At 40.7% G+C, this 252,530-nt stretch overlaps 1 protein-coding gene and 1 long non-coding RNA gene across 2 annotated transcripts; both read right to left on the bottom strand.

Annotated features, from left to right (window-relative positions):
- Positions 1-12,074: 12,074 nt before the first annotated feature.
- C5H14orf132 (chromosome 5 C14orf132 homolog) lies at positions 12,075-12,880 on the bottom strand. Its single transcript, XM_050974906.1, has one exon. The coding sequence runs from the start codon at positions 12,863-12,865 to the stop codon at positions 12,650-12,652; it is 216 nt and encodes a 71-aa protein (XP_050830863.1). The 5' UTR covers positions 12,866-12,880; the 3' UTR covers positions 12,075-12,649.
- A 79,271-nt stretch (positions 12,881-92,151) lies between these two features.
- On the bottom strand, positions 92,152-199,022 carry LOC103826444 (uncharacterized). The gene is made up of 3 exons (XR_007777656.1): positions 198,916-199,022; positions 152,165-152,283; positions 92,152-93,163 (listed from the first exon to the last, which is right to left on the bottom strand). It is a non-coding gene; the product is annotated as an uncharacterized LOC103826444 (long non-coding RNA).
- Positions 199,023-252,530: the final 53,508 nt, after the last annotated feature.

The following is a 252,530-nucleotide window of genomic DNA, read 5'->3' as shown; positions in this document are numbered from 1 at the left end:
GTAGAATACTGTTTGCCATACTCCTAAAGAGAGATTAATTGGACAAGAGAGCAAATCCAAGTGTTTTAGTGGTTAGGAAACTCAGCTGGGAGTAGACAAGTCTTAAACTATTTCTCCAATTGCATATTTTAGGAGGGGTAAGACAAAAAGCACCAATATGCAGTTTTGCAGACAGAGTTTATTAATGCAGCTACTTTGATAATTTCAAATTTCCTAGAAAATGCTGTGCAGATTTGCAGCTGATGAATAGACAACTGGAGTTATTTAAAGGTTTTCATGTCTTCTCCTAGCCAGTTTTTTTTCTATAGTGGTAAGTGGGATGGATGTGCTAACTCTTCAATACCTTCCCTGAGATGAAGTGAGGATCAAAATCAGAAGCAGGCAGAGAAGGTGAGACCTAATTTGCATGAAAAAACCTATTGCCTTCAAATATCCCCAGCCAAGTGATTACACTTTTCAGGATGGTCAGGAGAGGAGAAATCTCAAAATGACTGTGGTAACCAGTAAGAACAGCTAAGAACTTTTCAGCTGACTTGGTCTTAAGTTTCAAGAACTGCTTCAGAAATTATTACATTTTTCATTTAACCTGAGCCGTTAACCATATGGGTCCTCTCATTAGTTGAAACTATGCTACCAAAAATTTCAGCTGCAAAAACTTCAAGGTGAACAAGTAATAATCAGTCTTTAGGTTGCATCAGGTTTCACAGTGGAGACTTGAGGTATTAATTCTGGCAGTTTTTCAGTGAAATCTTAACCCTGATGTGAGGCAAACACACCAGGATAAACTAACATGGTTGTAGGTATGGTAAATAAAGTAGGGGAAATGTGCATTGACAGGATACTTAACTGGTTATGAAAATACAATCTTATTTTACAATCTTTGTTGTCATTAAAAACTTGCAACTTTAAGTGGGAGATGCATGAGGAATGGGAAGTGGAGTCCCTTGGAAGGTGAAGTCCATCAATGGTGTCCAGAGGGTAACTCAAAGTCTTGGCCAAGTCGCTCTTGCCATTGAAGTGTCAGTCACGGGATTGCTCCTGGACTTGTCAGAACTGCCTTTCCAGCAGGCTACAAAAAGTACAGTCTGTCCTTCAAGGAGACAGTCAGAATAAAGCCTCCAGGCAAAATTTGCCTTTCTGGGCTCAGAAACTGCCTAGGGTTTTTTAGTGGTTTTGTGTTTGTATTTCGTTTTCTTCGGTGTTTTGAGATGGCTTGCTTGTTTGTTTGTTTTTTCCTTATTAAATCTTGCTCTTGTGCTATTATTTTGTAACTGGGATGTGCATGGAATAGGCAATTGACAGCTGCAGTACAGGAAAAAAACTCTTGATATTTGGATTTTTAATTTCCAGTTGTGGAAGGGCCCTGCATTCTAGTTCTGATTATCTGATGTGATAGCATTTTCCGATAGCATTTTCCGTGACTTGGGTATTTCAGAGGAAATAGTCAAGTGGTTTCAGAGACGTTATGCTCATTTCTATGCCAAATTTGCTTTGTTGTTTTTGTTTTGATGGGGATTTTTGGTGCTGCTTTATTTTAATATACAACATTGTTTCACCACTTGATTTGACAGATACTCTTTTCCTGAGGTCCTTTCCTGTTACAATGGATGTGCTACAATGGAAGACTCATACCATGCAGGTTTGAAGGAGGCACTTCCCATTTCCCTGGAGTGAGTCATGGGGTTTATGTGCACAGGGAAGATGGGGTCACCTCCAACCAAGGTCTCAGGTCAGCTGTGTGAGGCTGCCCAGTGCCTGCCCTTGCACACCCCCAGACAGGAGCCAGCACAGAGCCCTCATTCCCAGCCCCAGGCTGCACACAAACCCACAGCAGCTCCTCATCAGAGCAGCCCTGCTGGGGTTTTGTGAGCACTTGTGACAATTTCCTGGGCTGATCAGATAATCAGTCTGAACAGAAGGAGAACTTTGTAGATCCCTAAGTAATTTGTTCATGGTGCATCAGGTTTCTGAGACAGCTCTTTTCCACTTAGCAAGAATTAAAGCAGAGGAAGTACAGCAGCACTGAGGGAAGCAGAAGACTGCTGTTGAGCTATAAAGTATGGATGGTTCTCATCTAACTTAAATCAGCCTCACTGCAGAAACATCCTTAACTGGGCACTTGAACACACATTAAAACACATCCCATGAGCTGTTTTTATCACAGAACAGATAATAGATTATTAAAAAAATACAGAATAATTTGACACAGTGTGCTGCTCACACACTGATATATTTAAAAATTGCTTCAGTGGCAAGATCATATTGAAAATTTTAGCATGTGAACATCTAAAGCTGTTTGCAGTTATGATGTCCCATTGTACTGCACTAAAAATGCTCTGATTCTTGTCATATCAGAGGCCTCAAAATCTTATAGATAAAATCAAAGCTGGACAAAACTATTCTGAAATAGGACTAAATGTTGTTAAGTTTTATGTTTGTTTATTTTTTTTTCCCACATTTAGAATGTATTTTTTCCCAAAATTGTCAGGAGAACAAGAAGAAATTCTAGATGGTAATTGGAAGATGGAAAAATTAAGGCTTCATCTAGAGTATCCTACAATCAGAAGCGAGGCAAGGGGGACAAAAACTTTAAAAATTGAGTTCTACATATCCTGGAACTATAAAAGAAATAGGAAGGTAAGGAAAATTCTTACAAGTCAAAGTTTGAGTTTGATTTTAGGAAAGTCCAGTCAAGATGTACTTCAAAAGATAGGACTTGCCTGAAACAAAATCAAGTAAATAGTAAGCAGAAATTATTAGGGACGGTTGCACAGAGGATAGAAATTATTTTGGCTAAGAGCAGCTGGTGGGGTCACAAAAATTATTCAAAAAAACTAGAGTCATGAGACTTTCAAAGGAAAGAATGGGTGCCTAGATTTACCAAAAGATGAAAGAAATAAGCACTTTGTTAGTATTTTGTTTCCATCAGCTGTTATTGCAGAGGACTTTGAGGTTTATTTTTCACTCAAAGTCTTTACAAGTAATAAATATTGATAAAGATCAAAAGAGTTTGAGTATTCACACAGGGTAAGAAATGAAAGAGTAGGGAGATTAAAAAAATAAATTAAAAGCACCAGCTGCTTGGAAGAAGAGCTGAGCTGCTAAGAAAATAGAATTCTGTTTAAAATTGTTTTAAACGGCACTGAAGGCCCTGGGAATCATAAATCACTTTACCTATCCTTTAAGGAGTCACTAGGGAAATTCAGAGACCTTTTTTTCTATACCCAACTAACAGCTGCAAGCATAAAATCTTTGTAATTCCAAACAGAAATCACAAAACGTCTTCATAAAAAGAGTGTCTTACTTGCCTCTAATAGGCAAGGATTGTCTGAATATGTAAGGGAAATACAGGATTTAGTTGATCTCATGGATTCAGAATCATAAGATCTGTCTTTACAAAATGTAATACAAATTTTGTGGGTGATGTGCTTAGCTCAGAATAATGCTTTTGCAAGCAATAGCAAAAGGCAAGCTCCTGTTTGAGTCCAATGTTTCTGTTAAGACAGGAGGCAGTGAAATAGCAGGTTGTTTATAGAAGAAGTTTACCTACACCCATGTAAGATATGTGCCTGCTGCAGTTAAAGCCATGAAGTCATTTGGTCAAATTTGAATTAGTTATTTGTATCCTAAAGAAAACTGTAATGTGGCATTAGACACAGCAAAATATGTCAGTTGAGATGCTGTAGTGGACAGGCTCTCTTGGGCTAAAAGAATGATGTTCTTTGATAGTCTCACTACAGAGCAATTTACATGAGCAGACACCTTGTTCATATTGATAATGCTGTGCAAAAACCAGGGCTGAAAATTTAAATTGGTTTTATCAGTCTGAACACACATAGCTGAATTTTTAAATGACTGTTGAACAGAACATTCTCTTCCATTTCTAGATTATACCAGCTTCTTAATATTGCGTAGAATTGAGAAATGAACAGAAATGTGATCTGCATGATTCCATAGTCACAATGGAAAAATGAATTAGAATTAGATAGTGCTGTAGTGTAGCAATTGCACTGCCTTACATTCTGATAGTTAAATTCTGGACTATGTAATTTTGCTAGACTGATAAATACTGGGACTAGATAAAATATGCATTTTATTTTTAAGTGAATTTTTGTCAGACTTGCTATCAGGATTGGGTCACGCATCTTCATGTTTGCTAAATTCAAAGGTAAATCAATTCTTTTATTTTAAATTGTGCTTAAGAGGTCCCTTAGCATGTCCTTTTGTCATTCTTTCAGCAGATCTAAACTCAACTTGCCTCACTGAATCCCTTTAGGAGAATCATAAGGAAAGGCCCACAATAATCTGTATGCTGAATTGCATTAGAAAGGCTAAATGTTTTCCTTTCTTCCTGTTGCCACTATCTGCCTTGGTGAGGCTTGCTGGACACCCTGCAGCAAGGTCTGATGCCCTATTTAATTCCCAGAAGCCTTTGGTCAGGATTTTGGGGCCACAGACACAAAGGCTCCTTCACAGCTCCGGGGGTCAGGATGGCAAGCTCAGCTGGAGAGAGAACTGGCAGAGAGCAGCTCGTGGTGTAAGGGCTTCTGAGCTAATGTTTGAAGAAAATAAGACTTTTTTGGGGCTCCCAGATGTGTTGAGGCAGTTCTTGGACTCTGAGAGCTGATAAATGCATTTCTGTAGAAACAGCCACAGTGCTATTCCATGCCATACATTCAATAGATTGTTTCCCAAGGCTACCAAATCATGGTAGCAGGTTTGTAAATTGCAAGAAATAAAGAGTATCACTGGAGGTAATAATTAAATAACTGCAATTCTAGACTTCTACCTACTCTCTAGTGAACTGAGAACAAAATGAAAAAGCACACACCATTGTCAATTTGAAGAACTTTATCCAAAACCACAATTTCCATTGGATATTAACAAAACTTGTCATTTTCACCATAGTAAAGGAATGAGCCAGTACTAAGTACACACAGAGTGAAAGCAGTCAATAACTGGAAAAGAACATAACAGGAGCTTAAAAGAATACATTTCTCTTAACTGAACTTACTAATTACAGTAAACTTGGAGAAAGCAGAGGGCATTTTTAAAGTTGTTTTTTTCTTTACAGATAGAGCTCCACAATCCAAGAACAATGATTGCAACAGTAAAGGTTTTTCTAGAAACCAACCCATGTATTACAAAAACAATACAGAGAATCCCTGCAAACTTGGTAGTGTACAAAACAGGGCAGCAGAAAGAAAGCACAAGAGAATTAAATTGTTCAGGGTTATTAAGAAAAAGTAACGGTGTATACTAAAGGGCTCCTGTAAAGCTGCTTTACATGAACTGAAGAATATACTTTCCATATGAGTGTGATCTGTGTGAAGCACAGGTGCTTTTAGCTTTTTTTGGGGAAAAAAAGCCCCAAATAATTAGGCAGTATTTGAGATAACTGTAAAACAAACATACTAGACTACCTCACAAAGTTAACTACCAGATTTATTTACATAAGCTTCACATTTCACTGAGATTTTGTACTCCACTCTTCTAAACTTCCAAACTTCAGAACTGGAAGAGGACTTAGTTAGAGAAAGAACAAATATTTCTCAGGTTGGGTACTCAGACTAGGAAAAAATAGTGCAACTGTTTGCTACATTATATACCCTTCCAGCATATCTATCAAAATACTCAGACTCGGTTTTGTTACCTTCTCATTTAAAAAAATACAGCAATCTGCTTTCTTTCTTGCTTTTGATTAGGAAATTACAGACATCTTTACATTTAAAATAAAACTGCAGCAACGCATGGCTAGTCCTGCAAACTGATCCAGTGAAGCAGATGTCAGAAGTACAGAAGAGGTGTTATTAATGCAGTTGACTCCAGGTGGAGGCAAAGGTCCCTCTGGATGGAGCAGTGTGCAGGCTCAGCAGCTTCAATCATCCTTATGAAGGCAACAGCTGAGATGGGTTTTAGGCCTAGACTTGGAACAGTTCAATTTCATTTGTTCATTGGTGGGAGTGAGCTCCTCAGGAAATGCGATATCACCGTAATGGCTGCAGCTCAGGAAGCTCCCAGAACACAAGGCTGCATAGCTCCCTCGGTTCTGGCAGAAGAACGTGCTTTCCTTTGGGTACAATGGGATTTCTAAATGTTCAATCTGGCTGTAGCAGCTTGGCTGTGTGTCTGAGAACTGCAGGTGTGATTAGATTTGAAATAGCTTAGCACATTGTGGCTGTTTTTCTTTACTGAATAGGCTGCTCTTTAATGGCCCTGACCCCACAGTAAATCACATGGAGCTTTTCTCTTCTCCTTAGGGCTCACTCCCACTGCCCTCACCTGACCCCAAGAGCATAACCACCTATTCTGATCTGCTAAAAAAACAAAGGACTTTGGGTTAGGAAAAGCTCAGCAAGTGCTGGCTGCAGAACAGTGCAGTGTATCCATACAGTCTGAATTTCTGAAAGGTAACTTTGCATGGTATGGATACTGACAACACAGTTACCAAGCTTCACAGCCACATCTTGCTCTTCTGCTTAGGGCAAACACTTTGTGGTGTGCTAAGGCAGATAATGATTAAGATTTTCTCCCAAGAAGAGGCCTTGTGTCACTGTTCTTTGCCCTCACTGTGGAATGTCCTTTCTGATCACTAACCTTACTCTCAGAGGTCAGCCAAGGAGCTGGCTAAAAAGGGCTGAAGAACACTGCTGGCTTCCAAATGCTCACATGCTCAGATACCAAGGAATGAAAAGAATACAGCAAAGATGAGGGGAGAAATAAAGTGAAGGCATAGAGACTATGTGATGGTGACAATGGGCTCAAAGAGATGGATGTGAGTTCAAGGGTAATAACTCTCCCCATGAGCCATATTCCTCATTCCTGAATGATGAATGATAGAGCCTAAAGGACTGGGCAGTGACTTTGGAGACATTCTGTGATTCTCTTGCTTGTTTCTTTTATCAGCATCTTTAAAGTCTGGAAAATGGTAAGATCTCTTTTGAGACCTGCTGGCAGAAAACTGAAGATTAAAATGAGACAGTGCTACTGAACAGATGATACTTGAGTCATTAATGTTCCATGCTTAAGAAAACAGGGTTGTTTTTGCTTTTGCAGGAAGACTAAGCAGAACTTTGGGAGGTAAATCCTATATGTATTCTACTAACACAGGAACATTTTAGAACATGAAAATAGTAAAACTGAAATATAGTAGCCTGGGAAAGGCAGAATGGGTGGCACAATGCTCCCAAGAATTCCAGAAGAGAGGGAGACTATTTGTGCTACACAAAAGGGCACTTGCCTTGCTACCAACAGCTCGAGTCTGCCTATGTCACTCAGGAAAAACTGCCTTAGAAACATGTCCTTGAGATGATTGTGACATATTTATCATATTTTCTTTTCCAGCTCATGGCTGTGTTGGTGTCATTTCCAAACCAGCAAAAGTAGCTCTGCCCATGTTGTTTCAGTGTAAATGCTCTGGGACAGGCCAGAATGAGATAAAATTGTCATGCATTTTGTTCTACAAAGGCAAATATTTCCCTGGAACTGCTTATGTAGGTAATTGGACATTTTCTTCTTTCTTTGTCCCTGAAGAACTACAAACTCAAATGGGACATGGCTGGTCCATAGCTGTCAGGAATTCCCTACATGTCCAGAGAAGAGCATAGTGGTGACTTAATTTTCCCCATTTTGCACTGAAAAGATGAGGCAAAAGGCAAAGATGGGTTGCATGGGGAAACACAAAAAGTGTCAGATTAAGGGCAGTAGAAGACTTTAAAGCTCAGGACACCTTAACTGCTGTAGGAGGTTCTCAGATAAGAGGTAAAGGGCTACATGCATGTTAAACCACCCCTCTTTTGAGCTTAGGGTGACTGAACAATGTACCAGGAACAATACAGCTAACAGAACATTGATCTCTGGCTCTTCTCACAAAGGTGCTTTATTCCCTGAGGATTAGCAGGCTGTGAGGGGAGGAGGGATGTGCTGTACCTGGTGGTTCAGCTCCCACTCAGCCCTGGCTGTGTGTCCAGGGAGCCAGCAGGGCTCAGAGGGACACAGCAGCAGTTAATGAACCACTCAGCCCAGCCTGTCAGAACCCTCGTGGCTGACATTATCACCAGGGACCTCACTGCCCTTTCCTTCCTGCACATTAATCACATGAAATCCAATTCTCCAGAGCTCTGAATGTTCCAAAGGCACAGATGCATTTTGATCTGGGATTCTGATCTTTAGTCCATTTACCTCAAATGAAGTCACACCTAAAAAGAGCAAATTTCCAGATTCTACTCTGTGATTAGCCACAGGAAACTCAGTTAAATTACCTTGGATAAATGGACAGTGCTACATGAAATTAATAACTCTCAGCAGCCTGCAGAGAAATGTGAAAAGGATATTACCAACTGGAATTGCTTGAATATAGCAAAATGAAAGCTTTTAATAATAGACAAAATACATAACAACCCAGAGACTAGGGGCTCCTGTTTTTATTTGGTCCCAGACACAAAGGTGTATTTTTTTTTATGTTCAAATGGGTGTACAGGGCAAGACAATAATGGCTGGATGCTTCTATTCACTCTTGATTTGGGGCTGATTATTAGTCTGCTTAGCAGCTGGGTGGGATACTGACTGCCCTCAAGTCGTATTGCAAGTGAGGATTTTGGAGCAGGGATCTCATTACTTCTGAGATATCTATGACCTCATCTGCCCAATGAAAAGGCTAAATGCCTTTTTTGTAGCAGATGAGTCTCCCTGCTACTATTGTTGCAATCATTTCAAAATCGGTTTTTCAGCTTTGCAAGTGTGTTGACACAGAAATACAGGTTGTTAATGCTGTGGGCAAACACAAACTCCTACTTGCAGATAAAAATACGACAGGAATAGCTCTAGTGGGTTTGCCCACTCAGTTCTCCTTTCTAATGTTCCATTGCACCCACCTGAATAACTGTTCAGCCTTTAGTCTCTTTACTGTGGTGGCTGCACAGCTGCTGTGTCAAGCAGGTGGCTGCTTTGAGAAAAAAAAATCCTTTAGAGGGAGCTGATTATTTGGTATGTTGCCATAGATCCCTAGAGGCCATGGCTAAAAAAGGGAATTATTAGGGCACCCCAGTTTGTCTTCCTTGGCTCATTGATAACTTTGCAGGGCAAAGTTACTTATTGTGTTTGTATGATGAGGTTGCACAACAGAGCTGGAGGTAAAACACCTCTAGAGCCAGAGCACATAGAAAGTGGTTTGCTTCATGTCCCACATAATGAACTGCAGTCAGGATTTTCTAACTGCTATCTGTGCTAGACATTTTGAACTGAGGCACTGATCAAGTGGAATCCTTTTCTCAGGCTCATACACAAAGTGCTCAGCAAAGCACAGAACCCTGTTCTTTTAAAGAAAGGCTTCAGAAAACAGCTCTGGGGAATGTGTCTGGACTTGGCTTCTTCCTCACTCCTCAGTGAGTGACATCAATTATCCAGCTGCCTGGCTCCAAGGAACAGAGGAACTACAGTGCTCCAAGTCAAGCTGTGTTGAGAATTCAAGAGGCAACATATTTTACAGGACCATACCTGTGAAACATCCCCCACTAAGCACTGCTCCTTTCCCCTCTGCAGCTTCTCTGAACTTAATGATGAATTAGTCCCCTTTTCAGTGGTTTAATTTAAACCTTCACTAACCTCCCAGAAGAGAGAAGTGGTTGTAGTGGATGAAGCCAGAACACAATATCCAGAAATGAAGTGTGCATATTGTCACTCTCAAAGTAGAACAGAGCTTGAAGCAGCTCTGCAATTTAGGGCTCTTCAATACACCTGACAGTATTCCACACAGACACTCACATGCAGTATCCTTGTACCTGCATCCTAGAAGTAACTTTTTCTCCCTACAAAGAAGCTATACAGTTACTGTGCAGTTTAACTATGAGGCAGGAAATGCCTGCACTTGCTGCTTGCACCCAGCTTGCCATGTCACCCTGTCAAGCCAATTACTTTAATTAAAGTTTTGTCTGGCCCTTCTTGACAACACAGCCTCTAACAATGAAAATATGTATGATGATGATCTGGATGCAGGAGGTGGAAATCATTGTTTTCCAAGACTCCTGCTATTACTATCAGTTTCACATGAAAGTAGGGCATTTTCTTTGGGAAAAGCAACACAAAAGTGTCACTTGGTTTCACTAGCAGAATAGTGGTTTTTTCTTGCTGTTCCCACTCTAATGCTTTTCTTCATGGTTGAAGAGTTTAGTCCAGTGCTCTGGGAGAGAGATGCAAACATTGCTAATTGCACTAAGAATAATATTCTAGGAAATTTAAACAAAGCACTCCACTGGCAAATTCATTAGGCAGCAGAATAATCCCACTGGGCAAGTACCCTCGTGTCAAACTGGTTTTAGTCATGGTGGAGATGTTTTGCGTTTTATGCCAAAATACTTGCAGGATCTGGCCTAACTAGGCAGCCTGCAGGAACAATGAAGACAAGTCCATGAGCAACTGATACAATTACAAAGGCAACAGAATATCAGAAAATGGTTGGGGACAGTACATTGCATTAAGCAACATTTTCATAGATCCTGCATGTTTACACACCAGACCTTGTCCTGCTCAATTCTTCATTGGAAACTTCTCTGCAGCTTCCCAACAGCTTCCTTTCTGCTCAGCAAGAATAAGGAGGGATGCAAAAACAAACAAGGTAGATAATTTATGCAGCTCCTCTGCTTTTTGTTGTCCTGGGGCTATGAAGGAATTAATGAAAATCATAATTTTTCTATCATCCTTAAGACTACAGTTATTTTATTGGACAGAATTTGCTTTCTTTCCCTCTGACCTTCCAGAACTGGACTTTTTCCCAGTATAGATCTTGTCTGTCCTCAACAATCTGCACAAAATCCTGCCTCCAAATAGGGAAATAACACACACAGAAGCTCATAATTGTTTTTCTTAGCCTCAAAATAACCTAATTTATTTTCTCCCCACTGCTAGCTCTGTTTGTATATTTCCTAGCTTTAAAGGACAGTTCATAGAGAGGGAAAAAATACACACAGTGACTGCTGAGTGGTTGTAAGTACTTATTTGGGGCATGCTGCTTTGATTCAAGTAACTGCCCACCAGCCCTGCAGGAAAATGGGTTAAAAGAGAAAAGTGGAAAATGCAAACCTCTCTATACATTCAGCAGCTCATAGCCCAGCCTCAAGCTCAGTAGCAGGCAAGTGTCAAAAACAGTCTCTGTTCCTGCAGAAAAGGCTTTCTGGAATTAGGGTATTAGCTACATGAGACAGAAAACCTAGACAGTACATGCAGACATAGAAGAAGAATTGTCTGCTGCTCTCAAAGTGCATACACTTTATGTATTGTTGCTTAATTTTTATGGGGGTGAAGGGAGACTTCCAACAGTGGTGATTTTTTTTTCTTCTCTCAAGATTTTACAATCTCTCAAGCAAGGAAAGCTACAGCTTGTCTTGAAAAGATACAGCTCTTGAAAATGAACTGCCTGTGGAAAAAATGCAGTAAAAATGCTGCCCCTCAGTGGAACAAATCCAAGGGACAATCAGAGTCATTACCTAAAGCCAGCTATAAAATAAATCTCTTCCAAGACCCTCACCAGTACCCAGAGATGTATTAATACTGAGATACAAGCACTTGCACATCTGACATTTATTACTTTTCTTGTGTTGTTTCTACCCCAGGACATACCTGACTCTTGAATTCACCTCTGCATAAGCACAGAAGTTACCAACCTTTCTTTCAATTTTATCTTTCTCAAAGATATATTCACTATTAATTAGGCTTTACAAATTTTCCATCATTCTTTCAGTACATTAATAACCTCACACAGCTGCTGTAAGAAATCTGGATTGCAGCCCAATGAGATGAGAAGTGTGGTATTAGGCATTTGTTTCCTGGAAGGAATGCATATACAAACCACTGCAATCCAGTACCTCTAGACAGAAATGGGAACTTGTGCTGCTACTCTGTTTATCATTTTCTCCTCTGAAATTCAGAGGGTCTGCAGAGCAGCAGTAGCTGTGCCTCCACCTGAACAGCAGGCAGGTTCAGCACAAATGTATTGATTACCAGCTCCAGTTACTGAAACTGGAAGGCAAGTAACAGACAGCCTGCATCTGCCTTCATGGCTGTGAGACTGATGATTTTGAATCCAGCCCAGGAGTCTACAGCCATGCTGAAGACCCACACACGATGAACTTGGACTTCATCAGAACCAAACCAATGCCAACCATTTGGTTCATCAAGGAAATTATGTCCAGAAAACACGACCTGGAACAATTCCATATAACGTTATACCACAGTAAAAAATGCACACACAAAAAAAAAAAAAAAGAAAGCTGACAAACTGCAGAAGAGCTACTAGAAAAATCTACAGTAAAAAATAAGCACTTTCTATATAAATATCTCTCTCTGTATTTACTATACCCAAGTTGATCTCTCTTTTATTACATTTCTATACAAAACTGGTATTGGCTCTGTTCTCAAATAAAGCTCTCACCTCCACATAATTTGCATCCAAACTTTCTGCCATCAAGACTTAATATGATTAACTTGCATTTCATTTCCATGACTGTGGCAGCACTTAATCAACAAAGTCTCTAGTTATATGTATTTATATAGATATACATGTATATATACACACATACATACATACATACATACATACACATGACAAATACTGTTGAAGATTTCCTTTCTTCCAGTGTTTGTAGTGACAGTCATCCTAGAAGGTGAAGGCATACACCACTCCCACAACCACAATATTTCCAATTGTTGCTATTATTGCAATCCATAACAATATGGCATCATTTGAAGAACGGGATGTCTCTTCTGGTGGATTCTGCATGGAAGAAGCTGCATGGACGTTGGCTGATGAGTTGAACAGGGAGTACTCTGTGCTAAAGTCCTCATTGGGTGAGTCCATAAAGGCTCCTCCCATAACAGGAAGCTGTGAAGAGAAACATGGCAGAATCAGACTGAAAGCTAGTATCTGCTTTTGCATTGTCTCAAAGTCATTATTAAAGAATAAACATTAGCTAACTTGCAAAATACTGAGATTTCATGTACATGGTGCTAACCTGTCAGGAATATCACAGACTATAATATTTCTCCCATTTCTGTTGGAATCAATATTATTGAAGAAAACCTGCATATAATGCATGCAATACACAGAAGAGCTAGCATGCAGGCTTTAAGTCAGCTGAGGTAATCATATATATTTAGAAAAGATACCCATATACACAAAGCACTCACAATCCAGAATTTGAGTTGATAGCAAGAGGACTGTTTTGTGACTACCAGCAAAGGTATCGTGTCACTGTAAGACATTGCACAAGCACAGAGAGGATCTGATGCAGAGAATGTGTTCTCCTCTTATGCATCACTCAGAAGCAAACTCTTGGCTTATGTAGAGATCATGTAAAAAGTTCTTACTGTAAAAGAGGTGGAGTGTACTCAGGGCACTAACTTCACTTGCAAAACACAGCACTGCAACTTTCCAGGATTTATAAATCAATACAACAGAAAACTTCAGACTGGATTTTGAAAGGCTCCATCACAATGCAGTAAATGGCAGATTTCTAAAAGTTTTCCAACACCAGACTTGTCCTACTGGGAAGGAGAAAGTTTCTTTAGTTCTCTTGATGGATTTCTCAGCAGTACCAGAAAATGTTCTGGGTAAGATAACAGTTACTTGATACATTATGCAAAAGATAAAGGAAGAAGAAACTGTTTAACCATGTCCTTTTACATGTTCCAATTGTCTTCCCTATTTAATCCTAGATCACAACACATATTCTTCAAAGTTCAAGACCTATTTTACCTCTACATAGTAGGATAAAATTATATCCTTCTGCAAATGAATGGATTCCTCATTCAGGCAAGAAAAGGATACCTACAGCAGTACAAAGAACATTTACAACTAAAAAAAGGTTCACACAAAAGCTTTTTGCTTCCATCCTTGTCCCTTGTATGTTTGAGAATGTGGAGCTGTAAGAATCTCCCCTGATTCACCAAGTCCAGGCTCCTAGTCTCATGTAAGTATAGGACTTTGTTTCAAAAAAAGCTGCAGAACATCTATTTCACATATCTATAAATGCTCAGGACACAGGTTTCTGAATATCGTGTAAAAAACCACGAGCAGTGGTAAGACCCAAGTCTCTGCAGTACTCTCTAACCAAACTCTGTCAGGACTGTAGCACATAGGTAGACCAAAATCATGTATTTATGGGATAAAAAACCCCAGAGTCATATGCCTAAATTTTTCTGCCAAAATTCCATCACAGCATAGATGACTGGTTTGATCTTGAGCAATGAGTAAAACCTAGACATCAGTGCATCCTACCTACATTCCCCTTTCAGATCTGGTAGGGGTCCAGGGCTTCAGGGAAAGCTGAAAAATCTGGGAATATTGTCCTTAGAAACACCCTCACTGCAACACCAGCCAACCTTTCCTCCCTCACAGTGGTTTCAATGCTGTTGCTGTCACCCTCCAACCTTTAGCTACAATCTCCTGTTTTACACCCTATTAATAAGTGCCTTTGGGGTTTTGGTATTATTTTTCACCTTTCCCAACAAGGCTCTCTTCTGCTCTAACTTCAGCACAACTGCTGAAGTCACCACAGCCTATGAATAACAGAGGAACAAGCCTTGCCTTCATTCAGCCATATCACAGAAGGCTGCTACACCTTCAGCCCTAAAATGCCCTGTCAAATACTCACTTGGCTGAAAAATCATCTCTTTTAGCACCCTGTCCTTCCTCTCCTGCGTCACATTTTGCTTCTCTCAGCAACCTCTCCCTTTGGAACCAAACCACACCCATTCTGGCTGTGTGCAGCTGTGCTATGGAGGCTGCTGAAATGGACATCTCTCCTCTCTACACTGGCTGTAATCTATAGACAACACCAAAGACTTTGATAGTCTGAGAATGAAGTAATTTTTTTTTGCTTGCCATGTGTAACATTTTAGAGAGACATAAAAGACAGGCTCTTTTCCAAAGCTGACTGCTGAACAAATTTCATCTGTACTAGAAAATACCATGTCACATTCAAAATTAAATAGAGAATGATGAAAGACCACAGTGGATATGTCATGCTACCTAATCCACATTAAATAAAATTATCTTTGATATCAGATATGGTTAGACAAAAGCAGTTTACAAGAAACCAAGCAGGAAATTGCAAAAGTAAAGTCTGATGCGTTCTCCCTGCATCAAAGATTTTTGCTGGCAATTTCAACAGTGTGGTTTTAAAAGAGAGCAAAAGCTTCCATTTCAAAAGCCCAGCTTGATCTTTTGCATCCAATTCCACCAGCCTTTTTTTATGTCTTGGGATTTGATAAGGAAAGCATTTCTCAGCTTTATCAAAATTTCTTTTTATGTAGAGATTGCCATAAAAGGCAGCTCTGACTTCCCACAGAGGTGTATTTATGCAGCAATGATGCCATGTAACAGCTACAGAGACTCTAATTAAAGATCTCTGCTCCAAATGACATTTACCATACTGGCAGAAAAATGCTCAACAAGAGGTGCTTGCCTCCTTAACAAATCATTTTAAGGCTATCAGCATTTGGGACAGTCAATTTTGCAAAATCTTTCAACTGAATCATCCCAAGTATAGAGGTACACACACATGAGCACGTGTCCAGTATGGTGGGAGGTCATAAACACAGTTCTGGTGACTGATACCTGGGTTTTGGGCCACACATTCTGTGCTCTCAAGGAGTTATTTGAAATGACAAGCTTCCACCCTGTTAGTTCCCCTGCTGCTGTCACAAAGGCAGGAGCATCAGTGTAGCAGCACAACTACACAGCACGCTGTAAATTATGTCAAATCTGAATCTCCTTGTACTGTCTAAGGCTCAAACAAGCTGTCTGCACCATCTGAGAGGAGCACATGGTGAAACAGCTCATCTGAATCTCTGAAAGGCTTGAGAGGACCTGGTGTAAAGGACTGACATTCAGCACCTGGCACAGGCTCTTTCTGTAAGACTGAATTCCAGTTGTTCTGTTTGTAGGTCAGTAGCACTTCACCACAGATCTGGAAATAAACCTTCCTGCCAATTTCCCATTTGCAAAAATCACCTCTTGCTAAATGAGCATTCCCCCCTTCTCACTGCTCCAGCAGCCTCACATAAGAGCACAAGGAATGGCCATATGGTGTCCGAGAGAAAGTCCATCTCCCTTGGGTGTTAGCTCCAACTGTGGCCATAAATAGATGCTTAGGAGAGTAACAGCACAACAGGAGAAACATGATACTACCCCTTAATAACTCACGGCCTCTGATTGTTTTCAGCTTAGGAAATTCATAAGCCAGACATTACTGCTATGGATTTAATAACTTGCAAAGAATTTTGCTACCATGAACTTGTCCGGACTCTATCTGATCTCATCTGAAGCTGAGCATCCTTCTCAATCTGGCCTCTTGGTGCCACTTAACAGTCAGGGTTGCTCAGTGATTAGAGTCATGTAAATCATCCTTGGGAGATATGCCATCTCTCCACAGGAGAGAGGGATGATTAGTATCAGTGGCAATCTATCTTTTTGGTAGATTCAATTCAGTGAAATGAATCTCATCCTCAGTCTTTGTGTCTTCATTCTCCCATAAGGTACAGTATCTTCCCTCTGCAGTCTTATTTGAGATTTTACTTATTTGAGACCTCCAGACCTGACACTAATGGGAGTTGTAAAGTGCTTGTGATTAACAGTAGGCTAAGGACAGAAACCTGCAATGCTGTCTGTGACTGCCCTATTTTTCTGCCTATGCCTCTGCAAAGCAAATATATGCCAATTTACATCATCCAAAACCTTCGCCCATGTCACAGCCATTACAGTGACCTGCAGTCTGTTTAGCCTCAGAGGGTATTTATAGTTCAGGCAAGGCTGCCACCCTCCCCAAGAGCACAGGATGAGGGGTAATGCTGTAGCACGCTGTTTGGAAATGAAACTCCTTTCCTAGAGACTGTGTTGACATTGTTAAGTAGCACTAATAGAGCATCGCTTGCTAAATGGCTTCTGGGACTGGCAAAGAAAGAATTGAAATCATTAAATAGCAACAGGCAGAAAACCAAACAGCAAAATGTCAAGTGGTAATGAGAACTCCCACTGCGCCGAATACCTCCCGCTGGCATGCTTTGGGGTCATGAGGAGAGCAGGCCCTTGAACAGTTCTGTGATGCATTTCTAGTTAGCAGAAAAATCCTATTTTATAACCAAAGTGATCCACAGGAATGAAAAACAGCATGTCAGGTTCCAGTCACTGATACTGCAAGTATGACAGAATTCTTAAGCACCATATAAAATCCATCCCTTAGCAATAACTTATTGTTCCATTTCTTTGAGAAGCAGGTGTCAGACATTTTTTCTCAGTCAGCTAGAGAATTTTGACACTTGGCTGCTGCCACCATGTTGGGAACCCAGGTTAGGCATAGATATTTAAAAGCACAGCTGAATCTTCTAGTGAGAAAGTAAGAAACCTCAGCAGCAGCTTTAACAGCTCTGCTGTATTTTTGCCCTGGTCTCCCCAAGCATCCCTCCAGGAATGGGATGGTAACAGGTGAAATATCACCACAGCTCAGGTGTTGTTTTGTAAAATCCATGTTGCTACTTCAGAATATCTAACTTTCCAGTGTTTTTTGTTAAATTTGAGATATCATCTTTTTACAAGATGGTATGATTTGAATACATGAAATGAAATCATTATTTCCTTCTGCCCTGGTAGCATGTGATCACTGCAGTGCATATTTGTGTCTGAAAACATTCCACCTGCAGTCATAAATTAATCTAACACAGTTGCAAAAGGCAGTAGCAATGTATAGGTTCACAAATTCACCATAATAACATCTTAATTCTTAAGCTCTTTTTAAATAAATGTTTTTTACTAAAGAGATACCCCACATGACCAGTATTCTGTCCACAGTAATTCTCTTGTGTCTCACAGAAAAATGCATAGATAGTCTCCTTATCTAAAGCACGCACTGTAAATGAAGATGTGCTATTGGCTATTATTGATTTACAAGTAATATCTGGAGAACCAAGTTCTTCTGTTCAGTGTGCCAGAATATCACCCTGCTGTTTAGAATTGAGTTTGGGTGCATAGTGACAATCAGGACTTGTTCAATGTTCACTGCAAGTGGATCCTTTTGAACACATTAAACCTACACACAAAATTAACCACTGCCTAAGGCAATCCTCTTTAATTTAATTAAATATGTCTAATTCTGAAGAGGAAGAAAATGTTTTATGCACTTAGCTTCAAATTCTCATTTTAATTGATTCAGATTCCTGCTTCACCCTGAAATCACAGTCTTAGGTTGACAAGCTTAGAAAAAACAACAGCTTATTTTCAAAGTATAGTTGTCAAAATGTTCACCCTACCAGTGGCAATGAAAAATTTTCACTCCAACATGGAGGCATCAGGATTTCACCTGTTATTGTAATCTTGTTAAAAACTTTCAATTTTATCAATCTCTGCTTTTCTTCCAATCCATTCTATTCCTAGGACCTGAGCATTACTTCCTCCACTGCTTTCAATCCATGCTAGGCTAGATACAATGTCTTTGTCCTTTTACATGATAGCACCGTTCAAAGCTGTTTCATCCAGCAGTATCTCAGATGCTAGAGGTTTGAGCCTTGCTGTTGCATCACACACTCTAAGGGCTGCCTTGATCAACAGATGTCTAGATGTTTAGGAAGGAAGAACCCAAGATGTTCCAAGATGCTGCAGCAGACACTTCAACTCTGAGTTTGCTTTTGGCTGTAGAAACTGGTTTCCCTTAACTGAGGTATTCCCACAAGGAACTGAGCTCAGCTAGATCAGCTGGCCTTAAGCCACTGCTTTTATGAGCACAGGTCCTGTGCAGGCTGCAGCACCTCTCTGTGGAAAGCTCCCCTGCTGAATCAGCTGCAAGACAGCTGTCAAGCAGTGCAGACAACTGGCATGAAGAGAAGTGAAATTTTCACTCTCATATTTCTGCATAGGTAGCATCCAAGATATCCTAATGATAAAGATTCTGTGATTCCACTCCTGCAATTTACATCTGCCTAGTGCCTTGTTGAAATAGCTATTTCTATTTCAAAGATCCCTGCTGCTTTTAAACTATTATTCTTGACCAACTGCTGCTGGATTTCATCTTCCAAGTGCATAAGACTGAGAACAAACAAAAACCTTTTTAATAAAGAAGCTGACAGTAGCTGGCAAATCTCAAAAGGATACAGAGAAGTTTCTCATACCACCCCTGGTCCCAAAAGTTCCTCCTCTCTTTCCAGCCAATGCCAGCAATGATGCATCAAGGAAAAGAGCAAGTTTTGTCAGCATTGAACAAAATTTCAAATTTCTGTGAAGAAGCCACAGCTCTAAGTCACACATAATTTATATTGTGAATCTGTATACCTTAAATTGGAGGCAATGGTGAATATAATGAAAGAGTGCAGGGCAGCCAAGCATATTGTGCTTTAAACTACCTGAATGTCTGTGGAACAACTGAAAAAAAAAGCAGCACTAGCTGACCTTCTATATCTAATCCAACTGATGTTAATGTCCTATTGTGGACACCACAGTGAGGGAGAAGATGTCTGGCCCCCATGTACAGTTACAACTTTCATGGTTCCAGGAGACCATGTACATAAAAGAAAATATATAAACAGAGGGACCCAGAAAGACAAACATTTATCAAAATGGAAAACATCAGTGGGAGGCTATAAAACTGACCATCAATATTATCATCAGTAGGAGCTATTAAAATCTGTTTACAATTTCCCAAAATGGAAAAGCAGAGTACACTTCACACCATGTGTACTCATACTGGGAAACTCAGGGAGAACAGGAATTCCTTTAGAGATAAGAGCAATTTGCAGAGCTGGAACAGTTTAACACAGAACATCATTTTGGAAGAGCTTCAAACAACAAGCCTCTGAGCCTAAACTCTAACACGTGAAAAAAAAGAGGTACTTACTATCTCACTGCTTCCAAAATTTTTGGCTTTGGTGACTTCAAAGCCAAACTACAGGATTTAAGTGGACTTAATTGTCTCCTGTTTTGATCCAGGCTGGTAATTTCTTTCTGGTATCAAGTTCCTCTATTACAAAAACCACCCTGAATTAAGTAAACAAGCCATTAATCAACCAACCAAAAAATAATCTTGGGAGGAGAAAAGGAACAGTACCTTTGCCTAATGTTTTGATGTCCCAAAGGACAGTTTTTCTCTAAGGACAGAAGGCTGTATCACTGACAGGAAGCAAGCACAAGGCTGCACAGTATCAGTGGCAGTTTCAGCTCTTACGCAGAGAGTAAGTGGCTTTCCGTGTGCCAGAGGGTAAAGAGGAAAATAAGAGTAACACAAGCTGATTGTAATGGCACTTCGTATCTGCTGAGAAAAAGGCATTGCCTTTTCAGAAAAGCCACATTATGGGGTGTAAGTGGAAAGCCAAAGAGCAGAACTTCAGAAGAAATGTATTGGAAAATAACTGAACAAATCCTAATCCCATTTCTCAAAGTGAAAAAGGGCTGCTTAGATCCTTCCTCCACCATAATCTTTGCAGCCCTGTTCAACTCTGAGAAAATGGTGATGCCTCATTATCAGTTTGGGGTAGCAAAGAGACTGACCTTCATATTATTTTGATTTTCCTTCTGCTCCCTCTCCCTTAGCCTAACAAGATGCTTAGGCTGTTCTCCAGGGAGGTGGGGGGATGTGTGGAGAGATGGGAATTGGAAGCCATTCCCAACAAGGGAAGCAATGACAATTTCAGAAGTAGAACTACTTTGAGATGAAAAATTATTTAAACCACTAGAATTCAGGCATGGGCAAAAGTAACAGTTTTGTAAATTGCTGCATCCTTCAGTATTTCCTAATCAGGATGCTTTTCATAAACACTAAAAATAATTTTAATGGGCAGGTGTTAGGAACTGGGAGGATGCAGCATTTTGGACATCATCTTATTCCTCTAGAGGAAAAAACTAACTGCACAGAAATTCCTCTATGTTGCATATGCTGACCACTGCTCAAACCAAAACCCAGGAGCAATAAAAAATCTTGCATGTTCCTCCAATCCCTGCTACACAGCCCATGAAAAATTAATTGGCTGAGATTTAACTAAGCCATACTAATAGGCTTAGCTCTATTTCATCAGAGAAATTACTTACTATTCCATGTAGACTCAAAAGCTTTCAAACCTTCCAACTATAAATCTCATGTATCTTATGTTACACAGCGATGGCTGTACTGCAAAGACAAGTTGGGATACATTTATCTATTGAGAGAAGGAATTACTACCACTGCAGCTCTTCTGTAACTAATGATGTGACATAAATGCCTCATTTTCAGCATCTTTGGGATAGCCACCTTGAACCTATCTTCAAATAAGAGTTAGGTCACTGTAATAATACAAACACACCGGGAAGAATATTATTCTATGATCACTTCCAGGGATTAATTCTCACATGGAAAATACTTGCAGGCATCCAATAAAAAGCCTCAGAATGGAAATTAAAACAATTTAAGAGATTCAATTTATTCCATAAAGATTTTTTTCCTTAAGCCTATTTATTCTATCAGAGTCTCTGAAAAAACAGCAGAGAGAGAAAACTGGTAATGAGGTGTGCAATATTATTTTGGCTATGCAGCATTTTTATCCAACATTTTTTCCTATTTTTTTTCCTTTCCTTTCATTTTCATATTGCATTACATCTTCACAAACAAAAGAGTGGGGAGGGCTGAGGTATGCTGAGAGAGTATTTGAGGTATCTCTCTTATGCCTTATGTAAGGCTATTTTTGTAAACATTTTTGCTTGCATACTTGGCACCTAGTTCAGAATACACAACAAGCCTGAGAGGCAACAAAAACAAGGTATTCCAGTTGAGATGGACAAAAAATGGAGAAAAATCTGACACAATGCTAGTTCTCTTCATGCCTGGAGATGCTAAGGGTAGCAGCCAGCATAAAGAACAAGCAAAATAGAGAGCTGCTTCCAGGAAGAAAGGAGGACTGCCAAATGCCCCTACTGCATACACTTCATTTGATGGAATACCAACGTGTCAAGCTGGCATCCCTCATGATCCCATCAGGCATATCAGCCTCAACATATGGCTTCAGCAACCTACAGACTACACATTCCTCTCAACTCATTCTGTAAGTAGCAGTTTATAACTAAAGAGGCACAATTTGCTTAAAAATGAATCCTATTCCCTTGCATTTTTTGTCTCCTGAGTGAATCACACATTACACAAGAGAATAAAATCTGGAAGTTGAAATAATATTGATGATTTCCTAATTTCTAGTATTTGAAGAGTAGTATTCACTGGGCTAAGAAAAGTTCCGTCCAACATTAACTATTTGTTGAATATCCTGAAGAAATAAAAGCTCAATCACATGTCAATCTTGAGTGCTTAATAACTTAGTGCCACCAACCAGGTATTTCAGTCATCTTCTAGGATTTACTGTTCCCACAGCAGAGCCCAAGGAAGAGAAGCAACATGTATTTCTCCCAGCATCAGAGCCAAATATTCCATATGTTCTCACAAACCCAGATACTCACAACCCAGGCTTTGCTTGTGTACTAGGACCATCAAGGGATGATTAAGTGTGGCTGAACTAGACAGCAGCTGATGACAGCTTTATCACGCCAAACAAACACAGAACAGCCAAGCCATCTGTGTTTGTGTGCTTATGTTTGAGATTGTTCAAACAGTTCAGAGCACATTACAGAAAAATATAATAAATTATGCATTGATTCTCTCTAGATAAGCCTGTCTATATATGTATAGGGAAAATAGCACTCCTTAGTGCCTGAGATACTTAGGATGGGTACAAAACAATGTTTAATTTATTATACAACTGTTTGTAATTCAATACTTGTGCTTTGAACTCTTGGGGCTGCTCAGGATAATTAAAGCCATAGATATGTAACAGTTTTCCTCAGGAAGTAATGTTCTCCTACCCAAAAGTGATTTCTGCAAAAGCTTGTTCAGTTTTTCTTGTGTTATGGAAGGCTGATCAGGGAACAAAGAAAATAAAGTCAAAATGTATTGTATTTGCATTTTCTTCTCATTTCACTCAGTGGAATGAGAAGAAAATGCAAATACAATACATTTTGACTTTATGGAATTATGGGATCACTGCTGGTCTGGAGAACTGGAATTATGGAATCACTGCTGGTCTGGAGAACTGGAATTATGGAATCACTGCTGGCCTGGAGAACTGAAACAGGTGAGAGAGAAGTGATTTGGTATTCTCCCATGCCTGATGGAAGATGAAAGTTCATACTCCCCTGGTGTCTTAGGAACTCAGGATGTTTGAAGAAATGCTTTGAAAGTACATAAACAGGAGAGAGATGTTATTGTCCCTGAACTTGACAGCTGTTCCTGAGTATGCTGCAATTTAGGTAGTGAAGAAATCCCCCCACCAGAAGAGTGGACCCATTGAAAATCTTTCAGGTAAAAGGTTTTGAAAAGTAATCAGGAAATGGGCTGGCTCCAAGGCCAGGCAGGTTTCCTCTGTAGCCTGAGAGCCAGGGTAAATGCACAGAGTCCTCTGCAAGCTGAAGGTCAGAGCCTTCTGAACCTCAGATTGGCAAAGGAGCAAAGCAGCAAAACAGCTGCAGGATACCCTGGTGCTTTAAGAGACACATACACACCCATGTAACTTTGGACATTTACACATGAAATTTTGTGATAGCATCTGGCACCTATAGATGCAATTTTAAAATAACCCATCTGGCCAAAAGCAGTCTAAGATTGAGAATAATTATTAGCTCTGGGAACACAAAAAGTAAGGTAAAGTAAAAAAAAGGGAGTGAGCTGTACCAAAATCCAAAACTCTTGCTTTTTTAAACCCTTAGTACAAGCCCTACAAAAACAGTTGGGACAAAAAAAAAAAAACCCAAAACCTAGCACGACACTCTCAGCCCCAGGAGATGTGCACATGCATGGCAGTGCAGTTCCCAGCCCTTGGCTGGGTTCTTCAGTCCAATCTTATATATTCAGTTAATGAACTCCCTGATCTAGATCCTAAATACTCTTACCCACACTGAAGTTTTATTTATGATCCCTCTGAACTCAACTTAATTAAAATATCACCATCTCATTTTATCAAGGCAGCAATGTACCATAAAAAGATTAAATGATAGAGGAGACAAAAACTGGAGCATCCACATAGATTTTCACCAAGGAGCTACTGGCTCTGAGGCAGGTGCAGCTCAGTTAACAACAGAGTTTGGTATCCCTGCATCATTCAGTGCAGCCTTAGAGCTTAATGCAGATCCTGATAAAGGAGACTTTTAAAAGAAAAGCAACAGACAAAGGAAATTTCATTGTACCTAGCCCTATAACACTCTGAGGGTTTCTGCATCCAGGGGAGAAAGAGGGCTCTCCTCACCCAGTGGCCTGACAGGTACCCATCTGCCATAGAGGGACCTTCCCCAGCCACAGGGAACCTGAACTGCAGCTCAAGCATTTTCAAGCTGAGCATCACTCATCAAAAATCCAGCACAGAAATATTAAAAAGCAGCGTGGGAGTCGTTCAGTAAAACAGTGCAAATATGTAGTACTTGCAAAAATGCAAGCATTCCTCTCATCTTTAATGATTTCTATTTTGAAATGCTGGATTGAAGATCTTAATTTCAAAAATATCTCCAAGAGACTTGTGCATCCCACAGCACCATTCTATGTCTTGCATGAATAAATCCAAAACACAATGAGGCACTGAGAGCTCAGGAAGAAAAATCACAAAGAAGAATTATTACAATGGATGCCACAAGAAACAAAGACATCTGCAAAAAAACCCACAAAGAGGGCTTAATTCCACCTGGTTTGCCCCCTCAGAGATGCCTCTTCAAAAATATTCTTAAAATCACCTTCCAGTCAAAAGAAGGAAAATTTAGGGATTTAAACTGGACATGAAGAGATCTCTTGAGAAGACAGCTATTGCTCTCCATTGTCAATATATGGGAAGGTAAGTACCTAACCCTAAGGCAGTGCACAGAGTACTTATTTGAAAATCTGTACAAAACCTCAAAAATGTATCTCATTAGGTGATGGAATAGGATCTTATTACTTACTTACTCCTATTTAAGGATATTTCCTTACTTATTTCCTACTCATTTAAAGTTTCAGAGTTGCAGTAAAATTTAAACATATATCTAAAATTAACTACACAGACCCATTTTAAATGTAACTAAATCAATAAACTAGTAGTAAAAGGAATAGCAGATAAAAATGAAAGGATTTTTCAAAAGTAATTACAATTTCTCCAAACCAGCTTTGCATTTTAGAAGTGCCCTGAAAGTCATGAGTGTAATATGAATGACTGTACTTGGAAAGCATAGTCAGAGGGATAAAGACACATTAGGTAACATGGACGTGACCATAATAAACAGATGACCACATTCATTCAAGATAAAATGAAATCAAGTTAGAAAGTTCAAAACATTTGAAAAAAAACAAAGTTTTCTATGTTTTTGTTGGTAGGGCTGAAGTCAAGACAAGCTTTTACATAGTTTTGCCAAGGCCTGAGTAAGATCTTTGCAACATGGATGCTGCTTTGAGTGTTTTCCTCCAAGCCCAATTCAGTACCTGATCAATTGTCCCTTGAAAATGAAGGGAAACCACACTGTGAGACATTTCCTGACTAGGAAGGCTACATCACTGATCCCTGCATTACATCCAACTAAGTACCACTTACCAAGTTAAGACATTACATATTTATTGTCAAGTGCATAGGATTAATTACAGAATAAAACCACATTTAATCCATCTCATTGCTCAAAGAGCATCATGGAAATATAACTGATAAAATGCAATAAATCAATGCAAGATGTCGAGATTCAGAACAACCTGAAACCAGAAAGTATTCTCCTTGAAAAGAACTTGTGTTTCATTATCCTGAAGGGAATCTCTGAACAAACTTGTTTGATCCAGCCTGTAATACAAAACACACTTATATGAAACACACATACACTGACAAAATGCAGCAAGTCAAAGCCCTCAGAAGGACCTCAAGAAATGTCCCTGTGATCCCTAAGAAGGACTGGGTCCCAGTAAATAGAAGAGCAAATGCAGCATGGTTAAACTTTAATTATATTTGGCTCCCTCAAAACAGATGCTCCCAGACAGATTTCTGTTTCACCCACTAATGACTGTCATACACAATCATGTCACTGATTTCAGAGGGCTGCAGGGTTTGCACGCTTGCAGGCAAAACCAACAAGACACAGCTAAAGAATATTCACAAAATCCAACACCCTGCTTCATCCAACAGGGATATTCAGCCACTGCAACAGAGGGAAGAGAACCAGACTGTGCCATGCTGTTTCAGGAAGGAGAACAATTGTCAGACTGCTGGTGTCTGTTACAACCTCTGCTGTAAGAGCAGTGGCCCTCCTGACTGTGCCTGGGAGGCAGCAGCGTGCTGCTCCTGCTGGCCCTCTGGTCTGGGCTCCTGCATCATCACACACTGCTGGAAGGATAACACAGAAGTGATGTGAAAAGACAAACACAGGTAGGCAGGGGGTCAGAAGGAAGACGTGCATCACTAATATGTGCAGGGGAAGGCAAGCTGTTGGGAAGTCATATATGCCTTGGGTATTTCCCATTGTCCCAGAGCAAACCCACTCCCAAGAAATATGTTTTTCCGATTACTTCAGATATGACCCCATTAAGATTTAGAGTGGGCCTTGGTCAACTTCAGCTTTCTGTTGCAAGATGTACAAAGAATGTGATGGGAAATGGAAGCACTCATTCCCAGTTTAAGGCGGAGTCTCTCAAGCTTGGGTCTTACCAGCTCAGATGAGAACCCATTACAGTGGAGTTCGAGTGTGGAGCTTGAGTCTGGTGCTATGCAGCACTGCTGTCATGAACCTCATTTCATTCATTTTTATTAAAATTAGCTTGTTTTTCTTGCAGCTTAAATAGAGAAGTAAGAGGAAACAGAAACAAACACTTCTGTCCCATTCCTTCAGTTCTGGGGGTGGACAGAGCGCTAGTGTGACTACACACCAATTCCTACACACACATTAGGGTCACCACTGAGTTTAAACACGTTCTTCAAATACCAGGTAGACATCAGATCCCAGCTGTGTATCCCAGCTCTGCCCACAACAGCACTTTTTCCCCCACAAGGCACTAAATTACTCCAGCACTAAGGTAACAAAACCAGTGCCACCATCTCCAAGGTGAAAGCAGGGCCTGGATTTTGCAGAAGAGTAAGCTTCCACCTCTCCCCTTCCATCATAACCCATTTCCTTCTGTAATCCTGTAGTGCAGGCACCATCTGTTTTCCCAAAGGGAAGGTGCTTGCTCTTTGAGGAATGTAGAAAAACTGAGCTTTTGAGAACACCACAAGTACCCCTTGTCCATATAGTTATACTCCCTGTAAACAATCTCACCAATACCCATCCTTTCTATTTCAAGTTTCTTACAGTTGTACCATATGATCTGATGGAGAAAAAGAAGAAATAAAATTTCTAGAAAGCATTCGAGTGCCCAACTCATTACTGAGGAAATATCACTGGGTCACTCTGGCCTTTAGAATAAACCACTACCTTTCAATGAAAAGTATAGTCCATATTGTGTTGAGAAAACCCTTATCCATTACTTGGAACCAAGCCCTGGCTGGCAATTGATTGTGGCCTATGAAGGCTCCAAACAAGATGGGCTCTGAGCCAGAATCTGTTCACATGCAGAGAAACATCAGCAAAAACAGACAGTCAGGATTTGTGTCACAACAAGATCTGTGCTACAAATCTGATTATTTGCACAATGAAGGAGGAAGAAAAAGGAAAAGTGGAACTAATTTTCTTTATGGATGTTAATCTTCCCCTTTTATTCATATTTAAAGTTCTTTCTTGCCTTATCTTGTCTGCTTTGATTGTAAGCCCTTCAGAGCTTTTTACACATTTTCAGGGTCCACCAGAAGATCAGCTAATGAGTCTTTAAAACATTACTAGGGTTCATCTCACTTCCAATTCCAAAACAGCCTCAATCCTTGTTGGACTAGTGATATTCTGATGTTAACTTTTAATCATTCTCATCTACAGCTTGTTTCACTAATCCTAATGAACCAATGGCTTCACAACACTGAACAAACTCAAAATACAGCAAGCTGTTCTCCTGCTGGAAGAATAAAAGTAAAGCCAAAGGCTGATTGTGAACACTTCTCACCAAGAGGCCAAAATACAGGGGCATGCTCATTCTTCTTTTCAGAAAACACAATGGCTTTGGTCAAAGGCTGCTTGGCATTCTGGGGCTGAAAAGTGCACAGCTGACCCCTGCTGATCTCTTCTTATGACAGCAGAAATGCAAAAGAATGCAGCATTGGCATCTGCCAACTGTCCTTGAGTATTCACAGACAGAACAAGATGAACAAATATGAACTGACAGCCTTAAAATATTTATCTGGTCCATATTATTTTCATCTTGGGCCTTCATTTAAACCTGAAATTTAGATGATGGCATGCTTCTTTCCTTTGCAGAAACACAGACATTTTGACATTAGCAAAGTGAATTATAGGGATACTGATGTACTCTGATTTCTCAAAAGGTTACTGTGATCTTTTGTTGATTAAGAGTCATGATGTTACCAAGATAAATGCTTCAGTTGCTATTAACAACATCTCCCAGTGACACATCAAACATTTTTACACAAAGTGCTGGATAACATAAGGAAAGATAACTTCTCAGGTCAAAGAACAAAGTCTGTGACCTTAATGATTTTGCTTTGCATTACAGTAAAAATGTAAATGCTTGATTTAAGCAATACTGATGCACTATTCTTCAGGGTTCAGAAATCAAGGATTAAAAGACACACATAAGAAAGCTTTTTCCAGGTGACAGCCTTTACATCTGCTGGCCATCTTTTTCTTTCAGGTGAAAAAGATATGAAGGAAAAGAAGCTACCAGGAAGACTAAATCTGTTTTTAATAAAAAATGAACTGCTATTTTATATCATGATTCCAGATAATTATATAATGGCACAAAATGATAAATGGTAGATTCATGATGAATCTGCCTCATTTTCCCATGAAGATACTGAAAGTGAAAATAAATTATTCTAAACCAGACAACTGCTAACTGGACCCAAACCACTCCAAGCCAATCTGACATACAATACAGAGGTGCTGATTTCAGTTCAAGGTGATAGCCCCCTCTTTCTAGACATCCTCATTCATACCTCACACACGAGCTTCTTTTACCCTCTCCAAAGACATGGAGTCAGCATAGAATGAAATTCTTCAGGACTCATGCATTTGTTGAAAAGATGACAACCTCATCTTTCACACAGCCAACTACAAACTCCTACTGGGTCACTTGAACTTGTTCCTCAAAGGACTTGGTTAAAAAGATGGAGTGAGGGGGTGCAGAAAAGCTACAACCAATTATCATTTGATCATGGAAGGCCTGAAAAGAGGAAAATACATTTTTAGTCCACCTTGAAATATGCTTATAAAGACATAATTTCAGTGACAGGGTGAAAAATCTAACCAGATTAACCTGAAATGGACTATGCAAATGGAGTCCTTGTCATGCAGTGATGCTGAAAACCGGATCTGAATGCGTGCTTTGGAAATCCAGATCTGAAAGCAGGTGCATGTGTGATGGCACAAGAATGTTTTTATCTCAATTACTAAAAATGCTGCACTGAGGGAAGAGGAGGGCATGCTGGCAGACAGCTGCAAACAGATGTGAACAAGCTGCTGTTCCCCACCCACAGGGTGCTCAGCAGGACTGCCCAACCAGCCAATGAAGAAGCAGGGGAACTCAGACTGCTTCAGTGAAAGGAAATTTGCACAAATAAGGATATCCACAAAGCAATGATTCCTTTCTGTCAGCTTTACTGCATTGCTGTTGAGGTGAGAGCATTAAAACTGAAGGGCTAGCAGGATTTACCACCACTGTAAGCAGCTATCGGAATTGTTCTTTAGTTATCTCTGTTACTTAAACTAATTAATTAATGACAATATTTTTATTGATTGTCATTTTAATTGATTGTTCTTTTATTTGTTTTGCTAAGCCCCTGATATGAAAGACATTGAAGAAGGCTGGCCAAAATGAGATATACACAGGCTGCTGTTAGGCTCCTCTGTAATCCAGTTTATTGCTTGGAAGAAAAGGGTACTGCTATCTGGAATACAGTAGCTGGATGATAAACTACCAGTGGGGAGGATCACTGTCAGACTGACAGCTTCAGACATATATGGTTTCATGTATGGGAATAAAATTATGCTTGTTTTCTCCACAGATGTGGAAAAAAAGACAAAAATCCTTCAAAATGGTGTTCACTGGGCTGAATATTCAAATACCTCTGATTTGAAATGTCTTAATTTTTTTACTCTATCTAGGTAGTAACGATTCTAGTTTAATATAAGAATCTCATAGGACCTGTGAAAATAAAGAAAAAGTCTTGATAAAACCCAAGAATACAGGAATGGAAACAGGGCAAAGATGGCAAGGAGACAGAAGTCCAACTGGAACTGTTGTGACTGTTACACACATCAGTGGTACTTTACCAACTTTAAAAAAGGACAGTTTTCAGCAGGTATTGTGGGAAAAAACCCATAAAGCAGCTTTGCTATTTGTGTGAAACTAAATACAAGGTTGAGGACATATATGTGTGAAGGCAGCCCTGAAATATAAAAAGTGATTAATGGATGAGATTATGGCAGCTGGAATTAGATGAGATTTTGAAGGGAAATACAGAAGAATGGATGAGATGGTTGATACAAGTGTTCATTTATTATATAAATGGTCTTCATTTGAGACAGATGAAGAAAATGCCAAACATGACCTACCAAAACAATTGCTTGCTTTTTGGTTAACGTTTTCAAGTTTCCAAATCTTCACAGCACTTCCAGTTTGCTCTGCATTCAGTGAAGTGCAGAGTGCACATCACTCGCTCGTTATTTCCTCAGCTTATATTTTTGTTTCCACAGGTCTGTGCAAAGCTGATTTGCCTTTTACTTACGGATTCTGAGCAGTTTGTGGGCACTGCACTCACGCTGCCTGCTCTGCTGCAGAAGCAGCTAGCACCAAAACACCCCTGACACTGCCTGCAAGACATATTAGCGAGCGGATTTACATCTGCTTGTGACTCCTGTGTGTTTTTTTCAGTTCTGCTGTACGTGCCCCACATGTGAGAGCTGTAACACAATGTTTTCAGCATTGTTTCCCCTGGATTATGTCTATATCATGCAGGCAAAGCCTGTGTTGATTCACGGCTGCTCTCAGCATCAAGCACTCAGTGCACAGAGTCACGGACCTGGCAGCAAATGTGTCACAAACACCCCTTCTCCTGGATTCCCCTTTTGCTCTTCAGTGAAAGGCACTTCTGCTCTGGCAGACAGGGACATTCATGCTGGTGGGCAGTGGCAGATGGGCAGGAGAAGAGCAGTGCCAGCCCCCCCAATGCTGCTTGCCCATGTGCCCCTCGGGACACAGGGACCACCGCTCTGCCCAAGGCTCACAAACAGGGGCCACCTGCTCCTGCATGCTGGCACCATGGCCAGGGCTCACCCTGTCCTTGTGTGGCAGCAGGGTCAGGTGGCATCCTGCTACTGTGGGGCTTTCCTGGGCAGCAAGGAAGGTGAGGGCTGGCTCCCTCCCTCCATCAGGTTTACATGATGTGAATGCACATATGCCCTCACTGCTGCTTTGCTTCCTGCTTTTTAACAGCAATTGTTCCCATCAACCTTTCTTCTTGAGAATGTATTAGATTTTTCAAAAAATACATGTGGATGCTATCTAGTGGCTTCTGTAAAATACATTAAAAATAAAAAAATCCAATTCTGGAGGATTCAGGTTTTTGCTGATAGTTCCCACAACATAAATCCAGTGCATGGTTTGGGCAGCACAAGCCACAGTTAAATTTGACCTACAAAAATAAATGTAGCCCAGACTGTATATGAAATAAACACTCCTATAGCAAAACCAGTTCACATCACATTTGAAAGTGACTCAGAATTGTGCTGCTTGAAGCACTGGTTCCAGTAATTCCAGGGATCACAAAAGAAAGTCTACTTTCTGATTAATTAGACAAAAATTAAGTGTGAGGGGAAAAAAAAGGCCAAATATGCTGATTGCTGACTGTTATGCTTTGGAAGCTACAATCAGGTGCCTCCAGGGAAAGGCAGAGCTCTCCTAATGATGAACCAGTGAGACCAACATCACCGACATACACATCCAGGTATGAGATCCTGCAGAGAATATAAGTTACTGAATGAATAAATAAATAGATCCTTAGTGGTTCTTAGAGATAAACACCCACATTATTTGATTCTAGGCAGAAAAGGAACAGTACCATGACACAGAACCATGGCAGAGGAGGGTCAGATGGCAGCAGAAATACTCAAACTCTGCTACGTGTTGCTGTGACTCAGGACTTGGGTGCAAGGCTGCAGTAGCCTGGTAAAGCAGGGTGGCAGCAAGAAATGAACAAAGAACAAAGAAGGGTAAAATGTTTTGTCACAGCTCTGAAGACAGGCCCCTGAAAGCACCATCCATGTTGAGCTTTTAAGCACACACAGCCACACTGTTTCCCACACACTTCAAAAAGAGAGGGAGAGGTCCCAGTTAGGAACACTGACAAGCCTGATTACAAAGGCCCTCTGTAGCTGCCACCGTGCTGGGGTGTCTCTCCAGAAGACAGCTGCTAAGGGGCAATTACCAGTGATCAGACCATGTAACCAATCTGGTGCATGGGATGATGGCTCTCAACTCCAAGCCAAACATACAGATCTCTCAAGGGATGATGGCTCTCAACTCCAAGCCAAACATACAGATCCTGCCATGAGATGCTTTTTCTGTGTGGTCCCTTCCACAGCTTTGAGGAGGAGGAAAGCAGAGACAAAGGGAAAACCAGAGCACAACATCTATGTCCCTAAATGCTGTGTCTTCATGGGATATTATGGACTCACCCTCCTTTTGTTTATCTGGGATTGCTCCACTTCAGCTCCCAAAAGAGATCACAGATTTTAATCCTATCAACTTTCTTGACTTACTGGGTTTTTTCTACATCTATTGTCAGCCATTGTTTGACTTCAATAAAGATTTACTGACTAAATACAACAAGTTTCATGCCCACATTTCTGGGGATGCAATGATAAAAAATATGAACTTCTGCATTTGTTTCTTGGATATACAAGAGAAAATGTTTATATTTTCAATTTCTTTCCCCCTCAACATTTTCAAACAAAATAGGAAAGCAATCTCTAATTGTTATTTCTTTAAATGTTTGCTCAACTATGAATTTACTTGCCCTTTCTTACAGTAAATACCACTTGCTTACATGTGAGAATTACTCATCACTGCTGAGCAGGTAATAAAATCAGGGAATACAACGGCAACAGCAGACAGGAATCGGCATGTTCCTGCATCTGATGAGCCACATCCCTTCCTGATACAACTTCACTCAGAAGAGAAATGTGTGCTTTCACCTGGTAAGTATGTGGCCTTGACCTTAGCTCTTCTAATAAGTTAACAGAAACAGAGTGGAATTCTCAGGTCAAGCAGTGCAAAGTGCCACACAGAAAGTGCTGACAGAGCTATTTTACCTGTGCCTCAATATTTTTCAAGTGACTGATTTTAAAAATAAATTGCTAACAATGCAGCTGCAGGAATATCATGTTTGTTTATTCTCACATCAGTGATTGAGAAACTGTAAACAGATGTGACAGCTGCTGCATCTCCTCTGTTGTCACCACTCTGCTGCTCCTGTGAGACAGGCAGTGAACAGGATGACTACAAGGACTGACAGGAGCATAGTATGATCCTGAGGCAAAGAGTTGTACATGAGCTCTATTACTCCTAAACTGATGTCAGGGTTTCTGTCAAAATCAGCACACAGAAAGATGCTGCTTATTTTTGGGGAAGAGCACACCCTGTTCTGCTTGTTGGCCAAGCTTTACTGCAATGGTCCAGAGCGTGAAAGTCCCAGTTTTCTAAACTTCTGTGAGATCACCTGCCAGATTCGTTTTGAAGGACACAACACCATAGTTTAAAAAAACCAAACAACAAAACAAAACAACATAAAAATCAGAGTTTGATAGTCATGAATCCAGTACCAAAAGACAAAGCTACAAGCTTCAAGTCATAACTTCATTAACATCTGGAAGAACTGGAGGGATGCTCTGAGCATTACCTGCTGGGCCACCTGACTGCACATGTGGAGTAAGAAGGATTTGCTGCTTTGCCTCTGCAACCAATGGCCAGTTTAAGCTTACACAGTAAAGAGCACCAAACTGGGAATAAGTGCTCACTGAGACCCTTATCTCCTCTGTGGCTTTGTGAGACAGTCCAGCCTTCCTCTCTATATCCTTCAATTTCAGGTGAAACTTTACACTCTTCATGAAAAGTTTTGATGTTTATGAGAATGAATATCACCTTAGAGGTGGAACTCTGTAAGTTGTAGGTCACTGCTGGATGCAGCAATTGGACAACCACCCTGAAATACAGTGAGCAACAGACTCAGCTGTATTGTCTGTCTCTGGCTGCCACCCTAGGTGTGCTTGCCCATGCTGGCCCAGCCTATGGTCCCTCAACTCCCTGGTCATGCCACATTCCTGTGGGACAGAGCAGAGGCACCACAGATCATCAGAGTGTTGGGGTGCAATGTCCCAGTCATGTCTCACACAAATTTACAGTATATGCCTAATGGCTGCTTATATTGTAGTGCTCCTGACACCTCCAGAGTAAGTATGGAGATGCACCCATGCCCTAAAGGTTACATATTTCTGTAAAAAAAGATATCATGGATGTGGTGGAGTCCAGCTGAATTACCATAATAATCTATGGGCAATACAAGGTATAAAATTTTTTAATAATTTAAAAATATAACACTAAGAAACTATTTAATCTGTTTGCATTAATGAACTTATATCCTTGATTAGGCAAGGCTAGAGTGTAAAACTATGTGATTAGTTTTCTAACAGCAAAGATTGAGTAGCAAAACAAGATCAACTGTCATTACAGAAGAGACTTTCCTATTTATTGTTTTCTAGAACTGAGTTTTAAGATTTTTAGTAACAGTTGACTTTGCCATTTCCAAAGCCGAAGTTACAAAAAAATAATGAGCTGGCTCCTGGGAGCTGCCCAGCATTCTTTACACCAGTTCAAATCAGACCATGTTGTGTCCTCAAGGAAGACAGCAGAGTTTGGCCAAACCTACCTTTGCTTCCTCCTCCCACTACCCTTCACTTGTCAGCATGACCCATGGCATATGCTGGCACCTGAAGGCTTCAAGGCACAGCAAGGGATCATTATCATGGCAGCCCAGACTGCAGCTTACATCAGCACATTGTCCTCTGCCTTCTCCATGCCCTCCCTTCTCCAGACATGCACTGCACAGAGCAGAGGTCAGGAGACAAATGTTTTAGAGGCAGCAAGGTTTATTTAGTCATCCAAATACCAATCTTTAAAGTGCTGTTAAGGGTATTATGTACACTAAAGTGATAAGCAAGATATGCACCATGAAAACCACCCATGCTGAAAACTACAGCTGGCTGGGTAAAGAAGGTTACCTGTGAAAGTATAAAGGACAGTTGTAAGAGAAGTCAGGAGGTGCATGTCTCTTCTCACACTTGATAAGATTACAGGAGAAATGTACAGCAAAACTACCTTGGAGAACAAGGGAGAGAGCAAGCACAGCAATTCAATTTCTTCTGCTTCTGTTTTATGTCCTTGAGAAATGCCAGAGAACACACCAGGAGAATAAAACATCTGCCACCCTGACAACAAATTTCACCGCCTTGCTCATCTGCACGGTTTCACTGCATGCTCAGTCAGACGGCTCAGAGACCATCACAGAATGAACCATTTCACAGCCTGGATCCTATCACAGAATAACCATTTGGCATGCTTTTATGTTAATAACCACATATTTAATGAAGGGGACCTTTAGGTCTGCGAGGGGAAAGGTATCATAGCACAAGCAAAGAGAAGAGTGTTTGTGAATGAATTTTCAGTATCTTTTGCACAAGTGACTGTGGGGCTCAGCATCTAGAGGAGAATTCAGAACTTTTCAGATTGAGATTGTAAACTACTCTCCTTTAGCTGAAGAGCAACCAAAATATAAAACAGAGCAAAGGAGGTGCCATTTCCATTCCTGATATTTAGATTCCATATCAAGTACCATCAATTTTTACTAACCTGCATCCCAGTAAAGACAAACTAAGAGGCTTCTGTCTTTAGTAAGCCAACTGGGAAAGTTTCTGCCCTGCTGCTTACAGTTTCAGTGATTGCAGCATTTTAATTGTTCCTCTGATGCATTTGGATCTCTTGTCCCTGACCGGGAAAATTGTTTACTCTTTCATACCCATCATCCAGAACTAAACTCAGATTTCTGTAGGACTTGGACTGGACCTGGTGCAACTATAGCATCTGAAATAATTTATAGATGGTAAAGATGGAGGATTTGGGAGATGAAGGAAGAAGGTACCCAAAGAGGAGAGCATACCTGAGTTGGAAGGAAAACATTCTACACAGGCAAACAAGAGAAAAGTTGTGAGGAAACCCCTGAGAAAGATCCATAAAAAGTTATGTGATGGATCAAGGAGAGTAAGGTAGAAAGACAAAAGGAGAAAGCAAACATATTTCAAGTGGCGCACACTTTTAAAGAAGATCTATTATAACACCTCAAAATGCTTTGGCACTTATTGCAGATTATCAAGACATTTAATTATATACTTCATTTAAGCAGAAGAGAAGTTCAGAGAATTACATACTTCAGGCCCACACTTAGTAAGGGTCTAGATATTTAAAGGAGGTCAGCTACTCCATGTCCTTGGTTCAGATGACATCTCAGAAATCCTTTAAAACTTTTAATATTTTTGTTTCTGCATCAGTCCTATTGTTACTTTTTCTCTCTGAACATACGCCTGAAAACCTCTACACATCAGTCAGAGGCAGGTGTCTTTTTCCCTTCCATGCAGCAACTCCGGTTTTGGTTTTTTTTATCAGTCACAGAACCCAGCACATCACCCCACTTTTTTCAAATGCTCTTCCTGCTGTTTTGGCAGGAAAAAAAAAACAACTACAGTGGAAGTTTGGTTTTGTTTTAGTTATGCAGGCTCATTCCTAGGGTGTTCTGCCTTTTGTAATATTTGAAAGGCTTACAAAACAAAACAACAAACAGAACCAGCTGAGGTTAACAGCTTTTATTATTATTTTTAAAACATTTCCACACTAGAGACAATCACTTTGTAAAACAGAAGGAAATGGCCCTGCATCCAGCAGCTTGCTTCATAGAGGTGCTGAGCTTTTCTGAAGTGACCATAACAATAATGATTTCTAGTTAGCTGCTGCTTGGTAGGTTTGGGCTCTGGCTGCTACCAGGAGTGTGGAATTCAGCTAAGACTAAAGATTCAGTGTCAGAGTAGGTGTCATTTCAAAAGGCTGGTGCTGTGAGACAGTCTGAGAGCACTGCGTGGGTGAGTGAGCCAGCGGGGAACGGGCGGGCAGCGAGCACCGCTCACAGCTCCAGTTCTGGCTGCCGTGCACTCATGGCTGTACTCACAGGGAGAGATTTCCATCCTGTACTGCCTCTGCTCCCTGCAATCCTGCCAGCACTGCAAAGAACACAGTCAGTAAGTGCTCAGCTCCTGGTCTTTGTGTCACATCCGGCCATGTCTTCTGCCCCTAATTCAGTGCCCAGTGTAAGGACAGGCCTTCCTTACTGCAGCACCAGAGCCAACAGGATGGCACATCCTGATGACAGAGCACCTTCAAAAAAGATGTCAAGGAGTTCACACACTTCATTCAGCCCCTTTTTTGTGCCAAAGTGCTCATAACTTGCATATGAAAAGATGTCAGGATCCTGTTTGCCAAAGGCTTCCATTCCATGGAAATGGAACAATCCTGACATGTTAACCAGCACAAGAAGTAGATCAAGCCACTGATCAAGCCACACAACTACCATCACTTTACAACCAATTTTCAAGGACCTTCCTTTCATACTTCAGCATGTATCTGCTGGAAAAAAAAATTGTTTGTAACAATCAAAGAGAGCCATCAGTTTTGCAAAAGATACCTTTAAAAATCATCATCCCTGTGACAAGAGGATGGGGTTAATAGTAATTCTGTATAGGATACTATACTCATCAAACCAAGATGTCTGCTGAAGCAACAGGCAAAGGACTACAACAGACCTCACTAGCTCAGGCAGAAAATGCCATTCATGACCAAAAACACTTCCAAAGAAACTAAAGTCCAGCAGAGAGACATAGCAAACTATAAGAGCTGGTCACTGTGGAATTTACTTGGGTTGCTGCTGTAATTTTCTGAGTTCCACATCACTGCACTCCATTTGAATGGTCTAATCTTTTATCAATGATTTAATTTGATGGTGTACGGTCACCAAAGGATCACACTGCTTTACTTATTCCTATATAACCGTTTGAAACATTTGGTGATTTTTGCTTTTGTCTGTTATGAGAATGAGGTTAGGAAGGAGGTGAAACTAGCTTCCTAGCGGCCAGCATCCATTCTATTTTCAACAAAATTTAAACCAGGATCTCCACCCTTGTGTTTGCAGCTCATCAATGAATTGAGAAATTAATCTGAAATTAGCCCAAACAAAGATACCACCACCACCTCCACCCCTATCTATAACCAGTTAAGATTTTCCAGCCTATGGATTCTGAGGACCCAACTGGACTATTCAGCTGCTACCAGAAACTCCATTCTCATCATGTCTCCCAAGAGAATCCTTGCTCATTGTAGGACAGGGTTGGGTTCTTACTGTTCAAGAAAAAACAGGCACCTCAACAAGCAATTGGCATGAATGTAGTGCTGCTTCAGTCTTCACTCCTCTTACCTCTAGCTATGCTCTGTGTACAACAGGACCCCAGCTACTGCTGCAATAAAGAGTTGTGAAATGCTTTATGTCTGTAAAACATGTGAATGTCTATTTGCTATTATATTACAACCCTCCTTTCCACACTCAACAAAGATGGAAATATGCAACATTTGCTCTGTTTGTGAAGTTTTTAGCATGTAACTGCTAAAAACCATGGAAGTTATTTCAAAAAATATTAAATGTGTCACAGAATTAGTCTCACAGTTAATGGGCACATGAAACACAAATAAATTATTTCCAGTTTCTTCTAACCCTTGTTGTGCAAACGTACACAAACATGTGTGCCACATGAGCCACATCCACTTCCCCTCCCCATCACTCACCTCCTACTACATCCTCCTCTTCCAACATGTAAGAGCTCCTATGAGAAATTAATCATGCTATTAATTGAAGAAAGCACAGTCACTCCCAAAACACTTAGTCTCAGGCTTCCCTGAATGAATAACATGACCAACAGCAGGTTTTCTCTTGCTCTCCTAGGGTATTTTTCTATGAATAGCAAAGCATTCTCTCTCCATTGGTGCCAGGCTTTAAGATACCTTATTTTTAAGCAAGTGGACAGTCCTGCTGATGTTACTGGAACAATATACACGTGTTCCAAGTGCAGAAAATGTTTAAGTGTTTTGCTGGATTGCAATCACTGCTTTTAACATCTTTTGACAGCAATTACAAGCACGATCTTGGAACAACAGCCTCCTCCAAACTGCAGTATCAACGCTTTATAAAAACAGTACTCCCAAATCTCCAATGAATTTTCAAAAGCTTTGCTGGAACAGAAGTTTCTACTATACAAGACTTGGAAATGTAGTCTGCAGTGTTACTGCAGTGATAAGAAAAGTGAAGGGATTCCTCTTGTTCCCCACACTAATAAAAATCTAATGCAATTGTGCCAAGCAGCCAGCAGAAAGAAAATGATTCTCACCTCAATTGTTGGCAACATCCTGGATGAAGGCACTGATTTCTGCACACAAATCAGGATTTCGGCAACATCTGGATTATACAGCTGGACCCTCTGGCTGTGCTATACCACAAGACATCAGGACTTAAGATTGAACCAAAGCATCTGGGAACTCCTTACTTAAACTCACACCTGCTGTTTTGATTCTATTTATTGTAAGTCAAGACATTCTGGAGGAATCAAAGAATGCCAGAGAAAATGACTTCAACCTTTGGAAGAAAGTGGAGCTGGTAGAGTAATGGTCAGTGCCCTATTATGCAGATAAGTGAGCACTGAACTGGTTATATAAAAGAATTACTACAATCTCCTAGCTAACATTATTAATGTTTAATGATATAAATCAAAGAGGTTTTATCTTAGGTCTTAGACTATAATCAAGGCAGCTTTTGACAAGGAGTTGTTCATGCATCTTTTAATCCTAACTCTCCATTGGTTTGGCAAAGAGCTTGCTTTTTGGTGATCCTACTTTTTACAGAAAAACTCAGTCCTAAGCAAATGTCCCAAACCAGTAATGTCAAAGCTTCCAAATGGCCACCATTTAGCACCGTCAAAGACAGACTCCCCAAGTGCAAGCATGGCTGAAAGGTCTGTCTGTCTTTCTCTGGAGCTTTCTTGGCAGCAGAGAATGGACACACAGACACATGCAGCTCACGTTGAGCAAGCAGCCTGGATTCTGTTTTGAGCTGGTGGGAAAAACCTACCCAAACCACAAATCTAAACTCTCTCTTTTTTAATACCTTCAGATTACCTTCCTGTAAGAAAGAACACACAGCTAATAAAGGCTTTGAATCCCTCTCCACCCCTGAGAGGGAGAATAGATAAAAGAAATAGTGGGAAAACAAATGCAGTTATTATCCTGCACTCTGGTTCCTATGTGCTGATACAGCAGAGTACAGCAGATCCTAATTGTGCATCCTCTAACATCCAGAAACCTCATTAGAAAGGAATTAAGGGATACTGGACCTGTGTCTGGGATTTCTGGAAATGCAGCAGCTCTGTTCAGGTGGCTGGGTGTCCGAGAATGCCAAGCACACCCTCTGTGCACACCAGCCTTGCAGCATGCACATGGGCCACCCATATCAGCTGAAAAATTTGAGTATAAAGCTGGTGAAGGGTCTGGAGCACAAGTCTAATAAAGAGTGGCTGAGGGAGCTGGGGATGTTGAGCTTGAAGAAAAAGGATGCTTGGGAAAACCTCACTGGTCATTACATCCACCTGGAAGAAGATTGTAGCCAGGCAGAGGTTGGCCTCTTCCTCCAAGCAACAAGTGACATGGCAAATTAAAAACAGCCTGAGGTTGGGCCAGGGGAGGTTTATATTGGATATTAGGAAACATTTCTTCATGCATAGTGTTGCTACGTGTTGGAACAGGCTACCCAGGGAAGTGGTTGAGTCACCACCCCTGGAGGTAGTCAATAAATGTGTAGATGTGGCAGTTAAGGACATGCTTTAGTGGTGGACTTGGCAGTGCTACATTAACAGCTGAAATAGATCTTAAAAGTGCTTTCCAATCTTTAAGTGACATAATGACAGTAATGTTATGATTCCATAAGTCAAAATGAAAGGACATTTAAAATCAAAGTTTGCAGAATCTGCTATTATAGTATTTTCTCACAGAAAACTTGCATGGTATTATTGACCCTACATGAACTCAGTTCATCTTGTGTATCCCAGGGCTTTTCAGAAGTTATATAGCTCTTAATAATGTATGTTTCTTGTGGAAGCAGAGATTGTTATTCTCCCAATAGGGAACTATATATGGTTTCCTTGAGACGCAACAATGACCACCTCCCTGTTGTGGGGAAGGTGACCTGGATAACTGCCAATGCAATGAAAGGCTTCAAGTGACTTGAATGATCACTGACCAGACCTGAAATCCTAGAAGAGTAATAGAGAGCACAAAAGCAATGAAATTATCTTTATTTTATAATGGTTTTGCTTTCTGCACCCAACTTGTTCATTTGTTTCTCTAGCTCCTGAAGCATGGTATCACTTTTCATGTTTAAAACAAACCCCTATTACTCCAACAGAAATGAAAGATTATAAAAATGCAACTTTTAATTATTAAACTATACACAAAGAATTCAACTTCTTATACTTCAAATCCTCAGAACCTGTTTACAAAGAGGTTTTGAACATGGAGAATCATCAACTATATATGACTTACTCAAAAAAAAATCCACAGAAATAGCCATATTCCCAAGGCTCTCACTACCTTTTCCCTGTTCTAAACATAAAAGAAGAAAAGACCATTTATCTGACAATTAAAATTTTATTTTTACTGTAGGGAGATATACCCGACCATAAAAACACTGCAAATTAAGGAAATCCAGTCTTAATTTTCAATATGAAATAGAAAATACAGGAAACACTTCAGGAAAATTAAATTGCAAACATAAATCTTGAAAAACGTATCAGTAACATTATGGCTGCAGGTCCTGCCCAGCTCATATCAATTTGGATCATACTGAAGACCATGACATCATTTTTTATTTCTCTGTCTTCCCATTTTTTCCCACTAAAAGCTTCTATTTTTTTTTTCAGGTTGAAGACATTTCAACCCTGCTCCCATTAACATTTTTCCTCAGCTGGCTGTTAAATCAATATTAATTTTAGTCTGTCAGAAGCAGGGAGGGGGGCAGCTCACCCCTGGGCATCTGGCAGCAGCCCCCTAACCCCCGATAAAAGCAGGGAGTGCTCTTAGCCTGGAAGCAGCACTCAGCATCTCCCAAAACCAGGCTTTTATGCTGCAAGCAAAAGTCTCTACCTATGAGAAGTGGCTATTTCTGAGGTTACCTAGACTACAAGAGAACTCTCAAATCACTGAACAACACACAGAAATGAGGCTGTCATACAGCTTAGCAGTGGCTGAACATCTCTGGCACAGCATCTTGAGATGTACAGCATTACTTTAACTAAAATATGGATTTAAAATGGAAACCCAGTGACCAGCTGCTAATAGGCTTTGACTAGGTGTGAGTCCTGCTCATTAGCACAAGGGACCTTAAACCAAAGCCAATTAGAGCACCAGCAGAACAGAGGACACCCAAGTCTGTTCAGTCAACTACTGATTGGAGATGAACACACTGATGCAAAAGGGCTCATTTTAACAACAGATTTAATAGTTACAGTCAAAAGCTGTTCTTCGTGGCACAGCTAATAAATACAAGACAGCTGAGATGCTCAGGTGGTTGCTCAAGCTGCACTCAGGAGGAGGTCAGATTTTAACTGTTCATAACACACTGTAGAATCACTGAGGCTGCAAAGTGGTGACCAAACTTTCACACACTCTGCTTCTGTGTTTACATCAGAGGGGCTCTAACACACAGGTCATTTAGGCTGTCTCACAAGACATCTAGCAAAGCCAACTTGGATCCACAATGAGCAGAGCTAAGGTGTGAAAACACACAAAAGCAATTTATAGAAACCTAAATAGTCTTCAGTATCCTGTAAAAATAAACTAACTTGAGAAGTAACCATTGCTTGTATGCCTGTAAGCACCTCAGTTAGCTATTACCTACTTTTCTACAAAATATTAATCTCTCTGATATTCATCAGGTAAAATGTAATACCTGCTGCAGGTGGATGATAATGAGAGTGATAACAGAGTATCTTTAAAAGTGATTATGAGCAGGAAGCATAAGCCAATAATTCTTTTGTGTTCTCACTCATTTGTTATTGAAGATATCTCACTGGACCACAACACCAGAGATGCTACAGAAATTATTCAAACAAAAAAACCCAAAAAGATATAGCAGTGAAAAGAAAGTTGAAGAAAAGCAATACCTAAATTAAGAGTGTCACACTGGGGCTTAAATGTCACTATGGTGACAGGAATGGAATGTGCTGACAGTTCAGAAAGGTACAAGACGCCTGTGACGGGGAGTAACAGGGGTAAGCGCAGCCTCCACTGTACACAGGGACCTAAGAACTGGATTAATTTTCTTCAGTAGAAAAGGAGCCCAGGAAATCGTCTCCTACAGCTCATCAAAGGTTAATTACACAAGTACCCCCTGGAGAAATCCCCCACATGCCCTGTGCTGTGCAGACCCAATGAGCCCTGTGCCCCTACTGGGAGATCTGACAGCCCTGACTGCTTCCCACCATCCTCACCATCCAAAGGGCTTTGAGGCACACAGCTCCAAGGTATTCCAGCCTTTCTTCCTGAGGTGTACTGCCTTGCCTTCACCTCACACTGAAACAAAAACTATCAATTCAAGATTCTTGTGACAAAGGAAAACAACAAATCAACCCCAAAGGATCAGGGAGAAAAGCACGTTTCACTCTTAACTGTTGCATTAATAACCTTAGTAAGTGTAAGACACATTTGCACTGGGAACTGTTGAGAGAAGCAAAGCAACAGTGCTTTGTGACTCTTCCAACACACAGAAGTAGCATTGGAGTTATGTAGAATATGGGACAACATGAATAAGGGAGAGTATTAAAAAGAGAATGGGCAGCACTAGTCCCAGCTTTGGCACACGCCACTCTAATTATGGGTAAAATTTGCTGCTGTGCTGCACCTCAGCTTCTGTGCTATGGGGGCACTTCCCTTCAGCTCAGTGCTAGGGAACAAAAGATGGACACAGGGAGCTCACTGATTGTGCTGAGAAGGACCATAAGAAAATGATCTGACACCTGCAAAATTTCTTTTGAATACTCCAGTTACCAGGAAGATCTCATATCAATAGAAATTATGCTTTCCTCCCCACTGTGGTTTTCCTTAAAAAAATTCTTGGAAATATATCCAAAGGGAAGAGATGCTTGGACAGCCAACTGCTACCTTCAGAAAGGCAGGGCCTGACACCCCCTCAGAACTGGACTTTAGGAAGAGAACAAGACAAAACAGCCATTGCATTAATGAAATAGAACAACAGGTCAGGGATTAGATTTGGCTTCCAACAAACACCTCCAGCTGAAGTCAGCACTCAGGCAGCAACAGTACAGAAAGGCTTTCCTGGCCCCTACTCCACCTCTAAATGGTGTGTGATGTTTTTTGGCAAAATCACAAACCTGGATCCAAATTATTCTTGAAAGAGGCCAATTACACTTAAGTACCCACATGAATAGAAGAATTATCCAGGAAAAGGTAATGGATGATCGGTGAGTGTGGCTTTTTCTCAAGCACAACACTTTCTGTCTGTTAAAAACCCAATTCACCTGAATTCACCGTGATGATTTTTGGCTTTAGGTGGCTTATAGGCAGTACATACTTCTCAGTATGTTAAGCATGAGTACGCTGAACACCAACACCACAATCATGCCTCGAGCTGGAATCAGATCTAAGCTGCAATTTAAAAAATTTGTTCATGCGAACAGAGGAGTATTTCTATAGCCGCCAAGCTGGATTCGGTATGCGTAGACAACAGCTTACAAAAACCCAAAACCACAGCTGCACATACAGTCGCAGTACGGAATGGGGAAAAAGAACCGAAAAATCGCATCTCCGATTTCCATTTACACACGGCCTCGGAGGATGGAGAGACGATAGCTCGCCTCGCCCAGCCCGCGGCCGCTGGCAGCGCCCCGGAGGCAGGCGGGGAGCGGCATGCGGCGCTGGGCCCGCCGCCGGGCGCTAACAGGTGCTGCGCCCCGAGCTGCGCCGCCAACTTCTCCTCAGCAGCGCTAAGCCGCCTCGGTTTTCCCTTTTTCCCCTCCTCCTCGCCCCTTCCCCAAGGCGCGGGGCCGCTCAGGTTTACACCCGCGCCGACGCAGGTGTGGAGTAGAGGACCGGAGCGGAAAGCAGAGGAGGGGATGCGCGCCCCGCCGCCCCCGCCCGGGCTCCCGTCCCGTCCCGTGCCACCGTCGCGCACCACCTGCGCGGCCATGAAGGAGAGGTCCATGGTGCTGCCGCTGGAGCTGCTGGCGGAGCTGGCGGAGGTGCTGAGGCTGCCGCTGCCGCTGCTGCTGCTGCCGGGGGCGGGCGGGGCGCGGGGGCGCGGCGCGGGCACCGCCTCCCCCAGCAGCGGCGGGCGCGGCCGCGGCAGCGGAGCCGACACCGGTACCAGTTCCAGCTCCGGCGGCTCCCGGGACGGCCCGGCCCGGCCCGGCCCGGCGCGGCTGGCGGGCAGCTCGGCAGGGGGCGGGGGCCGCGGCGACCCAGCCCCCGCGCTGGGCTGGGCTCGACCCGCCCCCGCGGCGGAGGGAGGCCGGGGCGGCTCCGCTCCGCCCGCCGGCGGCACCTGTGGGGCGGCCCCGCCCCGGCCCCACTCCCCCTCACGGCCGGTAGCACCCGCGGCAGCCCGGGAGCCCCGCGGCGGGGCCAGCCCGGGCCGGCAGGAGCCCCTGGGTCCCGGGGGCTGTTTGCCTAGGCGGAACGGCTCCGCAGCCCGAGACTGGGTGCCCGGGCACGGCCGGGGGGCCCCGGGCTGGGTCCCGCCGCTCGGAGCCGATGACGGGCGAGTGCTTGGGAGCGAAGCGGTGGGCGGTTAAAGCAGCGGCGGGCAGATGCGGCTCGGCTCGGCTCTCGCTGCGTGTGCAGCTCCTCTGCATCACACGCGCCTCTGGGGATGCGCACCTGGCGGCCACGCTGCTAAATCCATCCCGCTAACCCTGCCCGGTTTGCCGATCCATCAGCCTGATTTTAAAATACTCGGCTTCCTCTCTCACCACGGCTGAAAAGAGCTCCGCACGGCTCGGTCTTATTCCTTTCTTGGCTGAGCTGTTGGAACTTTATTTTCAGCTTCTCTCCTCCTTGTTCCCAGAACTTACTGTTCAACAAGACTCAATAAACACATTTTGTCCCTTTTCTTATGCTTTTCTCTGTTCCTCACAGACTCTGTCATCACTTTTAGCATGAAAAATTCAGTGTATTCCTTCACTGGTTGTTTCTGAAAAGCCTCTGACACCAACACAAAAAGTAGGATAATAAAAATGTGCATCCTAATGCATTAAAAGCTTTTGTGTGTGTGTGTGTGTGTGTGTGTTTTAACCTTTTGACATGTACATGTTAGTTTCATCTCCTAGGCTGAAATCTTTGACCGTGTTTTTACTACTTCAGCCTGTTGCCAGGGCCTGAACCAGGGCAGATGAGAATACAAGTGTATGCCACTATCAGAAGTGCATGGAAAATCAGCTTTGCTCTGGGATTTTAAAGTCTGGAGGAAAAAAATAGACTGTGCTTCACCAGTGTGCTGTGAGCTCTGCTCTGCCTACTGTTACACTGCTGCAGCAGGAGGTGATGGAAAGAAAATCAGCTGTTTTAAATCAGTCCTTTACTTCAGCGACTATTAATGTGTCTGCCAAAAATGCTTTTATGTCAAGAGGCCCATTAAGTAAACAACTAAAATCCCAAAGAGGCAATGTAATTTTAAGATTTTTTAATTCAGTTGTGTAAATAATGGAATTGTCTCTTTGTAGATTCTCTCCAAAGTTTTGAAAGGATATTGATGTGTGTGTCAGAAGCCATAAATTAACTTCAAAACAGTGTTAATCTTCCATCACCCAGACAAATTTTAAATGTGCTGGGTAAACATCTCCTCATAGCAAACGTGGCCCGGTCAGTCACAGCATCTGCAGCAACAGAGAATAATAAAATAGTTCATGAGAATAAAAACATAATTGAAGTTTCAAATTTAGTGATTTCTGCACTCAATTCTATAGAGGATGAGAATCGTTGAACAGAGCTGGAAAGAACCTCAGGAAATAATCTAGTCCATGCATCTGCTTAAAATGCAACAAGTGACCCTCCAAACAGGGTGTTTCTCTTTACCCAATCTCTTCTTTAAAGTGTCTAATGAGGAATGTTCTATTCCCTGCCAGGCAGTGCACAGATTTATTCCACTGACCATTCTCTAAGGTTGTGTCAAACAGGGACATGAAGAAGAAATTATTTTCTTTGGAACAACAACTTGCCATCTGAGAACAGCTCTCTGTCTTTTTATTTTACCAGTCTTATGGTATTTTGGCCTTTCCCTGAAAGTGCTCAAGGAGGATTTCTCATGGTACCAAGATTTGCTAGTCAGGTTTCCAAATGTTTTACTGTGATGTTCAACAAGTTTAAGAAATTAACCCTAATTCATATTTCTTAAGCCTGACAAAGGAAAAAAAATAAATCACTGTTCAGTTTTCACTTTTGATTTTCCTCTGGTTTACTGCCATGTTTGTGGAACAGCATGGTTTGTACTGTTTAAGATACAAATAATTTCTGAGGAACACCAAATTATTGGTGTTTGCAGAATCATAAACCATTAATGTTCAAAAGACCTCTAAGATCATCAAGTCCAATTGTTAACCTGACATTGCCCTGTTCACCACTAAATCATGTCCCCAGGTGCCACATCCAGATGCCCTTTGAACTATTCCAGGGATGGTAATTTCACCAATTCCCTGGGCAGACTGTTCTACTGCCTGACCACCCTTTCAGTGAAAAAAAGCTTCCTAATATGCAATCAAAACCTCCTGTATTGCAGCTTGCGGCTATTTCCTTTTTTACTTGTCACTTGGGAGAAGAGACTGACCCCCAGTCTATTAAAACCTCCTTTCAGACAGTGGAGTACAATGAGGTCCTCCCTGAGCCTCCTCTCCAGGACAAACAAGCCCAGCTCCTTCAGCTGCTCCTCATTAGGAGCTCCAGACTCTTCTCCAGCTCTCTTGCCCTTCTCCAGACTCACTCCACTGAACATAGGATTTGAGGTGTGGCCTCATCAGTGCTGAGTACAGGGGGACAATCCCTGCCCTGCTCCTGCTGGCCACACCATTGCTGACACAGGCCAGGATGCCACTGGCTTTCTTGGCCACCTGGATGCACACTGGCTCCTGTTGAGCTGCTGGTGATCAGCACCTTCAGGTCCTTTTCACTGTGCAGTTTCCCAGACATTGCCCCCCCAGCCTGCCCAGACCCATCTGAAGAATTTTCCCACTCTCCACTCTGGGTGGTAGATCCCACCCAGCTTGGTGTCATCTGCAAACTGCCTGAGGATGCCATCAACCCCCTCATCAGATCATTGATAAAGATTGTTAACAGGACTGGCCCCAGCACTGAACCCTAGGGAACATCACTGGTGACCAGCCACCAGCTGGATGTAACTCCATTTGCCACCACTCTTCAAGTTTTTAATTCTGATACTGCAAAATACAAAGCTTTGCTTCTTCATCTTCCCCCAAAATACATTTTTGGGGGATATAATTTTTTTAATATAAATTTTGGATATAAATTGCTTTATCATAGCTCTGTAAGTTCTTCTGTAAAGCAAATATTTTGGATGTGCTTCTGTCTTTCAGAAATGATAATGCAGAGCTTGAATGAGATCTGCCAGCTGTCCTGCCCACCTTATGTTCGGCTTTATCATCAAAACATCTAGACCACTTAAAAAGATTATGTCACAATTTGCTGTTTCTGTGGACAAACATTGTAGCACCCAGCTAAAAACGCAGACATGATTGTGTAACATTATTCTTAAAAACAAGCAAAGATGCTCTTTAATTAGCTTTAAAGCTGTTTGCTAAAAGGACCACATTTTTCAGTACAGTGGAACACAACTCAATTAGAGAATAGTTTGGTTTGACAGTTTTCCTGGGGCATAGTAGGAAATCCTTCCTTGCAATGCATGTGCACATAAGCTCTGCCTTTGCTTCACAAAACAGACCCAACAAAACATGACAATTGAGTCTTGCTGCCAAAAAGAATTTTAAATGGGTTTGTATCTGTACAGCCCCACTTACCATATGCTGTATTTAGATACCCTAGGCAATGCAGTACCAATTTTTAGCTTTGCATCCTGATATCACATTTAAATCTTTCATCTATGCAAAGGGAGACTAAGTTCCTACTTTAAGGAGAGAAGGTTTGTTTTCTTGCTGCATTTTGATAAATTTTTATGCTATTTTCACTGAGTCCCATTTTAAACCTACTGTTGCCTCATTGCAGCAGGTTGCAATCACACAAGGCAATTAATTCCCTTAATGGAGAATCAGCCACAGTGACACGTGGTATCCATTCTTAGGACAGAGTTCATTCTCTGTGAGGGACTCTTGCTGCTCAGCACATCACAAAGGAGGCAAAGGATGCTGAATTTTGCATATGAAATCTGACTAGACTGAATCACCAAAAGGGAATTCACGAATTCATTCAGCCTTCCTTCCTTCCTTCCTTCCTTCCTTCCTTCCTTCCTTCCTTCCTTCCTTCCTTCCTTCCTTCCTTCCTTCCTTCCTTCCTTCCTTCCTTCCTTCCTTCCTTCCTTCCTTCCTTCCTTCCTTCCTTCCTTCCTTCCTTCCTTCCTTCCTTCCCTCCCTTTTCATTCAGGAGCCGAACATTAATTTTGTTTACATTTGGTCTTTCAACAGAAAACGTTGACACCAGGAAATTAACAGAGTGCAGCCCTTAAATTTCAAGCAGCCAATTTCCCTTCATGGAATGCAAATGCCCCATCTTTCTTCCTGGGTTCCCTGGGCAGTACTGGGACAGTTACTCAGGGAGTCACTGTCAAACTGGGAATGGAGGAGGTTTGAACTGCTCATTAATAACAAGTAAAATCAGATGTGTGCTTAAATACTTTACAAAGCACAAGTGCTTGAGTCCATGTTGCAGACTGATGCCTCCTCCTGGGTCCAGCATCCCCTCCTGAGTGAGCATACCCACAGCTTTTCTTTCACAAAGGTGTGCAAGTACAATTCCTCTTTAGATATGGTTGCATACGTGGTGCATGTGAGCTCATACTCTCTCCTCCTTTGCAGTGGTAAATTAAATTACAATAACAAAGTTTCATTTTTTTACACTGTAATCTTTGTTAACGTCCATGTCAACATATTTAAGTTATCAAATGGTCAGGATGAGGCTGTCTTTTTTCCTTTTATTTTTCTTCCTCTATGGTTGGAAATGGGTCTGGCTGTTTCAGTACTGGAAGCCTGGAGATCAGATCTGTACCTACCAATTTCTATGGCTTGACAAAAAAAAATATCTTTGTAAGTCAAGGTTGCATTATCCCTGCTGACCTTCTGATATATCACAGTAATCACAAGAGGGAGCAACACTGCCTTAAAATTTGGTGTGGATTACATCCCTTTGGTTGCTATAAAATTCCACTATCAGCAGCTGTGACATACTGAAGGGCTCACTCACACATAACATAATAAAACTAGTTAGTGCCAAGTAACTCAGAGACAAATTAAATTTGTAACTTTCTATGTGACTCCTTAATCCCCACAGCTGCTCACACAAGAATAGAAATAGTCAGATATTACTCTCAAAAGACTTGTGGGCAAAATATTCCTCACAAAAGAGATTTAGACTTAAAGCTCTTCTAAAAGCAGTATCATTAGCACACTGAGAAGCCATTCTAGTGCTCAAATTCCTAAAAGCTCAAGTCATTAACTTCATGTAAGATTTAATTCTAAGAGGCAAGAAGGCTTCTCAAGTTCAAGGAGCTTCTCCTTGTACTGCTGGCACTGCAGCTTTAACAGCAGACAATCCAAATTCCTGTGATACAGGGGACAAACAGAGAAGTACTTGAGCACAGATACAGGGAACAGCGTTGCCTTCTACTTCACTCCCAGTCTCCACCAAGGGCAGGATGGGCACTCCTGCCTGTTAGGAGTCAGCACTGTCCAGAGAGCCCCAGACAGCTCCTTGGAGCCTTGCTCCAAGGAAAAAAATTGTCATTGCTTTTTCTCATTTATGAGAGCTGAAAATGCAACAGAAGGGGCAGCAAAAGCAAAATCTGGCTCTTCAAACTAGGTCAGCCTGCCTGGCCCAGCCCTGAGCCCACCCATAGGGTGGCTCTTCCCGTGGGGAGGCTGGGGCTGTGTCTGTGTTTGCAGCCTGGCCTGCACCAGCACTCCCAGCTAGAGAGAAGTTGGGAGAGAAAAGGTGCCAGAGAGGTGGGGAAGTAACCAGCAGGGAGTTACCTATCTCCCCTCAGTGGAGACACACATTTATTACAGACAGACAGATATCAAAGTATCTCTGGCAGCCCTGGGGCAGTGGTGGGTCGATAGGAGTAAGGGATGTATTATACAGCCTTCCTTCTCAATTACAGTCCTCTAGGTATTTTTGCTACAGAACCATTTGTCTTAGAGATTGCATGTTCAGGTAATGGCTTCAAATCAGTTTATTTCATGTTACATGACAGAAAGATTCATAATGGATCTGAAAATTGGCACTAATTTAAGAGGCACTATTTTGAGATGAAGGCAAAACAGGAAATGCTTCATACTTATACATTATTAAAAACTTGAGAAGTGTCTTGGCTTTTGAAAACATTCATTCCCAACCCAAATTTACATTAGCTGGTACAAAGGAATGAATAAAAGATTGCTGCCAGCAAGGCTAGAATTCCCAGTTCAGAGCAGATTTTGCTTGCAGTAGCCTCCTCTAACCTTGAAGGAAAATCTGTCTCTACCAGTTCCATTTGTCATTGAGTTAAATGTCTATAAAAAAGCTTTTAACAGTGTAAAAAATTCCTAGTGGAAATAAACACTACTTTTTTACTCCATTCAAACAGGCTTTTCACCTGTCCTTAGATCATCCAGTCTGTTCAAGGAGAGCAATGAGCTCTACAGTGTGTTTCCTGTCACAGCACATTTGATTTCTTGACACTGACACACTCTGGACTCATTGAAACAATATATTCATCAACCATAATGTGAATTCACTTCTCAGTAAGAAATGTCAACATACATTTAGAACCATATTCCATGACATAATTACCAAGATGCTAATGAAAAATATTAGAAAGAGGACATATTGCCTTTAGAAGGAAAATTTTATGGTCCCCATTGGAGTTCTCAAGAGAATTAGTTTGCAAAGGGATGCCCCTGCAAAACTGCAAACGTGTGTAGACTTTTTTAAGATAGTCAAATATCCAAGAGAAGGCAGCACTGCACAGAACTTTAGGAAATTATCTACATCAGTCCTCTGCCTTGGATGGGGATAAATTATTATTTATCAGCCCTGGCCAGTTCTTTCTCCTTGCTAAAGAGGCCTTCATCTTCAAGGATATCTCCTGGAAGAGCTGGGCTGCCATTCAAATCCCTGGTACCCCACCTCCCCTCCAAAATAAAAAACACAAACAGGCACTTTCAATCATAGGTGGTAGAAGGTAGAGTACAGAGTTGTAATTGCATCAGGAAGTGAAATTTTAAAAATAACCAGATTAGGTGTGATTGCCTTCTGACAGCTTGGTTGGGTTTTTTTAATAAGACTTGGGGTGAGAAGGACAGGGAAAGCTCTGTGTTCATTGCATAAAGATCTATATTTCCCCTTCTTTTACTGTGCTCATGAAACTCTCAAATTGAATTTCAATGTTTCTGTCACCTGGCAGTTTTCTGATATGGTGTGGGGTTTTTCCATGGTATTCAAACTGAGCTGAATTTGGGTCATGATCAGCCATTTAATTTTGCTTACCAGTGAGGCAAAGCTAATGAAGACATCTTTCAGAGCAATGTAATATGTGTTTAATGTGTCAGCACTTGTGAAATTGAGTTCACTTCTTTAAAAGATGCAAGGAGCTTTTAAATGCAAGGAGATAACATAATGAATGAAATGTGAACGTGGTGACATTGAACTTTGTTTGGAGCCACTGAAACATTTATATGACATTGCGAACATTCCAGCATGGTACCTTACAGTCATAGGGTATCACAAGAAGGTTCATCTTGCCTCTCATCTCTGTTTGAATATTGCTGAAGTGAAACTGATAAAGAAACTTCAAAAGGAGTGTAAATTATTTACAGGTTCTGGGACTTCCACATTAGAAAATACAATTGGGAAAAAATAATGAGATTTCAGTTCTCCAAACAGTCAGAGACAAAAATGCTGCATTAAAGATTCAGCTTCTTTTAGCTTTAGATGGCATAATACAAACAAGAATTAAAAATATGGTGAGAAGAAGACACCTAGAGAGCCAAATTAACTCCTGATGTCTTTCATGGAGTTTCTTAAAATAAATTTTCTTTTAACTATTGTGAAGCATTATTTTCAATTCTAGGGCATCTACATAGTTTTTTCTTCTACATGTCTTGAAATATTTCACAAAGACAGTGACACTGAAAGCTGGAAGACAGGATCATCTCACTAATCACTCTGTAGGAAAATGTCCAGCATCATATTATGTATATCACACTTCTTTGAGACAATATTCCATAAGCTAATAGTTTTCAAGAAGCCTGTGAAAATACATAAGAATGTTTTTTCCCTGCACATTATCTACCTTTTCCCCTCAATGTCAAAAAGTTTTCACCCTTCCAAAATGTAGGGCAGCCCCATATGCCCTTGCTAAAGCAGAAATCTTTAGAGCTTTATGAGACAAGTGCAGGGACCCCAGTCCAGTCCTCATCAGGGACATTCCCATGTCACAGAGAACATCAGTGCATCTGGTACTGAGTGGCAAATGGAGTAGAAAGATCCAGCTCTGATTAACATCTGCAGATAGAGACAGGTCAGTATGTTCCCATCTGAAGGCAAAATCTATCTGATTTAGGAGCAGTAATTGTTCTGGGTGGAGTGGCAGCTATTTTCAGATGCTGATCCTCTTCTGATTTGTCATGATGAAGGCATTGTTCAGCCTTCCTTCCTCAGACATTCCACACAAAGGAAAATAACAACCAGGCACCCCTGTGCAGAGGCTTCCACTGGCAGAGAGAAGGTGCTTGGCACAGTGAAAGGCAGGAAGAGAAATATTCTTTTTCACTGTTGGTGCTGCTCCTGTGTACAGGGTGTCATTGTCTGTGCGTTGTAATGATTTTAGAAACAACCAGAAACTTTTTCTTTCTTTGGTTAAAAATGAAATTACACAAACAGAAGAAGTGAGGCAATCTCATGTGCCAATATCTCTGTGACAAATGCCTCAGTTTATTGGAGAACCAATTGCTGTTCCTGACACATCAGTGCCTCCCACTGCATTTCACGAGTGAGACACTTCAGTGGTGTTGTATGTAAATAACACAGAATAACTTGCTTACAAGAGAAGACATCAGTTTTTTTCCTTCCTCCCACTTGCCTATGCTTGTCATGCCCAGCTTCATTCACTTTAATTAAAAGACCATGAAGTCATTAAAGGGAGATGATAGAGAAGGGCAGGATTCCATGATGGAATTCACAACGATGTAAGCAAAGCTAATTGTCTTTTCCTTGTTGAAAAAGAAAGCTACTAAGATGATCAGCAAGGATTACACTTTTTTTGCTGTCCCCAGTATTTTAGGTCACAAAGCATATTGCTCCCTGCATGCCAAAGCTGACCCTAGGGCTCAAATCAGTGGAAAATTAATGGAAGAAATTGGTTTGTTGTTTCCTCCCTTCTCTTGGAAGTAAAGTAATGAATGCTGAACAGACAGCAAAACAAATAATACTTTCCTGGAGTGGATTAACAAGAATCCTCCTTAAAATAGGACAGGGATGAATCTGGAAAAGCCAATTTTTTCTAAAGGCACTGACCAAAGAGAACTGACCAAGTTCACACTTTTCTGGCTGCTGCCAGCTGCAGAATTCATGTGAATGTCTCATGTCCCTTCTCTCTCCATCTGGTCAGTACAAAGAGACATTGCTGTTCATCCTCCCTGGTTTGCACCTTCTTCAGAAGCTGACATCTCAAGATTGGTAGAAAAGGGTCTGTCTTCTTTCAGATAGATTGTGAGATAATGTTCTTGTCTTCCCAAGAAGAATTCATTGTAACAGTGTTAATGCCAGATGAAGAAAGGGAAAAAAAAAGTCAGAGGAAGTATAGATACTGAGATTATATATTGATGTATCATTTTGGGAACATGAAAGAAAAGGTTCTGGAATACGAAGATTGTTCCCTTTTCCTTCTTCCACTTTCCTTCTTCCACCTATGCCACTCTTGCACCTTTGAAGTCCCTGTGAGCTACTGCATCAGGCATTATTAGATCTTGTGAGACAGAAATTCTTCACTGATAAGCTAGTGAGGCACTGGAACAAGTTCCCATAAAAGTTTAAGATGTCCCATCCCAGAAAATGTTCAAGGCCATGCTGGATGGGGCACTAAGCAACCTGGTCTAGTGGAAGGTGTCCCTGCTGGCAGGGGGATTGGAAGTAGAGGATCTTCAAGGTCATCTACTTCCAACCCAACCCAAACTGTTCTATGTTCCAATGGAGAGCAACATCTTCAAGAGATGCAAACTCCTTTTCTAGTGGCATATGTCAGAGCTTTCTGCTTTATAATAATATTAACTTATTTTATTATCTTTTTTTTGTTGTCATTGCATTTTACTTTAATAATATACCAAATTTGCCCTAAACAATTAGACTTGGACTGGTTTTGGCAGAAGTCCCAATTTACTCTTTGATTGGTTTTGGCAGAAGGATCCCAGAAAATTCATTACAAATGAATTTTTTGTTGAGGTGGTTAAGCCCCAGGCAGCTGTTCTCTCACTCCCCCAGCAGCAGGACCAGGAAGAGAATCAGAAGGGTAAAAGCTGGAAATCTTGTGGGCTGAGGTAAAGACAGTTTAATAGGGAAAGGAAAAGCCTCACCCACAAGAAAAAGCAAACCAGGTAATTATTTCCCTGCTTCCCACAGGCAGGCAGATGTTCAGCCATCTCCAGGAGAGCAGAGCCTCACCTCAGGTAATGGTTACTTGGGAAGATGAAATCCATCACCCTAAATGTCTTCCCCTTTCTCCTTCCTCCCTCCACTTCATATTCTGTGCAAGATGCCTTATGGTCTGGAGGATCCCTTTGGTCAGTTTGGGTCACTCAGCCCAGCTATGTCTCCTCCCAGCTTCGCCCCAGTTTCCTGGCCATTGTGGCAGTACAGAAAGCAGAAAAGGCTTTGGCTCTTCCTAGTTCACATGCTGCTGTCAAGAGTAAGCACCCACCAGTAGCTGAGAAGTCCAGTGATAAACCCAGTGTAGATAAATATCTACAAACAATGCTGTCTGCCTAGCTGCCACAGGAATAAGACAGAACTGCCACCAAGATTAATGTCAATCATTGCTACAGCAGGTAACATTTGAGGTATACAGAGAAAGTGAGTTTACTGAGCAAGGAGTCAGCTCCAGAGAATGTGATCCAATGTCATCTCACCTGCTCACATCTCAGAGCCTTTGTACTCAGAAGAGAGCTGCTCTTTGATGGTCCTAAGGTGTCCCAGGTTCTTCTGCTTTCTGGGAGAAGGAGAGGCTCTATCTTAGAATTACACAGCTTGGACCCAAACTGAAGCATATAATGAAGAAAAAACATAACACTACAGACCTAACAGATAGAGGGCTGGCCTGCAGGATGCAGTCCTCCCTCAGGCTTTTGTCTGATTTCCCATCCTATTTTTGACAATCTACATTCAGCTTTGTCTGTCTCTTGGTCTATTAATAGTTATACAATTTAAACAGACTACCCAAAAAACTGTCCTTAAAATCTGTCCTCTGAGATACAAAACATTCACAGGTATCACTAAATAGGTTTTACACTTCACAAGGAAAGCAGCTATAGCTGCAAGCATTTGAGCCTGCTCAATCTGTGGTGGCTGCAAAAACTGCAGCGCACAAATTGTCCCAGAAACAAATCTTGTGGGGAACAAAAGTTGTACCTGTAGCTGTACTGATGGAGCTGATGGAGCTATTAGAGACACAGAAGACTAAATAGGACCTGAAGAGACCATTCTGGTAATTTTTCCACACTGGCACAGAATTCAGTGGTCTCCTGAGATGGATTTTAAAAACATCCAGTGATGAAGACATGTGGCAGAGATCTGCAAACTCCCCAGGGGCATATTTCAGTGCTAACTACATTAATTGTTAGAAAGCCTTTCCTAATATCTAACTTTAAGTTTTTCCTCTTTAAAATGATTGCTTTGATCTCATCCTCAGTTGAAGTGAAGCATAAGTTGTTGCCTTCCTTTTCATACCAAATATTCAGAGATATAAAGACTGCTCTCATTTTTCCTTTATTTTTCCTCTTTCCTGTAGCTCAACAACAAATGTTTCAGCATCTCTGCTCAGTTTACACCCTCTAGACCTCACAGGCTTTTCTTGACCTTTTCATTTTCCTGCACTTTTGAAAACAAAGTCTAGAAGGGCATATTATGCATCAAGGATAAACTTACAAGTGACACCCTAAAACTTTTTTGGTTCAGCTTTGTAAATAATAAAAAAAAGTTTGTATTGGAAAAGAAAGCAGATTGTCTGAGCCTGTTCAGCATCAAGGCATCAAGAAAGTGAAAGCTTCTCCTAAAGAGCCCACAAACAAACATGGCACATGGTGAGAAACAGCACAAAAAAAAAAAAAACCCAAAAAGAGAAACACAGTACTGTAATTGATAATAGATGCTACATACTCTACTTATCAATAAACCTAAACCAAAGGAAGACACTTTGAGTCTTCACAGTTCAGAATTTGAGAAAAAGCATGTTTGGTTAGATACTGGCAATACATTCTGTATTTATTAATGCATGCAGCCCCTTGGTAAGGGGAATGGCCCATTCCTACTCCAAGTGAGCAGCTCACAGAAGTATCAATGGTTTTGGCTGAGCTCCAAGCCATGTCACCTGTCCAAACTGATCCATCTTTTGTAGACCCATACGTAATACCCATCAAGTCAAATAAACTGTGATCTAATCAAACCAGATACAATGACTATCCAATGAAAGAAATCACCTATGAAGGAAGTCAGAATCTGTATGAGCATAAAGATACCTTCAAGAGGGACAGAAATTATTTTGCTATGGCAAGTGCCCTACTCCTAGATTTAATATTTTGTTCTAATTTTAAGGAAAGCTTCCCTTGCTTTATTGAAAATTTAACAAAGTTAGGCTTAAGTTGATGAAAAAAAAATCCATTTTTTATCTCTTGTGCAATGAAAAATGCTTTTTGTTCCTTTTGAAAAAGTCTTCCACAAAGCAAGATGGTGTGGTTTCTAATAGAAAAACAATGTTTTTCCATGAGGATTTGTAGACAGCGGTAAGATCCCTTCATCTTCTCCAGGATGAGCAACTCCAGGCCTTGCAGTCTATTTTCATACATCTTTTGCTCCATTCCCACAATTATCCTACAAACCCTCTGCTGATCTTGCTCTGTTCACACCTGTCTTGCACTGGGGAGCCCCAGTCTGGGTGCAGTCCTCCACTACACTAAACCCTACATGTGTATATTTACAAACATGGTCCATTGAGTGTTATTTCACTCTAATCCACCCCATGGATCTACCAAGAACCTGAATTACCCTCTTCTAGGGTGGGTTGTAACTATGAGCCTGTCCTATTTTCACAAACCATATGAAGGCATGTTCATTTATATCCAAGGGTTGACACAGCCTGTTCATTCATAATACCCATGTAATTTGCTTTTAACACAAGAAACAGGTTTTTTTTTCAGCAGTCAGAGTGTGTTTGAAGATTATATCTGAAAAAGAAAAGATATAGATCATTTCTTCTACTTGCTGTAACTTTGGACACCTTTCCCAGAGTCTGGCAGGTATTTTTTGTGACGTTTTAGGAGCTGTGATGCTGAATAGTCAAGTACCTAAATTTAACAATTTACTGATGTAGAAACTCGGGAATATACTCTGCCCCTCTTAGTTGGTGCTGTAGCTACTAAATACTGAATGTACTCTTCATCACTTGTCATTGATGCATTTGTAGAAATTAAGCAGGGTTTTAAAGGTGTAAGCATTGGGCATAAGATAGAATCAGATAATTCTTTATCCAAGTCTATCCTGTCTTTTTAAAGTGTCTCCTAAATAGTAAACTAGATTATTTTGTATAGTTATTCTCTACTCTTTCTCTTGAACTTATATATGGAATAGGGTAGATCTAGGTTAGCTAATTCTTTACTGTGAGGGTGGTGAGGCACTGGAACAGGTTGCCCAGAGAAATTGTGGATGCCCCATCCCTGGGAGTGTTCAAGGCCAGGTTAGATGGGGCTTGGAACAATCTATTCTAGTGAAAGGTGTCCCTGCCCATGGAAAGGGGGTTGGAGATGGGTAAACTTTAAGATCCCTTCCAACCCAAACCATTCCATAATTCTGTGTAAAAAGAACTCAACACAGAGAGATGGAGAGCCCAACAGAGTGCTTTAACCATGTTCAGATGGCAGGGACACAGCCTTGCAGGCCATGATTTCTGTTGTCACACTAAGGAATGCAGCTACATTTTATGGGACAGCCCCTCAGAGCAAGACACCAGGGCCTCGGGGCAGTGGGTCTCAGGCATTCCTTAAATGGCTTGACCAAGTATTGCTGTAGATGAGCACACACACCTATTTCAGGCAGAAATTGGGTTATTATTGTTCTTAGAGTCTTTGAAGAACACATTATCACCAATACTTTTTTTTCAAAAAGTGACTGGGATGTTGGAATTTTGAAAGATAGGAGGGGCAGTCATTCATTCAATGGATATTATATGCACTTCTTATTCTCACACATGTAAAAATTACAGTTTTGAAATACAGACCCCCCCAAATCAGCTACAGAGATTAAATCCAGGGTTTTCAAAAAGTAATAACAAGAATATGTATGCATAGATAGTATTTTATATAAAATATAACATTACTATGATATGCTACACACATATATATTATATTTATTAGTTTATGTGCTTCTTGGGAAGGTGATAAATGATTTTTTGCATCCACCTTCAAAGAATTTAGGTCTGGTTTTGGGTGCCTCAGGCAGGTATCTTTACACCCTTGATTTCTTCTAGAAAATAGGGCATGATAAACAAGGGGACTTCAATGTGCCAGTGCAATTTTTAAAGTAGTCCTTTTCAAGAAGACCCAAAGCTGGGAGCCTTTTAACAAAAAGTGTCCTGGAGATACAGACTTGAGATACTGTCAGATTTAACAAACCAGCTTTTATCACTTGTCACAAACTGTTGTAGGGAAGCCCATTTAGAAGTGTCATGTGGCAGAGCAGCTGTGTAGGTGTGCACTGGATGTCAGAGCCTATTCCATTTGCTGTCTTTCCTCAACGTGCTCATTAAGGGACTACAGTCACATCTTCCAACGCTGCAATTCTGAGTATTAAAGGCATTTATTCATCCAAATAAAATATTTTAATGCTGTGTCAGATGACAATATACCCTGTGCTCCTTTCCCACAAGTATCCTAAAAGCTGCAATTTTAAATGGTGGTTACTGAAACTTCATTACTGAGTCCTAAGTGGAATCACTTCATCTAGAAAAAAAGCAGTGGACATAAGAAAACTGGCATGAGTGTATATTTTGGTCATATATAGCATGACTAAATATTCACCTTGTAGTCAGTATGGGATCAGATTAAATTTCTTATTTTTGCATGAGCCTTGCAGAGAAAGTGCTGTTTTCTGCACCATCAAAAGCTCAGTCTCACAACACCCTGCACCATTCCTGCCCTCACTGCTGGTGTTTGCTCTGGGTATTCCCAGGGAAGAAACAACAGCCCAGCAACACGTGAGCTCAGCTCTTCCCCTTCCTCCAGTGGTTTTAATCCAGCTGGGAAGGCTGCTCAGAATGCCCTAGCAGGTTATTAATGCAGGATTTAAATCACCTGTCTCTCAGATGGCTACAGATTCTCGTGTCTTAGCCTTTCAAAAGTCAGTGTTGGGTGCTGCCAATGTGCTAAAAATTTGTAATGCTGATTTTCTCATACTTCTGCACACACCAGTCTTAGCAACTGGGGCTGGGACTAGCAGGTGTGCCTAAAGACCAGGAATACCTCACCTTTCATAGTCCAAATTCTGTTACATTCTGCTTCCTCTAAAAGAACAAGCAAGTGGCAGATACCTTTAGATTTCAAACACCAAAAATCTGGTCATTATTAAAACTGAGACAGGAAAGATTTTCTCAATCTGCCAAAGCCAGAGAGCCAGGACAGTTTTTCCAGAACATCTTCCTCCCTCCCCTCCCAGTGATGTGGGTTCATTCCCTAATACTAACACAAATAGAAAGTGCACTACCTTCTCTTCATGGCTTGAGGGGGGGGTCATTAGTTTATTACAGATGTTCCAAATTAACCTTCTACCCCAATACAGCAGCTGTGGTTTTACCCTGTGCAACTTCAGCACGATAATATTTGCTTTCTAAAACCTAGAATGTTTTCCAAAGTAAATTATCATCTTGATTCCATCATCATGTATTGGGAAACCTTCTTGAGTGTTTATGAAAGGGGCAGGAAATGAGAGGTAAAATTGTCTGTGTTTCAGAAAAGTTTATAGTTCATCTAAATTTCCTGGCCTCGAGGAATTTAGTGACTCTAATTCAGCACTGCAGTAGAATTAATTGCCTTGGATACTCTCTTTAATGTGAATGTAAATATAACTATGGAGAAACCTTGTAATATTTGGTTCCCTTGTGTAACCAGAGTGCCTGGAGGTGCTAGGCATGGGCTGGGGCTCTGCTGCACCCACCAAGGCTCACACAGGCTGGGCATGGGCTGCCAGGCTGGCACTTCCACATCCCAGTCAGCACTCCTGGCTCTCTGCTGCAGCCTGGAAACCTCCCACTTTTTCCTGTGCACCCAGAGGTGCTAGGGTAAGGAAAGAGGAAGGGGCTAGTGGTATGGGGTGTGTGCTAGTGGTTTGGGGTGTGTGCCCTCTTGGAGGTTTGTGTGGGATCCCACAGAGGCACCCCAGGGCATGGGCAGCAGTAACGCTGCCCCGCTGGCACCCCAGCACTGCACAGAGAGCAAAAAGCCTTCCCTGCTTCACAAAGCTGACAGCCTGAGTCTCTTGGGAGCAGAGTTAAATATTTACTTGCTATTACACCATCCACAGATTACTCTTGTCTGGGGAGTTGTCATCAAGCCTTTAATGCAATATTCAAGCTCATTAACAGCCTGTGAAGACAGACTAAAAGAAAGAGGTCAGAACCCAATATTTGACTGTATGATGTCTGCACCTGAGGAAAAATGCAATAACCAGAAAATATCCACTCTCAGAAACAGCCTGCTTGTTAACAAGAGCCATGCTGATGGCACAAACTGAACATAAATGAATGTGTTCCACATTTTAAAGGGTAGACCCCTAAGCAGAATTTTTTAGCCAGAAAGCAAAAGAAAGCCAAACACTTTATGAAGTCTGATAGAAGCAGCTACTGCTATCAATTTTATGCAGTAAAAACTAAACTAGAATGGTAATAGACATGGACAGCTCCATGAAACTTCCAAACTTTCAGAGAGACAAATAGATAATAGCTTACAAGTAAAAGACTACACAAGGGCAAATGCCTAGCTTAAAGTAAGAAAAGGGGCAGGAAAAGAAATTAGAACAAAATACTAAATATGCAAATATCAGTCAACTAAACTCACAGATCATGGGTTTACCCCTAGAGCAAATTTACCTTATGTGGCATCAATTAACTAATTCTTTCAACCTGACAAGATCACAGAATTAGGAGGGATTTCAAAGGACTCTCTCTTCTACCCCTACCCTGCAATACAATCATTTTGATTGGAGGTTTTCCACTCTGTTTTAAACCTGTTCTGTCTAATTAAAATTCCATATCCTTCCCATGAAATCCTTCTGTATCAGTGGCCTCAGCACATGGATGGCTAATGCTTATCTTCCTTATGGCAATGAATCCCATGTTCCTCATGCTGTTCAGAGCCCACACTGGAGCAGGCTGCTCCTGAAGAACTGCAGCCCTGGGAGGGACCCAGCCAGGGCTGTACCTGTGGGAAGAACCCTGGAATGGAGCAGGAAAACAAAGTGAGAATCACAGGGCAGCTGAGATGAAAGGTTGCGAACTGACCACTTTCCCAATTCCCACCCCCTGTGCAGCTCAGGGCAGAGCCAGTCCTGAGGCTGAGCCTGGGAAGAACAAGTGGGAGGGGGCAGAGGAAGGGGACTTCAGTTTTGTCTTTTCTTCTCACTATCTTAATCTGTCTTTAATTGGCAGTAAATTGATATAAACCTCCTCTATCAAGACTCTTTTGCCCATGCCAGTAATTGCTAAGCAATCATCTTTATCTCAGCTCACATGCCCTTTCATCATAGCTTCTCCTCCATCCCACGGAGAGAGGCAGAGAGCTTGGTAGGCATCTGGCAGCCAGACAAGGTCAAACCACCCCAACTCCCACCGCAACTCTTCAGCATTTAGAGAACATTGTGATGTCATTTTATAGAGCACATGTACAGTACCTATCCTCTACAATCTTAAATGAAGTAAATTTTAACTAAAGGTAGCTTTAGGAATATAGAAAACAAAGAGCAACGAGAATTATAGATCACCTAAGCCTTTCCTTGGCTTTTTTAGCATAAGAAAAGCTTCTTGGAGAAGAGCAGGATAAAACTCTTCAGAAATAAGAGATGAGCTGGAATTTTCTAGAAGCCTAGTTCATAAAATGAGTTTAATTGCAAATAGCAATGTTATTAGACCCACTTATCATATATAAACTTGAACAGTTTTATGTGACTGGTGTGGTAAGCAGGAAGAGCTTCCCTCTGAAACAGCACTCCTTTGGGGCTGAGTTCATCATCAGATGGCTGGCCTCAGAAATTATTAGGTCTTCTCAGAAGCTTTAGTTTTTTGAGTATCAAGGAAGCCAGTGAAATTTTAATTTCCAAAGTATTAACCATCATTTAGTGATTTTTAAAATACAGATGCAACCCTTTCTTTTAATTACTTCCTATCACCTTAATGTGTACACATTTGTGTATTGATTTATTGTATCATACTGGCCTTCCCTTTTTTGTGTTGGAGTTTCTTATCAGAATCTTAAGATAAGGTTGCTGGGTTTTTTTGTATTTCACATTGATAAAAGCCCAGCTTTGAGGGTGGGTCTCCTTGAATTCTCCTGCATCTCACATCATAGCAAGGAGTCAATACTCTTTTTTATCTTCAGGTGTTTAAACTATTTATATAGTTTAAAGTTTGAATATTTTATATATTTAAATTTAAATTTAAATTTTATAAGTTTATATAAATATACATTGGTCTATTTCTTTCATGACCACTCTCAAAAGTGAATAATGTACCTGAGCTAAATCTTTACCAATGAGAAGTACACTGGAAGAAATTATTTCACATATTTTACAAGTTTTACCCTTGGCAATGCAACCTAGGATGACAGTTCCCATTTTTGTAATATGACATGGTTGACCAAAGTTCCTATTGTCCAGAGCTTTTTCTTCAAAACTGCAGAAGAAAGTTGCTCCCATCCTGTAACCAATAGGGATGATTCATCCCACTCATATAGCATGTCTGTGGATAATTTTAATTCTAGCTTCCTTTTAATTTATTCTTATTTTTAATTCCATTTTCAAATTTGCCAGGAACATTTTTGAACTCTATTTTTGTCATCAAAAGAATTTCTGGCTTTAGTGGCATTTGCAATTTTAATTTAAGAATTAATTACTAGAAACTAGAAACCATCATCATTAGTGCATTGCAAGATGAATCAAGATGAAATCCCTGAAAAGAATTAAGATTTCATGTCATGCCACCTCTAAATTGTAATAAAGGTCACACAGATGTGAACTCACAGTCACTTTAGACTGATGAAAGAGTAAGTTATTTACTTATCTCCAGATTTTCTGGTGTCTCAGGCTACCCAGGGGTCTGGCCTGTAAAAGGTCTATCCCTTAACACCAGGGGAACATGCAAATGACACCAAAACAGAAAGGTTTACTCCTGACTCTGTTCACCCTTCATGCTGCGGTCTATGGGTTTTAATTTTTACATTAATGTATTACTACATTACTAGTACTGCTATTATTCAATTCACCAATAAATTAATTTTTCTGTTAAAAGCAGGGTTTGATTCAGCAGGCATGCATTACATTAAAGAAGGAATTCAGCTCAGTTCTTCAGGGGCTCTGCCTGTCCTTTTCATTATGTGATAAACAGAATTGTTTCTAAAAATGGTCATTACAAGTTTTGCTTGTATTTTATATTTGGGCTTAGTTATTGAGCATTATGGAAAAAAACCAGTCATTGTTCAGAGCTCTAAAGGCAAGGCCTATTTTTTCCCTGAGGTGTTGTGGAACCTTTTGGAGTGGCTCAGATTCTGTGCCCAGTCCTGCAGGGTTTCTGCTCACCCCCATGGGCTCATCCTCGCTGCTGGAACCCATCTGCCAGCAGAGCAGGGCTCCTGAGAGCATCTCAGTGCACAGGGGGTTGTGCTGTGTGCCTGTCAGACCCAGAGCTCTTGGCAGGAAGGAGCAGACTCAGATTTGGATTTAAGCTTTAAAACCAGAGATTTATATAATTTGATGGAAAGAGAACAATTTTGTCATGCTTCTTTGAAGTAATTAGAAACAATTTTGGAGCTAATTTCTGTGCATAGATAGATTTGCAGGACTGAATTATTTGTGTGTTAAAAATATGATGCCATAGAGCCATAATGCCAAAAATTCTTGTATCTTTGCTTTACTATTCTGGCCTCAGTGGTGTTAACAAAGATACTTGCATAACTAAATTCAAATACATGAAAACAACCTCTTGGTATCAGAACCAAAAGATGAATAAAAAAAGAGTGGCAAGGGGAGATAATGTTTTAAAGACTGTTGTATCTGATGAAATTAGCATATTTTCTTGATTTTCTCTTTTCTCAAGTGACAGACCTTGACCTGTAACTGGATATTAAAAGAAATGTGAGAGAGGAAGCAAGGATGCTATTAAGACCCTGGTGTCCTGAAGCCCCTCATTCCCAAGAAAACTGATCTTTCTGATCTTTCCATCAGATCATTAAAAAAATAATAATCTCAGAGTTGTTGGTTTTTTGTTTTTGTTTTTTTTTGGGGGGGGGCTGAGCTAATAATAGAGCTGGTCATAATTGCATTAAGCCATGTGCTTACATTTTTGTTCAAAGAGGATTTTGTGAATTTGAATATAAAATAAGTCCAGGGAAGGGAAAGCTACCTAGGAGCTGCAGAGCTTATCTTGGGCTCCTTCTGCCCTCTTGTGACCGCTGTGAGATGCTCTCTGCAGCTCTGTGCTGTGTGGGTACATCGCATCTCTTCTCGTTCACACCCTGACCTTTCTGGAAGCCCTCTCTCACTGTGCCAGCAGGTGGCTGTGCCTGCACAAGCTGAGACCCCTCTCCGGGCCTGACCTCTCTGCCCAGAGGAAAGAGAAACTCTTTGGCCCTGTAATTTTACTTACAGAGGGAAGAGAGGGAACCAAACCAAAAAAAAAAAACCCAACTCACCACATAGAACAGGTTTCTGATACATTTGTTTTTCTCCAGCTGCAAAATGGAGATTTTGCATTATAATAACGAAGATAATTGTTAACTTAATGTAACCAGAAGTCTTGGAGAGAGGTCAAGTGGAAATTATTATGGGAAATTTTGGGATTTTTTGGGTGCATGCTTTATTTTAGGAGAACTGGCAGCTGAGTCCAATCCTTTTTATTATCATGGGGTGGTAGGTTTAGTGTTGGCATCTGTTGCTGGGTGTGGGTGGCTGATGAGTCCAGGTACCTCCTTGGTGCTGCTGGTGCTGGTTTTAGTGCACTTGGGCAGAGTTTTAGTGGGCTTTGTTCACTGTGTCTCTGGCAGTGGAGCCCTTCCCAGAAATGCAGGGGGATGGAAGAGTTGTTGGGTGTGGCATGTGGCTTTGGTTAGGATTGTGGGAGCAGCTCTGGGTGTGGGTTAGGTGCAGACACTGTTGGTAGTGGGGTGTCTCTGTGTGACTGGGTTTCATCAGGTAGCTGTGTTCTACCCATGGGCACCAGGGTGGCTTTTGGTTGCAGGCTTGGAGTTGTTGCTAACTTTTTTGTCATCTTAGAACTTTTATGGGGGCTATCTTGTGCAGTTTAGGGTAGAGAGGAGTCAAAAAGTAGTTTAATTTAAAATAGCAGCTTTGGGGGTTTTAGATAAAAGTTTTCTTTCTGAAAGGAAAGAACTCCAAGAAGAGGTATAATCTTCAATAGTTGGTTTACAAGAACAAAGTTTTTATGAACTATTAGAGTAGGTTTAGAGGTTAAGTAATTTGTTTTCTAAAGCTCCAACAGCAGGCATAGGATTAAGAGGATTATGAAGTGAGGGAGGCCAATTGATGATAATGAAGGAGTGAGTGTTCTACTGCTTGGCTGCCTGCTCATCTGAGAATGCAGAGATTGGCTGCTAGGCTTTAGGGAGGGGTTGTGATGGGCTTGAAAGGTTATTCTGCATGGTTTTGACTTCTGTTTAAGGGGGACAAGGAAAGACTCCTATGGAGGTGGAGAGAGATGTGTCCTGATGCACTGTAGGAGCTACACAGGCACCATGGGCTGGCTGAAAGCTACTGCCACTGCTCCCAGCACCATCTCAGGCCTGCAGAGACAGGTTCTGTGTTGGCATGGTACCCAAGAGAGAATCAATCCAGACAAGGGGGCTGATTTTAGAAATAGTCTTATAAGCTCTTGGGCAATGTGGTATTGAGTGCATACATTACATCCTTTATCACCCCCAACCCTCTGGAAAGAGGGAGATTTAAAGGACTGCTGAAGACTGTGTAAAGAGCATTAAGTAATGAGGATGGAAGCACTGGGATGCAAAGTCAGGGTTAAACATGTGGCCAACAAGCCATCCTTTTGAAACATCTGCAGGTACTTGAACAACCTTGTTCCATGTGTGAAATTATTACAACCAATATGAAGAACGTTGATTTGACATTGAAACACCAGCATTATTATCCTGGCTGGTCACAGAAGAATTGTGTACTAATTGTGTTTTTCATATAGCATCACTCACTGCAGCTGGGGAAGATTAAGGTCTGTATTTTGTCCATGCCTTAAGGAAGTACAGTTATCAAATTATAATGAGTTTTCTTACTGATTAAAAATTATAGCAATTAACATTTTAAATTAATTTCCATAACAAATTGTTATTGTGCCTCTTTGCAAACGGAGAGTAGCCGAGGAGCTGATGACTGCTTCTGCCCGTTCTGGTCCCTTCCCTCCTGCCCTGCATCTCGCCTGCCCTGCACTGCACCCAGAGGGCACCCTGCGATCAGCTGGATGCTCTGCAGGATTCCTTGAGCACCACCAGGTGTCCCTGCCATGTAAGAAATCACCATCCGAAGCCTAACTTAAAAGCCAAACCACTTTTTTTTACTTTTCTAGTGTTTCCAGAATGGGCAAAAATACGAGCAGCAACCATCCTCCCTCTCTCCCTCCATCCCCAAGCACAGAACCAAGATGATTTATGTCCATGATACACAAATATAATACAAAATAATCTTTACTCCTTCCTCACCTCCCAGACTCCAATTCTCAGACAAATCCTTCCCATGCCTTCAGAAGTGCCCTTTCTGTGCCACATGTTTTTATATTACAAACCAAATATTTGAAACTGCTGTCTTTGACTGACCTGTGCAGTGCCACACCCCAGGCACCAATGGATTTATTGAAATAACCTATATTCAGTACTGATTGGATCTATTAAGTTTCCTGTTCTCAGCTCTGCTCCTCTCTTCTCTTCCCTGTGGTTGGACAGAGGTATGCATACAGGTCATACAAAACCTCACATACAGTGATGAAAATAAAACATCAGAATCAGCCAAGGGTTTCCTCACCTGGGGCAGCTGCTGCAATGAGCAGCAGTTCTCTGGCTGAGGTGGATTTTTCCTCCCAGCCCAGACCCACCTGCTCACCTCCCTCTTCCTGCTGGAACTCTGGGGCCCACAATTAAAAACAGCCACAATCCTATTAATAGGGCACAAACACCAGCCTTTTCTATCCTGAAGAAAAGACTCCTGAATCACTAAGATGTCTCAGGTATGGAATATTGTGCCAGTTCTTTCAGCTGTTCACTTCTGTATTCCTGATTTCCATATTGATTTATTTATATATGCCCATCTCCAACTCTCTCTTTCATAAGCATTGATAAAACTAATTGCTAACACACATCCTACAAATCAACTGAGACCCATTTTAGAAATTAGAAATAATTTAGCACGTCATAAAAGATAAAAGATAAAAATATAAATATGGCAAATATAAATCTTACCACTATGAAATAATTATTTTATTATAGGAGCTTTCTGCAATGTATACACCAAAGTATTTACAGTTAAAAAACCCCTAGTCCAGAGTTGCTATTAATAGACCCTGATTCAGTGTATTTAGATGTGAAAGATGTATTACATCTCTAAATCTGGCAGTTAAAAAATAAATTTACTCATGTGAGGGCTTAAAAGGAAAGCAATTTTTAATTTAATACTACAGAAGTGAGGCAAAGACACTTAGAAACAAATCATTATAAAAAACTGTCTTCTCTGAAATGATCATTTGGATTTCTTTATCATTTTCTGCCTGAGAATTTCCTAGTAAGGGGTAGCTGTAGTTCTGTGGAGACTCTTGAGCAGTGCCAGCTGGAAGCATCACTTCGTGTTACTCAGTTTCTTTTCTTTGACAAACAAATTAATAAGCAAAAAGATAAGCACAGCCTATTGGTGCATTTACTGAAACATGACCATCTAAATTTCTACCAGCCATCCCCTCCAGTGCTCAAGCAGACAATAATCCCCTGAGTGAATTTGATGCCTCGTGGTAAGCACAGCTCTGCTGCCATGGGCTAAGCCAGAGCTGCTCTGTTTGCAGCCCTTTACACTGTTCCAAGGGAAGGATGAGTCAAGCAGGTTTAAAAATCAGCTGGAACTCATGTTCCAGTGGTAAAGAGCTCACAAACAAGACAGAGGAAAAAGAAAGATGCAGAACATTTTCATTAATTCCCACTTCTTTAGTAATTAACATATTCCTTCTGTCTTTAGGCTTTTAGAAGGGCTTCCAGACCACAATATTCCTTTGGGTGCTGTAATGGCATTTCTGGAGGCCAGAAGGAAGCACCAATGTATAAAACTTTCAGCAAGAGTGTTTTAAAACCCAGACCAGATTCTGTGCCATTTGAAAAAGAGTTTCATAGGAGAAATCAAGGCATTGTTCTAAAGAGGAGTGCATTTGTAAATAAGAAAATGTCATCTTTATTTCTTTACATTGACGTATTGCACAAACTTTGCCATAACCAAAGTATCTGCAAACAGGCTAATTCCAAGATGCCACTGCAGGTTACATTACTTTTATATGTAGCAAATCCCCAGACAGAGAAAGGCTTAGCAAGGAGATACTTGGAAACTACACCCCTTAAATGTTTTAGACACATCCTCAATACTCACTTCATAAAGGAATCAGACTGAAAATTTGCAAAATAAAAAATCATTGCAAAAAGACAATTGGAAAATCAAGGGTTTTTTTTTAATTGAAGTCATTCCAGAGAAAATTTTCAGTCTGGAATTCCCCTGTCAGGTACAGAGATAGCAAAATGCTCACAATTGCAGGTTAATCACAGAAGCACCATGAAGACACACCAGAGAGCAGAAAAAGCCCTCTGCTCATGTCAAAGGGAGCACAGATGTTGGAGAGTCCTGCTGAGCAGCCCTGTATGTAGCCTTTCAATTTTAGTTGCATTTTGAGTCACAGTGATTTGGACATCTGGGAACAAAACTTTCTCTTAATCACAGTTAGGGACCTCAGTGAGACTCAGAGATCTATCAAAGACAAATGGAAAATTAATTAGGAGCTGGGCTTACAATTGATGATGATGATGATGATGATTATTGTTATTATTATTATTATAATTATTATATATAGAAAGATTTTGCAAGGGCCATCTGCCAAATGAAGTTCTCTACTGCAGTAAGAGCTCAGCAACAGCAGAAGCCAAGAGAATCTATGTGAGAGAGACACATGGTTAATGGCACAGCTGCAGGAAACCTTTCTGACCAAGCTGGCATCTTTTTAGTTACTCCTAGTGCCATCAAGGAATAGGAAACTGTAATGGTCATGCAGCTACTTGTTTTGTGTTGCTGTGGCTAAGGGAAAACACGTGGGTGGATTGCCTGGTGGATGCATAACGCAAGCGAGATAAAAATTCTGGTTAAATATTTAAACTCAGGGAAAACAGAGGTGATTTGGGACATAAACTGAGCTGTGGTCTTGATTAATAAGGAAATGGTAATGCTTCCTTCATCAAGTAGATGGCAGCAGTACCATTTGCTGCATAAACACTCTCCTGTAGACTCTGCTTTTGTAATAGGTGGACAGAGAAGAATGGGAGTCCCTGTTCTGGAACAGACAGCTGGAGGCAAAGGAAAGAAAGAAAGCAAATAAGTGCAGTTCCTCTGGCAAATTTAGTTCAATGAACTCATAATATTGCATTTAGTATACAAACAAATATCCATGAAATAAAACTCCACATTTTTTTCTTCCAAATAGGACTTAATTATATTCTGTGCACGAAGAGAATGAATTCTGCCTCAGGTCTGCCAAAAATATTCTGACCATTATGAATCCCTACAGAGCTGAGAGGAGCACACACAGTGCATGAGGGAGGCAATTATCAGGCTGCACTCAGAGTATGGGTGCTCTGCCTAGAACAGGGGTGAGAACATGGCTGGCAATCCTGAGACTGTGCACAGAGCTCTGTGTGTTTGTGTGGCAGAATGATAGTTATTGGATATTCAGCCAGGTTTGGGAGTTTGCCCTGCCTTTCTTTCTCCAAAGGTTGTCCCTGCTATCTCTATGTGAATGATTTTCTGTTTTAACAGCCAGGAAATAAAAGCCTTCAGGGGTTGGAGCCTGATTGCTGTCTTCCTCTGAATTTGGATAAGCGAAGCTGCAGCTCCTGTCCCCAGCTGTCAGCCGTGCTACACACAGCAGAGGGGAAGAGATGATAGCCAAGCACTCAGAACAGCCAAATAACAACTGGAAGGACCTGCCTGTATTAATCTGGCACAAAGCAGGGACAATTTTTGGTTGTTTAACAAGTTTGAATATATGGTTTATAGCAGACTTTGATGTCCATGTGTTTTTATATGGACATCAGAGTCTGACATAGGGTGAAATACTGCCAGGGGTCAGTGTGCAGGAGCAGACCAGACACATCTACACCTACAGGTACAGCATTGGCCAGTGTGGGTCCATGGAGAGCCAGTGGGTTGGCTGGGGGAGCAATACCAATACATCCACTGGGAATGGGAAGGACTCTCTCCATGAACAGAGGCACAAGGCAAAATGAGGCACTATGCACTCCACACTTGTTACCTTTTTTTTTCTATCAAAGAATGACTAATGTAGTTATTCAGGATTGCTCTGAGGTCTGGAAATGGCATTTTTCTACTTTTCCCCCATGAAAGTTTTCCATACTTTTTTTTTTTTTTTTTTTTTTTTTTTGGAGCTAAATCTTCCAAAGATTTAGCATATGGACAGTCCACTCTGTCCAATGGATAGAAGCAGATCATTTGTTCATAAATGTATAAGAGGATTCCCATCATTTCTTCCATAATACTTTACTCGATTTTTTCTTCCAATGTTTGGAATGGAAGTGGGGAAATACTGACCATTGGTGAAATTAACTCTAACAAAAAGCTTCCATTACAACCACTCAGCATCCACTGATGCTGGGCTGCTGCTTAAGGCTGACCTTAGCTGACCGTAGCAGAGGGATAATCTAAGGATATCAATGATTGGAAGGTCTACATTGTCACACAGGAGGAGGGGAGCTTGCCAATATTTTGCAGAAATCTATGTTTTCAGCCATTGTTTTACCACATATCAGCATAATCAATTTTATCAGTTTATGTAAGCTTATCCTGGCTCACACACAAGGGAAGCAGCTGCCTCGGGACTGACATGGGACACCTTGTCTGAGCTGGCCAGAATTCTTTCCTAACACTAAAAGTTTGTGTTGTTGATGAGGCATAGCAGTGACCATGGCAGCCATCAAAGACTGACCAATGCCTTCTGGTAATTATTCATTAATTGGCTTCTGGACTGCATGGTGATTGCTAAGCCGTGGAATTTTGAGTGATCTAAGCAAGATAATGAGATTCAAAAAGGGAAAGACTCATAGCTTCCCTGTTGCTTACAAATTCAGATCACTCTGAATTCAGATCAGAAATTACAAAAGACAGAGCTTTTCATTACATCTTTCCCAGAATTTCAATTTCTTCTTAAAAACATTACTGCATCATTTGTTTTATTTCATCTCAGTAGAAAATACAGCAGCAATGCATGACATGCTTACAAACTGTAGCCATGCATTTGGTAGGGCATGATGAGGTGAAATTTATGCTGAAAGGATGTCTACCATATTTACAGAGCAGCCTGAACAGCACAGGCATCACTATGACCTAAAGGGAAGCAGAGGAGTACATAGAAAGTTGCACAATGAGTTTCAGGTGAGGGATGCTGAGAACCAATGGGTGCAGCAAAAGAGGTTTCAGGCAGGGAGGGGTAGAGAGTTTGATTTCTGGAGGGACCTAATTTGCTGTTCTACTTGACACTCAGAAATGCAAACTGTAGGAAAATTTGCTATAGTCTTCAAGTTCCTAACAGTCCACTTAACATCCACATAACCAAAACAGACCCTGTGTGTCTGCCTGAAACATTACAGCACTTTGGTGCCAGCCACCTCTAAATGATCATGTCAAATTTAGGTGAGGAAGACACTCATGTTCCTGTTAAAATCTACCCTTGCTCCCTTTTTCCACATATTCTTTACACATTTGTATTTACTTCCCTCTGCATTAAACCATACTATTTAAGTACTATTTGCAGTACTCAGAGATTTGAAACACAATGATAGTAAATTATTTAGCAAACAATTAGAGGAAGGAGTGCGAACAAAACCACTAATTTCCAAAAGTATCTTTAATCACTTGGTGCAGGCTCAGAACCCCAAGCAAATATTAAGATAATTAATTGCTGTCAACCTGTCACTCACATGAAAAGCACCTTCAGTCAATTATGCAAACGTGTCCCTCATCCTTCAGAAGGTGTGAGCACAGCTACCTGCTGTTTCTGTCAAGGTCACACTGACTTCACAACACTCTTCTTGTGGTGTAGAAGTTCAAATCTTTTCTGGTGGTTCCTTTAGAATTCCCAAGCCTTTGCTCAGCAATCACTATCAATGAATGAAACGCTTGCTTTATATCTCCAGTGAGTACTTCAAACACAACCTTTGAATAACCTCCAATAATTGGCTGACAGATGATGTACATATGAGTCTGGATGTAAAAAATTGTTCTAACAAAATCCAGACAAGCACAGAGATGTAGAATTAATGATCAAAAAGGCAAAGCAAGGCACCTTTCCAGAAGACGGCTGTTCCCATTCTTTGTTTTACAGGAAAGATTTTGGCTTATAGGACCTAGAAGTACCTTGTCACTTGATAGCAACATACTCATGCCTTCAGTAACTACTTAAAGTAGTAAATAAACATAGCTGCAAATTGCTCGTGTTGTGGATCTTTGGGATTCTCAACATCCTGTGAGGTGTGCTTTCCCCCACCCCTTTTAAGCAATAACTGCGAGGATGTGATGGCTGCCTCCACCTTATTCTGGATTTTGGGGGCAGATGGCAACATGGTAGCCAAGGGCTGTCTGGAATGGTGTCCCAGACGTCTTGCTGGTATGCAAATATGACCATAAGTCACTCATCTTTCCCTATAAATAGCAGGCAGCCCGGCCCGTGGAGCTCTCCCGTACGGCAGCGGGCTGCACGCCAGGATCTCTCCTTGAGCACCGACCCCTCTCAAGGTCACTCCTCCAGGCTGAGAGATCCTGTCCCACAGCAGATCCTCACTAAGTGGTTACAGCATGATAAACTTTGACTTAGCTGAGTGGTATAAAGGATTCTCTGTGCCTGTATAATCCTTTCCACCTAAACTGTTGACCAGGTCTAGGAGTGGACCCAGTTGTGCCTGGACTGCTCTCTGAGAAGGGGTTCAGAAAGCAGGACAGTCTATTCTGAACCTCATGATTCAGTGGGAGGGCCTTCCTGACAGTTTTGTCTGACCCTGTCCTCTATGCAGTAGCTGATCAAGTATACCTTGCCAACAAATCTTGTTAAATCACTGTCACATTTACCATTGAACATTAACTCACAACTTTATATTCATACAGTATATGGTGGCTTTCTTGTGAGTGAAGGGCATCACACCAAGACATAAAGCATATCAGTCTGTCTGTCTATCTGTCTATCTATCTATCTATCTGAGAGAAAGCCAGAAGGAATGTTGCTGGAGGTATGCCAATGCCTCCACCAGGAGAGCACGCTCCAGGAGGAGTGCATCTCTAAACACCCACTTTCATTTTGGTACATCCTCATAAATCTCACAGGAGTCAGAAAGTACCCATAATTTTTTTTTTTTCCATTACTATCAGTTTTACTAAGTTAATACTATAACTCCTCTTCAGTTCTTTTGCTGAGCATTGTTGAAGATTACATATTTGTACTTAACCGTTGTTGCTTCTGAATCCAATGTAAGTGTGCTTTAGTGCATTTCTGTGAGATTTCATTGCTCTGACTTCTTAGTGAAGGAAAGCAGCATTATTGAGATAGATCAGGACAGTTTGTCTTCTGGTACAGGACTGTACAGAGATCCTGGCATAGTTATTTGCATGTGGAGTGCTTCATGCATTAATGCTAAATATAAAGGCAGGCACAGAGTGCCTCCCTGCCTTTCTGAAGGACAGCATCTCTGTGTGGGTGCTGCATTAATCCTGTGACCCACAAAGGGAGAGGGCAAGGATTAGGTTTCCAAAGAAATTAGGCACCCAAACCCTATTTTATGTTACTTCAGCTGCTTTTATCATATGAAATCTTCAACTTCCAATGCTCAGGCCCTGCCTAGCATCCCAATGGCCAGCTCTGTAGATTCAGACTCCTTGTCTCTGAGCAATTAATTTTCATCTCTGACAGAAGAGATTAAAGAGAAAAAAAGAAAAGGGGAGGGGGGAAGGAAAAAAAGGAAAAAAAACCTTAAAGTGTCTAAGTTTAAGTAGCTCAGAGATATTTCAAAGGGCTCTGAAATAATCCTGTATTTGCCAGCCCTGGAGGAGGAGGCACTGGGAAGCAGAGTATGGCCTCTCCTCACTACCAGCCCATCAGGCTGGGAAGAATCAGCAGCACATCTGTGGGCTCCTGTGGCTCAGTTGCCCACTCCTCTGAAAATGTGCTGGCTTAAGCTTCTGTTTGCTCAGGACTCCAGTGTTGCACTGCATGGCAGGCCAGCCCTGGGAGTGCAGCTTTGGAGTCTCACTTGGGCTCCATCTGCACACTCCTGTGAGTCTCGCTAGAATGCTTTGCACTTGCATCCTCAGAGTCTGGAGGCCACCCAAAAGGAACCAGCATTGAACCTAAACTCATTTTAGTCTCTGGAGCTGATGCTGCATTTTGGGAGCCAGCTCATGCCATAGGCAATGAACGGTGATTTTATGCCCCAGGGCAGATTCATTGCAAGATCCCTTTCTCAGGGTGAGCAACAGCCTTGGCTTTAAACAAGGGGACACAGCTTTTCAATATCTGGATGCTTCTAACATCAAGTGTGGTAAAGGCTCTCTAGAGACAGTTTTCACTGTCCATTAACTTTTTCAGAGTGTCAGCTTTCCAGTGTAGTTGAAAAAGTCACTATGGAGCTCAGGGTGTTAGGACAAAACACACCAATAAGACAATAAAATTCTCTGGACTAGCAAATGTGAGCCAGAAGTCTTGGCTGACTCTTCTCTAGTAAAGTAATCCTGCATGCTTACAGCTCACAACAACTTATACCCAACTCCCACAGCCAGAAAGAAGTGCATTTTGCCCAGAGCCAAGCTGGAGCTCCCTGTCAGTGGACCACAGCAGAGGCAGCAGCTGGGACAGATGGAAAGTCATGCTATGAGGGTAATGCTGACCCATGAGAAATGATTTTGCACTTTCTGCAGCATAGTCAAGTGGTTTTTCAACTTTTTAGAAGACTGAAGAAAAGATAAAGAACAAAACTTGAGGTTTGAGGCTGCCAATGACTAGTACAGTTGAGGTGATCTTTTTCTTTTCATTTCTTCTTCATTTTCCTTTGAAGAAACAAGAAGGCTGTTATCACTGTAGGACCAGGCTGTAGACTTGGGGCCTTGTCACAGACCTCTAGCAGATAAAGCGGGGTATGGCCTAAATATTGTCTTGGTTTAAGACAATTCAAGTGGGCAGACACTCCAAAATTAATAACCTCCCTTTTTAGTTTTAACCCTTCCCTTTGCATCTACAAATGCAACTAGATGTAAGTGAAAAAGTAGCTGTTTACTAAAAAAAAAAAAAAAAAAAAAAAGAAGCAGCAGAAAGAAAAATAATATTAAATAATAAGTGGATCCAAGGTTGCTGCATCTCACAGGCAATGCCCCCTCCATCTCTCCAGCAGTGGCAGCTTCACTGACAGAGGTGGCTGAAGGACTCTGGGGGTGGGGAAGCTCTGGAGCCAGAGCATTCAGCAAACCTGCAGAGTCCATTTCTGTGCCTCATGCTGGCTGGCTGGAGCTGGCTGGTGCCAGCACTGCAGTTTCTGAGCCATCCATGGGTGTGTTGGCACAAGTGGTGTCCCCAGGCACTGGAACCAGCCCCCCCAGCCCCATGGCTCTGGCTGCCCACCGCGGCTCTAGATGTGAAATTTCTAGGTGTGAAATTTTCCTTGAAGCAGTTTAGCACTGCAAAATGCAGTTTCTTGCAAGCAGGCAAGGAGCTCAGAGAGAACACAAGCAGCCTTCTGCCTTGCTCTGTCCCAGCTTCCCCTCAAGAAAGAAAGGGAAAGGGGAAGGGAATTCTGCCTGCGAGACCCTGACCTCAAAAGGACCTGGCACGCCGACCTCTGTGGGTTTGTGTCCAGTGCCAGGTCCTACAGAGACAGTAATACTTTTGGGCACAGGTAGATATGGAATACAATAACACTTTGGGTTGCCCAGGACAGTGTTTTATGATCTGGTGCTCAAGTAGAAAGATGAAAAGGAGTTATAGCCAGATTACTGTTCAGTAAGACCTCAATCCTCATATGTGCTCTTAAATGACTTTTCAATTCACAAAGAAAATTGCTGCAGTTGGATGAGCCCTCAAAAGTTGTCTTTGTCTCTTTTTTCACTGTCCAGAGAAGTGGACAATTTTAAAACAAGTGGAACTCAGGAAGTATTAAAAGTAGAACACTACTCTCCAACACTGCACATGCATCATTATGCACTATCAAGTGACCACTTCCCACTCTTATGCACAGAATTCAACATTCATTTGTGTTTTGGTCTTGTACTTAAACTACATTTACATTGTCATTGAAGAGAAATTATTTTGTAAGGGCACTGAAATCTCTGCACTTCCTTTTTCTTCCTTCCTTGAACAAGCCAGAATGGTATAAGGGACACCAGTGTGCACTAAGTTTAATCTGTGTTAAGATGTCCATCTTTCTCAGAGGAGAAGATAGATTGCTCTAATATGCAAGGTTTTGTAATAACAAAATGTCTCACCTAAAATTGTAGCTTAGCTGGTAGATTGGGTAGAAAGAATTATTCCCATGTAGATTCTAAGGTTGTATTTTAATAAATGTTTTAAATAAAGGGAAGGCTACTTCCCATGCAGTTTTGCTTTGTTCTAATGAAATATTTACCATGCTGTAATTGCAGTCCATCCCTTAGGCAGAAGAATACTGCCAGCCATGTAATAAATATTCTACTATGCCTAAACTAGGCTTTTTGAAAAAGAAATTTCTCTTAGTAGGTAAGAGTTGTTTGATAATGGTTTGTTCTGAGATGACCACTAAGGAATTTGTTCATTAAATGGATTTCAGAACAGCAGGAGTGTAAGATTCTTCACACATCATCACATCTAGCTAATCATTTATACATTCAAAAAACCTTACTAACTATGCCTCACAGAGGAGAAACAAACCACATGAGTCAAATCACCCAGTTACTTCTCAATTGCAAAGACACTCCATAAAATCACCTCTAAAAGTACAGGAAGCTCTTTTGAAAACAGAAAAAACGGAAATGCTAGAAAGGGCAATGTGCAGATTCAGTTAGTTCCCCACTACCATGGCTCAAATCAGCTGAGACCCTAGATCTCCCTTCAGTCAATGCCAGAGTATTTTCTTTTCCCTTCCAAAACTAGTCTAAAGGCAAAAAAAAAAAAATCTAATTTACTCATAAAAAAGGACATCAAAACAGGCCTGGATTTGTTTCCACACTCCACAAAGTCTGTGGTCAATGTCCAAGGACAAGGATCATGCACTCACTTTTGAGTCACATCCACAGGTGTTTCTCATCTCTCTGGCCATAGCTGCCCTTTCCCACTAGAGCTGATATGGGCTCAGCATCTTCAGGCCCATGCCAATACTTAATTTCAGTTTACAAAAAATAACTGCAAATGCTCCTGTAAAACCAAATTACTTGGAATAGTGGAAGTTGAGGTGGTGCTGTAGAGAAGGCAGAAAACATCACAGGAACTCCCATACTGCTTCCTGTCTCTGTTACTGCTCACAGCTTCTCTCTCAGGAAAAAACACCCGGCAGGGAGACAGAATGCAGCAGGACAAAGAGTGAAACTGCTCATTTCTCTCATTTCCCTCTCTCCCTCTTTGCCTTTCTTTTCTGGGCTTTGATCTAATACTTCAATCTGACAAATGGAAAAGAACAGAGGATTGCCAGGAGGTAGCAATAAATATGCAGTAGTACTTTTCTACCTTTAGTTTTCACCTTCATTCATAGCAGAAAAATTGCCTCAACATTCTTCCTTACAGAATGGGGAGGAGGACACTTTATGCCAAACAGAGATGGATTTATTTCCTCTTAAAAGAAAAGATCAGCCTCTTACTTCTGTATTCAGAAGTGTGTATTTACAGAGTTGTTACATTGCCTACAACCAGACTTTAAATATTTATTGCCTGTGTGGTTGAAAAATAATACAATCAGATGACAAGCAATCCTCCACAGATTCTCCCTCTGACAATATTTCAAGCCATGGGGGAACAGACACTACAGCTAGCTGGCAACTTACTCCCCAAGCAGCTCTGCAGGGACAGATCCTGCTGGAATGCTGGGCTCCTCCACAACTGGGAGAGGAGCACAAGTGTAAGGAGACCAGGGCTTCACATCTCACAGAAAAGATCCAGACTCCCAAACCAAAACAGAGGGAGAATAGTAATGCTCAGTTTTGCATACTCTTGGTGCACCACACAGAGAATTTTCCTGGCTTTTGGACTGCAGAATCTGTGCCAGACATTTGGCAGCCTGAGTCTCCCCATAGATCCACAGAGGAGGCATCTTGAGCAGCAATGAAGACAGAAGTCACAAGGAATGGGAAACTCTCCTTTGGACAGGCCAAGCCTGCAATTTGACAAATATTCTCCAGTTCAGGAGGAGCCACCAGCGTCACTGCAATAGGGAGCAACATCCCAGGAAACTGCAGCATGTCTCAAAGGATCATCCCAGATTTTCAAACACCTTATGTGTCACCAGTGCTCAGCATTCCCCTGCAGGACACCACTGATGTGTTCATCTGTATTAGAAGAACCACTACTAGATCAGGCTAAGCCTTAAGAACCAAGCAAACTTTTGCCCTAAGATACAGCCTTTCTCCTGAGGGCAAGGGTAAATCTACTGTCTTTTTCTTTCTGGACAAAACATTTTTCTTTTTTGCTAGCCTGAAGCTTTGCCTCAGGTTTATTCCTTTGGAAATGAAGGAACAGGGAGGAGCAGAGAACGTGCCATTGCTCCTTCTTCAGCTGCCACATCACACTCCCAGCTCTCCTCCTCTGAGATCACTTCCCTGTGCTTGCACTTGGTAGAAGCTGACTCTCTACATCTTGTTTTTCCAAGCACTCCTTGCTCCCTCAGCACAGGGAGTCTCAGTTCTGCCCCAAATGTTCTGCCCTTCCTTCCCCAGGCTGCCCTGCAGGGCAGGGGGCTCATGGGACAGGTTTCTGCCTCTCTGCAGCCTGGGAGGGCCAGGACCAGCACAGCCAGTCCCAAAACTGAAATATCTCTGCCTCTGCCTGACCATGAGCTTTGGCCCCAGACACAGGTGGGGGACAGAGTTGTGTAATGTTCATCAGAGAATACCTTCAGGCTGCTGTCTCCAGCTCAGACTGCTTTTGGGGGCAGCCACGCTCACTTCAAGGGTTTCCCACTGCCAAAGCAGCCATTGACAGTGAAGAGTGTGTTGATATACCCAGCAAGGAGAATGACAACAAATATCACAGGAAACACTAATTGAAATTAATTAAACATGTGTATAAAAATAATTACCTTCTGCAAAAGGACACATGCAAACTGACATTCCAGGCATGATTCATGCTTCCCTGGTTTTTTTCCTGGTGTTCCCTTGAGGTCTGCTCTTAGTCATCCTGAGGAGGGTGTGTTTGCTCACAGAGCCATGCTGCCTGCATGGGGGCACTCACCTGATCTTCAGCCACGTCTGCTGGAACAGAGCACGTGAGATCTCAAGGACAGCCACAGATCTGCCTGTGTCTTCTAGGCTTTTCCAACGCCCTGGAACAAAAAAAGCTCAACACCCAGACAGAATCACTACCAGGCAGATTTTTAGGACCTCAGCTTCGTTACAGACTGCTGCAAAGGTTCAGTTAGATTAGCTGTGACCTCGTGAGCATGAAATCAGCTTGATCACCATCACTAGTTCTGTAGGACTAGCACTGCAGGAAGAATGGGATTGTACCAGACAATAAACTGAAGTGATGTTTTTTTTCTAAGCAGCTTTATCAAAAACCTCAGAGGCCTCATTACAAGAGATTCTGACATCTCCACCCCTCAGCTCTTTCTCTATTAACCAAAGTGTGTAAGGAAGGAATTTTAGATGCCTTTGCAATGCAGCACTGACTGCAGCATTCAGTCACAGATTCCTGCACAGTGATCTTCCTCTGTGGCTCAAAGTGCTTCACCACAGGCTCTGATGGTTGCACTTCAGTCCAAGATGTTCTGGTAGCTTATGCCCCCCTGGCAGAGCCCTCTCTGCAGCTGCCCTGGTACTGGGTCTCACTCACCAGCCTTTTTTGCTCCCAGCCAGAAAAGCTCTGCTGAGGGGCAGCTGTATCATCTCTGTGTGGTGGTGATGTATTTCTGACAAGCTTCAAATGAGGGAAGGGGCAGAGCTGGTAGGAAAGGCAAAGCATGGCAGGTATACAACAGGAACAGCCCACAGCTGTTCTGGCTGTGGAAAGGATGATGCTCAGCACAGCTGGTGACATTGGTGCTGAAATGGGATCAGAAGATAAAACAGAGCCTTGGGCAAGGAAGAGGTTCTCAGTTTAAATCTGAGGCACATAAAGCAGAGAGAGCTAGCCATTCAAGCAAGACTGCTTAGCTACAGTGTTTTGTAAGGAATGGACAAGGCTGATGTTATGAGCCAGGAAACAAGAAGGGAGTTGCAGAAAGGAGAAAAGGGACTGAGAGGGAAATGAATGAGTGCTCTGGGACATTTGTTCCCTTCTATTTCAGAGAAATACTTCTTTCAAGCAGTAATAACCTCCTTAAAAAGCAAAATGGACTAAGTGTTTCAGTGCAGCTGCAGGACACTGCCCTGCTCCAGTGAAGCACTTAAGCACATCCTTACTTTCAGGCTTATGGGCAGCCCAGAAAGCCAACAGGACCATGCACTTTCTTGGACAGCATCATGAAAGTAAATGCTCTGCTGGATTCAGACCTGGAAGCTAAGTCTGCCTTCAGCTCCAGTCATGTAACCTCAACAAAGGCTGCACTGACAGCTGGGAAACACCACCCTGTGTGTATGTGACTGTAATGAAAATTATCTTACCAGAGAAAAGACACTGAAGTGAACTAATATATTTAACTTTTACATAATAAAGTTATAATTTTCAAGGCAGTTTTCAAAGAGCCTTTGGATATATGCTGTATATCCTTCTGCTTCAATCCCTCCTCCAGAAATCATGGCTTCTAAAAAGTACTTATTTCTTATAGGATTCTATACATTTTGGTCTGTGGAGCTTAAATTGATTGATACAAACAGATGTGTTTTATTTTTACAACTGGATTATTTAACTATTTAATTTCTTTTCTAAAACTACTTCTCAGCAATGACATATCACCAGTGTAACACACAGGACTTGATGAGTAAAAAGACACACAGAAGGAGGAAACCATCTGCTTGAAAGAAGAGTATCCATCCTCTGCACAGGGGACAAGACTATAAATAAAAACTTACTGATCTGAAAGGATACTGGAAAGTACCAGTCAGATTCTGTTCTACTGTTAAGCCACACTTCAGTACATCCTTCTGGAAACCAAGCATGGACTAATGGAGGAACACTCTGCATGCCTATTGATTTCTTTATTTAGTTTGCAGGCAGTGGAATTGAAGCACAAGGATCACTGTTTTCAGATCTTTCACTTTATTCTGCAAAATGACAAAAAGTTATACAAAATTTTTGAGCTCATTTGACAATTGTAGAGATGTCTCAGAACTAAAAGTGTTTCAGCTGGTATTAATTGTGGTATTTTAATAGCATGAGATTGTTATCCTCTTCAGGTTTCACAACATCATTCTGCTTTTGCCATTAATTTTGTAAGGACCCTTTATTTTCAGACAAGCAACAATGTATGAATCAATTCAAGTTATTAATCTCTACTAGTGAAAGTAAAATAAGGTGTCATCCCCCTGAAAGCCATGCTGGATGAGGAGAAGGCTGAGGTATTTTACAACTTTTCCCCCCTCAATCTTCAATGGCAACCTCTCTTTCCACACCTCTGGAGTGGATGGACAGCAGGGTGGGGACTGGGGAGCTAAGTGCCTCCTCTGAAAACTGAAAAAGGGCAAGTTTTAGATCAGATAGGAAGGAATTCCTTACTGTGAGAGAGGTGAAGAACTGGAACAAATTGCCCAGAGACGCTGTGGAGGATCCATTCCTGGAAAGGCTCAAGGCCAGGTGGGATGGGGCTCTGAGCAACCTGGTCTAGTTAAAAGTGTCCCTGCCCGTGGCAGGGGGAGTTGGAATGAAATGACTTTACAACCCAAACCATTCTATGATTCTATTATGATTGTTAGTTTTGTATCTCATTTAGTCTCTGAGATGATGGGAATATCCCAGCAACTCCATGAAGAATTTGGGAGCACTCCAGGCACTGTGGATGAAACAGGCCATCGCTGCAATTCTTACACCACCATGTCATGGAAGTGCTCACAACTCAAGACTCATATAAGTGACTCTTAAAAGCTGAGCTGTACTTAAAAATTATCCTCAAACAATCTGAGAATTTTAAACCAAACAGAGTCAAATTTTAAAGAAGAAGATTCTCAGCTGGATGCCCAGGCCTTCATCTGCAGTCTTCACCCACCCTGTCAGATGGAGGGGGCAGGAGTCTGAGGAACACAGGTGCAGAGAACTGCTCCCTTTTCAAACCCTACCAGGAAGTGAGGCAGCTCCTGTTAGGATTGGAGAAGGACTTGGTGATTGTCTTGTTTCCAGAAAAGGAAGCTGAGGGAGGATCTCATTGTTCTCTACAGCTTCTTGAGGAGGGAAAGTAGAGAGGAAGGCACTAAGGATTTCTCCCTGGAATACAGTGATATGTGGTCTGGGAATGGTGTCCAAAGTTGCATCAGGGGAGATCCAGAGGTGGCATTAGGAAACATCTCTTTCCCAAGAGTGTACTTTAGAATAAGACTGCAATAGACTTCCTAGAGATGTGGTTCATGACCCAAAGCTGTCACTATTTAAGAGGCATTTGAACAGTGGCCTTAGTAATGTGTTCTTGCTTTTGGACAGTCCAGATGGTTGTTGTAGGTCCCTTCCAACTAAAGTATTGCATTCTATTGTATTCTATAGGAAAATGCACATACAGGAAAGTATGGAGGGTAAGGGATTACAGCATCACACAACATCCTCTGGGGAACTGGCATGGTCCCATTTTGGAAGATGACTTTTCAGGCCACTTGAGTCAAAGCAGTGGTGAATTCTGGGGATGAGGATGGCACCAGGTGCTGCCAAGGGCCCTTCTCAGCTCCTGAGAGCCACTTCTCTGAAAAGATGTATTTTGAGGAGAGACATTCAGGAGAACCCTAAGAAACCACTGGTTGCTTTTCTGTTTTATGTTAGGCTACTGCTTGGGGTGGTGTTGTTTTTCTCTAGACCAATGAAACCAGAGAGAAAATGGTAACATTTCAAATTTTGGGATGTCAATGACTTGATTATTATTGCCTTTCATCAGGTCTAGAGGGCACTGAACACTTGGTCTGTCCGGGTACACCAAGGGCTGCTGCCCCAAGGGAGAAGGTCAGCCAGGAGCTGAGCACTGTCTGTGGTCATCAGATTTTTTGCCTTGCTCTGTAAATTGCAAATACACTGCAATGAACTGTTTCAAGGAGTTTCACAGTTGGACTCTTTTTTTTCTAAAACCAAAAGAATCTAATGTTGTATGTGGCACCATATCAGGGTCTCTTGGGCCATATGAACAGTCTCAAGAAATAACACCCCTGTTTTGTGTAAATGGTCATGTACTTTCAATCTAAGCTTGCAGTGAGGTTTGCATAATTGAATGGTACTTTTGGATGTGATATATTTCTCCTTGTGATCTTTAAAACAAGAGATGGGTATGTACTGGAAAGAGGCTTAGAAAACTTAAAAAGCAACAAAGGATGCAAAATCCATTTGCTGGTGTTTGCACAGCTCAGTGAAACTGTACATAAGTATTATTCTACAATCAAATAGAAATTGTATGTTGGCTGACAGTGAAACAGAAAGGAAAATGTAAAACATTCAGCACTAAAATTTTTTTAAAGCCATTTAGGGAAATGCTTAATTTCTGATGAAAAATGTAGATTTGCTGTTTATTCTTTCATTGATTAGTAAGGCTTTAGCATAATTCTCATCAATCATGCATCAATTTAGCTGAAAAATATCAGCTAAAAATAAGGTCAGTGAGACAAAGAGAAATAGCTCATAGTACAGGAAATTTCTTATTTTTCCCTGTCTGATTAGCTGTATTTTTGCTACAGCTGAATTGTCAGCTAACTATCAACTAATGCCCCAAACCTGCAAATACATATTCATATGCATATTAACTGTAAAGGAACTTAGCCCCTAAATCTGAGTTATGTACATGAATAGTCTCAGCAGAGTGAGCTTCTAAATTATGTCCTGGTGCATATTATACAATGTCAGCAGGGGTTTAAGAATGATAGTTGTGCGGTCTCCCTTTGAGTTTGAATCTGCTCAAAATGTATATGTCTGGCATGGTTTTCTTTTAGCTAATGCAAACATTTCAAATACCTCTCAGTTTGCTGACATTTATTTGACTATGCACTGCTCTAAATGATGGAACTTTGTCCCACAGAATTCCAAAAATAATGGTATCAAATTGTAAAAGCACTGCTAACTATGTGCACTGGATGCAAAGAAAACCACTGACTAGCTTTTCCTGCTCACAAGAATGGAATAATATAACACTGACAATATAATCTCCATTCCTTTTTTGGCATCCAGTACCAATGCTTTTCATGAGCTATCATTATTACAGAAACAAGAATAGCATCTGCAAAACTAAAACTGAATTCTTTGGTAAGGGGGGGAAAAAGAAGCAGCACATTAAAATTTGAAAACATATATAGTAAATTTTAATCCATATTTTAAATTGACAAAGCCAGAATTATTTATAAAGACTTTCCCATCAAGTTTGCAGGAAATAAAGGTGAGAAATCACGCCCTGCTGCACAAACATTTTATTACATTTACCCACCACCAATATGAATCCACCATAATACCACTGCTCCTCAAGGAGAGAAGTGTTGGGGAAAGCAGGCACAGTGAATTAACCTCTGGCTGCCCGTGGCTCCCACATGGTGTCCCTTGCAAATGCTTGTCCCTTAACACCTTGATGGCACAGACTGACAACACCCAAGGCTTGTTATGGTGACAGCTTCATGATATCAAGGCCAAATGAAAGTATCATGACATTTAATATGTTCCTGAAGACTTGGCTGCAGGAGCCATTTGAGTTTAACAAAGTCTCAGCATCACAAAAGAAGTCTGCCTCAGTCTGAATGGTGACTGGGCCTGTGGAGAAGAACCTGGAGTACAGGAAATTAACTTGCCTTTGACAGACTGTGAGGAATGATGGGTGGGAAAAGGGTCCCATCAGCGCCCTAGGCAGGTGGCCTTGTCATTGTCAGCCAGAAATGGATGCTCCTGCTGCTGTTTCTGGTGTGCAAGAGTGACCTGGTTCCTTATTCTAGATTAGAAAAGTCCAGAGCTGTTTATTTCCCTCAGGGGGAAGTTCTGCAGCTGCCACAAGAGGCTCAGGGTGGTGTATGGGTCACCTTCAGTTGACCTGGGGCTGGTTGCAGAAGAAGGGGTCCCAGTGGGGAGAGCAAAGTGCCTTTCTGTCAACAAGGCAGGGTGTCCTTTCACTCTACAGAGCTTGACTTGGGACCCAGGCTTTTGCACAGAACACTTTTTGGGGCCAGTCACAGCCCAGCCCCACGCCCTGGGTGTCACAGGGGCTGTGTCAGTGTGAGACCACACCAGGAGGATGGTGTGTGGTGTGCCATGCACGTGAACAGGCACTCTCCAGGTGACAGCTCCATTATGTAAAGCTGGATCATTGGAAACAGTTGGGTGCCTTCAGCTCTACAAATTGCCTTTCACAGTCTGAGGCCCCAGGTGAAATGCAGATTAGCAAACCTAATGCCTGAGACAAGGAAATTCTTATTGGACACCAGATGGTTCATATGCAGATAAATGTATAGGGAAGCATGTGGGATTTCAGTCTGGTGGGGAGGTTTCCACACTGAATAATAGGTTTTGTTTTTCTTGGATCAGTGGTGGGGAAAGAAAGCTACACTGAGTTTATAAGATCTTCTGGGACGAGCCTCCAAAACACACAGCCAGGCATGGAAGCAGTGCAGGTTCTGCGGGGTGTCTGCCGCGCATCTGCTGGAAATAAAGGTAAACAGATTTTTTTATTTGTTGATGTTGCATTATGTGCTATTTCATAAATTTGTAAATCTTTGTAAATCTGTGCATTCTGTTCCAGAGAAGACAAAGCCTCTCAGTAAACAAGAGGTGCTTACATTTATGTGTACTGTGTTCCTGGGCTGCCAAAGAGTTCTCTTGGGAAGCAAGATGCTCAGAGTCCTGGTCAGTGTTTTCTTTGGAAGACTGCTGCTGAAATATTCTCAATGAGGTTCTTTCTTTCAAATAGACACATTTCTTCCAGAAACTTTCCAAGGAAAGGAACAACTTTCCAAGGAACAGTAATATTTTTTTCTCCAAAACGTTGGCTAACCAGAAACAAAGTACTCCAGCTAGACCTCAAACTAATTAGTAAATTCTGCAGTGCTGCCTCCCTGTAGTTCTAATTCAGTTAATGTTTATCCTTTCCCTCTATGGGCCAAGTTCTCTGCATATGCCATAATTCACACAGAAATGGTTATTCTGACTCAGAAGAGATGAGATCTCTTGACACAGATGAGATCTTGGGGCCTTTGGGGTGAGCTCCAGTATATATATTAAATGGAAATATAAGACACATGGACTTAAGCAATGCTTGAAGTTTGGTTGTGGTGTAATTGAAGATTCTTTTGTATTTTGATGCCTACTGAATCAAAATTTTACCTGTAGGCCAGGAGTGGGATTTGTCTGGGAATTCACAGAGTGAAGTATCCCCTAGATTATCAGAGAGTAACCTGATGATGGACTGTCCTTAAAATAATAAAGCTCAGGTCCATAATAGATTGCTACACCTCAGTAAAACAAAACAACTGCTTCCAGAGGCTGCCAGGCTGGGTTTGTGTTCAAGCTCTCCTCAGGCACAATGAGCCACACACTGCTGCAGAGTGCAGGTGGAAGGAGCAGAAGGTACAGAACTGAAAGGACTGCCCTGAGAGCCAACACACAGGGTGGTACATGAGTAAAGATGTGGTTCCCAAGATGTTGAGTTTTCAAGGCAGTTGTAGGAACCAGATTGGAGGGCAGTAACCTGTCTGTTTTCTTTCTCCTAATCCTGTTGTGTGCATAATAAATAGTTTTATCTTCTCCCTTCTTGAAAGTCTTTCTGTATCCACCAGCCAACACAACAGATAACAATGGGGAGAGTGTCATCTTTCTGTCACCACATGAAAATATTTTTCATTCCCATGACCCAGACCATCATAGTACATGTAATTGTATTCTTAGTTGCCTGAAGCAAAATGTGATACTTTAATATCTTATTATGATATTGGATATTAATTTCCTTCTACTCAAATGCAAAGATGAAAGTTCCTGTCACTAATGGACTAATACTTCATTTTTTTAAAATTTACTTTGGAAACTGTTTGCATTATATACAAGTCAAGCCAAAAATGAAACTGTTGGATTTTTCCTTGCCAAAGCAGATTTACCATTCAACTCTTGTAATGAGAAGTTTTATTCAACTGTTTATAGAGCAGTTGCTGACTATAAGGTATCCATGACATTTATATTACCTAGTCGAATATTTCTTATAGGTGCATGCTGAAAACTGCTCACATAAAAAAAGCATGAGGGTAATTTGGCTCCAGCTGTCACTGAGCCAAGAGCAGGCCTGCCCACAGCTGCCTGGGTAGGCACACCTTCAGATCCTTGTATAAAACATCCCTCTTCCACTGTCATTCTTGAAAACATACTTTTCCCCTATCACTGTTCATGAATACCAAATAAAAGGTAAGGAAATTGCCCTCAAAGGAAACTCTTCATTTTTATTTAAATGAATACTTAATGAATCTACTTTAGAAGAAATTGCCCCGGGATATTTCTAGAACTATCTGTGAACAGAAACCTGTAAAATTAAAATATTTAATGTTAAACTTTTTATGGAATGGGATAAACCTTTTTTCGTCTTTCAGAGGAACAGAGGTCCTGTGGCAAAGCACAGAGGTCCTGTGGCAAAGCACAGAGGTCCTGTGGCAAAGCACTGTGCACACAGCTGCTGCTGGTGTGGGATGGTAGTGCACCTGGACACACTGCCTCCATCAGGACTAACAGGCAAAGCACAGCAGGGAAAGCATGGAATCCTTAGGCCCTTGATCCACCATTTCAGCTTATTTGGGCTGTTTGCCCCAGCTGACTTGCTGAAGGTGCTGGCCCATCTCTGAATTGGTGCAACTGTGATGAGCAGCAAAAGCTCCCATTTTGCTTCAGTGCAGGAGGTGTCCTATGCTGTTTTCCAAATTAAAGCTGTAATTTGTAATAACAGTAGAACTCCTTGTGAAATTTCATTCATTAAGCATCTTCCTGCCCCCAAGAAGATCTATTGCCATTTGATGCAGAGGGAGGCAAAGAAATATCTGGCCTGAGACCTTTGACTCAGAGGATGTCCCTCTAGAAGATGAGCATGAGCCTTGGGCAGATTGCTGTGGTGTTTGCTGGGAAAGGAGAAGTTCAAGAGAAATATCTGCAGAGAAGATCCTGGCAGGCAAGGGGCTGGCTGAAGTTACACTGGTGCCTGGAGCATGTGCAGGTGCTCAAAGCCATAGGCTGGGAGCAGCAGTAGTTTAAACAGAATAAAAAAATGCCTAGTGGAGTGGAATATATTTTAGCTATCAGGATGATCAAAAAGTAGAGATTGCTGATTCCTTAGAATTAACAATAAATAGCTATAAATTAAAAAACGAGATCACCTTCACTGATCTACACTGTCCTGCACCACTACTGTTCTTTGTCCTCTCTGAGAGCTGCAGCACTGCCAGCACTGTGCGAGCACAAATGTTTCCTCAGTCATGCTGGCATGCATGGCACTGGCTTTCTGTGCTGTTTTCAACTTCAAATCTCTGCTCATTTTCTCACCTCTCTCACCCCGTCATGTTTTCATTAACATGAGATTATTTTTGCTTTGCTTTCCTTCAGTCTTCATATTGGATTTCATTGTAATTTATTTACTGACCTTTTTTCTACTGTTAATGGTTTTGTTATTGATTGTATGATACCATAAGAGACTAAACACCTCTGTTTATAAGAGGTGCCCCTCAGGATTTTCCAGACTTTCTTTTATATCCTGCACTGAAATGCTGTATTTTTGAGATCATTCCTAGACCCTGGAAAATGGTGAAAAACTCATTATTGATTCCAGAGGGACAGGTCTGATCACTAAAATTAATAAGACTCTAAGGTGAAAATTTTCACAGCTCTAGCTTACTTCAATACCGATCCTCCTTCTGCATTTGAGGATGCAATCCAAACCACAAGTCAGTAAACAATTAATTGACCTGCTTTTTAAGAGGATATACCAGTTAGTAGGCAATGTACTTAGGCAGCTTGAGGCAGAATTGAAGTCTCATATTTTAATGCTTTGTATATTTATAGGTACTGAACTCTGAAGAAAAATGGTGATCATCATCATTGTACATTCCTGTCAAAAACACAAGTCGGAGAATTTCACTGCACCAACTCAGTTAAAGCACATGTCAGAGAAGCATGAAGAGTTAATGATCCTCACATTTAAAATACACTCTGTATTTACAATCTGGATTTCACTTCAGCTCACTATAGGCTCTATAAATATTTCTTTTCAACTGTATAAACCTCTGCTCACTTCTCTCAGCACAAGTACTTAGAGAGCGTGACCAGATACTGAAAGCCATAAATTCTATGAATTTTGCAATATTTTGTGAGATGCCTCAGTGTTCCTTTCATTCCCTTTTTCTTTTTTTAACTATAAATAGAGCCTTCTTTCTGCAACCAGTCTCCAAAGGTCACCTTACAATGTTTTGCTATTTCCCATATTAAGCAGCAATGCTTTTCAGCTGACATTCCAACTTCAAGTCATGCATGTGAGCATGATGTGAGCTTGCTCCAGACCTCAGTGAGAGGGCTGCAAACAAGACTGCTGTATAATTGCTGAGGAAAATAACATCCATTGTCAAAAGGGGCACTTAATCAAACAAAATTTAGCTGCATGAATACAAGTGTCTCCAAATATTTGGTTCATGCTAAAAATATAGCACATTTATTAAAAATATATATTTATAAACATTGGTATGAACAGACACAGATGTTAAGCAAATGAGAAAGGAAAAATAACCATGTAATGTATTTCTCCCAACATTTTATCAGGTTTAGGCAGACCTTGCTCAACAGAATTGTTTTTTCATGATTGCACCATATGTTCATTCTAAATAAAAAGCTTGTCAGATTCAATGTAAGTAAAAGCAAAAACCAAGAGAAAAAACCATTTGACCTAACAGACACGTGATCTGTGCTATGAAGCTATCTTTGAGTTCAATCTTTGCGGGTATACAGCATACATTTCTAATTATATATAGTTTACAGATTCTTTCTTTTTCTTTTTTTTTTTCCTTTCTTGTATTTTATTTACTTTTCCTTTTTTTTTTTAATTGTTTTAAAACAACATATCCCTGTTGGATTTCTTCAAAGCTACAACTTATATAACTGCAGTCATTCTCCCCCAAACTGAAAACCAAACCGAAAGGGAGAGGGCAGGAAGAAGAGTTAAGCTTATTACTGTGTGAAAAAGTCTTGTTCAATTAATTGTGCTTCAGTCTTCACTGCCTTCAGGCAGTGCTTTTATGATGTGTTAATATAATACAGAGTCAATTCTGATTAAAGAACTTGTCAATAGTCAGCAATGTTTGTTGTCACTCTTAATGGCCGTTTTATCTGGTCTATTTGCATGCCTTCTAGTTTACAACGTTGTATAAATATACACAAAAATGATCACAATGAGGTTCAGAATTGTCCCAATAATTCCAAGCATTGCCAAGATGGTTTCTTCTTTGCTTTCCTTTTCTTGACTGCCTTTATCTTCTTCATTTCCACTAGTGATTACCATCTTGGTGGCCAGTTTCTTTATCCTCCCCTTCAGAATAACCTAGGTTTAGGAACAAAAACATCAAAATGGATTATTAGTTGGAGTATAGAAACTCATATTAATAGTGGAATCAGTGGCAGAATCTTTTGCCCCATAACACATTTTATTAAGAATTCACTTGAAAAGAATTCGTATTTCTATTAGCTGTTCAGTAAATAATTAAAATTATAGTTCAGCTATTCTGTGGTTTACTTAAAACCCTCTGCTTGTGTGCCAGCAATCACTCCTAGCACACATAACAGCTGCCATAACATTATAAACTGGTCAGAAATGTACCATGAGATGAGACTCCTCCAGCATCAGTGGGGACTTAGCCTGCACTGGGATCCTGCCATGTGGTAGAGACCCCATATTTACACTTCAGTGCCAAGAAGTGAGTGAGGGAGATAAAATTGGGAAGACCTTGCTTCTTTTTTTACTAGGAAAAAATCATTAAAGAGAAAGGCATTTTGTCTCCCGATGAGAAGGAAGACAGCAGTGACTTCTTAATAAATAATTCAAAATAAAAGCAAAACCAAAATAACATCCATCTTGGCTTTTATTTTCCTCGTTCTTAATGTATGATGAAAAGTTACTTGCAGTGCAGTGAGCTGAAATGTATCGATCTGCCTGCAGGGAGAATACAGCCATTTCCTAAGCAACAGCCCCAGCCTAAAAAAAGAAGATTCCTTAAATGTGGGACGAGCCCTGACTCCCAGCACAGCTGAAGCCACAAACAAAGAAGCTTCCTTGGTCTTCCCACCACCTGATTGTTCAAATTAGAAATGGATAAATTCTTAACTGTGTTTATCTAATGCTGCAAATTTTAATCACATGGGAAAACCAGAATGTCCCAGAAAACTGAAAAAGGTTGGCTGGTCTCCCAGTGCCAACTGATCTGCCAAGGTCTGGGTTCAGACAAAGCCCTGCTGCTGTCTTCCAGGCTACAAACCATATCCCATCATATTTCTGCAGCAGAAAGCAGTGGTAAGATGTAGAAAAAAAAGTTGTTCCCCAACAGCTCCTTCCTTAAAGAGGGATTTGATTTGGTCCTTTAGTGGACCCTCGTTCCTTCCTCCACTCAAAGAGCAAAACCAGTACCCAGGCAGTGCATATGTTCAGGGGGGTGAGGGCTCCCCAAAAACTGCCCACCACCTCTGTGGGCACCTCCTCTCCAGCAGAAATCATCAGAGGGGAGTCCTGTCCTGCAGCTCCTCTGAGCTGCTCCTGCACTGCACAGCCACAGAGCAGCAGCCAGAGCACTGAAAGGATGGAAAGACTGGGAGAGGTAAGGAAATCCTGCAATGAGAGGATTGAGAGGAAGAACTGAGGATCCAGACAAAACAACCTGTATTTTGTCACACCTGCAAGTTGTTCATGTATAGGACAGAGAGTAACTGCTGGCAGCTTCCTAGAAGTGTTTGATTCCCAGCAGGTACAAGTATGGCAGAAGTTGGGCTCTGCAGAGGCCTTTGTACTTACACTTGCATTAGCATTTTTGTGTTCTGTCTTGTTGTAACCAGTGGGTCAGAGGAAAAAAATAACAAGGGAGTCAGAAACCTGAGAGTACCCACAGCAAACAGCAGTCAGTGGCAGCAGGGGGCACCAAGGAGAAGGGCATCAAACATCAGAGCATAATCATCCAGAAGGCCTTTGGATAACCTGCCCAAGAAAAGCAAAACTTCACAGGCACCAGGTACCTCACAGGGATGTGGCTCCAGCTCTCAGAAACTGTCCCCCAAGAGTTCCTTCAGCCACAGCCATCTCCAGCTCTTCCTGCAGGACCTACTTGCAGCAGCAGAAGGGTTTTGTTGTATTTGCCCCAGCTGATGTCCAGAGGAGGGTTTGGCTGCACCTGGTGTACGTCCTTCCTATCTTGTTAATTGCCACTGAGCAATCAGTTGTATCTTAACAAGCAACTTGTCCCTGGGAAATCACAGGAGAGTTCCTGCCAAAGCCATTTCCACTAACGTCACAACCTAAGGGCATTCACTCCGTGGCATTGGACCACAAACCCACATCCCAGGCTGTGAGATGCAGCCATTGCTTCACCCACAGAGCCATGAGTCATTTGGATATTCTGTTCTTTTCCCCTTCAGTTACTGGAAGGTTTTCCCTCTGGCCAACTGTTTGCATTTCACTGTTTATTTGAGAAATCAAGTAGGATTACAAATATAGTCTGATAAAATCCCAGGCCAAGAATGAAAGGATTTGAGAGGAGAATGAAGCTCTTTCTGGCTGGTTCCTACTAGAGCTGAACATTCCTGATTCAGCACACTGGTTCCCATAGAAATTATCATCATACCCAAACAACTTGTGGGTCAAGCCTTTCTGGCTTGAAATAAGCCAGAGAAGGTACAATTTGACTCTGCATCCCATGCTTTGGGCAGTTTCCCATTCACGCCAAAAAACCCACAGAGAGTGGTGCAGAGCCCCAGCTCTCAAGGAGCAGCTTGGCTCTGCAGCCACTGGCACTCTTTGGTACAGGGACACTGCACCACATGTGCTAGGAAATCCTGACTCCAGGATTAATGTGAACAGAGGCAGCATGGGGGCTCAGACAGCATCTGATCTCCTGTTATTTACACTCCCATTCTTTTCTTAATAAACTGTGCAGCACGAAGTCAATATCAAATTCTCTCCTGCAGAATGCTAGATCTTAAAATTAACATCCATCTAAAAAGTAGCTAAATAATTCACAAAGGAAGGAGACATATCAAAGGCTGTTAAATATAAAGACAAAGCCTCTGGCTTAGCAAATCCTTGAGTTGTGAATTTTTTGTTAGCTAAGAAATTATTCTGGGGAAGTACCACCACATCTTTGCCTTATTATTAAAGTCTCTCCCAGGCACCCATTACTGGCTAATGAGAAAGGCAGAGGTCCTTGGGCTGCACAGTCTCTGATCTGAGGCTGTACAATCACATTTTTCCTCTTTGCAAGTTGTACTTATTAGCAAGGAGATAGTGGGCGGTTTCAGTTCAGGTGACATGAATCAGATTGCCAGGTTATTTCTGTCCCACTAAGAAGCCTTAACTGAGGGAGAAGTCATCAGTGTGATGCAACAAAATATGCACAGAGATGGAACATCTGGTGGCTGGAACACGATGAACAATAAGGGGGCATCAGCAGCTGAGAGTTTGCAGAGGGGCAGAAGCACAGTGTGATTTGTTGGAAGTCATTTCTATGTGCTGTACTTGGCTCATGCTATGGTGCATCCTGGGACTACATCTTTTTTGGATGAAACTACACCCAAACAAGTGCTTTCAGCCCATGGCAGTAGGGATCCAGATAAAAGCTGGTGTAAAGTAAAACCCCCAGAAAATACATAGTGTGGGCACTGGCAGCACAGATTTCCCTGGAGGGATTGCTCCAGCAGGTCTGCACTGCTCTCCATTTTATACATCACCCAAGCTACAAGAGGCAGCACACAATGGCTTGGTCTTAAGAGGAGTTTAACATTCAAACAGGACATGACTGGGACCAAACACAATTATATTAGTACTTTGCCAAATATAGCACTGTTGAAATCAAGGTAAGCGTTGACTTTGTACTGTGAGGTGAGCAGAATGAAAATTACTTCTCCATATGTAAGGACTGACCTTGGGAGAAGAGTAGCACTCTTCTAATGGCAGAGTCAAGCCTTTAACCTTCACAGGTCTCATGCTCAGAGGGGTATTTTTGCTGGCTGAGGTTTGTGGGTGTTTTTTTCTACTGGGGAAATACTTGCTGTCAGTTTTAGTATAATTATCCCAATTAAGAAAATAGAAAAGTCATCTGGCTTTCTGGGTATCTTTTCTCAGTCTTTATTATTCTCTTCTAGAAATGGATTTCATTTATTTGACATTATTTAATATTTTTATGATTTTTTTGACATATTTTTCCTTTTATATTTTTCTGGTGGTACTTCATGCTTGACAGAAACATTCCTTTTCCTTACCCAGAACCACGGCTAGAACTGCTCAGACAGGAGGGCTAGAGAACACTAAATTTACCATTTCTTTTAATAACTATCCTTCTTATTTAATTGCTACTTCATTAGGAAAGCACTTTCCTGCCACATCAAAATTAATGTCTTTCCTACTTCATTTTGTAAGATTCATCATTAACCCAACATCAGCCTTTGTACAGATACATATTCCAAAAAGCTATCCATTAAAAGATAAATATTCTGTGTGTTCTGTACTGCACATGGGAGACAAGGACAGTTCAGTGGTTAGGACACCCCTTACACTATTCATCTCCTTGCACTTCTGCTGACTTAATTCCTTATATCTACAGGAAATCCACTTATTCTCTCTCTGCCTTAGTTTTTAATCTGTGGGATTCTTTGAAGAATGGGTTATTCAACCTACAGCAGAAAATGGTCCATAACAAAAGTGGGGCCTCGCAAATATTTTGTTTCCATATTCATTCCAAAAGAGGAACACACTAACATGAAAAGTTTTATATCCAGCTGTGCTATGAAATACACCCAGTACCATCCCCCCCAAATCTAGGGAACATTCTGCCCATCACTGCCATTGCAAACAATCCACTGAACCTGGAAAAGCATTTCTAGCAAAAGATCTTTTTGCATCTCTTCACTCAGAATGACTGATCTAAAGGTGATGGCTTGATGGCAGGGCTTTGGAAAAGGCAGTAGCAAGTGCATGTTTGAGAATTTACTGCAGTATGTTTGTCACATCAAAGGTACAAAGCACATCCCTCACAAAGCACCTGCCCTGACATATCTGACAGTTTTTGAATATGCAGGCACCTTGACTTGATCTTGAAAAAGTTTTGTAATATTAAATCATTTCTCCTCTAAGTCATTACTTATGAGCTCCCCAAAGAGGCTGCAAGTGGAGGGCTCAGCCAGCAGAATCTGAGCTCCTGGGAACTCAGAGAAGAGGAGAATCATCCAGGCTCTCCCGGAGGCCCTCAGTGCTCCTTCTCATCAGCCCAGTGCTGTCATGTATTATCTGGCACCCTGAAAAATAAGAATGGAAACTTCTGAAAACCTCCCAGGGTCAGATGCTCAGCTGGTACAAAGCTGTCTTCCTTCCCCAGCTCAGCTCAGCCACCTCCATTTACATCAGCTGAGGATATGGCTCCTTGTTTTCAATCTACCTTGAATATCAGTGAGCACAAATTTTGTATTCTTAATCCATAATCACAGACAATCACCAGCCAAATTGTTTTGATATTTAAACTTGTTTACAGTCCCCAGGCTATTAGTTGTGATGACACATTAAGAGATAAGAGAGCTTTAATTTTCTGAGGATAGTTCCACCCTCTGGGGATAAGAAACATGCAGCGGAAACTTGTTTTGATTAGCAAACTGAAGAGGGCACAGAAATCACACACAGCAGAGTGTGAGTGCAGATGCTGCTGGAGCTGACACCTTCCCTTATCTCACAAACAAGTGCTCGAATTACCAAACAGGGAGGAGAGGCTCCTCAGGTTTAACCTCCCTTGAACATCACAGCCAAATGCAGTTTTGTTCCTTTCCTCCTAGTAAGTACTTAAAACTTCTTTTTCCTCCAAGGGCAAACTTGGGAATTTGGGTGCTTGGCTTAAATTCTGGACAGCACCCAAGCAAGATGCTGAGCAGGGCATTAAGTTTTGCTGGTTGTGATGTATGGGAGGAAGGCACGCTTGGCACACACATTTGTGCTTGTTTGCTGTTCTTTTCTAGGGATTACATTGGCACATTCTCACTTCTGTGGCAACTTTTTATCTGCTCTTGATCCTTGTGCTGTTTTTGCTGGACAGTCCTCTCCTAAGCTCCCGTAACACAGGGTACTTGTCAGCTATCAGTCAAGATCCTGCTCAGAGAAGCACTGGTAGGTGCAGGGAACCACATTTGCATTTCTTCTTAGAGCTGGATTTCTTCTTTCAGTTGGGAACTGAAAGACACCATGTAAATGCAAGATGAGGCCAAGAGAAGCTCTGGGTTATAAGAAGCTTGACTAAAACTCATCCAGGCAGAGCAGTGTGCACAGGAACTGCACAGTATGTGTGAATAACAGAGGAATCAAAATGGAATGAGCAGAAGTTAATAAACAGTAGAAATCAGAATACCCAAGAGAAGCAAAGACCTGCCATAAGAGAAGGGAGGGGGGAAACTAGGAAAGGTGCCCATGGGGAGGTCTTTCATTAGGGAAAAGAAGATCAGAAGGAACAGGAATGTGAGCCAGGTTCAATAACACTCCCCAGCAGTGAGCAGAGAGACCAGTGCCTAAAGCCAAGGGATGTCTCAGTGGAGAGAGGTCACAAGCACTTATGTAGTCCTCAAGCAGTAAAATAAACCCATATCAGACTGCTGCTATGCTGCAGGTTTTAGTCAGTGGGAAATACTTGCTATTTATTGCACTAGAGGATCTTTCCAAAGGTCTCAGCAATGTGAGACCCCCTCTAGAATAAAGGGAAGCACTCAGCAGCAAAGAGGTTACTCTGAGAGGGCAGAATTTAAATAAGTAATGTATTAGAGGGCTCATCCTGCTCTTCACCTTGGGTCTGATCCAGCTTGCTCTGGCAGCAGTTTTTGTCCCCCAGGCAGCTTAGAACTCAGGGGAGGAAAAGGACTTGCAGCCAGTTTTACAGCTCTTCCTTCTCCTCCTTTATGTCTCTGGAACTACTCACAGCCATGATATACTCAGGATACCTAAGCTCTATCGTAAATAAATCAAATATTTTCCATACAAATATCCTTATCTTAGAAACAAAGCTATAATCCACAGCAGAATAATGATCCTCAAGCACCAGGCTGTTAGTAGTGTGCAGGCAGTGCCATCCCCAGCCTCACTGACAGCCTTTGGTTCCTCCACCTACAGCAAGGCTTCCCATGTCAGGATTCATGAGGCTCTACGAGGCCCAGGTTCCTGGACTCTGGAAGACACAAACCTGCCCAAAGGGAGAGCAAATTACCCTTTAACCCACAGTCCTTTCCCTTTTGGTATGAGATGCACTGTGATGAATAAATGGATTGTTCCAGATCAAAATTAACAGTCTATATGAAACACAACTGGAGGAAGCATTTATGATTAAACATCCAAATTTAACAAGTTCAGAGGTTAGCAATTTTCTGGTTCAACCTGAAGAGTGGTGAAAATTCAGTGTGCTTCTGTTTGGTTTGGACTGGCCTATTTTGTGTTCACAGCCCATTTTCCTGGTACACAGCACTTTGCTTGGTTTCTCATTGCTAATGCTCAGGAGCAGAAGCATTTGACTCTCCGTGGTACTGTAGCACACACCTGCCATTTCCCTCCTTTTAAATACTCATTATTTCTTTTCAGACCTTTAGATTTCCACAGTAATACTTGTGCAAGTATTGCTCAGTTTTATTCGAAAAAGTCAGATGGTCCAACTTCTGCTTCTGTTTGTTGCTCACACAGAGGAAAATTAAATCCTGGCTTGCTGGAAGTTAGTAACAATACTCTCTCACATTTGCTGAAATCAGAGTTCACAGGCTGCCTTTCACTTTAGGAGGCAACAAGAAAGTCTTTAAGCTGAATAGACAGAAAAATTGGTTGAATAAATGAAAAGCAAGGAATAACTTTATCCCAGGAGTAGTCATTAGTTAAATCAGTGCATGGATGCAGCTATTTTAAGTAGCATTTTATTCTTTGACTTTGGTACCTAATATTGTTTTCTTTCTCTTTTGGTATTTTGCAACCTTCAGTGAACTTGTCACTACAGTGTTCTCTAGGAATGATGTCAAAAGATAATTAAGGGACTTCTGAAAAAGTATCCACTTATTATTTGAATTTATTTTTCATTCCTCATTAGGCAATTTGGGACAAAATGAGTAATTGGCTTTTATTCTTCAGGCCACCTAGAATGTTGTAAGTCTCTTACCACATCCCTGTAGCCATCTTTTGTCACAACTGACAAATCCCTGTCTGTCTGGTGGTACCCTCATACAGAGGCTAATCCATGCTTTTGGTTATTTTTCTTGCCTTTCTCTCTGGCTTTTTTGTTAATATGAAGGAGTTCTAAGCAGCAGATGGCAAAACCTTTTTGGGCTTCAGGTATTAATGTCCAGGCTGTGACCTGAAGCTGTACTGTGCTTACTCCAAATATTTTGTTATTTACACATATCAAGGTAAGATAATATTATGTCATTTACACATATCAAGGTTGGCAGAAAGGACAGTTTTCATTCAAAGATGAAAAGAAAAAGAAAAAGAGAAAGAAAAAGAGAAAGAAAAAGAAAAAGAAAAAGAAAAGAAAAAGAAAAGAAAGAAAAAGAAAAAGAAAAAGAAAAGAAAAGAAAAAGAAAAGAAAAAGAAAAAGAAAAAGAAAAGAAAAAGAAAAAGAAAAAGAAAAAGAAAATTAACACTTCTCCCTACCACACACCAGAAATTATGATAAAGATTTGAAGTTTGAAGCCAGAGCTCTCTCTTCCAGTCTTTTGCTCATCTTTCCTGAGGTTAATGAATCAGAACAATAAAAATCTATCATGAGCACATCTGGATGCTGAAAAATTCAGATATAGAAAAATAAATAAACAAACCAACAAATAAATCTGTAGAACTCCTTAAATTTGCATTTTTTCCCCCCAGATGAATGTAGTATTAGCTGAAAAAGCTTTGTGAAAGAATGAGATGCTAAAGTATCACTATAATTTCAGACCTATTTTTCTATTTCAAGGGCATCTCCAGGCTTCTCTTTTTAGGAGAAAAAAATACATTGAAGCCCTGTACAAGGAAAAAATGCAATATCCAAGTCTCAGGGAAAGACAGGTCTCCGTTATCTGCCAGAAGGCACATAACCTCTGTCATAAGCAATTTGAAGATCTGCCCTCACCACTGCATGTTGGAATGGAAACCGAGCTGCTTCAAAGACATTTAAGAAATATTAAGAGAAGAGAAAGTGACATAAATTTATATTAATTTGTTGCTATATAATATCTCCAAGTTCAGCCAAGGCCAGAAGATAATTTGGCCTGTAATGGATCAAACTACCTTTAGCTCAGATGTGACCCCTCCTTACAAAATAAATGCGCAGCAGAAGAGCATTCAGAAGCCTGAGGGATATAGAAGTAAAGTTTCTCTAGGAAAGGTCTTTTAGTGTGTAGGTAAAACAACAATCTATAAAACCTAAAATTTCCACTTTTACTTCCGTCTATATCTTTATTCCAAAACTAACTACTAATTACAGGTATATTAAGGGGCACTAGAAATAAATCTAACCAAGTGACACCTTCTGATTTAGGAGATGTGTTCAGGGTTTTTTAAAATAATTTTAAAATTATAACTGTTTGGTTTGAAATTATACCTACCGGTCTCAAGAAAAATATTTTTTTGGAAAAAAAATCCCCTACTTTTGCTGTATATAGGAATGATACTTGCAAACCAATTTTTTAATCCATATAAAAATCTGACAACTGTTTCTGTGAAATACTCAAATATCTTCACTTTGAAGCAAGGACTGTATTTTCAATTTTGGTTTGATGGTTTGATATAAGTGCTGAAGAAGGTTTTGTGTGTCTGAAAACATGTATATTTTTAAGTGATAGGCTTTGTAAAAGAAATTACTTATCTTACTCTCTTAGCCTGGTGCATCCTTGCAGCACTCCAGTAGGTTGAAATGACACTGAGAGTTTTCCACAAGGAAATCTGAACAGCAGAAGGTTTTCATTTTGCTTTTAAAAAGAAATTCTTTGGGTTTTTTGTTATTTTTACAAAGACCACCCGAAAATGCCACACTTAAAGGTGATCCAGAAAGAATTCAGCCTCCATCTGTTCATGCATTATCAGGTAGGCTTTAGAAAGCACTGAATTCCAGCTTCAGTCAGAGCACCACGCATTTCCCATAGAAGAGGAGAAAAAAAAAGAAAGATTTTTCTTGTAGAATGTTTTAATTTCTTTTTTCTTTTTTTTTGTGCGTCAGAATTTAGAGGCGTCAGGAGAATCTGAGAAGAGGAACAGCAGTCTTTTGTCTGTAAGTCTGAGATGCTGCTCTGAGGAACAGGACAAGCTGCTCATACAGTACTTTTCAAACCCATTCCCCTGGTCTGTGTTTCTGGGATCCTGCCTTGGCCCTGGGGGCTGGAATATCAAAGTGACAACTACTGGCCTGTGTGTAGGGGAAAGCATTAGGAGTTGCAGGATGTGCTCTGCCAGGTGCTCTGAAAAATTTACATTAGACACCCACAATTATGGACACTTGCAATCTTGCTCTTTTTTTGCCTTAGGTGATCAGCTGTATCAGGGAGCAATGACACTCAGAATTGCTATTAAGATGCTATAAATGGAAATTAGTCAGTGTCTGCACGTGGCAAGGACCCACACAGTGGAACACCCTGGAATGTCCCAGCGGGAAATAATTTTGCCTTCACAGCAGAGTCTGAACTATGCCTGGAAAAGAAAATCAAGTATTGAACTCACAAACGGAGTCATTTATTATGGGCACCGAGTGAGACTCGGATCCTGTGCAAAAATAGTCTGTGACTGATGCACCTGTGCAAGGTGGCAAATTAATGGAGTAGAGACAATTGTGCTTACAGCATTTCTTAGCTTCAAGTGCTGAGCTCCACAACCTTGATAATGTTCTTTTCACATACTGTTTTGTGTGTAATTATTACCTGTATCAGTCCAAATTTAAAAATAGAGCACTTCCCTATTGAATGGCTCTTTTAGGATGCATTCGCGGCTGAATTTTAAAGCTTCCAATACCCTACAACTCACACTGAAGGCTATTGGCACTGTCACAGCAACACCATCCAAACTCTGAAAATTTCAAAGCCTCTTTCAAAGCCCTGGGATCAGCACTCCAAAATGGAGGCAGCCGAAAATCCCTTGCCACTTGTAAAACATTAGATGCAATAAGATAAAATAGCAGATAATTTGAGGAAGAAGCTAGTTTCTAAACCAAAGTTGTCAAAGTAGGGTAACACTCCAGGCAACCAACTCCCACACCTTTTATCATCATCATTAGTCATTTATATTGCAGCAGCATGCAGCAACCCCTGCTGACGTCTGGGCTAGAAACCAGACACAGATAGTGAGAATGATACCTAGCCCAGGCAGCTTGCAAAATTACAACAGTATGAAGTACAAGAAAGGGAGGGAGGAAGAACAGAAGGTTGAAGTGGGTTGCTGAAGGTCGATTTGCACAAACCTGGCACAGCCAGGAGAGTCAGGGCCTCGATCCATGGGAGCAGCTGCCTCTCTGGCTCGTGCTCTGAGTGAGCATGGCATGGGAGAGAGATGGCAGCTTGACTTGTGCAGGTCCCCTGCTCCTGGGCAAACAAGCTGGCCGTGCCAGGAGTAACACATTTGGGAAAACACAAGGGCAAGGTGACACATCTCCCCTTCAGGTCTTGGGGTAGAGCTCTGTGGCAGAGCGGAAAACTGGGATTTGTGAGAGAAAACGTCACAATTAATCCACAAAATGCTCTGGTAAGGCCATTGGGACAGGCAGTGAAGAGCATGGGAATATCTGGTTTTCCTAACCCCTGTGCACTGGTGCTTTGCTGTAGTAGGTGTTTGCTGTTGGGAGTTGTGGGTATCACAGGCTGAGGTTGGAAGGGACCTCTGCAGGTCACCTGCTCCAACCCCCTGGTCAGGCAGGATCACCTACAGCCAGTTGCCCAGGACCATGTCCAGGAAGTTTCTCAATATCACAGAGACGGAGACTCCACAACCTCTCTGTGCAGCCTGCTCCCCTGCTTGGTCACCCTCATGGTTATGTGCTTCTTGAGGTGCAGAGGTTTCCACAGGGTAGATTTCACCTTACCAACGGAGCAGAGCTACTTGGATTCAGTTCTTTTTTCTTATCACTTATTCTCTTTAAAAAGATACAATTCATGTGGCCACAGATCAGGAGAGATTATTTGCACATCTCCCAACTGTACAGAATGCCTAACAACCCAAATCTCTGTCTGCAGTGGGCACTGTACTATATAAGGAACATATTTTGATAGCTAATGTAATGCAACATACACATCATGTTGCCTCAAGGTCATGGTAAATTGTATCTGTTTATATGATGCATCTTGACATACTCTAATGTGGTGCTAGTAATTTAAAACAGTGACCATATAAAATGTGAATAAGACTAAGAACATAGCCACAAATTTCACTGACTTTTTGTATTAAGAGGATTCACTAGCATATTGGTGATTCTTCACAAGGATTTCAAGAAAAGAATGTATATTTTGCCACATTTTTCTTCAATGGACACCAAGTCATACTCCATTCACAAAACCTTGAGTAAAATTACTGCTAAAAAGAAATCTAATCTGGATTTATCCCCCCAGAACAGAGAGCCAAGTTTAATCCTGTTTTTTTTTTTTTTTTTAACATAGAATGGATTCATAAAAATATTGCTTGCATTAAAGAGGCTGCTAACAATAAATAAAATATTCACAGTATCTGAATTATGCAAAACTGGTCATTGGAAATGATTGTGTGTAGGTCCCAGAAGCTCTATAACACACAGGAGTGCACTGAGTGCCACTGAACCGGTGTGATAAGTAAATAAATAGCAACTTGCCTGGAAACAGCAGATTGGATAATGTTTCTTTAAACTTTGTTTTCAAAACATAGTGTTTATGTGTTATGAATTGTTGCCCAAGATGTTCCACATGTTCACACAGACCTGGGTTTTATTCTTGCTGCTGTCATACCATGCATATAGGATTGATGCTTTGTCTGTTAAAGATCCTTTGCTCACATTTGCAAAGTATCCATTCGGCTTTACCTGTATTTTTAAAGCCAGGTGATTTTCTAGGGAGATTTTGATCCATTTCTTTCTCTTTCATGATTTAAGGTGGCACCAAGGAGTGTTGGGAGGAGCTGATTTGGAGAACTGACCATAATAGTGGAAAAAATGCTTATGGTCACTGACCATCTGAAACCTAAGGAAAACAGTAGCCCTGTTCTTCAGGCTCTGGTGAGAAAAAGGACTTTCCTCAGGAAACAAAGCTGGGAAGTGAACACTAAACATAGCAGAGATATTCAGGTGTTTTCAGTTCATGACATTTGAAGAAATTCTAACAAACAGAAAAAAATCTAAGATTTAAAACCAACCAACCACTTAGGCCAAGCTTCAAAGAGTATTTGAAGGCTGAACTGAATATTAATTCAGATTAACCTGAAAATGCTGATCAAAATCATTCATACTCTAAAAGAATGTTTAAATTTTCTTCACTATGTAAAAGAAATGGAAGGCTGCTTGATGGACAAAAGTCACTGATGCTCCAAATCTGGACTTCTAAGTAGCACCTTCTGATGAATACTCACAGACACTGGCAAACATAATTAACCTATTCCATGATACCATAGCATTTCAAGATGTTATGATTTTAAGACCTATCTGTAATGTAGATTAAACAGGCAGTCATACTGATAAATGTTAGATGTGAAAGAAAAAAGAGTACATGACTGAAAAATGGAATGTGCAAAGTGCTTTAAAAATACAGTGTCACTCTACCACCCATTTAGAAAACTTGAGCCAAAGGAAGATGAAAAAATTTTATCTAAATTCATGAAGCTGCCCACTGCTCCAGAGAACCAAACCCTTTTTCTTGGTTTGCAGATCAGCACCCTGTTCTTTGGACCACATTTTGTCTCTGCATTCTCTGTTTTAAACTGATGCAGCTCATCCTCAGTTTATGCTGGTTGAAGAGTTGCAGCATAAGCTTTTTAAGAAGTCACTTTGCAGCACCAACAATTTAATTCAGCTTAACAGAAACATAGAAATAGAAACAGTAAAATGTCTTTTGACCTTTGCTGTTGGCTACAATCAAACCCATGCAACAAAGAGAGCAGAGAGGAAATGTTGGACATACACTCAAGATGAAAAAAAAAATGTTTGGGCTTGTAACACAGAACACTGGAGAAACATTCAAGAACAATCCATCGTGCTGAGAATATTATTTCTATAAGGCTGAAAGAGTCAGTGTCAGATTATACCCTGTACAAGTGCCAGCCATAGAAAAAGACCCACTCACAGGCCCTACACTCTGGTCAGAAGGTCACTAAACACTGGCATTTGATCTGTGGCTCTAGAGACTCCAAGGAGGGGCACAAAAAACCACCAAATAAAACATGCAGATTTATTTTTTTTATTTTCGTTCATATACCAACTACTTTGCTAAAGGTGATTTATAAAACATTAATAATGACACTGTCCTGTCAATCCAGTGTTAATCGATGCCAATGATGAAAATGAAAATTAACACAGCTCATAAAAACATCCTTAAACGAAATTCCTCTCTATTTCCTCCTGATACAAACACAACCCTCCAAAGATTTCTCTTTGTTTGAAGTAATTTTTCTCCAAAGGATTCCCAGCTGTTTAACTGCTTTTACACAAGCCTGTCTAGCATAAGACCTCAAGCTAAGTCCTACTTCGCTTGTCCTATCACTCCTTAGCTCTACCCAAACTTCCCTGACACAGGTGGCATATCCAACACTTGTGCTCCTTGTGCAGGGATTTTGTGTCACCCTCTAAGCCACTCTTTTAAGCTGACACCAAAAGCCATGTTGTGCATGGCTGGGGTCCAAGGGGAGACAGTTTTTGCCACCCAGGGACTTGTTTTGTTAAGTTTGGCATGGGTATGGCCTCAGCCAGACCACAGACCTGGCTCTGATATCTCTGTTAGCCCTTCTGAGATTTGAACCATCCTCCTCTTTTCCTTAGAACTCCACGTGTCACACACACAATCCCATAATGCACACAGAAACTCGGCACAGTGACTGGTGACTGAAGTGCAGCCAGCTCTGGAGGGAAGCACAGGCAGTTACAAACCACACAGCCATGCCAAATGGTCCAGAGAGGAAGGGATGCAGATTTTCTTCTGAAGGGAAAGAGTTTGGCAAATTTATACTGGGAAATATCTTAGTCCATGAATCAAGAGATGCAACCCTTCTCTGCAAAAAACTGGGGAGCCTAAAAGCTCATAACTCTACATTAATGCAGCAATTATATTACCTTTCCTGTACTTTAAAAACCCGAGACGAAAGTTTAATATTTCTGGCTTTGCTTTCTAAATAGAAAGTGAGAGTTACACTAGACAAACTCCAATTTAAAATCTCAGCGGGGCTGACAGTGGTGTTGAAGAAGAAAGCTTTGCACAGTACTAGCTTGTGGACTGATTTTAATAATGGACATTTTCTTTCCATAGATCCAATATTTATACTCTTGTTGTTATTTTAAAACCTGCCTGGGGACACATAAATCTGCCTGTATCATAATTACACTTACCTACATTTCATGCCTGTAATCAGACTAGGACCTATGGCAGAAGCCATGGGAATATTGGGCAATCTATTTTGCATGGATAAGAAAGACCCCAGGTATTTTTCCAAAAGGATAATCTACTTTATGGATAATAAATTAACTTTGTCATTTGTTTTTTGGAAGCTAATGTTTTGTCAGGATAATTTTTTTTGCTTATTTCTGACGGTAAACATTCAAAGGACCCCGAGTCTTTTTTCTTGAGTTCATGTGTCTCTTTCTTCCAGTTGCTCCCAAATTCTGGATCCTTTCCCCAGTCCTTGCTTCTCTGGAGCTTGCAGCACTGTTTGGCAGGGGTGGAAAGGAAGACTGATGCAGGCTGGTTGAGTTCTTCCAAGAGAAAGCTTAGGGTTGTCCAGCTCATAGCTCCACTGAAACCCCCAGAAATAATCCAAGAATCAGGCTTTTTATAGAAACCCACTGGCAGTGTTTTACTTTTAGTACTGCTGCTTCTTGAACTACAAATGTCAGAAGCGTATCTGTAGTGATGCACTGCTGCAGGCTGGCTTTGGGAAACCCTTCATAAAAATCTGTCAGTGAGGCTGGGTAAGTTCCCTCCTCTCATGAAGTCATCCATTCTGGTCACAGCTACACTCTCCATTGTCCCTGGGGCTAAAGTAAACATTACTGAGGAGAAAATGTGCATGACTTACAAATCCACAGCACTTCACCACATGCAGATATTTGCTCATATTTAAGAAGAGAACAGCTTTCTCATAGATACCTGCAGGTACACCATGCTTAACCAACACGTGCCACCTTCTGTACACTGCACACGGTTTGTGCTAAGAACAAACTCTTCTACATTGCACTTGGATTACAGCTTTGGTGGATGCTGTTGCCTGTCACAGGAATAATGTTTGAGGGGATTGAGCACCAGGTGGGGACTGAGGAGTCAGGGCCTCTGGGGTTCTAAGAGCACCTTCATGAACACAGGAACAGCCTTTGCAGTTGGGATGTTGGTCAGCATGAACAATTCTGGCTCTGAGAAACTGTGTCTTTGCCCTCCCTTCATATTAGCACTCTCTCCCCAGTCATATGCTGCTGGGACAATGCTGTGCAGAGCTACTAAACATTTTATTAAAGAACATGATTGCCATCTTGTCAAAGCACTGTATGGGCTGCCTCTTCCTCACTGTTGCCAGGTGGTAATTGCCAAGAAGGAAAACAGGGATTTACAAAATTGATTGGGCTATATAGATGGCACATTGCCCTTTCTTGAAAGCCATAATCCCTCTGTTAGCACAAATCTCTGCAGTCTTCCTTCTGTTTTCTCATTCCTGACTTCTTGTAAATGCTAATTTTGAGGTTTTTTCTTGTGTCACTTTGCTGTTAAAACTGTAAACACTAGAATATCATTAGTCATCACATCAAAGGAAGATTTACAGATGATTGGTCTTCACTGTTTTTTTAACATTTTACCTTTTTTTTAACAGTACAGTAAATAAGGTATTCAAAACTTTCCAAACAAGGCCTATAAATTCATCCCGTTCCAACTTTTCCAGCTTGCAGTCATTTGTAATTGACTTCAGCTATTTCTCTGCTACAGTGACTGCTGCAGGACTGCTGCACACATAACTGTCCCTGAGGTAGCTGCCACCAAGCCAGGTGGGAGCAGAAGTCTCCTAGAGAATAAAAGGCCTAGACCCCTATGAGGAGCAGCTACCTGAAACCACAGCCACATTCCTGCTACCCCCTTGAGATGCACTCTGAAGCCCATGCCCTACCACCTCTCCCCTGCCTGCTGCTTAATCCAGCTAGATCAATGCCAGCTGGGTACATTTCTACACACTGCTCAGTGCAAGTATAAACAAAGACCTAAAATGGAGTTGCACTATCATTTTACAAGGAGAAAGAAGAAATCCGTTCCTTTCATTATTAATTATTCTCATGGAGTTTTGCAGCTGGCAAACAGGCTGCTTGAGAGAAACAAAACAAGAGGTGTGCTAAATCTTGGAGATACCCAGCTGTGGAGCAGCAATTCACACACCAGTGGAGATGTCTATAGAAAGGCATTGTACAGAGACACAGAGATATGCCCTGAACATTTGCTGAAGCCCCAAGTAAATGGCAGGTAAATATCTAAAAGAGGAAAGGAATGGAAAGGAAGTTCCAGATAAAGAAACAAAGTGCAAAGCCAAGGTATATTTGGTGAAGATGAAACAAGCCAGTGATTTGATCCAGCTGTGGAAGAAATCAGTGGCACAATTCTCACTGACCATCAGGGACTGGATTAGGCTTTGAAATCAAAAGTTGCCCAGAGGAGCAACAGTGGGAGAAACAAAATGTACTTTGTAGTAACCTGGTCACCCAAATTGCTAGAGTATGTATAGACTCTACAGCCCTGTGTGAGTCCCTGAAAATGAGCCAACTGGTAAGTTATCAGTTCCAGTAACCTCAGAGGAGACCATGCAACCATGAGGATTCACAGAAAGTCCCATTCTTTTGTCGATCCTAATCTTGTTTAGTAACAGCTTGTAAGGAGAACAGCTCCTGCATCATGCCACAGCATGGCTTTCTAGCTTAGGTAGTCAAGGAAAAGTACAGTTACACCCAGAGAGACATCTGTAAAGATCCTCTTTTGCAGGTGATCCTCTCTGCAAAAGGCTTTAAAGATAATGAGAGTGTTAATCATTAATACCAAAAATCAACATAAAGTTCCACATGTAATTCTGATAACTGGGACCAAGTATGTAGTCAAGCAGACAGTGAAATTAGTTACCATCTTTTATGGGATTCTGTGTGCTTGCAGCATTAGTTATGGGAGTTGCATTCACTTAGAATTTAATTATCTAGAAAAGGCTGTTTCTTATCATTTCTTCAATATCTATCCCTGTCAGACCCTGATCTCAATCACTGATATTAGCTGCAATCTATGTGATAAGCACAGAACAAAAAGGTTCCCAGATTTCAAGCACAGCCTCCTCTTGGTAGGATTCACATTCTCGGAGGAGCTTTTGCTGAGCCTTGCAGGTGTTCTGAGCTTCTGCAGCTCCTGCAGGTGCAGCAGGGCCAAATCCTGCCAGTGGCTCACAAAAGCAGCTTCTGCTGCTGCCTCCTGCCCACAGCCAAGGACAGCCCTGAGCTCTGCTTGGCTCACTGCTTTCCACTGTCCTTCAGGACCTGAGCTGCACATGTACTGTAACAGATCCAAGAGGTTTTCTTTGAGCCCATGGTCCTTTGCAAACATAAATCAATGTATGTATTGAATTCTAGGTTATGTGAAAAGCACCAGCTTTGCATATTTGTGCTTTATCATCCAATCAGTAGGCTAGAAGCAGTAAGTCCAAATCCTGAGAGGGTTAAGCCAGTCAAACTACATCAGTGAACACAGTCTGAAAGAACAGGCATTGTTTGGCATGTATCTTAAGCTGTCAGGAGGAGCAGCCAGTGAGCAATGCAGTACTTGACCTGTCAGCATGATAGAAATCATTTACATAGCTTTTTACAAACATTAACAGATTAATCCTCACCTTGGGACACACAAGCAAGGTTCAGTAGTCCTGACAAACAGATCTGGAAGCTGTCTCCCACAGTGATGGTAACCTGATTTCCAGGAGGATCATCTTTACATCTTGTAAAAGCAAAGAGGATGGAACTTCATACCTCCAGATCATGAGAAAAAGAAGTGTGAAGCAGATAGCAGCTTTGGCCCAACCTCTAGTGTTTATGGGGAACTGGGGCTGTGGGGACTTTCTTTAGTGCTCTGTCCTGGCTTCTGTTCAATTCACAGCAGCTGTGATAATCACAAGTAGGATGGTAGCTCTCACCCCGGCACTGAGGACACAGCGTGCTCATGTGCAAAGTACTGCATTTCACACCCAAAGCCTAAAGCAAAGCAAGCAGCTGAAGTGGAAGAGTCCTACCTGGTTGTGATTTCCCTACCCAAACAGCTACCCAAAGCATCTCAGCTCATCTCAATGGGGACATTTTATAACAGAGTAGCAGTCATCATATGAGGGAAAACTGAATTCTGAGCACAGGGCTTGGGCTTTGCATTGAGGAGCAGGAAGGGTCTGTGATGGATGTGGCCCACAAGATCATATTGACAGAGCACACAGACCTAGAGACAAAGTGGCACATGGCCATGGCCCATGAGGCCATGCTGGCTGGCTTTTTTATTACATGAGAGATGTGATTTGTGCACACATCATTTATGCAGCTGAGGTATCTGGTCTTAGCAGTATTACTGAGGGCTGGGGAGCTCTCTGTAAGCCACATGGCACTGGGAGATCAGGTCCCTGGTGAGGCAAGCCAGGGTGTGACCCCACAGAGGAGGGACATGTGCAGGTATGCACTGAGGGGATGAGCATCCTGGTTTATACCCACATGCAATGCATGGATGTACCCAGGTGCACTGTCATGGGGTTTAACAAAGTATGTCCACATGGACTGGGAGAAACACAAAAAAGAACAAGGGAAAATGAATCTGTTCAAGCATCTGCTAGAGACGTGGGCAAGGAGGAGAGGACACCATATTCTTTAGATATGCAGTAATTCATGTACTGTAACTTGGCAAAAATTTTTAACTGATTTTAGCTGAAGGTCTCTGTTTTATGAATGAAATTGCTTATTGATCCTGTCTGTTTGCATCATATTCACACTGTGCTATTCACATGCTTAACCTGGAGAGATTCAGAAAGGCTGTTTCTCTCTTGACACGCAACTTGACTTCTGCAGGGAGATGCTGCACCTCCGTGTGAGGTGCTGTAGGTTGGAAGAGTTTGTGAGGTAAGGAACATGAGTGCTCCTGACATTAAATCCCTGTGATGCCCATTTGGTGTGCCTTCTTCATGTACTCATAACATCTGCTGAAAGCCAGATGAGAGGTCACAAATGGATTTGGAGATAGATTCAGCAAAACCATTGTAGGATTCTCTCTGTACCATTTCACATGGTCTGCTTATGGTTATTTTGGTTTTTTTAGTGATGTCTTTGATCTATCTGATCTATCTCCCCTTTTGAAACATTGTAGATGTGATTTGTGGTCTTTTACTGGCTTACTAAAATTCAGTGAGGAATGGAGCAGATACTCGGGACCCTTCAGGATAAAAAAAAATGGTTTTCAGGGTGGGGCCATCAACTAAACTGAAAGATAACAGTGATCCCTTAAAACTCCTTTTACAGAAGTAATAGACCAATCAATTGCCTCTAAAGTGCTCATGTATTAAAACCATGCAATGAGATACATCACTTTACTCAGTCAGGGTGGTCCCAGTGAAATGAGACATTAAACCATGCTGACATTAATAATGTCAAAGATGCAATGATCACCTTTATGCTGAGCCAACAGCACCTCAGAATGGCTCCAGAGGAGCAGCTACAGTGTAGATTGTCATACATTTCCACAGCAGTGTTTTCAGAACTCATCCAGCTGTGCCAGGCTTCAGAGCACTTTGGTGCAACCTTCCATTTGCTATGGAATGAGGTCACAGGATCCCAAACCAAATGGGCATGACATTACTGAAACCCTTCCTTACAGAAAGGTTTGTTTTCTAGCTTTCATTAAAACATATAGAGGACAAGTACTGTGTTCAGCAGCACAGAAACAATGCTATCCTAAGGCCCATTGTGGTCATCCATTAAGAGCCACTTTCAAGAATTATTTAAAAGCCTTTCTGAAATCCTACCTTTCTCTGCTAAGTATTTTGTAGTACTTCTGTATTCAGTGAAAAGTTACATTTACTGTGAACACTTGAACAAAAAGCCTTTTACCCAGTGTTTTGTTTAGATGCATGGTAAAAAAAGGAATTCCAACACACAGCTCTTAGGCAGTCTTGTCATCAGCTTTTCCATTCAAAAAGTTGCATGGTTTTGTTTTCAAATATTAGGCTTGTTTTTTGAAAATAAATTTTCTGGTATTCTTAACACAGTTCAGTAAAATTTCACTGTGCAGACAGTATTTCTAAGTTTTCGGATGTGTCAAAATAAAGTCCTAATTTTTCTCATCAAATGTATAACTTTCACATGGAGAAGAAAGTGTTGCTTTTCAGTATCTAGAGACATATGCATAAAATGACAAATTTTCAGAATTCAGAAGTTAAGAATATGGATTGCATCAATATCCTCTGAGGCTCTTACAATGAATGAAATTCATTATTTATTTTTCATTATTTATGTTGATGGACTTCAGTTGTTCTCCAATATTTCTCAGCCAAATAAAAACTACTTTACCTGTCAAGTTTCAGTAATTACCCAACTACAATAATTAGATTTACTTTTCTGACTCCTAATGTTATGGAAAATAAACAAATATTATAAACCTCATGGTCAGATTCTCAAAGGTATTTGGATACCTTACTCCCTCTGGCTTAAAAAATTATAGTCCATGTGATATGTTAAGTTCTTAAGAACCAGCATGTGCTTGAACTTAAATACCTCTATGTATTCTAATATCCAAGGTTCCATGGCAAAAATTGCCAACTTAGCTAGAAAAGACTTTCAGAACTTCTTTTATGATATTTACAGGCAACATTAGGTCTAGTTTAGTGTGGAAGGCTGAGGTAGGTTGAAGATGACCCTCTGCACCATCACTGTGGATGAAATCAGAGTGCAGGTGATCCTCCTGGCTGCTGAGCTCTCTGCACTGGAGAACATTATTTTGAAGCAAGTTATGTAATTCCTTACTACAGTGGAGTATGTATTGACAAAAGCATTCCTTGCTAACGTTTTTCCATTATAAGCCTGTAAAAAGTTTATGTCAGGAAAAATAAAAGATTATACTTGGTGCAGTAAGATCCATTTTAAGTTCTCTTCTTAACATTTTGCAGGAATAAAAGTGAGATGAGATTTCCAGTAAAGTACTGTTTTTTAATCAGGCCTTCATATTCTTCTACATAATATGTCACTGGGTAATTGGGCAAGTCCTGTACTTGACAGCATCCAGAGGCATTTAACACCTGGAGCTGCACAAATAGACTGATGTGAGGCAGATTTCTGGGATATTCTTCTGCAGAACTCATTCCAAAACTCTGGCATATTTGCAAAAAGCTATTTTTCCTTCTTGACATGTAGAAAATTTTTCTGAGTTTGCATTAAGATGGCAAGTCAGATTTTTTTCCCCCAACTTGAGATGTAATTTTAGCTACTAAGTACTGTCCATGCAAGCCATCTTTTCATTTCTCATAAAGAGGATACAAAACTTGATTACCTTGGACACAGGATGCATACCAGGGACTAATAATAATAATAATAATAATAATAATAATAATAATAATAATAATAATAATAATAATAATAATAATAATAATAATAATGATAATAATAGTTGGGTATCATATTCTCTCTTTCACCTATTTTTACCATAACTGTTGGATTCATAATGACCTGTGTGGACTCTAGACATCAGTCTTTTCAACTGAATTATTTTCTGTGTTGAAATTTGATTAATTTACCAAAAGCCTTCAGCATAAACAGGTACATATGTACATCTCCCAAAACCTGTATGGCAGGTTTAGGATATTTATATTTAGTAACTTTCTGTTTAATATAGGATCTACTTCCCCTGTGTAGCAAAGCAATTACATAATTAATGGCTACATTCAAACAGAATAGCTCAGGAGAGAAAAAAGGATTTTTAGGACAACTGTGTCAGACTGGAAAGGAAGTATGCATCAGTAATTCCCTTTCACATTTGATACTTCAGCTAGTATTAACTTAAAAGTCCAAATATAAGCCATTAAGCAAGGAAATGAACAAAATGAAGACCAACCTTGCAGGGACAGTGATGAACTGAGAATAAGGACATTTGGGTTCAATTCCGAACTCTTCCCTTGCCAGTATAGCTTTGGGCAGTTTCTTTGTCACTCCCTTCCTTATCTATTTAATAAGGGTATTAATACTAGATTAATTCTACTTTTCCTGCATGCCTTTTGAAGGCCTCTTGAAGGCTTTTGTAGTAAAAAGCACTGCTTCTGGTATCTGTAAAACTCAGAAAAACAGAGGCCTGCTTTTTGCTGAAGACACAAGAATTAAAGGAGGGAATAGCCATCAGAGATTATGTTCTACCATGGGCCTGGTGAGAACTGCAGCTCAGTGTCAGTAATTTGGGGCTAGGCAATATGTAGTGCTAAAGATGATCCTTCAGAAAGCTCCTAGTTAAAGGAATGACTTGTGAGAGACTATAAATATTGGGACAGCTATAAAAGATCTAGTGAAAAAAAATCACAACGAAACACTTTCCTGTTAAAACAAACAAACAAAAAAAAAGATGTTGCAAAATTTCACTGAGAAAATCAGAGAAACAGATAGTACAATTTCTTGTAACAAATGGAGGTCTGACTAAAAATGTCAAAATAAAATCTTGTGTCATTTTGACATCAGCATTTCCAAACATATTGATTTTTAGAACTTCTCATTTTTAAAAAAAGTTCAATTTTTGATCCTGGTTTATGTAAAATACAGATGCTGATCTACAGAAATTACTTGGTGAAGAAACATTCTTTCTGTGGACATTTACACTTAAATGACAAAACTTCAAGTTTCATTTGGGATTTGTTTTGAGTTTTTTTCAGGCCTTTCCAAAATCAGGTTTCTGCTGGATCTTGAATCAAGGCAACTCAAGGCATTCAGGAATTGAGGGGATACTCTTGTGCCACATTTTTCTTGACTGGAAATAGTTACTGCAGGTGTGGGAAATATTTCCACTGCTCAGTATGACTTCCAATGCAGATGGTTCAAGCTTTAATTCATACTGTTTATCTAAAGAAATAGTCCAATGGACTGAAATGAAATACCGGTGTTCTCAGCGTCAAACCTTTACTATAAGTACCTTAAAAGAAAAGAAATTTACTAATTTTACTTGCTTTAGAATTCACAGAGAAAGCCAAATGCAACTGTTGTGCAAGTTTTTAAATTATTTAAAATGTCACTAAAGTGTTTTAAGTCACAGCAAATCATGGGCAGTAATGTATGCTAAAGAAAATGAACATCCTGTATCATGTAAACCCTTCTCTCTCAAAATACACACTCTTTACAAAAGAATCCACTATTATCACCATATATATTACAGGGTTAAAATAAACAAATGAACCTATTACTGCATTAGTGTACTGGATACATATTAAGCTGCTATGCTTGTTTTTTTAAATATTTTTCTTTCTACCATAATGCATAACCTTGTGGAATAAAAAATCCTATGCAAAAAAGAACTCCTCTGTACAGATGACAATTAATTAAATATTGCTTGTTATGTAATATATATCTTAATAATATAGACATTTATAAGCATGCAAAATTGCACAGAGAAATAAAACCCAGATGGTTTTATCCTTCCTATTTCAATATATATCCATATTCTGTAGGAAATTTACTATAATTATGATTTCATATTGTGTTTCAATACTGTAAAGATAAAATGTTCCTGGATCAACTAAAGAGCTAAACATCATGTATTAACTAAAAAATGAACATATTTAATGCAGTAAAAGGCTGGGTAAGTATCCTCGAACCTGATAATAGAGAGTATTTTGTAATATCAGTGATGTTTCAAATGAACTCAGGATGGGTTCCCGGAAAAATTGACAATACCCAGTAGCAATGTTAATACTGTCAGAAAAATAATAAAGCAATGAATGTTTTCAATAAGAATACACTTTGCTTCATTTTGGAGGCCACTAACAAAGGTAAATTTTTGCATACTCAGATAATTTTTCTCTAACAATGTATCTGTATAGTTGCATGATCTTTAAGAATGTAATTAATCTATTTTTCTTGCTCTAATAACAAAGCAAGAAAAGAAAGAAAAATTAGGTTAAAAGAAAAATTATTTTGTTTAGAGGGAAAATCCAAATTGGGCCTGAAGCCTAATAAATCTGTTGCCATGACAATCAAAGAGCCTGATCTTACAAAACCTTTTAGAGTTTATCCACATGAGTAGCTCTTACTCACTGTGCTAGTTTTGACCTCTCCCATTCTGAGTGACCACCGTAAGAGATGGAGCCCAAAGTCATGGGCTAAATGAACTCAAGAGAGATTTTGTGGACATTTCTGGGTATTTTACAAGGGTGGTCCACAGACTAAGGCAGTGATATCTGCATGTTATATATAAAGATGGGAAGGGGGGCGTTGGTTAATGAGGATGTACTGGATACTGTGGTACCTGAGCATGATGTAAATGGTGCAGAATAAGGAACAGAGAATGTGCTGGGTTTAGCTGGAAGAGAGTTGGTTTTCTTTCTAGTAATCAGTATGAGGCTATGTTTGGGGCTAGAAGCATACTCACACTATACAGATGTTTCATCTCCTGCTGAGCAGAGCTTTCACAGTGCCAAGGCCTTTGCTGCTTCTCGTCCTACCCAACCAGAGACTGGGCTGGGGCTGGGCAAGGAATTGGGAGGAAACACAGCTGGTACAGATGGCCCCAACTGACCCAAGGGATATTCTGTACCATATGGTCTCATATAAAACATGTAAAAAAGTATATAAAACAGGGAAAACACAAAGGAAAAGGGGAGAAGGAATGTTCAAAATTATGGTATTTGTCTTTCCAAGTAGCCATTACACACAATGGAGCCTGGCTCTCCCAGAGATGACTGAACCATGGGAAGTGGTGAATGAATTCCTTGTTTTGCTCTGCTTGAGTGTGTGTGGCCTTTGCTTTGTCTCACTCAGGAGTTTTCTCACTTGTTCTTTTCTGGTTCTCTCTCCTATCCCACCAGGGGAGGTGAGCAAGCAGCCCTGCAGTGTTTAGCTTCCAGCTGGGGTTAAACAATAATATTCGTGCAAGTTGTTCCACTGATTGACACAGAACTGCTGATGTGAGGACAGGTTTGCAATGGGCAACCTGAATTTAGAATGAAGTCCTTCTTCACATAGAGAGTTGAGGGGATGACTTCTGCAAGTAAGAGATTTTTTTCTGACAGTGAACATGACATTTATGGGTTGTGTTGTTCTTTCTTAGTTTTGCTTATTGGTTCTTACAGTAGTCACACATTTTAGATAGTAAAATACACAAAAATTCTGCTTCAATGCACAAGTATATGTGATTTGAACCTTTACTCCTAAAGTCAAGGCTGATTCCTCTGGACCCTGTTGAAATGCTGTCACACTACAATGTGTTTTTTCATCTGTGCTTCCTCCTGCTGCAGTGATTTGAAGAAGTTGCATTACCATTTTCTCTTTAAAAACTGCCTCATGGAGTCTTCCATCATACAAGGAGGAGATTTATCGGGAACTACTACAAAATTACATCTTTTGAATTGTATTTAAGCTCTGATTCTTGTTCTTGATTCCTGCTGTGGCCTGGCTTTTGTGTTTTGGCTTTATTTATCCTTCCCATCCTGCAAACCTTCTGCCAGGAACCTGTCCTTTCCACATAGCTGCACAGTTCATGACAGCTGTCACAAAGCAGTCAAATTTCTAAGGGGGTGCCCTCAGAGTGGAGGCAGGCTCTTACCACAGTTTACTCAAGAACCACTCAACTTTTCAAACTCAGTGATCAACCAGGATGCATAAGAAAACACATGTGTTTCACATCACCACTATATCACCTTTTAGTTCTACCCTAATTTCTAAAACAGAGACCCTAATAAATCAGTCTCCCTTGAAAAGAAATCTGCTCTTCCATCCCAGTTTATTAATGGTGCAATTCCTGATCTGCTAGGCAATTTCTTGACAATGGCCCTAAGTATTTGTAAGTCAGGTAGTTCTATCTCCTTGCACTGCCCTAGCACCCTTCATCCAGGAAGACAAAACCACATTACAGTTATTAACAAAAAATACCTTGCAATGCCCACTGAAGGTATTTCTAATAATTCTCAACACACCTCTAATACACAGCAAAAGTTACTTGATGTGAGAACATCCCATACTCATTTGTTTATTTTATGACCTGGGTAATAATTCACATTTTCGGCTTTCGGACTTGTGTAAGAGGATCTGTCTCCCACTGTTTCTAAAACACAGCATCCAAGTCTGCGCTTGGTAGTTGTTTCCCATGGAAACAAAATAGAATAAATCTTTCGTACCTGCCAGTATTGCAGACATTCAAAACCTTTCTGTAGCTTTCATTTACTAAAATAATATTAGTCATTCTTGCATTGATATAGGATTTCTTTTACCTCCCATTTTTGCCTTCTAGTGGTCAGTGCACAGCTGAGGTGCAGGGCATGATAGAACCATGACCACAGAGAAACAGAGCAAGAGAAGGAGGAGGCAGGAGGAGGGGAATGGAGGGAGGGAGGGAAAAAGAGAGAGAAATGTCAAAACGAATTCCTAAACACCCTCTTTAGCATGGAAACATGTACAGTGCAGCTGCAGATGTTCCAGTCCAAGTGCAAATGACAGCACAGGTGTGCACACACACACACACACACACACACACACACACACACACACACTGTCACAAAGCAAGGGAGAAAGACAGAAATGATCTTACAAAGCTGCTGCAGTAATCAGGACACTTGCTCCCGAAAACAATCATGCAAGCAAACATTCTTTTGTTACGTTTGTACATTTCTTTCAATTTTCATTTCACTACTGCTATTTTTTTATACCTCTCACCACATCAAAAATTTATTATTAAAAGAAAGGGAAAAGGCCTTACCATGCAGTGCATCAGGAAGAGATGAGAAGCACAGAGCATGCTGCAGAGATTAAGCTCAGCATGGCATTCAGATATCCTTTGGAATTGAAGAAAATTGTCCAACCCATTCTTCCTAACAAAGCGGACAAGTTTTCTCTAGGCTTGAATTTTTCACCAGAAGACAGATCCTTACAGTGCATTATATTTTCTTCTTCAGGAGATATATTTCCTCCAGTTAAGTTTCAGCTCTGCAATGCCATTTCCAATCAGCTCTAAGAAGTTCTTCATTCCCAGATTCGCGGTGTCATCAGAGGGACTCCAAAGAAAATCAAAGAAAGAAAGAAAGAAAGAAAGAAAGAAAATAATACCTTACCAAAGCCCTGAAATTACTACACTGAAAATGAGAAGATATAAAAATCCCACAACACCCCCTATTTTATTCTATTATCTAAGTGTTCCACAACAATCAGTACTACCTCTTTGGTCTCATATATGCAGTGCTGATCATCTGTAACAAAGGAAGAGGCAAAAACTTTCCCAATTTACACATGATGCATCTTCATTGCTGCTGCTCAACTGTGTACTACCAAACAACCCTTTTCATCCTGAGGCATCTTTAAAACCATCTGACAAAAACACCAGCTATCCCTTTCCTTTCCCAAGGAACAGGAATATTAGAATTTCTAGAAAAGTGTTAAAGAAAATCTGACAACCAAAAAATACAAATCAGACTCTAAAAGCAAAAGCCTTGAAGCAGGAGGTTTCTTGACCAACGAGAACTTTGCCTGAAGAATTTGTGGACACATGCATAAAGTACCCTAGGGAAAGAAAAAAGGGAAAAGAAGAGTGGCTAACGGAGTGTTTGGAGAAGATGGGGTGGGACCAAATGGGTGTCAGGCAGGAATGGGATCCTGAGTCACCCTCAGCCTCCTGCCTGCTCGCTGACAGCAGCTCGGGCTTTCCCTGCACTTTCTGCAAAGCATATTAATTGATTCTGGTTGCTGAGCAACTAACTCTGGGGAGCCACATCCACGGCTCGGGCTCCAGCACAGCTCCAGCAGCAGCAGCAGCAGAGAGAGGGGATGGTTTCCCCCGCCTCTCCTCTCCTCTCCTCCTGCCAGAATCTGTCACCCTACCCGGATGTCCTTAGCTGCCCTGCAGGAGGCTTTGTCGGAAGAAGCCCTCAGCAGGGCAGCAGGGAGGAGCTGGGGTGTCCCCCCAGCCTGTGCTGTACTGGCAGGACTCAGGAGAGCAGCCTGACCTCACCCTGAGAGCAAAGCCCCTCTGCCACCCTGCTTGGGGTGCCTGGGCCATGGGGCTGGTAGCCACGAGAAACCCAACCACCTGTGTTGACATGTAGGTGAATCAGGGTGGTGCAGCCATCTTCTGAAAAGCAAAAATCATCTGCAAGATGCTAAAATGACAAGAAAGTCCACGATTATCACAGAAACATAGAATAACCAGAATAGGAAGGGATCCACAGGGATCATCAAAGTCCAACTCCTGGCCCTGAACAGGACATCCTCAAGAATCCCACCATGTGCCTGAGAACCTTGTCCAAATGCTTCTTGAACTCTGTCAGGCTGGTGTGACCACTCTTCTGGGGATCCTGTTCCAGTGTCCAGCCACCCTCTGGGTGAAGAACTTCTTCCTAATATCCAATCTAAACCTCCCCTGACACAGCTTCATGCCATTTGCTCTGCTCTTATGTGAGTTTCTAGTTGAACACTGTCCAGTTAAGCTCTGTCCCTGCAGTAACAGTAGCTTTTGCTTACTCCTGACCTCTTTATCATGTTGAACTTCAGACAGAGCAGACACTTGTCTGGCTGAAAGGGTGCACTCTAAACCAGAACCACCATGCAGAGGAATTGCCTAGGTGTCTTGGACACTGGTTTTGATACAAAAGGGATGCCTCTGACAAAACCTTATAAGTGCTTTAACTAATACATTTGAGTTCCATGGAAGAGCAGTAAAGAGGCCATTTAGTTTTGGTCCACAAAAGAGGTGGGATAACTGAGTAACTGGAGCTGGATCAAAGGGGTTTCTCCTAAAGTGTCTCTACTGATGGCCCAGACACAGAGGATTTCTGCAAGGTTGAAGCCAAGGGATTCAACCCTGCAATTTGTGGCACTGTCTTCTGTAGCTCTAGAGCCTGAAAGAACTCCCCAAAACACCACAATGTCTGAAAGAGGACATTTCCCTTGTGGTGTATAAAACCTTAGTCAGATCATGGCATTTTTTCAGCACTGATTAAGCTGTCTTTCCGTTTCACAGGTAAGATGTAAGAAATGAAAAGACCTCAAGGTTTATCTCCCTGTGACCTGGCAGAAAGTACAACACTAGATCCTGGCCAAACTGCTCACGCACGATTACTGTCAAAGATGTGAGCCAGGTCAGCTCTTTATTCAGTTATAGTGATAGGATGAGTTAAAGGGCAAGGCCCTGAGAACTGCCTTAGCTTGCAGTCACAGAGCAGAATTATTGAATTTTCCCCTTGAAAAACTCTAAGCTGTATCTAGTAAGCCCTATCTAAGTGGCAAACACCAGGTCTTGAAAAGGGACTGGTTATCTTAAAGAAGAGAGTTACTTGTCTGACAGTAGCTTTGCTGCACCACACTGCATTCATGCTTTATAAAAAAGATCTACAGTTTAGCCTCATTTTCTTAGCAAAGTCAGATGCTTCACACATCTTCAGAGCTCAGGAAACCATGAGATCCTGTAAGCAGAACTGCTGTATGAAGCAGATTACAGAACATATTCAGTTCATCCAATATGTTTATTGATATGAGCATATACTGGGAATTCTTTATTCCCCAAGTACAACATCCAGAGAAATATGGGAACATTTAGACTAAGGGAACAAAGAGAGGTGGAGAGACTTCAAAAATTCTTGCAAAGGAATTATTAAGTCTATATAAATGGATTTCACCAAACACATAGTAAAGAAAGATTTCTTTCAGCATGATAAGTTGTTGTTGTTTTATCTTTCCACTATTACTCCTTTACATTCATGCTGGTGCCTGCTTTTATCCCCAACAGTACAACCTTTAAAAAGTGTGACAACAAAGTATTAATATCTTAACGTGCTTTTTTTTGTACTTTATTTGTTTCAAAGCAGAACACCAAACAGTGTTGAAGTTCTTTGTAGTGGAGAAAATATCATTAGAAGTTTTGGGGAAGGGCAGTTTGAAGGGCAAAACAATAAAACAAAACAACCATAGAAAGAAAGAAACTCAACAACAGGTGATTTCAAAATGAAAGCAAACTAGTGTGTAAGAAGGAGCTATCAGATTATTAAAAAATTTAGAAGAGGTAGGTTTGCAGATGTCAACATTTGTACAACTTTTTATTGTTTATTTTTTTAGATAAAATTCAGTATCTTACAGAAAGCAAGTACAGTATCCCTCTTTCACTTACACAATACTTGAATTTAATTTCATAAAAATGCTTTTTATTATTCATTGAAAAAGCTGACTAATGCATATGTTCTATTCCTATTCCATTTTTTATGTGTCTTTTCTCTGCTCACCTTTATATCCTTTCAATAGCAGCATTATCCTCTCTGAGAAAATAGGTGTCCTGTGAGCCTAAGGACCAGAGCAAGCTAGGACTGAGCCAGCCCTCATTCCCTGAGGGGATGGTGCAGCTGGTGTCCCATCAAAACCTGGCAGCACTCTCCATGGCAAAGCTCTTGATCCAGACAGGACCCCTACTGCAGGATCTTGGGCACCAAAGTAACGGGGACATGAAACAAGTCATGTCACTGGGCTGGACAGAGCCCATTTCTGATTGAAGACTCTACTGCCAGGACCTGATAGTGAGAGAGAGTCCCCAGGGAGACAAATGGGGAGAAAGAAGACACTTCTGTCGATGTGTTCTAGTCCAGAATGTAGGTTAAGGGCAAAGTGGAAAGGTGGCATTTGAAAAAGGCAAGTGAGTGCTGCAGCAAGCACGATGTGGTGGCTGAGGCCAGGGAAAACAGTGCCTTTCTCTGGAGTAAGTGGATGCCTGTGCTGCAGGGACAGAGGGCACTCAGGGTGGATGGGCTCCTTACTGTGCTGGGTAATCACTCTCCTCTGCCATGAATCACAGCAGAGGCCCCTGGCGACTCGGGAGATGGGGCCACAGACTGTCAGACATTGAAGAATTTGAAGCAGAAAAATCTCTGGGGAATTCTCCCTGCAAGCCAGGAGCAGGGAAGACCAGAGAGCTGGAAGCAGAGGTGCACCAGCCTTGCTCTTTGTGTGCTCAGACTGCTTCTGCAGCGGCTGTCAGCAGCAGGTGCCTTCCACAGCACAGTGCAGAGGCCACCAAGGGACACAGAAAACCTCCTCCCCAGCTGACCCAGCTGCCTGCCACAGCATGGTCCACACACTGAAAGCAGATGAAAACAGCTTGCTTCCCAAAACTTTAGCCTTCCTCACAACCACAGCTTAATACTAGGAAAACCATTATTTTACTCCTTGCTAGCCACACCTTTCCAGAATCTGTGATTTGAGAAGTGAATGAGGTTTTTAAATGAAGTACTGTATGTAAAAGGTACAGTAATTTTAACAGAAATACAAAGATGTGCCCAGATTGAAAATTATTTAACATATGAAATAAAACATATATTCAATAATTAACCAAATTTTGATTAAAAACTGATGAAAATTATTTACAAATAAGTGTTCTGGGCATGTTTCTCATTTTGACCTTTCAAGATCCTGTGTCACGTTTGCTATTCAGTCAATTACACCACAAACAACTGAATTGATTTCTTGCCTTTTTAGTTTAAATGCCATAATACATGCAAGAGAGTGTGAGTTTCAGTCAGTGTATTTCCAGGTCATCACCAATTAATTGAAAAATCTTACCACAAGAAATAGACCTTTATTTAAAAAAAAAATAAAATCCAAAGTATCACAGAAGATATACACATAGTTCCACCTATCTGCAGAATATTTAGCATTCCTAAACCCTACTTTTTAACATATTTTAAATATATTATTAGTTTAATAATTATTTTCCATATTCTATATGGCAACTGGTCTCTTTCTCTTCTGTTCTCCATCAATGCAAATCAGACTAGGATACCAGAGTTGTCAAAAACTTATGACACTAAGAAAATGATATGTGATAAATAAATGGTAAGTAAAGCTAGTAAAATGAAAAACAGTTATGATTTGTTATTCTCTTTCTTTTTAAATAAATGCTGCTTTACTACGATTTAACTGCCAACTGACTAAAGAATGATAAAAGGTTACAGCTTGTGTTTGATAATTGCTGGGTTTGTTCATTCTTTCACAAGTTAGTCTGAAATAAATATTAGTGGATCTGACTTGTATTTCATTTAAGGAAAATAAACCTTTTACATTCACTGATTTCAATGAAATCACCCTTAATTTCCATCAGTGTAGCAAGTTTAATCGATTGCAGTACTAATTTTTGTTCATAGCAGAGTTAGCTTCAGTTTGAATTTGTTATGTACCAGTAACACAGCACTGCTTCCTTACATCACCCTAGCTCTAAAAATAACACTTCAATACTGCTGTCTCAAAAATGTATGCACAAAAAATGTGACTACCTGGCTAGTAGCACAGCCATTTTCATTGTAGAAAACACCAAGAATCTTTGTTTCCTTAGAAAAAGAAAATCTGTTTTGAAATTAACTTCCAAGCATACAAATGAAATATAAATGAGTGATTTCAACCCATTTAAAAACTGATATCTTGAGCCAGACTTCCATTTTATACATACAATATGCAGTGGCAGTTGTATTTCTGGGGGGAAATCATTGATATTGAACACAAGCTAGATGTCAAAATAGAGAGTTTTACCCTAATCCTCTGAAACAGGTAGAAAAACGCTCCCTGATTTCTATGGGAAGATGACTGAGCTGTGTTCTTAGGAGACTACTCCAGTCTCAGACAGAAACTGCTTAGCCTGTTGCACCAAACTGAGGCAGCCTTTCCCCTCTAAAGCTGCTGAAATGGACTAGTTCTGTGCTCACATTGAAGCACTCCAGAAGACAAGCACTGTGTTCTGAGAGGTGATGATGTGTTTGCAGTGTCTGTGCTCAAAGTGCTGGAATCTCATCAGAAAAACAGAAATCTTGCTGTAGAGCCGTGTAGTAAGATAGGACATGCAATGCATGAATTCATTGAATCCCAAGGGTGATCATCTGCCTGAAATTCTTCTCTAGATAAGCATGTTCACACATGGTAAAAAAAGCTCTCAAGCAGCAACAGTTATTACTGCTTAATAAATATTCACGTTATTTCTCAACAGGCAATATACCCACTGGGCAAAAAAAATAATAGTATGCTAATGAAGGATTAGACAGACACGGGCTAAATTAGTCTTACTACAGTTCTGTTAAGCTTTTGGGTGTGTATTACATGACATTACTATTTAATAGCATAGAACAAAAATTTCTCTCTCTCCCCTCTTTTTTTAAATTTTTTTCCCCTTTCTTCTTTTTCTTTATCGTTTGTTTGGTTTTGATTTTTTTCCCCTTTAGCAAAAGAAGTAGAGGTTTCCTTTCCTGGGTTAACTTCCAAGCATTAAGAAAAGTAACATAACCTGAATATTTATATGATTCACACCTAAACCTCTTAATTGCTACACATAGGATGCTGCTAGAATTAATGTAGCATAGCAGCCAAAGTAGTCCTGAACATTATTCAATACTCCAAAGTATAGAGTATGGGTGTTGTCATGGTACTGCACAGTATTTGAATAAATGTACCTTGAGGAATGTGGCAGAAGCCAGATTTAAGCAGCTGCTGGCATTTCTATTCTGAATACAGCAGATCTCCAGAATACCAGTATTCTGACCGGTAAAACCTCTCCAATGCCTGCTCATTCTTTGCTTCATAGAAGACTCAGCAGCTGGTTTGGTTTTCTGGTTTGGTTTTCTTTTAGCCATTAGCAGAGGTGTCTTTGTAAGGATCCTTCTGGTGAAAATCACTTGGAACAGCTCAGAAAGTCCATCAAGTTTAACAGAGAATGCCCCTTAGCTGGTAGGGGAAAAATCTCCATCAGCAATCCTCTGCCAGGCTTTTTCAAGTCCTTCCTAAATAGTCACTCCATTGATTGGTATTTTAAAGCTTTACTGCTGAATAAGGTCCTGATATTCAGAAGGATTTCACAGAGTTAAATGATACCAGCAGAATACACAAATACAGATCCACAAGGTACTCTGAGCTACCTCCTCTTTTTTTTTAAAAAAAAAAACAAGCAAAAATCCGGCAAAACAAGAGAAATCAAAACCAACCTGAACATGTTAACTCTTTATGATATATCTGTTTCTTAAATATCCCAATTGCTTTCAGGCTTTTCCTTGGAGCTGATCTCTGTTTAATTAATTAATCACAGTATTTGCACATCTTCAATGCTTTGTTTTAATGTCTCACTCCCTTCTGTGGATTTCTCAGCTGTGAGATTTTAATGAGAGCCATTTCTCATGTTTTTATGCAGAATTATTATATGGAGGAGAAAGTGATAATAACTCAGTCTTCTCTTAATTACACTTCTAATTATTCTTAGAAGTTTATTTATAATTGTGTCTGCCAGCAGGATTTGTTTCAATTATCATAGCCAGATTGGAAATGGAGCTTAAATGAATTCTTTCTGTAAACAGCCATATTTTAATACAAGCAAACAAGAAGTATAAATATTTATTTTTAACTCTAAATTCTTCCTTCTTTGATAGTTATTCTTATAAACAAAAATCTTAGAGAATCGTGTAAAATTTTTGCCCTTCAATACTAATAACACATAAGGTAGCAAATGTTCTCAGAGGACAAAAAAAAAAAAAACTTAATTAAGACAAAACCAATTAATGGTCAAAGAGTCTTTTTTCTTTCCGTAAATAGTAATAAGGGCTTTTATGTTAAAAGTCTTCAGATAGGAAGCCTCACCTCTAGAGGCACAGCAATGCCATTACTCAAAGAGAATAAGCGTTCTTTCAAGGGTGACTGGGAAAGAAATATCTATTTTTGATGGTGTTAGATTCCTGCTTGCAAGACAGGAAACCCCTTGTTTACCACAGTATTTCTACAATAATGCAGACCTCCTCTGAAAAGTAAGCTGCCCAAAGATCGCAGATCAGGAAAACCTGTTTTCAGGGAGAAACTGTTCAACAAAAATCATCTTTAGAAAGTACAATCCTATACATATTACCTAATTTTTCATATGAAATAACATTATTTTAACCACAGTAATCAATCTAGAAGTAATTATAGGACAACTGCAAGAGATTTAAAAATGGATATTTCAGTCTGCACAGATGGTTGATATACACATTCTCTTTCAATAGTATTAAATGTATAAAAGTTAGGGATTAATTTGGAGTGAGATTCACATCTTGGCTATGGAAAGAAATAATAGCTATTGTTAGGTAATGGATTTGTAAGCCGACAGACAGAAAATGACAATCTGCTATAGTGCTTGTTGAAAACCCAGAGACAAAAGCCTGCCTTCATATCAAACACATTACCCTTCAGCACCCGTCCCCTGCAAGCCCCTGCTCCCTCAGCAAAACGAGCACGGGAGGAGAAGCCTGTGAGACTTACCTGTTTGCCTTCAGAAGATGAAGAAGTTTAAAGCATCAAAGCTCTTGTGACAATCAGCCACTAGCACTTAGCTTATGTAGAAATAATTACATTCTTCCATCTTTTAGCTTTCTCAGTAAGTGAAAGCTGGTGACGGATGCCAGCAGCCTTGTTAAAATATCACTGTAATCCGTTCAAGCTCTGGAGATTGCTTAGAAAACCAAGTCATAAACATGCAGTGTCTCTAGCTTCACAAGCAGCTCAGCATTTTCCAAGTGAGCACACATCTTCCTTTTCCAGTACTGTACTTCACAGAGCACTCGACCTATCTTCATTTGGGTAAGAGAACACAGTTGTTGAAAGTAAATCCTACGTGAACAGAAGAGTTCTGTGGGTTTGTTTTCTCACATCAAATAGTTATTATTTTAGGAAAGGAGACACCCTTTATGATTTTGGTTGCTGCTGTTCCCTTATCAAGGAAAAAAGAGAATAAAAAAAAAGCTTCAAATAGAAAAGCAAGAAGCAAAGAAGAGGATACAGCAGTTCAAGAAGCAGCAGGCAAGGATGGGTGTCTTGTGATTGCTTTGAGTTAATACTCCTCAGGGGGAGTTGAAAAAAGCACAAATACAGCAAAATCTGTCTTACAGAGTAAAAATCTGTTGTATAAGCCAGTCTCTGGCAAAGTAAAACAGCATGTGCATTTACTCCATTAATTTCTAGCATGCCAGAGTGCAGAGGAAATTGGTAGCTTTCTGTTTACTAACAGCAAACAGGTAGGAAGGAGGAATAAAAAATCAGTATGCATAACTTCTCTAATTGTTTCTGCTCTCCTGAGAAATGTATCAGATCTATTGTGAAAGCAGTATTTATCAGTACTGCAGAACATTTTATCATTATCAATATTTTCTGGAGCATATGTGGAGAATTAACAATTAAGAGTTCTGCATCCCCTAGATGCAAACAGCACATTTGTGACTGGTCTCCCAGTAGCTTAAATGTAACAGGTCTTTGGGCTCTCTGGAAAATATGAATATGAAGAACAAGAATCATAAGTACTGAACACTTTGGAGTAACTGACCCAATTACTGGCACCAAGTGATGGGAACTTCAGCCTAAAAACCTTAATTCGAATCTCCCTGAAGCCCATTACAATAGATTTTGAGAGGCTGCGCATGAGGACCTTTGCCAGCTGGCTTCTTTGTCCCTGGGCATCAAAACACAGCTAGATCACAAAATCACCAAAAACAACTTGGAAGGAGCTGGTTGAAACCCTGCTCTGACCTGAAGTTGTCCTGGATGTGACAGTGTGATGCTGGGTCTGAATCTGCTCAGATAATATATGCAGCACAAACACATGCCTGTTCCCTTCAGGGCCAAAAAGAAAACAGTCCATTTATTTGTATGATGAGCCCAGTCACAAACCAAAATGCCACTGAGCCAAAAGCTATTCAAGCAGAAAACAAAGAAACTCCTCAGCTGCATGAATTTGCTGTCCAGCTGTCACCTTTCATACTTTCCACCCATACTACCCACCTGCAGTGCCCCCAAATCTTGCAGAACACAGCATTCTTGACTTTAAAGCTCTCTAGTTATTAACCCAGCTAGACTTTGGGTCATTTTTTCCCCTTAGCAGAGCTTGATCTAGCCCTTTCCAATCAGTGAAAACATCATATTTTGAAAAAAACAATTATCTCCTGTTTCCATTGCACCTTGTTGTTAGAGAGGTTGGAGTCAAAGTGCTATACACTGAAAATATGGGGAAAAAGAAACAGAGCCATGTTTCATATTCAAGCTCTGAGGAACTGCACATGCCAGATACAGCAAATACCACATCCTTGGCACAGAACAAATCACTGATATTGCTCAGGGCTTTGCCTCAAAATGCTGTAGCACTTAGTTTGTGTATTCCTTTCTTTTCCCTAGTCACAATTCTGCATTTTGCTGCAATATGAGTGTTCTAGGCTTACAGGCTCATGGAAAACTGTCTTCCATTTGAGGGAACTTTGGGGGCTCATCCTGTAGGGGAAGCATTTGCTCTTATGTCCCTGAGCTTTAGATATGCTGACTACTCTGTATCTGATGCCCAAGTGGAAGGCAAATACTCTCTAGATGCACAGCAACCCCACTGACTCTGGAATAGCCACAGATAGGAAGGTGAGAACAGAGTTTTCTGAGCACTGAAGAGAAAATCCCAGCCCACGGCCCAGTCCAGCAACTTTCAGTGATATCTTGAGTTGTATCAACGCCATTCAGACCCTACTGGGTCCTTAAAAAAATGTCCCTCTTCCTTGTCAGCTTTGCAATTTGGTGAGGTGTATGAGCCTTCCTGGCACAGGGCTGCTCTCCAGAGCACCACATGCAGCACCCCTGAGATGAAAAGGCAGCACTTGCATAATCTAACTCAGCACATGCAAGCAAAGTGCACTTCCACCCACAGAGAAGCTCCACTGGTGCAGCACACAGTGTTTTGTGCACACCAGCATACTCTGGCCTGAAACTACAGATGAGGGGCCACACCAGCACTGCCACTGCAATAAAGCCTCTGCTGTTATATGGCAGAAATTTCAATCACCTCCTCTTTTCAACTCACATTTGACTTCTAAATATGCTGGCAATGCATTGTGTATTTTTAGCATGCCCAGGGTACCTATTTTGGGTTACCAGCCTGAGTAATCATTGAAGAGGTCTGATGTTGAATGAACCTTTGAAAGACTGCATTTAAACATTGGGCAATAGGAGAAGAAAAAAATTAGAAAGACAGATAGAAGATATCAGTAGCTTCTTCCAGAAACAGAGGTCAGTGGCCATGAAATTTGTCACTATCTTGTTAAGCATCAAGAACGTCATTGTTTTGACACTACAAAGTGCACCTGCCTCTGGAAATTATTTTGAATGTCTGAATTATCCCTCTTCCATCAGATACAATAATCTTTGTGCAAAAATATTTGCCTTATATTCTTTACAAAATACTTCCAGCACTCAAAGATACATTTTGGGAATAGAGGTCAACGTGTGTATGTCCCAAGGTAGGATATTAATAACACTGGAAGATCTATAGTTTTCCATAAGACATGGCATTTCAGCTACCGACTGTGAAAAATTGAATTTGTTCCAAGGGTTGTTTTTGCATAGGAAGGTGACACTATCCTTGCACAGGACTTATGGGTATTCCCCTCTCGTCCTGGGAGAGTCTGACTGTCCCAGGAAGGACTCTGACCATCTTTAGTGCTTTATGAAGGTCAGAACGATCAGTAAGGGTCTACAAGGTCCTCAAGGAGCCAGGATCCTAACAAGTATAACATAATGCTGTATTGTGTCATCTAGATTTTCTTACATACTATTCTAGCATGAAAAAAGCCTTGGACAGACTGAGATCAATTAATTTTATGAAATACATGCATCTCCCCAAGCACAAAAGACCTCCAAATATTCTTTTTCTTTGTATCCTGCTCAGAGAATCCTCATCAAAGCAATTCGTTCTCTTTATCTTGGCAAGTTGTTTTCATTAAATAGTATATCCTGCACTATTTCCTTGGTGAAATATAATCAAATGGTGAAACAGTCCCAAGACCAAAAAGAAAACACTAAAAAACATAGCTACTAAAAGTTAGCACTGTCCAGGTGCAAAGCCTTGAGAGAAAGAACAAAAAACAAGAAACACAAAGATGAACAGAGGTGAAAATTGGTGTTTTTAACAATAACATTACTTTTATTTCTAGCCAGAAACATAAATCCTGATGCACTCTGTGCATATCCATATTTATATCTGGAATAAATTTATTTGTGCTTAAAGAACAAGTCCCAGTTCATGAGATTGAGGAAGCTGAGTCTACAGCTCAAGATTCAGTTGTGCCTTAAGTTCAGCCATATTTTAAAATAAAAATCTGTGATCACTTCTACTTGTAGCTGCAGCAGCAAGAAATTAGAGAACTGTGTTTAATTTTGATTAAGCTCAAACAGCTCTTTTATGTCAGATATGAAATCAGTTCAAACACTGCACAGCTGGACATGCTGCCATTGGGCTTTCTGGTGTTCCCTGTAAAAGAGTAGAACCTGTATTTAAACATGTCCATATCATGCCAACACATGGCTCAACATGAATCTAAACAGACAAACAGCTTTTTATTTATTGCCCTGTGCTCAGTGTAAGTGCCTAAATATGAGAAAGTAAGTGCCAAGCTTGAGAAAGAGGCAGAATTTTCTTCATAGTTCAGAAACAGAAACCCTTTTTTAAAGGAAAATTATTCTGGTCTTTCAACTGCTTTAAGAGAAGGTTACAACACACTCCTTTCAGCCACCATGCATGTGATGGATGGGGGAATACTGTAATAAGCTGCCAGGATATATTGATATAATGCCATTTTTTCCCCTCAGACTTTCATGAACTCTACAGGGTCCACTTTGAAGTGAGCCAGGTCCATTAGCCCTTGAAAAAAAAGTTCTGAACTGCTCGATCACCCCTCAGAACCCCAAAACCAAAAGATAAATTACAAAGTGGAGGTAAAATAGAAAGAGGATGATTGAAGGCCAAATCAAGGATAAAACTAGTCGTGGAAAGGCTAAGGGCAGGGCTAAAAAATAGACATGTTGGGGAAAAAACGATCTGTGGGAAGAGAGTTAGAGGTATAGGTTGAGGAGGCAAATGTATGACAGCATTGAAACTCATGTCAAAAGGAGAAAGGTGTGAAGCAAGCAGCCTGAGATCCTGAATTTAGGCAAGAAGACAGAAGATACCCCAAAATGCCACTTGATCATGTCATGGAATTAATTGCCCAGGTCAAATTCTGATCCAATCCCTGGCTAAAATTGGAGGGGGAAAAAAAAGTGAGATTTATTTTGACCACTCATCTTTTTAAACATTTTTAGCCTGTCTTTCTGTATTAAGATTTTATTAAGATTTCTTACTGAGGGCAATTCTTTCAGTTCTGTGTTTGCTACAAGCCATAGAGGTGCCTGGGATCTGGATACCTACAACCAAGCAACTTTCTCACCAAGGACTGAAATCCGAGCTGGAGCAATTTTAGAAAATACTGCTTCACCATTTCAATGCCATTTTCAAATTATAAGTCACCATCACCAAGCTGCCAAAGGAGCTGTTTAAGCTATGTAGCTCTGCAATGCATTGGTAGATATTAGCTATGACCTTATGGATGGTTATGCTGTCTTCTCTGACCAGAATGGCAATTTCCAGCTCAAAAGAATGCAAAAGTTGAGAGTGCTAGCCTTTAACTCCTTTTGACTCCCCAAACTACACCAGTTTAAATTTTTCCTGGCTTCATTTTTAATGACATGCATTGTTTTCCACCAGGTGCTGCTCATCCAGTGAGTATAAGAGATGTCCAACTAGAATCCCAAAGGGATCACAACCATGGATGTAATGGCAACAAGTGTGGGACTATTATATTTTACAAATATAAGCTTATAGGTTAATTCAGGTAGGAAGGAACCTCAGGAGGTCATCTAGTGAATGTTTGATTCTGACCCAGTTTCTCTTGCTTATCAGAAGCACACAACTTGTTCCCAAGCTTAGCTGGAAGAGAAGGTTTTTACTTTTGCACCTCTAGAACAGATGATAAAGACTTTGCTTTATTTCTTCTCAATTTTTTCTCTGACTGCATTCCTTCAGGAAAAGGCAATGCTTATTATGAAGGTATTCCAACCATTCTCACTGCATGCTAGACTGTTTATAAAACAAAAATTACATGAACCAGAGATATCTTACATCAGTTTCTGTCTTGATTAATGCATTGCATGAAAGATTTTTGGGGTTGTAAAGAAAAGATCACATATGGAAGATTCAGCCCAGTCATCCATTAATACAACATTTGCATTATAGAGCACCTGTGACCAGCTCTTTCTCCAGAGCACTTCACAGAGTATGGGCAGTGATATTTTTTAACTTTGAACAAAAAGAATGTTTGCATCCCATGTGACTCATTAACTCGACAGAGCCATAAAATATCAATCAAGCTACATGTAAAGAGGACTATAATAGCACAATGAGTCTGTAGTCCTATTTCTAATTAACATGGCTTAACTAGACACAATGAGCAATCTCACAGTGTAAGCACACTCCTGTGACAGTCCTACGACAAATAATCTGGAAAGGTTCAAAGGATTTCAGTCCAAAAACCTGGTTATTTTTCTATCATCACAACTCAATTTCATTTCAACTTGCAGCTTTTGAAGAGAGTAGGGAAGAGCAGTATTGGAAGATGAGGGCCAGTATCATCATTACCCATATGCAAAACAGACAAAACATTTACTTCCCACAAAAAGACACTGTGATGTTTTCATTATCATTAATAAAATGCCTTGCAATCCACAGATGGAGAACACTGTCTAAACTCAAAAAGTTCTATCCATAAAAAAGGCTTTGCTTTTTAGTCCACAGACAGCCACTGATTGGTTTTGGTCTTTCTTTTTCCTAGAGAATATTCTGTTGTTTGGTCTTTTGTTTGTACTTTTATCCTCATCTTTGGAATCAGGTAACACTGGGTTCTGGCACAATGCTTTGCACATTTGCCATATTGAATTTTAAAGAGCCCCACCATTTTATCAAGTCAGGAAGCAAATTTTCAGTAATGGAAATGCTAGTACCATATACATTACAAAACAGGAGGTTTTAGGTCTGAAAAATCACAATCTTCACCAAAAGTAACACTACTTGTCTCTAGTTTACCAGATTTTTTAATAGCTATTCTGTTTTTTTTTTAATATCTCTTATATTTTTCCAAGAACAACAAAATCAGGGACTTAAGCAAGGAATAAATAGTATTGTTACCCATTTCTACACTCTGTACCAGTACTTTGTCAGGAGCAGCTATTCTGAATCTGCTTCCTGAGGCACTAAAGCAAAGGTCATTGTTACTTGTGCTCATGAAAGATTGTGTGGTCTTTCCCATAAACTTAGGTGACAAATGCAGAACCTTGGACAAAATCCAACTCAGGAAATTGCCTCCTAACTACATACAATAATTTCTACAATTTCAATTGAGTAATGTATTTTTCTCCATGCTCCATCTTAAGCTCCTGTTCTTGGGCAGCCTTCAGTTACATGAACATTTTACACAAGAGTTGTTTTGAATTCTAAATACTCCTAAACAGTTAAAATTTAATTAAAAATTTTAGCAACTGGTTTCAAAGGAACCATAAAAGCTCAAGCTTTTCTATTGCCATTTTATGTTGAAGAATTAACTTCTTGTGCTAACAGAGCATTTTTCTAAACTCTGTATTTAACTTCACAATTGGTAATTTCTGATAATTTTTTATTTATTTTTCTCCTACATATATTGGAAAAAAAACTTCTTTTATAAGCTATCTTGTTAGAATCTGATTGGAAATTCTTAGCATAGAGAAAGAAGACTTGTTTCTTTGCTTTTTGAACAGCAGATCTAATGGACAATATGTTTTTAGTTGTTTACCATAAAGCTGAATTATTTAAAGAAGGACAATGGTCAAAGGCTAGATACTTTCAGCTGGTTGAAAATGTAAGCAGAGTCCCTGAATTAGCTTGTAATGCCATTATGAGCCTAAAATTTATTGGAAACATCAGGACTATGGTTCTGTGAATATTATGGTTGAAGGTTTTGGAAAAACTTAACTCAGGAAAGATACCAGAGAGCATAATCCAGGCTTGCTGTCCCACAGTAATTTCCCAGCTGAACACTATCTGTCAGTAATTTCTAGCTGAATATTATCTGCCTCTCTCCAAGAGCAGCCCCTGGGCAGTGACCCTTCGAGGAGGCCCTGGATCTCAGCTGGCTCTGTTCCAGCAGCTTGAGTAGGGTGAGGTTTCTAGTCAGTGAAGGGGGGTGGCTGTCTTGGTGCACAAGGAGTGAAGTGTCACACTAAATTGCTTTTAACAGATTTTGTTTTGTAGACACATGCTGTTTCCACAGGTTTCCACACCTGCTGGAAACCTCAAACAGTTCCATAAATGCTGAATGACTTTGTTCTAGAAGATGCATGTTTAAAGACTAGACCTTTTGTAAAAACATAATTCCCACACTTTGTGAGTTTTCCTCTGTATTATAACTCCCAATACTGGATGAAAAATATATTTATATTCTGTGAAAAAAATTATCTCCTATGAAGACACAGCCTGTAAAGTTCTCATCTACTTAGGCTTATTTCCTTCCAACTGCATATATTTTTTTCTGCAGTCAGTTTTAGATAATCGTATTATTCTCAGCTAAATTTTTCAAATTATATATAAAGTACTTATTTTATCAAACAGCTGCCACCAAATAGTCTTAAAATGGAAGATTAAAATCCTCAAAGTCAGTCAGTGACAGCATTATACTTGCATATACAATCTTAATACTGCCATGGGTGTAGCAGTTGTGAATGCCATTTGCATATACTACTTCCTCAACATAGGATCTTCTTATGATCTTAAAAATATATGTGAAACTCAGCAGAAAATGAAGAGCCGGTAGTATTTTCACAGATAAATTACAAGAAATGCAAAAATGCCTGTCCATATGTTTTGAAATTCCATATATTTATTACATTACAGTTTCTAATATGTGCAAGTGAAGTTGGGGGTGTGGGGAGGAAGGGAGAACTGGAGGGGTCATGGGATAATAATCATATTTTAGAGGATTGGTAATTTATGGGGAAGGTGTCATTTAACAGAAAACCTCAGCCTGTAATTGCAACCCTAATATGATACACAGGGAGTTGCATGCTCAACAGTGCTCTTTGAGGTTATCAGGAAGGTTATCACATACTCTGGATGTTTACACGTTCTTTCAATAATCTTCTATATCCAAGTCTGGGGCTCTTTTATTTCTTTACAGCTTTAATGGTCTTCTAATACTGTTTTCTGTTGTTTTCTTTTGTAATTTATTGTATTATACACAAACTCATGAGGATGAAGAGAATCTGCAAGGAATATTTTCACTAAAATACATTTTGGTTTATAGAGTGAGAAATAATTTAATAGCTATGAACACATACTATGAACAAATACTTAGACCCATAATTTATTTAATCTCTGACATTGTATTTCTCTTTCTAAATATCTGCTGTACAAACTTTTCCCAACCAGGTCTCATAAAGTACATCACCATTGCATGGGTGATCATTATTAAGAGTTAAAGTTCTGATTTAAAGTTCTGATTTAAACTGTTTCAAGCTGAACAAAATGAAGCAAATTTTTTTCTTATTTGTACTGTCATGCAAAATTTCCTTAATAAGTTATTGTTTGGTGGAATTTAGTGTGATGAAATCCAGAACAAGGAGAGAGTCCTTACTCATATTGAATGTAGAAAAGTGTTTCTTCCATTTCTTAGAATGCCGTTCATCTCATAGACCTTACACTTTCAAGTGCATAAATATCAGAAAGAACAGTGGTATTCATAACCAAACCAAAGAAAATAGATATTTTCTGCTTTTTATTTTGTTATATTTTTTTATTTCAGCCTTGTCTATCAGCTAGTAATTTAAAACTTCAAATTTTATTCCCAAAGAACTTATTTATTCTTGTCTCTCTCTGGTGAAGATATAGGGCTAATTTATATGCAGCAAACACACAAAAATTCCACAAGATTCTGCATAAATATTTCTCTATCCTTTTGTACAATATTTCATTGTTACAGAACTTGATTTCTCTACAGTTTTAACTGAATACATGCTCTATACCTTTTAATAAATCATAAGAGAATACCTGTTAGATAAAAAGAAAGAAAAGTTAAAAATGCTGATATGGATTTCCTATACCAAAAAAAAATTTGCTATTTTTCCTGTAGAAAAAAAAAGAAAGAAAAGAAAAAGAAAAAAAAAACTCTTAAAAAAAAATCCCCTCTATCATTCTAACAGTTTTAGATCCCATTTTATGCATAGCCTGATTCAACACACAGCAGAGATGCCTTGCCCATTGTCCTGGGGTGAATCTATGCTCCTGTATCCCCATTATCTGTTTTTTTTCTGCTCAGAAATGGGTCCTGCAGCTTTAAAACCTGTAACACTGTATGGTTTTCCCCCAAAAGGGCATGTTATAAGGATTAAGGCAAAAAAAATTTCATCTTAGCAGTTTTGTTGGCCTATGCTGGAGGAAAATTATAGACAATAAATATTTTTTTCCTCTAGTCTGGTATTTCCCATGCTCTCAAAAACAATTATAAAGGTCTATCTAGGTTTAGGTTAGAAAAATAACAACGAAATAAAATAAATTACAATTTCTCAATTTAGGGAAATATATCAACTTCTAATTATTGTAAAGTAGGGCAGATGCACCAAAAGTACTTTTAGAATGGTAACTTTTCATTTTCCTGTTTCAGCATTAAAATTTAGAGATTAAATTCTGTTCTATTTCCCTCTAGTGACTACTTTCATTGAAATAGGATTTCATTCAGATTTATTGTGAAGTAGCAGAATGGGAGATGACCCCTTAAGGCAGCCACTCATTACTCTTGTAGCAAATTATATAATTTCTGAATTTGATTTCCTGTGCACATGAGGCATAAGACATACTGTAGTTAAAAAGAACAGGGATGAGGATCTAACATAGAGAAAGGCTTTATTCAAGCTCTTTACAATGAATTTTGAAGATTTTTTAGTTTTGGTATCTGTTGCTCTGTGAACATGTGTTTTGAGATCAACTTCCATGAATTCAAGTGAGACTTTCTATTTTCTCATGTTAGGACAGGTTTTAAATAGTATGAACCAATTACTTCCACATAAAAACTAAATGCCTATTTGACAAGTACTTCTGTCTGTCTGGGAAGGCACTGGAAATTTTGCTCCAGGTTTATGACCTTTGAGAAATTTTACCTATTATTCATTCTTTACTGTGGGGAACTTATATCTCAGAGCAGAAGGGGAAAAAAAACAATTCTAAGAAAAGCATTGCCAGAATGCTTTGCCCATCCCTCTTCTGTCCTTTTATAGCCCCAAATTTTATTAAAATAAAGAAAAAAATTAAAAAAAAAAAAAAGTGGTGGTGGGAAAGCATTTACAAGAAAACAAAGGGTTTTTTTTTTCCTTTTCTAACAGCAAGAAGAAACATTTAGCAATTCCCACATGGAGTAATAAAAGGGAACTCAAGTAATTGTGTGTTCAGGCCTACTGCCATCACCAAAGATAATCTCGCATTCCTTGAGAAAAATTTTTGGCATCAACTTGTTGAATTTTAAAAATGAATCTTCATCTATAATTTGCACAAACCCCTGATGCTATGCAAACCCACAAGCCCAGCCACCAGCAAGGAGTGTGAATGTCTCTTTCAAAGCCATGGTAAGATGTGGCTGATTCCTAGGTCATCCTTTCCATGTGTTTCCTGGACTTCCAGTCAACAGATCACCTTAAGCCATGAAACCTTCTGCCTGGCACCATGCTTTCTTTTCCAGAAAATGTATTTGAAACAGAACAAAGGTAATATAGAGCTAAACACAGCTTTTCACAACTTAGTAGACCTTTTATGATCACATTTGAGACCCAGAAGACACAAAGAATTGATCTTTGTAGGTATTATGCCTTTAAGCACTGTGCCTGGATAATCTTTCTCTTTTAGCTAAATGAGTTAAATCAGAACTAAAGCATTATAAGTCACTTCTGGAGGTTTTTCTTGGTTTCTTTTGGTTCTGTACTAACCAGAAAACAGCACTCCAGGTTGGACAAGGAATTTTCCATCCTTCCAACCCTCAAAGCATTTGCTTTGCCTACAGCCCTAATACATCTTCAGCTACCAGTGAACAAAACCATGATGTATCCACATGCATCTTTGCCTCTCTTGTCAGGTACTCCACTGAAAACAGAATTATAGGAAGTACTTAACAGAAGACCCTTTTGTAGTGAACCCATTATCTTCTGAAATGTCTTTATTTCAGAGCAACTGCCTTTCCATTCACTTGATTTGTATTTCCTGTCACAGTCTAAGGAATTTCTATATTATTTTCATTTCATAAATCCATCATATGAGATTGGTTTAAGAAAGTCAATAATATTATATCTTTTTCTTCATTCATCTTGAGGACGAACATTTTTTTTAACTTCTACATTAATGATGAAAAATTGACTGCAGTTTTGGAGAAGAATTTACTTATTAAAATCTGAATTAATCATATAAAAGGGAAATCCTCATTGCCTTATAATGCAGTATCCACAAGATCTGAAAAGTGAGTTTCTTTGTCTTGGGTTTTGTCTTTGCTCTCATGATCTTGTTTATTTTTCTCTGCAATTATATGAACTGCCTGGATATAATATTTGAAGTAATAATTACATGGTTCAGAAAATTTGTCCAAATGTTTTGTGATTTCCTAAATTAAAATCAAAACTTAACTTCAGATTTTAAGAAAATACATGTAATTTTTGTTCATTTTCAAGGGGAAAATAAGAGTCATTTTCTGCTTAAGAAACCATACTGAAGTCATGGGATACATACCAACAGATAATTTGATTGAGAAGGTACCAGATTTTGAATGCTTCCATACTGCCTAATTTAATTATTTAGCAGACATAAGTCTATATATCTTGTTAGGCTCTTTTGGAAAAATAAAACAAAGACATGTTCTCTGTGTATCAAGGATAACTGATATTATTCTGAATCCCAGGTGATGCAGGAATAAAAACCTGCAAAAATGGTGAAGGTGAAAGCAAATTGTCATGTTTTGGTCACAAAGATAAGGTGTACGATGCATTTTCTGGGCAACTGGCAAAAATATGAAGAGCACAGTGCAGGTTTGGGGTGGACTCTTCCATCATCCTGATCACTGGGAAAACAGGGAAGCAGGAACATATTGGTGACAAAGTCTCATGGTGACATATCCATTTCTACAAAAGCTAAAGAAAGCAGGTAAAGGAAAAGGCCCCTGACTGTGCTTCTGAAGCCAGCCTGGAAGAACAGGTTGAGATTGTGCAGATGCAAAGTAACCTGTCAGAGTGACCATGAAACAGATGACAGAATTAAAAAGCCAGAGATGGTTAGAAGGGAGAACACAAACATCATAAATCATGGAGCTCAGGACAGCAGACTGCAATAAACACTTGGAGGTGGAAGTGCTAGGTTTTTACATGATGTCAGTAAAAAGGGGAGTAGGAATTGGAGAGAGCAGCTAGTGCTGTTAAAACAAACAAAAACAAAAGGAACAACAATTAGGAGAATTCATAGTATGCTGAACAAAGTATACTGAACAATGTATCCATCCTAGAGTGTCAACAGTCTAGGAATAAAGTGAAACGTAACTAGTGACAAAGTAAAACATAAGAGAAAATTTATTAGTATTAGAATATTAAGAAAAATGTTGGTCTGTTCCTCAACAGGAATCTTGAGAAGGTCACAGTGTTAATGTCATCTTTGCTTCTCTCTTCAGTAAAAATGTCAACTCTAATCTTACAGCTAAGAAAATGAGCTGCAGAGATAGATATGAGTAATAAAACCAGAACAACAGATTGGAAAATTGGTAAATGAGAGGTTCTGGTTTGTCTCTCTCTATGACCACCTGAAGGACTGGTCTCTGCCCCCTAGCAACAAGCAACAGGACAAGAGGAAACGGCCTCGGGAATGGAAGCTGCAGTAGGGGAGGTTTAGATTGGGTATTAGGAAAATCTTCTTCACTGAAAGGGTGGGCAAGCATTGGAGCAGGCTGCCAAGGGAAGTTGTGTAATCACCATTCCTGGAAGCATAGAATTTATGGAAATATTCCATAAAAGACATAGACTGGCACTTATGGATATGGTTTAGGGGAGGGCTTGGCAGTGCTAGACTGATGACTGAACTTAATGATCTCAGGAGTCTTTTCCATTGATGCTCTGATTGTATAAGTCAAAATTGAACTTCACTGATTTGAGTATCCTTTCTCTGATAGAAGCCACTAGCAGGTGTTGAGTAAGAACATGAAAAAAACATGGTAAGAATGTATTTAACTTTTATGTGGTAGCCTGGTTTCAACAAATATGCAACTTAATGACTTTCAGAGCTGGAAGTTGCATCAACAACTATTTTGGGATATTCCAATCAAAATTAAAGTATATTAAAGACAATATTGCAGAATCTGATATATTTTCAAAAATCACTTACATACCATGATGAATATAATTTTTATATAAAAAATACAATATGTTGTACTTTGTTATATACAAAATGCTACCAAAATTGAAGAAGTTTCAAGTACTGAAAGATTACATGCTTTTAGTGCTTTCTTCTGGCCTTACTATCTAGATGGTATGAATAGATTAACTGAATAATGTTGAGTACTGCAACACATTGCCCAGAGATGTTACAGAATCTTCAGCCCTGGGCAATATTCTGTAATTGACCTGGGTTTGAGCACCGGTTTGGACTGCAGAGTCTCCAGAGGCCCCTTCCAGCTTCAGCTCTTGTGATTCTGTGAGATCCTGTGATTTCTAGATTGCAACTACATTAAGTGCATCTTATCCCCATGAATCAAGTGATAACTTGAAGCATTCAAGAATGAAAAGAAGAAAAATCGATGTGAAGAGCATTTTCTCTCCTGTCATGGTCCACATGGCTTTTTTTCCTGATGCATCCTAATTATTTTTGTTCCAACTGGATTGCTTTTCTAATGAAAATTAGGCTGTTTTCTACTGTTACAAGTGTGGGAAATGAATCTGGTGAAAGTCACAGACCTCGTGAGATGCCAACCTGTATGTATGTGATAAGCAGTGATACAAAAACATAGAAGGCGGTTTGGTAAAATGGAGAACATGATGAGATGCTCTGTATGAATTGGGAACTATAAAGACCAATTTAGCACAATCGTTTAGAATGGATAATATGAAATTTTAAATGAGAAAAAGGTAAGTTTTCAATGGAATATGCTTAAAAGAAAAATAGACAAAATACTGGAGGATGTTAACTGCAAAGAAAGACAGGCAATGAAGGCAAAACCACGAGGAGTAAGCTTCCACAGTTCAGTGAGGGCTGCTGTCTTACTCTAAACCCTCTCCACTGAAATCTGGAGTTGTGTCCTATGCAAATCACATCTTTGACTGATATAAACCCAACTCTTCTGTGAATGAGGATTTTTCAGTAATGGTTCTTTTTAAAAGCTCACAAAGGTTTACCTTTATCCCCAGGACACCAGAAGCAGAACCTAACTAGCCCTCTTCTCTGTTAAGCCCATATTTTCAGAATAAGATTCACCTCCTTTGATTTATCTGATCCCTCAGCAGAAACCACAGACATGGATAGCGGAAACAAATCCTTCTCATGATGCAAGGAAGAGATAGATGCTTCTGAGTGGGAGTGAGAATCACAAGTAACCCAGCAAGCACTAGGCTAACCAGAGGTAATAGTATGACATGGTGTCTCTTACTGAAACTCTGAGCTAAAAACTTGTGCAAGCCTGACAATTAGAGACTCAAACCATGTCCTGGGTGTTGGCACTTACACCAAGTACTTTGGAAACAGAACACTCCTTAATTCACTTAAATGGCTGAAAAATTGAAGTGGTGATTATAATTTATGTTATAGATTAGTAGTTAAGTGCTCTTATGCAGGAAATAGAAACTCTTAATATGAGACCTTCCCCAGCCTGGTGGTTCAAACTCAAAATTTCCATCTTCCATCAGCATAGCTTATCAATTTTAGGAGGAAGCTTTGGATGAGAATTGCTTTCTTTCCTGCAGAAGCTCTGTCATCATGCAATAAAGAATTCACTGTTCCCATATACTAAGAAATTTACTACTCAAATTTACTAACAAATTGAGAATGTAATTTCATTTTAAAATGAAAAATAAAGGCAAAGTCACTGTTAAAGAGAATTCATCTGTGAATGGCAAATTGCCTCCCGAAGCAAATGCACTCATTATGCTCAAAGAAAGGATGAGATCTCCCACAGTTAAATAAAACTAGTAGGAAAAATAATTGCTTGATAAATCAGAGTAATTAAATTTTGCACATGTGAACACTACTGCACCTCTGTCTTCACTACAACAAGGCCAGCCCTGTAGCAGAGAAACAGCACATAAAGCTCAGCCTTCACTCCCTGAAAAATGTACTACTGAAAGAAATAGCCCAGCTTTTCCCTTTTAGCTCTTCACTAATGAGGAATGGGAAATCTTGCCCCACAAATCTATTGGGATCAAAGCAGCCAAAAACTGTGATGATGCTATCTAGTTCCAGTTCACCTCCTGCAAACATTCCACCAATCATTAGTGTGGCTTCTAACATTTAAAAAACACAAAAAATAGACTCTACTTTTCTTTGGGAACCTGTCTGACAGGTCATCTGTTAGTTGGTCTGTCTTATGTGTTAATTTTTGTGTACCAGGTAAATAATGTTTCCCCTGATAAACTTCCATAGGAAAAATAAACTTCTGCCACTATACTTTCAAATTTCAAAAGTTAATTCTTGACCATTTAAACAATTTTTGTGTTTAGGCTATTTAAACACAGTTATCTACATCTAGGCATGCACACATTCATCAGTTGTTCATCTGCCTGCTGCAGTCAGCAGAAATCCAGCCAATGCAACCTAGAGCACAACTGAGTTCACTCCAACCAAAGGAACCAGCAGCTGCTGAGCTGAATCACTCGCTCAGCTCCAGTGACTCCAGCCTTGATCTCTGTTGACTCTAACAACAGCTTTGATACTGAGGGATCAATCCATTGCCCACACAGAAGGAGCCAGTGCCATTTGAGATGGACAGCATAACCTGCCTGTCCTGTTGGCAATACATCTTGCAGAGCTGTCAGGCTGCCTTGCATACTGCAGGGCATCTGAAATGCCAGCAGTTCCTGGGTGAGGGTGACTGAAGCAAGCTTTTAGGTACAGACTCCTGCAGGTAGGCAGAACAAGTTTAGGTATCTCAGTTGTCAGTTGAATCTGGAATTTAGGAACTTGAACAGCTTTATCTGCAAAGGCCATGGCACTGCCACAGGATACACAGCACTCCTAAGAAGTGGCTTGTTATGGTTTACCTCCTATTCAACAAGCTAACAGGAGGAAAGCAGAACACAAGCTCATTCATATCTGTTCCTCAGGAGTACAAGGATTCCTTGCATGCTCTGTCTTCAGAACCAGTCAAGCAGAAATCACCAGGAATTACTTTCACAAGAGTTACAGAAGAGTGACTCTGGGCTTAAGGGTCATTTTAAGGCATAGCTATATGATCAGATTTAGATGGTCATAAGTTAACTCCCCACTCCTTAGGTTCACAATGCATTAGAGACAATATAACAGGATAACATGTGAACTAAAAATTCACACATCAATTTATTCATGCAGGCTCAGTAGGTGGCAAACTGGGCTATGATCCAAGCTGGAACTGGCCTGTGCTGCAGAATCTTGGGCAGAGAGGGCATCAGACACCAACTTTTGTGTATTTAGGAATACTCAGACACTTTGGTGATGACACCCTCGCTGCAAGATCACCACGAATTTGGTACATTGGTACATAAGGCAACAAAAGATTAATGAATCACTGAGAGAGCATATCTATGTACAAACACATATTCACCTTTTGGCAGTCCATTTTTGACAAAAGAGAAGTTGCCTTTTATTAAGAGAATCTCAACAATAAATAGTAATTTTTCCAACAGCTTAATGTTCTGTAAATATCAGTTCCCTGAGCAATTTCCTTAAATAAAGTTCAGATAATCTTATTACTCATGTGATCTGTGCATTTAGTCTCCTTTTAACTTCTCCACTACAGTGTTTTTGTAGGAATTGACCATAATAAATGTGATTATGGATGCAGTTTACACAGGTATAGCTCCTGATATAACTTATCCATTTGGTGGTTAGCTATTCCTTTAGATCAGATATTGCCAGATGACTGAGCAAGTCCTTTGAGCTTTTTCCCAACGTGCCTCTTGTGTGTATGTGTCGTGTCTGGCAAAAACTGTAGTGTCCACAGAGAGAAAGAAGACATGGAGCAGATGCTCAACTGCATTTCTTTCCCTGCTTGACTGCAGTGACTGCTCTGAGAAATAAACAATCCACTCAGTAAAACAAACTGCTGCAAATGCTCACTATGGGTTCTATCATTTGATTATTACCTTGTTTATTCTCTTTTCCTAAACAGGTTTATTCAAATTCCCCTACCAATCTATACACTCCTGAATTTTTATCAGCTATATCTCTTCCCTCCAGGCAGAGCCCACACTTCCTTTTTGCTAAGAGACTGTTTTATCTACACGTAGGATTGGATTTTGTATTTGATTTTGTCAGGTACTTATTCTTGGAATTAGTTGCTGCTTTGTTATTAAGGGATGGCATGTTCTATAAAGTATTCAATCTCTAAATCAGACAGTGAGAGAAAAAAATGCGATGTCTCCCATTTTCAGATTTGAAAGAGCAGCTGATGTCAGAAAGCAAGATAAAAAAGTTGACCTTAAAACAATCTGGTTCACGATGATGCTGCCTTTTAGTCTCAATGTCCAATTTATCTCAGAGCACATGCAGGGTGAAGGCTGCAAAATAAGACTAATGGGTATGGCAGAAACGTGCAGTAATTCATCATCATAACAAAGCAGAGCACAATTATCAGGAATTTCCTGTAGACTTGCCATGATTACATGGAAACAAATTGTTTTGTCTGCTCAGTTAGAAGTGCAAGGATACTGAATCAAAAACCAGAAAGGGATGGTTGCCACCTATATACACAAATTATCCTTTTAGGAAATGACAAATGTACAATTTGGCTTTATTTTTGGGTTTGTACACTGAAATAGCATTCATTCAGTGCCTGGCCAAATGGGTCTCTATTTCTGCAGCAGGACACATCACAAAAAACATCAGAAGAAGAGGCAGCTGGCTGCAGGGTTTGAGGAGTTAATGGATGTAATCACAATATCTTTTTCATGCTTGCCAAAGACTTTATTGCAGCAAAAATTTCAAGTAAGAATGGAAGGAAGAGAAACCTTTAATTAGTTGGAATTTACTTATTTAAAAAACCACACAAAAACAACTTGTCTCTTCTTGGCATATCTTCCTGAGAAAAGACTAACATCAGCATCACTTTGTGAGTAATTTGGTTTGGTCCTGTTCCTGGTGTTCAGCTACCTGGAGTACAGTTTAGGCTGCTGTTTATTTGACTCTCCTCCCAGAGGACCACTCTTCTGTAGGAAAATTAAAGCTATGCAATGCTTACACAGACATTTCTTGCACTTCTGCTGGAGAACAAGACCCATTCTGAGTAAGCACTAATAATAGACAACACTGCAAGTAGCTGCTTGGGGCTCACATGCCTGAGACATAATATTAAAGGAGAAGTCACTGCTGAAAAGAGTAGATAGATTGCATTTCCTATCACAGATCTCTACTGTGTTTCAGTGATCATGCCACTTAGGTAAAGTGGGACTTTGAGAGCTAAAGTCTAATTAAAATAAGTGGGCGTTATATAACCATGCTCAGAAGGCAAATTTTCTGCAATATTCCTTGGTGACTAGAAGCTGCCTTTCTTTAAAGCATTTACACAACTCAGCTCTAGCAATTTAATGGTTGGAAAATGATAAGGAAATAAATTAGATTTTGGTACAGAGCAGTCAAATTAATTTCAGGGGTATATGTAAGTCTTAGCACTTAAGTCCCATAACATCATGACCCATATCAACTGGAAGGTCCCAGTTTTTCAGGGAAGGCTGGATAGCACACATCACACAATTACTTTTTAGAAGATGTTATCATGCATCATGACAAAAGTCACGTTTCAGGGAATGCCTTAACTCCACCAGCATATCCATTATGGTCAGGGCTGCATTGCTGAGGTTCCAGGGATGCATCTGGCCCAGGGAGTAAACGTAACTTCCTGTCCTTTCTTTTGTTTTAATTGGTTTGCTTTTGTTGCTTTCTTGATTTTCTTCCTCAAGTAATTTCCTTTATTGTTCTTGCCTTTCCTCATTTTTGTCTCTTTCCTGGTTACTTCCAGATTAGCACCAGGATGGAAGTCCCATGGGGAGCCTCACATGGCCCCTTTCTGCCAAGTCCAACAGCCAGCCTTGGCAAAGTGAAGACATTCTTGCCCGAAGCAATGGGGGGGACATTGGTGGGGGGTCTGTTTTGGGTGTCACAGGCTGGTGATAACCTGTCACACTCCTGCAGTCCAGGTAACAGTGCAGCCACTGTGCTCTGCCAGCCCTTCTCTGACTTACAGCCATGAAGGAAGCACGTAAGGTGCAAAGACACCTAAGTTCACACCCTCTGTCTGAGCCTGGTTTGCCAGCATTGCTTTCTTAAGGAATGCTGCACAGAACTCAGTCTCCAGGGAGGGGGACCTGCTGCAGTCAACCTTATGAAGGAAAATATATCAACCTCAAATTAATTTCACTGTATAGATGAATTCTGCCAAGTTCCTGGAATTTTCACAAACCAGTTTCATCTATCCTTAATTTACTGATCTGTTTTTTAAAATGTAAACAACTTTCAAATAAGATTTTATTGCATTTGGATATAATTCTTGTCATGTTCTGTACTTTTCTGCTTCGTTTCCAAAGAATGTTGTGATGATTAACTCATGCATTATGTGATGCCATGTGTAATGCTCCCTTGTGATAATAAATTAAATTGCTATTTTCATGCTATCTTCCTTCCTCTCACTCTTGTTTTATTTTTATTCTATCCTTTTACTCATTTGAATAGAAATATTTTCAAGAATATATTTATGTCTCCTTTTGCCAACTGACTGCCAGCTCACAGAGTCTAGAAAAATTGCTAAGTGGAAACATCTAGCTCCCACTACTTTGCTTCAAGTTGCTTCAGAGCTCACATTCCCAGGAATTCTCCTGGACCTTCATCTGCAGAGCTCAGCCACTCATCAAAACATCAGCAAGTTATACGTGAACTCTTCAAATTCCTGGTTAGCCAATGAGGCATACAGCAAGGGTTCACCTCAAACAAGCAGGGAGCAAGCTCATAGCTTCACAACTTTGTTATATTCAAAAAAGGATTCAGTACTTTGAAACCCTCATTCTGGATATAAATAGAGAAAGAGAGCTTCTGGATGTTAACTGATCATGGATTAAATGGAAATTATTATTTTGAATATTAACTATTCTTAACCTGAATAAAGAAGCAGATAAATCCATTTCATTTTACCATTTGGATAGAAGAAATAGGACTAAAATTTAAAGTCCCATAATTCTGACAGTGATGGAGGAACTCGTATAACATGCATAGAGAACATACAGCAATGGAAAATTTAGGAGAAAAGAAAGCGACAGCAGAAGACATGCAATCAAGAGAAATTTGAGGTTTCTCTTGAATTCTAGTTGTCTTGATCACATCAGTAATAACCTGTTACTATTCACAAACTCCATATCCCAAATCTATGCAGAAAATAGTAAGAAAACTAAGGACAGGAAAATTCAGCTTCCAGTAGCAGGCAACATTTAATCACCCATTTTCCACCAAGTGTTCTGTGTAAAATCATCCCAACAAAGGTGAAACAAGAATAAAACCAGGAAAGTCCATGCAAATAGATGCTTGAGGTTAATAACTCTTGTGAGCCTACCCAGGGACAGCACTAGGAAACTCCATCATTCCATAACAAGAAGTACAGTCTAAAAAGATTGATTTAGATTTTAAGTCTACCTCCTTATGAGAGCAGGACTGTTCTCAAAATACTCAGCAGTAGTTTCTAGTTTAGCTTTAAATACACAAAGCAATGGCTTTGCTCTTCCTTGTCTTGAAATCTACCCAAGTTAGGAATTCAGTCTCCACTCCTCAGTGGCATTTGCTGTTCTCCCCTTTCAGTTGCTAAACATACAACAGAAAACTGCAATTTACATTAGGTGGCCCTGTATGAGTGTGCTCAGTCAGTAAAAATGTTTCTTGCATATAGGGGCTATATGGATGCAGCCTCAAGAGCTGCCAGACATCAGGATGGAAAAGGCCTCTGTGTGTGTGTATCTTCCACATCACAACCTGATCACCTGTTCTTTTATCCTATCACTGCCACAGAGGGAGCACCCCAAGGAACATCTCCAGACAGACTGTTCCTCCTTGCTGTCAAGGTCACTTAGAGACATCAGTAGATATTCATCTATCCTTAGCCAGTAAACTGAAAAACATTTCACTTTCTTTGTACATCCTCATCTAATAATGTTTCTCTCTGAATTGCCTCCAGTTCACTGCACTGTTAATTAGCTTTTATGCACTACCAGAGATGAATGCATCTCAGCAGTGATTTAAGTGATTTCTCTACAACTTGTGTTTCAGTTTCCATTCATAAAACACTTCAACCTATATTAGTCAAAATTGTCCCCCTTTGTAATACTTATGCATTTCCATTGTATCTCTCATTGTAAAGTAAAAAAGGCCAGAGCAACAGAAGAAGTAAAATTTTAAATACCAATATTTGTCATTGTCTGAAATACTCAGCTTGTTTAGGGAAAAAATAAACAACATTCTCTGAGTGTTTGTCAGCTCTGTACATTCTACATGTCATTTGCATTATTAAACAACAATATCTGAGCCTTGCCTTAAATATCAATATAATATGACTTTAGTTGTTTAGTAATATTGTTTTAAGCTGAAGTTTCATACAAAAAAACCCCAACCCAAACCATGTAAGCACTACAAAATATAGGAAAGATTTCTTTAACAGCCTGCAAACAGCACAAAGCTTTTCCTGCACATTTTAAGGACATATCTAGAGTTCACAAGCACTTTCAATTTTATCACCTAGATATTAGAGAGATAATTTGCAAGAGTAAACAGTTCATACACCATCTGAAGCTCCTAGCATTGCAATGAACATGGATATAAAATTATTTTATAATAGCAGAACGTGTTATATAATAGCAGAACATGTCTGACTTACACAAATGTTGAATCATTTAGAGCTTAAAGCTGAGGTTTCCCACACTGGTGGTCTATAGATTTCTTTCAGTGGTCTGCAGCTGAAGGTTTATTGCTGTCTGGGTACACAGTATTCATTCCCTATGGATAGTGGGGAGAGTAGAGATTAATAACAATCAAACTGACCAAGAAAAAATACTTCTGTTTATCAACAGCAGTAAAATATTTTTTGCTACCCTACAATTTTTGTTAATAATTTTTGCATTTTATTATGATTTTGTCAAATATAATGTTTATACAGAAATTTTCTTTTTCAGACTGTTTCCTCTTTTCCAGTGTATCCACTTATGAGAAAAATACTACACAAGATGTTATTGATAGGATATTTTCAACAGGTAAAACACCATGAACTCAAAAACAGATTAAAAAAAAAGTGTTTGCTGGCTTAGGAAGCCTGATGTCATTGATAATGCCTAAAATGCAAAATGTGATAGTACAAGGAATTTAAGCAGTAAAAGGGAGCAAAACAATTAATATTTTGTGACAAAATCAGGAAAGACAAAACCATCTGATGCTCAACGATTTCACAAAGAGGGATTTTACAAGTCCATGAGCCTGCAAAAGGACAATCAATGAAAACCTAGGTGTGCTGAAGGGAAGAGAAGAACTAGAAGTGAAAAGGCTAAATGCCTTTTTTGCCTTTGTCTTCACAGGCAAAACCTGCTCCTGGACCTCTGTGTTGCTGCAGGTAAGAGGGGCATTCATCAGCAGGGGAGCAGTAGTTCAGAACTGCCTGCAGAATGGAGACACTGAGTGAAAGGGGCTCCTTTGGCTGTCCATAGGGGTGTCCAACATGACTGTGAGGTGACTGCCTGTCACCTGGAAGAAACTGCAGCAGGCAGGGGGGGCTAATGGGTAGAAACAAGGCTAACATATGTCCATTTTAGGGGAATGATGGCTACAACAGATATCAAGCCACAACCCAACACCTAGGGACCATAATAAACTCAGGAAGTAGAACAGCAGAAACCTCATGAAGTTCATCAAAGTATCAACTTTGAGTTCTAAGCAAAATAAATGCATATCTTTTGGACCTATTTTGGGGGAAAAAATGAAATTTGTTTTAGGATAGATTGAAGCATGTTTTTTAAACAAATAAAATGCTCAACAGTTTGGTTTGTCCTACTCCAGGTAAACCATATTGTGTTTCAGTATACATAATTTCCATAAATGGTTGCTGAATTTGGCACAGTGTTATATATATATATCTAGAAAACATTTGGCCATGGTTTGTCAGAACTGCCTCTGTGACTGTCACAGCTCCCCTTTTTTCATCTGTCATTGTCTGCTCATCTTATTTACCATCATTCCTTCTAATTTCCATGCTAATAAACTCAAATTACAAGCCACAGATAAAAAGAGAAACGAACACGTACTACTACACAGAAAATAGACCTTCAAATTGCTGTCTCAAAAACACATTTCAAATTACTTTTTCTGTTTCTTTGGGGTTTTTTTAACCAGTGGTGGCTAAAATCAAGTTCAGGAACACATTCAAGAATATTTGTTTATTAAAACATAAAAACTTTCCACTGCCACAAAGTGGGGATTCAATTGCTCAACAATCACAACCAATTCCAAACTTTCTCAGGTCTAATGAAACCACTGCTTTAACTGTATTAGTTTTCCAAGTAGTACAACTTGCACTGCAGGATATTAAAGATTCATGTCAGTAGAGATTTAAGCTCAGAAAAGTAGAACAATACTTAATGGTTAGTGAACTGCATTGGAATATTCCTTAAAGCAATTTCTCTTTTTCTATGTCTGTGATACACTGGGTTTTATTTCATCCAAGCCAAGTGAATACTTCAAAGACTTAAACAAGTCAGGGGTTTACTGCTACCCCAAAATTCAAGAAAAATGTGGTCATCAACATTTGTTTCATAGAGAAACTGCTTTCAGAAAAGCAAGAAATTGTGAGGCTTCCTGGTTAGCCCTGAGCTTAGAAGCAGTAATGGAAAAGAATAACTCTAATGAAAGCAGCAGATTAAGCAGGAAGAACCTTTCCATAAGTGTAATTTTGGATGCTGAAATACACTGTAGTGAGAAGCAACCTGAATGAAAGATACACTGCAGCTCTTCCTAAAGCCTCTGTTTTGGTTTTCACCGAGTGAGACAACAGTGAACAATGGAACAATGGAAACAATAATTATACTGGCATCCTGTATTTCTGCTCTTTTAATAGTATTTTCTCTCAAATATTTAATTCCACAGCTGCATTCTCTGAATATTTTAAGCTTGATTACAGAGTTCCTGCAACCTGTTTTATACTGTTTTTGCCAGGCACTAACCCAAAGAACAAAAACAAGCTAATGCTTGGAGAGGTGCTGTGAGCATACTCACATGCCACAAAGCCTAGCCACATGTACCTAATAGAATTCACAGTGAAATCTAATGCTTGGGAAAGTACAAAAAAATTGATTTAGCCATCAGTTTTTTTGTCTGAGTTCACCACAAATTTTCAATTTCCTCCAGTTACCCTGATGTCCACAGGAAAAAAAGCTTGTATTCAATTGACACTTTTCATTTTTTAGTCTCAGATTGTTGGGCAGCTCTTGGCTTACACGCAGTGGGGTCAGGTAGCTGAAACCTGGCAAAATTGGGGGGTCCTGCCAGATTTGGACAACATCATTCCTTTCAGAGCAAACAATTCTGTCTTCGCTAGCCTGTGGATTTCCTTTCACTGTCTATCATTTTGCTTTTCACACATATCACACTTATCCATGTATGTTTTCACCTAAGCATACTTGCATGGGCTACAAGCACATGTCCTGCTTCAACCTCACTACTTTTATCCCTATTCCATGTTGTCAGCAGCTGCCTGTTGGGGTTACTACTCCCACTGTAACTCCAAACCTGTTTTGGTGCACACAGGTTCCTGTCTCTGCCACCTTCAAAAATCCAGCATGTTCCTGTGCTAGTTTATGCTGCCATGGGGATTCATGCAGCCCCACACCATTCCATGTCAGGGAATCAATGCAGATGAAACTTTAACAGAAGTTAAAGCAGAAAAGCAGTGAGCTCCTTTCTTCAACAGTGCTGGATTATGTCATCTTCAGGTACTTGTATTACCATGGGAATCAGCATTAAAACTCCAGCTGCAGGAATTCTGATCAGCCCTGAAGTATGAACATCCCTTAATATAGCAATCTTGTTAGAGATCACAGTGTCTGGAACAGGAAAGCTCAATCCTCCCCAGCTTCAGCTTATCTGCATGCAGTCCAATTTTTTATTCCCAGGACATGTCCTGGAAGCATCAGAGCATGTTAGCTCAGAGATAGCAACACCTCTGTCAGTGCCTTCTGCAGTGGGGAGTGTGATGGATCCAAGACTTGGGATCCCTGGTTCAGCTTAACCTGAAACACCTCAGGAGCTTCTCCCATGGGTTTCTTATGCATCCCTTATGCTCTCTGTTTTCCTTCTGTGAGCTGTCATTTTTAAACATTGCTGAGACAGACAAGAATCACAGGCCTTTTTATTTTTTGGTACTGGTGTAGATGGACAGAAGAGAGACATATTTTGATCTTTCTCTAGACTTCATTTTTGTTCTTTAACAGTTTAGTCTCCTAGTTTAAATAGATAGGCAATTTGAACTTGAAGGATCTGTTGTCTCAGGAAAAACATGATCATCACCTCTCTAAGTATTCTGCTCATGTGTATTCATACCAGGCCTTATACTTAAGAAAGTTTGCAGTTCAAAATGTTAATTAACAGATATAGTCCATTTCCATATGTCTTCCTCTAAAGGTTACTGCAACAACATTTCCTGAATATACTTTAACAATTTAATGCCAGCCTGGCAGTAGTATCATGACAAATAAATTTAAGTGACATACAGGTTGCAGAGGAGAATACGAAGTATAACAAAGCAATGTACTTTTTATAGAGATGTGACAGGCAAAACATTGACCTGTGGTCCCAAGTAATTTTCATAAGACAAAAGCTTTCATGGCAATAAAAACAAATCAGTCAATGTTCTGAAAAACTAATATAATAAACCATCAGGGAAGCTATTCAGCTCTGTTAACTCCATTTAACAAAAGAGGAGTCATTATTATTCAAACTTTGTACTTAAAGTTTGGTGACAACTTTAGCTGCACTATGACAAAGTGATTCTTGATTAATGAGAGATACCTCCAGAACTGGCAGTGGGAGTCAACATAGAAACACATGCTACCTTGTTGGTCATATTGAACAAAACTAGTTTGGCCTTAGGAACACTGGACTTAAATAACAGGACAGAATTGCAGAGAAACTGAAGACAGTGCATGAAATATTACCATACCCAAAAATTTATATACTGACAAGTAACTAGAACATGAGGAAGATGGAATAGGGGTCAGGAGTGACAATATTTTTTTATGGGAAGGAGAAAAAGAAATGAAGAGGAAAAAAAGTACTTTCAGTCTAAACTAATTCTCAACAAATGGATACTACACTGTTTTTCAAGTGAAACAAAATTGTGCTTTATAATTTTATTTTCAAGGTTGTATTGCTATAGCCATTGAGAAAGGGAGAAATTAAGTGAACTACAAGCCATTTTGGTACAGGTAGAAAAGAATCACAGGTTATGATTACAAACTGTACTTTCTAACTGTGAGTTCATCCTTACACACACACAGTCAGCAGACATCATTTCTTGAGGAGCTGAAATGTTGTAATGATTCTTTTCTTCATGAGCCTCATTAATTTACAAGCATCTTTGCAGTTCTGGTTTATAAATGAGACAGTATTTGGAAATATCAAGGTACCAAATAACTAACTGGAAGCTCTTCAAAATACTAAGAAGATCTCATTTTCTTATCCACTCCTTTCCTTATCTTGCACTGAATTTTGGAGACTTTACACACTTAACAAACCATTCTTTATCTATACCACAAGCAACTTCACCTAAGCTCAGTTGGGATTTTACACAAGGTCCACTCATTTATTCCAAACACAAACTGTCAGCTGGGACTCTGTGGAATATACAACAAAAAGTTGTGAACTATTTATTTGAGAAGGGATAAACAGATATGTGGAGCAGAATAGAAAGGTAGATAAAAGAAAGATAAATGAAAGGAATGAGTTGTACAGGCAGAGCTGAAAAAGGCTTTACAGATAAAGATATGCAACATCTCTACCTGATTAACAAAATATAAGGTAGTCAGTCTATGACTGAAAGGGTTGCAAGAAACAGGAGTGTTTGAAAGTTGTTCAGAAGACTTGTTCTTGCTGATGCAACATGAATGGCTAATTATGATGAATATAATACTGAGGAATTCCACTTGAATTCAGGTTTACCAGATACCACACAAACCAACTGATAGACAATTTAATGCCCTGTCATCTTAAGATATGAAATGACAGGGGTAAACAATAAAACAGATCTGAGAAAAAAAAAATAGACAATATCCTTGTTATTTGATCTGTGTTTAAAACTAGATTGTGAAAAAAAAAATAGACAATATCCTTGTTATTTGATCTGTGTTTAAAACTAGATTGTGAATAAGTCTTCAAAATTTCCAAGAACAGCAGTAGGTACCATATTAAAATATGTCACAGTAAGAAATAAAGGACTTCACCCTCAGAGAAGACAAAGCATTCAAGTATTCTGGACTGCAGGAAAAAAATCCAGTCTCAGCAAAGATGAAAAACCACTATCCATCTTTAACCAAGTGTAATATTTAATAGTGACTGCTCTTTAAAATTTGAACAGCTTTTCAAGGGGAAATTTTAAACACTGGTATTTTTTCATATCAGATGCCTTCAAAAAAATAAAATTAAACTTCCATTGCAAAATTGAATTTACATAATGTAGATAAAAACTGTAGTTTCATTCCCTAGCAAGAATGAATATAAAAAGCACTGTCTGATTGCAAAAGAAGTTAATTTTAAGAACTAGTTACTCATGTTATTTATGAAAGCATTTTATATACCTATATCGTTTACTATCACTTGGATACAGTTAGGAGATCCTGTACTTGTTTATGGACAATATTCAACTTTTCATTAAATAAGGCATTTCATTTACAAGCTTATGACAAATTAATTTTCAAAGGGATTTTTTAGACTTACAAAAATAGCATATCATCCTTATTTTCGAGCCTCAACTTTTGCAGCTGATATAAAATTAAAACAAAACACAAAAAAACTCCAAACCCAAACATTCCAATATGATATTTTGTCATAGGCTAGTTGAATGTTTTTTTTTCCTCTTACCATCATCCTTGGATCATCTCCTTGTTACAGATTTGAACACAGTGAACAGAGAGCAGCAGTGCAGCATCTGCCACTCCTCAGCCTACATCCCATGCTCGGCTTTTCCTGTAGGTTTAGCAGAGAAGCTCTCATTAAGAAAGAGACAATGTAATAATATTGTTGTGGTTTTTGGAGGCCAGTTGGTTGAGTTGCTCAGAATTATGGTGCCTGTATAAACCCCTGAGGGCTGGTTCTTGTGGCTTCTCTTGCCAAAGTAAAGAGGAGATGTGTCTCCTTCCCTGCATCCTGTTCCTTCTGCAGAAGCAAAACCAGCAAGCCTGGCTCTCCAAAGCTCATTATGTCACTGTGCAACATCTTCTCCCATATCCTTTCTTCTATCTCTTTCTTCCCCAGAACACAAGCCAGCCCAAGCTCAATCTTTTGGGCAGAAAAATCAGGTTTTTTATAGCACTAATAAACCTTGAATCAGCTTAACTTAGAAATATTACTCTGCACCTTTCTCCAAAGGGAACAAAGGAAGTGTGTGTTCAGACACACTCTACTCTCCAAAATTAAAAACAAATACATAGAAGGATGAAATAAATCTCTTTATCAGTACTGCCATAAAAATTTAGAGAAACTATAGACAAACAGAATGTAGACTAACAGTGAATTGCTTTGCTCTATAAGGAATTATTCTCTCTTGATACCACTTTAATTTGCCTTGAATGGAAGGAGAGGCAAAAGGGTCTCATAAAGTCAGATAATCAAAAATAAACTTAATGAGAAGAGTAGATGGATATTTGTCTTGCCATTTTATTGATCTAGCTTTTAATTTCTGCACAAAGACCTCTGCAAAACCTTAAAAAATTCAGCCAAGGATGGTATGGCTGTTGACCCCATTAAAGGAGTAAAAGGATAGTAATGCATTGAAGAATTTCAAATCCCCAGTCTCCTAGATGATTTGCAGCTAGGGAGAGCAGCAGTGGGACATCATCTCTCCAGGCACTAGGTCCTAGAAGGAGGATCACAGTATCATGACCCCAGTCACAGTCATTCTGCAGAGATGACTTCCACTGCTTTTCCAAAAACACTTCTTCAAAAAACCATTCTTCTTTGCCATAACATAAGCCTTTGTAAGAACACACAAGTGACTTAATCAAAAGTACCCCCAGTTACAGCATAGACCGTCTGCACCTTTGTGAAGTGCAACAGGAAAGAAGTAGCCACTGCTGTAATTGATATATTTACCTAATGCAATATGTCCCAACAGCATCATCCCAACTTTACTTTTTCTACCACAATATTCTTCATGACCAGGACAAAGCAACAGTCTCCTTGAGCCATATAACTTCTTCATCCCAGCCTACTTCATGCCCAAATTCAAAATATACTATCTTATTTTTTTCCAGTTCAAACACCACAAAAATTAAAACAAACAAACCAACCCTTTCCAAATCAATCGTAGCTTTTCTACTGAATAATTTGACCTGATACTAGCCTGACTGATTCCTGTACCAGGGTGTCTGTGACATTGAGATGTTTTGAATTACTCTTATTATAGAGGGGATAACTGTTTACAGGATATTGTGTATATAAGCAGTTTTTCTCTTTTAGTCTTAGCTCTGTGAACAGGGCTAGCCCTAAGGCAAAGCCTAAGGCAGAAAGTGAAATACATTTTTTAAAGGCTGTTTGTTAATTGAGCCCTAAACTGCTTTCCTGTTCCTTGCCAGTTTTATCCTAACATAAGAACAAATCAATGTTAAGGCAGTCTGCCAGATGCTGGCCAACTCAGACTGCTCTGAGCGTCCTCTCTCTTCCTTGGCAGCTGAAATCTCTCAGCACTATTCAAATTTTGCTCAGCATCTAGCAGCATTCAGCCCTAAATGGGCTGCAATCTGCATATGAATATTTTAATTACATGCTGCTATGCAGAAAGAAAACAACCAGCTATGCACAGGCAAGTCAACTAAGAACTTTTAAGCTCTGTGACAGCAATGGATTTATAATTTCAGCCTGTTTATTATGCTTTGGGCATCTTTCTCTAAAAGGTTGTGCTTAAGGTGCTGCCAGCTAGGTGTTTTGTTTGAAAAAGGGAAGTGCAGTTGTTTTGTTGCCCTCGTGCAGTCAGTGTAGAAAGTAAAGAGAAAATGAAGGAGTTTCTCAGACTATATGTCTGAAATTCACTGTTTTCCTGAAGGCCATTGGACTGAAGGAGGATGATCAGTAGCTTTCAAGAAAGAAAAACACTGCATTTGGCAGTAAGAGGAGGAGGAGGGCAGAGAAGAGGTTGAGTGCCAGCCAGGTTCTGGTTTCAGACCTGGATCAAATGGACTGGACTGGCATGAAGCATCCAACTCCTGCCTATTTTCCAAGGCGAGACTGCACAAAAACAGTCTCTCATGGGGCTAGAGCCATTCCCAAAAGCATCAACTAACCAGGCACCCCATTTTTCTATTTCACTTCCCCTTTAGGACTCTGTGATTCACTGTCTAGAGATTTGGGCAACCACAAGATAAAAGAGGAAGAGTCAGGAGTGAAATAGCAGGGAGAAGCTTTGTTGAACAGACAAAACCTGAAGGGATAAAGGTGAGAGACAGGCAGTTAGAGGGAGTCTTCATGGAGATTTGAGCTGCAATAGGATGCAGGGGGATGGTGAAGCTGCTAGGATGAATGTGAAAATGGAGTGAGGTGACCCTGACAGAGACCCTAAACTGTTGTCAAATGGCCTCTAAGAAAGAGCTGTCCAAATACCTGTACCGAAAAGAAAGAAGTTCAGTAATCCAAGAAGCCTAAAAGAAATAGCATAAAAGAAATTTTCAGTGTTTTCTCCTTGAGTCTCACTCTGCAGAAGTAATTTTTTTAAACATCCTTCATCTCTTTACCAGCCTACCAAACAGCCAGGCAAAGCTGGAAAATAAGTCTGTTTGGAACAACGAACATCAAGGTGTTTTAGGAGCAGAGAGAACTCCTTGGCTAGTTTGTTTTTTTGTTTGTTTGTTTTTTGGTTTTTTTTGTCTTTATTTTTAAATCAGCAGTGAAAGGGAAGGAAAGTTTCTTGATTAAAAAAATAAAAATATTAGTGCCTTTCAGAGACATCACCATCTCATGCAAAGGACTAGGCCAGACTGTAGGTAAAAGCTGTGGGACACCTTGAAAGAGAACAAATTTGACACTTGCATGACATTTCCAGTTTAACACTGAACTTCTACTTCCCCACTAGGATGAAGGGTTCATCAGCTACCAGATGCTTTTAAGAACTTGGGGGAATGAAAAGAAATATTCTTTTTCCTGTCTAGATGCTCTACTTTAAACTGTCTACAATCATGCTTTTTTTTTTTTTTGGTGTTGTAAGCTACTGTACTTTGCTTTAAAAAAACTTCAGGATTGCCACAAAAAAAAAAAAAAAAAATTCAGTATCATCCTGCAGTCCTAATCTGCTTTTCATCAAAAAGCTTCTGTATCTCCTGAAAGCTTTGATGAACCTGATAAGAGACAAAGGTTGAGAGAGAGACCAAGTGAATCTCAAGCACTTAGTAAAGTTTTGCTCTTACACTGAATAAACTGTGAGAGAATTGCTCTGAATTTTGTTGTAAGTTTGATGCTTGTTCATGTCCCTAAATCAAAGAAAATTTTAGAATTTTTAGTTACAGACTTTATGGGGCCATTAGTTTTACTAGACTTTATTGCATGCACTCTATAAAAATAGCTAACAAGACTGAAAGAACTTCCACATTTAACATAAATGTGGTCAAATACGGGAAAACAAAACAGACTTGAATACTGGGATTTCTAATCCAATGGACAATTCATGAGCTTGGACTGTGCCCCCACAGTGTTAGTAAACCTATGTATGATAATCTTTACAATAAACAATGTATCATCAATTCAATTCTTCCCATCTATGGATAATACATTCCTCCTGTCTTGGATTTCTTTATATAAATATGAACAGCGTTTCCACAGATTCTCTATGCTGTTTAAGAAAAAACGTATGAATATATTTGGTAACAACACCACCCTGCAGCTCTACAGGGGGCAGAATGGCTGGAAAACTGCCTGGTGGAAAAGGACCTGGGGGTGCTGGTCAAAGCAGCTCAACATGAGCCAGCAGTGCCCAGGTGGCCAAAAAGGCCAGTGGCACCTGGCCTGTGTCAGCAATGGTGTGGCCGGCAGGAGCAGGGCAGGGATTTGAGGCCACACCTCAAATCCTGTGCTCAGTTCACAACAAAAAAAACATTGAGGGGCTGGAGCATTGAGGGCAACAGAGCTGGAGAAGGGTCCAGAACATAAGACCTATGAGGAGCAGATGAGGGAGAGGGGGGTGTTTAGCCTGGAGAAGAGGAGGCACAAGGGGGGACTTTATATTCTCTCTCCAGCCACCTGAAAAGACATTGTAGCAAGGTCGGAGTCAGTCTCTTCTGACACACATCAAGTGAAGGGACAAGAGGAAGTAGACTTAGATTGTGCTAAGGGGAGGTTCAGATTAGATACTAGATTTTATTTTTTTTTTCCACTGAGAGGGCTTAGGCATTGAAATTAGTTGCCCAGGAAGGTGGTGGAGTGAGTCACTGTCTCTGGAAGTTTTCAAAGAGGCATCTGGATGTGGGGCTTGGGGATATTGTTTAGGGATGGTTACGGTGGTGCTGGGTCAACAGGTGGGCACGATAGTTTTGAAGGTCTCTTTCAACACTGATGTTCTGTGATTTAAAGAGGAGGGGTTTTGAAATTATAGTAAATAGCAATAAATGGCCCTGACATGAGTATATGGCTGAATTCATTCCAAGGATTCTCTTTTCAAGATGTCAATGTAAAGCCCCTTGAGCAAATTATTACCTTTATCCTCACTCTATGGCCATTAGTTAAGCCCTTATATTTATCAGCACTATTAATCAAAAATCATTAAGTACAGTCAGAGACAAGCAGACTTAATCTCTGGATTCAGAAGTGTTTGAAATCCTTGCCAAGAAAGGCCTCTCCCTCCTGATTTAGCATTAAGTTACAAAATAAACAATCCTGCTAAATTGTATTTCTCAGCTTGAGCACCACAAACAAAACCCAAGTAAATGAGTGTTTATTAGAATGAGCTGACAAATCATGACTTCCCACCAACAGGCTATCCATGATATATCTATAGATTTGTATCTATGACAACTCCATAATAATGTATTTTGTTACATGGAGATTGTTAACAGGTGATGACACGGGTTTTCATCAGAAAGGACTTGAAAATTAAAACTGTGATGTACATATTCATTTTCCAAAAAGCCCAAGTTCTAAAGATTGAATTAGGCATGTGAGTTATTTTGGTTTTGTTTGAGAGGGTTTTGGCAGAACTACCTGGATACGGAACAGTTTCTGTTTCTTGAAAATTGGCCTAGACCTGAAGAAAAGCAGCCTACAGATTTGTAGCAATAGGCATGCAGGGCTGAAATCTCTCTATCAGCACACACATTCATAATTTCTTGATGGTATAGTCAGCATCTTCCAGCATTTGAAGTGAAGCTTGACCACCTCAAAGTTTCCTTTTTGACACAACTTGTCAACTAGTTTATTTCCTTATATTTGTTGTTTATTTTGTAAATGTTATGGGTTTCCAAGACATCCAGCATCTTGCAACGTATCATTGCATTTTTCCATTAAGAATGCTGAAAAATAAAACTGCCAGCTCAAATATGCTTTAGAGTCAAATTAACTGGTCACATCTCACTGATCAACGTCAAGGTCAATTAACTGTGAGTTCACTAGGTCCAAGGAACAAGTCCCAAACCCCAGAACATTCAGAATGCAGATGAATAGTGGATGTGGAGAAGCAACAAAGGAACGAATTTTGTGAATATCAGTTTTTCTGTGATTATACTATGTTCAGAATTTACAACGGGAAATCTGTTTCAAATACAAATATCAGAATGAACTTCAAAAAAGAGGACTAGAAAAAACACATAAAAATCTTCCCAAAAAGCTAATCTAACTCCATGTGACTTAGAATGATTAATTCTCTTCATTGAGCCCTTTTAGAAAACCAAAATAGAAGACATGCAGGCTTCCAGACTGATCCTTACAAAAAGGTCAGTAACAAAACATAACTCATTTTCTGGTTATCTCCATAGGACAACTGATAATAGTTGAGTATAATTTATGTAAATTTTAAAGAAGCCTGAGACAGAGAAGCAGAAGGAGACAGGAAGCAGAGTCTATTTCTCACCCTCTATTACCTCCTACAGTCACTTTTAGATGTGGGAGACCTTGAAATCTAGAGAGGGATTTATCTTATATGGATGTCACTGATATGCATGCTTCCCTCTAGAAGTGTATCTTGAGCTAGTTACCTGAAGCTCTCTAGAGGATAGAAATATGTATTTTTAGGCAGGACTCATCCAACCTATTTTGCACATCTGCTTTACAATACAATAAGACTTTGTTCAAGATAGTCCTGTTCCTTACTGTCTATAAAGGAAATCTCAATGATTCATTCAGAAGCTGAAGTTTACACTAGAGATCTCTAAGAATAGATGTGCCAATGCTTACCCCTAGGGTCCATGGAAAAGCATACAAACTTGTCTGGTGTAGAGGAAAGTGAAATCTTTGCAAGAGGAGGTGGCAGGAGTGTGTCAGAAAAAGAACTATGAAGTTTTCTGTTTGATGCCTACAGTCAAGGTGACATCAGGCTCATGTTGTGCAATTTGCCTGTTTGACCTGAAGAACACAGATCTACTTCTTGCAAAGCCCAGGTATTTGGCCTGTAAGACCAAATCTGAAAAATGAATTTTTGGAAGGCTGAGAAGGGCAAATCTCACTTTCCAGACCATTCACAACCTCTAAATAATCCCTTAAGGTGGTCATGACAGAGACAGCACTCTTGGTCATGTGAATGGAAAGAGTCAAGATTTTTTGAAAGACCAAAGCAATGTCCTGGCTCATGAGTGTATAAAACAGGATGGTGCCATCAGCATTGAAAGGACAGTTTTCAGAATGTCCCTGCACTTAGTATTACTACTGGGAGCTCCTCTTTCTGTATTTTGTTTTGGATTGCCATGCCTCCCCAGGAAAGCCACTATGAATCACACTCTGCAAGCCCAGGGATGGCCTGTGAGACCCAAGACCTTTTGTGGATGTAGCCAAACACCCATCTGTGGCTCAGACCATTCCTCCAATAAGTTTTGGAATAAGATGTCTATAGATTTTTTCAAAATTGCATCTTTATACGCATTATGAAGTTCGGAATTTCCATCAGTAGGTAAACAAAGAAATTATTACAATCAAATTTTTATTCCCATGCTCTTTACTCCCACACAGTATATTTAAATATTCCCTAAAGTACATTATCAAATACACAATAAAACCCTAGCCAATCATAATGATGAATGATGAGAGGAAAGTGTCCTGGCAGGTGTCTAATAGAACACAGTCACTCAACAGGAAGTGTCTGCTGCCATTTGGTATCAATTTCTCTCAAGCTCATTAATTTTTTTTCAGATTTCAATATCCAGAAGTCATCAATTCCATTTTTTTCCAGTTATTAAAATTTTTCTTCCTTTTGTCCACAATTATTGACAAGACTATTATCTAAATGAGTATTAGGTCTTTCTTAATTAGCAGGCAATTCAGCTGTGACTTGCACACAAAACCTTGTCTATTTTAATAAATGGTTACATTGCTTTACCAGTGCTGAGCAATTAATTAACTCAGAAACTGCATTTGGTTTTTTATGCATTTTACTGGCCCTGGCATTTGTTTTGTGTACTAACCCATGCCACTGTCACACTAAGAGTTTTATTCCCAATCTACATTGCTTATGAAATATAAAAAAAAAAAGAGTCAGTTATTGGCTTGGAACAGAAATTCTTTTCTAACACCTATTTTTCCTACTCTTTAAGAGCAGCCAGCTGACTTCTATCTGCCTAAGTCACCTGCTCTCACGTCTAGAAACCTGTACAACTCAAACCAGTACTTTGCTTTCAGATCATTCCCATGATTTCCTATGTTTCTTTAGTAGGTACAAACAAGGCCTGGGACCTCAGACCTGATTCCTCACAGTCATTCACAGCAGTGAATATAATGCAGGTCTAAGCCTTCACAGAAGCTGCCCATGATATTTGTCAACTTCAACACGGCTGTACTAACTTACACCAGCTTCAAACCTTGCTTAGGGTATTTTACATTCACTTTGCCATAGCATGCATGATTACACAAGCTGCAGGGCAGAAAAGTGAATAATTCAGCCCTCTCTCCTCCTCCGCCCACATCTTTTATTTGTATGTAAAGCACCTACTCCATTCCCAGAGATATATAGCTAGGTTACACAAGCAAATTAATGAGGTATAGCCTTGGGGCGTGTCAGCTCTATGTGCCTTAAAAGTGTCTACCTTTCCAAACATAGAATTGCTATTCAAATATTGTTCCTGGCTCTGTTAACTAATAATAAAACCATATGAAAATATAGCACCATGTCACCCACTGTTTATAAGCTCCATGCAAGATGAATAGGTAGCTTGAGCGGGCAGCCTGCACACTCTGTCCTGCCTATTAAGGTTTTTAGGATCAGTTTTTTATTATGCATCTCAGGAAATGTTTGTCTTATCAATGTGCATAGGTTGTCAGAGCATATTGCAGTCCGTTCTCCTGTGGGGTTGTTTTGACTTGTCAACTCAAGTAGAAGAATGCAAGTAATTTATATGAGCATTTTGCATTAGAGTATTGAATGCATTCTGGTTTTAATTAGGAGGAACAAAAATTGGTTGCAACAATTTGTTGCAGCACAAAGGATATCAAGAGTTCTCACATTAAAAGTGGCACATTCCAGCTGATTCTGATTCGTGGCTGTCTATTCTTCAGTGGACGCTTCAGATATTTCATCTCTGGACTTCTTTTTTATCACTGTGGGCCCATCTTTCTCCTCTCTACATCCATATGCATTCTGTTGGCCTTGAAGCTTGTTCTGAATCATTCTGCTCTGTGATTCTAAGGAAATTCACACAGCACTTCAAATGACACAAATTGCTTACCTCTATTCCAAACTCTGAGCATCAAATAGAAAGATTTGACATGGGATGTGCCCATGCCAATGCCAGCTTCGTCCCAGCAGCAAGGGCTGTCTGTCTTGTAATGGCAGCTGCTCTGTCTATATCAACGTCCCACAACAAACCACTAACAAGCCTTCAAAGAGTGTCTTTGCACTAGGCATTTATGTGGGCTTCATAAATGGCAGCTTATTCACAGATGCAAAGGCATGCCTGTGATAGTTATCAATGTTCAGATAACAATTCCATGAGTTAAGAGGTTTAGTGAGATGTTTAAAGTAACATAGCAAGAGAGCTGGAAATAGAGCACATACATTCAGCTCCTGGCATGGTGTTTGTTACTTAACAATCCTGTTTTACACCCAGAACCTGACTAGAACAGCAGCAGGATGCAATTTCAGTTCATATACCCAGTTTTGCTATATTCCATGTTCCCTTTTTCTTATAAGGAAATTGCTGAGAAATCTAGCAAAAAAAAAAGGATGGGGCTAGGTCCTCAGCAGGGATAAACCACCTGAGCTCAATTACAAACAGCTTGCTTAGTCTTCAGCATAAGTAAAAGATTTTTATTAAAATTTTCTATCCAGCATATAAATATAATTTAGATCCTTTCTAGAATGCTCTCTTTTAGTAGGATGACAAGGACTCTATGTAGATGAAGTCTCTTTCACTAAACTCTCAGTTTATTAGTTAACCGGCATTCTTATCCAAGGTTGATCAAATGCTTTTTTTTTTTACTTAACCATTTTATTTTTATTCATATGTTATTCAATGATAATTTATTTTCAGAATCACAGAATATTTTGAGTTGGAAAGAACACACATGGATCATCCAAGTCCAACTCCTGGTCCTGGTCCTGTTTTACTCACAGAGAAACCACTATTTAGTGTCAGAACAAGCTTTTCTAGAAGATTGATCTACCATACTTCCTGAACTAGAGTAGGTTTGATAGCTGGTAAAGTGAATAACCATAGAAATTTGATGGCATTCCCCACTAAGCCTCACTAAAGTTCTAGTAGTATGCAGGCACATGTGTGCCTTAACCCCACAGCTGCCACTCAAAGGCAATCCTGCTGAAATGATAGCTGCAGTGTTTCATCAAAATGTAAATTCCATGGCAAAAGACTGCTGTGACAAATGACAGGGGCCAAAGAGGAAAGTCCGTGTGGGTTCAGGCTAAGGAGCCCGGACTCTCTCATTTGTAGCTATTATCAGTGCCCAAGCAGCAGTGCCGAGGCTCCTTGGCCCTCTTGTTGGCATGGACTAGCAGAGACCAAGCAGTCACTTGTCTCACCCAAGCTAGAGAGGCACTGTGGGTTTACATCAGCACCTTCAGCTCCCGGGCCTGCACCGAAATAAACATTGCTCTAAACTCGGAGACACGACGTGAAGCCTCTGAAGCTGTCACGCTGCTAGGGTGCCAGGCGCTATTTCCAGCGCTGGCTTTGGCTGCTGTTGTGAAGGCGGCCAAGAGAGGGCAGCCGGCCCTTGGCCGCTCCGCTCCGCGCTGGTCGGGCTGGCCTGTGCCCGACCGTGGCACTCACCGCAGCCGGCCCTTGGCCGCACCGCTCCCGGCGGGCCGGGCTGGCCTGTGCCCGACCGTGGCATTCACCGCAGCCGGCCCTTGGCCGCTCTGCTCCCCGCTGGTCGGGCTGGCCTGTGCCCGACCGTGGCATTCACTGCAGCCGGCCCTTGGCCGCTCTGCTCCCCGCTGGTCGGGCTGGCCTGTGCCCGACCGTGGCACTCACCGCAGCCGGCCCTTGGCCGCTCCGCTCCCCGCTGGTCGGGCTGGCCTGTGCCCGACCGTGGCATTCACCGCAGCCGGCCCTTGGCCGCTCCGCTCCCCGCTGGTCGGGCTGGCCTGTGCCCGACCGTGGCATTCACCGCAGCCGGCCCTTGGCCGCTCTGCTCCCCGCTGGTCGGGCTGGCCTGTGCCCGACCGTGGCATTCACCGCAGCCGGCCCTTGGCCGCTCTGCTCCCCGCTGGTCGGGCTGGCCTGTGCCCGATCCGCGGCACTCACCGCGCCCCGGCTGCTACCGGAGAAGGGCATTTCTGGCCGGCCTGCACAGGTGTCCCTCATGGACTGGGTCCCATGCACGGGTGAACGGGCACACGAATTGCCTTCTCCAGAAATACCTGTTTTTATTTAAAAGCAAGATGTATCAGAAATAGCCCTGGTGGATTTCACGCCTCAGGTGCTGGGGGAGCTGGTGGAGGCTGACAGGACACGACAGGTTTATTTGCTTGCCCTTCTTGATATAGTAAGTGGCATTTGATAAATCGTTGTCAAACCACTGAAATCTAATAACATGGATCACTACAAGATGATTATAGCCCCTGAACATTACTGGCACTATATGAGTGAATAATAACCTTGCTGTTTTTGACAAGGGGATACATAATCCTCAGGGTATTCAGGGACAAGGTGTGATTTCCAAAACTTGGTCAGGAAAGGCATTAAAAATTATAACTTCATTGGCTGAGAAGCCTTCCTTGTGGATTTCAAAGATTTGTGACTATGATAAATAAAATCACTCTCTTAATCAACCCTTTCCAATGTAATTTATGAATGCTCTGTTCAAAACAGCGTATCGTAACAATATGGAAGAAGGTTAGTGTAGACATATTGATGCATACATACATACTAAAATACAGATATTGCCAGTACAAGGATAAGATAAAAGCAAACTGACATAAATAAAATCCCTGTAAGGACATTTTAAAAATATGGTTTCTTAACACAATGTACCTGCCAAAGTATTCAACTGATTTTACATCATGTCAGGTAATAGCTAGCAATGCTTTCATTTGCCCAGGAAAGGTAATAATCAACGGGTAGAAACACAATTCACCATGCTTGATAGGTGAGCTAGCAAGTCAGTAATACCTCTGAGAAAATGTCAGGAGTGATATGTGCACACTCTTTCTGTCTTTAGTGCTGAAGCTAGGCCTGGTATCAAAGGCAAACCGCCACTATAATTACAAGCTATTTCTATTGACATCAGGCAGAAATTATCAAGCACAGTCCAGCAGAAGGCAGGTAAGCCTGACCAATAAATATAAATTTCTTCATATTTTGCACTGCAAAAAACGGATCTTAAAGTTAGACTGGTTTTCAAACCTCAAAAAGCTTTTCATCAATTGTAAATAAGAGATGACACACATATACAGATAACTGCTTCAAAAGAAGCATGCTGAAAGATGTTACTAGATCGCATTTAAAATCCTGTTATTTTTAAATAATCTTCATAGCTGAAGTATGTAACCACAACACATTTAAGACCTGGAATAATTACTACTCTGGACAAGTTCAATTGCAGAATTTCTTGATGCAAAAACTCAGCTGTGAGGGTTAGGTTTTGCTTGAAGCAATACCTGCCAGTAGTCCCAATGAAAGCAGAGCATGCTCTCAGTGAAATGCTGTTAGGGAGAATGACAGGGGGAGAAGAAAACCTTAAAGCATCCAGTTTAAAATTCTCCTAACACCTTTCACAGATAGCCCTGACTGCTGCCCCAAGTTCATACCATGTGTGCCAGCACCTTATGCCCTTGTTAGCAATGCCACAATGCCACTTCTCTTCCTGGGATTGAAGACCTGCCGAGGTTTTGCTCCCATCCAATATCAGCACCCACCCTGAATCCTCCCACCATTCCCCCTGGAACCAGCCCCAGCATCAGCTGCACAGGTTGAGCTCCAATCTGGCTCAGCAGAACACAGCAGGCAGTGGCCTCCCCCACAGGTATGGTCCCAGCACCTCTCCTGAGAAGGATGAGCCAGGGTGAAGGCATTCATGAGGTTCCTGTCCAGACTCAAACTGTCCTCAGGACAAAGGCCTTGGGGACTGGTGGAGAGGCAGCAGATCTTCCTGGCAGTGTTTTCAGGCACTGGAAGGAAGCAGGTGCAACCCTGGGCAGCCTCTGAAGCTCCAGCGATGCTTTCTGTCAAGGAGGATGCCCTGATGGCTTGTTGGGCATTGGCCTACTCGCTGAGGCTGAAAAAAGGTCCCTGTCTGTTCAAATCAGGTGCCCCCATATTTCTGCTATTCTACTGTGGATGTATCTGAACCCCTTCATATAACAATACCTTGGGTGCTGAAAAAAAATCACCTCAGAACACCTCTGTTTTCAGACAGCAGAACAAACTGAGTGACAGTCAGCTGCTCAGAGTCAGACCTTTGTGACAGGAGGGCAGAAAGACATTGTTCTCATAATGAAGCCAAAAATCTAAAAAGAAAAAGGCAGCCATATACTGCACTTCTGCAAAGTGATATCTGAAATGCACCCAATTTCTCTATAACTATTAACATGGGGCAGTTATTACAAAGGAGTTTATCCAGAGCTGTCAAGACTGTGCTAAAATCAGTAATGAAGACAATACAAGCAAGTAAATGGTGAGATCCCCAAGGACAGGAGTAGAGGTGCTTAGGAATGGCATGGAAAAAGGTCAGAAGCTACAGCTGCAAGAGCAGGATAAACATAGCTATCTACATTTTGCTTTTATGTTTTCCTAGATAAACATATCTGTAGGTATGTGCCAAAAATCATCTGCTAACTCATGGCAGGTACATCCTTGTCATACCCACATGACACAAACAGGTTTGTAAGGTTTGCCTTTCATTTTCACTGGCATTGAGACAAAAGCTGCAACCTGCCTTATTGTGGCGTCAATCACAGCCAGGCCTAGAGAGACACCTTCTGCATTGCCAGTGACTGACAGGTAACTAATACATCAGGAAAGGGAAGGAATGCTGGCTAAAAGCTCAGTGTGACCCAACAACCTCCCCTTCAGCCCAGAAAAATCAAAGGTATTCTGCACTGCATCAAAAGAAGACCCCCCCCCCTGCATCCAGGTCTGGGAGCCTGATAAAGATATGGACCTGTTAGAGCAAGTCTGATGGCTTCCAGAAAAGGGGCAGGTTTAGCTCAGATAGGAGGAAACTCATTTCTGTGAGGGTGGTGAGACACAGGCACAGGCTGACCAGAGAAGCTGGAGCTGCGCCATTCCTGGAAGTGTTCAAGGCCAGGTTGGATGGGGGCTTGGAGCAATCTGGTCTGGTGGAAGGTGTCCCTGTCCATGGCAGGGGGGTGGAACTAGATGATCTCAAGGCTAAGGATTAGCTTTGTTATAGCCGGGGGCTTTAAATTGCCTGCTGTATTGGCTAAATCCAGCTAGTGATTTACAATGCTAATTCTGAGTACTTTAAAGGAGAAAGAAGATGAGAAAAAAGGAAAAATAAATATTCCTACAGAAATTTTGGTTGTCTGCAGCACCAGAACAAGTCATTTGAATAGAAGCAATAAAAGAGGCAACATGCATAACCATTTCAGAACTTTGTCTCTGGCCCTTAAAACAGCTTTCACCACATGCAGCTGCTTTCCTTCAAAACCTATATGGAAAACGTGATGTGGCGAACTGTGCTGTTCAAAACTGCACTGCAGTTTAATGCCTAATAAAAGCAGTGTAAAATTTCCATACAGAGCTGAACCGATTCTTGCAGACCCCAGAGAATGGAGGTCTATCCACTGGGGCCACTCTAGCAGAATTACTGAGAAACTTTTAGATTTGTTGCAACTGCTGCTCATCCTAGAGACAGCAGAATAGCATCCTCAGGAGAAAATTATTCTATTTTTCTTTCAGAGGATTTTACCTTAAAGACCTGCTGCTGTATATTCTAGGTGTGAAATGAGAGAACCCACAGTGTTCTCTGAAGTTTAATTTTAAGAGTATAAGGGGAAAAGAGAACACCTTTATGTCTGACTTGAAAAACATTCCTCCACAGCGTAGCCCAGTTCAGCACAGCTGGAACATTTTATTCAGGGACTAAACTAAAGAAGCTGATTTCTTGCTCAGGGAAAAAAAAAACAGAAGAGTTTCTGGAGATAAGCATGGAACAACAACAACAAATTTTAAGTCCTTTTGGTTTGAGTCATAGATGAAATACTTTTGATAACAAAGACAGATGTGTGGGGTGTGTGTCCTGATCCCTTATCACACCCAGTCTTGGCTGGTAGTTGATGAGAGCCCCACTCCTACAGCTGGTTTGTGCCAGCCTGAGGCTGTCCCAGGGTAGGGTCACCCATGTACAGATAGCTGTGCCACGGCAAGTCAGAGCTGTACAGATCACAGCAAGATAAAACCCTTCAACAGCGCTCTGAATCTCAAAGAAAAATCTCTCTTCCATTCAACAGGCACTGGGAAACAGCAGGGGAAATGAGAGTTTCATGTTTTTAGTCTAGCTACATTCACTTTGGAAAAAAAGGCAAAGAGCTGATTTGTGAACAGACTACCTTATTTCACTCATATAATAATATAATAACTTCTTAATCTTAGTTTGACCCAGACAGTTACTTCAGCTTAAAAGAGAGACAGAGAGAGTTCTCAGGGTTATTAAATTTTATATCCATGTCAAGCAAGCTGTAGTTTCTGGTTTTCCTTATATCTTTACTAGTTCTTGAAAGCACTTAAAAAAAATAGGGTCATACATGTGGAAGGAGGCAATATGCCATGCACAGGATGGAGTAGTGCTTATGCACAGTAGTGCTGTTTACAGTGTTTTTTGTTTTCATTGAACAATGCACAAGGACCTGTGCTCATATCTCTGTGAGTCAGAGCACACAAGTGCTGCCTGCCTGTTCTATCACTTCACTTTTCCTTTGTTTCCCATCAAGTCTCATGCTTCTGCAGGTAAAGCTATGGCACAGAAATTCAACCAAGGTTCAGCCCATCCCAGCAATACAACTGGGGTTGCGCATGTCCTCAGCTAAAGTACCTGGGTCCACATTCTTCACATTTGACCAGAAAAAAAGGACTTTGCCCTTAAAAGATATTAATCATACAGGGCCAGTTATTATTTCTCTAAGCTTGCCTGTAGTTTAGGCATCAGCATCTAGGCTGTGTGAAGTGTGACATTTGTTTCCTCAGAGAATGGGGGTCCATACATTGCACTGATCTCAACTCCACCTTAAAGATCCCTTTAACCAGCTTTCTGTGTCTTTTTGCACAGTTGCATAAGCAGGTCTGACAAGCTATATGAGGAGGTTTCCATTCACAAATCTGACTTTGGCACAGAAATTATGTGTTCAGACAGGCTGTTCCATTTGTCCACAGCTTTTTTCAGAAGCTTTTGCATATGTTTTGCAGAATAATTCATTAAATGTGATGCTAAGCAGCAAACAGGGGAAAAAAACAAACAAACTAAAAAAATTAACACTTGATGGACATATTAGTTCTCAACACAATGCTTTAACTTGTGCTATGAAATCTAAATTCTACCATGGAGATGTGGTGGTACCAGCCACAGACATAGCAAGCATGTTCTCTATTAAAACATTAAAACATTATGAAAGCCAGACATATTTAAAGACGTTTTTAACACACTAGCTGCTATACACTGCAGGCAACATTTGTAAAATATTAACTGCTTTATTGCTAATTTTGTTTTGAGTCATATATTGTTTAATTAGGATTTTACTCAGGAGCAGATGGTTTTCTTCATTAAATCATAACATATTCTAGCCAAATGGAAGCAGCTGTTTTTTTGAATACACTATAATTTGTTTCCTACATGCCAGAAACCACTCTGAAGGGAATCCAGACTATAATCATTCAGTTTGTTTTCATTGAAGCTTATTTACAATAAACTTGGAAAGTTTTTAGAAAACAGAAGTCAAGTGTAGAGGACATTTGTCAGCAATAGCAATTTTCTGTTATTGAACTTGGTACTAAATCTTTATTCATGGAAGTACTTCCAGATGTGCATAAATGATAGTCATGCGTTGTATACAGATATTAGTACAAGAAAACAGCATGCAAAGAGTTTCCAAAATAAATAACAGAACAGAAAAAGGACAAGAAAAAATGCTGGCTTTTGTTTTCCCATTTGATGACAAAAAACAGAAAAAGAAGCTTGGATGATAAGAAACATCATCAGAGTCTCAAAGACTCTCTCTGGTAGCCAGAATGAATCCCTTACAATTTCTCTGAACTAAGCTGCAAATGCCACATGCACTAAAATGCTTTGTAATTCTTTTCAGTGCATTTAACAAAACGTTTTTCTTAGGAAGGCTTTTTCTTAAATCACTGGGCTCCAGTCTTCTCTCTACAAAGCAGAGCGGAGTTGAAGATCCCAGATTACATTCTTATTGCTTCACTTACCATGCACTGACATGCAGAATCATCAGAGAGCTCGACTGTAAAGGTAAAGATCAAAAGCTCCTGCTCTCCTGGGCTGACAGATTTCTGATAGGTTCAGCCATAGAACCTATGATCTCTCTATGCATCGAAAATTTTAGATGTTCCTCAAAGCCTCTGGAATTACTGAGGAAGAGCAGGAAAACGTACAAAACTGTATGGTTTAAATGTGGTTTGACACTTAGGCAGTTATCTTACATTCTTTGTAAGGTTTTACACCTTTTGGATCATTCTCTGTCCTTCTCTCTTTTCCCTACCTCCGCTGCTCAGCTTTTCTGCACCTCATTTCACATCTCTTGATTTTTCCCTTCTTTTTTGACTGGGACTTCTTTGATCTTTTTGTCTGAGTTCAAATAAGTTCTTATACATACTATTTCATATTAACTTATATATTAAAAACACAGAAACTACTCAGTAAACATCTAAGCAGGCATCATGCATTTATATGTGTGTGCATTAAATTTAAAAATTAGAAAGTTACAGCCTTCATAAATATACTATACAACCCGTGTTGAGAGCGATAGAAGGTCTGGTTTTACTAATGACAAATTCCATTTAGATTCCACATTCCTTCTTTAGATTTGAAAAGAAGGTAACAGTAAATAAGACTTATTATAATTTGTCTAATTTTCCAAAAATATAACTACCTCAATATAAAAATCCAATTTTATTTAGATGAAGCGAGGGTATCTATACAAAAGAACGTGTCAGAACAATATATTACTGTGATTCAGTGCAGAGACAACCTCTGAAACTAGGAGAGGCATACCAAGATATATTGATCCATCAAAAGTTTTCCCCATAGAACCCACTACTGAGTTGCCTTAGTGTGCTTGTATTTTCTATTTTGACTCAAATTCAGTTTAGAGAGAAAATATTGTTTCAGCTCATGTTCTTGTTCGCAAATTGCCTAAGCTAAGAGCTAGAAATTCAGTGATTGACATCTAAGTCAACATTCAGAAAAGGGCTTTCAAAAGAATTAGATTTTCTTTTGGAAACAAATTTGATTTGGAAAAAGTTATAGGACAGGAAAGCCTATTAATCTAAATTAAAGGACGGTAATTATTTTGAGAAAAAAAAAAAGTGTAGTTCTCAAAACACTGTATGACCATGCTAGAAGTTTACTGAGCCTTTCATCACTTTGTCACTGATTCCATTAATGTGTACATTTTACCATTTCTTTTCTACCAAAACCTGAGAACAACATTTTTCAGATTTGTGTACAAAGCAGGTTTCTGTACCATCCCTTGGATGGAAGGGAACAGCACAGATAGACCATGGCACCTTATTTTGGTATGGATGGGAATAACAGAAAGCAAGAGTGAGGCCAGAGTACTATGACTGAGAAATACTTCTGGGACAAGGAGACATACTGAGTATTCAGCAAATGAGCAAGCATCTTATTACACCCTCCTGGCTGTCTGCACCAGGGCTCTGCACAAGCCTTCTCACCTAGTAAGAAAATCATACTTTCCTCCATTTCTATCTAAACAGCAGAATTGTCTTTCTCTACCTTGCTTTTAAAACAGTTCTTGAAGAAAAGTATTACCTCAGGAAAGGTACCAAGCTCTGGAAATTTCTGTTCCCAAGATGACAGTTTTATATATTTACAAACAACTTAAAAGCAGAGGGCTGTTCTTTGTAACTGTAACCATAGGAACAGAGACCAGCACCTGCATTAATAGAGGACTGGGATTCCACTCTGCATAAATTGCCTCAGCCAAAAAATGCTTACCTACTGAGGCTGTGCAATTAAATAAACATTATTCCAGTATCTCTTTACATTAGTGATGTGGAGCAATCTCTTGCTGTCAGGGACAGAACTACAGCCTCACAAACTTGTGGCTGTTAAGGTCCCTAGATTTGTGTAGCTTAGCAGAAAAGCCACCTCCCAGCTGTTCTTCCCATTTTGTTTTCACTTGTCTTTCTCTTTTTTATGCTTTTCATCTTTTACAGCCATATTCTTCACACTCCCCTTTCCTGCACTTCTCCTGCTTCTCTGCAAGTAATGCCAAGGAGAAATCAACATTAAAGAGACTGCTTGTGGGGAGGGGTCTTTTGAGGTGACTTTCCTACTCAGAATTGTTGCTGTTCATGTGCACTATCCTCTGCTAGAAAACAAAGGATGATACAGTGTGCTGTGTCCTGACATGTATCCCCCATACTTTGGGGTTTTCCATCTCCACTACTAGCTGAGACACCAGACTGCCAGTTTTCATCCCTAACAGTGAAATGGCACCACATGCCCTAAAGCTAAGGGCTCTATTAATGAAAAAAATGCACTATGTGGTATCTGCAGCACACAGAACAACATTTTGCTCTCTAGAAAAAGTGTTTATTTTGGATTACTCTTTTTAATGGAGGATGGATGTGAAAATAAATAAGCCCCACTGACTTCTTTCAGAGATAAATTTTCTTGTATTTCATAGTAATAAAGATGTAACTGTATTTTTGAATGCATCTGGCAAGCACAGATAGAGTGATAGTAAAACTGACATGCTGAAGTAGCAGTGATATGCTAAATTTGACATCTTCCTCTTGCTAATGCATCTGGACACAAGAACCAATCATACATAAAGTCTCCTTTGAGATTTGTGGAGATCAGGTTGAAGCAAGATTCAATGGCTGTTGTTTTACATCTATTGAAATGTAAAGCCAAAGAAATCTAAGTATGCAAGTACAAAGAATCTACTAAGCAAATTGTGTTGCAGTGTGAGGCCAACAAAAGCAAAACAACAATTTAAAATATTCATACAATCCTATGTCCAAATAATCAGAACATTCACAAAACATTCATCTTTTGAGCTGTTTTTCATGCAGTGTAATATAATTTCCAGTTATAATATGAAATTATTAGCTGATATTACTCCTTGTATTTTACATTTTATCTCAGTTTTTACTGCTTGAAAGTTAGAGAGGGGTAGATAAATGCTGCTAAACAGTGTTACTTCCTCAAATAAAAAAAAATTCAGTCTTCAATCCCAAGTCTCTGCCTGATCACCTTGCTGAAATTATATTCATTTACTCCAGAAGTTTCTTGTGACATGAACCAACTATTTCCATCAAGGACAAAACTGGAGCATAATTTGGAGACTGTTTCACTCCAGGGACTGGTTGCTTCAGGCAGGAGGAGCAGAACTGTGCCCAGCTGGGGTCCCTCCATCCTAAAGAGTCATTCAGTCATTTCCCACCAGGCTTTGAATCCCCTGTACTTTCCTGCCACCTCCAAGGGCAGGCAACATACATTTTGGTTTTAAAACTACAGGAACATGCCTCTGGCACACTGTGACACTCCTTAGAGTATTTGAGGAACTGCAGAAAAATTACCTCCAACACCGTTCTTTCCATCTTCCCTCAAAAAAAAAGAGAAATTTTGGAACAACAAGTAACATAAAGAAAACTGCTGTGGAAGGAACTGCAGCTATTCATAGTGAACAAACAGCGTCAGGTGCCATTCGCCCCCAACACCTCCTCTCTAGCTGTCAAATACACTTGTGAAAAGATATTTTGAAGTGTGTGTGTATATTACTGGGAACAGCAGGGGGATGCAGACTGTGCATTATGCTTGCATAGTGCTCAGAAAAACAGAGGCTCAGTTCTCCCATGATTTCTGAAAGCTGTCTTCATTAACCCATTAACTTCAAACAACAACAGACCCACAGCACAGCAGATGCCCATTCCTCTCTGTACCAGGGGCAAATTCTTCTCCCCACAGTGAACACTTAGAAAAGCTGTTCTTCCACACAGAAGCTTCAGATCTTGTGCTTTTGTAGTGGCTTTTAATAGGTCTTTATGAGAAGGTGTTTTTTTAGGACTTTTTTTTCTGAGAAATGGTAATTTTCTAGTTACCATTGGTTACCTTCTATTCTTGTGGTATGATAATTCTTGGAAAGGGATGGTTATGATTTCCCCCTAGTGTCTCCCACAAGCTCTTGATCCAGATTTAATATAGATTCATAGAATGTTATGGATTGGAAAGGACCTTAAAGATCATCTAGACCCAACCTGCCCTGTCATGGGCAGGCAGACCTCCCACTAGACCAGGCTGTTCAAGGACTTATTCAACCTGGCCTTGATTACCACCAGGATTGGGACATCCAAAACCTCCCTGTGAAAGCTGTCCAGTGTCTCACCACCCTCTTGGTAAAGAATTTCTTCCTAATATCTAATCTAAACATCCCCTCTTTCAGTTTGTGCCCATAGCTCTTTGTCCTATCACTACAGTTCCTGACAAAGAACCCCTCTTTGGCTTCCCTGTAGGCCCCCTTCTGGTACTGGAAGGTTGCTGTGAGTTTTCCATGCAACCTTCTCTTCTTCAGGCTGACCAGCCCCAATTTTCTCAGCCTCTCTTTGGAGGGGAGGTGCTCCAGTCCTCTTATCAACTTCACAGCCTCCTCTGGACTTGCTTCAGCAGTTCCATGTTGTTCTTCTGTTGGGGACACCAGAACTGCACACAGCACTCCAGGTGGAGTCTCACAAGAGCAGGGTAGAGGGGAAAAGTCCCCTCCCTCAACCTACTGCCCACACTCCTTTGGCTGCAGCCCAGAGCACGCTTGGCTTTCTGGACTGTGAGCACATTTGCCAGCTCATGTTGAGTTTTTCTTCAACCACAGCCCCTAAGTCTTTGTCCTCAGGGACTTTGTCTCAGTCACTTCTCTGCCCAGCCTGTGGGTGTGCCTGGGTTTGCCACAACCCAGCCACAGGACCTTGCACTCACTTTATTGAACTTCAAGAGGTTTGCATTGACCCACCTGTCCAGCCTGTCCAGGTCCCTCTGGATGGCATCCTGTCCCTCCAGTGTGTCAGCTGCACCACACAGCCTGGTGTCACCAGTGAAATTGCTGAGGGTGCAGTCACCACTGTCCATGTCACCAAAAAAGATGCTGAATAGCACTGGCTCCAGTACCAGCCCCTGAGGGACACCACTCATCACTGGTCTTCCTGTGGACAATGACCCATCGACCACAGCTCTTTCTTTGCCTGTGACCATCCAGCCACTTCTTTATCTACTGAGTGGTCCACCCAACAAATCCATGTGTCTCCAATTTAAAGACAAGGACATCATGAGGGACAGTGTCAAATACTTTGAATGTGAAAGACCACATGCAGGGGCAAACAAAGAAAAACAAAATCAACTCTGTCTTTATGTTCAACACCTTGCATAGCTGGAGGAAAATTACCAGAAAAAGATCTCCAGATCTGACACCACTCTGTTCTTTGGACACACACTGATCTCATATTAAGCAAACTAAAATAATAGGGAATGACCCCAGTGGGACGGTGTGATCAGCTCAGTAGCAAGAATTTGGGTTTTTTTAAAATTACTATATTTATTACGTTGGTTATCTGATCTCTCTCCAAGCTAATGATGCAAATGCATTGCAATTCAATGTGCAACACAGGGACTATCCCAATTGGTAAGTCCTCATTTAAAATATGCTGGCTAAGATCTTGTAGCCCTTGGTTGCATTGGGAATGCACAGCTTCAAATTAGCTCCAAAAATGCTGTAGAAGAAAACCAGAGTCATCATGTTTACCACACTTTGCTGAGGACTGGAGTGACTTTGTGCTTGCTGTTGCATTTCAAAGCACACCTTGTGGTTTTAAGTCCTGTTTCCTGAACTGACTTTCAGGTATTTTCCATGCTGTTGGCAAGCTCAAGGATATGAAAATTAAGAGATATTTATTATCTTATGGAACACCGAACTTTACCTCAGGCTTTTACAGAAAGAAGATGAGAGCTGAGTTCCTACATAACATTTCCAAAGGCTGCTGACAATTTGTTTCATATTTCTGAATTGACTTTTAAAAGGCAGTCCTTGAAAGTAATATTCTATTTTCCTTGATATCTCAGCAAAAGTTCATAAGAGCAGCAATAACAAAAGAAATGATTGAGCAGGATACTGCTTGATGTCTTAGCTCCCTGCATCACAACCAAATTTTTAATCAGTGCAAGTTTATTTTGGTATAGAAAGAAGCCATTTCCCTTGCTGATCAGTGTTGCAGACTGAGGATCAATGGTGATATACTTTACTGTTTGAAATTAAGGGCAGTGGCCATAAGAAATCACCTTACCACTTCCTAACCACTTAATGCATCAGCTAAACCTTGGTAGCTGCCCATCTGAGTGTCTCTCACTTGCCTCAGATGCAAATAAAATGCATGAAGGATTAATTGCATACTGCTTGTCACATGAGCTAGTATCTGATCTTATGTGCACTTTAAGTGTGAAAAAAATCATCACATCACCTTAACCCACCACATGTCTTCTGACTGCATCAGGCCAGGGTGAGGACCATGGTGGATTCTGTAAATCAGCTGATGTGGAGTAAATCATCAAGTAAAGGCAACACAAAGTCATTTTTGTCAATACTTTTGGAGTCTATGAAGGCCCTGTCAGAATAATTTATTCCACATGGAACATTGCATATAATACTCAAGCTGTGTTTCAGCTTAAATTCTGCAAATGAAAATTGTTGTGTAAAAGGCATTGCCAACACAATCTGCTCAAATTTCATGGACCAGGCTCAAAATAAATTAAAAGATTGCCAAAAAGTTCTGAGTTTTCTTACTTGCCTCCAGGATTTGTTTAGCTTTTGGTTTTTTTCTAAATCCCCTAAAATATTTTCACTTGTTTTTCCCCTTAAACCCTACATACTGAAGTCACGCTCTTTAATGTAAGAACACTGAGATGCTTGAATTTTCATTCAACAGTGATTAGCAAAAAGCTATTTATTATCATGAGGCTTTAGGTGAAAGTGTAGAAGCTATAAATGCAACAAACAAGGCAACGTTTTAGTAGCATGTAATTCACCAAAGTCATATGTGAATGGGCAATAGAAATAGTAGCACTTTAGAACAACAGCAGAGGATTAAAATCCACAACCAAGCATGACATTTTCCTGCCTGGGTTTAAGGGATTAAGAAAGTAAAAGCAAGACTGGTTTTAAAAAGTTGAGATTCTAGTTCACAGAAAATCTCTGAAAAAACTTTGAGTGAACATTATCAATTTGTATTTCCACAGAAGTAGATGGCAAATCAGTGATAAAAGACAAACTGCAGTTACCCAAGGAGAAAAGACAGCCTCAGACTTGGGGACAGAACCTGAATTTTACATCATGAACATTCACAAAAGCCAGGTTTAGCATCATGAACTTGACTTCCCAGGCAAGAAGACACAGAGGCAGGCTCCACCAGCATGATCTAACTTAGCAACTCTTTTCAGGCCCTTAGAAATCTTTTTCTTTCAGGAAGGAAGTCTTAAATTACACTTACAAGACAATTAATGACCATCAACTTCTGAGTGGCCTGAGATAACCCTGTTAAAGAACACCAGCTATTTAACATTGTTGCTTTAATGGTGTCACTGGTTATATGTCAGCATAATCGATGTTCTGTCACTTTAACTTAATAAATAGTGTAATTGATGCAATATTACTTTAATTCTTCTTCATTATGAAGGTTATTAAGGTGCACTGTAAGTTAGACTAATTGGACATTTCAATTGAATGGCTAAGGAGTTTGGAAATAAATAGCTGTAGGATCTAGCACAGATGCTTACTTTGAAATGTGCATCACATTTATATGCATAAAAATGGATCGGCTTTGTCAGGGGTGGAGAAGTGTGGAGAGGTGAAAAAAAAATGAAAATAAAATGGTCTTTAACTTTTTGGATTCTATTTCATTTAGGTTTGCCATCCATCTCATTTGTTCTCTTGTAAACCTGCAGGAGTTTCTAAGCACTTTAGAGACCCTGCACGTCTGAAACGATGTGACACAGGGATGTTCCCTTCCATTTTTCACAGATGGCTCTGCACTGCAAGAACTAAGTACTGCAGAGATAAGGACCTGCCTCCCTTTGCCCTGCAAGTAAAGATGACCTTGTCCTGTCCACACTCTGCCTGACCAAAAGCAGAGTGACCATCCATGGGTGCTACACCCAATGCAGGTAAAACTAGTTGTGTCCAGAGCTGATCACTTGTAGCTCCACAGCGAGACCAGATCAGTCATGTGTTTGAAATTACATCCTCAAAAAAGCAGCAGTCTCTGGTGGGAGCAGAATGAGAGTGCTGCACAAACCTGGCTGTGTGCCATGCGTGGGTCCAGCCAGAAGGACACCAGCTGCATATTGAAGCCACCAGGTTTCCAAGACTAATTGTAACAACTTTTATGGCAAACCAGAATGAAGCAGCAGTGGTAGTATGAGAGAGGGACTGTCAGTAACGGTATTCTTACTGAAAACTTTCATGCTTAATCCCTTTTCATTTGGAAAAGGAGATTTTACAGGTTGATTCTTATTTGAAGAGACAACCCCGCCATGGGGGATTTCAGTGGCAGCATTGAAGAAGTGGAAGACAGGAAACAATGAAAGAATCTTCTTGATTGAGAGATGAAAGACTTTCAAATTAATCATTTTCTGTTGCTAACACTGAACTGGAAGGACTTTCCTGTTTTTATGGGGAAGAAAATGAGAGTCTTTTCACTGCCCTCTGATTTTTTAATCCCCCCCTAGTCTTCCTAGACTTTAAGAAAGAACACAGAAGACAGCTTATGCAGCTAAAGGGCACTGATCACTGTACTGAGAGAAGACTGCCTCTCAAGGTGATCTCAAAAAATGATTTGGAACAAATAAATAATAGGGTTTGATCCCACAGGTAAGACTCTTTGTAAGTTGCTTTACAATACTAAATGATCCATCTCCATCTATTGCTCTGTGGCAAGACAATGAGGAAGTGGCACAACCATTTATCTGAGGATGCAGTGAGACTGGATGGGATAAATTAGTCTATACCATAATGCTAATGAAGTCACTGATGAGTCAGGAATTAAGCTGAACAAATTATTATTTTTTATTCTTCATGCTAAAGAAATTGGCATGTTAAGTCACATATGCAGAGAAAATACTGCAGACAATGTTCACAGTCATAAATGTGGTTCTTGATAACTAAATGTTACTTTTGTACATGGCTGGACTCACAATTTTGCAAAATTTGAGTCAGGCCATCCAACAATCTTGTAACCATCACATAGTAAATAAGAAGAGTATATATTGTACAGTATTTCTGTACACTGCAAGGTTAATATTCCTGGTGAAGCAATAATTCATAGGAAGGTACAACACAATGGGGACAGCAGACCATAAGTGCAGAAGATGGGCTACCTGTAGGATAACCAGGTCATCCCCCAAAGCTTGCTCATCATTGCTACAAAAGGTTCCATTATTATTTAATGTGCTTTTTACTGTGATTGTCAATCCTTTTCAGACTATAAATATAACTTTTTATCTGCATAGCTTACAGAAGCACATCTACCTCTTTAAAATAAACTCTCTACAAGGTCCTTCATCAACATGTACTTCATCTTTTGCAATTGTGAATTTGCATTAACACACACTAGCAAATACATTTGAAGACTGACTGACACCAGCTCTTAAGCCAGTTTTTAGATGTGTCCCCTGCACCTATTTTCCTGACAGCCAAAGGAGCTTTCCCTATTCCTACCCTCTCAGAAACTAATTCCCAAACACCCCTTGATGCAAGTAGGGAGGTTGAGGAATACTCCAGTTAGTTACAAATAACTTGAACCACATCCTTGTATCACAGGTCCCCGAGCTTGACAGAAGACTATTTAGTCTAATTGATAAATGGCAGAGACAAGTAGCTCTCTGTGGCAATGGCTTACTTTCATGGATGGATTTATTTGAAGTGTCTGAAACAGCCTAACTCAATCTGTGCTGGATGGCCAAGCAGAGTGCAATAGCTTTCAATTCCCCAATAGACATGGCTGAATCTGAAAACTGCTTCAACAGAAAAGATCCTTTTTCAAATTTCTTGGCTAAATATTCAGCTTGCATGGTCTAAGTCTCTGCAGCCATCATGGCTGGGGATACAAAGGAACATTCCTATTGCTGAGATGAAGAGATCCCCTTTTCCATCTTGGTTCTCTTGCCAAAGTTACCTCAGTACATCTCATTTTGTGACTTTATATGGGACATTGGTGACAGATATTTTTTTTTCCAGTGATGACTCTGTGTAAGAATAGATTTCAGGAAAACTCTAGGATGTGGCTTAAAAGGGATATCTGCAGTACTACTACCGAATCACCTTCAGATGGTCAAATAGACCTGAAAGTATGTGCGACTTCCTCAATATTTTGGTGCTTAATTTCTGCAAAAGTAGAAAGTAACTATTGGCCAAACCCTGTCAATCTGCTAAGGAATTCAGAGAGGCTGAAATGCCTCTTCCAGCAATGCATGGAGTAATCACAGTTTATAAATATACTAGTATCAGATTGCATAAAAACAAGAATATGTTAACATTGTGAGAGTCTAAGCTCAAAAACTTACTCATTCTATTCTAGTCAGACTTGCTCCAAGGGCTTTTGAAAACAAGGATATGATGTTCCTTTTTGTTCCCCAAGACAAAGCACACCAAGGGGCTATATAAGTAATTCATTTAATTCTAGAATTAACATCTCCCACTAGGTATTTTGGGAAGAATTCTACCACAAAAACTAGCACAACTAGTAATAAGAACTGGTGGTTGACTTCAGCTTTTGGTAGTCTCATTGCTCTACTTACTGGGTCATCTTACATCTTCTGTGTGCCACAGGAATATTGAGTGAGTGAAAAAAAATTCAACTTTCCAGGAACAGTGATTTACTATGTGCATGTATTATAGGATCTGAACCACTGAATTTACACCATGGGAAAATATCAACCCTAGAGCTACATAAAGCTGGGGTTAGGGAGCTGCCCATTTGCAACAAGAAGGATGCAGCTGGAGGTATCCTCCCCAATAAAGGCCTCTTGACTTGTTTGGATCATCCAGGAAAGGTTCTTCAAAATGCTGTTTCTTACATTTCTTCCCTCTCTGTCCAGGAAAGAGGGACATAAAAGCTGTTAACTGTTTATGTCGAAACAGACTAATACAACTATTAGAGGGGGGAAAAAATCAGATGGTGGTCAAGAGAGTACATAACAGGACAGTAAAAATATTTCCATCTGTGAAATTATAGAGCTACAAGAGCTTTAACTTTAGGGTGGTGGCATTTTCCTCCAATATTTCTGTAGCAAGGCTTAGATTTTCCCTGAAAACTACATTTTTAAGTTAAACATAATTTTGGTTTATAGTTAATTTGCCTGGAGTCTGTCTTACTTCATGCTTCAGAGAGGTTTGGGAACAGTGGAATCTAAGCACAGACCCAAGCCCTCAGCAAGGACTGGACCAGGGTAGGAGGGTGTGGGGAGCACTGGGAGAAGCATTCTCAGAAACACACTCTGCCTTGCTTTTACAGGGTTTTAAATTTTCTGTTGATGAGGATTTGAAACCATTCTAATTTTCCAGCATGCACATATAAGCATAACCCTGTGGTTCAAGACAAAATGCTTCAAACAGGAGTTCATGTCATTTCCTGCTGAAGGGTAAAGGACCAGCAAAACCTTCCAGCATGAGTCAAGTCTGGTTTTATAAATGCAGCTAACAAAGGAGCGAATCCCCTCTGACAAGTGCGTGAGGTGTTTGTGCTAGACAAATTAGAGGTACAAAGCTGTGTGTTTAATTCTGACTGAAAGCAATTGTGAGGTACAAATTGTACCAGAGGAACTTCCTAAATTGAAGGGAACGCAGGAAAGAGACTCAAAAAACAGCACTAAAATGACCTCCACACAATGACAGTTGAGAGATGACAAAAACTTAGCAATTTGGAAGGGGGAAAAGGAACAAGGCAGCCAGGAGGACAGGCAGAGAAGTAGTCTGGAAGTTTTTAATGGACAACTTGGTTTTGAGAACACAAAAGCCCTGCTGCCATGCCTTCTTGGATTATTTCCAGTGTTACAGATGAACCCACAGCTTTGTAAACACAAAAGCCAGGACTTTTTTTTTTCCTTCCCCCTCTTCTTTTTATTACAAAGAAAGACAGCAATCATGTCAGGAAAGATTTGGTGGCTTTAATTGAGCTGCAGTTGTATCCTTTTCAGTGTTTTCTATCATGTCAATTTTCCAAGTGGCCATCAAGTTTTTGTCAGCTGAAACAACCCAAGTATACAAGGGTGACATTTAGAATAGCTCCAGGATTTGCCGTCCTCCTGGCAGCACTATCAAGAAAGAGCTTTAAGCATGCTTAAGTTGACTTTAAATCAAGATGTCACTTTTGAAATCAGGCTGTCTTTGGTGTTCTTGTCAATAATGGTGACTCTAACTTAAGCCCCATACACCTTCATGCATTAACCAGCCAGTATTTGAAGCTGTGTTTCTCTAATACACAGTACAATATTTTGTCCTTTATTCAGGATTTGGGACATTTACAGTTTTATATGGTGACTTTTTCCCCCTACTCTTGTAAGGGGAAAGCCAAATCCTTGCCCTTGCAAGGGCAAGCAGTGGTAGGACAATGGGGAATAGCTTTATGATGAAAGAGGTTAGATTTAGATTTAGACTGGATATTAGGAAGAAATTTAGAGTGAGGGTGCTCAACAACCTGTCTGGAACAGGCTACCCAGACAAGTTGTGGATGCCCCATCCCTGCAATTTTTCAAGGCATGAGGCTCTGAGCAACCTGGTCTAGTGGAATGCATCTCTGTGCATGGCAGGAGAATCTGAATGAAATTATTTTTACAGTCCCTTCCAACCCAAATCATTCTGATTCTATGAAACATTTTTGAGCTTGAATTTTGGGGGGAAGGAGGGGCACAGAGAGAGGGGGGAAGATGCTGCATCAGAACGAGGTCATAACAAAAAGTGAAGGTATGAGTCTTTGCATAACTCTGTTTATGTATCTTTGTGTCTATTTTGTGGCAGAGTTGAATGCAAAATGGCTTCCCATGATCAAACACCTTTGGACATTTTATGCGTCTATTGTGAGATGCTCACAATGCATAAAGGCCCAAAAAAATGAGTCCAGGAGTTCTCTGTAGCAAGTAGCTGCTAGCTGGACAGAGAACACAAAGGTACAGGATTATTCCTCTTTCCTCTTTAATTAGTTCAGGGCTATTGCATTGCAGAATCACCAAAGTAGTTTGTTATCACAGGAGTTGTGGGAGAAAGTCCAAATCACAGCATTAAGATTTAGCTTTCTGGGTCCCAGTGAAAACACGACCAGAACTCCCCTTTGGGGGTTCTGCTGCAGCTCCCAAGGAATATAGCAGCACCTGTGAAACGTGGTTTCTGAGTTACACTGCAGAAGTCAGATATGTGAAGACCTCAGCTATCCAACTGAGGATTTTGGCTTACATTAAAGACTATGAAGAAATATTTCAAAGTTTCTCAGTTGTCATAAGCTGGCATTGAAGTCAATGAAACCAAGACAATTCAGCCTGAATAAACAAACTGCATTTCTGACCCACGTATAAGAGACAATTAATCTAGATTAAGGGGGAATAAAGGGGGACAACCAGTTGCTATTTCAGGATCTCTCCCACATGGAGACAGAAAGAGTCTTTATAGGGGAGCTGCTCCAGGACAGCCATCACTCAATACATTTATACTGCCAACAACTTCTACAGTTAATCATGTGGTACAGACAAACTTCTAAAGCAAGAAATTAGCAATCATTGTGAACAGCACTTGAACAATGCTTCTGTTCTTTATTGAAAACAATAAACTAAGAATATTTGCTTTTCTACACACTTGTCTCATTCCAGAATACCCAGGAATATTTCAAAATATATGGAACCTTAGGTACAGACATGCACTCTGGAAGAACTTCCTTAGAAAGCAAAGAACACCTCACAAAAGCATCAAGAGGTAAATTTCATAGAACTAAAATGTAATTATTGAATAGATTTAGTCAAATCTATAGAAACACTATTTTACCCTCATTTGTAAGGAAGAGAAGTCTTTCCCTAGCATAAAGCAGAATATGGATAGGAAGAATCTGTAGTCAAATGGAAGCAATTGGGTAATAATAAACAAGATAATGCTTTTAAATAGCAAACAGCATAGCTGTGACAGAATAAAAAAATCATCACAGCTTCATGGAAATATTAGATGATGTCTCCAGTCACTTTATTTAGCAAATTCACATTAATGTCAGTTTTCTCATCACAATTGTTTATGGCAGGTTCTTCCAAAATGACCTCTCAGTATTCTGCAGGAGTTCTTATCTAAATATAACACCAAATGAGCCCTGAAATAAGTCATAAGACCCAAAGTGACATTATTATTAGGAAAATGCATTTTTAAAAATATAATTTTTCCAACATCCTAAGAGGACAAAAGCTAAGGCAAAGTAATGAAAGATTAAACCATCAATGAACACCAACACCATGGAGCACAAGTCAGCACATCAGCCTGAACTGAGCCCTCCAATAGACTCATGTGTATAATAAGCAGAGGGTTAAATTATCCCAGTTCTGTTCCTTGCTGCAGTGGGACCACAATAAACCAGAAAATAAAGATTTGTTGAACAGCTCTCAAAATTGGTGCTTGGAGATAGGCAGATTCAGAGTAATGATTGCACTGTGGTGCTCCATGTACAGAAACAGTCTGAGGATGGAAATTTGTACCCAAGGCAGAGTCAAACGGAAGGATTTATTTGCTTGTTGCGTTTCTGTGTTCTTGTCACTTACTTAAGAACTTCAAGTTTTCCCTAATGAAGTTCAGTGGAGATGGGAGCTGGAGTGAAATGGTGAATGGTTGAATCTCTGGGGAAGCAGGAGTGCAGCTGATGCAAGCAAGGTTTTTACTTGCCAGCCGGTGTAAAGGAAATTCTTCTGTGTCTGTTGCTGCACAGAAAATTCTCCTTTGCAATAGAACAAGGTTTGACAGTAAAGAGTAGCTTGTGCCAGGGTGCAGTTTGTGTTCTCCTTGCATTTATCACTCACATGGCAAATAGCACCACACACAAAGATTTTTTTTTTTTGAGACATAAAACTGTGAAACTTCACTAAACCAGCCCTATGTTCCATATTTAAAGCAAAATATCCTTTATTTTACTGAAATGAGGGGGTTTTTTGATGGTCAGATACCATGTTTAACACTCCACTAAGTAAACTGAAATTTTAGCAAGTATACAAATCTGAAAGTTGTCTCTGGCAGTGCAAGACAGCACAAAGTCTTCACCGAATCAGGGGCAGTTAAAGCTCAAAGAAGGCCACATGAAGTGGGCATTCACATTTCATAAAATCATAGAAAAGTGGCAGGCAAAGGCCTCCAGACATAGATAAACACACACAAAGATGGGGTATAAACTATCAATTATATTAAAACAAAGAGAAATTTATTTACCTTGTACCCAAAGTTCTCCAGAGATGCAGATTCTGCTCTACTCAGCCACCTATTTCACTACCCTGCATTAGAAGGTGGTCAAACTTAGAAGGAACTTAAATATCTCATTGTATCTCATCATCAAAACCCATTCCATGTTTTTTATTCCTCATACATAAAGCCTTCTGAAATCTTTCAAGCTCATTCCTGCTGTGAGGCAGTCCTCTGCCCAGCTTCCAAAGAGAAGCCATCTCTCCTCACCATGAACTGATGTCCCATCTCACATTCTCTCAAGGGCAGGAGTTTGGCCTTTTTTGCTAATTGCAAGGCATCATGTGAGCTGGAGGCTCTTTTCCAAGCAATAATAATGCATTCTCTTGCCATGTTCTTTAGCCTTTTTTAACAGACTTTCAAAGTGTGTGGTGTCCTTCTGAGCCATGTCAGGTACAGCAGAGTGAAAACTTTCCTGGCAGAATATAAAGCTGTGTGCTTTTCTGTTGTAAAGTACTGATCATGCAAATGCCTCCACATTCTGCCTCACTACTGGGAAAAGTATATATATTGCTAATGTGTTTCATTTGGACCATGTGAGCAGCACTTTTGTAATCTCTTGCATGCATATGAGTCCTTTTAAGTGCATTAACTTGATTTATAATAAGCAATAACATAATAGGGATATGAGATTCTGAAGTTAAATCAAGGTTTCTTAATAAAGTAAATATTAACTCTGATCATAGATGGGGAGAACTGAAGCACAAGATACCTCATCTGAAATGACATAATCAATGCAAGCACTAGAAAAATGTGTAATTCTCCAGACTCCTGTTTGCACATCTCCCCAGTGTGGTGTCCACCCTTTTAAATTAAGAAAATAAGTCTGTTAAAAATATTGGATTAAGGATTCCTAGCATGCATTTTTATGAGGTAAGAGAAAAACTTGAATTGTAAATTTCAAATGCACTTAAAAAATACCTGAAGTTCTTCCATAGTTTTGCCAAAAAAAAAAAAAAAAAGTTTTAAAACATCTGTTTTCATTAGTTGAGATCCATTTTGACTGGAAATCAAATATAGCACTGTTACTTGTTTCTTAGGGATTTTTATATGACCCTTCAAAATGCAAAAAGCTCCAAGATCAAGCTATCATTTAATCTCATGATTGTACAGCTGGGACAAAAATATCAATGTACTCCCACATAAAGATTGAAGGGAAAAGCAAAACACAGAATTATGTACAGCTGGGTAAACAGAAGTTATATTAGTTCTCCAAAGCAATCAAAAAATCCCAGGAACAAACTCAAAAGCAAAGCAGTGCAGTCCTTAGGGCATGATTACATTTACTGGTTCCCAGTGGAAGGTGCTGCATCCCCTCCCCTGCTCCTGCCTGAGGCTTGCAAGGCTGACCCATGGAATAGGATGCCATTGGGTTCTCCACACCTCGAGGTGAAGGATCTCCCTGCACAGCATTCCTGCTAAATCAGTCCCAGAAGGGGCCAACTGGACATCATACAGCATGAATCAGCCACTTCTTACTCCTCCCCTAATCCCTGTTTATCATAAGCCAGAAATATCTGAATTGAAATCTTGGTTAGTGTGAGATGAAGTGACCAATGCAGAACAGGATTGTTAGGAGAGAAACAAGCTGATGTTTCAGGGGACAGCTCAAATGAGTCAAACCAGCATGGCAAGTTAATTCAGAACTAGAACACAGAGCAGAAGCCATTGCCAGAGGAGGAAAAAACTGTTAAAGGATGCTTCCAAAAACTGCCTGGCTATAATACCATATTTTGGAAAATATTACTGCCCAGGAGAATTATGAAACTGGACTGTCAGAGGACCAGTTAACACTCAAGTCAGAGAAACCTAGAAAAAAAATTAATGAAGGCCTTGGTTGCAATTAATGGTGGAGAACAGTCTGACAGAGAAAAACTCAGCTGAAAGAATGGAATATAAGAACTGAACATTTAACTCAAAAATACTAAAAAAAAACCCCAAAACAAAACCAAATATTTTCACTGAGCAGAAATAAAACTTCATTCAAAACTGAGATCATCTAGAAAACCAGATTGCTTCTTACTCACATAGTGGCAAAGAGTGAAATATCTTGGGCACCTTTCCCTAGAAAGGGACAAAATCCCTGCCCAGGGCCAGAGCACCAAAAGGCATGTAGAGACAGTTATTACAAAGAACAGGAAATCTGCCAAATGCCCCCTGCCAGTAGCACGTGCCAGGGCTGGGGCAGACACTGCACATCAGTGCAACTAGAATGGTGTAAAACAACTCAAGGCTCCAGGAGCTGAGGAAGGAGTGACAACCAGTGCTGGCCACAGGTGCTGTGGTCCAAAATGGATGGTGAATGAAAGCTGCTTTTGCTTTCTGCAAGATTAGATTCTGTGAATTTCAGGGGGATGCTAATGAGGATCTACTTTATGCAAATTGCCAAAAACCAAATTCCTTGTTCAAATCCCACCCCAGGATCCTTGTTGAAGGTGGAACTGCCACAGAGGCTCTTTGTGCTGTTGTCTGTCTGCAAACAATGTGAAGAAAGCTGATTTGACCAAAAACCTTGGTTATATCCAAAACTGTTCCCATCAGGAATGCCAAGGCTAGAAACACTTTGTTCCATATACAGCCTGATCTGGGGAGGAACTTTGTAAATTCTAGGTGCTAATGAGCATTAAAGGCAGGATATGTTTATCTGTTTTCACAGATTTGCAGCAGCAAGTTTCTAGTGATATATGAAATGAGAAATCCCTGCCTCATGCACAGGGAGAATTATACAGAAATTTCTATTCAGTCAGTGGTGTCCCACACTCAGGCTAGCTTTACACATACTGTTCAACTCATAGAAATGTAGAGACACACAAATAACTTGGACATCTCTGAAAGTTTTAAAAATATGTCCTTAGAAAACTTTAAAAATGAATAAAAAAATTTAAACCAAGTCCTATATTCTTTAACATCCATGTGGCCCTGTCAAACCCTTTTGTTTCTGCTCTTCTAGGATACCCATACTGCCTTTAAAAGCTCAAGAAAGACACTGGCTTAGGGTAGATTTTGAGGGAAAAAAATATCTAAGATGGTAAGTTGCTTAAAAAATAAAATTGGGTGTTAGAATGAACAATTAGATGTTAGAATGGATGAACAATTGGATGTTAGAATGTTCCAGTTTCATGATGGAAAGAAATTATTATCACTTGATGCTACTGTATTGTCTCCAGACCCACATGTCTTTATTCATGAGAAGCAGTGGCAGACTGCTCTCAGTGTCTGGCTGCTGCACTGGAGCCCAAAAGCCACACACTGTGAGGGCACAGCAAACCTTCCTCCGCAGGCTGCTTCCAAGCACACAGGAATCCACATGGGACCCACTAGCTAATTCCTGGCTGAGGCTTTCATACAGATTTAATTCTTTTGACAAAAACTTGAAACGAAGAAGGCTGCTTTGTGAGGGCATCAGACTATCTCTAGGATAAACCATTTATCCTCCAAATCCTTGTACATTACTCATATTTGCCCTACAAACAGATATGTTGGCTCTTCTACCCTTGAGGGTCTGATTCTCAATTTTCAGTTAATTGTAATGCTTTACATCAGTACAAAGTGGGCAAAAAGAAAAAAATTAGAATAACTGTTTCCCTTGGCTTGAATTTTTCAGAATTAGCAGTCAGCCCACACCTGACACTCCTGTTTTTTACTCAGGCTGCCTGGTCTTAATTTTTCCTCTTCTTATATCTGTATCATGTACCAGAAAGACATTTGTTTGTAATGACAGTCCTTTGTCATGCCTATATTTTTCTTTCTTTTCACATTTCCAAACAGCACTGGATTTTTCATGTCCATATTTTCCCCACCAAAAGCACAGATTTAGTAACATCCATAAAAATTGTAAATTCAAGTTGTCTCCTTAAACTCCATAAAAATAAATTACAGAAATTTCCAAACTCAGCACGGTTTATTGGATTGACATGTTCAAACTTCCTTGCTACAACTACTGCTCATTTCAGCATTCCTTCCATTTTGAACATGCAAAAACCCCTTTTCCAATGTTCCCATTCAAATTCAAATGTCCCACCCACCTCCCACACACACACACACACACACACACACACACACACACACACACACACACGCTTTCACACAACTCCCAGGGAACTGAAAAATCAATTACTCCTGTGCAGGACTTGGCACCATCACACTAACACAAGAGGGGTCTAAGGAAGAGGCTCTGCTGAAGGCAGGCAGGGTGACAGCAGTGCCAGGGGAGCTGCAGCAGAGGTTCCTGAGCCAGCAGAGATCAGATCTGATCACCACAGCCTCATGGTGCCCCTCTGAGCTACCCAGCCCTGGGCTTGAGCAAGGCTTATCAGCACAGGCAGCGCCTGGTGCAGCTGTGGCTGTGCCATTTCCCACCCCTGCATGGCAAGAGCTCTGTGATGACTGGAAATCACAGCTTATGAAGGCAAAACCTCCCAGCATGGTGTGGAGGTCTGGTGGTTCTGATGAAGCGAGCGCTGACTGAGCTTTGCTCGCTGCTCTGCATGTACCACCCTTATCTGCCTCCAGCCCTTTCATACAAAGCCTTTTTTCAGGTGGAAATCCCAGAAGGCCAGACATTGATGTTTTGAATTATACAACCAGTCTCTGCCTTGCACAGTGAGGGGTCAGCTCCCTGCCAGCAAACTCATTTGTAACGCTGCACTTGTAAACTCCTGATAAAAGGCTCTGATGGAACCACGCTTCGCTGGGTAGTGGCAATAAAACTGCACGGGCTCCTTTACATCATAAAAAGCTTTCAAAACCCTACCATTTCAGACTGAAGCTCCAGTGAGGCAATGGATATAAACCCATAGAGGGGAGATTTACTCTAAAACCTGAATTATTTTTAGGTGTTATCAGCCTAAAGGAAAACGTCTTCAGAAGTAAATCTACAGGAGAACCTCAGTGATAGAATGAAATGTTAAGTTCATGTTTCTTTCCATGTTTTCAATGCATTGATTCTGACCACAGGGGTCAAGAATATCAAAAGAACAGTATGAGGGGAAAGAAAAAAAGTTGTCTTATTCCAGGGGCTTGCCTTAAATACATGACAGAAGTTATCACAAATAATTAGGCTGATATTTGCTTCGAGTTACAATTGCCTTTTTAAAATTTCTAGTCTTGTTGTAGACTGTTTAATGGGGTGACATATACCACAAAACTGCCTCTGGGACATGTGAGATTGTTTACATTCAGGTGCCAATGGCACCCTGGTAAGCAATCACATAGATGGTAGATAAAGACTGATTTTCTAAAGAAAAGAAAAGAAAATACAAAAAAACAAATCCAAACCAATAAAATAATTTTGACAAAATCTAAAACTAATCATTGAATGGGTGAAGAATCAATGATTTTGGAGCACTTCTCTTGAAATCAGTAGGCACTGACTACACCAAGTTTCTGTGCTGAGTGCCAAGGGAGACCCTTGATACATTATTTGAGATTGGACACCCCAGATCTGTGATCAGCACAGGCTTGGGTACTGCAGGAGCAGGGCTCCTGGACACAGCCAGCACCACCAGGAATGCCCAGAGTTTCTAAGTCAGCTCACAGCAAGTTCCTGCCAGCAGGGCCAGCCTATGCCCAAGAGTGAACAGAGTGCTTGGATTTGCACTTAGTGATTGTGAAGGCAGATTCTGGCTTAAGCTTTTACTTCTTATTTCTCCTCAAAAATAGATTTGGTAATTGTATAGATAGAAAAACACACCCTTCCTTCTAGACAGTGTCATCATTTCCCCACCAGACAGTCTGTCTCTCCTGAGCAGTCAAATAATTTTCAGGCAGATCATTGTCCCCTGAGTGCAGGAAACCGGTACGACTGTAACAAAGAAGGAAAAGATAAAAAAAGCATAGCAACACAGCCAGAAGACATTTATAATGCATATATTTTGCTTCAAGAAATGTGTTTTATGGAATAGAAGGGGTAAGAGACAGGCCCTAGAGACAATGGCTCCCTATTCCTTATTTGTAAGCACAGGCTCTTAAACAGACCCTGAGAAACCTCAGGGTTTGACTACACGGAATTCTGCACTGCATGATCAGACCAAGTGCTTATCTCAAGTCCTCAAAGCAATATCCCAACGGGAAGACTCCTGCTCCAGCCTGACAAAAGGGTTTCCTCCTATTTCCAGAGCCCTGTTAGGAGCACTGGCACTCAGCTCCTCACACACTGGCCCAGCTGTCTGCAGGGTTACCTGGATCCACAAGCCACATTCCCACACATGCACAAAGAGAAAGCAGCTCAGCAGCATGCTCAGGTTTATCCTCTGGCTGCCCAGCTCCCATTGCAAGCCCAGGGCATCTCCTTGCTGAGCACTGCAGACCCATGGGTACAATCCAGCCTGCCAGCATGGCACGGGGATGCCCCTGTCTCACCCAGGATGGCAAAAAACCTGCATCCCACAAGCAGCTCTCCCATTCTGCTCCAGGTGGCACGCAGAGGTCTAGTCTGTGTCAGTGCACTGGGATACATAAAACATTTATAAACACCAGCTGCCTCAAGATCTGCTAAAGATGGTTCTTCTAGGGGTGTCCCTGTGTGTCTGCATTTACAACTTGTACATTTTTAAAAGATCAGGACTGGTTTGGGAGCTGCCAGCAGGAGAGCCTTGTATTGATGCATGCTTGTATTTATGCATACAGGCACACACTGTGGCTGTGTATACACCAGAAAGTCCTCAAAGCCCCATTTCCTGGGGGTGAACCTGCATCTTGCAGAATGAAATTTAAGCATGGCTCTCGTGGTTCTCTAGGAAAACTTAGTAGTAGATGATCCATGAATCTCCAGAGACAATATCACCATCATATAAACATAGCTGCTAGTGCTGCCCAAATCCCTAATGTCCTTTTGGGGAACCTGCTTTGTGAGTCTATTTTATGGAAATTTCCTGCTGGACATCTGCCTCAGGGTGAATTTTGGAAAATTCCCAACAAATTCGTACTACTTTTTTGTTGTCCATAAAAAAATCCAGCAAAACAAACAAAAACCACCAAAAATCAACAAAATAAAAATTAACAAACAAAAAAACCCCACAAACACACAAAAATAAAAAAGAAAATAAAGTAAAAAAAAAAATCAAACAACCAACTAAAATCTCAGACTCTTTTATGGTGACACTGTCATAACTTTTGCTCTCTAAAAAAATTAAAAAATAAAGCTGCCCACTTTTAAGAAGGAGCTTGGTTTGGTTTTGGAAGGGTATTGAATTTTCCTGTTTCCAGGAAAATATGCCAAAGTTTACACAATCTCAGAACAGAGAAAAATCCTGTTTTACACATGACCACTAAAGGCTTATTTGAGTTTGGCAGCGGAATGGTTTGCAGATTCCATCTGGACTGAGCATCCCCAGCCCAGAGCTGCAAAGGTTGAGCAAAGCTTCTGCCGAAATCTCTTTCACCAGCTGCTCAGGGTCACTTCTATCACTGGCAAAGATCCTGTAGGCATTCAATATGCAGCCTTTTGCCTAAAAAGTGAAGGTATTTGATCTAAAAAATTGGCAGTATGACACAACACTCTTTGTCATGCCTCCAACTGTGACTTTAAATCTGAGTGGCAAAAGCAAGTTTGTGCCTGGCTATTAGAGCTATTTATTAACACCCCACAAGGCCTTTGTGACATCTGGATGAATCTATACCTAGATTTGACATGGAGATGAAGAGGAATTAAAGAAAATGTGGCACAGCTTTAGCCTATGACATTGTTTCAACACAGATAAACACCTGCTTAAAATGATTACTTTAACTGGGCCAAATTACTAAACTGGATCCAAATAAAAGACTATCCAAATAAAGGCTGAAAATCTGAGTGGGACAGGGATGACAGACATGTAAACTCCCTCAACAGCCAAGGATGGGTCACAGGTAGTGCTAGAACACAGCAGCACATCCCACCTGAGGACAGGCAGAACAGGTAAGGGTCTGTTTCCATGGACTCTGCAGGAAGCTGCTCTGAGTGAGCAGCTAAGTAGCAGCTTGTAATACACACATCTGAATATAGCAAAAAATTCACCAAAGCAGACAAAAGAAGTGGGGTAAAATTAGCAGAAATTTTTAAGATAACTGAGGTAGGAACATTTACTCACCTTCAATCACAAGAAAAATACAGCATTGAATTTTTAAAGCACTCAATACTTTCCTACTTCTGTCCTCTACCCTTTAGGCTTCTCCCCTTGGAAACTTCTCCATCTGTGCTGTTCAGCAAGTCCTGGGGAGTTTTGACTCAGGGAAGATTCTTGTGTCGATTTTTTTTTTTGGGGGGGGTTGGGTGTTTGTACATAATCACCTGGATGAAAGAGCTTGCTCAAGATCCTGTAAACATCTAGTTCCCTCAGGGTATGCTTGGAAGCTCAGCAAGGTATCAACATCATCATTCTTCATACTGGTAATTTGATATGTTTCCCCTTCCCAATTTCTTTAATTCCCTTCAAAAGCATTTGCAGCTTTACAACTTAAACTGTAATCAATCAAATGATTATTTAAAAACTTTTCAGTTACAATTTTTTCACATTTGTGTACATGTCTGGCTTTCACCATGATTCACCACTCCATGCCTGACCATCACCAGGTTTCAACTGATTGATTTACAGATACACCATTGTGCTGCCTGGCTGGGAGCACTCCAGCACTCAGGTTGATGGAATCTACAGAAAGGTCCAAATCCTACGGAAAGTATCTCTGAAATTCCTGTTCCACTTCAGCATTTTCCAGGTTCCCTGAAGCCAATATCACCACTCTCTCACACAAGGGTTGAGTCTGCTACCACACCATATTTGCAAATTAAACTCCTATTAGTACCCTGGGAAAATTCAGAGTAGGCATCATGTTTGGAAAACTGGCCTATTCCAATTTCATCAGCTGACATTCTCACCTTAGAAAAACACCTTTAGAAATCCAGCTAAGAGTAGCATAAAGGTTTCTTTAAAAAAAAAGTGTCAGTGTAAGCACCAAGCATTCTGCCTCTCAAACTTATCCTAGTCTATAAAAGCAAACTTACTGGAGTATACTGTCAATACAGCATGTTCAATGCATCTCAAAATGTGTGAATTTCTCACCAATTTTTTTTCTTTTTAATAGTCTTTCCTTCATGCATAAATGTTCTTATTGTAGGAGAATGTTATCACACATATATAGCTTATCACACATATTTTCTAAACTTTTATAGAGTTTCAGTAAGGATAAACTAAACCAATATCCATACAAGATTTCTCACTGAAGCCAGATAAGTATTTCAGAGATGTCTTAGATTCATAGGTCAGGAAGAGTACAGATACATGTGAAGACTGTGAACCCATTTTCTAACAACCTCTCCATCAAAATCTGTTCAGAGAGGTAAACAGGCAAGAGCTGGAAGTCCTCTTTAACTGATGTGTGTTCTGACTTGTCAGTGTGGAAGAAAGTGTAGGACATGAAAGCAGGGGCAATATCAGTGACAGTATCTTATCTCTACCCTATTAGCAGGAAAGAAAGATACACTGAGAACAAATTCCCCTTATCTATGAGAAGAAAAAAAAAATACCAGGAGATAGGAAAGAGGGGTTTGGATAAGGTTCTGAAAGAAAAAATAACCAAATGCAAAGCTTATTTGATGTTGATCTCTTCAAACTGTGAATACAGAAATGAAAAATTAGAACTTCAAGTTTTCGAGCTTGCTTCATCTATGACCCTGAGCAAGAGTTACAATATCTGTGCTTTTTCTTTACAATTTATAAAATACAAGAGTAATGGAAACAATTCCTTCTTGGGCAAGGGTAGTATAAGATTTTAAATTTAAAGGTTTTTAAGTCACATGCATTACTTGATAGGACTAAACATGAATAATTACCCAATCTCTAAATCTCTCAAGATTCATGTATTGGTAGTCACTAAAATGCTTGGGAAAAAACTATTAATCTACAACATTTCCAGGTAGGGGAAAATTTATGGCTTTTTTTTCCTAAGAATTTTATTATTGGAAGGGCACTGAAACACAGATTTAAATTAGAACCCTCCCCCACACTGGATATATTCAAACTTGATACTCCACTTCTACTAGAAGTCAACCTATAGTGTCATAAGTGGCATAATAGCTGAGATACTTGCATATTCCCAGGACCTGATGAGCTTAGACATGCATAAAAGCCCCAGAGCAATATTCTTTAGAAGAAAAGCAATTTCAGACATACCATATCAATCTACCCCTGTACATTTGTGCTATGACAAGCTCAGCACCAGCAAGGTAGTCATAGCAAGAGCTGGTATTCAACAGGTGACTCAATTTATTTGACTCACTGGGTCTCTTCTTACAAAAAGGACTTGCATGTTAAATTTGCACTTCATGAATAATTCAGGAGTGTAAGACAAGCTATAACAACATGCTTACTAACAACAGGCCTCTGAGTAACCATAGATCCTTATGTAAAGTCGAGTATAAAATAAATATCTAGAATATTATATAGAAATTAATCTGAAATTTTTCCACATTTCCTCTACAAAAGCCCTCAGAGAACATCAATAAATAGAAAGAATTGTGGAAAAATCTGGATGTGAGACTTGATTGCTAAGCAAATCTCAGAGGGATATGAAGACAAAAGTTAGGAGCAGAGATCTGCTGGAGATGAGAAATCTGTTACAAGGATAAAAGAGTCACCTTGTTCTTGTCAGATCCCAGACCAAGCTCAGAGCACTGATTAGCATACAGAAAGGTATAATGACACAGAACAATTCAATGAGGATTTAGTATCTGTCAGGGTCTTGCTTGTTCACTCCATGTAATAGGGAAGTTACCTACCACACACAGGCAAAGCATCCTGGACAATCTACATCCACTGATATACCCCAAACTAGTCAATATAGCCCTTTATTAATCTGATTAAGAGAAGTTATTATCATAAGTTATGATTTATCTTGATCATAAGTTATGATTTATCTTTGCAATTCAAGGTTAAGTCATTAAATAAAAATAAAAGATTTTTCTATGAATTTGCCTCCCTATTTAGCTAGTACATCTTCAAAATGAAGGTGTAGATCTTATTACAGAACACAAGAGATGAAGAAGAACAGAGCCAACACACACCTTAGAACTTAGTAGTTTTGTAAGGACAGGGAGAAGACAAAAAGGCTCTCAAGCCCAATTTGTAAGTCCATGTTTCTACTTTGCAGGTGAGAGTTTCCCAGCTAATAACTGCCAGCTTCTATCCTTCCTTACTTGGGTCAGCTGGATACTGGCTGCTTGGTTTTACCTGGAAAGTTTCTACAAGAACACGTGATGGATCAAAGAAAATATCTTGCAGTCAGGAAAGCACAAGCATAGGATTCAAGGGTTTGGGCAGTGGGAGATGCTGTGGACACACCAGCAATTTTTTTTCCCAATTATATTGCATCATGCCTCAGAGCCTGGCCAGAATATCATTTAATAACTCCACTGAACACTAGAAGAACCTTTCTTAGATGAAATCTTTGCAAAATTTCCTAGACTTCAAATGCCACATGCTTCACTGGGCTCCATGTCACAGGCTAACTCAGTGGTCTCTAATGGGCACCAAAAGTATTCTGCCCACACCTGAACAAGAAGCATCCAGCTTACCAATATAGCTCAGCTATTATTACCACACATCTCATCAGAACAGATCCATCAAACTCTCTGCTATATTGACTGTACTTGCATTTATTCCAAAGTAAGCTCAATTTCCACCCACCCCATATGAAGTATCAGTGGGTTGGAATCTGCCTACTTTGTACAGCTGAAGCTGGAATTCTTCCCCAGTTGCATTCAAAACAAGCTGCACCAGAGTTAATGGACCTTTTCTACTACATGCTCCTTCAGAAGGTTCTTTTATACAACTATAAACACTTCATCTTTGCATTGAGATTGCAAACACTCCTCTTCAGCCACTGAAATTCAGTTAGACTCATCATTGTCTTTGCACATGCAGCATGTATATTAAAGTAGAAAAAAACTAACAGACAAACTGGATTCTGCCTTGCCAGATTAATTCCACTAATGTCCACATGTGCTGCGAGCCTATTGTGGTAAATTAAGTCAATAATTTGTTTTGTAATAATTTGTCCCAATGTATCCAGCCTTTTGGGTCATTCCCTTTTCTGCTGCAGTCAGTGTTGTATCCCCCTTCAAGTAGCAGAGCAAACTCAGGACCTCTGAACACCACTTGTTGAGCACAGATATTCTAGGATATTCTTTTTAAAAGAAACTCAGTCTCTAACTACTGTTTCTAAGTGGGAATGCAAGACAGCATTTGACTACTCTTAACATACACTTGAATGAAGTGGTTTAGGCATGGAAAAGATCCCTGCCACTTTCCCTTGAGTTATAGCTAGAAGAAAACCCCTGGCTGTTGCACGTATGAAGGTTATTCCCTTAGTGATTATAGAACAAAGAAATAAATACTTGAGAACACTTTACTCTTTTCCTGGCACAAGCTATGCTTCAAACAGAAATCCATCTGTACCATTTTTCTATTTGGTACCTGCTTTTATTAGTCTGTGTCGGCTTTTCAGAGAATAAACTCAGTAGAGATCATTGTCTGCTCTGTATTTCTGCATTGCCTGATGTAACACCAGCCTTGAGAGAAGCCCTTAGCTATATAATAACTTTAAATTATTAAGTGCCATGACAAACATTTCACGAAAAAAATATTTACTGAGAACAGAAAAGATGACCACAAAAACTGCGAATCATTATCTGGCACTTACATTTATGGGCTTATGTGTCTTCTTTATTTTTTAAGGATTGCAGCTGTCAACAGCAGATAGCTACAAGTACAGAAGCAGAAGGCTTCCTTAATAGACTAGCTTGTTCTTAATAAAGCTATTTTAACAACTTTATCTCTTGCTTCACCCACTACCCCCATCCTTGAAGTTAATTTTTCATTTTTCGTCTGCTGAGATTGTCAAGATGGGTTCATCTAGAGTTTAAGAACATAAATGAAACTGTGTACTTCTTTTCTACTGGTTTTAACCACTCCTTGGTCTCTTGTGAGTGAAGCCTGGAAACTTGTTTGTTTGGAGTCATACTCATGCACAATAGATGAAGAACTATGTCCTGGGGTGCTTCAGGCTCAGCATCACCAGCCAGACAAGGGAAGGGATTGTCCTGCTCTGCTCTGCACCAGCGGCAGTTCTGGGTGCCACAATATAAAAAAGACTTTAAAGTGTTAGAGTTTAATACCAAAGGAGGGCAATGAGCACGGTGAAGGGCCTTGAGGGGAGGCCATGTGAGGAGGGGCTGAGGTCACTTGGTCTGTTCAGCCTGGGGGAGACTGAGGGGAGACCCCACTGCAGTGACAACCTCCTGTGGGGGGAAGAGGAGGGGCAGACACCGATCTCCTCTCTGTGGTGCCCAGTGACACACAGGACTGAGGGAATGGCCTGAACTTGTGTCAGGGCAGTTTAGGTTGGATATCAGAGAAAGGTTTTTCACCTAGAGGGAGGCTGAGCACTGGAGCAGACTCCCCAGGGCAGTGGGCATAGCACCAGCCTGACAGAGTACAGAAAGAGTTTGAATGATGCTCTCAGGCACACAGTGTGATTCCTTGTGGGTCTCTTGAAGGGTCAGGGGTTGCACTTCCATGATTCTTGTGAGTGCCTTCCAATGCCAGATATTCTGATTTTTTGTTAAGAAACCCTGTGAGCTTCTACTGTCCTTGGGTTTGTAATTCCAAGCAGTGGTAGGGCATTAATCGCTCTATTCAAAGCCATCTGTGCAACAAAACAAAGGAGATCTGTGTTTATTCTTCCATACCTAGAAACAGCAAAGGAGTTGAGGGACCACAAGGACCAAAGTCCCAACATTACTGCTCATGAGCACAAGAATTAGTCCATTTTAAGAAACAGAAGCAGGCATTGTCATCCAGAGGATCAGCCTCCTTTCTCCAGCACCACAACATGCCACAACAACCATCCCTAAGGGGAATTTTCAGACACAGGAGAACTTATTCAAAAATGGAAAGCACGGAAGATTAAAGATCTTTCATCCAAATTTGGTGTTAGGACTTTAACAAACAAACATAAAACCCCAAAGCCGAACAAAACCAAAATAAAACCAACCCAAAGCCTAAGAAAATAAGCAGGCAGCTCATGTTCTGACTGAGAAGGACTGCAGGAAGTCAAGACCCACACAGCAGAATGATGAATGACCAGAAAACACATTCTGATAAGTTTGACCCCATATCACTGTAATGCAGGATAGTTTCCATATCAAAATTGAACTCTAAGGTAGAAAACAGGGGAAAAAAGTAATTGGCTTTTGTGAAAGTGGCAATTTTAGCAGACAGCAATTGTTTCTGGTATGTAAATCTGTTGCTCTCTCCAGATAACAAGGAAAACAATTACTCACAGAGAATGCTTTTAACCATGTATCTTTGGCAGGATAGCTCTCAAGAATAGCTTATTGCATTGAGTCTTGGCGGTGAGAGAAGCTAATTATTTCCATCAGGAATCTGTAGGATAATAAACCAACTTCTCATCTAGCAACAACCTTTAGAAATTCAATTGAGTATTAAAAATAGAAAGCAATTTATGTTTTATTCAATTGCACACAATAATCTTGAGATAATTCTGACTTTAAGGTTATTTTGCACATAGCTTCTCTGGTTATAGAAGTTGTGCAAAGATACTTGGAGACTGACTTCCACAAGGGAAAAGCTTGGCAAGTACAGAACAGGTTGGAGCAGACACAGATTCCCCTTCAGATCATCTTGCTGCTTACAGGCAGAAAAATGCATAATCTCATATCTCAGCTTATCCAATATTCAAGGTATATTTGGGCAAAGGAAAGTCTACTGAGCACTAGTTCAGCTGCTCTGGGAGGCTGTTAAGCTCAAAGACAACTGTGAAAGAATTGCACACAAACTCCAGAGTGCAGCTCTCAAGAAGCTTCATGAGGAATAAATTTCTTTGCACAAGTGTGATGTGCTCTGTGTTATAATGGAAATGGAAAACCTTTTGTTTCACCCCTTACTTTAAGGATGCTGGCCACCTTTGATGCAGTGAGGTGTGCTACGTGTCCTTAACTTTCACTGCACAATCACATAAGGAATGCTTTTCCCCACTTTGCTTTCTATTTTTAAGCTTTAATAATAAAGAAAAAGAGCCACAGCTGAAGACTACAGAGTCAAACAAACACAGACACAGGCAGGCAGGATTTACATCTCAGAAAATGTCACAGAAACATGGTTATACTGAGTCCCTGCAGCACTCACCACTGTTGCTGTCACTGTGTTGACCAAAGCACAATGTATTTCTTGCCTTGTGGTCTACTACCCCACATTCCATAATGCATTTATTTGCAGATCAGGGCTTTTCACCATCACAGCAGCTCAGAGGCAAAGCTGTAAAATAACTGCTACATATCAGTGTCCTCAAGTTTCCTTGCTGACTTTTCTTAACTATGTAGCTGTTTTTCCTGCAGGAAAAATGAATTGAAGAGTCTGAAAATACAGCCACACCATTTGGTTTTAATTCCTTCCCTATATTCATGCACAGTTCTTCAGCCCCTTAGGAAAGGGTTATTGGGACACTTCACTGCAGGAAAGGAGGGCTCATGCTGCAGCCAGACATTGTTCAGCGTGGGCTAATGTAGCATAAGGAATAGCTTGCTCTATACCAGGAAAAAAACCCTTATGTTACTAAGTTCCTAATCTTAGGTTTTCAGTAAAAGAGAATCCCTCATGGGTGTGTGAAAGAACAAATCTGTAAATGCAGTAGAAGTTTGTGTGGTGGCTTTTGGTTTTTAGTTTTGTTGTTTAATTGTTTTGTTTTAAAAGGTGCAAAAAGCTGTTCCATTACTATTTGTTTTAAACAGTATTTCACTAGATAGCTGGCTGATAGAAAAGCATTGCAACAGCTGCAAAGGCTTCTTTTCCTTCCAGTACCGATTTCTTGTGTGGTTAAGAGCAAGTGGTGGTGGAGTGAAGAACATATGAGAACCTGGAGATGCCTTAGGAAATTTTAGACACCTTCTGCCAGCAGATTCAAGGAGAGAAGAGGATTTAAGGGGCAACTTGTTTTTCCTCACCTTTCTGTTAAGAGTTTCTGCTGATCTGTATGCTCCCTTACAAGGCGTTTAACAAAAATAAGCCTTGAGTAATTTAACAGAACTTATTCAAATTACTCTAGAAAGTATCCCTTAACACCAGGAGGTTATTAAAGCAATGCCTGATTTCAGATTCTGTCACATTGCTGAATCCCAGCTTCAATACAGTTACACACTTAAAATGCAATTTAAATAAACATTGAGGATTCAAAAATCCCACAGCATCCACTTAGCTCATTTAGCCCACCCTTCATGCTTATCCATCAGCAATTAAAGACAAGATACCACAGTGACTAATAGAGATTTCACAGGTTTTATAAGTAACTGCATTTTCTTTCAGTACTTCTGTGTTTTATCATGTATTTTCATTTCAAATGAGAGAAATTTGAGACCAAATGTGTTTCAAGTCCATTCTACTGTACTGGAGCATTTTGTTCTGCTCCTTAAATTGTATCAAAGGGCCCTGCAGTTATCTCAATTCCTGTCTATCAATTAAATAATTGCAAAAGTTCAGAATTTGCTGTACATGCTTTGGATTGCAGCCAGGACAAGATCCATTCATTTCTGATGAGCAGTGCACATTTAGATCTAGAAGAAAAATATTGTGTGATGAAAAGGGGAGCAACATTTTCTTGCATGGCTTAGTGTGATTTCTTCTTTGTACTGCAGATAGAAATAAATCTTTGGAACTCGATGAGAATAAATTTGAGTGCAAAGAACAGCCCTCAAATTAACTAGAAAGCAAATAACACTCCAGATGCAGTTGGGGATGCAAGATGCACAAAACTAGAGGCAGGGTGATGCCCCCCAAGACAAAGTTTAAGAAGAGATGTTTCAGCATAGCTGGAAAAATTAAGTGGAAAGAAAAGAAAAAAAAAGGGGGAGGGGAGGGGAGGGGAGGGGAGGGGAGGGGAGGGGAGGGGAGGGGAGGGGAGGGGAGGGGAGGGGAGGGGAGGGGAGGGGAGGGGAGGGGAGGGGAGGGGAGGGGAGGGGAGGGGAGGGGAGGGAGGGGAGGGAGGGAAGGGAAGGGAAGGGAAGGGAAGGGAAGGGAAGGGAAGGGAAGGGAAGGGAAGGGAAGGGAAGGGAAGGGAAGGGAAGGGAAGGGAGGGAAGGGAAGGGAAGGGAAGGGAAGGGAAGGGAAGGGAAGGAAGGGAAGGGAAGGGAGGGAAGGGAAGGAACGGGAAGGGAAGGGAAGGGAAGGGAGGGAAGGGAAGGGAAGGGAAGGGAAGGGAAGGGAAGGGAAGGGAAGGGAAGGAAGGGAAGGGAAGGGAAGGGAAGGGAAGGGAAGGGAAGGGAAGGGAAGGGAAGGGAAGGGAAGGGAAGGGAAGGGAAGGGAAGGGAAGGGAACTTTACTAAAAACCATCCTCTGATAACGCCTCCAATCATGCATATAAAGATGCTTTTAATTTTTAAGACTATAGCATTTCAAACGTTACATGAGTTGTGAAATTTAACAAGAACTATCATGCTTTAGGCTGAATCTGTTTTGTTTTTGCCTAGATTACTGAGCCAAGCACAATGAGTTTCAACTCAATGCAGCATTCATGTGCTACAATTTTCCCTGGTTTATGTTTTCTTATGTATGGACAGACAATCAATGGGAAGTGATTAAAAAACCAATTATTTATCTGCTACATCTGACTGCTTCTCCTCACCCTTCAGGAAATACACCAAGTCTGATGCAACGTCTCCCTTGTGAAGTATCTCAGTCATTTCTTCATGCACACTTCTCCCATGTGGCTCAGTCAAAGGAGAGTGAATGCCACCAAACTGCTGTCTTCATGTATGGACTTGACAACTGGTGTCTCAAAACCATTAACAATGTCAGAAAGTGGTATCACAATGTATTTGGATTTTACTCAACAGAAGCAACAAGCTTTGCAACAGGAAATCACACCATGTCAAAGTATTTATATGCCTGAATATAAATCATTAGAGTTGGAAAAGACCTTTAAGATAACCAAATCCAACTGCCAACCCAGTGTCACCACCATGATCACAATTAAACCACATCTCAAGCGCCAAATCCACACTTCTTTTGAACACTTCCAGGAATGGTGACTCTACCACTTCCACAGACTGCCTGTTCCATGCCTGACAATCCTTTCTGTGAAAAAAAATTCCTAATATCTAATATTTCTATCAACAGAGTTTCAGAAATATCGTTTCAGCCTATACAAAAAGTGAAGACAAAATATCTAAAAAATGCTAGTGAAAAATATATTTAAATCCCTTTCAGTGTATTTGTCACACACTGGAACATAAAACATATAAGAGGGAGTCCTGATAAGTTCAGTTTTACATCTGAGACTTTAGACTAATGACTATTATCAGGCAACTGATACGACCTTCAACTCTTATACAAGATGCTGCTAAAACAAACTATTCTTGCTTAGGCAGTCAGAGGAGAAGCCTGCCTGGAAACCCAAACAGTTCTAGAAATAAATGCTGGTAAAGCAATATTCTTAACAGATTGGTATAAATATAGTAACACATCACTCTTCCAGAGAGCAAGCTGGGGACCATAAAATTGCAGACCAGCATCCCTGCCAGAAAGATCAGGGAATTGCTCCCTTGTTGTCCTGTTGGTAACTCTCACTCCCTGGCCTATTTTAAATCATGTCTGAATATTATTCTAGCATTAGTGTTACTACTAAAGCCACAGAGATTTAATTTACTGGAAGCAGAGAGGAAAAATAAAAAGCTAAAAATACTAAGATAACATAAGGCCAGATTCTGATTTGAGCTATACTGAACACATGCATTAACCCCAGTGACTTCAGAGTAATTACACAAGGTTGCTAAAATTAGCATCTTGCCCATAGCACCGAGCAAATTAGGAATGCATGGACACAGATGAAAGGAGAGAGACCAAATGAGAGCAGCAAGACACCGCCCCCATGAAGTCTTTGCTGTGTTGCTGACAAGCAGAAGGAATTTGGGAGAAAAACCCAATCCATCCCAACTTCTCCCCAGGAACCCGAGCAGGAGGGTGCTGGGCTGGAAGGTACTTAACAAGAGAGGGAAGCGTAGTGGAGAGCTCAGGAAGCCTTTCAAAAGGAAAGACAGGGAGTTTGCCTGCCAGGCAGGTTTTTGCAAGATCTCATCATTCTATTTATAACACCACATGCCATGTTACATTACATCACACCACGGCAGATGCACACCACATGCAACAAAACGCATTAGAAACACTGTGGGTTCTCTCCAGAATAAACGCCCACAGCTCTCAGCAGCAGCTTAAAGGCAAGCTTCCCAGGAAGGATTTGAAATTCCTTGGCAAAAATTTGTAACCTACGGAGTTAACTTTCACATTCTGCCAGCTCAGCGCTTGAGAACTCAGAGCATCTATCAACACCCCCCTGTTTTACATCCTCACAATTTTAATTTGTTCAGGGTTTATTCTTGCCTTTTACTCCAAGAACAAACTGCAGTGTAATTTATCTTACATTTAACTGAGTTTTATTCCTCTATCTATTCAGAAGCTCATCCAGGCATCCTGTTTCACACCATTAAAGCAAACAGTCACTGGTAACACTGCAGCAAATCTGGGATGTCCCAGATGTTCTGAGGCAATCTATAGGCTTCACTGCACTCAGGATGGTGATTGGACATAACTCTGGACAGCCTTATCCAGTCAGACCTCTTCTGAAGTGAGGGTTGTACTGGAGTGGATGACCTCTGGAGGCCCCCTCCAGACTGAACTGAGGTTTTATGATTCTCAGTATATTTTCTAGTGATGGAGGTACTATTTGCCACTAACATAAAAACCACATGCATCACCTAAATCAATTATAGTATTTGCTTTGATTTTTTGGGTTCAGAGTTCTCTTAAAGTAGAACAGGCAGCACTAGCTGATTGACTTGAACAAGTCTTTGCTCTTCACAGGAGCACATTGAGTCCAGCGGCTCATTTCAACTTCTGAAACCTGCAAATATCAATTGTAAAACAGCAAGATGAGAAATTTTATGAAGGCAGGGAACAATTGCAAAAAAAATTCATCCCACTGGTATAGAAGTGAGGTGAGATCAGAAGCAACAACTGAAGGAGAGAGGTGCTATCTCCTTCTAGAGCCTATCCAGAAATAGACAGCTTTGCACTGGTACCAGTTATGTCCTTAGACAAAATGCAAGATAAACATGCAGTTAAAAAAATTATCACTTTGAAATCCCTAGGAGATTATGCATGAAAATCCTTATTAAATGCATATTATCACATTTTGAGAAAAGGACTATGTGAACACAAAATTAATTGAAGATTGCATCACAGCAAATGTGCACAGTGGCACTGAGGAAAGATTGCAAAGGACACTCTCAGTTGTTATTCCTCACATTCTGTAAGCTTGATGTTGTAAATGTGTTGGTGTTTGTTTACTACAGCATTTTTTTACAGAAATATTATTTTCTGTAGTATGTCAGAGCTCATCCCTAAGCAGGTTCTCCATTTCATTTAAGAGATGAAAAACATGGAAGTAGTAGTTTTGGCACGAATTTAGCAAGTGACATAAGGTTGCTAATACTGCAACATTGTCCTTGTTTGGGATAAATTTGGAAGGGAACTTCCAAAGGGATGATTCCCCAAAGTGCAATATTCAGCGGCCCTTTCTTCCAACCTGTCAGGGAGAAAAATCTCCTTCAAGAGAAGTGGAGAAAACTGTTGATACAACAAGCAAAGTACTCACAAACATGAAAAAATGAGTAATATTAAACAATGAAACCTCCCATTGTTCTGAAGAGATAGCAAATTCTGGGGACTGGAGAGAGACAGAGTCCTGTCCGTGGGTGTGTCCTCTGCAGAGCAGCTCAGAGAGCCCCAGGATCAAAGTCCTGGTGTTCCTAAACCCAACAACAGCTGAACAGTTCCAAAAAACTTCTGGCCTCAGCTAACTAAAAACTAACTAAAAGCAGAGAAGATCTCTCTCCCGCTGTCTGTGCTGCAAACAACACAGTCTGGGAGCAGGAATGTGCAGGAGTGCAGCTTCTGCAAACAAACTGTGCTTCTTCTGCCCCCTTCTCTGTCAGAACCTGCCTTAAAGGTGCACAACTTAACACCAAGGATAAACAGAACAGAGGATTGGGAACACAAGCATCATTTAGAAAATTTAATGAGAATTAAGTAAAAGCAAGCAAGCCAGAAGTTATCCAGGGAAAAACAAACAAACAGGTTTTAGAGATATTTTGGAAAAAGCAGCCAGCATGATTTCATTCTGGTATTTTCAGAACATGTGGTATTATCTGTATTTGCTCTGGTGAGTCAGGGAGCCAACCACCAGCCACAGTTCTCAGTGCCTATTTAGTGTCTGAGATAAGCAGTGTTTAGTGTGCAGTGTTTGTTGATTCTAAGCATAAAAGGATCTCATCCCTCCACTCCAGTTAATAGGATTATATATGCCAGGCAATTTGTGGTGTGTCAAATGCCACATTAAAATCTTTACTGAAGTAATTGTTTAGTCTCCAGATTTGAGTCACAATCATAGAGAGTTTTTGCCCAGAGCTTGTCTTATGGAAAAAATAAGCAATATCTTAGGCTACAAGCAGAGCAAGTGAAAGTAGGTTTTTAATCAGTTTTAAACTTAAATCATCTAAAGCTATACCTGCTTACATTTCATCTTGCCCAAAAGTGTATCCAAAGAAAATAAGTGGTGTCCCATGACAGCAGACAGGATCATGACAGCTTTTGTGAGGAACTGCCCTGGCTCAGTGCCAATTGTCTGGCCCTTTCCATCATATCAGGCCTAATACTACAAGTTCACTGGAGTGGAAGAGCCTCAAGGAAGCGATGATTCATTTCTGGGAAAGCATTAGACAATAGTGAAAATTCAGACAAGGGTATTGGGTCAAGACTGACACTTTCCCTTTCTCCAGTTCTCTATACCTTACAAGTGTTTTGAAGGAAGACATGGGGTGTTCTGGACTAAAGGCTGGTGTTTGAATTCTACTGTATCTCCCCTGTCGTTTGAACAGTAAATGTTACAGCAATTTCCTGCCATTTAAAGAGGGTATTCAAGATCTTAAGTTACTGCCTGTGTTTGCATTCACAACAGTAGTTAAACTTGACAGACTCTTCCAAAAAAATAAATCTGTAATCTTCAAGCAGGGATGAAGGAGATTGCAGATGTGCCTGCTGCCTTTTCAGAGCTCCACTCTTACTTCACTGATAGGTGGATGAATGAAGATGCCTCCTGCTTCTCCCAATACTGGTTTCACCCAAAGCACACACTGCACCTTGTGAGCATGGACCAGTGACAGAGTGGTCCCCAGCAAGACTTCCCATCCCTCTTGCTTTCTGTGCACTTCTCTCTGAAACAGGGTCCTGCAGACAGAGCACTGAGCATGCCTGAGCTGCTTCCTGCAGGTTGACCCACTGCCACACTAACTCACTGCTGAAACTTGTAACCAGCTCAAGAGACCACCAGCAACACTAGAGCACCACTTCTTGGCTCACAAAGCTGGGTTTCCTGCGGGACAGTGAAATTCACCTGTAAATAGTTGGGGGGTTCTTGGTTTCAATGTTCAAGGGAAAGGGAAGTGTCCATCAAAACACAATACTCTTCCTTTGCCTCTTCTCCATCACATCCCTTAGACCATGTCCCACACAGGCTCCTGTTCCATGGGGGGACATGACAGAGGGAATATTGCACTTGCTTTTAGCCTGAATCACCAGGTTTGAACAGGGCTCTGAGACCTTGTACTGGTTGCTTTCATGCCCTTCCTCCACACGTGTGAAAAGAAGACAGCATACAGCGTTCTGTCCAAATGGAGGGAGGGAGTGACAAACCCAGTCTCTGCAGTGAAGATCACCAGCAAAACTCACATCAGAGTAAGGAGCTGGAAGGTGTCTGGTGTACAGGCTCTCAAAAAGCATTCTCCTACTAGGCAAGCCCAAAGCAACCTCCTACTTAACTCTCATATATGATATGACAAGAGCCTAAAAATCTGTTCTTGCTGAGCTCAGTAACTTTGCCTGAGCTCTCTCCCTCCTATGGGATGCTTGTACAACTGGTGGAAGCCTTCTCTACCATTGCCATGTCTCTCTCAGCAGAGGATATCAGAAGTCATTAGACTTTATTTTGATGGAAAGCCAGTTTGCTACTGCTTACATTTAACAGGTGCCAAGATTTGCATTTCTGTCAGACAGCTTGAAGTGATGATGAGTCAGAAATACACAACAAAAGTCAAAGAATCAACACAGCCTTTATCAACATCCACAATGTCCTGAAGTGGAAATTAAAAACTTTTGTTCATATGATTACTCTTGCACAGCGGAATCTCCTGAGCTGATTCTCACTGGCCACAAATTGATTTATAAGATATGTAAGTGAACACCTAAGTTATTTTTAATATAGTTAAAATTTTAACATAGTTAGTGCAAATGCCATGGAAATTTTAATGGCAATAACTCTTTGGAGAAAACTCCAAGACAAATAGGATTTCAAAATTTTTTAGGTTTCATCCACAGCTGGAGAAAGAATATACCAAATGTTTTAACACATCTTTGCCAGTCAATGAATAAGCTGTGACAAGTTAAGAGAACAGGCCATCTGAGTTGCTGGAATGCTTTTTCCTGTGACCAAACCCAGCCACATCTCTGTCATTGGCAATATTTTTCCCCAGCAGAACCTGCATATACACCTGTAATTTAATCCTGAGTCTCCCCTCCACAGTAATTCCTCTTCAATAACTTTTTAACAACTGTGCCCCTGTCTCATGAGCAGTAGAACCAGAGGAGAGCCAGGGCTGGACGTTCAGTGGGTGTGGAAACCCAGGGCATGGGGAATATTTCTCTGGTTGCTCTGGGGTGCCCTGACCCCCAGGGGAACACTGACTTTGATCCTCATTCATGGAGAAAGCTTCCTAGACTTCAAGACAGACTGAAATCCACAAAAGTGTGAAACAAGATTATAGAAAGTAGTGTAGGTGTATCACTTGGTGAGAAATTTAGCTTTTGGGATTTTTAGTATGTTGTGGATAGAAGCAAGATGGAGGGCACAGGTTGTCCTCCTGGGTTTCTTCGTGCTTCTTCCTTCTTCATGGGTTTGGGTGGCATTTTGTAATTGGGCAGAAAAGTCCCATTGCGGGCTCTTTGGGATCTAAATAATCTAGGTGTCAGCTCTTAATTGGGTAGTTTAGTCTTAAAAGACCTTGTAATAAGAGACAGTTAGCCATTTCTAATGAAAAGCTGTTGAACTCACAGTAGTGAGACTGTTTTACTGGTAGGAAATATTAAACACTTGAGTCTGAACATGAACTACTGCCTCAAAAGCCTTCAATCCAGACCCAGAGAAACCAACAACTGGTACCCCAGCAGCTGGGACCCCCACAAGCGGGAAGGCCCTGCAGAGGCAGAGCTGTGGGAGAGCTTTGCCTGCTGCCGCCACGGCAGCTCTGCCTCTGGTCAGGGAGATGTGGCCACAGGCACAAACCCAGTGAACTGCACCGAGCAGGGACTCATGGCACGCTGAACTCCAGCTACAAAATATCTCGCATGACTAAGTACTACTTCAGTAGGAAAATAAACCTTTATCCAGAACCACCCAAAACCACTTGTCTCCAGTATAATGTGGCTACTATCATCAGTACAAAGAGAGAAAGGAGTATTATCCCCATTTTGGGACCCAGTCAAGCTGGCAGTACTTGACAAAGTCCTGTTTGCCAGTGAAGCTGCGTGCACTTGTCACACATGCAAAATAAAAAATACATAAGGTCTGATCTTTTTAATTGAAGCTGATATTATTAACCTCATGCAAGTGTGAAATAAAAAGCCTGCACTCACTTGGTTGACAGATGGTAACCTCAGGAAGCAGCAGTTCAGCTGGAACTCTGAGCCAGCATTCACAGAGACAGACCATTGGTCACGCGGAAAATACACAGGCAAAGAGAGGAACCAGCATAAATTTCTCACGTCTTCAGTCATTATTCTAACTATATGGTCACAGCTTCAGGTTTGACTATATAGTTCAGGCACCTTTTAAACAATTATGGCACTGGCAGTTTTTATTACATTGTTTATTACTCTGAGGGGTTTATGTTGCACATTTTACTGAATCAGTGTTTTCAATACTGTTCTTCTGGACAGCAACTGATGTTTTCATAATCAACAATAGCTCTCAAGGTCTTCTAAAAGCATAGGTATTTATTGATACATAAATTTATAGTAACCTAGTATTTTTTACTCTTTCATGATCCAAATATTCCACAAGCTTTTTTTTATTTGCTAAAATACATAACCACAATATAAACATCAGATATATTTGTAGAATTTTGTGAATGAAGACCTTTTCATTACTTTTATGTTATCTAATTTAGTGCATTTGTTTTAGATTTAATCCTACTGTAAACATACATGATCTGTACTTGTTCCCTGTAACAAATTGTGTCTGGAACTTGGAGCAGTCTAGCCCTGCAATCTCTGGCAAAACATTTACCATTTTTTTACAATTTCCACTCAAACCGCCTTTTATAAATTATCAACACCTGAAGGCAAAAAAGTTCATAAAGGAGGGAAAAAGTATCCTGGATGATTTTCTGCCCTGAAACATTGAAGTGAACATAGATAGCACAGAAAATATTCCACGTCACAAAATAAACCTCCCAGAGTAGGGTTAGAGATGTGAGTTCCAAATACTAAACCCATGGGCATTTCTATATGTGGACCAAAACCAAATATTGATAAGCATTTGAGATGGACCATCTACTGCTGGCTGTGTAAAACCTTACAGCCCATCCATGCAGAGATAACTTTCCACACAGCAAACCTGCTTTGGCATTTTCATTGTTTGATGTCTTTCCTTTTTAAGCTTTAACCCAAGCCCCTGGGTATTCAGCCCAATGATCTACCACAGGAGAAATTCCAACTTGCAAAAGGGTAAACAGGCATTTAAGATGGTATGTCTTAAATGTCAGGCATTTTCAGAAATGCTCAAAATCACCCTGGATATATTTTTAACATTAAAGTCACTATGTAATCCCACACTGATATTCTCCTCTCTGATATTTTTAGATCTGGAGCTTCTCAGGTGAAAACAGAGGTTGCACAAAGGCTGGCAAAAAGGGATTCTTGGCTCAGTTTAAACTGCAATGTAGATTTCTTTGCAAGTGTCAAGATTAACCTCTCACATTCTACAGTTCTCAGAAGTCAAAATCCTCGCTGCAATTTCTACAAGTAACAATACATCAGAGGAATAGCCAAAAGCCACATGCTGCTATGTCCCAGACACACACATTGTCCCAAGTCTTTGGATCATTAAAGCAAACAGCACAAGTTACACAAAAAAAGGTGGCTAAAGACATGAAAGGGAGATCTAAGAACACTGCAGCCTTTTGCTGAGTTGCCAAACACATGGGTGGTGCCAGGCAGAAAGATGTGGAGGGAGCAATGTTGGGGCTGTGCTGTTTTCCCCTTGGCATGCCTTTTGGAGCTGCAGTGTCCCTGGAGCTCTAGGCTTTGTGGCTTTTCCAAGCCTAAGTGGAGTAGTAAAAGCAGCTTTTTGCTGAGGTGCCCAGCACATGGGTGGTGGTGAGCAGAAAGGTGTGGAGGGAGCAATCTTTCAGCAGTGGGGTGTTTTTTTTTTTTTTGTTTTTTTGTTTTTTTGTTTTTTTTGTTTGGTTTTTTTTCAGTGAAATGGACCAAATCAATTAGTCAACCTTGCCAAATCAGTACTCATTGAAATCGCAAGATTTCCTTTCCTTGCATGAAATGAAGAATTTCATTTCATGAAAGGAAATAGAATCTCAAAGTCAGAGAACAAAGTGGAACAAACTGACTGAGGTTTCCACAATTAGGCACCTGGGTAATCCAAATACCAAAGTATTTGCATGTTCTAGTCTAACAAAAGACATGAAGCACATGGAAAATCTTGATTATTGAACTTAAGTCATAGCTTCAACATGAGATGGGTTTATCCTACAGTCCTGGTATCCAGGTCCATGTCCTACCCTTAAGTGAGGATATACTGTCACCCCTCCTTGCAATCATTGCATCTCCTCCCAAGAGGAGACTCAGGTACATGGGGAGGGATGGAGCTCCCCCATAGCTGAGGCAGAAGGGACTGTGGGATAAGGAGGAGAGCTGTCCCAGCCAGAAACCAGCCCATCATTATTGCAACCCCCTTTGGCTTTATGTGGGCTGCTCAAACAAGGGACAACCTGGTCCACCATGGCACTGAAGAGGTTCTTTTCAGAATGACACTTTGAGCACTCATTAATGAAGTGAACACGGGGGTGTTCAACCCAAACTGTCTCCAGTTTGAGCTTACTTTTAATTAGGCTACAAAGACTTCAGTACCACAATGGTTATGACTGCCAATGTTTTGTTCCACAATCAGATCTTAACAAAGTTGTGAAACAAAGTTCCCGGAAAAAGAAATAAATTTTTAAAAATTTTAAAGATTAGAAAAATGCTTTGAAGAATTCCTTAAGGAAGGCTCAAAAAAGACTCAGACACTGTTTAAAAAAATCCTGCATCAGAGAACAAACTGCAAGGTGAATAATAACTATACTGTGTTCAGAAATTAAAGGTTGGATATCACTCTAGGGCTGTATTTGGAAGTTCAGGCAGAAAGCAAGTGCTGACAGCAAGGAGCTATAACTCGGATGAGATGGTTTCAAATGGGCCATCTGGCCAGCAAAGGAACAGAAGTGGCAATTGGAAAACCTGAAAACACCTCATTACAGCACTTCACAACTGAGACTATGACTGTTTCCAGCTCTCCTTGAGAAAGCTTGCCCAGACACACAGAAACCAGGCAACAGCTTCCCTTGGCAGTTTGGGGAAAGAGAAGGAGGGAGGGCAAAATGAAGGAATGAAGGGTTTCTGCTGTGGAGTGACATAATAAGCCATAATGGACTATGCTTAATCACAAAACATCTAAAGGAGCCTAGAGAAGTGATATCATACTGTTCCCAAATACCACATCTTAAAGAAGATGGAGACAAACTCCTTTCTGTTCAGCACTAAGAACCAGTTTGTAGCACCTGCAGGAGGATGCTTCTAACACCATTTATTTCCCATATTTGATGAATACATCAGATCTCTGCTCCCACCCTCACTGTAGTGTAAATAAGCATTTTGAAAAAGGTGGATCAGCATGCATTTTAATAATTGCCACTCCTATGTCCTCTCACCTTGGGAATGAGTAAAGAGGGAAATCTGTTTCTGCAGGGCAGACTGTAGCTCAGCCCTCCAGCAGGCTCTTCTCTGCCACAGCTGGCAGCCTGCTGCAGAGGACACCAGCACTCCCAGTCCTCTTTGGAAGCCACGATATGTACCTTGCTCTTTAGCAGCAGCAGTGAGAACTAGAATTACCCAGACATTGGCCCTGTTTCTGGTTTCCTGCAAGTAGATGATTTAGCTTTCACTTTGTGGATTAACTTTAGCCAGTGGGAAAAGTGTACCCTAAACATCTTTGAGCAATCTTGTGATGAAATTCCCAGTTGTTCTTTTTCGTAAAGCTTGCTTTGTCTCCATTGTTCTTTCTTTACATGATTAAATCTCCTTGAATGCTCTTCATAATTTATTTTTAAATTCCAGGCATTTCTATGCTTCCATCAATTTTTATTACATGTAGGATTTACACTTTTTTCTGTCCAATTCAGATGCATAATGCATTACTTTGGTTGAAAACTTCTGCAAGTTCTCCAAGACTGCACAATGTTTAAAATAAAATTATTTCCCACACTAGTCAGACCAGCAAATTTAATGCCTCAAGCACTTTAATAACATGGTTTTAAATAGACTGCTGAAATATTAATCTTAGTGTTCAGTTTTCTTTCATTCTGCCTTTATTGTTTGACTGTTCTTCTTCCTATGTTTCAATATCCTCTGGACATCATCACATCCACAGGATGATTCAGATGTTTGGAGAGCTGTATGTTTCAAGCCACACTGTGTTACAAAGGAACACATTCCTTATTCTTCACATGGAGCCAGTTTTCTTTGAAACATCTCACCTGTCTTTCAAACATTGCTTCTTCAAGTTTAAAAATCTATTTGTATTAAACTTTGTAATACTGTAGATACCTTAGGTGACCAAACTGTACAATTACCTTTTTTTGGGGCTTGTTATTACTCTAGCTGTTCTGCAAAGTCACCAAAAAAAGTAAAAAAGTCCCCTAGCAATCCCCTAGGTGCAGGAAAGGCATCAGATTGAAGTGACGTTGTGAAATTGGATAGCAAGAACAAGCAGCAATTTTGAACAAGTAGAATTAGAAATCAAAAAAGATGGTATTTAAAGAAAGACCCAGTTCAGGCAATCTTCTGGAAAAGTTTTATATCTCAAGATGGACTAGCATTCAGACTGAGCCTAAATTGGTATTTACTTTCAATATGCAATTATTCAATGCATAGAATTTTTTAATGTTAATAGCATAAAGCATTTTTATAGCTAGGATTTTGTGTCATCTACCTGACTTAGTCAAAGGGTTATGAACTGCCCATGAATGTCTTAAGGCTAGAAATGGGAACTCTTCAAATCACCCAAGGACACAGGTTCAGGAACAAAGCCACAATTGGAGAAATGGGAGGAAACATTTTCAATAATTAACTTCCAAGCAAAGACACTTTGGCAAGAGGAATGGCAGCTGCCTCCAGCAGCAGGACTACAGCTGTGGTGAGCAGTAAATCCCTCCTGTGCCTGCTCTTAGCCAGAATATGCTTAGTCTAGCAGAGACAGAAGATGCAATTCTGTGTCCCTTTGGATGTACAATGTACCTGTCAGGCCTCACATTGCTATTAGCAGAGACAAAGACTTCTCCCCTGAGTGCTGCTGGCAAGTGTCCTTTGGGTCACTAGTTGAGCCTCCACCAATTCATCCAGCACAAGCCCTGTGCCCTGCTCCAGGCACATTTCCTGGGTGTAAGAACACAGTGGTCATCCCAGACTTCTATGAAAAACTGGATTTTATCCAAACTAAGTGTGCAAGACCTGACCTTGACCTGTAAATCTGATCCCCACAACAAGGGAGACTGTTTGCTTGGCTGTCTCTCCAGCTGTTTCTCCCTTGAAACAAAGGCTGTTTGATGACTGCTAATTGAAAAAACACTTTTGGCTCCTAAAAGGGATCCTTAAGATTACACCATGCCTTGGTGTAAAATGTTTCCTTCTTCCCTTGGGATTTCATGCCCTACTCAGGAGGGAAAAGATTAACACAGAGATTAATGTAGTAGAATATCACTTTTTATTTAGTTTACTCCACACTGCAGTCAGATGCCTGGGAACAGAAAACAAAGATATTAACCCAGAGCCAAAGGTATCTTCCAAATTGAGCCACCCAATCTCTGGCATGGCCAGACCAAGTAGCGACAAAGATGGACTCAGCCAGAGATATTTTCTTTTACTTTTTCTTAGAGAAAAAGGAATAAAGCGACTGCACTAGATTTTTTTTGTTCAAAGGGATTCACATTCATATTCTCCTCAAAGCAATTTTATTACCTCTGCACACAGTTTCATAATAACCAGCAGAGGAGAAAGAAAAAGCACCAGAAACGTTCCAGGTGCAAAATAGTCACAACTGGGTAACATAAGGGCTCTTTATGTCATTTCATAGATTCTCCTAATGGGTGGAAGGGGGGAAAAAAGTAAAAAACTCTTTTTAAAAAGTTTAAAAATTTGAGGTAGAAGGGTACACTTAAAATTGCCAGCCACGAGCACTCCAGTTCAGTTTTACTTTCAGCCTGCAATTATCCGAGACCTTATCTCATTTATATGGTAATAACTTGTCTCCTGTGGGCTGCAGGAGCAGCGAGCGCAGCTCCGGGAGAGCTCGGGCCCCGCTCCGGCGGGGGCGGCCGGGCCCGCCACAACCGGCACCGAGCGCGGCCCGCGGGCCCTCGGCACCCCGGAACCGGCAGCGAGCCCCTCGGTACCCCGGAACCGGCACCGAGCCCCTCGGCACCCCGGAACCGACACCGAGCCCCTCGGCACCCCGGAACCGACACCGAGCCCCTCGGCACCCCGGAACCGGCAGCGAGCCCCTCAGCAGCCCGGAACCGGCGCCGAGCGAGGCCCGCGGGCCCTCGGCACCCCGCAAAGGCGGGGGAGTTCTCCTCATAGTGCACTCAACGCAGCTCTCCTGGGGCTGCTGCTCACAGTCGGGGTGTAAACGTTCCGAGGGATCATTGCCCCAGGAAGAAGAGCCTTACTGCGGCAGTAGTGCTCAATAAGGAGCAGTAAAACTCAGAGCAAGGTTCAGAAATTATTCCTGGATGATTATTACAGGCATACAACTGCATTTTCTTTAAAATTCTGAATAAGTCTAGACAAAGGGAGAAAAGTCAAAACAGATCTGGACATTAAGGAGAGGTAAAGGCTTTGGTCTTTTGCAGTTTCAATGGTAAGGCATGTCTTATTCACGTCCACAGCTGAGGAGGAGCAGAGAGACCTCTGGATTCCAACTAACCCTGTTGTTCGCAGATAAAATAATTTCATATTAGGTAGCAAACTAGCAAACATCAAGACAGAACAAGGAGCCGGAATAAAAGTAGTCCATATAGATAACAAACCCCACCATCATTCTCCTTACTGACAGTTCAGCTACTCTAACAAGGTCTTTCTCAAAGAAAGTTTCTATAGGTTTGCCAATAACCCATCATTCATTTTGGGGCACAACAGAACATTTCCTTTCAGCAAGTAATTTCTCATCACAAACTAGACAGTGAGATGTGGTGATTGTATGTGCTAGAATTCTGATCACGTCACAGTGGATTGTGTTTTACAATCATCAAGTACAGACTTCCAGCCCACCCAGGACAGAAGAGGTTTGGTTTAAGGTGAGGGGTTTCATCAGAGTGTATATCTTTAATAAAAACCAGGCAGCATATGGTTTGTTGGCTTTGCTTTTTAAAAGGGTTCTGTGCCTCTCACTAGAAGAAAGTGTATTTTGAAGGCAATTTGGGGACAAGAAAACAACTTATTTGTGAGAAAAGAAATCAGAAGGGAAGACAAGGGAAGAAATCAGAAGGGAAGACCTCTGCAATGTCAATACACATTATGCTGTTTTTTTTCTCGATGAGACAGGTGGATTTGAGAAGGATCAGGTCTCTGCCCACTCTCTCATCCTCTGCAGGTTATAGAAAGGTGAAGCCTGCTCAGATCACACTGCTGATGGAGCACTGGGAGTTGTTGTTTTAGAAACACTGACTTAAAATGCTTTGCATTCAGAACAGTGAGTTTTATGTGGGATTTACTTACTGTATTTAAAGGCAACAAGCAATTTGTACTGAAATGCAATTATATACTTAGGATTGCCAACATAAAACAAAGGATTTAACATCAATGTGTTTGAGGACTGTTATTCTTTTTTACAGAGAATGTTTCACACAAATGCCTTAATCCCTACCACATCATGGTGAACCCTGAGCCCCACAGTTTGGAGTCTTTAAGATGACACTTAAGAGTTTCTGACCACCAGGAAGGGTAAGCTTTGCACCACCTAATCTCTAAAAGTGTCCCTTTAGCCACAGGTGCTTCAAACATGTGGTAAGAATGTAAAATTAAGGTAAGCAGTTCAGAAAGGCTCCGAAAGGGATCTAGTTTTCCTGGAAGAGAAGCTCTGCCCACCATCACAGCAATAACAAAAACCCACCTATTTCCACCCCAGAAAAATTCTAATGTCCCTAATCTCAGTCATACCATGCACCACTGGAAGTGCTGGATCATGGACTGCTGGGACATAGGGAACTAAATGACAGAGGCAGAGGGGATGGAGATACTTCTGTGAAGTAGTGGTATTAAGATGCAAACCATAAAAAGATAAGTCAGATCTGGACAATCAGAAGCAGCCTTGAGAGAAATATGTGAACAGCAGTCTACATAAATTGTTTTGCCTTAGCTGATACAAGCAGAGCTGAGTTTATAGGCACAGGTCAGGAGATTCTGCTGTTAACCCAAAACACAGAGGATTCAGTCTGCTGCCAGCTCAGGAGCCAGAGAAAGGTTTTTGATAGTGAGCTGTTGCAAGCTATGTCACCTTTTAAAAAGCAAAAATATAACTTACAGAGGCATAAAACCTCTTATCAGTTGAGAACAACAGCATCAGTAATGAATTTTCACTATTAATAAATCCTGCCTCCAGAGCTTCTCCAGAAAGCTTAATAAATATTTCATTGTGTTCCATTCTGTGAAGTAATCCAAAAGAAGACTCTGAGAATCTTGAGGAAATGGGAAGGAACTGTTGGAAGTGTAAGATTTTGAAATGCTAATAGCTGTGAGGAAGCATTAGCACTGTTTATCTCTCATTGCACCAGGAGCAGACTATCTACAGGAGTGATTTAATGAGCAAGACATCCAGTGCAGTGCTATTATTTGCTTCTCAAGCATAGTAGGATAATATTCCAAAGGCACTGCAACCATGACACTGCAGCCTTAAACAGAAGGAGAATTAGAATTTCCTCCCCCCTCAGTGGAATTCAATGTAATTCCCCCTGCCCTCCATCATGCAACGTGGATAAATTCAAGCCTAAAATACCACACACCATGTCTGCATAAAGTAATCTCATATCACAGATAACATCTTGCTTCTGATACCTTCAGCAGAAAACAAAAAGCCAAGCACTCAGGGCAGAACAAAAAGCCAAGCCAAGCCTCTGGAAAGTTAAAAAACAGTTGGGGTAAACCTCATTTGAAGTTGTAATGAACAAGCTAGTCTCTAAAGGCTTTAAATGAATATCCTCAAACACTAGTAAACATTTTAAATATGTATTCACAGTCCTGTTGGATTCTAATGCTCCTCTGATGAATAAAGCTGATTCTCCTTCTCTGTAAATAATTCAATAGCAAAGAATTGCTTGGCCTGGAAAAGAGATGAACAATGGGCCAAGACTTAGGGTAGTTGCTCTTTTCTGAGACATTTTGGCCTCAATTTTGACTTTGTGGGTAGAGGTTTCTGCAAAAGAGGCAGTCACACAAATAAAGTTTGTGTTTGTATTCACTACTGCAGTTTAGTATCCATTTTTTCTGACCTTTATTCTGTTAGTGGAAGAAGAAAATTCTCTTTTCATGCCATCAACTCTAAGAAACATATTTTATATAAGCTCCTGCCACTGGGGAGTCATTCTCGTATTCAGGGACAAAGTGCAGTTTTGTTCTTCCTGGGATCAGATACATTCATCTTGTGATACAGTATTGCTGGTATTAGATACCTTGCAGCTGGGAGTGCAAGGTACCCAGAAGCTTCATCTAGAGTGGGATCCAGAAAGCAAAATACTATCCTGTGTTTTCAAGTGGGGTTTTGTGTTTATTTAATGTCAACACAAAGATGCAGCTAAGTACTGAAGAGCAATCTGATGAGGAGTGAGGGTAACAGTAATAAAGCACTCCTAAAAAACAAGGCAACTCCAGTTTCCTCCCTATTAAAAGTAAACCAGAGACTTTAAAGCAGACTAAAACATTCACAGGCATTGGCAAACTATTAGCTTGAGATCCTACAAAGTCCTAAAGCCAGCCTGGGAGAACCACTGCTTAGATTTTAAAAAAAACACAAAAAGATAGTTATAACAGAAATGAGATGTACAGAGGCATGTTAAAAGACTAAAACTTCTAGCAGCCAGTGTAGAGCTCTGCTTTAATTCTTCCAAAAAAATGAAGCTTTGTGGATAAACCAGAACCTCACCTCATTCTTCTCACTTTTTTTCAAGTTTAAGTGTGTTTGGATCCAGCTTGTTTCTGGACAACTTCAGGAAAAGCCTTATTTCTATGCAGTATTTTCCACAAATAACAAAAAGCAAACAAAAATTCTTTTTGTGTTATTTCACAAAGACTCCTCCTCATAAGTCCGAAAACTAAACATAAACAAAACTACATATGTGTAACTAACCTTTTCTGTTTTGAACTTTATCCATGAAAGTTAGGTTGCCTGCATGAACAAATCTTCATGGGTAGCTCCCTTCTGACTGTGATCTTGGCACTAGAAACAAGGAGTGACACAACAAAATTATTCAATCTGGAGACATAATGCTAGCATCTTCAAGTCTAAGCCAGATCGGTTCACAAGCTGTAAGTGCAAAATAAGCTTTAGAAAAAAAAGTAAATCAGAGAAGCAATCTTTTAGTGTCTTTTAGTGAAACAGTTTTGCACAAAGACTGAGTGCAGCTGCTCACAGCTGCATTTTGTACATCCTCAGTTAAATCCCAGGAGTATCAGCCATTTGTGAAGCTCCCATCTGACAACTTCTGTCCCTAACATTTCCCTTTTATCCCAGCCCCACATCACACCAGCAGCAAGGTGGGTCACGTCTGTCTCTTGGGGACTGGAGTTTGCTCCAGACCAGAACTATCAAATTCTGCCCTACTACCTGCACTGAGATGCATCCCCTCGGTTTCCCCTGCACAGAGCAGACTCACACAGCCAAGGGAACCCAGCAGAGCTACCTTGGGCCTGCAGAAGGGCAGCACTTCACACCAGCTGCACCTTCATCCTGGCTCCTCCTTGACAGCAGCCTCCTGCTTTCATGGGTTGGCCTTTGTCCCTGCCAGGATGCCATGAAGGGCTGCTCCCTCCAGCCCTAGGGCGGGCCAGTTTTGCCTCTACTGAGTGTGTTCCTGCAGGGAGAAGCTACAGGACAGCAGAACATGGACAGGTGGACAAGGACAGAGGGGAGTGCAATGCAAAAAAGGTGTCCCATGCTCAAACCACAAAATGGTTTCAAGCCTTTTCTTGCTTAACACTCTTATGAAATAATAGCTATACAGCAACTCACACACACTTCTGGTTTGATTTTAGTTTTTGGTTGGGTGTTGTCATCTTATTGCAGGGGTTCCATACTGTTTTCTCCTTATCACAAAAGTTTCATACATGCTTGGTGTTTCTCATGGGCAGCTCCTCAGAGCACTGACTCTTTCTTTTTCTCAAAGTAGTTAACTGACTCCACTTCCCTTCTCAACAGCCAACCCACTCTTTTGTAGCACTCTTCTTTTTACTGGTCACAGCTGTGGCCTGTTAAAAGTCAGGCCTGTTCTTAAGCTTTGATAATTGGCCCAGCTGCAACTCCTTAGGGGCAAGATTACTTTCAACACTATCTTTATTTTTCTTATATTCTGTCCCCCTACACGTTTTTTCCCCCCCCCCATATTATTTGATTTTGTGTTTTACTTAGGCTGTGCCCCAAGAAGTGCTTGCTGTTAAGCTGGACCTTCCTTTCCTTGTGTGTTGGGAGTAAAGGACAGATATGGTGTTGGGATACCACAAGAACAAGTCCCTGTCCTATGTATTTTTATAAGTGAACAGGCTTAGAAAGATTTTTTTTTTTTTTTTTTTGAGGGGACCACCATTTCTGCAAAATTTTTTACTGGAACTTCTTATACAAAACAGAGAGAAATCTCATCTGGATACTGCACACAAGAGCTTACATCAAGACAGAGGCACGGAGGGGCTTACAGAGGTCATCAGAGGAGCATTTTCTCATGACAGAAGGCTATCTTGCCCAGTAAAACACAGACTGAAAGAGGAGACAATTGCAGCTGTAAAGCATCCAAGAACTAACTACCATGAAAGGAAAAGAACTATTTATATTAATAGAGATATTTAGATAAAGATGTTGTATGAAAACTTGCCACAATCACATCCATCCTGTAAACTAGAAGAAATACAGGAGGATGAAGCTGGGGAACTCTCTTCCCAAAAGTCATATTTTACAAAAAGGAAAATGCGACCCAAAAAATGAAGGCCCCAAATTCAAACATAAGATTTGAGTCAGAGAAGGGAATCAGACACTGTAGACTTAAATGCCAGGTTCCCTAAAACAAAATCAATGTTCTTATCAGTGAGGGTCAAATGTGTTGAAAAGATGCTTTGCTGGGCCAAATTTTGCAATCCAATGTAGGTGAAGTTAGTAAAGAAAACTAATATGAGAAAACAGATTAGATTTAGATTAGATTTTGCTAATATTAACATTAATAATGGTAAATCAGTACCACTGATTAATCTTCGGAGTGATTAAAAAAGTATTTTCCTCTGAGAAAAATATTTACATTTCTGACACAGAGCATTACCTTAGAATGCTACAGAATTAAAAATCAAAAAGGTTTTGGGCAGTCTTTCCCTTCTTTTGCATGGCAAATAAAACAATTTATTGATAACTCAGTGTATATGTTCTCCTGGGTTGGTTTTCTTTTTTTCCTTTTAAATTTAGTTTTTGAAATTATCAATACAGTCATGTCCTCAGGGAATAATATCCATGATTGTAAGGTTCAGTTACAAACAAAAGGCTTAGACACTTCTCTCTTCTGAGCTCCTTTTGATTTAGGATTATCACCTGAGTGTAATCTAATTTTTTTCCTCACATAGCGCTTGTCAATCTGTAGACCTGCATTTTTCTTTCTCAGTGCCAGAAGAGATCAATGAAAAGTTCTTTTCCAGGGTTCCCAAGGGTGTTTCCCTTATCACTTTCATTACCAAGCCTATTTTATGTCAAGCCCTCTACACTACTTGCTTCATCAGATTTCTCTAAACTCTAATTCCAATACCAAAATCCCACATTTATCCTTTTCCAGTTGATCCTCAGATGCTCACTTTATGCAAATAGGAAGATGTATTTGCTGTTGAGGAGTAAAAGTGGTGTTTGTTTGGTTCCTCAGGTCCCCATTGCCTCATCCCACCCTGGGAGCAGGGACTGTGTTCCTGCTATAAACATGTTGTCACCATCTCCAGCAGGGAAACGGTGACACGGGGTCATGCACTCTCCTCACTGTTCCCTCATGCTCACAAGGATGTGCATCGCCTGTCTTGGGAACCTGGATTCCCAAACAGTATTAAAAATGCAGTCCCAGCCTTCTTTTCCCCTTGGCCTTACATGAGGCAGAATCTCTCACATTTTGGGCAGCCCTACTTTGTAAAATGTTCAGTTTCTGATCCACACTCGAGTTAGAAAGTCACCTTTGGTAAGAGCAAGCAACTCAGTGCTCTCATATTGAACTACTACCACTGGAACCAGAGTGCACTCAATTTATCCAGTCAACATGCTGAACAATACCTGAAAGAGAAAAAGGAGGAGATGCAGGAGTCTTTCACAGGAAAGGCTGGGCACAACCACACTATTTACATTCCTGCTTCTCTGCAAGCATTTCTGTTCCCTGGCAATTTCTTTCAGCAACATTTCCTTCCTTCCATAGGAGCTTGGTCTGAATTATGCCATCTTACCAGTTTTTTCTCTGTTGTTTCAAAACCCTTTATTTTCTTTTTCTCCAGTAAAATTGAAAGATCAGTTTCTCACATGCAGTCAGAGGGATTGGAATGGAATTTCCCCAACACAATGCAGTCTTAAACAAAGATATGCAGGGATGCAGAGGTGAAGGTTATTCCTTTCTGAAGAGCTGATGTGTTCTCCTGTCTCCCTGGGGAGAGACAACTTCCCCCTCTCTCTACTTGTCTATCAAAGTGCTGCCATTAACACCCAAATGTCTTGCCTCATCCCCTGTGAGCTCCAATGAGTTAATAACCACAGCAGCTTTTCAGAGAAAAGCAGCTGAGAAGAAATACAGCAGCAAAATTTAAGGGTTTATTTATTGGTGCGAGCCATGGAAACATTCCTGTAGGACTTTCACAGCACCTCCCTCCATCACTGTAAACATACATAGTTTACACTCATTTCTGCCTAAATATCTTCAGAGAGCTGGGGCAGAAAGGTTTAAGCATGTCTTGCAGTAAGTTCTTAGGTGATTTGGGGCATTTCCTGATACAGCAAGGCTGAACTTGGACTTTCCAAATCAACATGTGGCACTGTCAGGCATCTTTGCATGCTGTACTGTTTAGTCCCGGCACAGGACAGAACCCACTGGGAACTGCTTAGGGCCTCCCATGCAGAAGCTGAAGCATCTTCTAGAGAAACAGACTGCCCTGGGAGGTACAGGACTTGTGTGTGTGTGTGTATGTGAGGGCAGGAGGGACAGCAGGAGTCCCTGCCAAGGCACCAAGGTTGGGGAGAGCCCCACATCCTCTGCCAGCGCCGGGTCCCACAAGCTGTGAAGGCACCACGGTGCTTTTCTCACAGGTGCACTGTGCAGGTGTGGAGGCAAACTTCCCTTCTCTGCCTGCAGAACCCCGTGTGATGCTGGTGCAGGGCCACAGAGGCAGAGCTCCACTGCTCAGCTGAACTGAGAATTAAATGCTGTGCTGGGAGCTGCCACTGGGCACGCTGAGCTGTCACTCTTCAAAGGGCTTGGTTGTGTAAGCGGACCAAGGGAATCACTAAACCACAGACAATGAAAACAATTTGAAATGAGAGACTAAATGAAAGGAAAAAAGTTGTCAAAATGTCAAGGTTAATGTTTTCATAAAACTAACCTGGGAATGGCTAGACAGTATAAGTGTAAACCTTAATTAAAACTTTTAAAGTGTGAATACAAAACTAGCTTCGGTCTAGACAGTCAATAAATCTATCCTCCTAAATGAAATTCTGGTCCTTGTGGTATTTCTGGTCAATCTTTGTCCTCATCTTTGCAACTATGTGTAACATTAATACTGAGATCCCTGTCTATCAAAGCCAGAGGAGCCATGCAGAGCAGGACCACAGCCTTCTGCTTGGCTCCAGCTCCACATCCTCCTGCCCCCCTGGCTGGGCCAGTGGTTCTGGCTGTAGAACTGGGATGGGCAGCAGTGTCTGAACACACACAGCAAGCTGAGCAGTGATACATCTCTGCCCCCACCCCTTTGCTGGACCACAGTGGTCTCTGCAGAGGATGTCAGAGGCAGCTTCCTCTGTCTGCACAGCACCTTGGGTCTTGAGGGAGGCAGTCTGGAGGAAAAGCATTTCTATGTCTTGGAGCCTGGCACTGCTATGTGGATAGCCAGAGATGGCAGAAATGGAGTCTGCAGTGCCTCTGAGAAAGCCTGACTCCAGCATGTCTCCAGCAGATTTTAAGAGATCATTCTGAAGAGCTCTGGGATCTTGTTTTCTGGCATTTTGTTGTTAGTGGGCATCATCATCCAGAGTTATAGTTCTCTATAAATTATTGTTCAATGTTCTCAAAGCAAAATTCTATTTTAACTGATTTTAAGAAACAAAAGCGAAATTTCACATGATATCAAATTGTTTGGTTATTACTGTCTTAGTGCATACCATATTTTATATACTAGAGCTCCACACAAATTTTATAAAAAATGTGTGTGCTATATGAAGACACACAGGGAAGTTGTTCTTTCTTTCTTCTTTCCTTTCAATTGTTGTTCATACTTGTGTGCACAAGCAGAATTTGGTTAAATTATCAAGATTTTAGTGGAATCACCACACTGTGCTTAGACACTCTCTTAGCCCATTTTCCTTCATTTTCCTATCCTTTGTCAAGTTTATCATTGCTTTCCTTAAACAAAAATTCCTATTTTGTGACCAACGGGTGCTCTTTTTTTAAAACACACCTTATTAAGACAGTTTGCAGCCAGTACACTGCAGATGTTCCCAGGGCAGGATCTGGACTTGCACTGTGATAAAAACCAACAAAGTCAGGAGGAAGGTGCAGGGACAATCAGCATGTTGACAACAAAGATTAAAATAACTAGCTCTACCATCTGCTCCACCTTATAGTCCTAAACTTGGATTAAAATATGCCTTAATTTGTCTGACTCTACCCCAGCATGAACTCCATAGCTGGACTCCTAGTAGGTCCATCAATATCATCTCAGCACATGAATAACAGAATGCTAAACAAGTATTATGGCTCTGTAACAAAATAAGGATATTGGAATCTTACATCAAAGCAATTTTGTTAGGGGGCTATAATATTAATTTAGCATCCTGTTATTCATAGTGCTAAAACAAGGCTGTTTCACATGTTCCAACCCACAGGGAGCAAACACAAGCAGCACTTCAGCAGCCCATGAGCAAATATGGTTGTGGATATTTAGTGAGAATAAGTGTAATAAGGAAGATGACAGTTCTCTTCAGGAAGGTCACTAATCAAACAGATTAGATCAGAAGCTCCTATCTTTTCTGTACAGAAAAGACAATCTGAAGTTAATTTCATTTTCATAAGACAAAACAAGAAAGTTATTGTAGCATGAACATATTGCAAATATTCCGACAGAAGAAAAGCATAAACTGAGAGTCAGATACTCCAGATGAATGTCAAAATGGTTTGACTTATATATAGATTGTAAATTGCCAAAGCTACCCCAATTAAAAAAATGTAACAATTTACTTTCTTTCCAAAGAGATTTCAATGCAAGCCTTTTTTTTCTTTTTTCTCCAGTACAAAAAATAATGGATTTAATGTGAGTAAACCCTTTCTGCCTTTGCTCATTTACCAGTGAGGAATCTCAGACATGAAACAATGTGTGACAGAACAGTAGAGAAAAATAATAATCTAACTCTACAGGAGATATGTCCTGGAATACTAAATCAGCACTGAATGCTCCCAGGGCTGCTGCCTGTATTCATGGTTTTCTTTTATTTTACAGTGTTTTGTTACATTGAAACCTGATGATGCTTTGTAATGAAAACCTTTTCTCAAAAAGCTTTTTTTTTTTTTTTTCTTCTGGGGTTATAGAGTTATTTTGTTGTTTTTCTTGGGGTTTGGGGGGTTTTTTGTTTTTTCTTGGTTTTGGGCTGGTTGGTTGGTTTGGGTTTTTTGGTTTTTTTTTGTTTTTTTGGTTTTTGGGGGGATTTTTGGGGTGTTTTTGTGTTTAAATAAAAATAACTACATGCTTCTCCTAGCTCTGAGTTGAAAATTTCACCTCTGCCATTGTGACAAATTTCTGAAGATAGAGGTCTAGAAATTCAGAGATGTCTGTGAAGGTGACATACTCTGATCCAAGTACACTGGTACAGGGAGGGGCAGTCCCAGAACTACAGAAATATCAGTAGTTCCTAGAAATTTTGGTCAGAAGAAAACAAGACGGAGAGCGAGGGACAAGCAGCCCAATGTAAGTGAATGAACAGTTTTGGGCAGAGGACAGCCTGGAGGGTTAGAGTCACTGTTTAGTTGCCTTTGGCATGGGGTCATAGCTCATCCTAGAGAGGAGATCCAAGCACTGATAAGGAAGATCACTACCTCGGAAGCCCAAGAGATGCCCAGTGTCTGACAGTGCTATTGCCGTGGATGCTCCATCACCCTGTGCAGCAGGACAGATTTCAGGGCCCTGCCCTCTGGCTCCAAGGCTCAGTTTAACAATGGGCTCAAGCCACTAAAAGCCAGGGCAGCTTCCTCAGGAGCTGCTGCTGCAGCAACACCAGAAAGCAGCACTTTGGACCCAGCCTGCCATGAGCTCAGCTCCCTGGCCAGGAGCATGAGTGGTGAGCAGTGGAAGACCACTGGCACCTGGGAGACTGGAAGTTCCTGACTCCCCATCACTGACATCCCCTGCCCCACAGGAGCTGGGCACAGAGGTGTCATTAGCTCAGCTTTTGGGCATCACACACACACAGAGCCATCTCCAGACCTTCCCCGGGGTGTGGGCAGGACCCAGTGCAAGCCAGCAAGTGAGGGAAAGCGCTGGGGAGCTGCTCCTGGAGCAGCCTGAGGCAGGGGAGGGAAGGCTCACAAGAGATGCCCCAGCCCATCTGTGCCTCCTGGCATGGCTGAGGCAATCAGGGCTGTTCCACCACTTTCAGCTTCCTGCCATCCAAAAACTTCCTGTGCTGAGAGCCAGCCTGGATACACGGTCACTTGTTGGACAGTTTTGCGTTTGGTTTTACTAAGAATCGCTTGGCTTGGGAGAATTTATACTTGGGTATTAGAGAGACATAAACAGCCATAAAAATTCAAGCTCTGCTTGTACAAATGATCCACTGATGTGTGTTAAATGCACTCTATTGCTGCACTGAAGTCAATTTGCAATTGATCATATTGCATTTCTGGTGTCAGCAGATATGAAAACATGTCATTTACCGATGCTTAATGAACCTCTATGCTGACAAGACATAAAAAACAATAAGCAGCTCTCCAGTTAAGGAGGTTAACCAGCAAAGTACTCAGTGAAAACATTAAAGAGGTAATCATCTGGCAATTGCTGTATACTTGGAGCAGCTGCCCTCAAGGATGACTAAACCTATGTAAAGGACCATTACAAGAAAAAAGGAGGCAAAAAAAAAAAAGAGGCAATTAACTCCGTGTTAGAAGCTGAAAAATTCTATCTGAATGAAGAAAAAAAAAAGTAATTGCCTTTCTGGATTTCATTTGTAGTCTTTTCCTCAAGTTGTTGAGGTAATCTGCTTAGTGGGGCTCTTTGACCAAACTCTTTGACCACCTTTTTCCTTTGGAAAGGAAAAGGCAAAAGAGGAAGTTGCTCCAGTGTTGTTTCTCTTAATTCTTCCAGGTAATGTTCCTCCTTTCTTCTCTCCTTTTTGAACCTTCACATTTCTTCCATGGGTATTTTAATCCTTTTTTTTTTTTTACTTTTTTTTTTTAATTGGGACAAAGTTTTCAGTTTTCTAAAAAGTCAAAGGAACACAATAAAAAGGAACATTACCAGTGCTTAGAAGCATTTTACAAAAGTAAAACACAGCAGATTAAACTTTGCTTTATACTTAATGGAGCAATTTAACAGTAGCTACATTCACCACTGGACTGAGCAGAAATTTCAAGTTCAATTCAGATTTTAAGTAGATGTAAATGGTGTTTATATTTTATCTATGAAGCCCAGAGCAGTGAGAGTTTTCTGAGCAGCCAAAGAAGTCCAAAAGAGTTTAACCTCTCATGGCTAAGATATAGCCACTACTCACAGGGCAGCCTACACACAATACAAACAAACAAACAAACAAAAAGCAGTCATTTATTGCTATTAAATGCAGCCCTGAAGGCCAGCAGGATCCCCCATGCCTGAGGGGTTGGAGGTAGATGACCTTTAAGGCCCTTCCAAGCCTACCCATTTTGTGACCCTTAACAGGAGCAGGTCAGCTGGCTTTGGCAGTGCATCATTGTGAACCAGCACCTCACAACCTGCAGCTGCTTTAGAAAACCACCCACATTATAAGCAATTACCCCAGCCAAAAGGAACTCTCTAGTGAAGATGAAGTAGGAAAGGGAACCTTCCCTTCCTGCAGAGGAAGCACAGAGATGTTCAGAGATAGCAGAGATAGAAAGGAAGGTGATGCCTTTTGGATAGTCAGTAATGACTGACTGTTTTAGTGACTAATATTCCCTGATATTTCAGTGCTAATGTAATACTAACTGTGAAACATCACCACATGTCTGAGGCAGGAAAGGGGGGTTGTACATCATAAGAAAAGCAATTAGCAGGAAATTGCCTGTGTTCTTGTATGGCCTTTGCCATAAATGCTATCAGGTACCACATAAATCCTTCTCATTTCAGTCTCCAGTAAAAAAAAAGTCATTCCACAGTCCCAATCCTCCTCCCTCCTGTACACATCCTATCCTATTTCAATGCAAATATGCTGCCCCTTGACCACAAGAATCACCCACTCCCATACCACATTTTTCACCAGTAAATGTGAAAGTAAACATCAGACCAATGGAGGTCAGTTCATTAACCCCATTTTGCAACTTCAGAAAGTGGGGGATGAGAGATGTTCCTTCTGACATTTGGACACTGGTACTCCCAAATGTGCTCAAAGGAGCCTGTCTGGTTTTCCCTGTGGTTACTGACAGCATCCAAAAAACCTGGACTGATTTGCCTCTTTCAACATGCAGATGTTGTTTTTTGATACACTGTTCAAGTGAAAAGTTTTTAAAATTGAGTAAAAACTCAAATCATTAGCATGGCTACTTTTAAACTTTCTCCTTTTTTTTTTAAGCATTCTGATAACTTCTTGATGGCCAAGTTTCAATCCTCAAGTGCCAAGGATAAGACGTTAGGGACAAGAGACAGGGGTTTCCAACATCCCTATTACTGCATACATCAACACTTGGGGGTGAAATTTAGGAAGGGTAATTGCAGAAACACTTCTCAAAGGGTGTCAAAATGTGCTGAAGAAGGCAGGATGCAATAAAGCAAGATGTCACAGAGGCCTTGGTTTTCATTGGAAAAATGGAACCGTGCTGCTGTTTGGCCAACTACTATTGGAACCAAACATGAAGGAGAACGAAATTGCAATCAATAACACAATCTTAATACAATCTTAATACGAAATTAAATATATCCTTCACAACAAGAATAGTTATACACAATTAACTCAGGAGCATTCCATGTCACACAGCAATACTCTAAAAGTACATTTGCTTTCAGATGGGATTATGGATGGCCAAGCAGTTTCTTCACAGCTCACACCTGAACTTAGAGGCTTTGCCTAGTACTGAAGGCTTTAATCAAATTAAAATTTTTCTCCCAGGTATGATTATATCTCAACCTTATAGAGATACCTTATTATTCTTGCTGCTTTGTGGAGAGAAGGAAAAAAAAACACTTTATGTAACTCTGTGTTTGATTTTTCAGAAATTAAATAAAAGAGGAAGTTTTGTTTGCACTGAAGGATGAGATTTCCCTCTGGATTTGCTGCCCTCTAGATATCTTTCAGTATAAAACTGCTGTGTTTTTTAAATGGATTTTGCAATAATCTGCTTTAGCTGAGGATGTAATGGGGGAGAGGTGAATGAGCACAAATGCAGGGAAGAGGCAGTGTTTGAAGAGTTTGTCAAGATGCTTTTTACAAAGATAAGGTCTTCAGATGATGCCAGTTGTCCAAAGGAAGGGGGCAGTTATATGTGACTGTGGGGAAGGTAAATCAGTGCTCAAGTGCTGAGTGGTGGCTGTTCTGGGACAAAATGCTTCATTTGCTCTGCAGAAGGAGCAGTGAGATTACCACACACTGTTCCCACTTACTGCTCCTCCAATGAGTGCTAGTGCTGCTGTGAGAAAACCCATCTGGAGGCAGATTTCTTGCCCCAACATTCCTCCCTACACATCTCTTGGATAATACAGTACTGCAAAGCTTTCCTCAGTGATGCCAAGCTCTGGGTTGGGAGTGCCACTTCACACATTCCAGATCTGTTTGATTTTCTCTGCAGCAGAGAATAAAAATATTTCAGAGACTTTAGCAGAACCTTTTTTGCTACATTCTCTGTTTCCAGGTCTGCAGTGGTTCTGATCCCTCTGTTAGGGATCTCAGCAGAGGGACATGCATAAGCAACAAGGCACATAGTGCAGCAGGAGCCTAAGAAAAAAATGTCATACAAAACAGGAGCAGTTGATTCATTATCAGATCATACTAGTAAGATGAGGAATAGGTAAGCAGGGGAGCCTATTAGTAAAATATAACCATAAATAAATTCTTCAGTTTGTTCAAGGTAATCGGGAAAAAGATTACCCAGAGCAAAAAGACTTCTCAGGGTCTCTCCAAATGAGATGAGACAAATAAATTGCCTCAATTATCTCTCTGTGTCTTAACCAGGGTGCTTACTATGGGAAAGGATTTTTTGGGAAAAACAGAAACACTTTATCATTAGATGAATCAAAAAACCACCTAATTATTTGATGGAGAAAATAAGGCCTGACTTTTGGAGCCTCAGATCTTTGTGCAGGCATGCTACACAGATTTCAAGTAATTTGGCTATTACACAAATATTTGTATAGGCTTCCCCCAGGAAAAATCCTGTAAAAATAAAAAATTACTTCTTTTTCTCAGCCTAGACATAAATATTCTCATTGGTCCCAAAGAAAAAAACATTGCAGAAAGCACTGCTTTTGCATTTCAGTGTCTGCAGGATCAGACCCTGTAGTCTGACACCTTGACAAAATTATAAGTTGGCATGTAGAAAACACCATTCATCAAGGGAAACTAAGGGAAAAAAACAGTTATTAACTCTCAAGGTCAGTGTAGGATGATCAATATTATTAATTGCGTGTGGATAAGTTGAGACAGCAGTTCAGCACTTTAGTAATTATCTGAGATTCAATACAAGTATTAAATACTAGCAGTATTCAATCATGGGTGGTTAAGAAAAGCAGCTCCTCATTCTGCTCACTTTAGCAGGTGAAAGTAGAGTTCCTGCAGACTACAGCACAGCTGGGCACCTTCAGCACCTTCAACCCCGTGCTCAGACCAGGTGTGATGGGAGTCACAAACAGACATTGTGTCTGTCTTGTCTTTCTTTACACTGGAAACAGAATCCTCCAGCTAGCAAAAAATGCCCTGCCTTGGTGATATTTCTGACTTTACCATGAGTGAGAATTCCCAAGTCCACCCAGACCTTGTGTTGCCAAGAGATTGCAGCATGACTTTCTCTGTGTTGGAGCAGGAATCAGCAAACATGATTTCGGGGAAAAGCGAGGCAGTAAGCAGACGTGCTTGCTTACACAGCACACAATAACACAGACATTTCTACCCACAGTCCTACCAATTAGTCAGAAAAAATCCCTGCTGAGTTACCTAATTTTATCTTATACAAAATCCTAAATCCAGGTTTCACTTACCTGGTCAATGTAATTTCTAAATCCTATTCAAGATGGCAAGAAAACATAAATTCCTAATTTCTAAATGTATGAACATTTTACTTCTACAATTTTATCATATCTAAAGTGTTCATTTTATCCTATTGTCATGCCTTCAGCTGATTTATCACTCCAGTTTATCTTATTTGATCACTCTGTTCCCAGGCACTGACTTTTGTGGTTAAATACTTGTGTCCAGACTCTCACTCACCCTGCAGTTTTGGGGAATGGGAAGGATCCTGAAACTGTTCCCTCTCCTTGGTTAATCTGGGTTAGACAAGAGCAGGCAAACTCCCAAACAAAAATAATTTGTATTAAAATTTGCGAGAGTCCTCAAAAATATATATTTTTTTTAATACTGGGCTGGAATGGCCAGGCCTTGCCTGTTCTTACTGCAGCTGCTGGGAAGAAGGAATGAGTACTACAAGGTTTTTAGTCATACCACTTGTTGCTTGCCTGAAAAGGCCTAGTTTGCTATAGTGATAAGCAGAGATGAGGAACCTGAACAGAATAAAGGTCTTGCTCTTGCTTTGGACCCGAATCTCAGGTGGATATTATTATTTATAAATTCAAAGACTGCCACTGGTTCAGAGCTAAATTTCAGACATTTATCCAAATTAAACCCAAAGCTTAAACCTTTAGACATGAGCATTGCTCTCCACCAAGCATTTGTGTAATTAATATATATTTTTTTTAAAAACCTTAAAAAAACCTCCAACAACCCACAATTCAAAACTGTATCAAATGAGCTGGAAAAGTACAGAGAAAAGGAGGCATTCAGTGAGAGCCCAGAAGCCATAGCTCTGACTTACATAAGCAAAGGACAATAAGTGTCTTTTATATAGGAGTTTCTTTTCCTGTCATGATCCAGACTAATAGTGAAGGTGGGTTCACTTATAAGACATATTCCAAAAGAGAGACATTTTCTACTGACAGCATTACCCAGCCCCAATGTGCATGGGACCACCACTTTCCTCCAGTCCCACTGCCAATATCAACTGTTTCTCCCATCAGCCCAAGCCAAGTGAAATCTCTCCTTCCAGCAAATAACCTGCTGAGGCACCTGCTGCCCCGAGGCAGGACTACTGACTGGAGAGGTTGCCTAAGCTTTGTACTGATGTATTAAAGCTGTGACAGCATCTCGAGAGCAAAGGGAGGGTAAAAATCAACTCAAACGATCACAAGAAGCAGTAGCAGTGGATGTGAAGGCAGAGGTCCTTGATTTCTGGTTATTTTAATCAAATTTTGCCTGTGAAAATTTGCAAGTAAGTGATGTTGGTGCTGGTTCAAAAAAGAAAGAAGTATAGAGAGCTGAGCTGAGGGAGGCACATGGATGGAGGAATTCACTTGAAGTATCACACTTTCAATTACATTGCAAAACCTGTTTAAGTTATCCCCCAGTCCAGGATGCCAAAAGCATCCCTGTCACCTGTCACCTTCCTCTGGGCACTTGCCTTCAGCAGCTTCCCTAGGATGGGACACCCTCCCAGGTGTTTCCCCAAAGAACACTGGATACTATTCATCCAGAAGCATAATCTCTGCTCTGTTCCAAGCTCCAGAGAGTGGGAGACAGGGAACACAGCTGGGTCCCTCACTAGGTATGGCTGACCACAGGGTGCCAGGGCCTCTCCCAAGAGCACATGGCATCCAGCAGGAGAGGATTCCTCAAATGAACGTGAGTGCAGCAGCTGGCTGGCCCCAGTGCAGCGGAGTTCACCTCTGGCCTCATGCTGCACTCGTGCCCCAAACCCAGCAGATCCAGTAGTGATGGCATTGCAGTTTGTTTGCACTAAACAGTAATAGCTTCATGCAGCACTCCTGGCTGCTACAGCCAGCATGTGGGAAGGGAAACCTGGAGTGTGTAAGTGAGAGGCAAGACCCAGGGATCTCAACTCTGTTCCTGCTTTTGCCTCAGGGCTCCTGTGCAAATCCCCTGCCCGTGCTGGACTGCAGCACCCTGGAACTGTTCCTGGCATCACATTTGTTTTGAAACTCTCTACACATTGTAAGGTCATTTAGGATCTTTATCAACAAGGCATCACATGTCACTGTCCTTTTGCTGCTTGATCTCCTTAGAAGTCAAAGCAAATACACATGCCCCCCTGCAGGGATCTGCACAGAATAGTGATCATGAGGACACTGCTCACTGCCAAAATCTGCTTAGCTCTTTCATCCCAATACCTCTATGGACTCTACTTGATATATAAATGTGTATTTTTCCTTATGGAAATCAAGAATAAATAGGTGGACTCTGTTCAAAGTTTCAGTCATTCACACCACCTAGATGCAGACAAAAAGCTAAATCTAATCAAAACAGCTGCAATATTTTGGACAATCATGGAGACAAAATAATATTGTTTAATGATAAAGCAAGTTGACGCTATTACATTTTCACCAGAGCCATCAACCCACACTGGTGAGAGCTGGAGTCTCATTGATGTGAGTAAAATTAATCCCACCAGAATTAACTTAGTCAACATCCATTGAAGACTTACCTTTTACTTTTCTACAATTACTTCCACTTTCAAATGTCCCCAGGGTGATGAATTGTGGATTTATACAGTCCCTATTGCACTTCTCAGACTTTCACCGTTGCTGCACTTTTTCAGTTGTCCCAGTTTTTCCTCTCACATCTCCTTTTAAAACTTTGGCCATATAATTCACTTAAGCTTCTAAATGAGATACCTCTATAAAGAGCATCTGGGTCAGCCAGCCTTAATTTGAAAATGTCATTACTCCCACACTAAACTTCTCCAATCAATCCCACAGCAGCCATCATGGTTTGTATAGCTCCCAGAACAATCCAAGTGAAACTGTGGTCTTTTCATTTTTCAAAAAGAATGAAAATATGAGAAGGGGGTAAGATAACACCACCCAGGTGGTGAAGACTCAAATTGCACAGGGAAATTAAGTGAGAAACTATGCTCATTTCCACAGATCTTTTGGGTGCAAAGGGGCAAAATGTTATCTGGAAAAAGGAAAAAACAGTAAGTTTTTAGCTTGTGCATGGCTCCGTTCCAACTCAACTATCTCTAAGTCAACATCATTTTGCAAAGTTCAGAAAGATTCAAGATGCTCCTGAGGTTCAGAATATCATTACTGGCTCCCATATGGCCTCTCCTGCAGGTAACTGGAGAGAACTGTTTCTGGGTCAGTGGAGTTAAAAGGATTACATCTCATCCAAAGGTGGGATGCTTTTCACTTTCTTAACCAGAAAGTTAAACAGCTGCATGCCTAGTGTCCCTCTGCAGCCAGTTTGATGGAAGGCATTTTCAGAGGGCCCTTCTTTTGCTCCTACAGTAGCTATAAAAATGGGCTGAATCTCTTGCCCTCTGGAGCTGCATACCTACATATTTAACTCCAAATGTCTCTGGGAGCCAGACCTGTATCTTCAGCCAGAAGGGACTGGGTGCAGCTGGAGGTGAAGGTACTTCCATCCAGGTGTCTACATGTGAGTGCTGAGTGCAGGTTGCAATCTCTGGCAGAGTTTACTGGTACAGTGAGCAGACCCTGGAGAGCATTTCAGCCCACCCTCAAGCAGACAACTAGGTCTGACTGTGTGCAGGTGTCTGCTGTGGCCAGCAGCTTCCAGGACAGCAAAAGTCCTGTGCTAAATCTGCGGCTCTCTGGGGATGTCCAGCCTACTCCAGGGCATCTCAAATGGCACCAGACATCTTTAAGCAACTGAACTGAGCCCCTGATGCTTGGACACCTCTCTGGACCACTCTGGCAGGACTGACAGACCCCATTGACTACAAACCAAGCACAGACAGCCATTTCACATGTAGACAACTCCATGCAGATGTCAGTGTTTGCCTAAATCCTCCTAAAACCTACCCAGGTGTTACACACTGGCTGGGACACAGCAGCACCACAGCAAAGTGCTTTTCAGCATGTGTATCCCACCACCACTTTTCCTAGGAGGACACACAGACAGCACAAGCAAACCTAGTGTCTCTGGGCACTTGTCACTGGCACTGCAGAAACAGGCTTGAGGACAAACCCTGCTCTGTGGGTTAATTAGTCTTAGCTCATTGTTTAAAAAAATTAGGTTAAGTCATTGATATACGGGGAGCAGAACCTGAGCCCTGGAGGAAGCATCTCCAGCAGAGTCATTAACAAAGCTTAAAGAGTCTCACAATTCCTGCTCTGGCATCATGACCACAGCCCCTGTACAAAGTGATATAAAAGGTCAGGGTCTCAGACTCCTGTCTGCTCTGCCCTAACTACAAGCAGAAGAGAAATGTAAATGCCTCTTTGCATTTCATCAGAAAGCATATGGACTTGTGTTATCGTGGTAATAAAGGTAAGGCACATTTTCTGAGCTCCAGTGGGGCATATCAACAAAAGCAGCATGTTTGGAACAGTGATTTTCTCAACAGCTACACCAGACTCTGGGTGCTCTGAGCTGTGCTTCAATGTGGTAAAGAAAATAAGTACTTTGGGTTCAAACTCAGTATCATTCAACTGGCTGTTTATAAAGAAATGGCAGGAGATGTTTAAAATATGAGTGCAAGGACAGGCTCTTCAATCTCATGAACCAATCGCTCATCTGCTCTGTGAACTAATAAGAGGAGAAAATCAACTCTGAGAAACCAATTATAGTTCAACACCACCATCCTCCAGGATGTGATCTCAATGTCAAGTAAGTCTCCCAAAATCAATCTCTGGGACTTGCTGGGAAAGTTCTCCATGCCAGAATTGAGAAAACTTGTTTCTAGAAGATCTAAATGGACACATCCAAATCAAAAAAGCAAGATGGCAACACAGCATGGTCCACTAGAAACAGACATATAAAAACCAGGAGTTAAAATTACAGCAGTCAGATTAGATTTAACATTTGAAATTCCAACCAAAGCAGGACAGTGAACAGAATGAAGTATTAACCCCACTACACTACAGTGAAACATGGATTTGGTTACCTCATAAACCTCAAGGTCTATCTGTGAGAGGTTCCTGTCACATTCTCTGGATACCAGCTCCTAGTACTTTTTAGAAAATATATTGTAGGGCTTCATTTTGCACTCTTTATGATCTCCACAAGAAAAAAAATCATAGTGTCAGGTAATAACCTAGAGGAGGCTCAGATGCAGTGGCCAATTTGGGACTGCATCATTTTGTGCTGAATTTGGAGACTGCATTCCCTGGTGGAATACCTCAAAGCAGAAAGGACTTTAAACAGCCAGGGCTCAGTACTCACAGTCCCTGAAGTCCTTGAAGGCAGAAGATCCCTCTGACAAAGAGAGGCTGTATTTCATCCTCTGTGCCAGTTGCTATATAAACCACCATGGCCCTTTGCCTGGATTTGGAAGCCCCAGGCCTGATTTTCAAAGAGACCAGCACCTAAAGTTCCAGCTGAACTCAGCAGTCTGGGAAAACAAACTCACAATCGCTGACCAGACAAAATGATATCCCTCTTCTGAGAAAAATTTGATTTAATTTTCTTTTAACTTTGGCTTCTCCAAACAGAAAACTATATAGTAAATTCTCCTCAAGATGAGATTTGAAGTCACGCTCTCCTGTTACAGCTTTTTTGTGAGGTAAAAAATTAGAAACAACTTGTCCAAGAGACTAAAAAGCCCTTGGCCTTGGGGGAAGGGGGCAGGAAGACAAAAAGTAACCACAAACTGTATAGTTACAATTTGCCTTATGCTGGCAGGATGATCAGAAAATATGTAGGTATTTTTCTGCTAGGTGGAGCCCAGATGAACAGTTACAACTTGGACATCTTAGAGGAGTTCACAAGACATTAACAATAATTAACACAAAGCTTTTCCCCAAGACTGTATCTATAATCTCTATTTCCTACTCCATAGTCCTGCAACTGAGGACAATTTTCTTTGTCTTAATGATGAATAAAGTGGTTTTGAGAACTGCTCTGGGCAACCATCACTGAGATCTTATTGTTTTATCTAGCCCAAAGTAGTTTTGGGTAAGGGAAGAAATGTCAGAGCTGTCTGCTATTCTGCTGATGTAGAAATAACAAGATCACTACATGTTGGTCTGAGCCTCAGACATGAAAACGAGCTCAAAGAAGCATTTGCTGATGGCATTGATGTGCAAGTGGCTCAGGTTTTTTGTAGGCTCTTAGTTCTCTTGAGCTTTGACAGTTATGGGTGTTTACAAAAATGGGAAGAAAGGACCCAAACCTACTGACCCTGAAGCGTTCAGCTCTACTGTGGACCTCGCATCTGGAAAAGCCCACAAGTCTGTAAATCAGCCAACTGTCACATCAAGCAGCTGAATTACTGTGTAATGACATGAGCCACAGCATCCCATGGCATCACAGAGGGGAGACTTTTCTTGCAGAAAAGAGCATTGGAAAGGCTGAGCAGTGGGACCCTGGGGACTGCTGGGGAACGGAGTGAATCAGCCGTGCTGCTCTGCTCCGTGCTGCCGTGGCAAAACTGACTGTGCATCTAAATGAGCTAATTTAAACGTGTCCTGGGCACCTCTGCACCATCCTCCCCTCCCTTATGTGGCTGCACAAGAAAATTTAAAGGAAAAGGCAAAACACAGTCTTTCTAAAATCTACAGCCTAGTTTATCATCCATAAACACAGCACTTCTCCAGGCATTTCCTGGCTGATGCTGTTCCCCACCAAATACCCAGTGAAATCCTAGAAGTGCTGTATACTAGAGGTTATTAATAAAAAAATAATTGCACAGAACAGAACAAAGAAAAAAACAGCGGGGTTATTCCAGATGCCTTTAAATATTTATTTTTGTTATAATTTTTGTTGCTATAAATCAGTATTTCCTAATCAGCAGAGCACACTGAGACGGTGTACAAATCTCAAGAATGAGGCGCAGCATCTTGTGCCTTCTAATTAGTTCTGCTGGCATAATTGACTCTGGCTGGGCACCAGAGCTGGTACAGCTGTGAGCTGACAAGGCTGTGAGGAGGCAGGAGCAGGCATAGAAGAAGATGAGCAACAGCAGCATCACACACCTGTGAGAGCAAGGCAAGGAAGGGAAGACCCTAGGACTGAGGGAAGAATACACAGAAAAGATCAGAAGAAATAGGGAAGAACTGACAGGCAGAAACAAATGAGAAAGAAGAAGGTAGTAGTACTGTTGTCTGCCTAAAAGAGCAAAGAACCTCTGGTTGAAGTTGATGAAAACTGTATATTTGTATTAACAAATGTTCTGAACATAAAATACTTGTTAAAGATTTGGTGGTTGGTTGTTTGGGGTTTTTAAGCTATTGCACAAAATCCTACTGAATTTTTTTTTCATGGTGACATGGTCAGTTTGTCAACCTTCACTGACAGAAGCAAAGAAATACCTTTGATGCAGGATGTGGGAACAAAGAACACAATAAGGAGTGCACAAATGGTCCCAATTTGCATAAAATTAAGATAGGAAAAAATGTTTTTCAGGGTAAAAGTATGGATTCTTATGGATTTCCTCTAAGGGAAAAGGCATGGATTTTCCTCTCAGTGCATCCAGAGAATTCTCTATAAACATACAGGGGTTTTGTTAAACAATGTTGACACTGATATTGTATCTAATTAATTCACACATAGCATTGGGAGGGAAAATTCATACATTCCCTCTTATTTCTTCTTCTGAAATTAGATGTTTTGTCATATTCATTTTCTATTTTGCTATAACCAAATTCCTTCCTTAATTTTTTTAAATAGTACTAGACCTGCTTCTAGTGAATGACAATAGTAAAAACCATTCTGCCAGCCAGCCCCTGCCTTTACCTAACAATTTGGAGGGTCTTAAATTTTTTGTTCATATTTTTATTTCTCCATGAATGCCTTCACCACCGAGATGCTACCTTGGTGCTACCCACAGGAAGAGCTTCCCACCACAGCTGCCACTGATGCTCCTCAGCTCCTAGTTTCTGGCCTCCTGCAGTTCCCCACAGCAACCTCTCCATCCTCTGCAGGACTTACAATCTGAAAGCAGTGTGTAACCTTTCTCACCAGTGTTCCCCTTTTCAGACCCGTGAGCCTGACAGACACACAGAAACACCTCTGCTCAGCTTTCTCAGAGGCTGGAAATGGGTCACTCATCCCCTGGTTGGTTTCTCACCTCCCAGGACAGCTGAAAGCAGGGTTTGGCATCACACAGGTGGGATGTCACTGTTACAGAGCAGGAACAAGTCAGGCCTGATGCAGCACGGAGATGTCAGGGGAGGGCAGGGCTCCTTTGGACATGCAGCCCACACAGTCTCATCAGACAAGAGATTTGCAGCAAACTCCCCTCTCTTTGTTTCACAGTACACTGCCTAGGCCAAAGGTCCTTTGAGGTTTATCTAAATTACAGTGGGTCCTTATTTGCCCACTATGAGCATGTCCCTGTTGGAGTTAAAACAGATTTATGATGAGGCATGACTCTTTCCTGCAGAAACTTTGCTCTTTAGATACTATCCTTTTTCTTTATTTTCCCCCTACTTTATATTCTGTCTTCAAGCAGCTTATAAAACAGAAGTGTATATCTGGGTATAGAGAGTGTGTGTTCCTCAAATTATCTCAATCCTGCTTTCAACTCTGGGTACAACTGTTACCTTCCACTTCTCCAGCAAAATAGCTGTTTTTAATTAAGGAAGGCATATTTTTGCTGCAGATCAGCTATTTCATACTAAGCTCCTTCGATACTTTTCAATATACCATCTGGAGCTGATGATTTGCTGCTTTTTAAATTATCGATTTGTTCCAGCTCTTCCTCCTGACACATCTTGATTACCAGAAAGGAGCAAGTCCCAGTAGGTATCACTCTGATATTCTCTGTGCTGAAGAGTGCTGCAAACAAATCATTTAGATTCTCAGCAATGTCCTTATCTTCTTTAATTTCTGCCTTTAATTTTCTGTGATCCAGTTTCTGAACTAGCAGTTAATTATTCCAACTCTTCTGACTGACACACCTGAAGCACTCTTATTTTGCAACTCTAGTATTTTGCAGTGCACCACACTTCCTTTTTATTTCCCTTTCATCTAGTCTTTACAGTTATTAATAAACCAATGTATTGGAAAGCTAAGGTTAGATTTTCAGATTTGGAAGGGTTCCCTGACACTCAGTTGTACTGATTTCCTCTTTGTTTGCCCAGTATTACTGTTGTTGGCAACATACTTGCCCTCCAGACTCTATTATTGTTCTTAAGTGGAATTCATGGCATCTTCCTCTACTCTTCCCTCAGGAGCATTTGTGACAAATCCTCTCAACACAACCAAAACCCAGCTGCTCTGAAATTTCAGGCACTTTTTTGTACTTATTTCCCACTAAGCTACAGGACTGTATTACATTAATATGTCTGCTAGCAGCTAAGATGCAATCTTTCTTGCATTCCTTCCTGCATATTGATTAAGAACCAAAAATCAGGATATCATGATGTAGGCACCTAAAAATTTCATACTGACTTATGACTCTGGTCCAAGCTGGGAAAACAGGCACCTGCTCCTTTTTCACTATTTTCCAAAGTCAGAATTTGGACAGTACCTGGAAAACCTGGGGTGTGTAATCCATACCAGAAGCAACATGGTGTTGGAAACTGCTTGTCTGCAACTTTGCAGTGATTGGAGTACTTCCTTCCAGACATGGAAAGGCTGCATGGCAGGGAGGTCAAGCCATCATTGCCCCTCTCAAATGGAGCACTTGGGCACCTAGCAGGGAACTAAGGGGGAAGAGGCACACCCCTCCACTTGTTGGGACAGGGGTCCTGGCTCAGAAAGAACTGCAAAGCTTCTGGGGTGAAAGGAGGCCTGGCACTACATCTTGATGCTCTGGGGTCTCAGAGCAGAGAGGTCTCCTAGGTTTGAGTCAGATCCTAAGCACTTCATTTCATCCATGAGCTCAGTGCAAAATGGTCACTAAAACAAAATGTGTAACTTACTGTCGGGTGCCTGCTGAGACTTCTCTTCAATATGTAGAAAGAGCTTATCTTTCTGAGACACAGATGTTTGGGATGATGTTAAAGCTGTGGCCTGAGCCCTGAGCCATCTCCTACTCAGAGCACTCACTCCTCAGGCCCAAGGAACATCCAGCTCCTGCCTGAAAACTTGACAGTTTGGCAGAGTGAGCTGAACTGTACCTCAAGTTCACATGAAAAGCAAAGGAATTTGAACAGGCTTGCTTTGGACTTGTTAAACTCCTTCCTGAATTGCTGTTCTTTAGTATTTTCTTCTGGTTTCCTTCTGCTGACACACCTAAACATGGCTGGACAGCAGATTGCTTCCCTACCCAGCTCGTGCCAAATCATTACTCATGTAGCAAAAGCCCCCACAAAATGTCAGCTGAGCTTTAAATCATTCATTGTTAAGAAAAAAACCCAGAATCCTATCACAGGGTATTGAATTGCTGTTAATGATTTTAAAAGAGAGGGCTAAAATGCAACACAACAGACACAATCCTCCAGTGGTTCCACTCCAAAGGAGGTTTGGCCATCCTCTGTCTGAAGGCTCTTTCCTTACCAGCCACTTCACCTCCACCACTGGCCATGCTCACTTCAGCCACAGAGAAATGGGTGCCACAAACTCAAAATGGCTTGCTCAGAGCACAGTGGTGGCTGCAATTAGGGAGGCCGTGTAACCCACCCAGACACCTGCAGGAGGTTTGCTTTTGGCCTCTCTGTCTGCACGTAGAGAGATCTTATGTTGGTTATACCCATTCAGATAAAAAAAGAGCTCAGGCTGAAGAAGTGGGGAATTAGATTTATATCACATCTAAAACCCTGGTCACTGCCTGGTTACACATGCAGACATACTCAAGAGACAGAAGCCCTCCTGCAAGTGGAAAAGGCCTTTGATGTTCCTTTCCATTAAATATTCCTCAAGTCCCCAGTCTGGTGACTTCACGTTGCTACAGCTACTCCCAGGGCATCCACTAACCTGTTCCAGTTCCTGCTGATCTTTCCTGGCCGGGTTTGAAGCCTCTGAACCAAATGAGATGAGAGGATGCTAATAAAACATTACATCGACAGAAAATGTCACCACAACCCACTGACCTCCTGCACTGTTGAGACACTCTGGACCGAAAGAACCCCAAATTCCCCTTTGCCACCTCCGGTCTTCCCACCCCGATCCTCCCGCAGCCTCGGCGCTGGCAGGGCCCACAGGTGCGGCCGGAGGTTCTCTCGGTGTGCCGGGCACGGCCCGGGGTGCCGGGGCTGCGCCCCCGCGGAGCCGCCCTGGCGCTTACCTTGGCCGGGCACGTGTGCGGGACCTCGGGCCGCCCCGAGGATGGCGCAGGGAAGGCGGCAGGGATGCTGGCAGGGAAGGCGGCAGGGATGCCGGCAGGGAAGGCGGCGGGTCCCCGAGGAGCCCCCGGAGCGGGTGCTGCTCCCCGCGAGAGGCAGCGGGGCTGCGGGCGCCCGGCTGGGGCACAGCGCTGCTCAGGCGGTGGCTCCGGTGAGGGCAGTGAGCTGTGGAGCTGCTCCCCGCCTCGGCGTTACCATCTCGCCAGCCACGCAGTCCCGGCGAAAAACATCGCCTTCAAGCGCGGCCGTCATCTCCAGCGAGGGCGCGGGGCCGGCTGGCTGGGAGCGGCATCGCGGTGCGCGCCTGGGCTGCACCGACACCTGCTTCTCCCAAAAGAAAACGAACACCCCAAAGAGTAAAATGCAACACCGATGGAAAACAGGGAGGACCGCATTGAAAGATGCTTCTGGGTCAGGGCTGTGCCGCTTCCCCGGTCCAACAGCACCATCTCCTGGGTGCTGCAGCACCATCTCCGCTCGCCCGGCCGCCGGCAGCTCGCCCCAGAGCATCGCCCCGGGAAGACCCTCGGCAGCTTTCCTCTGCCATCACCGTGTTTCGTTTATTTGCTTTCCTTCCAGGCGCTATCAATATTCTTGCAATTGTTGCCTTTCACATCCTATTGCTTGTCTCTCATGAAGTATCAGAGATGGATGAGTAAATAAAAGAAATACTGAAGAATATTAGAATGTGTATATTTTTTTAAATCAGCAGTACAAAGCATTCTTGAATACCAGCTCTAAATCTGCTCTTTTCCTGAGCTGAGAAAGTTTAAATATGTATTCAGTCTTCATGGAGCACATCCTCTTTGAAGTAAACAAAAAGTGCTGCTTCTCAGAGAATGCCTATATTTTTCTTCAAGGAAAAAAAAAAAAAAAAAACTACTTGAAGAGCTGTTTAGAATTAAGACAAGTGAAATTATGGAAAAGAGTAGAAGTGGTAGATTTCACAGTATTACCATTCAATGGAAAAATCGTGTCTGACAAGTAGTATTTCAAAGATACTCCTTGTAGTGTGTATTTGAAAGCTCTAAAATGCTTGTTGAGATACACCCTGTAAAAAGCATGTGGTTTTCACTCACTAGATCATAGCTTTAAGACTAAAGGCTCCAAAACTTTATTCTCTCCGTAGCTATTATCATACAAGTAACAGATAACTTTTTTGTTTTTTCAGTTTTCATTAGTCTGCAAAGTGAAGATTTGTTTCACTGTTTTGAGGCTAAATTGTATATAAAATCCTTCATGCTTTGAATGATGTGCTTATATACACCAAAGAAGTTTAAGTCAATGATTTTTTAAAATTCAATACTCATCCAAAGCCCCTTTTAACTTAATTTACTGTTAAATACCTGGCAAAATTTTACAAAAGCTCACCTTTAAAAGATTCTAAGTAGGTCTTGTGCAGGTTTTAAGTTAGGAGGGACAATATGTAACTACAAATACAGACATACATGCCTGCACCTATGCAGAAACAGTCTCACGGCTTTTTATATAAAACTGTTGCAACAATGAAAAGAAAAAATCATTTTCCCTGTTGTTTGCTAAATTAACATCTTGTTGATTACATACAGCACTTTGCATTCATCTCAGTTACACCCCATGACTACCATGGCTTTTATGGAGTACCATGATCTTTCTAACTGAAACCCTTGCTCCTGGCCTACTCCCTTACTTCCAGAAAAACAAGGCATAACAAGAAGCTGGATGATTGGGAAAAAATTGTAGAACCCTGAATCCACTTAGCTCCTTTAGTCCTATTTTCTGTATAACTAAAACCTGCTTTCCCTGGGAGATTCCAGGAAAGGCCTCCAGTAGTTAAATCAGTGAGGCCATGATCAGGTCACATCAGAGATGGCACTGCTTTGACAGATCTGTTAAATGAAACAAGCAGCATCCCAAAGGAAAATCCAAAACCAGATAATGAACCACAGCCCTTTTTAGAGCAGAGTATTCATCTCAACTCTTTCAGCCAAAAAGCAAGCTTGACCTACCACCCAGCACCATTAACAATCCAACTCTCTTTACCTTTCCTTGTTGTCTTTGCACCTTTGCTCACAGGTTCCTTAACTTACAGGTGACATGTAACTAATGAGTGGTTTTTTTCTTCCACAGTCCTGTAATATGGATATTGAACAAATCTGTGTAAGAAGATCTGGTTTCTGCAGAAGGGACATGCAAAGCAGATTGGACAGGGATTTATTGATCAGGCTGCCAGCTCTGCTTTTTAATATTGCCCTTCTTAGAGGCAGGCACTGCCAGGGTCTTACTGGGATTCTTGGTGACAGCTCAGGAGAGATTTTCTTTGCTACAATTCTTCGATTTCATGTTCTCAAGCTTGGTTGTTTTCCATGCACTTTGTTAGTATTGACAGACTCCCAGAAAACTCCTGCCAAAGATTTCTAACCTACTTTTTTAAGAGAACCAGAGAACTCAGTGAGAATGTGAAAATAAGCCTACATGTTTGTCAGACCTAAAATAAAGTCACTTAAGTATTTCAGGGCATTTAGATGGTATAAAGTTATTTTTTCAGAGCAGACAGGCAATGAAGAATAATGACCATGTCCAAACATTTGGTAGCAAAATTAAGGCAAGTCATTAGGGCTGCGAAACACACTTGCTGTGTAACCCGTTAATATGCCCTGAGCTGTTAACAGCTGTTTTCTCAGGAAAACAACTTTTGTGGTAATTGATTTTATTGCTCCCAACACAAAATTAGCAGCACAATAGCACATGTTTGCAACCTGTTTCCTTCTGCTCCTTACCAGGACCAATTCAAGAAGAGCAAAGAAAACTTATACCCCACTTTGGTGAAGGTTTAAGACAGTAGATCAGCTTTGGAATATGAACAATCTAATTTCTTTAAACCAAAGCACCCTGTTTCATATCAGAGTGCTAGAAAATAGAAATGCTAGCAAATAGAAGAGATTATCCTAATGTATGATGTGGTGGATAAGTTGGTCCACTCAGTCCAGCCCTTTAGCACAGCAGGGCACCCTCAGAATAAAATGTAAATAATTGCAGTAATGGTTTCCAGTTTAGCAAATGCTCATACTGCAACCCTATAATAGAGAACAGTCCCACATAAGTTTATGTGCAATCACAAGTATCTCACTGTAAGCTCCCAGCAGGGCAGGCAGTCAGAATTCCTGCCTAGCACA

This window comes from Serinus canaria, chromosome 5 (assembly GCF_022539315.1).
Source record: "Serinus canaria isolate serCan28SL12 chromosome 5, serCan2020, whole genome shotgun sequence".
Lineage (NCBI taxonomy): Eukaryota > Metazoa > Chordata > Aves > Passeriformes > Fringillidae > Serinus > Serinus canaria.
Note: the sequence above shows the minus strand (reverse complement) of the source record. Positions and strands in the feature narration are given on the sequence as shown.

Bases quoted from the DNA above. Each gene is read 5' to 3' on its own strand.
- C5H14orf132 (XM_050974906.1), bottom strand. From the start codon at position 12,865: ATGGGAGGAGCCTTTATGGACTCACCCAATGAGGACTTTAGCACAGAG.